The 288,358-nt window shown below is 31.7% G+C and overlaps 10 protein-coding genes across 15 annotated transcripts; 5 read left to right on the top strand and 5 right to left on the bottom strand.

The window, feature by feature from the left end:
- The first annotated feature begins 16,786 nt into the window (after positions 1-16,786).
- Positions 16,787-49,724, top strand: LOC134716104 (uncharacterized). Its single transcript, XM_063578877.1, has 14 exons — positions 16,787-16,987; positions 17,750-17,948; positions 18,738-18,806; positions 21,415-21,474; positions 26,044-26,087; positions 28,915-29,011; positions 29,816-29,924; positions 31,002-31,112; positions 33,388-33,486; positions 34,671-34,797; positions 42,676-42,814; positions 43,347-43,382; positions 46,062-46,104; positions 49,542-49,724. Exons 1-14 carry the CDS (start codon positions 16,955-16,957, stop codon positions 49,588-49,590), a joined length of 1,215 nt encoding a protein of 404 aa, XP_063434947.1. The 5' UTR covers positions 16,787-16,954; the 3' UTR covers positions 49,591-49,724.
- Positions 49,725-52,274: 2,550 nt separating this feature from the next.
- LOC134716845 (WD repeat-containing protein 91-like) lies at positions 52,275-90,921 on the bottom strand. Its single transcript, XM_063579856.1, has 16 exons — positions 90,768-90,921; positions 88,995-89,259; positions 88,210-88,331; positions 87,225-87,308; positions 86,621-86,742; positions 79,575-80,022; positions 63,296-63,436; positions 62,883-62,939; positions 61,689-61,783; positions 61,235-61,331; positions 58,505-58,599; positions 57,787-57,943; positions 56,579-56,687; positions 54,074-54,186; positions 53,302-53,490; positions 52,275-52,640 (listed from the first exon to the last, which is right to left on the bottom strand). The coding sequence occupies exons 1-16, from the start codon at positions 90,888-90,890 to the stop codon at positions 52,476-52,478; spliced, it is 2,382 nt and encodes a 793-aa protein (XP_063435926.1). The 5' UTR covers positions 90,891-90,921; the 3' UTR covers positions 52,275-52,475.
- Positions 90,922-93,794: 2,873 nt separating this feature from the next.
- LOC134716103 (ADAM 17-like protease) lies at positions 93,795-127,981 on the bottom strand. Its single transcript, XM_063578876.1, has 23 exons — positions 127,865-127,981; positions 123,695-123,824; positions 122,710-122,837; positions 121,898-121,986; positions 120,128-120,228; positions 119,726-119,814; positions 118,913-119,046; positions 118,130-118,216; positions 117,383-117,472; positions 116,365-116,503; positions 113,341-113,454; positions 112,770-112,775; positions 112,306-112,424; positions 106,340-106,409; positions 105,565-105,694; positions 104,508-104,615; positions 104,134-104,193; positions 103,032-103,102; positions 102,386-102,513; positions 101,851-101,929; positions 97,798-97,886; positions 96,556-96,609; positions 93,795-96,135 (listed from the first exon to the last, which is right to left on the bottom strand). The coding sequence occupies exons 1-23, from the start codon at positions 127,920-127,922 to the stop codon at positions 95,986-95,988; spliced, it is 2,223 nt and encodes a 740-aa protein (XP_063434946.1). The 5' UTR covers positions 127,923-127,981; the 3' UTR covers positions 93,795-95,985.
- A 37-nt stretch (positions 127,982-128,018) lies between these two features.
- LOC134716102 (H/ACA ribonucleoprotein complex subunit 2-like protein) lies at positions 128,019-141,598 on the top strand. The gene is made up of 4 exons (XM_063578875.1): positions 128,019-128,276; positions 136,097-136,166; positions 137,058-137,163; positions 141,196-141,598. Exons 1-4 carry the CDS (start codon positions 128,108-128,110, stop codon positions 141,322-141,324), a joined length of 474 nt encoding a protein of 157 aa, XP_063434945.1. The 5' UTR covers positions 128,019-128,107; the 3' UTR covers positions 141,325-141,598.
- A 5,397-nt stretch (positions 141,599-146,995) lies between these two features.
- LOC134716101 (DDRGK domain-containing protein 1-like) lies at positions 146,996-156,424 on the bottom strand. The gene is made up of 8 exons (XM_063578874.1): positions 156,277-156,424; positions 153,481-153,612; positions 152,715-152,833; positions 150,963-151,064; positions 150,156-150,278; positions 149,627-149,665; positions 148,942-148,998; positions 146,996-147,363 (listed from the first exon to the last, which is right to left on the bottom strand). The coding sequence occupies exons 1-8, from the start codon at positions 156,371-156,373 to the stop codon at positions 147,127-147,129; spliced, it is 906 nt and encodes a 301-aa protein (XP_063434944.1). The 5' UTR covers positions 156,374-156,424; the 3' UTR covers positions 146,996-147,126.
- Positions 156,425-158,303: 1,879 nt separating this feature from the next.
- LOC134716100 (C-terminal-binding protein-like) lies at positions 158,304-184,452 on the bottom strand. Of its 6 annotated transcripts, none has more exons than XM_063578867.1 (11): positions 184,225-184,452; positions 176,931-177,082; positions 174,833-175,005; positions 173,642-173,805; positions 172,582-172,726; positions 171,544-171,750; positions 170,883-170,981; positions 169,211-169,336; positions 167,408-167,539; positions 163,221-163,391; positions 158,304-162,475 (listed from the first exon to the last, which is right to left on the bottom strand). In XM_063578867.1, the coding sequence occupies exons 3-11, from the start codon at positions 174,936-174,938 to the stop codon at positions 162,234-162,236; spliced, it is 1,392 nt and encodes a 463-aa protein (XP_063434937.1). In that variant the 5' UTR covers positions 174,939-175,005; positions 176,931-177,082; positions 184,225-184,452; the 3' UTR covers positions 158,304-162,233. The 6 variants fall into 6 exon arrangements, with proteins under 6 accessions (XP_063434937.1, XP_063434942.1, XP_063434943.1 ...); XM_063578872.1 differs by having other exon boundaries at positions 167,432-167,539; XM_063578873.1 differs by having other exon boundaries at positions 174,872-175,005.
- A 9,362-nt stretch (positions 184,453-193,814) lies between these two features.
- Positions 193,815-214,317, top strand: LOC134716099 (E3 ubiquitin-protein transferase MAEA-like). The gene is made up of 9 exons (XM_063578866.1): positions 193,815-194,162; positions 196,071-196,253; positions 200,858-201,061; positions 202,032-202,154; positions 204,674-204,750; positions 205,480-205,591; positions 208,139-208,272; positions 210,516-210,711; positions 211,587-214,317. The coding sequence occupies exons 1-9, from the start codon at positions 194,124-194,126 to the stop codon at positions 211,686-211,688; spliced, it is 1,170 nt and encodes a 389-aa protein (XP_063434936.1). The 5' UTR covers positions 193,815-194,123; the 3' UTR covers positions 211,689-214,317.
- A 9,844-nt stretch (positions 214,318-224,161) lies between these two features.
- On the top strand, positions 224,162-225,478 carry LOC134716844 (uncharacterized). The gene has a single exon (XM_063579855.1). The coding sequence runs from the start codon at positions 224,162-224,164 to the stop codon at positions 225,476-225,478; it is 1,317 nt and encodes a 438-aa protein (XP_063435925.1).
- A 26,971-nt stretch (positions 225,479-252,449) lies between these two features.
- On the top strand, positions 252,450-254,132 carry LOC134716842 (E3 ubiquitin/ISG15 ligase TRIM25-like). Its single transcript, XM_063579854.1, has one exon. It carries the CDS (start codon positions 252,450-252,452, stop codon positions 254,130-254,132), a length of 1,683 nt encoding a protein of 560 aa, XP_063435924.1.
- A 24,462-nt stretch (positions 254,133-278,594) lies between these two features.
- LOC134716098 (testis-expressed protein 36-like) lies at positions 278,595-287,323 on the bottom strand. The gene is made up of 4 exons (XM_063578865.1): positions 287,037-287,323; positions 284,163-284,297; positions 282,212-282,292; positions 278,595-279,235 (listed from the first exon to the last, which is right to left on the bottom strand). Exons 1-4 carry the CDS (start codon positions 287,085-287,087, stop codon positions 278,795-278,797), a joined length of 708 nt encoding a protein of 235 aa, XP_063434935.1. The 5' UTR covers positions 287,088-287,323; the 3' UTR covers positions 278,595-278,794.
- Positions 287,324-288,358: the final 1,035 nt, after the last annotated feature.

Genomic DNA, 288,358 nt, shown 5'->3' with positions numbered 1-288,358 from the left:
TAAAGTTAGAGAGTTGCCTTGAAAACTGATGCTAACACTGTCCATTGTTTAATTATGCAGAAATATGATCGACTTCGTCCTCATTGAGACATTTCCTCGGCTTGTATCCACTGACGTCATCACGATCACGTGACCGGTATCTCATTAAAAATCAAAGATTACGACAAGCGCTGGATTCTTTGACCATTTAAAGGCCGTTAAATGATGTTTTGACAAGAAAAATTTATAACAATATATTTTTTTACCAATATTTATTAATTAATCCAAAAAAAATAAAAAAAAAAAAAATGTGTCCCGTCTCCTTTAAGGTATTATCTTTCTTTTCGACTTTTAATGGCAGTTGGTGAAAACCCACTTCTTCACACTCTGACTCTGAACATAACCTGTTGAGTGGACAATTCTCAACATTTAGGCTATTTAAAGATAAACTACCTTTCCCGAAATGAAGAAAGATTAAAATATTAAACAGGTAAATTAGTGAGAAAACTCCGAAACTTATTTAATTGATTGATAAAGTTGTCGCTGTTCTACGATATATACGCTTATATATTTTTTATAAATTGGTTCACTTTTCATCACCGCTAACCGGATATTGTTGGTGATGTACGTAAATTTTTACCATTGTATCGTCAAATGCGATAGATAAAGATAGTGCCAAAAATGTGTCTAGCAACTAGACTAATATGTAACATGTTTCTTTTCGTAAATACAATCACGAATGCTAAAGTTTAGTCTGAGATTGCTTTTTTACGACTTGCTAGGGGACTAAAATGAAAGCTTTTACATAACACAGACAATTAATGCTGGTTTTTTTTCCGGGTTGATGTATCTATGACGCATTCCCAATTTCCATTCTTAGTTTGTATCGTATTAACTGGAATTCGGAAAAAACCTGGTAATTTGTATACTCATCTGTGTAAAACGTGCACTTGATGTTATGTGAGTGAGCTATCTTTGTTTAAATCATATTAATATAATTGTTCCAGTCTCCGCTTTTACTATTCGTATATGCTTATTTTTGTTTCTTGACTTCCGTTTTGTAATAGCTGATTGTCAAAACTAAATTGGTTTACTTGGTTCATTAAGTGCTTGTTTAACTTAATATAATTACACCGCAACACATCAATTATTGTTTTTGTAAGATTTCAAAATAAAAAGTTTATTACTGAAGACGTAAAGTTACCGTTCTTAACATAGCAGGTCTATATTCAGTGCAGAACTTTCCTTGGATGAAAGATAACCCTTCTTGTATTTCGGAGGGTTTTGTAGGTCTTCTCATTTCCTCCCTTATTAAAACACTGACTTCAGTCTACAAAGAGTAAAGATAAATTAAGTTTATCAATTTAGATCAAACCATGTATTCAATATATATCAGGTATGTTGCAGAGTTTTAATGTAAAAATTTCGATAATAGATATACGACTGATTTGTATCCTAGTTGTCGAAACTAGCTGCAACAAAACTGTTTGAAGTCGGAAAGCTTTGCTGCTATTCTAACCTATTATATCTGTTGATAGTGTACCTTTGTAAGGAATCGGTTGGCACTCCAAGATCTAGTCTAACATTTATTGGTAGAAATGTAGATGTGGCATTAATAAACATGTCACAAATATCAGTTACAAGTAGTAAAGGTTGTACAAACTGATCATTTAAATGAACAGCTATATATTTAATAAAATATAGAGCTTCATATATATACCATCTTGAAAATGCTCTCATTTAGTGGGGTCTCATATATAGTAATGATCCCATGAACCAACAGTTTTTATAAATGCTTTATCCTCATTGTCAGTTGCACTCTCACTATATACAAAGTTACACACAACTGGGGGATCTGATTTATGTCATGCTTAGCATCAAAAGCTTGTATATCAGGCAAACTTGAGGTTGTCTTACCTGCAGTATATGATTTTACAAATGATCTCAATATTTGGAGTGCTTCACTTTAAATTTCATTATTTGGAGTTACTTTATTTTTCAGAGCTATGATGGAAGATTTTTTTTCTATCAACTGTTCGGTTATATCATTTTTCTCACATATAAGCTGGCTATTTTTTAATAGTTAGACTATGTTAACAATTTATCAAATTCATCCCATTTCTATATATTAAGCGTCCATCGTGTTTTCTATTAGGGACAATAATCTGTAAACACTTACTTATTAATTAATCTAGTTTTTAACATTCTAAAAATCAACTTATTGTTGTGCTGTAATTTTTTCAGATCAGTTTCAGATATAGAACATATTGCAATTTTGCTTTATTATCAAGTAAATACTATTTTACCTTTCCGTATAAAGTTCTTTCTTCAAAAAGTGCACTATCTGTGTCATCTGTGTAGCTTTATACAGTATTCATTGCCTCGTCGTCGTAGATTGTTTTGGTTGCCTGTTTGATTGCATCAACATCATGGTTGAATAGGAAAAGCACGTCTCGTCTGTGTTCATGGGTCTGTAAGTCTGGGATTACTGGAAGAACCGAGTTTGTTTTTGTAGAATGCAAATTTCTAGATGTGTCTAATCCAAACTGTTCTATGCGAGATGTATGCATCTTCGTTAAGTTTGCTAACATGCTTACGTCGTCGTAGATTGTTTTGGTTGCCTGTTTGAGTGCAGCACCAACATCATCGTTAAAAAGGAAAAGCACGTCTCGTCTGTGTTCATGGGTCTGTAAGTCTGGGATTACTGGAAGAACCGAGTTTGTTTTTGTAGAATGCAAATTTCTAGATGTGTCTAATCCAAACTGTTCTATGCGAGATGTATGCATCTTCGTTAAGTTTGCTAATATGCTTACTGGAATCACATCAGAGTCTATGCGCGATTAGACGAGCTCCCTAAGACCGATACCAGAAATACGCTTTTCTGAACTATCATCCCCAAACTTATGTGATCTAGCTTTATTGTGTTATTTGTCATGCACTTCCCATGATAAAATGCTTCTATAAAAATCAGGTCTCTATTGAATCTTTCATTCTTCCTCTCTTCTTTCAATGCCCAGTCAATATATATATATAAATCTTAGTTGTCATCATTTCTAACCGTGATCCTGCTACTGACACTAAGAATTTAGTTGAATAGAATTTGAACAAAAGTACGTCTTCTTAGTAAAATACCACAGCCATAACTAAATCGGCATCTAAATTCAAATTCACATTTGCCAAACATGAAATGTCTTGACAGCTAATGAAACGAAGATAAAGATAGTGTAGATCCCTTTTTTTGCAAATGATGTTAAGGTATTTTCTTTCTTTTCGACTTTTAATGGCAGTTTGCGAAAACCCACTTTTTCACACTCTGACTCTTAACATAACATGTTGGGAAGACAATTCTCAACATTTGGAATATTTAAAGATATGACTACCTTTCCTAAAATGAAGAAAGATTTAATTATAAAGCAGGCAAATAAGTGAGAAAACTAAAAAAAAAATATTAACTAATTGATTGATTGATTAAATTGTCGCTGTTCTACGGTATATACGCCTTGACAAGATGAACTGATTAAGCTCATGGACATAAAATGTGAGTGTGGAATGAACAGATCTGAACTCTGTTTCATTTATGTTGTTGAGGTAGATATGTAGATACCCTGCTACATCCACGCTATGTTTGCCTTATTTTTGGTGTTTTTCTCTGTTTTGTATCAATTTAAGTCTTGCATTGGTAACATAACTTGTCTGTTTGGATCTTATAACATCAATGATCCACTCTATTTCTTCACACAAAGCAAGGCCAGCGTCGCTTTATTTCTTTTAGTTTTTTGGTCGTCTGCTTTATTTCAAGTAACAATTCACTGTGGGTAATAAGCTATTGGCTAAAGCAATGATTGACTGGAAAACAGACTTTCATCGTTATAGAGCCTTACTGATATTATAAAAATCTCATTAAATAATAGATACAAAAAATTAACTAAGAGACTTCACTATGTGGTATTATATTTGCTCATTGTTGAAGGCCTTACAGTGACCTATAACTTTTAAGCTTTATGTCATTTGGTCTCCGGGGGAGAGTTATATCAATGGCAATCTATCTTTATCTTGTTTTTATATCTACGTAGATTGTATATAAGAGTTACTTCAGTTGGGACTTATTCCGGCAGTTTTGTAGAACCAGAGTAGTATTTGATGCTGATCACTTGCTCTGACATGATTTTAATCATTTCAAAGATGTACACATCTTCTGGATATTTTATTATTAAGGTATACATATATGTTTGCCTGGCTCAAAGCAGAAAGTAAAGCCCTTACATTGTTTCATTACATTTAAAACTGTGAACTTCGGATTTTTAAGACATGAATCTTAATTGATTTTTGAAACTCCTATTTTAATTTATTGAATGTGCGGTAAGTACCCCATCATCATGGTTTACGTATCTTCTAGAGAAGATTTCATGGTTGAACATGCGATCACATGGTCCTTTCCATTCCGGAATAAACCCTGAATGAACTAAGTATGAAAGTATTTCTGTAGACTTGTAGCATCTGGCATTGTCAGACTTGACATGAAATTTGATGTTAGTGGTGTTGATTTCTCTTATTTTGTCCATAACATCTGGAATAGTACTGGTTGTCCTGTTATAAAGTTATAAACAAAATTGCAACCTTAAAACTGCTTTTATAAAATTTCCATTCCATAAATATTGATCTTCTACTACTGAAGTGATAGGGCAGATACAAAAAACAAAGGCAACAGTAGTATACTGCTGTTCAATAGTCATAATTTGACTAGGGAAGAAAAACCAACTCCGGGTAACAAACTAAAACCGAGGGAAACCCATGAACTATAAAATGATACAACGGAACAACTGCAACACTGACATATAAAAGGATACAACAGAACAACTGCAACACTGACCTACAAAACGTGATTAGGCATGAAAAAATGATCACATCGGTTATCCCACCACATTTAACCATGTCTTTCCAAAGGCAGAGATCTGTTCATTAGCGGAAGTCCTTGGTTTGTTTTCTTACTTGTGCTATAAAAGAGATTCAGAAACTGAATGAACACGTGAACGCTGTTATCGTCAGTTACCTACATACACTGATGTGTGTATGTAAAAGCCGGTTTCTTCAGGCTTTAAGTAATAAAAAACTATAAGTTCAATCTAGGGTTCTGTAACCTTTATTCAATAATGGACTATGTAAATAAAGCCCTCACATATCGTGCAAGTAGTATATTTCCATATAAACCCTTATTTAACAAACACATCTTTGGTAAGGTTTAAATATACCTTAGATAAGAAACTCCAATCACAGAATTATTACTGCATAGATTAAGTTGCAGACGGGTAAATATATGTGTTGACCACAAGATGTATCCCCATAAGATATAGAACAAAAAAAATTAACCGTCAAAAGTACTGACTAATAAGAGAAATGTCCAAAAGCGCTAAAAACAACCGTGACAATAAAGTCATGTCAAACTTATCCAAACTATGACAAAATCACTGTACTAAACGCTCCTCGATATGACGACCTTACTACCCGTGATAGGGCAGATACAAAAAACAAAGGCAACAGTAGTATACTGCTGTTCAATAGTCATAATTTGACTAGGGAAGAAAAACCAACTCCGGGTAACAAACTAAAACCGGGGGAAACCCATGAACTATAAAATGATACAACGGAACAACTGCAACACTGACCTATAAAAGGATACAACGGAACAACTGCAACACTTACCTATAAAAGGATACAACGGAACAACTGCAACACTTACCTATAAAAGGATACAACGGAACAACTGCAACAATGACCTATAAAAGGATACAACAGAACAAATGCAACACTGACCTATAAAAGGATACAACAGAACAAATGCAACACTTACCTACAAAACGCCACATACATGAATGATTAGGCATGAAAAAAATAATCACATCGGTTATCCCACCACATTTAACAATGTATTTCCAAGGGCAGAGATCTGTTCATTAGCGGAAGTCATTGGTTTGTTTTCTTACTTGTGCTATAAAAGTGAATTAGAAACTGAATTAACACGTGAACGCTGTTGTCGTCAGTTACATATACACACTGATGTGTGTATGTAAAAGCCGCTTTCTTCATGCTTTAAGTAATAAATAACTATAAATTTAATCTAGGATTCTGTAACTTTTATTCAAACTAAACGAAGTTCAATAATGGACTATGTAAATAAAGCCCTCACATATCGTGCAAGTGGTATATTTCCATATAAACCATTATTTAACAAACACATCTTTGGTAAGGTTTAAATATACCTTATATAAGAAACTCCAATCACAGAAATATTATTGCATAGATAAAGTTGTTAATCTGCAGACAGGTAAATATATGTGTTGACCACAAGATGTATCCCCATAAGATATAGAACCAAAAAATTTAATCGCCAAAAGTACCGACTAATAAGAGAAATGTCCGAAAGCGCTAAAATCAACCGTGAAAATAAAGTAATAAATACAGTGAAATCAGACTTAACCAAAACATGCAAATAGAATTCGTCCGTCAATAAGTTAAGATACAATAACACATAATACCAATCCTCAATTACAATATGTAAATAATAAGCTAACAATATTACTTTATTCAAATATGTACTGATATCAATCACTCAGAATATAAAATTATACAAAATACATAAATAACAAGCTATCACGTCATATTCACAATTCGCGATGATTTTTACTTCAATAATCGTCTCTAGTTTATTAATGTTCGTGTCAGTATATCCGTTTAAAGAATACTGAAAACTCCATCTCAAGCCCTTTCGGTAATTTGATGGCGCGAACTGCTACATGTTTCACCTTCAAAAGAATAAAATAGGCATACCTCCATGCATTTCATCACGCCGAAAATAAGAAAATCAACTACATGTAATTCATACTACTTTTCTATATCACTCAAACTGTAAATGAATACTAAGTACTAGCAAGGATGTATATACAAACTTTTGGTACTAGTTATTTAGACAATTAAAACGTATTTGTTTGTCTCTTGTTAATTCTATTTCATATTTAAGACGGAGATGTTCATAGCAATTACATCAATTTTAAACAAATTTCTCTTCACTGAATTTCTAGAAATAGTAATGTAAATAAGAGAAAAGGAAAATGTAGTTGCATTTAACATATGTATGTGGTGTGTTGTTTCTTTGTTTGTCAGTTAGTGGTTGAATCACGACCTGGTAACGTAGATTAATCCTTGCTATTTCTCAGTCGAGCAAACAGTTTTAATTTCCAAAGTAAACCAGAAGCCCTAGGCAAAAAGTAAGGAATGAAGGGGGACCTTACATTTTTGATGGTAGACATTTATTCAATAAAATCTCATTTTACTTTTAAAATATCCAATTTCAGGTCAATAAATACTGTAACGGGCCGGGGAAGGGGTGTAGTGTGTATTTTCTGTCTGTAAATATTACAGATTTCTGTTTAGATACTGCTACAATGTTTGTCAGCTGGATAATGTAGTTTAATATAACTGGATAGCTGCTATACACTGGAACTACTGTCTAGGATACTGTCAGCAGATGATATCTTGTTTTAGTTTATATTCGTAATTCGTTTGACAAACATAGATTTGGGAGAGGGGTCTTTGTCATTCCTATCTCTTAACGACTACGGAACAACCCAAGCGAAATCATAAAAATGTAATGCAAATAAATTAATAACTCTTTTAATAGTTGTCAAATGTACCAGGATTATAATATAGTAAGCCCCCATAATCGTTTTCACAAGACTCATCTGTGACGCTAAGAACAAAATAATCAAATAAAAAGAAATAGCAATAAAATAATATTGCCAATAACAATCAAATGTATACAATATTAACAATTATATATTAATATTTAAAACCTCTATCTGCTCCAGCTGCCTATGCCTATATAGAAATAATAGTGATCAAATAAAAATAATTCTCAAGAATCTATTGTAGCGAAAACAGGGGAAAGCTCTGGTAAGAAACAAAGAAATATGGACAAAAGACCCATTCAAATATAATACTGACAATAATATAGACAACTTGGAATCTCGAAAATATATACCCAAGGATTATAATCGATAATTCAGCGGAAACTAAAACGACAACTATTACTTTATACTTTTCTGACCAAAAGATAAAATAACTCAACTTTACTAACAACAATAATTAAAAATCCGGAAAAAGCGTCAAACTGACTGAAAACAATAATTATCTCGAATTTCAGCTTGAACTCTGTTTTATTATTCCTCTTTTAAATTAATCAGGAATTTTTTTTGAGGAAATTCAGCAAAATAAACTCTGATTCTAACCTTGCTCTATCTAAATATAAACTTTCTGGAACTTTATTTACTGTGGTAGGTCGTGCCCAGCTGAAACAAGACTATACTGGAACAATAGCCGTGCTTGCTTTTATAGTTGTGAAACGACAAAATTTTGTCTACAGACACAAACACGACAACAGTTTTGATTATTAAACAACAGTTTGAGTGACGTCAAGACACAGATACACTTAGCGTTCATTATACGGGTATTTTGAATTCCAACGTTATGTAAACAAAAATAACAACATGGCGACGCCCATCCACGGAAAGGACCATCGCGATATTTTAACTAGATACATATTTCTCACTAGTCGATCATACAAGCTGCAAATTCATTTATCATCAATTATTCATACTTCTACAGATACGTTCAAATCATGAAAACCCCATTCCGTAACATTCCCCCTTCAAAAAACAACATGTTCGTCCTCGAACAAAGTATTTCATGAAAATGTCTTATTCTACTTACTTATAATAATTTCATAAATGAATTAGGCAGCTGGTAAAAAGATAGATGGTTCCATCTGGCAAAATGAACTCTTCCTTCCTTACTCCCAAATAGCCGTCTGGTATTACTTTTACCTCTGTGCTGAATTCCTTTGCTTTGTTTCTTATTTTCCTCACCCAGGTTGCATCCTCATTTTTAAGATAGTTGGGGGCAACTGAGTTGTAGTCCTGGGTCGTCTCTACATTCTTCACTAGGGAGCTGAAGGTGTGACCAATCATAGGTTCTTCCATATCTGCTATTAAAGTCAATTTTCCTCGGTGGGTAGACAGTAATCTGCTCCTTGAAAATTACCACGCTTCTATCCATCTCTGGTTTCTCTGGATCGTAATGTTCAACTCTGGGACTAGCAGGTGTGGCTGATGGATCGTCAAAGGCGATTCATCTAATACAATGATCTTCGTGCATATCTTATGGGTTGAGCAGGAAGGTGCTATCTTAGGAATATAAAATTCGTCAATTGAAACTGCTGTAAATATGGGTTCAATCGGTGGACATTCCAGGGGTGTAATTAGATTTGGTAACTGACTAATACATGTAGTTGAGTTGCTGTTGTTGTAGTTACTGAGAAGACTCAACAGAGATACTGGACTCCCTATTTGTCTTGGCACCTCAAAAAATACGTTAGGTAGGTGTGCATTTTCTAATGTAAGATCATCTGGTATCACCAGGTACATGTATATTGGAGTGGGACTGGCTATTGGCGTAAGTTTGAAATTCTGAACTGCTGGTGTTTCAATTTTGGATTTTGGATTTTTCTTTTTGTGGTCTACTTCTTTCACTTTATTGTCCATCTTCTCTGGGTGTTTTCTTTCCACATGCACTTTCATCCTGTATTTTACACTAGTCGGGATTTCATATGACAATACCTGCACTTCTCAAATGTGTTGCTGTGCACATACCTCACATGTCTTTCTAACAGTTACTCATCTGTATAATTCTTGAAACAAATATCACATGCATGCATCTGAAGAAAAAAATATAATACTCTCGAGCTCTTTATATTGAGAGGATAAATTTGGAGATTTAAAACTGCTAAACCATAGCTATATGGGACGTTACAGGGGTACTAGACTTGCCACTGGAATTAATTCAGTCTGTAACATATAGAAAAATTGTATTAATACATCAGTATTTTGGAACAGTACTTAAAATCTGTAAATCAGGAAAACAAACAAGTTTATATCACCTATAACTTTCAGGTACTGCAAACTACAACTGCCTAATAAAGCAATTATATCTTTATTATTCTTTCAGTACCAAATCTAAAATAAAGTATTAATATACATAAAGAAATAAATTTACAATTTATGAAAACAATTCAGACTGGCAACTACTTTATACATCTAAAACGGATGGGATTGACTAAATCGATCGGGAGGTTTAGAATGCCTATTTCTTATTCGAGGCATATGGACATGATCTGCATTTTCTTTTACGGGTTCTTTAGTATAAGAACTTTCATCTAGTCTCGAAGATTGAAACTGCCGACTTATTATTATTTTTCAGAAGCCAGTTGTCAAAGCAACCAATAAATGGTTTCATCCTATCATGATGTATTATTTTTTCTCTTAAATAGGACTACTGAATTGTGTAGCTTTAATCTGTGAAAACTGCTATAATCAAATATGGGCCAGCCCATTTGCACTGCAGTTTTGGACATTACCCTTTTGCTTAAGATGGATTATAAACCCATACTGCAGCGCCAACTCTGTATATATTTATTGTATGAATGAAGTAGATGAGACTCGAACTGTCTATCTTGATCTGTGTGTGCTTGTATTGGTAGACCGAAACGAGCTATGAATTCACTGACAAAAATTCTTGTGACAGTTTCTACTTCTTGATCGGGCATAGGATACGATTCTGACCAGCGACTGAAATAATCGGTTATAACTAAAATATATTTATGTTTGTTCTTTGTTTCTGGTAAAGGACCGATAATGTCTATAGCAACACGCTCTAGTGGGGCTTCAACTAAATACTGTTTCACAGGGCCGCGCCTCTAGGATGACGCGTTGTACCCTTTCTTGCACTACAGATTTCACAGCATTTACATCAAATCTCTATCGTTTCTTTATAACCTGCCCATTTTAACCTGCTCGAAACTCTCGCTAGCGTCCTTTGTATACCAAAATGATCTGCACCAGGATCGTCGTGGAACATTTTTAATACTTGATCATGCCAGCACAAAGGAGAACATTTATGACTCTTAACCTATTCCATTGAGCCCGATATGTTTTAACCTGTTAACACCAAGAGAATCTTTTGGTTGATTTTTTAATTTTGATTTCAAGATAATTGCAATTGTATCGTCTTGTTGCTGGGCGTCTAATATTTCTTCTGTTGTCTTACTGTGCGTCCAGTTTGCTCCTTGCTCTGTACTATCGATTTCAATTTCTTCTCTGATTGTAGAATCAATTTTTCCGTTTTAAATGCGCGCAGGTAACAACTCGGATCTTCTTCTGCATTAGAATATTTTGTCTCTTTTCGTATACAATTGTTGCATTGTGTCCATCTGCATTCCCACGTTGTCTACCTGCCCTGTGTTGAATTTCAAAATTATAAGACAACAAAAACTCTAACCATCGGACAGTTTGATTAATGCTACGATAGCTAACAATTCCCGCCTTGTCACAAAATATTGCTGTTCTGTTTTACTAAAACTTTTACTATAATAAGCTACTACCCTTTCTCCATTTTCATGGACCTATGATAACACAGCTCCTAGACCAAAGCCACTAGCGTCAGAATCTAAAATAAATTTCTTATTCATATCAGGGTAACTAAGTAGGGGAGCTGAAATGAGAAATTGTTTTAATTTTTCAAATGATTCCTAGCAATTACTAGTACATTTAAATTCTTTACCTTTTTCTGCAAGGGTCTAGCTGTATCTGAAAATTTTAAAATAAACTTTCTGTAGCAAGAACAGGTACCCAGGAAACAGCGAATGTCGTGACCAGAAGTAGGTGTAGACCAGTCTTTTGTCGCACTCATTTTATCGGGTCAGTTGTTATTCCTTCTCGAGAGGCTATATGACCTAAGAAATGTACTTTTTTTTGAAATAAGGCACACTTTTTATGGGATATTTTTCAGCCCTGCTTCTCTATTTTCAGATATGACCAACTAATCTTTAGATGTGATTTTCAAAAGTATCTGAAAATATAATAACATCATCTAGATAAAGAAGACATATCTGCCAACTTAAACCGGCAAGTACACATTCCATTAACCACTCAACGCAAGCCCCAGCATTGCATAGTCCAAATGGCAATAAGCAACGAAACTGGATAAGCCTCTTTTGGTAACAAATGCAGTCTTTTCTTTGTCTGCAGTTTCCATCTGAAAAACTGCCAGTAACCACTCTGAAGGTCAATAGTGGAAAAGAATGTCGCGCCTCGTAGCGCATCTAGACAATCCTCTATGCGAGGTAAAGGAAAGCAATCTTGTTTCGTCAAATTATTTATCCTTCTGTAATCAATACAGAATCTAACGGAAGTAGGGTCATTTTTCTTTGGTACGAGTACTAATTTCAAAATATTTTGGCTTAACATGTGCTTTTGTATAAGGTTCTCTCGAAGATACTCAAATTTGCAATACGCAATGGAATACAACCAATATTAGGGTCCACCAAAGCTCTAGCTACTGATTTCGTCCTGTTTCATTACAGGTTATATCATTGCATCCATTACTAGAATCTCCAAGTACTTTACTCATTATAATAGTTTCTGAGTTAGGGGGAGTATTACATTATATTCTGAAGCTCATTTACCAAGAGTGCACACACTGAAATGTCTCGCCTTCTTTACCTATCATTGATATTATGTTGATAGTCCTAAGTATAAAGCTTTATTAAAAACTGTCACATAAACTTAATATTAACCAAGATAACTAAACAAAGACCAATGAACCATGAAATGAGGTCAAGGTCAGATGAACCATGCTAGGCAGACATGTACAGCTAACAATGCTTCCAAACAACAAATATAGTTGACCTTTTACTTATAGTTTAAGAAAAATAGACTGAAACACAAAAACTTAACTCTGAGCAATGAACCGTGAAAATGAGGTCGAGGTAAAAAATAACTGCGCGACTGACACATAGATCATAAAATATTTCCATACACCAAATATAGTTGACCTATAGCATATAGAATTAGACCAAAACCCAAATGACATCTGCCCGCTAGACATGTACACCTTACAATCATTCCATACAACAAATACAGTAGATCTATTGCATAAAGTATGAGAAAAACAGACCAAAACGCAAAAACTTAACTATAACCACTGAACCATGAAAAGGAGGTCATGGTCAGATGGCATGTACACCTTGCAGTCCTAACATACACCGAATATACTAGCCCTATTGCTTATAGTATCTGAGATATGGACTTGACCACCAAAATTAATCTTGTTCACTGATCCATGAAATGAGGTCGAGGTCAAGTGAAAACTGTCTGACAGACCTGAGGACCTTGCAAGGTATGCACATACCAAATATAATATCCTATTACTTATAATAAGAGAGAATTCAACATTACAAAAAAAATGAACTTTTTTTAAAAGTGGTCACTGAACCATGAAAATGAGGTAAAGGACATTTGACATGTGACCGAAGGAAACTTCGTAACATGAGGCATCTATATATAAAGTATGAGGCATCCAGGTCCTCCACCTTCTAAAATATAACGCTTTTAAAAAATTAGCTAATTCCGCCGCCGTCGCCGGATCACTATCCCTATGTCGAGCTTTCTGCAACTAGAGTTGCAGGCTCGACAAAAATACTAGACATTTCTCTTTCTTTTTGACCTACTTATTTAAAATCCTCAATAGTTAACTTACTATGTCTAATATCAAGCTTAAAATTTTTAGAATATAGAAAATTATAACCAATTATTGCAGGGGCATCAATTTCGGCGATCACAAACCTCTGTTTCCATATTTGGCATTAATATTAATTTCGAAATCAGTTTTAATAATTTCACCATTAGCAAGTTTTAATTGAATGCCTTCAAAAATTATCTGGTCTCTGTGATTCTGGACTTGATAAAAAATGTCTTATATGGATCACTGATAAAGTTGATCTGGTATCAATTAAACAATTAACGGAAATTTCTTTAATTTTAACTTAAAATATAAACTATCGTTTAAATCATCATTTAATTTGAAAGATTTAAGCGGCCTTTCGTTAAATTCAATATTGGCTGAAGGTAGACCGTCAGCTTTAGCCTCTAAAAGTTTCCCAATTTAGTCTGGCCTCTGGTATCAGTTTGTGTTCCTTGTGACCGGCATTTATTTCCCGTTCTATTGTTTGGCACGTATTTGCCACTGTTTCTTATTTTTTGGAATATTCTGCATTCTCTTTTGTAATGTCCTTTAATTCCACAAAAAAAGGCAAGTAGCTTCTGATTTCAAACTTGGTTTATGTTGGGACTGATTACTTTCAATTTTTGCTAATCTGTCAATTATACTATTCATGTGTTTTTCAGGACCTCTTCGTCGTCTGATATACTTGACTGCATTCGTCATGCAGCTCGGCTATTAAAGTTGGCAAGTTTGGACATGAAAATAAGCGTCCGTCAGATCCAAGGATGTTGACCACATACCCGAAAAAATAGAAGCTCTGATTGAAAGGTTGGTCTCCATTTTTAAATTGGGAATAATCATGTAAAAATTGAGGATGATCAAACGATGACTGGTCTCATTCCTCCTTTCGAATTTAGAGACGATAATTGATATTGGATCTATTGAAGATATATGGGGTTCCAATCCTCCTCTGTCCTATTTGTCTAAAGAGTCTCTACTTCGGTTGACAGGAGAGGAATCTTCTGTCCATCTTTGTATAAGACAGTCTGATATGAACAGAAGAAAGAGGAGGTTAATTGTTTTCTGAATTGAAGAGTCAATCCCCCTCGCTTTACTGACAGAACCCAACAATCTGAGGTAATGCTTGTCCATATTTTTTTTTTTTTTGGGGGGGGGGGGTAGCCTTCCCCTGCTGACAATTGATAAAGAGGAGTTTTGTAGTATATCTTTGGATCCGGTTCTGACATAAACGTACATGGGGACAACTTCCTATGTGCAGGTTTGGAAACAATCGAAGATTTTAAAGCCTTGTCACATTTAGGTACCAATTTACCCAAGGTAGAACGAAATTTCATAATCTTTTGAACGGAACTGCAGAAAATGGGTGATATAAAGGCATGCTTATATGGGCAAAGTCATCTTCAACCTTCTCAGTGGCTGCTATTTTCGTAATTTGGTGTGTTACGCCTGTCAGACTTGCGCAGATGGTCGAACTCGGATTTTGTAGGGTATAGATATATAGGAAGATGTGGTGTGAGTGCCAATGAGACAACTCTCCATCCAAATAACAATTTAAAAAGTAAACCATTATAGGTTAAAGTACGGCCTTCAACACGGAGCCTTGGCTAACACCGAACAACAAGCTATAAAGGGCCCCAAAATTACTAGTGTAAAACTATTCAAACGGGAAAACCAACGGTCTAATCTATATAAATATATTGACATAAAACAAACATTTAATTCTGAGACAATTGACTCTGGTGTAAAACATTTACCATATTAAAACAAATTAGATCAAATGTAAATGTACATTATTTTTTCTTTAAGATAAAAGCATAATTAATTTGTTCCGATAAAATAAAAAAAGATAAGGATGAATCATTTGGTTGACTGGTTTGATCTTCTAAAAACTAAAAAAACCATTCTTACATAGGTAAACACGACGATAAACATACTTTTTGCAATAAAAAAAATCAAACAGACCTAGAAAAAATCCAATTGCACGTGGAAGCTATTGGTCTATTTCCATGTTTATATCAGGTTATATGACTGTCGGCGGTCTTTGTGTCGTCTAAATCACAGGTGCTTGAGGACAGGATCCTGTATGAGCCCTATATAGTCCCTCCCCCCTTTTTTTTTTTTTTTTTTTTTTAATCATTTATCTCAGATTTTTCGATATATATCACTTATTTGTACCATATATATACTAATATACCATATTTATACTCTAAATATGCATGTTTACTATCAACGTGAATCTCGACTATAGAGCGAATTAGTCGTCGGAGGTGATCCGCTCTGAAGACAGTGTCAGGCGGGGAGTTTGACTGGGGCGGTACATCTGTCAAAAGGTAACGCAGGTGTCCTAAGGTGAGCTCAGTGAGGACGGAAACCTCACGTAGAGTAAAAGGGCTCTATAGTCGAGATTCACGTTGATAGTAAACATGCATATTTAGAGTATAAATATGGTATATTAGTATATATATGGTACAAATAAGTGATATATATCGAAAAATCTGAGATAAATGATTAAAAAAAAAAAAAAAAAAAGGGGTGGAGGGACTATATGGGGCTCATACAGGATCCTGTCCTCAAGCACCTGTGGTCTAAATGGTTCTGAATGTGAAACTGAGTGTTTACGTTGCAGGACATCAGTGGCAACGAAGAGATGCGTTGGAAAATTAGTCCAAACTTGTGAGAGCAACCGAAATCTAAAATTGTCTCAATTGGTTCATTTTCTTCTTCTGCTTAATTTTTATGACACCTCTTCATACACTCGACATATTGCTGTATTATAGAGTCCATGCATTGAAAATTGTTTATTTTTGACTTTTTGGTAATTTTTCCGTTTTTTATGTTAGAAATCAAATATGAGAATTTAAGTTAAATCAAAGTGAAAATATTTATGGTGTCTTGAAATGCTATTTATTTTTGTTTGTGTGAAGGTGTCACAGAAAAAGGTTAAATTGGTTCAGATAAATTTGACACCTAACGATGACCCTTTTCTTTGAAAAATCAGCTTGAGAAAATAATCTGTGAATAATTTTTTTTTGGATCTTTTTTTAAAAGAATGCTATACACAACACTTTTGCAAAGTATTAAAGAGTTCTTTAATTTTAGTATTTACATTTAGATCCACCATTAATGGAACTGTTAATACCGGGAATGCGTTATGTTTGCGGAAACGGTGACATGTTTTTGGGTTTTCCTAAGCAAGGGACGTCACCCTGTATTTTGGCGAAATATGTCATTTAGGTCATTTTGACTAATGACTTTTTATAAATCTTACATCTATAAATAGGACACTAGGACCAAGAATTTTCCATACTATAAAAATCCGCTGAAGGACACAATTGAAAGATAAAAAATGGATGATACTGATTTACCTGTTACGATATCAGTTAGTTTTATATATTGTGTTAATTTTAGATTTAACATTTAATACTTTCATTTTAAACTGTTAAATCATACGTGGGCTGTTAATTCTGGGTGTCAAAATCTCATGCAGGTCAATGTAGATTTACAGTAACCCATTCCCAATCCAATAAATGTAGATTTGTGTTCTAAATTGTAAACCTCACAAGTCTCATTATAGTCAAGTAATAGAGTAGTGCAAGATTGCAATGATGTCTTACAGTTTGGATCTATTCCTAAATTCATATGCTCAAATGTTCTTTTTGCTCTGAATGTGATTTGCTTTCCCTTTAGATGGTACCCCTTTAGATTGTTTAATTATTAACTAAACCAGGCTAAAACAAGATTTACCAACCAACAAAAGCAATTTAAGATATTAACTTCAATTCAACAAACATTGACAAAGATTCAAATACTATTACTTTGCAAAACAATCAAAGATTGGATACTTACTGTGTGCATCCTTCAGGTTGTCCATGTTGTCAATGAACTTTGGTTTGAAATTTCAGATTGGTAGTCGTATCCAATCTTCAATTGTTTAGCAAAGTACCTATATAGATCTTAAATTTCAAACCAAATTCCATTGACAACCTCAAGGATGCACTCACTAATGAAGTTTTCCTTAAAAGGTTCTCTTACCTGAGCTAAATGTGCAAATTGTTATCTTAATAATTAGAATAGGATATTTATTAGCTTCAAAAAATGTTGTGTATATAGTGTAGTAACATTTAATTTCTTCAATTTACAGATGCGTTCCATCAGTGACTATTTTATTTGCTCAATATGCATGTGTTCAATGAAAGAGACGCACATGACAAAATGTGGCCACAGATATTGTGTGAAGTGTATACAAGAATGGGTGGATCGAAGACACAAATGTCCGTGCTGTAACACACAACTAGACAAAGATCAGCTCATTAAAGACCACCAGTATGATAGTCTTATTGGTAAGTGATGACTATCTGAAAATTCCATTCTCCAAAACAAAAAGAAACAAGCTTTTTAAGACATTGTTAAGTTCTTATTTGTCAGCAAAAAAGTTGCTCTGCACATTATCCATGTACATGTTTTATAGCTATATATAATATTTAACTAGGAAAAAATCATTAAACATTACATTGCTGCCTTAAAGCCTTTTTGCACAGATGCTGCATTAAGTAATAACCAATCAATCAATAACACCAAGACAACAGATTAAGTACAAGTACACATGATAATGTGATTTATAGAGAAGTAATTTGTAATGAATCACCCTTATGATAGACATATTCACAGGTGGGTGCATAAATTTTAGGGGTACCATTTGGATTCAGTTTTCTGCAATTTAACAAACCCTAACTAACCCTTTCTGTTGCAGCTTCGCCTTTTCAGTTCTTTGCAAATATTTCATAACTCTGCAGAACAAACGGTTATGGTCATGAGTCAATTATTTAAAAAGTAACATGTACAAAACCATTAGTTTTTTACACATAAAACAACTAAAAACAAAAGTCACATGTTCATGATCAATATCAATTAAAAACAGATTTATCTTTTCTTTATTGTAAAGGTTTTCCTCACTTTGAGACATGCATGTACTATTATAATACTGTTATGTTTTAAAATTGATAAAAAAGATGGTGTTTTTTTTTTTTTAGAAAATTCTGTTAAAAAAATGCAAAGAATTATCAAAAAAAAGTTACATGAATATTTTTAAATATTGAAGATTAATATTCAACTAATTTCTGTACTTTTAGGTGCTATACTTAAAGAAAAAGAGAAATCCGAAGAAACATATTTTGAATCACTTATTCACACCAGTTCAGGTAATTTATCAGTACATGTTCTCCAGGATAAAAGTTACCATAGATGAATTAAGGATAACCTTGACAGAATAATAAGGATGTGTTTATCTGTAAAGAAATCTGCCTTTATTTATGCAATTACTAGTTCCAATTCTTACATGTCTTTGTTTTTGGTGTTTAATCAGAGTACACTAAACAATTCCTATTCATTATATCTCCTTACTTTAATTTAGTTCTGCTGAGCCCACTAACAAATCCTTTTTATGGCCTTTTTTTTATGTTGAATTGTGTGACCTTATGATGTTTTAGATGTTATCAAGGAGAGCATGTTCAACACAGTGAAAAATCTGATCTGATGATATCAAGTACTTTTGGTTTGAAATTATTGAGTGCCTACCATCATAGATGAGGGTAGACACTCAATAATACCATACAAAATTCATTATCACAGTAAGAAGGCTTTCTGATCCTTTTGAAAGCTTGAAAAAATATAAGTTTTTTTTAATTCAAGCAGGAAATGTCATTATCATCATAAAAAAAACAATATTCAAATCAGATGCACTTTTTTTGTCCTTTTCAAAATTTCGAATATTTTTCTTGAAAATTGCCTGAATAGTGCATTTTGCATATATTCATTTGTAATATGTTTCTTTTTTGCAGAGATGGTCGCTCAGTGGGAATGATTCAGTTATTAGCTCACCGGGCCTGAAGGGCCAAGTGAGCTTTTCTCATCACTTGGCGTCCGTCGTCCGTCGTCTGTCGTCTGTCGTTAACTTTTACAAAAATCTTCTCCTCTGAAACTACTGGGCCAAATTAAACCAAACTTGGCCACAATCATCATTGATGTATCTAGTTTAAAATTTATAAAAGTTATAACTCAAAAAACCAAAGCATTTAGAGCAAATCTGACATGGAGTAAAATTGTTTATCTGGTCAAGATCTATCAGCCCTGAAATTTTAGATGAATCAGACAACCCATTGTTGGGTTGCTGCCCCTAAATTGGTAATTTTAAGGAAATTTTACTGTTTTTGGTTATTATCTTGAATATTATTATAGATGGAGATAAACTGTAAACAGCAATAATGTTCAGCAAAGTAATATTTACAAATAAGTCAACAGGACCAAAATGGTCAGTTGACCCCTTTAGGAGTTATGCCCTTTATAGTCAATTTTTAACCTTTTTTCGTAAATCTCCATGATCTTTTACAAAAATCTTCTTCTCTGACACTACCGGGCCAAATTAATCCAAACTTGGCCACAATCATCATTGATGTATCTAGTTTAAAATTTGTGTTTTGTTACCCGGCCAACAAACCAAGATGGCCGCCATGACTAAAAATAGAACATAGGGGTCAAATGCAGTTTTTGGCTTATAACTCAAAAACCAAAGCATTTAGATCAAATTTGACGAGGGGTAAAATTGTTCATCTGGTCAAGATCTATCTGCCCTGAAATTTTTAGATGAATTGGACAACTCGTTGTTAGGTTGCTGCCCATTAATTGGTAATTTTTAGGAAATTTTGCTGTTTTGGGTTATTATCGTGAATATTATTATAGATAGAGATAAACTGTAAACAGCAATAATGTTCAGCAATTTAAGACTCAAAAATAAGTCAAAATGACCAAAATGGTCAATTGACCCCCTAAGAAGTTATTGTCCTTTATTTTCCACTGAAACTACACGGACAAGTTCATTATAGATAACGTAAGGGTACCCAAATTGCACCGAGTACCCAAATTGCACCTATTTAGAAAAAATAGCCACGGAAATCTTACAAGATTTCCTAGAGACTTAAAAATTTGTATTTTTATGATTTGATACTATGCACGTCTTTCAACATAGGTAAACATATTTAGATATACCCAAAACGTTCACAGTATTTATCAACAGGTGGACTGTTTACTGAAAAAAACAAAATGTACGAAAACGTCATCATGCGACGTCATCAAAACGTCATCTTTTTAAAATTAGCAAATACAATATATTATAAGTATTTATTTCGTAAAATATGAAGAGTAAGCATAGACTAATATCCAATTGTTCAAAATATTTGAAGAAATTAAGCAAAAGCTCTGTTATTAGACTTTTGACGATGTGAATTAAAGCATGGATGCAATTTGGGTACTCCTCATTACAGAATCATGGACAGTTTGGAGGTTGATTCAAACCCATTTTTTTATGACTCAAAATGGGATTAAAACTTAAATTGGTGTACCTATGCAATAAAGAAGAATAGGGCTACAAAATAGACACATTAATGACATTTATTTCTTGATCAAACAAAAACGTAGGTGAAAAAACTGTCAAAATAGGTGCAATTTGGGTACCGTCACGTTAGAGATGATTTTAAGCAGCAAGAATGTTCAGTAAAGTAAGATGTACAAACACATCACAATCACCTAAACACAATTTTGTCATGAAAAAAAAAAAGTAAAATCACAAAAATACTGAACTCAGAGGAAAATCTGAACTGTCTGCTTCCTTTGTTTAATTTACACATACCAAGGTGAGCGACACAGGCTCTTTAGAGCCTCTAGTTAATATAGGTTATAAATAATATTGTAAAACTCACCAGCTTAGCTCAATGCATTCTTAACATGAAATTAATGATTTTTTTTTCTTTTCAGGTGAAAATGGTATAAAAATGGAAGAAATAAAATTATCACCTATTGAGGCTGTTTTCAAAAGTAAGTAATTTTTATCCCAGTTCTGAAAGGTAGGGGTTTTGCATTAGTACTTTCCCTTTATTGAAAATTTACATATTATCACACATAAGCATAACTTTCTATACTTCATGTGGACAGGTGTCATTTTATTCCAAACTTAACACATCATGGACTTGGGGTGAAGGTGGGGTCATTTATATTTACTATGGGCAGGTTAGTAGTCAGACCTCACCTTTGATCCCTGTAGTAGTAAACATTTGTCTGATTTGTGTCTTTTAACTTTTGTACTGTAGAACACAATCTCAGTTTTCTTTTTAGGGAAGCAAGTCCATTTATACTATTAAGGGCATACAATACAGTTTTGATCCTGTATTTACAAGTTCATGAAAATTTGCATATAGGCTATCTTTTACCTGATTAAATCAAATATGAAATAAAAAATATAACTTCATGTGCTACTTTTTGAGTAAAATGAGGTCGAAATTATGTATATTTGCTCAAAATTCAGATTTGTGGCCGTAAACAATTTCGAAAGAAAGACATAACTTTTTTGTTATAAAAGATAAACACAAATTGTTTTTTGTTAAATAATTGTTAATGTCTGTTTTTGGAAAGATTAGAACTTGTTCTAAATCTTTACTTAGGCACCACCCTCCCTAACAGCAGGACAGGTTAGCTACTGTTACTAAATGTATTCACACTAAAATATAGTTCCCTATGGTTCTCATGAATGTGCACATAATACACAAATAAACTGAAAAAACTGGGTATATTATTGGAGCAGTTCATTCAAGAATGCATGTTATTAAGGTGTGTTGATGTGCAGGCTTTTTTATAAACATTTTGATTGAGGTAACTGGGTATTGATTCCACTAGTATGATTGACAACTGTCATTATCACTAAACAATCAGAGACAAGGTGGACCTTTAATTAGAATGCCCCACCTCCTTAACTGCCAATCAAATTGACCACATTACCTATCAACCTCAGTCTTACATAATTATACAGACCATTCAACACACATCTAATTCTTAATACACAAGCATTTGACCTCATAATATAATACACAAATGTGTATATAAGATGTTTGATATTGATAAGGATGATAGATTTATTTATTGCCAATTACTTTTGATCTACATTACATAAAGTTATTCTGTAAATTATATCTGAAAGATAAATGACTAATGGATTAACAAGATCTTAAAAAAATGAAATATGAATATAAATATGAATATATAAAAGGTATTCAAGTATGGCCTATAACTTACTTGATAATTTTCCAATAATCATCTGTAATTAATCAACAATTTAGATTAGTTCACTTTTTTTATCAGGAATTGGCTTGAAACAGTTTTAAAACTTATAATAATTATTACAAACCATTGTTTATTAGTTTATTTCCCATCAATCATTATGTCTATTTTAGTCATTTGAATTTTTATTAGAAGTAAATATATATTTTTGCAATCAAGAAAGAATCCACATTTCAATAATATAAGTTTTTTAATTGGTTTTTGTTGAAAAATAAAATTGAAAATGCCCTGTGTTGAAAAATACTTAAAAATTTGATCAAAAGGCACTCTAAAACTTTTAATTTTCAATGCCATATAACCTCTGTTTCAATTTACAAAATGCCCCAAAACAACATTTTTAGAATATATTTGTTGGCACTTTAAAGCTTTTAGCTGTATGGCTTACAAGGATAGTTGATAACAATTACTAGAAGAATTTTTGCATTTTTTTGTTTTTTTAAAACATGTTCTGAACTGGCAACATAATTTCGATTAGATATATATTAACTGCAGTTTAAATAAAATTGTGCAAATTTAGAGACTCGTATTATTTAATTTGAGCTCATTTTATCCTCATACTGGAAAAGCAAATTTCCTTCTAAAGACCTGCTGTAAATGTAATTTTCAGCAACTGAGTGCTCTATAAATGTTCATTTTCTCCCACCATACCTTAATATGAAATAATTCAAACTACTGTTCTAATCTTTCCATGAGTGATATCCATCACTTTGATTTAATAAGTATCCAAAAAAAGTATGCATTTTTTTATTTAGAAATAACTCATATTTATCAAATGTTCATGAATTGAGGAAAACACATCATATTTTGCTGCATGTTTATCAAAATTTCAAAAAATCCTCTATTTACAGTTTTGTCAAATTTGGGTCACATAATCTCCTTGTAAAATGAAACGAACTGCCGTTTTGAAAAATAGGGGTCCATGAACTCGTTTTCAAATTAAATCAGTTTGAATGATAAAAATCAGACGAAAAATGCATCTTTTCCTGATATGTCACAGTTTGACATCGCGAAAATAACATTTTACGTTAGCAACGTCATTACCTCCCCTGTAACTGTATCGTATGACCTTAAACTCATACTTAGTCAACTTGTACTACTAACAGTCAACTAATACCAACGTGAACTACCAACAAGAACAACTGCAATCATTGCGAACTTGTTCCACTGCAGACTCGCCATTAAACATATACATTGATATATGCGTTACTTTTGAAAACCTTGATAAAATATAAATTATTTGCCTTAATAATTTAATTCATTAAATAAACATAAATGAACAATATTTGAATGTTTAATGTTAAATCTTTTAAATCTTTAAAAAAAATTGAAGCAACATTGCCACAGTTTTCAAAATTACATTTGTCTCATTTTTGGTTAATTGCTTACAGCACTTACTGTGCTTTGATTTTAAAGGAGTTATGTCTCTTGGAAATATAAATGATAAAGAAAATCACAATGCATTTGGTCTGAAGTCTTTATTTTCTAAGATATTTTTAAACAGTTTTAATAAACAACAAAAAAAGTTTTTTTTCCCCTGTTATTGCCCTTTACATGTCTTGATTTAATCAAATATGTGCATTTCGGGCCCATTGTAACTCTGTTCTTTTATTTCATTTAATACTAGAACACACCTGCGAAATCGGGGGCATTTAGATCTTGGTTGAAAGTTATGTAGGGCGAATTTTTGTAAAAGATTTTATGACTGGAGAATTTCAGCAATGGTATCAATTAAAAGTCTAAGGTACTTGGTGGCAGAGGAGTTTATTTTAGCCCTCCCCTTTTTTTCCAAATCCATTATTTTTTTTTAATTTTCTATTTATTTTTCATTTACTGTGAACACACATATATTATAATCTCTATATGATATATATCAAATTGGTTAAAATTTTACCGTGATATGTCAAAATATTCTTATTATGATTCATAAGAGATCTCAAATAATAACCATTATTGTCATCGTCTAAAAGAAAGTGGACACGTCATACACCAAAAATTACCATTGACGTCATTTGGCAAGAACTCTTACTGTAATTCGTCATGAAGGTACCCCCCATTATGACCCTCATGATAACTTAACGGAAGTCTAGTCTATTACTTTTAAGTTCAACCGATGGCTGAAACAGATGCCTTAATTGTTGTTTTTCTCCCAAAATAATCCAAATGAAATAATAAGCGAGGATAACAAATGTGACTATGCATGTTACCTATAGAACACAGAGACATGATGATTAATGTATTGTGGAAAGAAGAGAAGGGAAACACAAAATGAGGTCTTCTCGTTCAATAGTATAGATATAACAGTTTTTGAAACCTGATTGATAGTCCATTTTGTCATTTTGACAATAAAATATATAAAAAAAGAAGATAGGGTTAGATCGGCGTTTTGCATTTGCGCCGATCTGCACTTCATTTGCGCCGATTTTTTCTTTCATTTGCGCCGATTTTTTTACAGGTAAATTACAGGTGAATATATAAGAAGATGTGATATGAGTGCCAATTAGAGAACTCTCCATCCAAGTCATGTTATTTTTCATTTAACATTATAGACCTCTTCCATTAGCCACTTGTACAAATTTATGAATTGTCAATAATAACATGTATACAACAGTCGTCCCCTGCTCACTATGGGGAGGTGGAAGAAGGCCTACAAAATACATCTCCAGACATTTTCCCTGACCATAACCATAGTTTAGCCTCTGTCTTTCGGACATCTGCCACATATTTATGCTCGATCTGTGTTTTGACAATAAAATCCGTGGTGACTCTGGCTTTACACAGTTTTATGGTACATTGGTGAGATATGGTGTTATATTTTAGGACACTGACCTTCCGATATGTATGGCCCTTGGTCATTAAAAAATTGTCTCCTCGGCTCCTCTGCTTGTTTCAGTGTGCAATATGTCTATCATGTTAAAATGAAGTTGCAGAAAAATATGAATCAAAATTATCTTCAGCATAAATGAAAAACATTTAGAACCAAATTGTATCAATGGTATATTACAGTACATGTACAAGTATTAATTTACCTGTAAATCTAATTAGGAGCAAATTAAAAATCGGTGCAAATGAAAAAATGAAATCGGCGCAAATGAAAGAATGAAAATTTTCAAAATCGGCGCAAATGTCATACGCCCGGTTAGATTGCTAATGAGACATCTCTTCACAAGAGACCAAATGACACGGAAATTAACAACTAGAAGTATTCTTGTGTCAGAAAAGTTCTTATATCAGCATTTTTATGGCACAGTCTGTAAAAATCTTGATGTATTTCAGATCATTTGAAGGACAATTTAGGAGCTCATGAAAAATGTCTTCAGGTAAGAATTATTTTTTATTATACTACCGCAAATTTTGAAAAAATTTTCGTCGTATATTGCTATCACGTTGGCGTCGTCGTCGTCAATGTCGTCGTCGTCGTCCGAATACTTTTAGTTTTCGCACTCTAACTTTAGTAAAAGTGAATAGAAATCTATGAAATTTTAACACAAGGTTTATGACCATAAAAGGAAGGCTGGTATTGATTTTGGGAGTTTTGGTCCCAACATTTTAGGAATTAGGGGCCAAAAAGGGCCCAAATAAGCATTTTCTTGGTTTTCGCACTATAACTTTAGTTTAAGTTAATAGAAATCTATGAAATTTTGACACAAGGTTTATAACCACAAAATAAAGGTTGGGATTGATTTTGGGAGTTTTATTTTCAACAGTTTAGGAATTAGGGGCCAAAAAAGGGCCCAAATAAGCATTATTCTTGGTTTTCGCACAATAACTTTAGTTAAAGTAAATAGAAATCAATGAAATTTTAACACAATGTTTATGACCACAAAAGGAAGGTTGGTGTTGATTTTGGGAGTTTCGGTCCCAACAGTTTAGGAATTAGGGGCCAAAAAGGGACCCAAATAAGCATTTTTCTTGGTTTTCGCACCATAGCGTTAGTATAAGTAAATAGAAATCTATGAAATTTAAACACAAGGTTTATGACTATAAAAGGAAGGTTGGTATTGATTTTGGAAGTTTTGGTCCCAACAGTTAAGGAAAAAGGGGCCCAAAGGGTCCAAAATTAAACTTTGTTTGATTTCATCAAAATTGAATAATTGGGGTTCTTTAATATGCCGAATCTAACTGTGTATGTAGATTCTTAATTTTTGGTCCCGTTTTCAAATTGGTCTACATTAAGGTCCAAAGGGTCCAAAATTAAACTTAGTTTGATTTTAACAAAAATTGAAACCTTGGGGTTCTTTGATATGCTGAATCTAAAAATGTACTTAGATTTTTGATTGTTGGCCCAGTTTTCAAGTTGGCCCAAATCGGGGTCCAAAATTAAACATTGTTTGATTTCATCAAAAATTGAATAATTGGGGTTCTTTGATATGCCAAATCTAACTGTGTATGTAGATTCTTAATTTTTGGTCCAGTTTTAAAATTGGTCTAAATTAAAGTGCAAAGGGTCCAAAATTAAACTAAGTTTGATTTTAACAAAAAATAAATTCTTGGGCCTCTTTGATATGCTGAATCTAAACATGTACTTAGATTTTTGATTATGGGCCCAGTTTTCAAGTTGGTCCAAATCAGGATCTAAAATTATTATATTAAGTATTGTGCAATAGCAAGTCTTTTCAATTGCACAGTATTGTGCAATGGCAAGAAATATCTAATTTCACAATATTGTGAAATAGCAATTTTTTTTTTAATTAAGAGTTATCTTTCTTTGTCCAGTATAGTAAGCAAGAAATATCTGCAAGATTTTTTTTTAATTGGAGTTATCTTTCTTTGTCCAGAATCAACTTAAATCTTTGTTATATACAATATAAAATGTATATTCACTTTTTACTACCAACTGATAAATTTAAATAATCTTTACCATTCAGTGATAACAAGCAGTTTTTTTACATCATGTATTTAAATGAGTAGTAATTGTTGCAAACTCCATTAGAATATTTTAATTGAAATTAGTTTTGGAATAAGGGAAAGGGGGATGTGAATAAAAAATTTGGTTAAATTTTTCTCATTTGAAATTTCATCAATAAAAAGAAAATTTCTTCAAACATTTTTTTGAGAGGATTAATATTCAACAGCATAGTGAATTGCTCTAAGAGAAAACAAAAATTTTAAGTTCATTTGAATACATTCATTCTGTGTCAGAAACCTATGCTGTGTCAACTATTTAATCACAATCCAAATTTAGAGCGGAATCCAGCTTGAATGTTGTGTCCATACTTGCCCCAACCGTTCAGGGTTCAACCTCTGCGGTCGTATAAAGCTACGCCCTGCGGAGCATCTGGTTTTTTATAAAATTATCTATCTCTCAATTTTGATAAAACTTCATTGAATGATAATAAATATCCAAACTGGATAGATTTTAAGTGTGTGTTTGTATCTGTTACTGCTGGTGTCCCATATCAAAATTATTTTTTGTCAAGTTAGTTTACCATGAAGTTATGGTAACATCAAATTGAAATTTACTACACAAGTTAATTATGATGTGACCTGTTAAAACTATATGCCAAATTACAGTTTTGACCTTGATTTCACAGTTTATTGATATTTGATTATGGGAAATCAGAAAATACTCCGGTTAAAGTTTTGGTGTAAGGTAGATTTCTGTCAAGTCATTGTTACACCACTTTAAACTTAGTACACACATGTACATGGTCATTCTAATATGTTTTATGGTTCACTGAACATGGACATATGATAAGGAGAGTGCTGCATGGTGGTCTATATACACATATTCTTGATTTTTTTTTATGCCTTTAGATATTGATACTACTTTGTTTGTTACTTTAGCATGATACGCTCTTTGCACATTAAGGGTCCGTAGGTGGCCTGTTGCAAGGCAAAATTTCTGTCCCTATTCAATATACCCTCATTTTCTAGTGGCAGTCCAAATTTCCCTGACCATCATCCCAGATGGCCTCTATTGTATCAACCTACCTATTGTATTTATTGTGAACTTGTTCTCATTCTGAATATGCATGAAATATTTGCCACTGGACATTAAGCAACCAACAATCAATCAATCATTAGCATGATAAGTATAATCACAAGAGGGTCAGCCTTGTGAGCCTCATGTTTATTTTACAATTAATGAGTTTCATATCAAAACGTTTCTATATTTGTTTGATATGATACATATGTATTTTTCAGACACTTAAGAAACAGTTACATACAAGATTAAAGAAATTAGAACAGGAAGTACAATCGGCAAGGGAAGAACTTAAAACACAGGGTTTATTTCAGACAGGTATTTATCTATTGTATGATAACTCAGGGCTGTTCTATAAAACCATACATGGGACCCAGGGAAGGCACTTCCAAATCTCAATTATGGTTAGATATTATCTGTTTTTGCATAGTGTAAATTTAAGGGAAATTTCAAACTATCTCTACAGGTAGTTACTACATTTTAAAAGTGCCTTCCCTGGGTACTATGTATGTCTAAATAAAACAGCCCTCAGGCAAAATTAAACTTTTGCTTGTGATTTAGTATAACAATGTTGTCAATGCTGTTTCATCAAAACAAGGACATGGCCTGTTTTAGGGGCTAGTTGAAGGACACCTCCAGGTGCGGGAATTTCTCGCTACATTGAAGACCTGTTGGTGACCTTCTGCTGTTGTTTTTTCTATGATCGGGTTGTTGTCTCTTTGACACATTCCCCATTTCCATTCTCAATTTTAAGATATGATCATTACATTTTCTTCTTTATTTACATTAAAAGTCATTGTAATGAAAAGAATAACTATTCCAAGAATTTAGGAAAATATTCAACTAGTTACAGGACAACATAATATTTCACTCATGTGTTAAGAAAATAACGGTTTTATTTATGTGTTAGGTCACTCCTTTAATTTTATAAGATGCCTATTTCTTTCATTAGTCCTGTATGATTATTTGAACAATTTCTCTTTAATCCTTCATAAAGATAAAATAAAAAAAAGTAAATGATTAAAATTTTGTCTTAAGTTCTAGCCCAAATTAGATATATGGAATGAAGGGTAAATGTTGTGTAGTAGGATAGAAAATGATTTTTTTTTTTACATTTCACAGATTTAGATCAAGAAAAAGGAAAAATAGACAACAATTTTACCAATCACAAAGCAGAACTGGAGAAGGAATTTGAGTCATGTTGTCAACTTATTGCTCAGGCTTATGACAAGTATGTGTTATAGAAAATCTACTATAAAAGCACAAATTGTTGAATTAAGCTTCAATAATATCTAATTGAAAATACAAACAAAATGATAATTATAAAGCAGTATTTGATCAGATAAGTTGTGGACAGTCCGACTTTTGTTACAAATTGATTTTTTTGGCCCATTTATGGGCATTATGTTTTATGGTCTGTGCATCCGTCCTTTCATTCATTATTCCATCTGTCTGTCAAGCTTCAGATTTAAGTTTTTGGTTGAGGTAATTATTGATGAAGTTGAAGTACAATCTACTTGAAACTTAATACACTTGTTCCCTATGATATGATCTTTTTAATTTTAATGGCAAATTAGAGATTTTTTCACATATTCACGGTCAATTGAACATAGAAAATGATAGTACGGATGGGGCATCCATGTATTTTGGACACATTCTTGTTTCAAAGAGCTGTCAGATGAGCTGAAAAATGGAAATTAATATTACATTCTTATAGTTTCTTAACCTTAATAAATATGAAGATAGTTATAAATCATAACGTTAAACGTTAACAGTACTGAGATGATGATAACAGACCTTTTTTTCTCTCGGAATGTTAAAAAATAAGATAAAAATAACTTTAAATCATCAATATTTGAAAGTGTTTATCATTGTGCAGGTAGTCAGGTCTGTTGCATGCTAAATTTAAATATAAAGGATGTGGTAATATTGCCAATGAAACAACTCTCCATCCAAATAACAAGGTGTAAACAGTAAACAATTATATGTCAAAGTATGGCCTTCAACACTGAACATTAAGCAAATGTATGATTTACTATTCTAATTAGTAAAAGGTTATAACTCCTTCGTGGGAGATTTGATTCACAAAACTCTTACAAAGTATTTTAGGCTCCTGTCGCTATTTAGGGTTGATACCTATTTATTCATTAAGTGCTTGACTGTTTCTCTGCAACAAATATAGTATCTTGATATTGACACTTGAGAAAGAAGTAAAATCTTGCTTCAATTGCTTAAAATTATTACTAATATGAATAGAAATCTTTTGAAAATTGAAAATGACAATAAAGACATTCTTATTACATTTCAGACATTTAACAGAACACATACCTAAGCTATCAGTATTACCTGTAAAAATAACTATCAACGTACTACCTAAAGATCTGAAGATATCCGATGTAGTGTTTGCACCTACAGATAGGTAATGTTAAGAATAGAAAGGGTACAGTTTACAAATGTGCTTTTTCATTAATAATTATTATAGAATCTGACATTGGTTTTGTTTTAATGTAGAGGTTGAAAATGTATTACTTGGCATTTTGCTCTGCATTCACTCAGTATTTCACACAGGCAAATTAAAAAAAAGATTGATTTAAACAGACTTTCTTTAATAAAAATTCTACATCAGTTCAGTATTTTGACCCTTTCCTTTCCATCAGGTGACATAAATTGACATTTTAATGCAGAAAGCCTTTGATTGATCCTACTTTAGTATAGATTTGTGATGTTATCATGTGTCTTTTACATGTATAATGAATCCACAGTATTCCTAGAATCTTCATTGTAATATAAGTTGAAGTGTAATGCACTTGGTTGATTTTCAAAATTTTACTTTGAACTACAAATCTAATTTGATACATATTGCCTTTTTTTGTTGAATGTGCCAATACCACCCATTTTCTTGGAAGAATGACTTTCTATAGATAAATAATAATTTTTATATTATTAAATCTTTCATATATAGAATTTGACATGTCTCGCTCTTAACCCTTTCCTCCATAATGACGCCTTTTGACGCCATCCCCCTTACTCCATGATGCCTTTTGATGCCTGTGTAGTACCTTAGTTGAAACACTTTGACTACAAAGTGTCTGCAGTTGACTTAATAAAATTTGTATCCAATATGAAAAGGAATATCATAGGAATATCCAACTTAAATTTATTTGATGAAATACCGTCTTTTGGTATGTATAGCGCGCATTGATGTATTGTGCGCACCCCCTTTCTGGTCCAAGAAACGAGAGAAAAAAAGTTTCTTCTTCGTATAATACTCCTAGACATTTTCGGAAAAGTTACAGCTCCAAAATCGGCAAACAGGAAGTTTTCGGTAAACAGGAAGTTTTTTAAATGGACACCAATGTCGGAGAATTCCGTACGGAATACTTAATTTATTTGAAATTAAAAGTATTCTAACAAATGAATAAGATTTTTATTAGATTGAGATAAATATTTTAATCCAAATTTAATAAATGGTTTGAGTATCAAGGACAAGATTAAATGTCCAAATTATTGTTCTGATTCAAACAATTTAATAATTACGAATCAGTCTAATAATTATAATTAATGTCATTAGTGCTGTAATAAATTGCTAAAATCACATTGTTTTCATTTTTTGTTTGATGATTCTAGCTGGTAATCCGGATTATCACACCTCAATCAACAGGTCTAATCGATGTCAAAACAATTCAGTGACAGGTTGACCTTGTTCCTTATTAAATTCGTTCAGGTGACAATTATGGGATTATCATGTTTTCAATCATTATTTCTTGAACAGTTTGTAAAAACGTATTTACAAAAATAAACTTCTCATAGAGTAAATCATCACTTTACAATACTTTGTATTAAGTCACATGACTGACCCACATGACTTGCGATCACCTGATCAATACATTAGAAAAAATGGCGGTTTATATTTTCAAAACGAGCGTGGTTTATTCAATTTTCATACACTTTTCTTCAACTCTCTATGATGAACACATACAAAAACAGTAAGTTATGACAACAAGGAACACAGAGGCTAATTTAATCGACAGCAAAAGCTTTATTGTGTCTTTATTAAGACTTGGCAAATTTCCGGATTGCGAAACAGATGGACAAATTTACACAATAAACGTAACAACAAAGATATAGAATGTATTTTATTTGAATAAAACATGACAAATCAAGAACAATACGATACATATTACAATTATAACATGTAAAACATAAAAACAATCTAGGTTTTAGCAAAAATATTCCGTACTCTTCACTTCACTTGGAAATTTCTTTGTCGGAGTTTGGACCTGAAAAAAAGACTAAGAAATTGTTTGTAGTCGTGTATAACACGCACCCCTCTTACAAGAAACATGACCTAGGGTATAAATGTGCGCGTTATACATACCAAAAGACGGTAGTTGTTTTTCGCAATGCCTTAATATTTTAAAGCATATGTTCTGCATTTTATTAAAAAAATCCTATGCGAATCAAGTATGCAAAAATGAATTTCAATGGAGGAAAGCGTTTATTCATCCAAATAAACAACATAAGTTGTAACCTATATCTGATCATAGTTCTTGCCTAAAATTTAGAAATAAAAATTGTTAATTCTATTTTGGACAAGTGAAATGATTTAAAGTCATTTATTAGAATTGATCAACACATTGTATTAAAGATCTTTAAAAAAAAAAAAAAAAATCATTGGTCTTTGTAATTTACAGGACAAAACCTCGAGTGATAGGAGCAGTGGAGGGTGCCATGTCTGCTAATAAAGATAAAGTAGTCAAATGGCCAGATGATGTTCAGTTTATATTATTTGGGTAAGAACTTTAAAATAATGAAGATTGATATTTTATTTTTTATTATTTCCTTCTTTGGGTGCTTCCCAGTATCAGATTAAGAACACATGTTAGAGTTTGGTTTAGGGACTATCATTGATGTTAGTTTGTAAATATATTAGTGAAAAATCACCAGTAATCCTGATAGGAAGGGACATGGATTCCACAGTACCATTACAACTCTGTAGGCACAAAAAAAAACCAAAGACTTCTAGAGGTAAACATACAGCCTTCAATAATAAAAAGTTTCTGAACAACAAGTCAATGTCTAAATTGGACCTAGAGTCTAGAAAAGGAGTGAATAACTTGAAAATGTGACTATTAAAGATCAGAAATGCAAATCAAATTCTCTAAATAGAATCACACATTAAGATATAACCGATGAGAAACACTGAAGAGGTTCCTGTCTTAGAACAGTTACATGAAAATGTGGATTTACTTTCTTTTTTCTTCTTCAAACTTCTTCTCAATTATCTCAAACATTTGAAAGTACATTAAAGAACGTACCCTACAGGAATTGTGTGAAAAATAGAATAAAAAGTAACATTTTAGGAGCTAATTAACATACAGTCATGGGACAAAAGTGAGTTCCCAGTGAAAAAAAGTCCTATCATTTTAACTAAAATTGATATTTAAAAAAAAAAAAAATTTCCAAGTAACTGTATGAGCGATTTTTATAAGATAGACTCCAAAAGGTGTAAACATGTCTGAAGTTTAATTGTTTATTTAGTCATAATTTTCTTGAATTTCGTTTTCATCATCTGATGAGTTAAAACACATGTTTAATTTGGTTAGAATAGTAGCAAACTATTCAAGAAAGATTTTTTCTATGTGTTCATCTCTTCAGAATATTAAAATGAACACGAATAATTTATAACCAAATAAACAATAAAACTTCAGACATTTCTACATCTTTTGGTATCTATATTATGAAAATCGCTCATACAGTTACTTTGTATTAATTTTTTGAAAAATATCGATTTTAGTTGAAATGATAGAACATTTTTTGACTGGGAACTCACTTTTGTCCAATGACTGTACAATATGATTGTAGTCAAAAGTATATTTATGTACACAAATTGATATAACATTACGTTTATAAGTTTTGCCATAAAACAATAGTATATTATCAAGAAATTAAGATGGCAAAGATTTATATTTTTCAGACCATTTGCTAAATGTAATCAGCATGAAACAGAGAAAGTAGTTCAGGAAGTGTTACAGAATGGAGTTACCTATCCTGATGTCACAGTATTAGACAGCCAATCAATGCCTGTTTTACATCAAAGCATGGTAAGAAGTCTTATTGTTGACCAGGGCTTCCAAAATTTTTCTGAGCCAGCCGGACATTTTATATCTGATCCGAATTTTAATCCCCAAGACTAAGTCACAAAAGGCAATTATGGTAATCAGATGGCCATCCCAATGATTGACATTAGATTAAAAACGATATTAAACTTTACTTTGATAAAAATTTGATGTTCTGTCATAAACTGTTAAAATTGGCATTACATCATTCAAAGTGTGCACATCAGCGTGGTCATATCTGCATAAGACTTTTTATTTGTGCAAATTGACGTTGTCTAGAACTTTATTTTCCTTTTTTAAGTCACATTTTTCAAAACCGGATGTTGACTTGACAATGATAAAACATGGACCATAAACGGATACGTAAAATCCGTGTACGTTTACATAGCACGACTGAGCGAAGAAGCTCTTTCCACGTTATTTCTTCAACAAAATACTTGAAATGAACGTTAGGTACAGGTATCAATGATAGTTTTAGAATTTTGAAGAAATGTAGGATGCATAATTGAATTTCCCACCTGTGCACATGCGCACACGTGTTCTTCTTCATACAACGTAGTTCTGACGATTTTTTCATGTAAAACCTTTTTAAATGTTTCATCAAATCAAGTTTATAAATGTATTTATTATAAATTTGATCTTTTGGACTACATCAATTAGAAACCGCTGAAATGTACGAAAGTAATTGTGAATGGAACGATTAAATTTATACGATGTCCGGTACTGAAATTAGTTTACCTGTCACCTGAACAGGTATAGTTTTCAGCTGTCCAACAACTAATTAGCCTTGATTAAAATTAGAAAGTATTGAAGTAAGGGTTGTTTTGATAGTAATTAATCAACTTGTCACTTTTATGACCGGAAATGTATGGCTGTTAAAGGCAAAATGTTGGGTAAAAAAGATCGTGAATTATATTAAAATGACCGAAAAAGCCTTGAAAAATAAAAAAAATATGACCGTTTCATGCTTTTCCCAGCCGGTCTTTTACCGGACATTATACAAATGACCGGAATATATGACCGTTTTGGAAGCCCTGTTGTTGACCTATTATTGCCACTGTTGTTATTAACCAATGAAATAATTGGTCTGTTGCTTCAACTTTCAGTTTGTTTATAAATTTGTGAAATTAAATCTGTATTTTGTTTGAGTTGATCCCTATGATTTAATTGTAAAGGTAATAATAGTGAGAACTGTTAATAAGTGTCATGGAATGTTTTGATGTTATATTTCCATCACTAATATAAATTATAATTGACCATTTTAGACTTGTCATTTTTTATACGACCGCAAATTTTGAAAAAAATTTCGTCGTATATTGCTATCACGTTGGCGTCAAGGTCGTCGTCGTCGTCGTCCGAATACTTTTAGTTTTCGCACTCTAACTTTAGTAAAAGTGAATAGAAATCTATGAAATTTTAACACAAGGTTTATGACCATAAAAGGAAGGCTGGTATTGATTTTGGGAGTTTTGGTCCCAACATTTTAGGACCCAAATAAGCATTTTCTTGGTTTTCGCACTATAGCTTTAGTTTAAGTTAATAGAAATCTATGAAATTTTGACACAAGGTTTATGACCACAAAAAAAATGATGGGATTGATTTTGGGAGTTTTGGTTTCAACAGTTTAGGAATTAGGGGCCAAAAAAGGGCCCAAATAAGCATTATTCTTGGTTTTCGCACAATAACTTTAGTTAAAGTTAATAGAAATCAATGAAATTTAAACGCAATGTTTATGACCACAAAAGGAAGGTTGGTATTGATTTTGGGAGTTTCGGTCCTAACAGTTTAGGAATTAGGGGCCAAAAAGGGACCCAAATAAGCATTTTTCTTGGTTTTCTCACCATAGCGTTAGTATAAGTAAATAGAAATCTATGAAATTTAAACACAAGGTTTATGACTATAAAAGGGAGGTTGGTATTGATTTTGGGAGTTTTGGTCCCAACAGTTAAGGAAAAAGGGGCCCAAAGGGTCCAAAATTAAACTTTGTTTGATTTCATCAAAATTGAATAATTGGGGTTCTTTAATATGCCGAATCTAACTGTGTATGTAGATTCTTAATTTTTGGTCCCGTTTTTAAATTGGTCTACATTAAGGTCCAAAGGGTCCAAAATTAAACTTAGTTTGATTTTAACAAAAATTGAAACCTTGGGGTTCTTTGATATGCTGAATCTAAAATGTACTTAGATTTTTGATTATTGGCCCAGTTTTCAAGTTGGTCCAAATCGAGGTCCAAAATTAAACATTGTTTGATTTCATCAAAAATTGAATAATTGGGGTTCTTTGATATGCCAAATTTAACTGTGTATGTAGATTCTTAATTTTTGGTCCAGTTTTAAGATTGGTCTAAATTAAAGTGCAAAGGGACCAAAATTAAACTAAGTTTGATTTTAACAAAAATTAAATTCTTGGGCCTCTTTGATATGCTGAATCTAAACATGTACTTAGATTTTTGATTATGGGCCCAGTTTTCAAGTTGGTCCAAATCAGGATCTCAAATTATTATATTAAGTATTGTGCAATAGCAAGTCTTTTCAATTGCACAGTATTGTGCAATGGCAAGAAATATCTAATTTCACAATATTGTGAAATAGCAATTTTTTTTTAAATTAAGAGTTATCTTTCTTTGTCCAGTATAGTAAGCAAGAAATATCTGCAAGAATTTTTTTTAATTGGAGTTATCTTTCTTTGTCCAGAATCAACTTAAATCTTTGTTATATACAATATACAATGTTTGATGGCTTTGAATTACGTGATATAAATGCTGTAGGAGAAAGATATTTGCATTGAATAATATTGATTCTGATATCAAATTTTCTTTGTATATTCACTTTTTACTACCAACTGATAAAGGAGTAGGGGGCCTTGTTTTTGCCCAAGAAAATAAAATGTTTGATAATCATTTCAAATTGGCACATAATGTTTAGAAATGCATAGGGTCAAGAAAAATAAATTAAAACAGAAAGATTTTTATCTGCTGACGTCACAATTACGTCATAATATGTATTGTTTTCACAAAAACGATGAAAAATATAGAATTTATGCAGTTTTCTATTTTTATTTCCTTTGAGGAAACATCCTGGGCAGCCGAGAAACAACAAAATAATTTAACAAAAGCTTTATTATAACTATTGGCATAATCTCACCAAATATAAAGTTGTTTCTTGAGTGCGCACATACTTTTTCAATCTTAAATATACTTAAAATTTGATGAAAAAACAAGGAAAATCACGAAATTTACCAAAATATGCAAATTAGGTCATGATTCGTTGCCATGATAACGTGTTCGATGTGAAATTTGATTTGATTTTTCTTAGTACCTTATACCTTAGTCAAGTTTCAGTAATTTAAAAAAATGTATGATTACTTTTAAATTTGCAGGAATTTTTGGGCCAAATAAGGGCCTTATTGCCCCTACTCCTTTAAATAATCTTTACCATTCAGTGATAACAAGCAGTTTTTTTACATCTTAATATTTTATGATGTATTTAAATGAGTAGTAATTGTTGCAAACTCCATTAGAATATTTTAATTGAAATTAGTTTTGGAATAAGGGAAAGGGGGATGTGATTAAAAAATTGGGTTCAATTTTTCTCATTTGAAATTTCATAAATGAAAAGAAAATTTCTTCAAACATTTTTTTGAGAGGATTAATATTCAACAGCATAGTGAATTGCTCTAAGAGAAAACAAAAATTTTAAGTTCATTTGAATACATTCATTCTGTGTCAGAAACCTATGCTGTGTCAACTATTTAATCACAATCCAAATTTAGAGCGGAATCCAGCTTGAATGTTGTGTCCATACTTGCCCCAACCGTTCAGGGTTCAACCTCTGCGGTCGTATAAAGCTACGCCCTGCGAAGCATCTGGTTATAGCAGATTTGAATTGATTATTTGAATTGATAAATTAATGTTGACCTTTTAACAATGGACCCTCACAATGGTACCAAAATTTTTTTTTTAAAATGGTTGAATTAACTACCACTTGATATAAAAGGTAAAGCACAAAAAGTCAAAATAAAACTAAAATACAGGTTAACACAGCTTAAGAAAATACAGGTTAACACAGCTTAAGAAAATCAATGATTCTGCTGTGATTCTGTATATTTTGTTTGGAATTATACATTTAAATAAAATTGAGAATGGAAATGGGGAATGTGTCAAAGAGACAACAACCCGACCAAAATAAAAAAAAAAACAAACAAAAAAAAAACAAAAAAAAAACACAACAGCAGAAGGTCACCAACAGCTCTTCAATGTAGCGAGAAATTCCCGCACCCGGAGGCGTCCTTCAGCTGGCCCCTAAACAAATATATACTAGTTCAGTGATAATGAACGCCATACTAATTTCCAAATTGTACACAAGAAACTAAAATTTAAATAATACAAGACTAACAAAGGCCAGAGGCTCCTGACTTGGGACAGGCGCAAAAATGCGGCGGGGTTAAACATGTTTGTGAGATCTCAACCCTCCCCCTATACCTCTAACCAGTGTAGAAAAGTAAAAGCATAACAATACGCACATTAAAATTCAGTTCAAGAGAAGTCCGAGTCTGATGTCAGAAGATGTAACCAAAGAAAATAAACAAAATGACAATAATACATAAATAACAACAGACTACTAGCAGTTAACTGACATGCCAGCTCCAGACTTCAATTAAACTGACTGAAAGATTATGATTTCATCATATGAACATCAGGCACAATCCTTCCCGTAAGGGGTTTAGTATCATACCATCATAACATATATGAGAAGAACATAACCCGTGTCATGCCAACAACTGTTTTTAGAATAAATGTGTTTAGTTCCGACGCAAAGAACTTATCAGTGACTCAATATTAACGCCAAAATATGCAATCTTTAATGACTTGACAACAGTATCGTAATTATATCCCTTCTTAATAAGTCTATTCAAAGGTTTTGTAAGTTTATGAGGTGAATACTGACACCTTTGTGCTTTATAAAGAATATTTCCATAAAAAATTGGATGTGAAATACCTGAACGTATAAAAAGTCTGCATGTTGAGCTATATTTACGAATGATGTCTTTATACCGTTGATAAAATTTAGTAAATGTTTTGACTAGTTTGTGATATCGAAAACCCTGGTGTAATAATTTTTCAGTAATACATAAATTTCTCTCGTTAAAATCTAAAACATTGTTACATACACGAGCGAATCGTACAAGTTGAGATATATAAACACCGTAAGATGGTGACAAGGGAACGTCACCATCTAAAAACGGATAATTAACGATAGGAAATGAAAAATCATCCCTTTTATCATAAATTTTAGTATTCAGCTTTCCGTTAGTGATATAGATATCAAGATCGAGGAAAGGGCAGTGGTCATTGTTAGTATTAGCTTTATTTAAAGTGAGTTCACCAGGATAAATTTCATTAATATACATACTGAAGTCGTCATTATTGAGAGCCAAAATATCATCCAAATATCTAAAAGTATTATTAAATTTGTTTATCAGATGTTGTTTTGATGGGTCTTTGCTTATTTTTGTCATAAATTGTAACTCGTAACAATACAAAAAGAGGTCCGCAATAAGTGGTGCACAGTTAGTCCCCATTGGAATTCCGATAATCTGACGATATACGGAATCCCCAAAGCGAACAAAAATGTTATCTAGTAAAAATTCAAGGGCATATATAGTATCAAAGCATGTCCAATTAACATAGTTTTTTTGTTTATTGCTACTAAAAAATGACCTAAAAGAGTTTGAACATATATATTCACATTCTGATTTTTTGAATGCCCATTTAATTAGATGTGTGAATTTTTTCTTAATGAGAATGTGAGGCAATGTGGTATACAGGGTAGAAAAATCAAAACTTTGAACAGATTCAAAATCACCAATATAAGCATGCAATTTATCAAGTACTTCCAACGAGTTCTTGACACTCCAAAAGTAATTTATTCCACTATTTTCGAAGGCCTTATTTGAACAATTTATTATAAGGTTTTTAATTGTACCAAGTGTGCTGGTAAGAATAATAGACAATTTAGTAGTTGAACAATGGCTTGAAGACGAAATAAATCTATATTTGTAAGGGGTTTTGTGTAGCTTCGGAAGCCAATACATAGTTGGAACTTTCATTGTATTTGGCTCTGCTTGTAAAGCGGTGGCTAAAAGTTTATGTTTGTTACAGATTTCGTTTTCTGAAAATGGAGTCAGTTGGAATGTTGGTGAATTGGTGATTTCCTTTTTCAGAACCTCGATGTAAAATTTACGTCAAACAATAATAATATTATTAGCAGCTTTATCGGCCGGGACAAAAACAAATTCCTTAGCTAGTTCTTTTAGTTTATGTTTGATACGAGAAATAGGTTTATTGTGGTTATTGTTAATAGTAAAATGTTCTTTAAAATGTTGAATACGTATATCAACTATCTTCATTACTGAATTAAAAAAAGAGTCCAAAGATTTTTTGTCAGCTTTTTCCCGTTTTATCCATTTCATACAGTAAGTAAGGAGTGAGTCGTGGATGATATTACGACACTCATTCCAATTAATAATTGACGGGGGACGATATTTAGGTCCTTTACTGAGAAATGATTTTAACTCTCGGTCTTGAACGATGTTAAGATCTCCTGTTATAACATGGGAAATGGGTCCATAAATATATTCGGAATTACTGCAATTACATGAAGTAGGTGTAATTTACACAATTGACTATAATTAAACACAAATTTCCGGGTAGATTTCTTGTAAATATAACAAATAAGAGGTAGCTCAGTATTGTCAAAATATCCAGGAATTTGTTCTTTAACAGAATGGTCGTTAAATATACCGGCAATATTTACAAAATCAAAGCCTTTGTTGACATACTTAATTTTAATAAAATGTTTTTTATGATCTTCAGGGCGATCAATTTTGGGAAATAATTTAGAATAACAATATGCCATAATAATTTGAACAATTTCATACTTAGGACTGCTATATGAAATTGTGTTGCAATCCTCCAAAATTTTATTTAACTTATTAACCGGTAACGAACAGAGTTTTGTTAACAGATAATGTCTGCCGTTGTTTTTTGAAATAGAAATAAGGTCCGAAATATTGGTATGATTGGCCCGAAATTTTCTTTGATTGCGATTTGTTCTACAACCGTGAGAACGGTTTTTACGAACAGTTTTAGAAACAATATCCAAAATGTTAACGGAATTGGTTCTAGATATATTACCAATTCCCATGATATTATCATTTAGACCGAGAGGGTAAACTGTCTGTAATTTTTTAATCCAATTTAATTCAATTATTTTCCGTGATCGTACAAACTTTGAATGCGATTCACCAGGCTGCTTATTTACTACTTCTAAAGGTTGAACTGCTAAATATTTAAAAGGATGGTTGTGCTTCTTAAGGTGTTGGTAAATGATACTTTTGAATTTATTAGGTCTTTTAAAACGATACAGATGTTCTTGAGTGCGTTTTGATAAATATCTTCCAGTTTCTCCTACGTACTGAATACCACATCCCGGTTTGTTTCATGTGAGTAAATAAATAATACTGTTTGTTTTTCAAGTAATATCAGTTTCAAAATTTAAAGAAAATGTGCGACCATTAAACGTGGACCTTACCGTATTGTTGGTGGAAAGACGGGGACATGTAAGTCATTTTTTGGCATGACACTTATCGATAGAAGGGTAACCACGATTTTTATTGTTAAAAATGTTAGCGATGGTAGTATTTTTAGATAACCGATTTTGAAAATTGAGACGTGTAGATACCCTTTGAACAAGTTTAGTATTTAGTATTTTTCCGTTTCTTAGTTTCATAATTGTTTTGTTAGTGAATTACATAATAAAGGAAGGTGAGATTTTAAAATATCGGTATACTTTATGCTTTCAGTCACCAGGAAGTGAAATAGTGATATTTGGAGAGGTAAAGTTTGAAAGTGATCTACCAAAGAAATGTTTTGCTGGTCTGTACAAAAATGAAGAAGATCAGATAGTGGACTACTTCATATGCCAATCATGTAATTTCAAATGTAAGAATATTGAGTTTTTGAGACTCAGATGTTTGCACTAGTTTTATTACTGTAAACCAACTTATATTAGTGGATACTTTATTTTGTGTTAAGCCCTTTCTTTCCCTTTTTTGCAGGAATTTAATTTTACAATTTTTAAATTTATTTGAAGTAGTTTAATAAAGAACAATATGAATCAGTTATACTTGAAAGAAAACGAAAATAGAAACGCAAAGCACATCTAAAAAGTAAGAGAGAAAATAAAGTTAATGGAAATAAATCATTGATTTATTAAATCTAATAAAAGGTATTGTACCACTAAACAGATTTTGAAATTAAAACATCATACCAGTAATTCATGTTTGAAGGACATAATGTGTAGTGCTGTCATTTATGCTATAAATAGAAATAAAGTTATAATTTATGCTTAAAATAGAAATAAAGTAACTATTTTTTTATTGGAATTTGTAACAATTTGTATACACTATACAAGTCTCCTCATTCGGCATCTGTCTTTATCTATTGTGTTGGATTTTTGTTTTGTTTATTTCAGGGATTTGCAGAAGCTGCATGGAAGTTTGTCATAAAGGTAAAAATTTCAAATTTATTTTGAATTACATGTATATATGAGCTGCATCAGATAGAATTCAACCTTATACAAAAGAATGTCAATACATCTATAATATAAAAAAGAAGATGTGGTATGATTGCCAATGAGACAACTATCCACAAAAGATCAAAATGACACAAACATTAACAACTATAGGTCACCGTATGGCCTTCAACAATGAGCAAAGCCCATACCGCATAGTCAGCTATAAAAGGCCCTGATAAGACAATGTAAAACAATGTAAAACAATTCAAACGATAAAACTAACCGCCTTATTTATGTAAAATCAAAGCCTGAAAGGCTGTAAAAGCAATTGCTGCCATGTTTATGTTTTGGGGACTTTTTTTTCATCCACATATATTTAAGAATTAAACATGACAGGAGTGACAGGAGTGTAGTGAGAATTAAGAAGGTTTTAACTTTATATCAATTAAAGACTTTAGCAGAAAGTCATTTTTAATATGTTTTATATTTCACAAGGAGACAACACGTTTACCAGGTGCTAAAGTTGGGGTCAAATATACATGTGCTGAAACATATAACTCCAAGAGAAATTATTATGGATTATCCCCTAGTAGTGTTTGTAACTGGGCAATAATTTCCTTTATTGATTTAATTTTCATAATTAATTTAAATTTAACTCTTCAGTTAAAACATTTCAACTTTCCAGATGCAAATGTTGAAAAACGGGAAAGAAACAAAATATTTTACAAGACATAAACATGTAAAAAATATATATATATTTCAGCTGACTAAAAATATTTTCATAATGTTACTTTGTCATCATTTCTTAAAAACTAAGTCCCAAACATTATTGCTCAGTTGATATGTGTCATCCTCATGCGGTACGAGATAACTATAATTCTCATGCAATCCCGAAAAGAGGGGCCATCACAGACAAACATGACATTAAATCGTCATTATACGAACAAGAACAAACAGCTCTAAGTTGCTTGATATTTATCCAATTTTCAGGAAACATTGTGAAAATGATCTTCAATATTTCGAAAACATGTGAAATAAAATTGCAAACACGGTGGACCGTCGAGGGTCAACAAACGTAGTAGTCCATTGGAAAGACGAGGATAATGGTTTCATCATTTGTCATGCATACCCAGTTTTGAATATGATATCCAAAAAGGATGTACTTTTTTTAATCTATGAAACTAGAAAATACCAAATTGTAAATATCTCTTCATCTGGACTTGGCATCTATCACGTTTGGACGGGTCCATTTCATTAGTGAGGTGATCGATAAATCTTACGGAGTTATGACAAAAAAGGAAAACAAACTTATTGTTATGTGTTTTTAACAAGGGTTTCGTTCCTCTAAATTATTTGCGCAAACAAATCAACAAAATAGGTCAGTTAACTTTGTCTAATTTCAGATTACAGGTAATCATTTGACACTACGTATAACATGATAACCTGTCATGCCTGTGTAGTGATTTTGATTTTACGATAAATTTATGAATGAACGACAATTTTATGAATGAACAAGAGCACCTGACCTCTTTCTTAAAAAAACACCAATTAAACATATAAAACCGTATATTATAAAAGACAATTCAGTCAAATTTTCAATACTAAATCAACAACTGAAATGATTCCATATTTTGTTGAAACATCGTACGAACGGAAAACGGAATCGCAGGTATAAAAATGCAGTTTTTTCACTCGGACGTCTATGTTTTTTGATAGTCAAACGGTTGTCCCCCTAAATACAAAAATACATCTACAAGAACGTATGCTGAAACTTCTTAAATCCACTAACGTTTTTCAAAAGTTTCAAGCTATGTATTGCATTAGAAAACATACATAGGTGTTTAAGAATGACAGACCAGGAGCCTGTTTAACAAAATACTATGGCTTGATCTGGGCGGAGTCTCTGATCTGGGTCACAATCATGGCCATACGCGACGGCATGAAAGCAATTGCTTTAAAAATGAACGAATAACAAATATGTAACACATAAACAAACGACAACCACTGAATTACAGGCTCCTGACTTGAGACAGGCACATACATAAATAATGTGGAGGTGTTAAACATGTTAGCCGGATCCCAACCCTCCCCTAACCTGGGACAGTGGTATAACATTACAAACCTATTGTATGAACCTATTTATGGTTGAAAAAATTTCTATGCAAAGTCGGTAACTGTTTGATACATGAGTTGTTTAAGAACCATAAAAAAACACACAAATTCATCTTTTATTTTTTATTTGAATGTTCCTATGTTGATCAAAGTCTTATACATGTACTACAATATTCTCTACCATTATTTTCATGAAAGCAATGGCAATTGGGATATCTTGCATGGCACATTTGATTGCCATTCATATCGTAAGGTCTGCACCTATAAAATTAAACTGATATGCAAGTAAAATCTATAAATCATTATTAGAGTTATGGTCCTTGAAAATGTTAAAATGAACAAAATCAATAATATTAAGATAAGAACTTGCCTTTAAGCTTACTGCCAAATGATTTCTTCATGTTGATATTACCTATGATTGTTTAATATGGAATATTGGTAAAACCATGGTTCAAGAGTTGTGTACCTGTTAAATAATAATAGTTTGAGAAACCATTTTTCCTCAGTATTTCGGGAAAATCTGTTGTCATCATTCTATACAATGTATCTTGTACTTTTCAGGACATGTGATCCAACCATACATAATGAATTTTCATCCATCATGGTGAGTATTATTAGATTTCTATTTGATAACTGATGAGTGTTGTGGATATATGCATTTATATATGTCCTATAAGCAAAAGGTGTGATCTGTGGAATACTTCAAGTAAAACAAAACCTGATACTGTGTGGGGTTGGGTAATGAACCTCTACAAAAAGTTTCCATGCAATCCTGTATTTAGTATACATGTCATTTATTGTCGAGTCTGCAACTTTTGTCGCAGAAAGCTCAACATAGGGATAGTGATCTGGCAGCAGCAGCTTGGGCATTGTTAGCTGACTTCTTAAAAGCTTTATATTTTAGAAGGTGGAATGCCGGAAAGATTTATACTTTGTATATGGATGCCTCATGTTACAAAGTTTACGTCAGTCACATGTCAATGTCCTTGACCTCATTTTCATGGTTCAGTTACTACTTGAAAAAAAAAATTTTGTAATGTTAAATTATCTCATATTATAAGTTATAAGATAACTATATTTGGTATGTGCGTACCTTGCAAGGTCCTCATGCCCGTCAGACAGTTTTCACTTGACCTCAAGCTCATTTCATGGATCAGTGAACAAGGTTAAGTTTTGAATCTCAGATACTATAGCTATAAGCAATAGGTCTAGTATATTCCGTGTATGGAAAGACTGTAAGGTGTACATGTCCAACTGGCAAGTTTCAACTGACCTTGACTTCATTTTCATGGTTCAGTGGTTAGAGTTCAGTTTTTGTGTTTTGGTCTGTTTTTCTTATACTGTATGCAAAAGATCTACTATATTTGGTGTATGGAATGATTGTAAGGTGTACATATATAGGTGGAAGGTGTCATCTGACCTTGACCTCATTTTCATGGTTCATTTGTCAAAGTTAAATTTGAGTTTTGATCTTTTTTTATACGACCGCAAATTTTGAAAAAATTTTCGTCGTATATTGCTATCACGTTGGCGTCGTCGTCGTCGTCGTCGTCGTCGTCGTCGTCGTCGTTGTCCGAATACTTTTAGTTTTCGCACTCTAACTTTAGTAAAAGTGAATAGAAATCTATGAAATTTTAACACAAGGTTTATGACCATAAAAGGAAGGCTGGTATTGATTTTGGGAGTTTTGGTCCCAACATTTTAGGAATTAGGGGCCAAAAAGGGCCCAAATAAGCATTTTCTTGGTTTTCGCACTATAACTTTAGTTTAAGTTAATAGAAATCTATGAAATTTTGACACAAGGTTTATGACCACAAAAGAAAGGTTGGGATTGATTTTGGGAGTTTTGGTTTCAACAGTTTAGGAATTAGGGGCCAAAAAAGGGCACAAATAAGCATTATTCTTGGTTTTCGCACAATAACTTTAGTTAAAGTAAATAGAAATCAATGAAATTTAAACACTATGTTTATGACCACAAAAGGAAGGTTAGTATTGATTTTGGGAGTTTCGGTCCCAACAGTTTAGGAATTAGGGGCCCAAAAGGGACCCAAATAAGCATTTTTCTTGGTTTTCGCACCATAGCGTTAGTATAAGTAAATAGAAATCTATGAAATATAAACATAAGGTTTATGACTATAAAAGGAAGGTTGGTATTGATTTTGGGAGTTTTGGTCCCAACAGTTACGGAAAAAGGGGCCCAAAGGGTCCAAAATTAAACTTCGTTTGATTTCATCAAAATTGAATAATTGGGGTTCTTTAATATGCCGAATCTAACTGTGTATGTAGATTCTTAATTTTTGGTCCCGTTTTCAAATTGGTGTACATTAAGGTCCAAAGGGTCCAAAATTAAACTTAGTTTGATTTTAACAAAAATTGAAACCTTGGGGTTCTTTGATATGCTGAATCTAAAAATGTACTTAGATTTTTGATTATTGGCCCAGTTTTCAAGTTGGCCCAAATCGAGGTCCAAAATTAAACATTGTTTTATTTCATCAAAAATTGAATAATTGGGGTTCTTTGATATGCCAAATCTAACTGTGTATGTAGATTCTTAATTTTTGGCCCAGTTTTAAAATTGGTCTAAATTAAAGTGCAAAGGGTTCAAAATTAAACTAAGTTTGATTTTAACAAAAATTAAATTCTTGGGCCTCTTTGATATGCTGAATCTAAACATGTACTTAGATTTTTGATTATGGGCCCAGTTTTCAAGTTGGTCCAAATCAGGATCTAAAATTAGTATATTAAAAGTATTGTGCAATAGCAAGTCTTTTCAATTGCACAGTATTGTGCAATGGCAAGAAATATCTAATTTCACAATATTGTGAAATAGCAATTTTTTTTTTTAATTAAGAGTTATCTTTCTTTGTCCAGTATAGTAAGCAAGAAATATCTGCAAGAATTTTTTTTAATTGGAGTTGTCTTTCTTTGTCCAGAATCAACTTAAATCTTTGTTATATACAATATACAATGTATATTCACTTTTTACTACCAACTGATAAATTTAAATAATCTTTACCATTCAGTGATAACAAGCAGTTTTTTTACATCTTAATATTTTATGATGTATTTAAATGAGTAGTAATTGTTGCAAACTCCATTAGAATATTTTAATTGAAATTAGTTTTGGAATAAGGGAAAGGGGGATGTGAATAAAAAATTGGGTTCAATTTTTCTCATTTGAAATTTCATAAATAAAAAGAAAATTTCTTCAAACATTTTTTTGAGAGGATTAATATTCAACAGCATAGTGAATTGCTCTAAGAGAAAAAAAAAATTTATGTTCATTTGAATACATTCATTCTGTGTCAGAAACCTATGCTGGTTCAACTATTTAATCACAATCCAAATTTAGAGCGGAATCCAGCTTGAATGTTGTGTCCATACTTGTTTAATACTATATGCAATAAGTGAACTAAATTTGGTGTATGGAAATATTTTATTATCTATATGTCAGTCCAAAGGTTTGATATGACCTTGACCTCAATTTCACGGTTCATTGCTCAGTGTTAAGGTTTTGTGTTTTTCTTAAAACTATAAGCAATAGGTCAACTATATTTGATGTATGGAAGAATTATAAGCTGTACATGCCTAACTGGCATGTTTCATCTGACCTTATGAATATACATGCCATTGTACGTAGCATACAGAACGTAAATTATCCAAAAACATATCACTATGTTTTTGTTTTACATTTTTGAGTTCCAACTCTTTGCTATCAGACTCAGTTTTCTTTTACTTTTTAAAACAGAATTTAGAGACACTACTTTTGATATATAAGTTAGTTATAAACCATTCATTTATAAGTGTTTTATGGGTTGATTTGAGCATCAGTGGTGAGTTTTATGCGGACAAAATGCATTTCTGGTATAATAAATTTCATACCAGGTATTTATGAATGGCATTATTGATTCATGTAAAAAATTAAATTAGTACTCTTGACCGGATATCTTTTCTGTTTATATTTGGTATGATTATTTTATATTTTAAGAACGAATTATAGATTTTTTTAACTGTAATTTAAACATATTATTTTATTTTCAGGGCTTGTTGTTACTGTCCGAAGAACAAGAAATGTATAATAAGAGAATAGAGACATGTAAAAATGACCATAACATACCTGTGATATATACATAATTATTTTTATCTGGACATTTTATAATATAATCTCACAATATCACTTGTTATTCCTGTTGTTATTCCAGATTAAAAAAAGAACCTAATCTATAGATTTGAAATATAATTGCTATGTCAATTTAAAAACATGCAAGGTATTGAATAAAATGAAGCAATGAAAATGGCTCCAGGTATGGGATTTTCTCATGCGTTGAACACCGATCCGTGGCCTTTGGCTGTTTTCTGCTCATGGTAGGGTTGTTGTATTTTTGACTTATTCCCCATTTCCTTTCTCTTTTTTATTTATTTGTTAGTTAACGTAATGTAATAGAAGGATCAAAACTTTGTCCTGTTTTTGTTTGTGAATGTATTGGATAATTGTTGATGTCCACACGACACATTTTAATTGACTTTTATACGTTTATCTGTATTCCAATTAATTTAGCCCACTGCAGGTCATAAAAATTGAGACAAAGATCAGTGTCAAGTCCAGCAAGGATTGAGATATTTTATAAAATCAGGGCCTTGTATTCATTTATCCAGGCCCATCTCAAATTACTCACATCAGTCACATGACAGTATAAGAAATCTAATATAATGTAAAGATGAATATAACATTGTCTGCATGGACGACAAATGGCTGTTAGATACATAAAGAATTGTCACATGATAAGACTTGTTCAATTTCCACATTGAAACAACAACTTTTTTGAAACTCCTAAATCTTCCAGTATGCCTTCAGCTTACTGACCAAGTTGAGCACTGCCTAACAAGATATACAGATGATGATAGCATCTTTTTAGAAGTAGTTTGATGGTCTGTCTGTCTTTAGTAACGTTTGCCTCTTAAAACTTTAATGGAAATTATACACAATGCTTAGTACTAAGACTTGAAGAAAGAGTTCGAATTTAGGCAGTGAGTCCCTTACCATTTGAGAGTCATGTCCCTTTATAACTTGTGAAATTTCAGATACGAACGTTTTTCCCTAATCCAAATTGTACAAAACTGGTACACAATGCAAAGAACCAAAACTCTCAGACAGAGTTCAAATTTTGGGCAGTTGGTCACTTATGGTTCAAGAGTTATATCCCTTTATAACTTTGAAAATTCCAATTTCTAAGTTTCCACACTCCAACTTAAGTTTGTCATATCCAAATTCATACACAATGCTTAGAACCACAACATACAGACAGAGTTGTGATATGGTTGTGGGTTATTTACTGTGTGGAGTTATGTTCTTGTTTAATTTGAAAAAAAAACTGTGAAACTTGAACAGGGGCATTTGTCTACTCAAGAAAGCATACTTTGTCTGTCCCCTGTGTAGTGGAGGGGACATTATATTTAACCCTTGTTCATCCATCCACATATGGAAAATAAATTGCTGAATTTTTGCTTCTGTTCTGTTAAGTTTGCCTAAATTTTATGTTAATGTTACCACAAAATAAAGGTCAAGTTTGAATTTTGGTGGTGTCACTTTAACCGTTATGGAGTTGTTCTTGTTTAAACATGGACAAATTGCTGATTTTTTCATTTCTGTTCTCCAACTTAAGTGTACCTCAACCAAATGTTATGAAACATATACAAAATACTTATTACCACAAAATACAGATTGAGTTTGTGAGTAGATGGCATCACTTTCACTGTTCAATCTTTGTATAGTTGTCTAATTAGGTACAAGGTAAAATGTTGTCTCCTTAGCAATCAACCTGCATCTTCCTTTTTAAACAAGAAGAATTAACATGTGTTTTTGATAATATCTACTTTTGTCTCCTTTTGACCAAGATATTATAATCTTGAATTTACTAGAATTTGCATTTAAACCCACTTTTTTGAAGGTCTGTCTCCTGAACCTGATTGTTCCATCCTTAATTTGTAACGTCAGTTCTTAATTTTATTTATCACAACTGTGTCCTTAAACAAGAAGTGTACTAAAGAATGTAATTGACTCTGATAAAAAGAATATTTTCACTTGAATTTCTTCTTACTTCATTTAAGACAATCAGAAAACATGAAAAATGCAAAATACATAAAGAAAACAAGAATGTGTCCAAAGTACATGAATGCCCCAATGGACCATGAAATTGGATAAAAAATATAATTCGGCATTAAAATTAGAAAGATCATATCATAAGGAACATGTGTACTAAGTTTCAAGTTGATTGGACTTCAACTTCTTCAAAAACTACCTTGACCAAAAACTTTAACCTGAAACATGCACTTTCATTTACTATGTTCAGTGGACCGTGAAATTGGGGTCAAAAGTTTAGTTTGGTTTTAAAATAAGAAAGATCATATCATAAGGAACATGTGTACTAAGTTTCAAGTTGATTGGACTTCAACTTCATCAAAAACTACCTTGACCAAAAACTTTAACCTGAAGCGGGACAGACGGACGAACGAACAGACGGACAAACGGAAGCACAGAACAGAAAACACAATGCCCCTCTACTATCGTAGGTGGGGCATAATAATGTTTTGACACATCATTAGTCCATGATTGTCTTTAACTGATCCTGTTCTAAATTGATTAATCATAAAAACCTAGGAAATTTCTCATAGAAGAACAACAATCTACTTCCACCAGTTTGACATGAATCTAGGACCTAAACATAGCAGATTCTCCATGGCATAAAACACTTGCTAAAAAAATCAAAAGGCAAATTTCAAAGCTTTAGATTATCATTTAATGGTAACCAAAAAATATTGCACATTTTGTATTTGACAGATATGTTATGCTTAAAATGATATAAGGCATACTTCTGTTAGTACACTGTTAAGATATCCACCTAAAAAAGAGATCGACTCTCATCCTTCCAGGACACAAGAACTGTTTTTGATAAATTGAATCTAGAATGAAGTACATCATTTCTCTGAAAGAAGAGTAGTAACTCTAATCTTTCCATCCATGGCCCCAGTCAAGCACATCTGAGTATCAATATTAGGGGACCAGTCTACTGTAGTCACAGATGATGTGTGTCCTTTAACTTCCATTACTCTATTAAATAATGCATTTTCTCCAGTTTTTATCTGAAACATAAAATCATTGTTGAATATAACCACAGATCTTTGAACTTTAGGTTTGCATAAATTATTACTTGAATGAGTATCAGTGTTTACATTTTATTTAATTCTTCTTTTAATAACATATTTGTTTTTATATATTTTTTTAAATCTAAATTTGAAATTTACAGTATTTGATTTGAATTAACTGTAGTAATTCCTTTTATAAATTTGTATGTGTCTTATGGTTCAGTTTAATATTTAAGTATCTAAATAATGAATATATTTCATTAAACTCGAAGCAACTTTATTCCATCAATTGTAAAAAGAAGCTAGTAATGAGTTTCACAAATGCAGTTACTTTTCTCTTCCAAACTAAAAGAAAATCTTTTACTAAATAAGTAAACTCTTTGTTATAGCACGAGACAACACATAAACCTTTATTTTTGTATTATCATCAATCAATTCTAAATGTAAAGCTTTAAACAATTGTTTTTTTTTTTAAATTGTTTTAGGTCTGATTTTTGAAGCTTAATAAAATTGTACTTTTTTCAAATGTTTTAGTCTGATTTTTTGGTTCTCAAACATCTATTTTATAGCAAGATGATCTTTTTTGACATTCAATAAAATAATAAAATTTTAAATTCATGCCATCTCATGTTCTGAAAATTTTCCCAATAAACTGTACCTTGTAAAGAGATCCAGCCATTTTATCACAAGAGATCAAATACTGCCCCTCTGGGTCAAAAGCAAACAATCTTCCTTTAGGTATCTCTTTACTAGCTGCTAACCCACTAGACAGGAATGGTAGAGCGGCACCAGAATGGAGTGGAAGTTCTCTAGACTTATCTGGTTTGTGAATGTTCCACTGATAAAACTGAAAAAACAAATTCAGTAGTTGTTAGTTCAATTACAGCTGAACTGTTTGTGACTTGACTGTAAGTGTTGCTTGCCATCTATTGCAGTTCATTCAAAACTCACCAAATAACAAAGTCATCAAAGTGCAAGGTTATAATGTAAGGCATACTTACAATCCTTAAGACTTTAATTTCACTTCATTGTTATAATGAAACTAAAGCTAGAAATTTGTAAGCATATTCTTATTGTAATAGGTCATTGGAAAGGAGAGAAATATTCAAGTGGACATTACAGACAGACATTCCCACCTGTTTTGAACACACATTAACTGTTAGGGGGCACCTTAAACTTTGAGAATGATTAATATCCTTAAAGGATTTAAACTATCGATCTGCCTTTGAATATTTTAACACAATATTTGCAGCCATCATTGACTCAATCTCTGGCTGTGGGCAAGAATGATACCATGAAAAATTAATATCTGTCAAGACATTTATTGTCCAGAAATAAGAAATTGTTAATAAACTTCTTTGAACAAAACAACTTGGAACAGGAGGAAAATTTATTAACAGAAAAATGTTAACAGAAAAAAAAATGTTTACCTTCTCATCTGTGCCTAAACTGTAGCACATGTTTTCATCTGAGCTAAATTGTAACGATAAAACTTCTCCATTGTGAGCCTCCCATTGTGAAATACAGTTGTTCTGCTGCATATCTACAAAATATTGTAATGCAAATAAAAAGATAAAATATAAGCTGTAATTAATCAATTTTAAATTTTAAACCAAATCATCTGAGAGCATGCATAAGGGAGAAGTTGTTTTTCATGAAAATTCCATGAAATTCTCAGTAAAGCAAATATATTATCCAGTCTGAAGAGATATGCTTTTAGTTATTGATTTTGCAACCTTTAAAATCTATTAATGAAGAGATACATTAAAATGTCACTGCATTCTGTAGAAAAAAGACACATTTTACCATGGAGCCTTTTTATACGACCGCAAATTTTGAAAAAAATTTCGTCGTATATTGCTATCACGTTGGCGTCGTCGTCGTCGTCGTCGTCGTCGTCGTCGTCGTCGTCGTCCGAATACTTTTAGTTTTCGCACTCTAACTTTAGTAAAAGTGAATAGAAATCTATGAAATTTTAACACAAGGTTTATGACCATAAAAGGAAGGCTGGTATTGATTTTGGGAGTTTTGGTCCCAACATTGTAGGAATTAGGGGCCAAAAAGGGCCCAAATAAGCATTTTTTTGGTTTTCGCACTATAACTTTAGTTTAAGTTAATAGAAATCTATGAAATTTTGACTCAAGGTTTATGACCACAAAAGAAAGGTTGGGATTGATTTTGGGAGTTTTGGTTTCAACAGTTTAGGAATTAGGGGCCAAAAAAGGGCCCAAATAAGCATTATTCTTGGTTTTCGCACAATAACTTTAGTTTAAGTAAATAGAAATCAATGAAATTTAAACACAATGTTTATGACCACAAAAGGAAGGTTGGTACTGATTTTGGGAGTTTAGGTCCCAACAGTTTAGGAAAAAGGGGCCAAAAAGGGACCCAAATAAGCATTTTTCTTGGTTTTTGCACCATAACGTTAGTATAAGTAAATAGAAATCTATGAAATTTAAACACAAGGTTTATGACTATAAAAGAAAGGCTGGTATTGATTTTGGGAGTTTTGGTTCCAACAGTTAAGGAAAAAGGGGCCCAAAGGGTCCAAAATTAAACTTTGTTTGATTTCATCAAAATTGAATAATTGGGGTTCTTTAATATGCCACATCTAACTGTGTATGTAGATTCTTAATTTTTGGTCCCCTTTTCAAATTGGTCTACATTAAGGTCCAAAGGGTCCAAAATTAAACTTAGTTTGATTTTAACAAAAATTGAAACCTTGGGGTTCTTTGATATGCTGAATCTAAAAATGTACTTAGATTTTTGTTGATTGGCCCAGTTTTCAAGTTGGCCCAAATCGAGGTCCAAAATTAAACATTGTTTGATTCCATCAAAAATTGAATAATTGGGGTTCTTTGATATGCCAAATCTAACTGTGTATGTAGATTCTTAATTTTTGGTCCAGTTTTAAAATTGGTCTAAATTAAAGTGCAAAGGGTCCAAAATTAAACTAAGTTTGATTTTAACAAAAATTAAATTCTAGGGCCTCTTTGATATGCTGACTCTAAATATGTACTTAGATTTTTGATTATGGGCCCAGTTTTCAAGTTGGTCCAAATCAGGATCTAAAATTATTGTGCAATAGCAAGTCTTTTCAATTGCACAGTATTGTGCAATGGCAAGAAATATCTAATTTCACAATATTGTGAAATAGCCAATTTTTTTTTAATAAAGAGTTATCTTTCTTTGTCCAGTATAGTAAGCAAGAAATATCTGCAAGAATTTTTTTTCATTGGAGTTATCTTTCTTTGTCCAGAATTAACTTAAATCTTTGTTATATACAATATACAATGTATATTCACTTTTTACTACCAACTGATAAATTTAAATAATCTTTACCATTCAGTGATAACAAGCAGTTTTTTTACATCTTAATATTTTATGATGTATTTAAATGAGTAGTAATTGTTGCAAACTCCATTAGAATATTTTAATTGAAATTAGTTTTGGAATAAGGGAAAGGGGGATGTTTGTGTTCAATTTTTCTCATTTGAAATTTCATAAATAAAAAGAAAATTTCTTCAAACATTTTTTTGAGAGGATTAATATTCAACAGCATAGTGAATTGCTCTAAGAGAAAACAAAAATTTTAAGTTCATTTGAATACATTCATTCTGTGTCAGAAACCTATGCTGTGTCAACTATTTAATCACAATCCAAATTTAGAGCGGAATCCAGCTTGAATGTTGTGTCCATACTTGCCCCAACCTTTCAGGGTTCAACCTCTGCGGTCGTATAAAGCTACGCCCTGCGGAGCATCTGGTTGACATATAAAATTTGTACTTAATTGAATTTTGACACTTTCAATATTTTTTTTTACATGACAACAGTCAGTTAAATTTAATATTATATTTATCTTTTTATAATTTAATATGTAAAAAAAGGCATATTTAATTAAATTTTCTGCACCAGATTATTATAAAACAACAAACCAAATAGCCTTATCCTTCCATCAGCAGCCCCAGCCAATAATAACTGTCCATTATGATTGTAAGAACAACAGTTGATAGCAACAGGACCAGGATCTAGATTTAACTGTTGCTGAAATAAATAAGAAATATATTTGTTGTACATATAGAAAGTATAGATTAATTTTCAAGTCATCTGTGCTCTGCTTCAAATTCCTCTAAAGTTTTACATCTTAATAAATATTTAAAAAGCTACAAATTTTACATGATGCAATCCATTGATGTAAGCATGAAACTTTATGAGATTTGGTTTAAAAAATACTTATTTTCTTGTAAAAAGTTGCTTTTCAAATTGACCCTCATCAAATATCATTGATTGATTGATTGTTAGTTACTTAACGTCCAGTTGAAAATATTTTATGCATGTTCAGGACAAGAACAAGTTTACAATAAATACAATAGGTAGATCTTGTATAGAGTCCATCCGGGATGATGACAGGGGAAATTTGGACAGCCACTGGAAAATGAAGGTATATTGGATAGAGACAGACTTTTTGCCTTGCAACAGGCCACCTACGGACCACTCAAAGAGTTGTTGCAAGGGTTCTTAACTAAATGAGCGTGGCACTCTCCGCACATGAGGCATTGGATTTAACATCCTCTTTCTGACTGGAAGTGACTGCAAACTTGATCCATCCGGCATAGCCAAACAGACGCCTCACTTTGGCAAGCGTTTTACTGCCAGTCGGAAGAAGACCAAGTGACCTTTTTTTTTATTCCCCAGTCACCCTTTGAGGCCATTAAATCTCATAGTCTTTAATAGTAAATATTCATGGAATACTTACCAAGGAAGTGTAACCATAGAATAGGAAATATATGATCTTACAAGGTACAGTGGGCACGAAAATCAGTTTTTCCTTCACCAAAGAAGTTATCATCATCAATCTCATTTAGCTATTCCCAAAGGCCACATTTCAACACATTATATGAGGACTTTTATGAAATTCCTAAATTCTAACATTAATTTTACTTGCTAAACATCAAAATACATACAACTATGTTTGTGTTACAATATGTTTTATTTCTATTGATTTTTAACTGTTAAGTATAAAATCTTAAAGTTGTCTTTTTCTAGTGCAAGTTCCAAATTGACTGATAGTGCATTATTAAAGAAAATTGCCTAATTTATGGCATAAAATATGTTAGTCATTTTCATAGTGCTAAGGTCTTACAATCATTTTCATTGTTCTTAGGTCCCAGTAGGACAGCTTTCCAACTTTGCCAGTATAACCCTGTAACTCTGAACTTCCTGAGGCTGATCTAGATCTATGTACACTTGCAGAACACACAAATGATCCTCCAGCTGGATTGGAACATAAAGATATAATTCTGAAATATAAAAAGAAAAAATACAAATAGCAAAAAACAAGTGATAAAAAAGCCTTATTGTTACATCAAATTCTTGATTAGAAAGAAAACAAATGGCGGGTAATAACTAATCTTCAATTGTGGCATAATTCTGAAAGGGATCAATACAAAATTATAGAGGACTGTATCAATCTTGGAAGAGTGCACCAAGATGGACAACTCTTACTTATTTTTTACACTCAGATTATGTCTGTACAAACAAGTGGTGTCCACTGTTTAAAACTTAGTGTCTATTAAAATGTCAATAACAAATAGACAATCATTATGCTGGATAGGAAAAAAATGTAATTTTTATCCTAAAATTGAGTAATTGGTGTTTTCAACTCAACTACAAAATTTAGAAAGGCTTGCAGATTATAGATGCTGAAAATTGACTTATTAACAGTGACATTTCTACTAATCATATGACTCTGCTATTACAAGAAGGAAAATGAAATGTAGAACCGTTTTTTTTCAAATGGTATAAACTTCCTATAACCTTTTTATAACTATCACATGATAAGAAATAGTGTTTGGCATTACCTAGGATAACTAGCATCTGCAGAGGCTTCATAAAATGACTTCATCTCCTTTACATCAAATAATCGTATATTTCCTGATCTGTTTCCCAGCAACAACTGAAAACAAATAATCAAAAGATCAGTTCTCATTAAATGTGAATAAAATAACTGTTTTCTCAATTTGGTACACCACCAATTAAATATAAAATTGAGAATGGAAATGAGGAATGTGTCAATGAGACAACTACCCGACCATAGAGCAGACAACAGCCAAAGGACACCAATGGGTCTTCAATGCAGCGAGATACTCCCGCACCCGGAGGCATCCTTCAGCTGGCCCCTAAATAAATATGTACTAGTTCAGTGATAATGGACTTCATACTAAAGCAAGGTAAAAGCATCACTGAAGAGACATGTATTGTCGAAATGTGCATCTGGTGCAAGAAAATTGGTACCAATAATTTTATTACTACCAGTGGGTCGATGCCTCTGCTGGTGGACTATTAATCCCTGAGGGCATCACCAGCCCAGTAGCCAGTTATTCGGTACTGGCATGAAAATACGGATTTTTTGTGTTATTAAATTTGCTGTTACAAAATGATAAAAATTATTATAAATTAAGGAATGTATCTCCCTCATGCAAAGCTCTGATTTCTTTCACGGATTTGGCTATACTTTTTGGAACTTTTGGATTATAGCTCTTTATCTTTTATATAAGCTTTCGATTTTATATATTTTGGCCACGAGCATCACTGAAGAGACATGTATTGTCTAAATGCGCATCTGGTGCAAGAAAATTGGTACCTTTAATTTTATTACTACCAGTGGGTCGATGCCTCTGCTGGTGGACTATTAGTCCCCGAGGGTATCACCAGCCCAGTAGCCAGTACTTCGGTACTGGCATGAAAATACAGATTTTTTGTGTTATTAAATTTGCTGTAACAAAATGATAAAAATTATTATAAATTAAGGAATGTATCTCCCTCATGCAAAGCTCTGATTCCTTTCACGGATTTGGCTATACTTTTTGGAACTTTTGGATTATAGCTCTTCATCTTTTATATAAGCTTTGGATTTTACATATTTTGGCCAGGAGCATCACTGAAGAGACATGTATTGTTGAAATGCGCATCTGGTGCAAGAAAATTGGTACCGTTAATTTTAACAAACATGTTTTTTGAGATCTCAACCCTCCCCCTATACCTCTAGCCGTTTAAGAGAAGTCTGAGATCAGAATATGAAACAAAAGAAAATAAACAAAATGACAATAATACATAAATAACAACAGACTACTAGCAATTACTGACATGCTCGCTCCAGACCTAAATTAATCTGATTGAAGGATTATGTCTTCATCAAATAAATATCAGGCACAATCTCTGCTGTTAAGATATGCATATTTTCCTAAAAATACTAAATTGTCCCAGTGTATAAACTACACAGAGAACAATAGCATTACATTTATTCAATAGGACACTTAAACTGACAAAAGTTATACCTTGACCAAGAGATGACTTGGTGGAAAAAATCATTTGGTTTGCAATATGAAGTCTAATGAGCATTAGTCAAGCCTAGCCTAGTACATTGAAGTTTTTTGCCTACTGCTATAGGTGATTGAGTAACTTTTTGATATTTATTTACTTGTTATATCTTGATATCTGTGACTGTCTCATTGAAAATTAAATCACATCTATTAATCTTAGAATATGAAAATACACTCACAATTAGTTTGTCTTTTATCTGTGTCACCGTAGCTATTTATTAGAGTACAGTTATATACTAGTACTACACTATATGTTGTGTGTACTATATATTTACTATGTTCATTCATACATTCATTCATTAATTAATTCATTCATTCATTCATTGATTCATTGACGGACAGTTAGAAAATTTTTTTATTCTATATACTACTCTGCACAAATTTATTATGCATGCAACCCCCCCACTTTTCTAGCACTATATACACGGTGAACTCGTACTAATGCAAGCTTCACACACTTTAGCACCCATGCTACATAAGGGACATCTAAATGTTGCCCTACTTTCAGGTAAGCACATTTTCTTGTAGGCCTTATCATGCATGTACTTCTATCAATTCATAGTTCAATTTAAAAGGAAACTTCAAGTTAACATTTTATAATTATGTACTTTCAGTGTGAAATAAATGGTTTGCAACATTATATTTCATCACATATTCAACACCATATTTACAAAGACTAAGTGGCCATTTACCCTGAGGCATCTGTGTGACAAAAGAAATTTGATAAGGGTTAAGAATAACCAAAAACAGCAAAATTTCCCTAAAATTACCAATTCAGGGGCAGCAACCCAACAATGGGTTGTCCGATTCATCTGAAAATTTCAGGGCAGATAGATCTTGACCTGATAAACAATTTTACCCCTTGTCAGATTTGCTCTAAATGCTTTGGTTTTTGAGTTATAAGCCAAAAACTGAATTTTACCCCTATGTTTTATTTTTAGCCATGGCAGCCATCTTGGTTAGTTTGGCGAGTCACGCCACACATTTTTTAAACTAGATACCCCAATGATGATTGTGGCCAAGTTTGGTTTAATTTGGCCCAGTAGTTTCAGAGGAGAAGATTTTTGTAAAAGTTAACGACGACGGACGCCAGGTGAGCTAAAAATATCACTTGGTGAATGTATAGCCCTCCAATACTTTTTTTCCTGGAATAGCCCTTATCAATATGTCCATATTTTTTAACATACATGTATTTATAAAAAGACCTACCCATCTATCTGACTTTGTTGTCCACTCAACAGATAGGAATGCTGACTTTGACATGACAGTGGCAGCGGTAGTAGGCTGAGGACTCCAACTCCATACTCTATAGATATATAATACAGAAAAATGTTAAAAATTAATGCATGTGAAAAAGTTTCATCAAGATTCACTAACAAATGGTTATGCATAACAAAGAGGAAATATCCCTGGGGGTTTTCTCTATAGGGAATGGTCATTTTTGTTCATTTAATCATATATGTACGATTTTACAGATTTATCAAACTATAAGTGTTACTTTACTTGTATATTCAGAGTTTCATTCTAAATTGCTTAGTAATTCATGACAATACAGGAACATGGTACAGAAAATGTCAAAAAAATCAACAATGGAAATAAAGAATCTGAAATTGTACAGTCTATCCAGTTTTAAAGTTTTAGTGTAACTGTAATTCATACATACTTAACTACCCCATCAACATCTACACTGGCAATATACTGTCCTGTATTACTGAACTTGCTGTAGGATATGGCTGCTCTATGTTCTATATAATCCTCCTATAAAATTAAACCCACTATTTCAATACTAGGAGAGGACAGGGTAAATGAATTTATATTTTTTTCATCTATTTTTAGATTTCAATATATTTACTCTAACTAAGACAGCGATCTAAAAGTATTTTAGCATTCTAAATTCATGTAAAACTACTGAAATCATCACAATTTTAGCATTTGTGTTAATTTTAGATGGTTTTTTTGGGTCTAAAATGGAAGTAGCCACACTTGTGTTCAGTATAAATAAACAAGAATGTGTCCCTAGTACACAAATATCATTTTTTATGTTCAGTGGACCGTCAATATAGGGTAAATACTCCTATTTAGTATTAAAATTATATAAATCATAGCATAAGGAACATGTGCACCAAGTTTCAAGTTGATTAAACTTCAACTTCATCAAAAACTAGACGGATGGACAAACGAATGACCAGATGAACGGATGCACAGATGAGAAAACATAATGGCCATAAATGGGTCATAAAAATATGTTGTATTTGATAATGAAGGACAACAAACATTGAACTTGAACAAGAATGCAGCCAAATCCTTCCAAATCACCTTTTGACGTCAAGCAACAATCACTTTTAAATTGTGATGTCAAATATTTTAAATTATGATGTCAAAGTTTACGGGAACCTGTGTGATTTTACGTAATGGCGGACAAATTTGCATACAAGTGTAAATTCATCTATTGTTACATCAAATCAAAATATGATCGCTGTTATACATGACTGAAAACTTGCTGAATCATTTTTATAGTCTACTTTGAATAACACTCAAAACATCAGAAGTTAAACTTCTTGATCAATCAAAGAAACCCATTGCTCAAAATAGAAACAAACAATTGAATTTTGCCAAGAAATTCAAGAAATTATTCTAAATGGTAGATGTAGCAATTGACATTACACCAAAGGAATCAAGTGGTTTATGGTCATTTCAATTTGAATTTTATCTGGATCTATTTAAACATTTATGAAGTATTGACATCACTATATATAGCAAGCAAAACATATCAATATACAAAGGTGTCACCATACAGCACATTTTGTTTACATAAAAACCATAATGAATAAATTCAACTTTTGATATTCAAACTTACCTGGCTTAACAATAAAAATGGACATTTATCAGTTTCATCTGAAAAATAACCAACAATATATGTTTTAGTCTTTCATTTTAAAATGCACGCATAGTAGATATAACTGAGTTACTAATATACGACATAAACGAGTCAATACTTGAGACAAACTATCCTTAAAATTCAAAAGTTCATGTTTAAGTCAAAATGTATCAGTATTAAAGGTATTTTTAAACTAGGTGATTCATTATTCAAAACAAACTTATCAGTAAAACATGAAAATTGCTTAGGAGTCAAGTCAATCATCATCTTTTTGTGACCTTATAGAATCTGTTAGCCAATGAAAACTATTAAAATAAGTTTTCAAAACCACACCAATAACAGCTTTGTCACATTTCGAATTTGTACAGGACACAGCTAATCATTATCTCAACACTTATTTTACCTGAACATTTAACATCTTTAATGGGTGGTGTTTCAGGAGCAGGTTGACTCTGTGATCTGTGAGGTACTTCAGGTAAACTCTCTTCTTTTGGGGCTGATGAAGATGATAGAGTTTCTCCAACACTAATAGGCTAAAATATTCATTAAATATTGGTTACATAGATAGAGCTTTTCATTTTTCATATCAATAAGACATGCAGCCAAACAGCAACTAAAGAATGTGAGAATAAAACTTAAAATGAATGTGTTAGTACCACGCACAAATCCATTTAAATCACTTACATACCAAAAAATAACAAAAAATATACATTTAATCAGATGCTTAATTATTTCCAAACAATTTTCTTAATAATGTAGAAACAATTTTCCAAACATTCCATGAAGGTTTAACAGTCATAATTTGTTTTACTCCAGACTGCACAAATTGCATTTACAGCAGAGTAAAAGTGGCAGTTTTAGTCGCAGAGGGAGTTCCTATGGAAAATTGCATTGTCTTTGTCTATATTTACAGATTTGCAACCTGTAACATGAAGATTTTAATATTTAAGTATAGAGCCTGTGTGGCTCACCTTGCTCTATGTTCATATCATAAATGAAGGACACAGATGGATTCATGACAAAATTTTGTTTTGGTGATGGTGATGTGTTTGTAGATCTTACTTTTACTAAACATTCTTGCTACTTACAATTTTCTCTTTCTATAAAGACTGGCCCTTTAGATACAGAGAAAAGTATTTTGTAAAAATTTACAAAAATTTACCAAATTAATAAAAATTGGTAAAAACTCCTTAAGGGGTCAACTGACCATTTAGGTCATGTTGACTTATTTGTAGATCTTACTTTGCTGAACATTAAATATGACTACGACGGACGACAATGATGATGGACGGCAAGTGATGAGAAAAGCTCTTTTGGCCCTTTAATTTGTGCTAGGTGAGCTAAAAATGTGGTGCACACTGAATAACGTGCATAGCAGGTTATTTAACAGTGTGCAGCATTTTTTTTTATGCTATTTTGAATAGACTGACAAAATATTACAGTAATTTCTTATAATTTAATTCTAAGTTCCATTTTAAACCGGCGTAAATCATGAAAAAAACATTGATGACATCAATGACAAAATTGTGTCTATGATATGATTAACAAAACAATGTCAGCAAATCAGAACACTCGTAACATCCAAAATTAAATTATAACTATATATATTTCTCAATTTTATATAATCACAATAATACATGACCCATGTAAAATTTGGGGCCACACTCAGAGTAATATTAAACATGTCATCCAAACATATACACCTTACAATTATTCTATACATAAAATCAATCTTACTATACAAATTCTTGATCAAATATAGTGGACATATTGCTTATAGAACCTAAAAAACCAAAATCTTATCGTTTACCAATGAACCATGAAAATGAGGTCACATTCATATTAAACATTGTCAGACAAACATATTATCATTTCAACTAAAATCAATATTTAAACAAGAATGGGTCCCCAGTACACAAATGCCCCACTCGCACTATCATTTTCTATGTTCAATGGACCGTGAAATTGGGATAAACACTCTAATTTGGCATTAAAATTTGAAAGATCATATCATAGGGAAAATGTGTACAAAGTTTGATATGGATTGGACTTCAACTTCATCAAAAACTACCTTGACCAAAAACTTTAAACTGAAGCGGGACAGACAGGCGAATGGATGGACGGACGAACAAACAGAAGGACAGCAAACGGACAAATGAACAGACGAACGGACGCACAGACCAGAAAACATAATGCCCCTCTACTATTGTAGGTGGGGCATAAAAACAATATTACCAAGTTTATCTTTATGAGAGCTTTTAATAAAACAGATACCATAAGATGGAGAAATGTCTCAGGTTTTATTGTTTATTTAAGAGATCATTCATAGCAGCTGTAGATTTGTTTTCATATAACCATGGGTTGGGCATTTATATTCGATTATTTTACCCTGAGCCTTAGAAATACCCTCAGCCTTAGTGAGGGGTAAAATACGAATATAAATGCCCAACCCATGGTTGAATGAAAACAAATCTAGGGCTGCCATGAAATATTTTAATTCTAATAGGACAAATTCGGTAATTTTGTTATCAGTGAATGCCCTTTACATACAATACTGTTTTAGCTGTTCGGTTTTACACAATTTTGATAATATTAGTAATTCAATGATTTTTTTTCAAATTGCATTTTTCACTTATATAGTTTCTTCTAATGTAATTTTATTCGTTATGAGGCATACAAGGAGCTACAGTTTTGATCCTGTATTTAAATTTTAATGAAAATTTGCAACTAGGCTATTTATTTTACCTGATTAGATCAAATATGTAATAAAAAATATACCTTCACATGATACTTTTTGAGTAAATTGAGATTCAAATTTCATATATTTCCTACAAATACCGATTTGTGGATGTATTTTTCCTTTCGATAGAAATATACATAACGTTTTTGTTTTAAAAGATAAACACGATCTGTTTTTTGTTAAATTATTATAATTTATTTGTTATAAAGATATTGCATTAATTTGTACATTTTATTTCTACCAATAACTCAAATTTATCAAATGATCATGAATGTAGGAAAAACCGTCATTTTTTGCTGAATATTTATTCAATTTAAAAAGATTGCACTATTTACGTTTTCATTAAATTGGTACACATAATCTTCTTACGTAATCAAACCAAATGTCATTTTAAAAAATAGGGGTCCATGAACTCGATTTCAAGTTCAATCAGTTTGAATGATAAAAATCAGCCGAAACTGCATCTTATCCCTATAAGTCATAGTATTTATATTAAATACTTTTTATGTAATATGTATATTTGGTAAAAAAAAAATGAAAATATTGATTTTAGTTGAAATGATAGGACTTTTGTCTAATGACTGTACTTTAAATCCTGTGACTGTAGATGGCATAAAAAATTGGATCTGTTAAAAGACCAAATTTCAGATATTGAATAATAAATGCAATAGGTCATACATTAAGGTAAGCATATTTCAAGAAAATATAACCTTTTCAAATAATATCAATTAATGTATACACATACTTTTAGAAACATTCAGAAAATAAGGATTATAATAATTTTTTTTGTTCCCCCTTCTTTCAATTAAAAATATATATATATATTATGTATGCATGTGACTGTCCAAAGTTAGGAGCCTGTAATTCAGTTGTTGTCGTTTGTTGCTGTGTAACATATTTGTTTTTCGTTCATTTTTTTGTACATAAATTAGGCTATTAGTTTTCTTGATTGAATCGTTTTCCATTTGTCATTTTAGGGCTTTTAAAGCCAACTTTGCTGTATGGGCTTTGCTCATAATGTTGAAGGCCTTACGGTGAAATATTGTTGTTAATTTCAGTGTCATTTGGTCTCTAGTGAATATTCGACTTATTTGCAATCACACCACATTTTTTTTTATATATCAAATACTTTTTTGTAACATTACAAATATCAGATTTTAACGATGTTTAAAAGGTGTTCTGTGTGAATACCTTAAAACAATATCTTTTATTTGCTTAACAAAGTATAAAGATTTAGAAGTCTAGTCTATAGCGTTACACATTTGTACTGATAATGTCATAATCATGTTACAAAGTTTAACAATAACTTTTTTAAAATCAATAGAAAAACAATATATAAGATTTATTTCCTTTGTTGCTCAATTTAATGGATTCAAACAATTTTCAGATATATATACAATTTTTTTTCAACAGCATAAATCATGGGATCAATAATTCTTTTGCAAAGGAAGAATAGTTTTATTATCAAAAAGAACTTTACACTGTTTACACTACTGTAATAAACTTGATCAAGATATGATACCACAAATTATAAATATAAGGTACATTTAAATTTATATCTTTTATATACCTGGTAAGGTTTATTTGGTAGTCACCTGGATACAAACCAGGAAATAGAATAGCTTCAATAATGGCGTTTTCTAAATCAGTTATAAGAAGCCAGATACCCATAAATTGTAATTTATGTGAAACTGAGAAGAATATCAAATGGAAATGTTTGACCTGTGGAGTTCTAATGTGCAGTACATGTAAAGATAAAATACATCTGAAAATTGGTAAAGATCATAAGGTAGTTGACATTAAGAATGTGGGGCAGCCTGTTGAAGAATTGGATTTTAAAATTATTAAATGTCAGGATCATTCAGAACAATCTTCTTGCCTTTTTTGTACAAATTGTGACAAACTTGTTTGCCCTACTTGTGTTGCTAAGGTTCACAAGAAACATGATTTAATTGAAATAAGTGATGCATATAACTTAAAGAAAGAAAGACTGAAGAATGGACAAAGTAAACTGCAAAAAGAAAAAAATGAAATCATTGCGACCAAGGATCAATTGAATGAGTTTCAAAAAGCTGAGAATTCAAATTATGCCAAAGTAAGCACAGAAATTCTTAACCATGAGAGAAATTTGAAAAAATCAATTGAAAAACATATCGCAAAACTAAGAAATAAGTTAGACCAAAACCACAATGCATATACCAAAGCAAATGAAGAAAGTATCAATGCAATTTCTAAGAGTGAGAGACAAATAGAGGAAAAGTATAGGGATGTTCAGGATTTCATTAATACCACCAACATTTCTAATTTTTTCCAAGATGTCAACAAAATTGAGAAATCAACAGAATTATCCGTTCCTAAACCTGAAATATCACGAAGAACAACATTAAAATTTATTCCAGGAGAGATAACTCAGTCTAACATTGGAGTACTACAAAGTGTAGACATACCATTACCAGAAGTAAAGATTTCTCTTAGTGTAGTTAACCAATATCAGACTAATCTTTCTGTGGTTGGTTATTTAACTCCATGTCCTGATGATTCACTGTGGATAGCTTGTAATCAAGATGAAGTGATACTGAAAGTAAAACCTGAAGGAACCAAACTTAAGACATTATCTACCTTCAACATCAATGTCTTTAGTATGGCAGTAACTGCATCTGATGATCTTCTTATAAAGGTAAAAGGTAAACCCAGACTACAAATGATCAGATGTACCACTGGTAAAGTAACAGATAGTTTGTATAACATTAGTCCTTTCTCTCCTACAGCCATTCATATCACCAGTGGTGGTCAGGTCATAGTAGGAGGTGATCATATGGAAGATGAAAGAAGAGCAGTGTTTGTATTAAATAAGAAAGGAGACCATGAAGCTGTGTATAAACATGACCAACATAAACAACCTATATTTAGTTATCCCAGGGTTATTACTACAACTAGTAATGGTAATATACATGTGGTAGACTATGATCCAGAGGAAGACAGTGGTAAAGTGGTAGTGTTAGGAAAGACAGGTGATGTGATAAACATTTATAAAGGGGATACAGAAATCAACAAGAAAATACCATTCAATCCAGCAGGTATAGTGACAACACCAAGAGACAATGTCGTTGTAGTTGATCTTGATACTAATACCCTCCACATCCTGAACAACTCCGGACAGCTGATTACATACATAAAGACAACAGACAATGGAATAGAACATGCATTTTCCCTTGCTTTCTCTCAAACAGGGCAGCTCTATATAGGATGTACTACACCTGGACACATTACAGCCAAGGAAGCCAAGCTATATAAAGTGAATGTATCAGGTTGCTAAAGTAATATATAAACAATAAATTGGACCACTTATATGTCAAACTTGAGGTCTAACCAATTCAGATATATTTTAAACAAAAAAAGAAAAAGGAAAGGTTCTAATTCACTTAATTTCATTTTATCTCTAGAAATAAATTACAATGTTATTTATCAGACTGCTTATCAATCAATTCATAAACACCTTCTAAAACACAATCTATTAAATTTTTAATACAGCATTGTATAATTTGTATAATCAGAGAAGAGTTGTGTTAAAAAAAACAGAATATATTCTTGTGACATTAGACAACTTTTTTATAATGTATCAAAATATTGAAATCAGAACTGTTTGTATCCTGTTGATTTTGCTTTTACATGTATTTAATATCATTACTTTCATTAGTCAGTGTATGATTTAAATATTTTAGAAGAATTGATTTGTTTTGATGCATGTATATCTACATTATCTGCTTATTGTCCTTTTTAGTGGTATATTTGTAAAAATTAAATAACATAAATTAATATAAAACAAGTCACTTATATATTTTTAAATAATATTTTAATTCACTTATAACAAAATCAATATTTATGTCAATAGAAACTACATTCAAAGATCTACACAGTGTTGACTTGGTAACCTTTCAAAGGATGGATATAAAGTTTACTAAGGTCACATCCAAATTTCAAGGCTTGGCAAACAACAATTCTTTAGTTAATGAACAAATTTTATTCTAAAACTATGATTAGTCTCCAACTAATACAGTAGAAAATTCAAATTCAAATAAATGGAGAATGTGTCCCAATGGACACAGATGATGCCCCCGCTTGCATACAACATAATAAAGGGACATAACTCAAAAACGGTAAAAGTGACACTACCCAAATTTGTACTTGATCTAGGTCGGTGGCAATAAGTGTTTTGTATAGGGTTTATAATGTTTGGTTGGGGCAAATGGGCAAATGATTTGCCCCAACCAAACATTATATGAAATGTAAGTTACAGAATGGAAACTAAAAAAAAATCTCAATTTTTCGATTTATATAGGGGCATAACTCGATAATGTTTTAATTTAAGCCACCAAAATTCAACTTTGTCTGTGTTCTGTGGAAATAAGCATTATTTATAAGTTTCATAACATTTGGTTGGAGCAGGATCTGCTTACCTTTCCAGAGCACCTGAGGTCACTCCCATTTTTTGGTGGAGTTTATGTCACTTAGTCTTTAGTTTTATGTGTTGTGTAATGTGTACTGTCTGTTTGTCTTTTTCATTTTTATCCATGCATTATCAATTTATTTTTTATCTTTGAATTTTGCTGTCCCTCTGGTGTCTTTGGCCCTCTATTAAGTTAGAGAACAAAAACTAAAATCTTTTCAAATTTTTCCATTTAGAAAGGGATATAACTCCAGAATGGTTAAAGTGACCCCACCAAAATTCAAGCTTGATCTGTATTTTGTGGTAATTAGTATTGAGTATAAGTTTCATATCATTTGGTTAAGGCATACTTAGGTTAGAGAATGGAAACCAATTTTGCGATGTATGTATGTACAGGCTGACAAGGATAAAACTTAATGCCCCCTCCTCTACAACGGGGGCATGATAGAAAGCCTAAGAAAATACAGAAATAAAACATTTTTGGGTGCACATTCTGAAAAGTATAACCTGCCTTACTGATTATGAAATTAAGTTGAAAGTTTTTGAAGATTATAAAAGTTTTACTACAGGTATAATATATACAGAACTTTATCAAATATAAGGTCAATGTTAGATAAAACTTGCAAAATGGACATCTACACCATTAGTCATTCCATACACCAAATATAACAAAAGTGCTCACGCTGAAATGTCTCACCTTTTTTACTAATCATTGAAATTATATCTTTAATATAAAGCTTTAATATCAAAACTGTCACAGAATTTCAGAAACTAACATTAACCAAGAAAACTAAATATTGACCAATAAACCATGAAAATGAGGTCAAGGTTAGATGAACCATGCCAGGCAGTCATGTACAGCTAACAATTCTTCCATACAACAAATATAATTGACCTATGGCTTTTAGTTTAAGAAAAACAGACCAAAACACAAAAACTTCACACTGAACCGTGAAAATGAGGTCAAGGTCAAATAAAACTTGCATGACTGACATATAGATAATAAAATATTTCCATACACCAAATATTGTTGACCTATTGCACATAAAGTATTAGAAAAAACCACCAAAAACTCAAAAACTTAACTTTGACCATGCCACTGAACCATGAAAATGAGGTCAAGGTCATATGACACTTGCCAGCTAGACATATGCACCTTACAATCATTCCATAGTATGGACACTTGCCTGCTAGACATGTGCACCTTACAATCATTCCATACTGATTGTAAGGTGCACATGTCTAGCTGGCAAGTGTTATCTGACCATGACCTCATTTTCATGGTTCAGTGGCATGGTCAAAGTTATGTTTTTTGAGTTTTTGGTCTTTTTTTTCTATTACTATATATGCAATAGGTCAACTATATTTGGTGTATGATACACCAAATATAGTAGACCTACTGCATACAGAATAACAAAACAGATCAAAACACAAAAACTATATCCACTGAACCATGAAAATGAGGTCAGATGACATCTGCCAATTGGGCATGAACACCTGACAGTACTTCTATACAACAAATATACTAGACGTATAAGCAATATTTTTTAAAACATTTAAGACATTTAAGTAAATGATCAAAACTATCTAAATTGTTTATTTATGGGAACGGCATATATATGCCTCCACCTAGAGCACTTTGATTCAAAAGAATTGCCATATTTGTTCTATTAGAATCAAAATAATTCATGAGGGCTTGAATATATCATGATTTTACCAATGGTTGGCCCTTTATGAAAAATATTTTACCCTGAGAGATTCTTACTTGACCATTGAACCATGAAAAATGAGGTCAAGGTCAGATGAACCATGCAAGGCAGACTTGTACAGCTTACAGTCTTTCCATACACAGAATATACTAGAACTACTACTTTCAGCATCTTAGATATGGACTTGACCACCAAAACTTAACCTTGTTCACTGATCAAGAAATGAGGTAGAGGTCAAGTGAAAACTGTCTGACGGGCATGAGGACCTTGCAAGGTACACACAAAAATTCACACATACCAAATATATTTATCCTGTTACTGATAATAAGAGAGAATTTAACATTACAAAAAAATCTCTACTTTTTTTTCAAGTAGTCAAGTGAACCATGAAAGGAGGTCAAGGACATAGGACATGTGACTGACAGAAACTTCCTAACATGAGGCATCTGTATACAAAGTCTGAAGCATTTAGGTCTTCCATCTTCTAAAATATGAAGCTTTTAAGAAGTATTAAGCTAAAGACACCACCGCAGGATCTCTATCCCTATGTCAAGCTTTCTGCGACAAAAGTTGCAGGCTCAACAAAAATAAAAGGTGGTACGATTTTCAATGAAACAACACTCTACTATTGACCAAATTACATAGTGTAAGGTTTGAGGTTCACTTTTTTTGGTTGATTTATTTATTTCATTTTAAGTATTTTTAATTATTTTCCCTAGAAAAATTAATTTTCATTATTTTATTACATTCTGACAAATGTTACAATAGATGTTTAAATTCTAAGTATCTTTTGGTAAGTTGAGTTAGTAACTGTATGACTTTCAACAAAAAGAAAATCCAATAACAAATATATAGCGAAGTATACAATGAACATAACAAATGCAAATACATTTCAGGAAGAAAGCTAAAGGCCTGATCTATGTCAAAAATATACAAAGAATGTGTTCATTGGAAAAATATGCTGCAAATTCTGTTACATTTACAAAGGGACTTTACTCTAAAACAGATAAAAAGACATTTGATTGAGGCAAACTAAATTTAGAGTGGGGACAAATAATTTTAGAATTTTTCCATTAATAGTGGCTATTACTCGAAAACATTAATACATTCATATCATTGTGTGGAGTAAAAATAAAATTAGAGAACGGAAATTAATTTTGGGACATGCAAAAGAATGTGACTATGGATGGATGAGGGTAAAACTTAATGCCCCCTATGTTGAGTAACAATAAATGAACAAGTGAAACTGTGAGCTACTGCATTCTGATGATACCCCCACCCCATTGAATAATTTCAGTAAATAGGAAGTTCTAATCTTGAGTAGTGAATTTGAAATCCTTGTATTGTAGTTCCTCAGAAAAATGGGACAAAATTTATTCATGAGACGGATGGACTGATAATTGGATGGACTGACGGATGGACAGACAGAGATGAAACAGTATACCCCACTTTTTTAAAGCAGTAGTATCAACAAGAGTGCACACACTGAAATGTCTCACCTTTTTTACTAATCATTGATATTATGTTGATAGTCCTAAGTATAAAGCTTTATTACAACAGTCGCATAGACTTAACATTATTCAAGATAGCTAACTAAAGACCAATGAACCTTGAAAATGAGGTCAAGGTCAGATAAACCATGCCAGACAGACATGTACAGCTAACAATGCTTCTGTACAACAAATATAGTTGACCTATTACTTAAAGTTTAAGAAAAATAGACCAAAACACAAAAACTTAACACTGTGCAATGAACCTTGAAATTGAGGTCATGGTCAAATAAAACCTGCGGTACTGACATATAGATCATAATATGTTTCCATACACCAAATATAGTTGACCTTTGGCATCTAATATTAGATAAAAAGACTAAAACTTAAAAACTTAACTTTGACCACTGAACCATGAAAATGAGGTCAACTTCAGATGACATCTGCCCGCTAGACATGTACACCTTACAATCATTCCACACAACAAATATAGTAGACCTATTGCATAAACTATGAGAAAAACAGACCAAAACTTAACTATAACCACTGAACAATGAAAATGAGGTCAAGGTCAGATGACACCTGCCAGTTGGACATGTACACCTTACAGTCCTTCCATACACCAAATATAATAGCCCTATTGCTTCTAGTATCTGAGATATGGAATTGACCACCAAAACTTAACCTTGTTCACTGACCCATGAAATGAGGTCGAGGTCAAGTGAAAACTGTCTGACGGGATGAGGACCTTGCAAGGTACGCACATACCAAATATAGTTATCCTATTACTTATAATTAGAGAGAATTCAACATAACAAAAATTCTGAACTTTTTTTTCAAGTTGTTACTGAACCATAAAAATGAGGTCAAGGACATTGGACATGTGACTGACGGAAACTTCATAACATGAGGCATCTATATACAAAGTATGAAGCATCCAGGTCTTTCACCTTCTAAAATATAAAGCTTTTAAGAAGTTAGCTAACGCTGCCGCTGCCGCCGTAGCCGCCGCCGACTCTGGATCACTATCCCTATGTTGAGCTTTCTGCAACAAAAGTTGCAGGCTCGACAAAAACAAATATGATATACAACACCAACTTTGTTCATGTATATGCAGCTTGCAGAATATGGCTGGGTTAAATATGTTTGCAGGTGCACTTTGCTGTAACAGATCAGATATCTACTAAGCACAACCAGATGCTCCGCAGGGCGCAGCTTTATACGACCGCAGAGGTTGAACCCTGAACGGTTGGGGCAAGTATGGATACAACATTCAAGCTGAATCCAGCTCTAAATTTGGATTGTGATAAAATAGTTGACACAGCATAGGTTTCTGACACAGAATGAATGTGTTCTAATGAACTTAAAAATTTTGTTTTCTCTTAGATCAATTCACTATGCTGTTGAATATAAATCCTCTCAAAAAAATGTTTAAAGAAATTTTCTTTTTATTTATGAAATTTCAAATGAGAAAAATTGAACCCCTCCCCCCCCCCCCCCCCATTTTTTTTTCATATCCCCCTTTCCCTTATTCCAAAACTGATCTTAATTAAAATTTCTAATGGAGTTTGCAACAATAACTACTCACTAGAACACACCCGTGATATCGCGGGTCCGTGACGGAATTAAAGTATATAACTATGCGCAAGACTTATTTTTGTATTAGTATTGTCATCTGATAAAGTCATGCCGATTATAGGATAATTATCACAGTTTTCTCTGCTTTCAAATCTTTCTGTTTGAACCCGTCTTACTGGAACTTATCAATTATTGGTAATATTAATTATTTGGAAAACAAAGGGTCCTGGGATGGAGTATTTTATTAATCAACAGCATTATCCTATATTAGTTATAACTTTACGTCATGCCCGCTAACAAATTGAAAACTGTACCTATACGCCTTATTTTTAGTATTCGTATTGTTATCTTATAAAGTCTTACTGATTAAAATACTACAATAGGTAACAATTTGACAATTTAGTAGTGTCAATCCTGTGATTATGACCCGTGTATATAGCATATCCTGAATACACCGTTTGGTGGTGCGCCTGTCAAATGCGGAACGTACAGATAAGGTAATAGGTAACAGAGGAATATACTATTGGTATTGGTATCGGACTCGACCCAGAACTTCTTAATTATTGGCAATATTAATTACGTGGAAACAAAAGGGCCTGGAGTGGTGTAATTTTTAATCTACACCTTTGTACTATATTAGTTATATATAAAGTTGAATTCTATGTTTCGTCGTTTTTACATGATGACGGCTGACAAATTGGACCTCGTAATTTTAGTATTATAGATTTAAATACTTCATAGAATATTAGGATGTAATAAAAACTGCTCGTTATCACTGAATGGTAAAGATTGTTTTAATTTATCAGTTGGTAGTAAAAAGTGAATATATATTGTATATTGTATATAACAAAGATTTAAGTTGATTCTGGACAAAGAAAGATAACTCCAATTAAAAAATTTCTTGCTATTGCACAATATTGTGCAATTAGATATTTCTTGCTTACTATTCTGGACAAAGAAAGATAACTCTAATCAAAAAAAATTTTGCTATTGCACAATATTGTGCAATTAGATATTTCTTGCTATAGTGCAATACTGTGCAATTGAAAAGACTTGCTATTGCACAATACTGTGCAATTGAAGATTTCTTGCTATTGCGCAATACCATGCAATGGTAAATTTCTTGATATTGCACAAGACTTACTTATTTTAGATCCTGATTTAGACCAACTTGAAAACTGGGCCCATAATCAAAAATCTAAGTACATGTTTGGATTCAGAATATCAAAGAACCCCAAGAATTCAATTATTGTTAAAATCAAACTAATTTTAATTTTGGACCCTTTGGACTTTTAATGTAGACCAATTTGAAAACAGGACCAAAAATTAAGAATCTACATACACAGTTAGATTTTGCATATCAACGAACCCAATTTATTCAATTTTTGATGAAATTGAACAAAGTTGGATTTTGGACCCGGATTTGGACCAACTTGAAAACCAGGCCAATAATAAACCAGATGCTCCGCAGGGCGCAGCTTTATACCACCGCAGAGGTTGAACCCTGAACGGTTGGGGCAAGTATGGACACAACATTCAAGCTGGATTCAGCTCTAAATTTGGATTGTGATTAAATAGTTGACACAGCATAGGTTTCTGTCACAGAATGAATGTGGTCTAATGAACTTAAAAAAACAAAATTTGCCTTTGAGCAATTCACTATGCTGTTGAATAATAATCCTCTCAAAAAAATATTTGAAGAAATTTTATTTTATTTATGAAATCTGAAATGAGAAAAACTTTCCCTTATTCCAAAACTGATCTCAATTCAAATTTCTAATTGAGTTTGCAACAATAACTGCTCATTTAAATACATCATAAAATATTAAAATATAAAAAAAGAGCTTGATATCACTGAATGGTAAAGATTGTTTTAATTTATCAGTTGGTAGCAATGGTGAAAATACATTGATCATTGTATAAAACAATGATTTAAGTTGATTCAACTTCTATTCTGGACAAAGAAAGATAACTCAAATTTACAAAGAATATTGAAAATATCTTGCTTTTGCACAAATATCTATTCTGGACAAAGAAAGATAACTCCTATTGAAAAAATATCTTGCTATTGCACAATATTGTGAAATTAGATATTTCTTGCTATTGCGCAATACTGTCAATTGAAAATATCTTGCTATTGCACAATATTGTGAAATTAGATATTTCTTGCTATTGCGCAATACTGTCAATTGAAGATTTCTTGCTATTGAACAATACTGTGCAATTGAAAATTTCTTGCTATTGCACAATACTGTACAATTGAAGATTTCTTGCTACTGCTGAATACTGTGCAATTGAAAATTTCTTGCTATTGCACAATACTTAATAATTTTGAATCCTGATTTGGACCAACTTGAAAACTATGCCTATAATCAAAAATCTAAGTACATGTTTAGATTCAGCATATCAAAGAAGCCCAAGAATTTAATTTTTGTTAAAATCAAACTTAGTTTAATTTAGAACCCTTTGGACCTTAATGAAAACCAATTTGAAAACGGGACCAAAATTTAAGAATCCATTAACACAGTTGGATTTGGCGTATCAAAGAACCCCAATTATTTTGTTTTTGATGAAATCAAACAAAGTTTAATTTTGGACCCTGATTTGGACCAACTTGAAAACTGGGCCTATAATAAAAATAAATAAGTACATTTTTAGATTCAGCATATCAAAGAACCCCAAAGTTTCAATTTTTGTTAAAATCAAACTAAGTTTAATTTTGGACCCTTTGGACCTTAATGTAGACCAATTTGAAAACGGGACCAAAAATTAAAAATCTACATACACAGTAAGATTCGGCATATCAAAGAACCCCAATTATTCAATTTTTGATGAAATCAAACAAAGTTTAGTTTTGGACCCTTTGGGCCCCTTATTCCCAAACTGTTGGGACCAAAACTCCCAAAATCAATCCCAACCTTCCTTTTGTGTTCATAAACCTTGTGTTTAAATTTCATTGATTTCTATTCACTTATACTGAAGTTATTGTGCAAAAACAAAGAATAATGCTTATTTGGGCCCTTTTTTGGCCCCTTTTTCCTAAACAGTTAGAACAAAAACTCCCAAAATCAATCCCAACCTTCCTTCTGTGGTCATAAACCTTGTGTCAAAATTTCATAGATTTCTATTTACTTAAACTAAAGTTATAGTGCGAAAACCAAGAAATTGCTTATTTAGGCCCTTTTTGGCCCCTTATTCCTAAAATATTGGGACCAAAACTCCCAAAATCAATCCCAGCCTTCCTTTTGTGGTCATAAACCTTGTGTTATAATTTCATAGATTTCTATTCACTTTTACTAAAGTTAGAGTGCAAAACTAAAAGTATTCGGACGACGACGACGACAACGACAACGATGACGCCAACATGATAGCAATATACGACGAAAAAAATTTCAAATTTTGCGGTCGTATAAAAAATTTTCAAATTTTGCGGTCGTATAAAAAATTTTCAAATTTTGCGGTCGTATAAAAAATTTTCAAATTTTGCGGTCGTACAAAAACAACTGACAAAGACACTTAAAACAAAGAGTACAGCTAAGAGAGAACTAACACTTAAAGCTACACAGTAACTTATATAAATATCAATCAGTTCACATTCAATGGATTGAGAGTAAAAGGGTCATAAACAGTTAGACAAAAGCATGGTCTTTTGCAATGCCAGACTATAGGTATCAACAATATGTTGATATGTGATTGTCCATAGCTGTATATATATAGCAATAGCATTTAGTTGTTATTCAGTTTCTTAATTATAACAAAAATAGGTATCCTTAATTATATAAAAAATATTCAAAGATACAATTACAAAATGTACAGTGTTGAATAGCAAACCTTTAAAATGTTTTATTTATTAATAAGGAGTTTCTTAGGTAACTTAATTTACCAGCTCCATTAACAACATAACCCAAAATTTAGGATGTGATATACACTTTGTTATTAGCTTTCTATATGCAGGTAAAGTCAAATATGAGAGGACATTGCTATTTATATTTCATTTGTTTAAAGTAAGTTCCTTAGATTAATGTATTTTTTATTGTATGTAAGAAATAAACATAACCACTAAAACTTAACTCAATAAATAATAGGTCAAGGTCAGGTGAACATACACCTTATTGCTATTTGGAAATCTGTCCCAGTTGACCCAAAAAATCTATCACTTGAAATTTTGAGGTCATACAATAATCACTTTTCCATTGTGGCATCAGATATTTTGTAGTTTGACATCAAAATTGCAAAGGAACCTTTGTGATGTCCAGAAATGGCGAACATATAGCAGTAAGGTGTACTAAAACTGAATGGAGGTCATTTCAAACAGATGACCAGATGATAAATATTTGCTATGACTCATGTTCATTAAATGGAATTTGATTATGCTGTAAAAGAATAAATAGGGGTCATTGAAACCACTCAGTGTTTGGTTGTTGGTACAACAATTTTTATTCTCACAGAGCCAATATCAGACAACCCTAAATTTTTCTCTAAATTTTTTTAATTTTATTTACAGTTTTCTTGTCATAGATGGTGTAGAAAGTTGGGGAATTACTCCTAATCATTATCACATGCAACATACATGATGGTGTCACAGCAAAAATGTAAATCGACTTTCAGATCATGTAAAACACATCCATTTGTTTCTAAATATTGTATGCATTTTTAGACCTACTCAAGTGTTTGCAATATTCTTAAAATCATAAGTTTATCCTCTACCTTTTGATTGTGTTTCTTTTGTTTCCCAGAATCCCCTAGGAGTTCCTGTCTTTCTTTTACAAAGTCTTTTTGCTTCATCTGAATCTTCTGATGAACAGGAGTAACTTCAACACTACTTGGATTATTATCTGCTGCTGGTGTTCTTTCCACCTGATCTAAAATCAAAGACATCTCTTGGCCTTGATTAAAGTCTCTTGGTGACTTTGATGCACCAGTTTCTAATTTAGAGTTTGCTCTATTTGGTGGGTGCTTGTTTTGATTGTTACTTATCAACTGTTTCATTCCTCGCTGACGAGATAATGGTGAAGAACTCATTGGTTGTTGTTCAATGGCAGGTTCTGTCTTCTTGGTGACTTTTGTTGCTGTTTTTTTACTGACCAATGGTGTAGCTGGCATTTTGAAGAATTTTCTTCCAGTTTTTTGTTGTTTTTCTTGTTCAACTGTATCACTGCAAAAATTGATTTATTTTAAATTAAAGAACCTTAGTGAGCACGCTCACATACCCCATGTCCCCACATTGTCATTGGAGAAATTAAATAAGTGAAAGAAAAACAATTGTATAAGAAAAATTAATTTCCTGCCAATATGCACATCTAAATAGTATGTCCTTATTATCTACAAAATTTCATGAAATTCTGTTGTGTGGTTTCAGAGGAGTTGAGATGACAAATTGTTGCAGAAGTACATTGAAGCAAATAAATTTAAAGGGGTGTAACTCCTAGAAAAAAAATTGAATCGCAATGTCCCGTCGATATGCACAACTACATAGTATGTCCTTATTATCTGAAAAAGGTTTCGTGAAATTCTGTTGTGTGGTTTGAGAGGAGTTGCGATGACAAACTGTTGCAGTAGTACATTGAAGCAAATAAGTTCAAAGGGGCATAACTCCTAGAAAAAAAATTGAATCGCAATTTCCCGTCGATATGCACAACTACATAGTATGTCCTTATTATCTGAAAAGGTTTCGTGAAATTCTGTTTTGTGGTTTGAGAGGAGTTGCGATGACAAACTGTTGCAGTAGTGCATTAAAGTAAATAATTTCAAAGGGGCGTAACTCCTAGAAAAAAAATTGGATCGCAATTTCCCGTTGATATGCACAACTACATAGTATGTCCTTACTATCTGAAAAGGTTTCGTGAAATTCTGTTGTGTGGTTTGAGAGGAGTTGCGATGACAAGAAACAGGACTGACGGACAGACGGACGGACGGACTGACAGACGGACGGGTCAAAAACATTATACCCTCCGCAACTCGTTGCGTGGGGTAAAAAAACATAGATATTAAAAGGGAACATGAATACCCTTCTAAAAAAGGTAATTTCAACACATAATGCCCCTTCCCCTAGCAGTATAAAAAACGTTTATAATCCCTTTTTTACAAATTTGCCAGAAAGATTGTGCAAATGGGCTTCAAGCACAAACATAGGCACAAAAGAAATGTGAATATGTTTATAAAATCAAAGGGGCATAACTCTAGAAGGGTTTAAGTGATACCACCAAATTTCAAACTTGATCTGTGTTTTGTGGTTATGAGCATTGTGTTAAAAGTTTCATAAAATTTGTTTTTTGAGGCAAACTAAAAGTTAAGGTGCATTCACACGATACGATTTTCCATTCGATTTTCATTCGATTTTTACCTGTGCACCTGCTTTCGACTAAAATCGTATCGTGTGAACACTAAAATCTGAAGTCGAATGTCAAGTCGAAACGTCGTTTTAAAATCGAAACGTACGCTATTTCCATCCGACGTTTTTGCTGGAATCGGACAGTGTGAACGTCAAATCGACTTAATTTATCAGTCGATTGAAAAATCAAGCTTATAAATTTAATCGACAAATTTAACATTTTCGCATCATTCTAAACGTTTTTAAGTCGTACGGGAAACAAAGTCATCTTTTATTCATAAACCTGGCCACCGTTTTACAAAGCCTTCGGAAGTCTACGTGTCATTAGATCAAGTTACGAAAAGGGGATGTGGTTCCTATAAATGATAAGAACTGGCGGACTAACATGGCGTTTTAATAGGGCGACAAGTCCTAGTAAATGCAATACATCCCTTAGCACTTCCAAAGTCAGGAGGGACATTCGATGAACTTGCATGTTCAAGAATTACAAAAAAAATAAAGGAAGATTAAGGAAGTGTTTCATACACAGGCGCTTGCATGTTTCTATCCATGGGAAGACCCACTATCAACATATCTCCAAAGGATGACGAAGGGCCAGCATTTGTTTGTCGTGAGCAGTTCCGTGAATTGAATGTACAAGCCGTATATGATGCAAATCTTAATTATTAATTCACTTTTAACTCAACTTATTTCCTTCCCGGCTTAGACTAGACTAGACACTGTTCTAAATTAGGCTTTCTTTCACGTCCGCGTTCTGGTATCTATTTATAAATATTTCACTTCAGACACAGTGGTAATCGACAAAGCGTTTAAAAGAGAATGTGTTATTCCCAAATAACAGACTAAGAGCTCATAATGAATTGATTAATACAATGTGTTATCATTATTTTGTTTTTACAAATAATTCACCAAAAACAATATACCTAGTTACAAAAGTATAAATTGCACTTATTTTGAAAAAAAAATCACCTACGTTTTTTTTATTATTTAGACAAAAATTTCCTTTCTGTGTTTATTTTTGTAGAGGTATCATTGTTTACACAAATTTAATTTTGAATATTGAAAAAAAATGTCGATTTTAAAAGCTAGAGCTTGTGTTACTTTGTTTACTATGCATCGACAATAAATAAAACTTTGCCGATTTTGAATTCATATTGAATCAAAGAAAAAATGGTCTGAACAGATCTCAAAACGATCCAGGATTCCGTAATGCGGAGTTATTGCAACGGCCATACTTAAATCCAGTTATTAAAGATTGAATAACAGATGTTTTGTTCCATTTCTCCAAATATAAAGATTATAGAATACATTGATAGAACGTCGCTAGCCGATGTATTTTCTTTGATATAATCATACACTAGATGATGCCCGCGAAATTGCAGTACTTCTGGCTTCATCAGGAATCAACCCCTGTTGTATCTCAGAAACCATTGACGATAATCCAAATTATAAAAATAGGTCAAACTTTCTTGGCTCTTGAAATAGTCGTGTCATCTAAAAAATTATAAACTTCTGGATCTCGAGGTAAGATTCAGTTTGATCTGGGAATGTATGAACTGGGAGTATAGCTTATAGGATCATACTAATACTGAAAATTCGAATGGACATTTTAGAGGAAATCAAATCATGCTAGCTATTCCTTGTCCGACAATGTAATGACGTGCAGCGACCTTGAATTTTGGCAATTATTTTTAAGGGGTTGCAAGGTCTCATATCCTTTTATTTTTTTCTAAGTTTTCCAATTTATAGTATTGCACAAGCTGGACTATATCAAAGGTTCGAAGACCTTTAGCATCATTTAATAAAAAGGTAATATTTTCCTATATTCATGCCACCCCTAAACCCAACTTTAGTTCGCACATGAATAAAGTTCTTTATTTTCCAATTAGAATATTTCGAAATAAGTTTAAAAAAAAAATAACAAATAATTATAAATACTAGAGAACATTATAAATAAGAATATGCGGTATAAATGCCATTGAGAGAACTCCGTATCCAAGTCTCAGCGAATTTAAGCTAACAAATACAGGTCCAAGTACGACCTTCAGCTCGGAGCCTTCTTTCGATTACCTGACCCGTAACAGCAAAATATAAAGGGTCCCAAAATGACCAGTGTACACATTTTCAAACAGTAAAACCAACGGTCTAATCTATTTACAAAACGGGAAACAAACCTAATGACCCGCGACAGGGCGCAGCTTCATACGACCGCAGAGATCCAACCCTGAACAGTTGGGCAAGTATGGACACAACATTCAAGCTTGATACAGAATTTGGATTGGGATTAAATAGTTGATACACAATAGGTTTCTGACACAGAATAAATGTGGTCTAAAAAAAAAATTATGTTGGACATTTTCTTATTATGGTCCAATATCCAAAATCTAAATACAAGGTTACATGTACATGTAGATTCAGCATATTAGATAACACCAAGAATTCTTTTATGGTGAAATTACATGAAGTTCAATTTTGAACCCTTTAGAACTCAATGTTGACCAATTTGACAAAGGGCCCAAACACCAAAAACATTAATACATGGTTAAATTCAGCATATCAAAGAACCCCATATATTCAATTACTTTTGTTGAAATCAAACAAAGTTTAATTTTGGGCCCCGCTTTGGACAAACTTTAAACTGGGTCCATAATCGAAAATACAAGTACATGTTTAGATTCAGGATATCAAAGAACCCCAAGAATTCATTTCTTTTTGTTAAAATCAAACTAAGTTTGATTTTGGACCCTTTGGACCTTACTGTAGACTTATTTGAAAACGGGACCAAAATTTAGAATCTGAATACACGATTAGACTCAGCATATTAGATAACCCAATTTTTTATGAAAACAAACATCGTTTAATTTTGGACCCTTTGGCCCCTTATTCCTAAACTGTTGGGACCAAAACTCCCATAATCAATGCTTACCTTCCCTTTGTGGTCATAAAACTTGCGTAGATTTCTTCTTACTTATTCTGAAGTTATTGTGCGAAAACAAAGAAAAATGCTTAGTTGTGCCTCTTTTTTGTCCCTTATTCACAAACCGTTGGGACCAAAACCCCCAAACTCAATCCAAACCTCCTTTTAGTGGTAATTAAGCTTGCGTTAAAATTTTATCGGTTTCTATTTACTTAAAAACTAAAGTTATTATCCGGTAACCATCCATCTTCGGACGATGCCGACGACAACGATGTCGACGACTTGATACCAATATACGACAAATATATAAAAACATGAAACTCTCAAACGACATTCATTAACAACAGGCCTTTCGACAGATGCATCATGACAATATAGCAAGTATGCATGTTTTAAAAGGCGTCAACCTTCTCCCTTACCTAAAAAGTAGTACGTATATGTATGACATTACAACACGAAAAGACACTATAGAATATTAGTTAAATATATGGCTTAACTCTACCAAAAAGACGTGAATTACACAAAAACATGTGCCTATTAAACAAAGACGTACGTGTAGTAATAAAATTAAGACCCACGATGCAACTCGGTTATCTGTTTTAGAGTTCCATTCTTTAATTGTATCGAGTTCTCTTTTTAGTTTCATATTTTGAATATTGAAATCGGGTTTAAATTTTCTACTAGCATTAATTACTATACTATATATAAAAATATTAATTTTCGCGAACCATTTAGGTCACGGAAATTCCAAAATATGGCATCAGTAAGGAGAGTTGTGCAAATAATGTGAATACACAGAACCCCCATCCAAATTATCTTTAGCTAAAAGTATTCATCATTTTCTATTTTATATGTACTAACAACATTCCATTTTTCTATAATTTCGATTAAAACATTCCAAAATCTGAGTTAAAATAGATCAAATGCCCCAAATAAACATTGTCTGATTGGTTGAAGTACTGTGGCGTCGATGATCAGCATAATAAGCCTCGATGTAAAGCACACGCTTCACAGGAATAAGGAGAGTTTTACAAATAATGTGAATACACAGATCCTCCATCCTATTTATATTTTATTGATGTAAAAATATCCGTTACTTTTTTTCTAGATCTGAGAAGAAATCAACTCTGTTACACTAATATAATCGAAAAATTAAGAGTGTCACATGGTGTCTCTATATGTCGACTCGTCTGAATTACAATGTATGTTATTGTTCTGTAATTTATATATTCGCCATGATCCGCAATACATTTTTGAATGTTATTTTGGCATGCCATACTTGATAGAAGTGCGGACGTGAAAGAAAGCACTCTTCACCAAAACTTCAAAGTATCCTGACTTTTATAAAACATTATACGTGTATCTAAAGAGAGAAGTTGTATTAGAATTAAATTTTACACCGATATCAATAAGTTGGGTGTAGAATCTATTTTCAAAACTGTGTTTATTTAGAAAACAGAGATAACATGCCGAAAATTTTTCAAGGTAACCTTATAACTCATACTACACTCTTTATTGTGATAAATATTTCGCCCAGTTTGGGTCTTATTAGTCTTAACGGAAATTACAGGTTTGCGAAGAAACATTTATTACGGCCAGTACGATCCCTATGGCAGTGCAATATGTATTAAAGATAATAATAATAAAGAAATATAAAATATCTGATAAAGTAATAAAAGGTTCAGTTATACATAAAAAAAAAAAATGGCTAGACGAAACAAATATTTTGGAGAATTTAGGAATAGTCCTTGGAAATTCATTATCAAATCACCATTCAATAAATAGCTCAATAATATTTGTCAAAACTTTAATAATACTTGCGTATAAAGATAATTTCGGAAGTTGCTGTGTTTAGAAACATAAAAAACGCACTTGTTCAAATCTGATGAAAATCGAATGGAAAATCGTATCGTGTGAACAGAACGCTGTACGATTTACCTGTGCGACGGTGCCAAGTCGAATGGAAAGTCGAACGGAAAATCGTATCGTGTGAATGCACCTTTAGAGAAAGGAAACAAACTTTGGGAATGCCAATGGACATGCCAACTGACACATGTATAGAAGAACAAGGGTAAAACAGTTAATGTAATGCCCCTTTCAAATATTTCCAGTGATCTTACAGTAATACCATACATGTATGAAATATGACTGAGTGAAGATGTGAAAAAAGACTAAATATTTCTGTGTTGTTTAATTGTTTTGAACATTCTGATTTGGTCTAGATGTCACTCACCAGTAATTAACGCCAAACATAGTTACAAGATGGGAAATTGATTTTTTTTAATTCCTCAACTATGTAAAATCCCATCTATCTTCAGATTCTGATTCATTATCATATTTTACATAAATCAAATGAAATTCATAGGACATCTGAAATGGGGAAAAAATAACATTATACTGCTTTTAAATTTAATATCAACTTCCTAAAAGGTGTTGTTTATTTAATCTCTGATGATTTGTTCTATGTGATGTTAATTGGGAATTATAGACACCATCAATACTTACTCTTCAAATCCAGAAAAATCATATACCAATTCCAGTGAATTAGCTGTTCTGTTTAAACCTTCTGATGATTCAGAATCATATCTCTTTGGTATTGCACTGACAGGCTGGTTGTTAAACCTCAACTGAAACAGATAAAAAAAAATCATTTTCAAATACATTACAAAGCTATTAAAGGATTTTAGGAACTTATTTTTTTACAGGGATTCGTAACATTCTTACTTCAAAGCCAACAAATGAATATTCTAACTGTTAAATTTATTAGACACGTTTCATCAAGGATATGTGAATATCAAGTTACAACATTATAGCGATAATATATGAAAATCTTAAATCTGAAAGTAAAACCTACCAAGATCTTGAATTTCAATTCCCCAAATACTAAATATGAGGGTGGTTAAGGGTTATTTTCGTGCAAAATGTTTTGCCATTTTTATTTCACATGCAGCTGTGAAAAAGGTTCGTAATTCACTTTGTTTTGAGAAATCTGTTGAAAGATCAACGTGAAAGACATTTTAAATTGTTCATTTATCGTGAAATAGCAATGTTTTTTGAATTCTTACCTGCAGATACTCCCCCTTTGTGTCCCTCAAATATGTTATCATACCTGTTGTTTCAGTTTTTCATTTTCTTCTTGTAAATCTTTCATCCTTTTGTGTTCAATGTCAAAGTTCAATAAAACTGGTGATGGTGATAAATGTTAAGGTCAACAAAATCTGAGAAAGTCTGAGAACCATTTTAAACAGAAGCATAACATTTATAAAGAAATCAGAAATGTGTTTGATTAATAAATCATGATGATCTTTTAAGTATAATTTATATTTTTCAATAATGAATACATTTTCCTATGAATGGTTTTACACTAGTCATTTTTGGGGCCCTTTATTGCTTGCTGTTCAGTGTAAACCAAATCTATGTGTTGAAGACCATACTTTGACCTATACTGGTATATTTTTACAAATTGTGACTTGGATGGAGAGTTGTCTCAATGAAACTCATACCCCATCTTCTTATATCTATTGTACATCATTCAATTATAATTACATATCCTGTACATCCTTCAAGTATGATAACATGTACAGAACTTCTTAAAAGTATGAAAACATGTACTGTACATCTTTAAAGTATCAAAACATGTACAGAACTTCTTAAAAGTATCAAAACATGTACAAAACTTCTTAAAAGTATCAAAACATGTACAGAACTTCTTAAAAGTATCAAAAGATGTACAGAACTTCTTAAAAGTATGAAAAAATGTACTGTGTGTACATCTTAAGTATGATAACATGTACAGAACTTCTTAAAAGTATGAAAACATGTACTGTGCATCTTTAAAATATGAATGTATGTACTGTGTATCTATCAAGTTTATTTTCACTCTAGATGTCCACATTTTGTTGTGTGACGGGATTGCTTCCCTTAGAACATGTGGTAGATACTTAGTCAGTCATAAGCGGATGAGCTTAACAAGTACTTCTTTAGCTCAGTCGGTTAATGTGCTGCCCTGTAGCACAGAGGTCCTGAGTTCGAGTCTGTAAATTGTACGAGTCAAAAACTGTAAATGTGAAATTTTGTACAACACAAAGGATATGCATGGTCTGTATTATAACACTTAAAAAGTTATAAAGCGATAGGAAGAATGTATCTTGCCACTGCTTGGTGAAATACATAGAGAAATTACTGTGTTCTTCAGGATTCTTCATAAAGGCAAAGGCTGAAAAATTAATTAAAAAAGTTAGTGATTAAATATTTTTTATTTTTTTCATATGGTTTCATTAAAAGATTTTATGGTTCTACCCCCCATTTTTACTTAGAATGTCCTATATACCAAGGGAGCAATATGGCAGTTGTTATCAAATAGTTTGTTTTTATGCGTTTGATTTTGTTGCCATCAGTGTTTCTGTTATGTTGTTTTCCTGTTATAGTGGATATGTTTCCCCCCAGTTTTAGTTTATATAAATACATATATACTCATATCAATCTGATTAAAATCAATTACTGTGATCCATTATTTTGAATGTTGTGTTCGTGTTGCTCAGTTTAATTTTCTATGTTGTGTTCTGTGTACTGTTGTTCAATTGTCAGTTTATTTTTTGTCTTATGAATTTGAATGTCCCTTTGGTATCTTTTGCCTCTCTTTTGTGAACTAGGACTCCCATAGGCCAAACATACAAGTAAGAATAAATCTCTTTATTATTCTTAATCAGATTGGTTACTGGTATATATTTCAGTATTACATCCACTTTTTTAACTTATCCTAATTTTTTTTATGACAAAAAATGTACTGATTTCCCAGTCTGTCTGGTTCATAATGAAGCATGAAACATTACTAAGTTGTTGCTCATATAAGTATATCAAAGTGAAAATGAAAACATACCAAACCAGTCTTTAAATTCTGCCTGATTCTGTAATTCTGGTGTCATCTTTTCAAAGAAATCAGTCACTCTGTCATGTCTGTTAAGTTGTTGAGCATTGACCAGATAAAACTTTAACAATCCAACTTCTAATTTCCGTACACTGCTTAAGTACCTTGTTTCAAGACGACTAAATAGTCTTTGATTCAAGTAACTCCAATATTCTCGTAAATTAGAAAGATCATAGTTTACAACATATGTCTGTAATTGTTCTAGAATACGATCAGCCTAGAAAAAAAATCAAATGTTTATTAACATTCTGTAGAAATGAATAAAAACCACATCAATTTATCATGTTTATTGAAAGGTAATGTATAATTTCTGTTGAAATTCATCATTGAAGTAAAAAGTTATAAAACAATGTGCATGCTTTTAAAATAAAAAAAATGAAAAATATGCAAAGAAGTTGATATTAAAGTTAGTTTGAATCTTTAACTTTCTATATAGTAAAGGAACTAAACAGGATAAAAAATCTTTCACCCTAACTTAATAATTTTAATGCCAAATTAAAGTATTGACCCAAATTTCACAGTCCACTGAACAAAGAAAAAGATAGTGTGAAGCTCAGGATAAAGTTTTGGTTAAAGTTTTTGGTCAAGGTACTGGTAGTTTTTGATGAAGTTGAAGTATAATCAACTTGAAACTTAGTACACATGTTCCCTATGATATGATCTTTCTTACTTTAATGCCATATTAGAGTATTGAACCCAATTTCACAGCCCATTAAACATGTTAAATGATAGTGCCAGTGGGGCATTTGTGTACTATGGACACATTCTTGTTATGTATTCTTTCTTGTTTATAGAAATGTGTCCATACATTGTAGTATACCAACACACCACTAGCACTTAGTACAAATCCAGTATTTACTGAGTCCAATTCATTTATAGGTCTTAGGACAGGATTATTGTTATGATTATTCATTTGTCCGTTTGTCTGTCTGACTTCAGATTAAAGTTTTTGGTCAAGTTAGTTTTGATGAGGTTGAAGTCCAATCAATTTTAATGCCAAGATAGGAGTTTTTATTTGAATTTATAATCCACCGACCAAGGAAAATAATAGACTATTACTGAATAATCATAACAATAATCCTGTCCTAAGACCTATAAATGAATTAGACTCAGTTAACACTGGATTTGTACTTGCATGAGCAACACGATGGGTGCCACACATGGAGCAGGATCAGTTTGCTCCTCTGAAGTACCTAAGTTTGGGAACTCCCACAGGATTTTGTGAGATTTGTACAAGTCCAAATGACATCTTGAAGGCGCTTGTAATTTGTTTTCTGTGATGCCTACTGGCTATCATTTCAACATTGTTGGTTTTTTTTTACATTGCAGTGTCATGTGATGTACATGCAAAAAAAGATGTATATATGATTGCCAATGGGACAGATCTACACAAGAGACCAAATGACACAGAAATTAACAACTATATGTCACCGTACGGCCTTCAACAATGAGCAAAGTCCATACCACATAGTCAGTTGTAAAAGGCCCCAAAATGTCAGTGTAAAACAATTCAAACGAGAAAACAAACGGACTTATTTATGTATATATCAATTACAAGACCAGTCCATTGAACATTCAAACACGGAAATAATACTGAGCTGGGTGAGTAAGGTCAGTGTCAGTGAGGAAGCTAACATTATGATAACAATAACAAGATCGAAACTGAGAGTTTTCACTTGTTTATGATTTCATTGTTAAAATTATCACGAAATCAAAAATATTTACTCGGAGACCCTTTTCTTTCTCGTTTTTTAACTCTGCTTCAAATGTTCTATATGTGGTCGTCAAACCACGATAAATTAAATAATCTTTCACTAATTCATCAACCCTCCCAGTAGCAGAAGCCATTATTATTGTTAACTCACGAGGGCTTCCGAAAATTATGGGAGGCTACTCTGTTATTAAATTACGCGGGAATTATGTTTTTTTTTGCAAAATACAAAATATCGTATTCTATGATAAATCAAAATCAGAGAGACCAAATCCCTTAATGTTCTAAATTATATCAAATGTCAAAATAAAAAACTCGAACACAAAAAAAATAAATAAAAAATCTACAAAGAAATCTGAAACATGTAGTCGGGTGGTTGTCGCTTTGACATCTTCACCATTTCCTTTCTCAATTTTAGTATCATGTAAAGGAAACTAAATAGGACAAAAAAATGTCTTGCATATCATATAAATTAATATATTTTTAGTTTACAGAAGCCAAGGTTTTGTTTGAAAAATCCTTAATAAAGCAGAGACACTATAGTAAAAATGTTTGAAGCAATAACAACATGCTTTTTTTTTTATTTTTTATTTTGCATCAAAATTCTGCAGTATTTTTTAGGTTTATAGCAAAGGCATATTTAGGGTTTTTTTCTGCCCCCCCCCCCCTTTTTGTGGGTAAAATTTGGTTAATTATATAAGGAATCACTGAACACGACTGGAGCTGGCCCTCTCTTAGGCAGTCAGTGGGCCCCCAGATTACTTATGAAAATTAACAGATGACAATGGACGTGAAGTAATGAAAAAATCACTTCACTCTTTTGGCTAGGTGCGCTCATTATAGGTATTTTATCCTAATTACAACAATGTATAACATCTTTTTGTAATGTAATATTGACAAGAACCAATCTAAGAAATCAGATATTAAAAAATATTCAAAGAGTGACCAAATAAAACATCAATTCAACCATGTTTGTAGGTTGGAAACCATATAACTCTTAGACTGAGCTCTTAGAGAATAAGATAATACTGTGAGTTCATTTATATTCCTTGGGTATCAATTTTTGTGGATATTTGATTTTAAAGTTTTGCAAATATGTGCACACAAAGCCATAAACAAATTTTTAATTGGTTGAACATTTGAAATTGTGGTTAACTTGTACCCACGAAATCCACAAAAATTGGTATGACCGTATCCAACTCATAATAATGAATCCACACTGAGACTACTATATCACATAGTTATATGTATTATTTTAGTCTCAGATCCACAGTAATTATTCAACGAGTTACTTATTTTCAAAGGAATTTAAAATCATCCAACTCCAGCTCTAGGTAATTTTATTTTTCATGTAATTTTGGGGAAAAATCATCTTGGTAACAGAAACACAAATATAATTAAAGCTTTGATATGGATATGAAAACTTCCATTTCAGATTATTAGACTTTGGCTGTCCAAACCCCATAAATATAGAACAAAACATGTGTAAAGTAAACTAATTTTTGATAAATATTTTTTTTCATTACATTTACTAGACTGTTATATACTGTAACCAGTCAATTTTCATAGCTTGCTATTTCTTTAGCCTAAACAAGAAACCAAACAAGATTGAGAATCATATTTCTTCTGTAAGGTGACAACCATTTAGTTTTTCAAAGGGGTGGGAGCATAGTTTCACTGATGAGTCTTTTGTAGATGAAACACATGTCAGGCATACATCATTAAAAGTCTGGTATCATTGACAATTTTTACAGACAGTAACACAATGTAATCATTTATCAGTATTTTATTTCATAAAACAATGAATAAACATAGAAATAAATAGATCAAATAAACATGATAGCAATTGTATACATAGAACATTGAAAAAGGTGTCTATAATGATAGAAAATCTAAAAATGTATAAAAATATAAAATAAATATATGAGCAAACATGTGATGCATTAACTCACCACTGCAATCAGTGAATACAAACCACCAATGGTAAACAATTGATTGCTTGATTGTTATTTGCTTAACATCCAGTGACAAATATTTCAGGATTTTCCATCAAAAGAGTAAGAAACTTAGATATATTATTTCAACACACATGTTCCTTTCCCCAATAAGTAAGATATGAAAAAGTACAATAATTCCTTAAAAAGTATTTTGACCAAATTGAAACAGAATTTGATATGAACTCATTCATACATTTTTGTTAATTTAGTCAAACAAGGTACATGAAACAAAACTAATATTTAACCTTCTGGGGATTTAATATTATTTGTGGGATACATGTATTACTTTTCTTGGTTTTAGAGGGTAAAGGCAAACAAGAAATTTAGATATTCAATGAAGCACACATTTTCTATAGGGTTGTATGCATACTTTGGCTTTAAAAAGACCTGAAATATCCTTGAAAATACAATGTCGCTTCAATCCACAAAAATTAGTACCCACCAAAATATTAAAATCCAGACAAATTGTTATGCTATTACAATAAAAATAATATGCTAATGTAGGCAGAATGAAATTCCTGTTAACAGCTAAACCTGGAAATAAAAGATGGAAGATTAAATGGAGTTTGGTGCCCAAATTATTTGAGATAGGGGGTGTAAAACAAAATTGTTAGTGCAAGGAGGATATTTCTCTTGGTTGATACTATTTAAGAAAAATAAAACTACAATAAGGAATTAAGTTGGTCACAGACTCTTACATTCATTTATTCTGAGCAAATGCAATTGTGCATGAAAAAAATAAGGCATACTGTGGATTCATTTATTTTCGTGGGTACCAATTTTCGTGGATTAAGGAAAATATGCATGTTCGTGGATATTTGAATTCGTGGTTTTGCAGAAATCTGCTTACTAGCCTATAGAAAATGAGATATTCGTTGAACATTTAATTTCGTGGTTTACCTGTTCCCACGAATACCACGAAAATTGATATCCAACAAATAATAATGAATCCACAGTATATGAATCTGTTGCAAAAATAAATAATTCCAGTTTACATAATTAAATGAATTGATATTTTGCCGCTATTGTGCATCTGGGGTAACACTCAATGCATACAAGAAAACTAGGTGAAATATAAATTAAAACTCTTATGAATAGCACAACCTCACAATGAAAAATTGCACATTAGAAAATTATGGTTTATGATACTCATGTAACTATGAATTAAAAGTGGGGAAAAGTTCTGATGCAAATATGGCACAATTTCACTTCTTATTAGGTTTATGTCATAAAGTTCAAAGTTTTATTTTGGTAGGTGTATGTCATACCTACCTCAGGTAGAGATTTTTTATAAATTTGATACATATTTAAAAGTTGATGAATACTAAAGTAGCAGTAATGTTTCTTATCTTGTTTGATTTTATAATAATACAGAAATGTTCACCAAAAAACTACTAGGACACACTTAAGAACATATTGTATACAATTTGTTAGGTTTATATATGTAGGGTGTTACATTATGAGGCTGACATTATACAAAATTTGATATAATTGTTATATGTTAATCAAATTAATTATATAAAGTATGTTCCCTATTGGAATTTTGAAAACAAGGACAAATTAATATGGTCAAAGAGATACTTATTTCAAATCAGTGACAGACAAGGAAAAATAAAGCATCTAAACCCTTGTTTTCATAATGAAAGACCATAAATTAAAAAAAAAAAACCATTCTCTCCATCCACAGAACTCTTAATAAAAACAAAAACAAAATGATATCTGAGGCTTGATAAATGAAGATTAAAAAATTCATGTCATGTCTTGATTAAAAATTCTTGCATTTCAAAATGACATATATTTTCTCTTTAAAATTCAATGAATAAAAATCTATATGCATAAACATCCTTCAAAATATGTCAAGTATTAGAAATCAAAATCATCATTCAGTTAGGCACCAATCATTTGCCCACTCTTTTATGTAAATGCATTGAGACTCCTGATGAAATTTGTAAATTTTAGTTGATTTCTCAAAGAAAGTGCTGAAAATATTCTTAAATATAAATAGAATTAATCATGAAAATCCAGAAACCTAGTTGAATCACTGTTTTTAAATTTTACACTGGATATCAAATAAAACAATATTGTAAATATTGGGTAATATTATCCTTTTACAAATGACCAAAACTTGACAAATCTTCTTTCTGATGTAACAGTCAAATGTGTCATCATAGGCAAATATATACATTTTTCTTACGCCACAATTTTGTAGGTGAAAAAATTCTATTTTTAAAAATAATAGTATCATCCATTTTGTTTAGATTTTAAGAATTTCTAGTGGAAGATTATACTGAAAATAGACCAAAGTTAAACTCAATTCGGTTGCAATTTTTTTCTGTCTGTAAAATTATGTTAAATATGCATGATCTTTGCTGCCAAAACAAATAAATGAGGTACAAACAATTAATACTGCACAATCACATTTTTGTCATTCTCGTAAATAGACACTGAATATGGTGAAACACTTTCACAAGAATGAGGTAAGAATTTATAAGTTCATCTTCTGAAGCGTTTAGTAATACATGTTTTTTTTTCTTTTTCATTTTTTATATTATTAAAAATTTTTATGATCATCCTTCAGGATTGTCAAATTTTTAGTCAAATCCTCATCAGAACATAGTAAGCCTTGTTTAAACAAATATTTCGTTGTTTATGTCTATAAATTTACAATAGAAAAAGATTAAATTACTCTATAACTTAACAAAATTATATTCCTTGGATATTTACCCCCAAAATAGAAATCAAAGTAAAAAAAATATTTGAAAAAATTGGTATCTGTAAAAAGTAATCAAGCTAACATAGCTTGAATGATATTTCCTAAATCCATCCTGCTTTCTTTGAATTAAACATTATATAGTGGGCTATTTTGGAAAGTGACATTTATCATTTTAAATAATTAAATAAATGATTGAAACATAACTTGCTAATTAACTGAATTATCAAAGTCATAAAAAGTATTTTTACTAGCAATCAATTAGCAAAGAAGTTTATCTCAAAATATTTTCTGCTACATTTAAGTGTATTTTAAGAACAGAAAAGGACAAAAGAGACATGGGCAGCCTGTGCAAATAACTCACAATTTTGTATCTAGAAGATCAGTGAAGTAACAAAATTTACAAAAATCAACTTGTAAAACATATTGCTGAGATAAATATTGCCATAGTTAAGTTCATTAGCATCAATCCAAACACTATCATGAACTGCCTTGTTGAGCAAAACTTCATTTCAATTTACAATTCTAAAGTCTGTGAAAACCAGACTCTGCTGCTAGGTCTTCATCTAGTTCTGCTCTTCCTCTGTCACGTCTCATACGTGGTTTAAGAATTCTAGTGCCTAAATTTGTTATGGCACGATCATCTCTACGAAGAAGTACTCTTGCTCCCCTCCCCTGAAAAAAAAAATAATTGTAAAATTATGTAATGGTAGCACAAAAGCATAGTTATGTTTAAAAAAGAGTGCACACACAGAAATGTCTTGCCTACATTCTTGACCATTGATTTTATGTTGACAGATAACAATTTTGCTACAATTATCACATAAACTTTATAAAAAAAAAAAAAAAAAAAAAAAAAACATTTAAAAAATTAAAAGCTTCATGGATAGGATTATAGAATGTTATGCTCAATGGACTATTGTAATTCTACTTTTCATAAACTATTTTCAGACAAACACAATAATTCAGTGAGTTTTGGTGGTTATTGCAATTTATTGTACCATGAATATTTCTCTTTGTTTCTTTAAAAAAAAATAAAAAAAAAATTTAATTAATGCCTGATTGAAAAAATGTACACATCATAAAAGTAATCACCATTGGATCCATTACATCCCTACTTTCTTTATCTTCTTCAGATTTCTTTCGATCCTGAAAAAATAATTGAAAATCATATTTTCTGTAAATGCTTTTTACCTGATATTTGTATATTCTGTAATGGTAAATAAAATTCAGATAACTAATTTTAAACTTCTTCACTCCATTTAATCTGTTTTAAGCTTTTTTTTAACATGTAACAACATAATTGGTACACATTTTTCTGCACCAGATGCACATTTCTACAATCAAATACATGTATTTGAAAACAACAGTCTATATGAGCAGATTTATGAACCTTTAGGTCACCGTCTGTCAGTGGATGAAGAAATATAGACATGGAAATATTTACTCACAACAGATGACTTGGTTTAGCAAAAAATCAAAAACTAAAATATGACATAACTCAAGAAAGACACAATACATAATCTTCATGGTGTACACCTTTTTACAACATGGATGTTGACACTGAAAACTTGAAAAAATTTAAACCTTTTTAATTTTTTTTTGGCTATCTTCCACTCAATCAGGTGATACAACTTAGGAAAAGAATAATGGCAGAGTTGAAAGTCTCTCATTTTTAACAGCACAAAATAAATATTTAAGGAATGCCTAATAATTGTTTCCGTCTATGAAGAAATAACATAAAAAAAATGTGGTGCACACTGAAAAACTCGCCTAACAATTCCAAATTCCATTAGAAGTCGGGGAAAATCATGAAATATGATGATGACGTCACACTCACATGACAAAATTATGTCATTGAGCTGATAGACAAAATACTGTCAGCCAATCAGAAGAATTGTTACATCCAAAATTAAAATTATTTTCAAATCTAAAATGATCTGATAAAGCCATACTTTTTTTTTTTAATTTAATTTTTATTATTTATAACTTCCAATTTACAACATAATATACACAAATATAATAGCAATATATAATATATAAATCTATAGATATTATCTAATCAATACAACTGTCTATTAGGAAGCAATTTTTTATTTTTATTTTTTTATTTTTTTTACCTTTACCTTTATTACCTGAACTAAACAACAACCAGTGGTATAGATGGAAGGCTGGACAGACAAAATACACATGATGCCTTGCAGAAAAATTTGTCAAACTGCATTTTTAAGCTGACGACTCATTGACAGTTGCCCAAACCTTCCATTATTACAGAAATATATTCATACAGAAAGACAGTCTGTTGGATAAGTTATGTCCTCTAAATCTTATACTTACATAACGTTCTATAATTACAATTGCAATGATCCAAACTATTGCAGAAAATAAAAGTATTGTCCAAACTAAATTATTCTTCATAAATAATGCTGAAACACAAAACAGAAATATCAATTCATGGCCACTTCAACCACTTTTAAAGTTGATATACTATAGAAAACTATGGAAAATTGAAAATAATTATTATAAAATATTAAATGACATTCTTCCCACAATAAGCAAAGCACTAGTTGGTTAAAACAAAATTAAACTGGTTAGAACAGAAGCTGAAATTTAAACAGGAGAAATAAATATTCATTTAATGTTATAATGTATTTCTCCTCCCTAAACAGTTAAATTTTAAAATTTAAAACAAAGCTTTCTCAATGTTTTAAATATCCCAAATTTAACTGCTGAGATAAGATAGGAGAAATATCATACAGCACACAATTCAGTGGTGGAATCTGTTTCTCTAATGAATTTCAAAATAAAGTTTTATCATTCTTTTTCAATGTTTAAAGGGAAAATTCACGATTTTTTACTTATGGTTTAAATATGTTCATTATGACATAATATATATATTCACAAAGTTTTATCGCTATATGTGCAGTAATAAAGGAGAAATTCAATATTTAATGAAAAAATATTAACTACTTCCTGTAGGTCGTGACGTTTTCTCCTGGTTTTTGCATGCCGGGATTTAAAATACAATCATTAAAAGTCTTGGTTTTTAATCATATTTTAACGTAATCGTAAGCGCGCCGATGACTTATGCTTTATCTAATAACCATCCGATAATAAGAAGATTAAACGCACAGACGTTCAATTGTACATATTCATGAGATAAATTTTCTATGTTAAACGTATATATTCGAATTATTTTTGTAGATAACACAAAAAGTTATAAATTTATTTTTAATTAATGTATTTTCGGACTGATAAGGTGAACAAAGTAAGGTACAATAATCTGTAAAGACAATATGTTGGTGTACTCTTATTGAGCTTTTACTATCTCTGCTATGACTTGGTTGACACGATGTGTGTATTCACGGTTCTGTGGCAATACTCGTAGATGGCTTGTTGAAAGGTAAATTGTTATTTGCACTTCGGTATTTAACCACGCCTCTCGGGCACACCTTGCCAGGTGTGACTGTCTATTCGGATCAGTAAATTATAAGACAACGGACCATTCAATACACATATTTAAAATATATATTCAAGTTGGTGACAAATAAAAATTGATCGCCGTGGAATTATTTAATTATATTTGGTGCTATTATTTATTTGAATTCAAATAAGTTAATTTACTAAGAAATACACAATTTTCGGTTAAAGACGGGAAACTTAATTCATATGTCCGATTGAAATGATTTACACCTTTTGTCCTTGATTGATGTCTAATAAAAAGGAGAACTTAGAAATTATAAATAGCTTTACCAAAGTACTTTTATTTGTCTTTATTAGGCAAATAAATGAATGAGAACACTTAGATTTAGACTTTTTAAAAGCCACGTATAAATTAATAACTGGAACTCACTGAAGATAACTCTACCGAAGCGGAACTTATTAATATGAACGAATAAAGAAAAAATACTTTTGTACTTGTGAAGTTTTAAAAAATTGACAGCAAATTTAAGGTCTTCTTGGAATGGAATTGAAAAATTACGAATAGATATTCTTCATCAAGTGTGAAAAACGTCAACCAAATTTAATCATAATCGGGGACGTCCTTATTAAAATAGTCTTCGTCTCACAACGTACAATACTTAATAACTATTTGACCAAAGATGTTTAAAAACAAAAGACAACAAATTTAATGTCATCTTTCCCAATTTTTTAATGTAATTATAAGTCTGTTCAACTGGCAAGAATACCCCGAAAGCGGTCAAATATCTGACAAGCAGTTTATTCTTTAAATTTGCTGTCATTGAATATCAAGAAAGAAAATAAATCCCGAAAATGATTTGAAACTTTAATACTCAATAGCTTTCCTAGAAAATATTCACATCCCTCGGGGATTATTAGTGTACGTCCAGTTGCATATGTCGGAACAATTGTGGTGATGACGAATTTCTTTCTTTATTCGAGAACAATCTAATTGATATATAAATCTGTGATTTTACTATGTTCATAACTTCGATGAACCAAAGCAAGTTATAGATCGACCTGTATTTAAATCAAATTGGTCCTCTTCTTCTTCTTCTTTTGGTATACAATAGTCTATCGAATTGGATGATTACATACTGTTGGTATACGTGGACTAGTCTATTTACAAAACTTTTACCCCAATTTGCACAAAATGTATGTTTCTTTCTTATGTTCAATGTATACATGTATATATTTTAAATTGCGCTGTAGTTCCGTAACTTTCTATCCGGGCGTATAAACGAATCGTCGACAAGTGCGCACATTTTTTTTAATCAACATTTCTGGAATGATCCAACTATGTCCTTTGCTATTGACAACGAGTAAATATTACATATTCCCTGAGACATATAATACAAATATATGTTCTTTGATTTTCCCAAATTAACCCCTTGGAAAAAATACGTATATTTGTATATCTTCAATTTTTTTTTTTAATTTTTTTTTTGGTATCATTTTTTTTTTATAAATAATATTCTTTACACCAGAAATTTTATTTATAAACAAGCGTATGAGTTAAGTAATGACTAGTATATTATATCACTTTCGGACACGCAAGACAGAGATGTATATTATACATGCACCTGATAGTTCAAAATGGAAATTTATAAGTTATCGGCCGTGTACACTGATCAATACCTACAGAAGTGAAACGATGCATGAACTTGAAAGTCCGACAGGAAATCGCTTGAATACCTGGACGTGTCACCTTACACCCCTCACAATACCTTTGGGAGTAATACCTTAAGCCATGCGGGTGATCAGTGGAGCGAAGATCCTAATTTATTTGAATAAAGTATATTACTTGAATTATGAACGAATTAGATTTTCGAAAACAATTTTCACGGAACACTTATCTATGATTTGAACTTTGACTTTTTAACTAATTTAATAATATTAACAGTTTAAAAATAACAGACTATATGGTTATTAAAAAAAATAAGAACATTTTCCGTATCAAGTTAGTTAGTCAGATAAAACAACCGTACGATTGACAAGATATCGACACGTAATTACGACTACATCGGTTACTGTAGTTTTGTTTCTTTGTGGTTTATAGACATATCGTGATTTTTATTTGGACAAGATAACAAAATGGCGGAACGAAGATAACTGATACTCAAAATTTAAAATCGATGGTGATCTCTTATCTAGCGGAAAAAAACTTTAATATTTATAAATTTGAGCATTTTTATACAGAATGGACATAATATCAATTTTTGATTTTTTTGCGAAGTTTCCCTTTAAACAAAATGTCATGTTTTTTTTATGTTACATCATCAGCCATGGTCACCTTATCACAAGAAATAATAGAATAATATATTTAAGTAGAATTCAGATGAAAATAGCAAAAGGTACACTTCCTTTCATTCAATTGATTGAATAGCACTCAATTTAGATAGAAACTTAAAATTGGCTATATTTTATTTTATAAAGGATGTATATAAGGCAATAAACATGTATAATGTTTTATTAACAACAAAAAACTGTATCAAAGTTGAAAATCAACTACATTTGTATTTTTAATGGTCAGTATTTTCAAATTTCAAATTATTTCCTACATAATCATCTAATCAGAAACTTCAAATGATGAATAACTGGAAAAACTGTTCAATCATAAGAGTATGTAGCCTATGTCAAGCTGCCTAGACTATAAAAAAGTTTTAAATAAATCTTACAAGGAAACTATCAACAATTTGCTAATCAACCTCTGAATACAAATATAACCTATTTCAAGATTGAAAGAATTAATAAACTAAATAACAAATTGAATGAGACAGCTGCATAAATATGCCCAGGAATCAAAGTAAAAATGACATTTTGAAAAGTGTATTTTTAAAGTCCTTTTGACTTTGACTTGCTTGGTGAAAAATTACAACGGATTGTGTATTCAACTGATTGAACAAGTTTGTTTTACAATATACATACCAATTTTATCTACAGAGAAGTAATCAAGCACACTAAACAATCTTTTAATCAAAGGTGGGTCTGACTTTTCACAATTTCCCTAAAAAAAACAAACTTGAAAGTTACATACAACATTTATATACAGCTTGTCTTCATTGTTGGACACAGAATTTCCTCAGAAATATTTATTATCCACTATATATGGTGATTTTCTGTATTTATTTGTGACAGAACATAAAGTAAACAACAATCAATCGATCTCTGTAGTTAACCAATTCCCGCCCTTTTCCCCTTTCCACTCTACTATGTTACTGATAAGAATTTTGTCTTTTGATGTCCACCATTAACATGCATGCTGAGGAGGAATATGATGTGCAGGATGTAAAGATATGCAGCAATGATCTTTCTAGAATGTTCTCATACTGAATATATATGAAAAACTTGCCACTAGACATTTAGCAAACAACATTAAATCAACACAATTTATTCTTTAAGAATATTTACTTCTAAAATTAGACAGTTACAATATTAACTATCATCTGAACATTATACTCACTCTACCATCACAAAATCCTTCTGCACAAGGCCTCCCATTTTGATGATACTGATTCATTCCATTATTATTGGTTGTTGGTTTACAACCTCCATTACTGTCTTCACAACACTGTTTACAGGAATCTGTACCTTAAAACAATATGAAGATGTACAAATACGTTTACAAAGCACAATTGAGTTTAGATACCACTCTTCAAACTAGATGTGTCAAAACGACAAAAATGGCCCCATCTTAAAAAGGTGAAAAGTCTGAGATTCCAATAACACATTTAAATAACTATCAGTAGTGGAAAGACATATATTTATATGGAACATAGTTTGGGACAACAACAAAATTTGACTCATCAGAAATTTCAAGACAAGAGGTAACTGTACTTGTTAAAGAAAAAAATACAGGTACAATATTTTCAGGCAGTTACTTAGAGCAGATCTTCAAAATAAAACAATCTGACTACAGGAAACATAGAAAAAATTGTCATCAGGTTAAAGTCATTGAAGAATTTTAGAAAAAAAAATTAAGTGAAAAACAGGTTCTAAAATTGTAACTTCTGTTAAAACAGGGATAAGTTATAAAGTATATTTTTACCACATAAAAATAAATATTTTTTTATTAAATCTTTCTTTTTCTTAGAGTTATTTTTGTTTACCTAAACAAATACAGCTAATTTTGCCTTTTGACTGGCAAATATCAAGACATACTCCATCCTTACAGGTGCCACTAAAAAAAAAAAAAACTAAGTTTTGAAGACAAAATATTATTATGATATGTTTTTATTATCTTATGTTTGTTGGTTTTTTTCCCTTCTCAATTGAATAATGAATAATGATGTCATACTATAGAGAAGAAATTATTTTAAGCATTTTAGTTAAAACAAAACAAACTTATTTTGGTTTATAAAAATGTTTTTTTGGATCATGAGTTGTTTTTGTTTGGATTTTGAAACTAACAAAAAAGGGCCAAAGCACACTTTGGACTTTTTTGTAATAATAATTTTCAAGTTTAAAAGGTTACAATTTGCTTAGGCTGTTCCAAAAATAAATGTATTGCAGGGGGAGGAAGGCACTTTCATGCATACATTTTTAAATTGGATTTTTTACTTAAATGTACAGACTATCTTTCTTTAATAACCACATCCATCAAATTTTAATAAAAGTGCCTTCTCCTCACTTACAATTAATTCTGGAAAAGCCCTTATTTATCTATAAGGCATGTTGACTTTATGCAATAAACAATAATCAGTTACAAACAACTAGTAATACTACTGAAAGAAGATTTTACTTGCTTCTTCATTGTTCTGGATTCTGGTTTTTATATGGAATGTATTTTCAACATGTACAGTCTAGTAAAGTGGTTTTGAATTAGAAAAATTTAAATGGCAAAGTAAAATCCTCTATATGTACTAACATTCTTTAATAGAAGAAAACTATAGAAGAAATCAATGCTTATTTTAGTATTTTTTGGGGGTGTCAGTGTTGGCTGAAGCACATTTCCTGTGAATCGCAGAAGCACCTCAATCAAAAATGTTTTTTTTTTATAATTACAATTTTATGCTAAGACCAAGATTTTATGTTCTTTCTTATATTTACCTGTGAACTTTTATGTGCAAGCACTTATCATCGCAAATGTAACATTTCATTTTAATATGGAGGTTATTTTTTGAATGACACATGATACTTGTAGGCCAATCAAACTAACAGATTCTAATGAAATATACATGTAATGTAATTATTTGTGAAATAAATACTTACCCATCCTGACAACCATTACCCGATAGCTTAATTGGTGCTGGACATTTAAAGTCTATTCCTCTAAGAGAGTCAAGGAACTATATAATAATAAAAGACGACATTTTATTTAGAAGGTTCATTCTGCATTTTACTTTTACTCTTTCCTCTGTGAAATTTTATCTTTATATACATTTTCAAATGACTCAATACAGGATTCAGCACTTCCCCCTTTTTTCCTTTAGGTAACTGTTGCAATCTCGGTAATCTTATATAATTTTAAAAGTGAACAACTTGAGTAAATTAAAAAATCCACTTTCCTAGTGAGGTATCAAATTAACTAAAAACAGTAATTTAATATTTAAAAAACAATCATAATTATTTCACATAAAGGATACGTGCAATTGGAAGGCCCTAAACAGTCTAAATCATCTACTGCTAAAGAATGGCATCTTTGCCCTGCTGGAGCAACATTACAGGTTTTGCAACAAGCAAAGTTCATTTCACTGAAAAAGAAACCAAATTGATTATCATCAAGAAGACAACAGATTACAAGGAGAATAACATAATAATAGTTCTTAAATCTTGGGACATTCTAGTCTAGTCATTAATTGTAAAACAATCCTGGCATTAAGTGTTCACCTTATTTCAATATTCAACGTGATACTTTATGCATTTCGGCATTGGAAGGCAACGATAGATGGGCGACAAACCGCACAGTTGACCTTCTCTTCCAAAATTTCAGGCATGTTTGTTCATTATTTGTGTTGGTGTACTGCTGAAACTTAGTTGCACAAACATAGCTCTTAAGTCCTTATATTGTTGTTTCACTATTTGCAGACCTTATGGTCTGCAAAAAGCCAAAATCTAACTGAAACTGACTTCAAATATGGATTTGCCATTTTGACATAATTCCAAAAAAAATTGTGTTTAATGAGATCTTGATGTTTTCTTTTCACAGACACTTACTTTAGGTCATAAAAAAGACACAAGGAGTAACAAGTTAAACTGCCAGCTACTGCTCACTGATGATAACCCCATCGCAAATGGATAATTTTGACAGTGTAAAATATGCAAGTGTTCGGTAAACAAGAAGTTGTTGAGCGATGAATCTGAAAACAAACGGTGACTTATACTTATACATTTAGAAATCCTTATAATGTAGTTCCTGAGAAAGATGCAAAGAAAAATATTCAAGGGACGAATGGACAGAACAGACGGACGGACAGAGAGAGGTAATAGGATGCACTGTTGTTTAACAGGACTTTGAACAAACAAATTAATGTCAGTTCAGGGAAAATCATTTCATGTCAGTTGGTTAACTTAAGTTTCAAAGTCTAAGAAATGAAAATGAGATTGAAAAAAAATGTATGGCTGGCTCAATTCTCCAGCTAGCTACCATTCCACAAATAAAACTTAATCTGCAGTAACGCAATTATTTCGAGATTAACAAACCTGCACTCAGCTCCTGATCTGAGTTCACATTGTGCATTACAACAAAAGTCCCCTTCATATCCTGCATCACACTCCTCCCCTATATCAATACGACCATTTCCACACAGTCCTCTCCCTCCGGTAGATTTCGCTTTATAAAATGAAAGAAAATTAATTCAATTGACTTTGGAATTTCTGTTATTATAAATATTTTGACTTTTGCATCATACCAACCATTCAAGGTCTTTATAGACAATCAAGATCTTTAAAAAAAATATATTGAATCAAAATTTGTGTCTTTTGATTGGCTGACATTGTTTTGTCCTTCAGCTCATTGACATAATTTTGTCATGTGGCCGTGACGGCATCAACATTTTTTCATGATTTGAACATATAAGTATTAATCTTTCAGATATTTTAATACACTTACAGTAAATGCTGAACCTGAAAATACAGTTGCGTTAACTTTTGGTGTTGTTAATATAGTAATATTCATTTTATTTAGATAGATGAAAAAATATATACAACACTTTACTCATCATTACAAAATGTATACTATAAATTCAGAAATAATTGCAATGTTATTATTATTGTGAAAAAAGAAACAGGGTTATAATCACAAGAATTCAAACTCGCATTTTGAAATTTTTCAATAAAGGTAAACTAGATTCTTTCTCAATATTGCAAAAATTAAAATCAAATTTAAGTCTAAAATGAGAAAATCGCACCAATAAATGCAAGCAATAATTTCTGAATTTACATTACAATCCTTTTCAAATATTACTACATGTATTACCATCAAAGCAGCTGAATCCTTTTTTTGACACCACTTTAAAGATGAACCTTTTACTACATGGAGAAAATATCTACAAAATAAAAACAAATGTTGGGCTAGTGTAAAGATATTTTCATGTGGACTCAACCAAATTCATTTCAATTGTTCACCAAAGCTTAAATCAAACATGTGGCAGCTTTTGGTTGAACTGAGGGCCAATCTACCCAATCTGACCATGACCTTACCACATGTATGTAAAAGTACTAGTAAATCAATCCACCTACTGTAAAATACATTGAGTTAATAGAAGTAGTGCATCCTTCTGTAAATGACTGACTCTTTATTTCATCAAATCTTATAAATTGTTATTTTTTGTGGGTACCAATTTTATATGAATTTGGTTAAATATACTTACCATGAAATTACATTTATATATATAGAATATGTTTGCTTTCACAACATGTTCTCATCGCAATTACCTAGGTGATTAAAAATTACATCCATGAGATGTACTCACCTACGTCATAGTTCACCTGTGTAACATACACTAGCTTTAGTTTTAATTTTTGCGTTCAAGAGAACGCATGTTTCTCGTCGGCAAGGATTTTTAACAGTTTACTGTTGAAAATCCTTATGTTTTATAAAGACATTATTTGTTTTTGGAATATCGGTATACGATTAATTTAATGTGAATCAGAATACAGCGCTTCTGCCAAGTTTCTGATATGCACATTTTCGTCATTTTTACAGCTTACGAGTCTGGAAATACGACGACTTAGAAAATGACTTTTGTTTAGCCGCCATTTTCAAACATTAAATCGGGTCCGAGGAAAAGCAGAATTTAGCTGTCAAAATCGGACATGTTACGTGAGTGCTACGTTTTTAAAAAGATATATATTTAAACGGATGTTTATTTCTTTTTTCACGCTCAGGTGACCGGATTTTCACTGCATTAGAGCAATGCTACGAAACGGGTCGAGTGTAAAGTTTGGATAAAGTCGATTGTTTACAATTTGCAGTCTGTACACGAGACTGTGTAAACACATCGCTATATTAAAATCAGAATAGGAATTTTGACCAGATCTGATTGTTTTTCATGTGGAAAACGTCCGTATGGGAGCGTATACCACTATTGTCACTAGAACCTCAATTGGTTCAGTCGATTGTTTACAATTTGCAGTCTGTTACGTGTACGCCTGGTACACGAGACTGTGTAAACACATAACTATATTAAAATCAGAATAGGTATTTTGACCAGATCTGATTATTTTAATGTGGAAAACGTCCGTATGGGAGCGTATACCACTATTGTGACTAGAACCTCAATTGGTTCAATAAATTTCAATCAGAAAAGGGAATCTGCCCATTTCTGATTGTTTTATTGGGAAAACGTTCCATACAGGGAGCGTAGACCAACAGTGATACTGTTTTAACAGTTGATAAATACATAACAATCAGAATAGGGATTTTGCCCACAACTGATGATGTTTATTTGGTTAACCTTCCATTCAGGGAACATGAACCATATTTATTGAAAATAAAACGTGCTCAATGGATCACTGCTCAATGGATCACTATAGAATTTAAAAAATAGAATAGGGATTTTGTCCAAGTCTATTTGATTAATGTTGACATGTTTCATACAAGAAACATAGGAACTAGAACAACATGCATGATTTAGAATCTGTAAGTTTCATTCATTCTAATAAAATACAGATTTGATATCTTACATAAAATTAAATCATAACTATTTATTGATTGCACATTGATATTTATGGAGCATAGAATTGCACGTGGATGATTGTTGCAAATAAAATAAATTAGAATCAGACTAGTGAATTTAAGTCCAGGTCTATCTGACTTTTCTAGACATCCTTCCAACCAGGGAACATTATGTCTACTTTTATTATATTTTAAAACAACACAAGCATAGCTAATATTTGGTTGCACATTGTTTTTTGTGATGAACCAACAGTTTAGTCAATTAACATATTTGCTCATATTGATAATATATTGAACAAGTGTCTGGAAATAGTCAAGACAGATATTAAAGACACTAAAATAATACATTGTTATCTAGTACAATACACATGTGATTGCAGTTCAAACTCTAAGCATACCAATACATACTTCTTTTAAATATGTCCAGTTTAAATCAGGACAGTAATTCTTAGAAGCCTGAAATATTTTTCCAGAACAGCAAATTGCTGTAAATATTAATAATTTTTTTTTACTGATAAATAATTCTACAATGCTCTAACAGACATGGAGACAGTAAGAATGGAGCACTGTTCTAAATACAGTTGATCGCTTGTGACAACTCTTTTTACTAATATTAAATTTCATGGTCAGTTTAATTATGGCAAGAAGAACATGAATATTATAAGTATAAACTGCTATAACCAATTGTTTATTTTTGTCGGCAGTAAGTAAACAAAGGCTTTTATATGTTTTTATGTAAACATTAGAATGTCTATTGAATAAAGAGTTTAGGGGATGCCATGATGCATTTCACAAAGACTCATTCAAGGTAATGGCTTGTATATTGATTACATAATTCAGAGTGTACATTGCCAATGCATATAATATAATATGTACTAATTCTGTTTTGTTTTGAGTACACAAAAAAAGAGGTGATAACGTAAGACTTTTAAGAGACTATCTTACCCTCACTATATGGGAATCACTGTCAAATTATACATATATCTTCCAATCATGAAAGCAAAAGGAGTTTGGATGCTCTTTTAAAGATAGAAAATTATGCCTTAATTTACATCTTAAGTTTTCTAAGCAATGCCAACAGATGGGCAAATTTCTGCTATAAGGATTCATTCATTGGGTCTGTTTTATTCTTAATGTGAGATTGGTAGAACCCAACAGTTTATGCAATGGCTACACATTGTTTTTCCTAGTGTTAAATATTGATTCAGAATTCTGAAGTATAGAGGACTCAAATATGCTGATTTATAGAAACAAGATTATCATTAATTTAGATCTTGTACAAAAATTAGTAAAATATTGGTAAATAAATAAATAAGATTTAAAGCATTGTGGATGCAGGATTTATTTAAAATGCTAGACATCATCAGGTCTAGGAAATTGAAGTAGTTCTCAAGATTTGAAACTATCTATTATACAGCTCTTTATATAAACCTTTAGTCAGTCTTTACGAGATGCAGTAAAAAAGAAGAGGTTTTTTTTGGAGTAACACATGATGTACCAATATAAACATATAATATATATACTTTTCAATTGGTTCTCAAATTTTAGCACCAGTGTAGAAGCAGTTAATCTAACAGCAAAATATAGGAAAAGCAATTTATTCAAAAGACTGATTAATAGTTAGCAAATAGCTTTCAATAGTCTAAGAATAGTACATGGAAGTAAAATATAGTATGATAATTCCATGATTATATCAAATCAAATGCAAGACATTTTCTTAATATTATACCTAAATATTAAAATGTCACTGTTTATTTTTATTTTTGCTCATTATAAGCATAAAGTTACAAAAAATCTAGTCTGGTCAAAGTCAAGTTGTGTATTATCTACATGCAGGAAGGTTTTCCGATTGCATGTGATTTTAATCTCGGAATTGATGGTAATTATTCACTTTTCAATTTCCATATTACCAGCCAGAATGATATACATTGTAGATATATAGCATAGAGTTAGTATCTCATACAAGAATATGCTACACAAAATTGAAATGTGTTTATTTTAAACAATTACTTTGAATTTTGATTCAATATTGTTTTGAAAGATGTGATTATTTAAATCACATTAATTTTGTTTTTGCCAAATTTGGGGACAAATGCAAATTTCTTCTCAGTGACTAAGTTAACCAAATGATATACCAAAAGCTGTTTGGTTGATATATATTGAATCATATCAGAATGTATAGGATTCAGATGAGGTGAACCAAGACAGAAATAAAATGAGCATTTTTGATAGTGAAACCATTTCTGAAATAACTAAGAACACTTAAGAATACTGCAAGTTAGTACAAGTGTTTTCCATATTGCCAAACAAGTGTTTTTCTTTAAATACAACTATAGAACAATATTTGACAAGTTGCATTTTAGTATTTCTGATAGCGAAATAATTTCTGAAATTAATATAAACAATTGTCAAGAGCAACATACAAGAGTTGTTCATTATGTCAAATTTTTGTTTCCTTAAATTTGGAACTATACATGGCAAGATATTCTAGAAAGTTAACCGTTGTGAAATGTTAATTAGAAATATCAAAACATTTTATTTTAGACAGATTTTTCATAGCTGGAGAAAATCATCTGTTAGCATTCTTTTTGGATTTATAAGGACAACAATCATGGCTTTAATTCAGCTCAACATCCAAATATTCTGTGGAAGTAGTATATCAATGGAAACATTTATACTGAAACTTTTCCACTGATTTGTCCATTTCTGTATTTTTACACTTGAGTAGTCCAATACAAAACTAAAATATTGTTCATGGTTGAAATGGTAGACATTGTATTCAAAGGTTCTATCACTCATAGAAATTTTATCAGATTTTTAAAATTTAGTCAGTTTAGAGAATTGTCATTATACAATATGACAATAGTACAAGACTTCTCTTGATGAAAATATTTTATTCTAAATCTATAAAATATTAAAAGTAGTATATCTAGCAGAGAAGCAAATTTTCAGGGACTATAACTTAAAAAAAAAAAGTTTAAAGATTTATCCAGATTTAGCATAATCATGAAACAACTTTGGTTTGAGTCTTTAATAAACTTTGATTGTATTAAGGACACCTATTTACAAAGTATATTTTACTTGATTATAATTCTTTAATTAAGTAGAAAAGAATTTATTTCGAAAGATGTGATATTGATCAGGTTATCAAAAGACGACAGCAATCATATATTATATGTTATTATATTAATATAGAGAAAACAATGGAAAGGTAATAATGTTTCCAAATAAACTTAAGTTTCAAAGTGGAATTAATGAAATTAAGGTTGGATTAGTTCTTGTCGATTTGTACAAGCAACAAGAACAACCTATTCAGAAATAAATGCTTATTTACTGTTGCATCAATATTTCAACACATTTAGCTCATAATGAAGGAGCTTTAATATAATTATTTCTATACTGACCTGCAGATTATTTATCTATCAGATATAGAAAGATGGGGTATATATATACATGTGAGTGCCATTGAGACAACTCTACATCAAGTCTATTAATTTTGCATACTTGTATTTATACAATCTGCAAAGTTTGCCATTGATATACATATAGTTATGCAGCATAGCTTCATTGTATAATAAATTCAGTAATTTCGGTTTTTACTAATATCCGTATTTTACAAAATTTAATGGAGTTACTTTAAAAAATTTCACATAATTTTTTATATGTTGAAATTGTATGTGTGTGAGAGAATTTATCCTCCACCAAATGAAATACTGCTTGTTAATCAGTAAATATTCTATATATATAAATGTAATTTCATGGTAAGTATATTTAACCAAATTCATATAAAATGGTAATTTTTGAAATCTCAAGAAGAGATTTTATATGAATTTATAGGGTTAAATATACTTACCACAATCCACCACCACCCCTGGAATAAATTCAGTTTTTTGTTCACTTAATTGAAATTATTCAATTAAACGACAAATTAAAACTAAAGCTAGTGTATGTTACACAGGTGAACTATGACGTAGGTGAGTACATCTCATGGATGTAATTTTTAATCACCTAGGTAATTGCGATGAGAACATGTTGTGAAAGCAAACATATTCTATATATATAAATGTAATTTCATGGTAAGTATATTTAACCCTATAAATTCATATAAAATCTCTTCTTGAGATTTCAAAAATTACCATTTTCGTGGATTAAAGACAAATTGAATTCGCCTGGATCCTTAAAATTGTGGTCTGCAAAATTACTCACAGAAAGTAAAACCTTGGTTAAAGAGGGATTTTTGAAATTTTGAAGTTTTTAACCCTTACCTGATTATTGGCATCATATCCTGTAGTAGCCATATAGTACATGATATATTTTCCATTACTGCTGACATCTGGTGCACATTCACTAGAATCAGGATCATGTTCACTGCCCCAGTTGTGTCCTGTAAAACATGTCAATAATGAAAATGTGCTCAATATATATGAATTATGGAGGCGTGAGTCAAAAGTGATGAGGCAGCAACAAATTAATGAGATAACTGATCTTCAAGGTCACTATAAGGCAAGTATTTAATTCATTGTCTCTACTACATTCTTTTTACTTTACTTTTTACTGTCAGGTAAAAAAAAATTGGATTTCAAAAGTTTTTAACACTGATGTGATTCTGCAAACTTTTGAAAATTATCAGTTAAATTATTGGTGTTGGTGCTAATTGCCCAGTGGCAAATGTTACATGCATTCTCAAAATAGATGAACTTAATGTTATGCAATAATACTATTTACATACCTAGCTCTGTGTTTCCATCATTACAGCAACAATCAGGTCAATGATATGAAAAACAAACATTTTTACCACATAAATTAAAAGATATTTATATATTGTATAAATCATCAAAATCTATTTTTATTTCAGCTTGTGCATCATAGTCTAAAGGTGAATTACATGTTACATAGTTTATTAAATTTCAGTTACATACTTATAATAATTTAAAAGGTTCACATTATAAGAATCCCATGTACTAAGTTTAAAATTAATGTCACTACAACTTCATGTTAAACTATCCAACAAAAAATATGATATGGGACAATGTTGAATACTGTTAAGGCAGGGCATGAAAAGACTAATGTCTTATGTAAAATAATATGGCTTCCTGGCCTCACGGTCATAAAACTTTCGAGCATGATTTTTGTACTCAGACTCGAAAATTAACCAATCAAATTGCTGGATTTCATGTTTCGAGCATGATTTTTGTGCTGCGAGCACTGAGCAAAGTTTTATGCCTTCAAGGCCAGATCTTTTGGTTTTGAGGTTACCTAAAAAAGACCATTTCAAGATATTTGACAATTTCTCTACTAACCGTGTGATACAGTTATCAAAGCCTGAGCAGCCAAAGCTCTAGACCCTCCAGGATTCTGGAAACTACTAACACCAGTGTTCACTGCAATTTTCTGTCCAGTTCCAATATACGCAGCTGTTAATATAAGTACATATTCATGAAATCATGAAATAGCATTTTTTTTAAATTTAATTATAATTGGGAAACAAAGACTCTTTTTAAAAAAAATATATTTTCATATAAAATAAAATAAAAAATTCACAGTACAACTAATTTACAACAATTTGTTTTCTACAGCAACACCTTGCTATCTAAAATAACAATTCTGCAATTTGATTCAATAAAGTCATTAGAGAAATATCAAGCATAGAAAAATCTAAAGAATACCTATAATAATAGGACAATAGATAAAATTAACCTATGCTTTATGACATGAAATACTTTCATTACCCCCTAATACTGTATAATATAATTGAAACACATATGAAATGATGTATTGGGTATCACTATTAAGATACCATCTGAAGCCTTATATGGAACTATTGGTACAGTGTTTTGAATATTATCTCACTTTTACCAATTCATGTTAGTGAAGATGCATATATTGCAGTAAACCTGGGATTGCATAGTTGCATTTTTCTAACTAAAATACCATTGCATGCAAGATTTAAACATGAATCCTCAACATTAAGAACATAAAATAATTTTCCAAGGTCTAAAGCATGGGTATGCTTCTTGCAAATTAAGTACCAATAGTCGTTCATTCAGTCATTCATTCAAAGTTAATATGAAATTGAAAACCTGAAGCTTAACCCTTATTCTTAAGCAAGTCAACAGATCACAATAATGATTCATTTCTACAATATATTACTCAGAACCAAATGCATACAGTTTCAATATCTGTGAACCTTGAAAATTAACATACTGGATCTATATTTTAAATGCAACTTAACAAAGCTTCTAATGTTTTTATTAAGTTTGACATACATGGACGGCTTTCGATTTTCTGGGTATGAGCATACTGATGAAGGGAAATAAAAAATAAAACATTGCAATCAATATGGATCAACCATATTACCCACATTTATTCCAGATTTTAAAAGATGGAGAGCTCTATTGGATAACTCCTTTCAGATATTCTATTATGATGTATATGGCATTTCTGTTTTTTCTGTTTTTTTCTGATTTGATTCAGATTGCTTAAACATGCTTAAAATAGCATTTTATTTCCCTTCTAGCTGTTCCAATGGAAAGAGATATAGAAACAATGATATATCGAAACAGAAAGAATTAAAGCCAGATAAAACTTTCCCGCATAATTTATCTGCCAAGCATATAAAATGAAGCTGAAAAAATATCATCTTATAATGCATTACAACTAATAATACTAAACATTGACAAATAATTTCCTTCTAAAAATTCATGCAAAAATAAAACAGAAAATCAGCATCCATATCAATTCAATATTAAAAAACAAAAACTGTTATATACATATATATATGATAAACATGACTAATACATGCTTTATATTTTCTTAAATTTTGCTCGAAACAGACCATAAAATAAGCCAATACAAATATCGTCAAAAAATATATATATCTATGAACTTACATCTTGCCACTGAAAAATACACAGCAGCAAATATTACATGCATATTCAAAACAATAAATGTCTACCATGTAGTTAAAAAGAAAACTTTTAAAGAAACTGAAGAGGCCAGTGACCAAAACATCCTAAAAGTAGTTTAATTACTACAATAATAAAACAGAAAAGTCAAACAATAAATCTTCTAATAGGATCAAACTCAGAATGTATACTGCTAGTAGTGATCAAAATATATTTTGAAGACTGATTAAGTGTTATTTACAAAAAAATATCAGGATCTTGAATATAAAATTACAAGTGTAACTAGATATTAATTGGAAAATCTCTTGTCTTTGAAAACATTTCTTCTAGATATCTAACGGATTGTCTTGTCAAAATCAATATTTCATTTTCCCCTTATTAAAAAAAAAACTCACTGTAGCATGAAGAAACAGAAGAATATAATTCTTCAGTGTTTTTTTTTATTTAGAATAACCAGTGCTGAACTTGGTGAAATTTTTTTATTTATGAACACTGTGTATCCACAATGTAAAGAGGTCTAACATATAATGTAAATTAAGAGGAAAATTGTCCAAGATATTTGCTCTTGTATTGAATATTTCAAATTGTAAGCATTTTAAGGTACATTTATAATTTAATTTTCCATTATCAAAACTCGTTGAAACACAAACATTAAAACAAATGTAAGGGTAAATAAACATAAAACAACACTACATTAAGTTGAACAACAAAATATTCAATAGATAGGTCAATAAATTCAATTCATTTCAGGAAGGGTGTTAATAAAAACATTTTCTTTTACTCCTTGATATATATCTAAAACTTGTTCATGTGTGATGACTCATTTTGAAATTAAGACATTTTCTAATATATATATGGTTTTCATTTTAGGAATACATTGATTTTTTTTTTGCAATTTAGCAATAACTGAATGAACAGCTAATTTGCGTACAATAATGTGCTCTGGAAATTTATATTGTTGCTAACATCTAAAAACTCTTTAGTTTTTGCATCTTTATTATATTTATATATATCAGCAAGAGTTGTTAACTTAATTTTTTCTTAATATACATAAAGTAGCAGCATGTCTGAATACCAATATTGACAGCTTTTTTTGTTACAAAATCATAATTGTATTTGTAACTCTTAGGCTGTTTGAGATATTGACCCAGATTAATTTCTCCTTAACAGAAATGGTTTTAAATTATAGTTAGTTTTGACACAAAAAAGAAGTTATTTTCTAATATAAGTTCCAAATGGAATAAGTTTTCTGTAATATTATTTCCATTTGAATAATTAATACAGTATTTGTTGCTAATGGAATATATCGCAAAGAATATTTGTTCCAACAGTAACAGATATTATGACATTGTTTAAAACAAATTTTATAGTGAAACTTTTGTTAGGTGGAACAAATAACTTTATTCTGACCACTCTTACCAAAAGAACATATTCCACCAGGATCTGTATTCCTCCAGGAACCAATGTATGCCAAACCTAATTTTCCTCTAAATTGTTGGTATGTAAATAGATGTCCAAGACAGAATTTGGTCATTTTTTTATGATCCACTCCAAACCACTGAAAACATATAAAACAGACAATACAAATTAGAAATTCATGTTTAATAATATGAACACGTAATAGTTTAATACCATTTTCCTACAATTTCATTTATTATGTTCATTTTTATTGAAAATTAATTATAAAATAAACCAATAGATTTCTTTAAACTATCTGTCTGACTTTAAAACGCATATATGTGGCAATAAACAAACTTGACTGCTTTATCAAAATGGATTTTTTTCATTTAGCTTTCATGAATATTAAATTATATTTTTCTTTTAAAAAACCCCAGCTCACTTGTTACTATTTTCCTGGTTTTTAAAGCTGTATTTATTCTCCTTACACATATAATAAGACAGTGCCCATATCATTTTGGTATGTAGAACATGTTCTCTTTTGCTTACACCCTATAATCACCACATGATATATAACAGGATCAAAACTTTGTTCACCAGATGCATGTTTGTCTACAAAAGACTCATAAGGGAAACTCACTTCATAAAAGTTAAAAAGACCAAATTAAGTGTGAAGTTGAAGAGTATTGAGGACCCAGAAATTTGAAATTTTTTGCCAAATATAACTCAGTTTGTCTATTCCTAGGATAGAAAATTCTTAATATTTGAACAATTCAAAGTTTTGTTAACAGATATATGAAGTAATGAACACTTTAATGATAACTCATGTCAACACAGAAGTGATGATTTTTAGGCTGGTGATACCCACAATAACTTCTACCCGCAGTAGCATTGGCCCAATAATTGTAACTAAACTACAAAGAATAAAGCTTTGTACGCTAGAAGTTTCAGCTACAAAAGGTTCATCAGTGGCCCACAAATAAAAAAAAGGCAAAAATAATGTGTGAAGTTATAAATAAGTGAAATAAAAAATACCTACATCTAACACAGCATCCATATCATTGGGTCTAAGTGGCATGTTGTAGTGGTCTCCTACAGATGGATCTTCTAAAGTGTCGTGGACCTTCATCTATAATACAATAATTATGTAACTTAATCTGCTTTTGTGGTTTATTTTATACTGTTAATCGAGGTATTAACACAAGTCAGCATCCTTTCTTTTCTGACAACTATTTTACAGTGAAATTTCAATTTTACAATAGATGTTTTGTTGTTTAATTGATATAAGAAAGTGTCCAACAGTGAACAATCATATAAAATGACTCATGCAGCATACATACTTAACACTGCCCTATTCTGTAGGTACCTGTCTCAAGTCATATTTGTTTTTTTTTTAATTGTTTTCTACATTAAATCAGGCCATTAGTTTATATATTTTTATTGTTTTCTATTTGTTACTTCAGCAGGGGGGTTATAAATTTCTTTGCGGTTTGGGTTGTGCTCATTGTTGTAGGACATACAGTGACCTTTAGTTTCGTTGTTCTCTATTGGAGAGCTGTCTCATTGGTAATCTAAAGGACACTGTTGTACATTTAGGTTAAACAACAATACATAAAAAAAGGTTTCTGAATTAATGAGCCTAAAGGAAAAATGTCATTCACTTAAATACATTTTCTAATGTAATCACTACTTTTAAATTGGTATTTATGTATTTCTTTCAATTTTGTTATTACATTTATTAAAGTCAGCGAAACTCTTTCTTCTACAGTAGGATAATTTTAAATACCTCTTTCATTTGAAATCCTAAATTAGTAACTCCTTCACCCCAGACTGTTTTCTGGTAGATATTATTCACTCTTCCTATCATTCCAATCTATAATAAATAAAATATAACAACATTATACAGAAAAAAAATGAAAATAATTATAGAATATTTACAAAAATGTTTTGTTTTTTTTAAACTAGGTTAACCAAGCCGTTTGCTTATGCATGAATAAACGATGATGTGTTTGTGCCAGAAACTTTTCAGTGATGGTCTTTAATTACATTGATTGTTTAAGGAAATCAAGTAATATAAGCATTTCTTTGATAGTGTATAAAAACAATGATTCCATGCCTTACTTGTCACATGCTTATGTGTTCATTCAAATATTTATAGGAATCAAAGATATCTCAAAGATTATTTTACAGAAATCTAAACCTATTTCATTGTCATTCTTGAGTACTGTAAACCAACTTATTTTCACAAGCGATTTATTTTAGCGACTTTCACGAGTAGAAAAATAAAGCGAATATAAATCGTCGTGAATATGTAAAACTTAGATCTTTCCTTATTAAACTATATCTAGAAATTAGAAATATCGTGAAATTAAATATTCGCGAAATAGACTTGAAAGGGTAAAACGCGGAATAAAGTATTAGCTAAAATAATTTGGTTTACAGTATTCAGCAGGTTCTACAAGGTAACAGAAGGACTTAAGCCTTTTGGCTGAACTCATTTCTAAGGACAAAAATTTTTTTGCAATATTTGCTTGACAATGTAGATTTTGAGATTAAGATCAATACATACAAGATATTCTCCTGTGACTCTCTTATCACTGCGTCCAATCTCTTTGAAGAAGTAATAATCAGCTACTGCAAGCAGTCCACACATTGTGTGTGATCCAACATGTGGATAAGTTTGTCTTTTCTTTCTAACATGGCCTGAAAAAAACAAAAACATTAGTGTGAGATTTACTACAACTTCTAAAATGTAATCAGGTTTTAATTGATTAATTGATGGGTTTTTTAAGACACCTCTGACAGCATAAAAGGCTATATTGCAGCAACACTGGGGATTGCTCCATTGCATTCATATATTAGTGAAATTTGTGATCTAACAAATGCTCATTGTACACCACATTATTACAACACACTCAAACTAAACTATTCAACTTTTGTAATACTGCTAAATAATAACAAACTCAAAAAATAATAAAATGACAAAATGACTTAGGTGTTTCAATCCAAATGATTTTCAAATTTATGGTGTGTTAAATCATATTGATAATGATTATTTTTCTAATCAACATGCATTCACTTTAAGAAAATAACCCCTTGCTATGTATGTTAAAATACAGTCTTCCAACTAAATAATACTCCAGAAACAAAAGACATTTACAAAATGAACTGATCAACATTTGTTTTTTTCGAAAGAAGTTTTCAAAATTACATATACAATTTTATGGCTGCTTGAAGTCATTTTAAAGTGCACCCCTCGTACACACACATTAAAATTCTTTAACATCCTTACTTGCCAAAAACACATATGTGAATTATATACATTCTTTTTTAGTCCCAAGGTCATGTTGGATACATAAGGTCAGACCATTATTGTTATTACCTTCATCATCATTGTCAAACAATTTGATATCATCATCCAGTTCTTCATCTTGGTTCTCTCTAAGATCCTTGGTTTTACAAAAGCTTTCTCTACATACAAAAACAAGAAGTATAGGATAAACAATATTAAGAGAATCTGAGTTCAAATAAAAATGAATTATACATATAACAATTAAATAATTTTAATTATTCAAGCAAAATTGATGTATTTTATTACATTTGTAAATTTAATTTGAGTGAGGTAAACATAGGTTTTTTTCTGTCTACACCATAAAATTGGTTTGAAAAAATCCAAATTAACAAAGCATAATTTAAACATATGAGTTAGATTTCAAATTTTTTAGAATTGAGATACAGTATATATTTTCTCTAGGAAACACATTACAATCATGAGTCTTGATACCTTTTTCCAGCAGTATAGTCCTCTGGCTTCCATTTGAGGTCTGTATGTCTGTAGACAATCATTGAATGATTACCAGACTCTGGAATGTGTCTCCAAGATGGCTTAAAGAATATAATTACAGTTATGTATATATATATATATCTGTTAACAAACATTATCAACTATTGTCTATATAAACACACTTTTATTTAATAGATGTCAGACAGTTAGAGCATTGCATTATCAAACCTATAACTATTAAGTTTCTAAAATATATATTTGAATGCAAAATTTAACCAATCCACTGAGACAATGTAAATTAGTGTGCCATAGTTCTAATCTAGGGTAGGCTTATCCCTTACAGTGTTCCAGCAAGGATTTCAAAAGGGTAGGGTGCCAATCCTGAAAAAGGGCATTTAACGCGCGATATGATAATATGAAAAGGGCATATTTTAATAAAAGATGTTAATCAAACATTGTGTTTATTCGTTAAATCACAGGTTATACAAGAACAACATCATTAGCCCATATAGAACTCTATCTTTCTACTTTTGAGGCTGAAAAACTTTGTCAAGCAGCTTGTCACATAAGTTTTTTTATCATTGCTTGGCACAGTTGTAGCAGTATGTTTTGAAAGGTGACCTTTTTCATTCTGTTTCTATGGTCTGCTACATTTTACAAGTTTCACCTTTCTTCCCCTGCTGTGCTTAATGGCAATACAGCACAAAACAGCTGTGCTCAGTAAATGCACAAGTTTAGGATATATAGCAACAGTGAAAAATTGTATCAAAGATAAAGAATACAGAAAAAGATGACCAAGGCACCCTACCAACACTGCTACTAAGACCCTCTTTAACTTTTCCCATAACTCAAAATAAATACCTAATTTAACATATATATTCTTAAGCAAGAAGTATATACACATATTTTAGAATATGTAAATGGGTTACTCAATTCTAGGAAAAAATCAGATTGAGTTATCTTTCTTTATTCAGGTGTGGTCCATCTTCGGAGGATTATAAAGAGTACGTAAATAGGATGTAAATAGGATCACAATATGGCGGCCGATTTTGTTATTTTCGTATCAAAAATGAAGGCAGTCAATGACAAATACGTTTGAATTTTCTATTTATTTCACGGAAAACAAGTAAAACAATGTCTTCAACGAGTTTATTATGGTTTTCAACTTTCTGTCATTATGTTTCCTTCATGAAACTACGATAAACATGTGCCCAAGTTGTTGTATGCACATTTCTTCAAAGATAATTGCTGACTGACCGATTCTATTTGAATGAATTAATGTTGATGATCATTAATGACCCATCTGATAAACGGATTATCTATAACAACAGATAATGACACCAGTTGTAACCATTGATTAGCTTGGGGTCGTAAACAAAGCCATAAACTTTTCCCCAGGTAAAATTTAGTAATTAGTATATCATATCAATACGAACAAATTAATATACAATCGATCTTCAAAAAAGGCAGGGCACCCTGGAAACTGTAAAAAGGGCACAGGGCGCCACTCGGGAAAGGGCAGCCTACTGTTCATACACTTAATGATTGTCAGAACTTTAGAGTCGAGGAAAGCTGCATTTTAAACTTTGGTTCACAGCTGCCCCTAATTCTATAGCATTATCTACATGATCTAGCTAAAAATACTAAAAAAAATATTTTATTATAAATTGTATTCCACATATATCATATCATATATCTTCTAACTGATTTTTTTATCATAAATGGTGAAGTTTTGTCTTCCACGTTTTCCAGTTTGATTAGTTCCATTACCTCTATGTAAATGGTATCATGAGGACTTCTTATGGTTGCATGTAAATCATTTCTCTCCCAATGTAACTGTACTTCTGACTCTGAATCACCTGAAAAATCAGTTGAAAAAGGGTTAATCATCAAATCGACATAACACCAGCTGATAGTAAAAAAAAATCAAAACAAAGCATATAGCATGTAATAATTACTCCTGTCAAATAGAGCATTGTGCATATGTCGCCTTCAGAATTGTCTGACACTAAATTGATTTATGAAATCAGAAAAGCAAAACATTTTTTGTATTTGTTATGCATAAAAATTTGATAACAAAATTAATCCTTTTTTGGAAATAGATGAATGGATAAGAAGATTACATGTACAGGTACAAGCAAAATTCTGAACAGCCACTGGCTCTTTGGTTGAGTTTTTTTTCTCTTTGATACTTTCACTATTTCCATTCTCAATTTGATGTTCATACAATGTATATCTTAAATAAGAGTAGATTCAAACTGAATCTTTCGCTATACCTCTCAAGTTGTACATAGGTAACAGTTTTAAACTGTAGTCTACTAAATTTCATAATTAAATGTTTTTCTTCAAGCAATATTTTCAGTTTTTTGGTTGACATAATTTAGAAAATCAAGGAATCATTAAAATAATCTTCTCTCGTGCAAAAACATTTACTAAAAGAACAAGAATCATTGTGAAAATCTCATTAATAGCCTAATGAAAGGTAACGCATGCATGTTTTTTTTTAAACAAACAAGTTAAAAGTCCAAATTTAAACTGTTTACAGCACATGGGCATATTGGGTACCAACATCTTCAACTCACCCTTCAAGGTACCAGTATAAAAGTTTCCAGTGTCAATATCAAGTGGTCTCTCCACTCCATTACTGCTTACCACAGCTTTGAAATCATCAGAAACAACTTTCGTTTGCTTCACATACAAATGAAAATTTCTGAAGAAGAAAACAAATGTGTTCACCATTTGTACATAGTACAATCAAATTTTCTTAATAATTATTTCCTTACATTGTTACATTTTTTAAGTTGCAGAGTGATTGGATTTCCTTATTATGATTTTTTTTTAAGTTGCAAAGTGATTGGGTATTACAAGTTATAGTGATATGATTTTAAATATTTAAAATTTAGAATAATGTATGATAACTATCATGAAGAATCTCATTGTAACTCTAAAAATACATTATTTCTCATTTTGTCATGGCAGGACTTTATTGCATTGGTGACCATACAGCATGGGTCTATGTTGAATTATAAGGTGACCTAAGTTGTTTACAACCATGCCATTTGGATTCTATTGAATAGTTGTCTCATTGGCAATCAAGGTAATATTACACATGTATACATATCTACTTAGTCCTTTTTGTAAATGGTTCATTGTAAGTGTACCAAACTTGAACTTTGCACATACATTTACAATGTTTGCATTATAATACAGATAGGATATAAATATATTACTTCTTTTTACTGCTTACTGAAATATATATTTTGTCATCTATATCATTTTCATTTGTATAATTTTCTAAAATCATTACAAATCATTTTTTTAGTAAATAAAAAAAAAAAAGGAAATTCATTTAAGATTCATTTAAATGGACAACAGTTCTTGTGGATTGAAAAGGAAAATGTACTTTAAATATATAGATACATAATAAAAAGGATATTTTGAATCTATGCACTAATTCTATTGAATTTGTGGTTCAGCATTTGTTCAGGTTAACCATTCACTAAAAAAAATAAAAATTACAAATCCAGAGAATTTACAACATGTGTTCATGTCAAAGCAAACACGTACCTTCCTAAAGATGAGAACCAAATTTCATGCAGATGAGAACTAGGGTGTGGATCCACACTTCGTCTTACACGCTTATTTATATCAACTGTCTTCAGGGTCTCAAAATAGTCCAAATTACTTGATATATCAGCTAAAAAAGAAGATAGAAAGTCCATTCCCAAAATACCAGTAGTATACATGTGAGTTTGATTTGACAAATTAAAGAAATTTTAATGTACAAAAAACAAATTTAGACACCTAAAAGTAAAATAAAATAAAAAGCGGGTGCAATGCTTCAACAATGCACAAGGGTCTGTGAGTGGGTGACCAGTTGACTTCTTGTTTAACAAATCATTTAGACATTTCTGTATTTTATTTTAAAGTCTAAGTTGACATAAAGTTAATAATGACACATTGAAGGAAACTGCTTTTTCTATAATTTCAACTTGTGACTAAAATTTATTTTATTTTATTTAACTATTAAACCCTTTTTGGTTTTATAAAACGAAGAATAACTGACCAGGGTTTTCAAGAGCAAATACTTCAGCATTTCTAAAATTAAAATTGATCGTTTACATAATGATTGAACATACAGATTAAGTTGATGCTTTAAGAAATAGATCAGATAGATCCTTTTATTATGTAAATTAATAGAAAGTGCTCATAAAATAACCTTACCTTGAAAAGACAAGATATTTAAAATTGTCTAGTGGTCATAGAATTTGTGAAATCTGCAAAGGTGGTGAAATTATAACAGAACAGTACATGCTTCTACATTGTAGAGGGTACATTTCAGACATTGTCAGAGAGACTTTTGTATTCAAAATGTCAAATTACAAATGTACTAAAAAAAAAATATAAATACTGGGCCATGATATTTTTTAAATCATCCTGAGTGTTAACAAGGGATAAAGTTAACGAATATCAAGGACCTGCCATTGTGTAATTTACAATAAATCTATGAGTTCCATGAAATGTAGGTGTATAGGGTGGATCTCATTGGGGTCTAAGCGTGACGTGGGATTGCCGACTTTTTTTAAGCATGACACATGAAACAGAAAGTCAAATAATTGTGTCGTGAAAATGGAAAATGAGGTCTAGTGGGACTCAGGAAATGACAAAAAAATGGGAATTGCTTATGTACATAGTGTAAGCGGGAAACAAGAATCTGACAAAACAGTAAGCGGGATTTTGGATCGGAACCCCCCAAGGTTTAATAATATTCGGTTGAGCAAACTTAAGTTAAAGAACAGAAACAAATTTTTTTTGTAATTTTTCCATTTATGACAATACAATACAATACAATACAATACAATATTTTTATTTTCCAAATTAAAGGGCCCAGGGCTCACACTACTTCAGAATCATAGGGAGAAGTGACTTCTCTTTTTGAAACTGATAGGGAGAAGTGGTGAGATTTGAATGAGAAGTGGTCATTCGTGCGGTGCGTTACAATGTTTGGATTTTACTGTAGTATAAACGGTCATTTGTAAATAATGTTCTTTTTATATTGTTCAATTTTTATCTGAGTATTCAATTAAAGTAACATTTCAAATTAAAAGTTGTTTAAATTTTACTAAGAGCGTTGTGAGAAACTACCAACTAAATATCAAGCACTAAAAAAAAATTTTTTTTTTCAAAAGGTAAAGAAATTATAAAATAAGAATTACAATTTAATTAAAAAACTAGCTTGTGTATGAAATTCAGTGTTTCTCATCAAAAGATATATAAAGGTAAGCTGGGCCATAATATATTGACATTAGTGTTATAGTCTAAGAGTTAAGCAACTTTACAATAGTTTACAACAATCCATTTAAATTATAGGGAATGATATACACCAATCAATGATGAGTCTATTAAGATGTAACCAAAATCTTTTAATGCGTGTGGAATGCGTAATTTTTCCCTTTTGGGATCAATATTCTTCTGTCAGCTGTTCCATCCGTGCGTCCGTAGTAATTTTTGTAAAAATACGGATTTCGGTCATAGCTGGTCCATTTCCGATCCGTAGTTTAGAAATCGGTCAATGGCGGACGATTGCAAGAAAACTTACAAAAATAAACGATGTTTGACAAGTTATTTGGAAAGGATCATGACGTTTTTAATGCAATAAATGGATTGAAAATTTACTGGAGGCAACTGTTATCATGTTTAAATGAAGTATCAAACTTATTTGGCAGCCGAAAGTTAGGTTGATGTACGTTTTTGAGTATTAAACAAGCACCGGAACTTTCGGAAGTGCAGGAAGTGATAAAAAGTTGTTTTTTTATTAAATAACTTGCTACACACTGCAAAAACAATGCTTCATCCTCTTTTCATAAGATAATGAATCGATTATGTCTGAATTTCTTTAATTATCAATAAAAAGTTGATGTTTCATCAACTTGGTAAAAATTGAAAATGTCCGATGACGGAAGTGACTGAAAGCGAGTATCGTAAACAACAGGGCGACTTGTCTTCGCTTTTGGAGGTCGGGGAAAGCGAAGTGATGGTTGGGAAAGCGACTTCTTCGCCCAAGTCGCCTGGTAGCGTGAGCCCTGAAAGGGCCCATTAAGAGCATAACATTAATTACAACATGACATGACATTCCAGAGTGATTAAAGAAACATAAAATAATAATTCAAATGCATGAAGAAAGGATCAGTGGTCTAGGGGAGATAATTTTGATTTATTTTAGAGTATTTAACTAATTTTCTGATTTTCTTAGTTGCAGGCCTTTATCGAGGTATGCACATAAAATAGATAAAAATCTGCTATCTTCATTAATCATGATCTATGAAAAAAGATCATTTCTATTTAAACTATCTAAACTTGGGTATTTTTTTATATAATCAGTGATATCTCTTCTGAGGTTATTGTAAAAAATACAAGTCAACTCGGCACCTGGTCAAATTGGCACCCATAGAAAAAGTCAAATCGGCATCTGGTTAAATCGGTACCTGATCAAAACGGCACTCAGTATAGTCAAATTGGCATCCAAAAATATTTAATACTATATATGTATAAATAATTTTAAAATGTATAAATTCATGATCTATTTTGGGGTTTGGAATTTATCATGCATTACATCATTAAAAAGCATCAAGCAGTTAGAAAACATAGGTTAATTATTTAAAGTTTTCCCAACATTCTATGACTGATGTTTTGATGAGTTTTCTTTTCAATTAATTTTGATAACTTTAATCAAGTACATAGTTAATATGTTTGTGATTTTAACTCAACAGTAGAGTGTTACAAGTATTTATTAATGTTTTATTCTTCAAAAACTTCATAAGAAACAAAGAAGCCCTTACACAAGCTAATGTTTAACAATGAGATAATTATAAAATGGAAAACTATGTGTCCCTATCAATAATTCAATCTTTCATGCAAAATAATTAGCAATTCAAGGTGTTTTTTCAGGAGAGTTTAAACCGTGAGCATTAAACCAACAATCCTGCAAAATGTTTAACTGTTAAAAAGTGCATAAAAAATATCATGTACCGTACCTCATATATCATTGCAAGGATTTGTATGGTGAAAACTATACAAATTCTTGATCATTGTATATATAACTAAAATACACATTTAGTTAAGAGAAAAATATGTATACATCCACGCCCAAAAATGTGAATAAAATTAAGTGAATATTTCTGGACAACCCCTTCCTTATTTTTACTGTTTTTGCTTAAATTACTGTTAAAATATGTATATAAAACAAATCTAAAACATGGGTGCCGAATTGACTATATAAAGTGCAGATTTAACCAGGTGCCAATTTGACTAGGTGCCGATTTGACTATACTGAGTGCCGATTTGACCGGATGCCGATTTAACCAGGTGCAGATTTGACTAGAATTCATTGTAAATAGGCAGGGCATAACTCTAGAACCATACACCATGTACACCTCATCACTATTTCGCCAAGAACCTGTCCTGCTTGAACTATTGACGTCAAACAACAATCCGTTTCACTTTTCCATTTGCATGTATGTACACGATAGCGCTATGTTCGGGAATATTCAACGCCCCTGCACCAGAGTCTTTCCAGTAAAAGGATAGAAGAAGAAGAACCCTCCCAAAATTTTGGAGATTTTGAAAGTTGGAACCTTTTATATCTTTTATGGACATTACCGACATGGGTAGTTGTTTTTCTGAAAAAACTTCTTTACAGGATGGACGAAATGTAGTTATGTATATTTCCAATATTACCTCTATTTGAAAATACACAAAAAGAAGAAATAATGATAACCGAAAGTAGTTTTTCCATCACAGCCTATGTTATCTGGTACCTTGTATACAATTTCGTGTGGTGTAAAGAAACCAGTTCATAGTCTGGATCGCCCGTGTGGTTTTAGATACCAGTTTTTTCATCAAAGTTAAAAGCTATTTTTATCAGTTTAGCACGTGGAGAGACCAAAAATACAAAACAAACTCTAAAAAGCACGCTCTAAAATGGGAAAATCAAGCAAAGAAAAGCGAAGATCTGAGGTAGAGGACGAAGCAGGGGATGGAGGTGACAGTAAAGAAATATGGCAAGAGAAAATCAAGTACCAGAGTTCTATTTCCCAGCCGTTAGCGCCAAGGAAATTGACCAAAAGAATTTACAAAGCTGTAAAGAAAGGTAGATAATGAGATTGTTTAAAATATGCTATTCTCTGTTATATCTATGCTTATTGACTTATGTTCATAATTGAACTTTCTTTAATAAAATTATTTGTATGGTAATGCCTTCTAATGGTTCATCATAATAAATGGACAAAAGTGGCTGCATCTTCTTCTTCTTCCGAATACGGGAGTAGACTCCTAGGTAGGAGTGTAAAACTTCCCGGAACTTGTGTGCTATGTACATATGGACTTAATTTAAAAATAATATAACAAAGAAAAATCGTTATCAATAACAAATATACATTATGTACAGTGGCTTTAGAGTTTAATAAGTTGCTGTGGATCCTTCAAATGTTAGAGTGGATTAGTCCTAGTCCAAATAATTATGACGTCTTGAAAGGCTATTATAATTTTTTTCTCTGACGCGAAGTAAGGCGTCAAAGAAAAAAATTATAATAGCCTTTCAAGACGTCATAATTATTTGGACTAGATTAGTCCGAGATTACTCTGACGTCCGACAGCTGTTTTGCCAGACAAGCTGGGGCCGTGGGACGTCAGAGCTTGTCCCATATCAAAAAGTGGATATTTGCCCACCCAAAATAGATGCGCTACTTTGTCGCTTCTGGAGCCGACTGGGGGCCTTGGAATTTTATAAATCGGGCATCAGTCTCTTCATTTTTCATTTATCTCTTCATTTATGTAAGTTTCACCTACAGTACGGGTAGGGACTTATTTTTATGGATGTCTTAATCCGTCTAGTCGGATATGAATAATCGGACATTTTTATGGTAGGTAGTATGGTCATTAATCAACAAATCCAGGTGTGATTGGCAATATATTTGTCCTTTCATCTTTATCCGTGCTGCTAGAATTACGGTTCACTGATTTCAGAATCAGGTTACCTGTAATTTTAACCTCTCAGTCACTTTATTGATTACATCGTTTTTGACATAAAATATTTTTACAGGTGAAGTATTGGAGAAAACTTTGTTTTAATAAAAATAGCCTATTTTTTTAATTATGGTTTTTATATTTCAACTGCTATTTATTTTCTAATTTGTTCCTCAAAATTATTTTTGTTCTATGTTCTTTGTTGTTTATTTTTTGTTTTTTTGTGTATCTGTTTCTTATTTGTTTGCATAAAATTTCAAACATAAATATTTTTACATGTATTCTATTTCTGGAAGCACGGTTATTTTTGTTTTACTCGTAAATCCATTAGCAGAATGCTGTCTCCAGGGTTAGTTTGACACGGCCACATGCAAAATAATTCTATAATATGTATTTAATTTTCAGTCTGTGTTGGGTCAGTTCGGAGATATAAAAAATAATTACAGTGAGCAATACTTGTATATTATTTAGTAGCTTGCTGATTCTTTGTAGTTTTACTGTAAACAATTTATTGTCCGAAACTTCAAAGTTGGAGATGTATCAATAAAATATAACGCAAATAATAACACTAGAAGAAGATATTGATTCTTCCCGGACATAAGTTTATTTTAAGATTTCCGTGTTTGTTCATTATGCTAAATTTATATAATTGATCTGCATTGGGGGGTAGGGGGTAAATAGGGTCCGGATCTCGAAATCCCGGGCTTAAAAACACGAAGTCCCAAGGTCCCGAATTTAAATAAATCAAAATCCCGACATCGCGAAAAAAAGAATTCCCAGTTTCCGAACTTAAATTAATTGCGTAATATTAATTTACGCACAATCCATGTAAAAAAGGAAACTTGTATGTTATATATTTTTAACAGCAATTTGTTAAGAAAAATTTGCCGTGAAAAGATAATTCCATAATAAACATATTAGTGATCAACGGCGTGTGCACGTGGTTGAACTTTAACTTGACTCCACTCACAATATTATTGAATGCTAATAAAAGATGTTAAAGATCAATTTTGTCCACTGCACGAGATTCTTATATGGCGGGAAATGTCGTAACAGTAAACTCAGGTGACCTTACTGAACGACTGTAGGAAAATCCATTCATGATTAAATTTGATGTGGAATGATTGACAGTATTGTGCGTTAGTTTTGAGGCTCTTGATCGATTGACCAAAATAGAAATTTAATCGATTTACATACTTGTAAAATCAAAACAAGATTTAGTCTTCTTTAACTATTTTTTGTTTTATTTGTATCAGTCATTTCCCGGATTCCCATTTAAATATTCTACTTTGGAGAACTCCTTTAAACTTCGGACAACATCGATTTAAAAATTCTTACGGACTCCGCGAGCTATAGAATGACTAGAAACTTGTACGACTGACGAAAAAGTAAAGACAGCTGATCATGAATAGTACGATTAGCCTTCAACCCCATTGGGGTATAAATGTGCATTTATTCAATAAACTATATACGGTTAAATTTTGATTATCGTGTATCGATTCGTAAAATATATTTATAATAAAAACACCGGCGATTTTCATAAAAGAGTCGACTGAGACATGAAAATAGAAAGGCAATATCTCGATTGTCAACATTTTTTTGTTAAATAAAAAATAGGAATCGAAATATGATCACGGCGTTATAAATATTGTATTTAAAAAAAACAATTGTTTGACTTTCAAAGAGATTAACGGGAAATATGTCAAAATAGAAAGCACGAGTGATCTGTCTGACCAAAATGTTTTACTTGCGAGAAATGATTGACGGGTGTGAATTGATGTAGAGGCTCCGACGGGGAAAGTTGTATCAAAAGGAAAATTACTTTATTCACAATGCCTATACATATTTTATAAATACGATATGTTGGCCTTATACTTAAAATTGTGTTTCTAATAATAACATATAAAGGAACAGGACGTTAAAAGGGGGAAATAATATAATCATCAATGAAAACTCGTATAATTTACGGGATTGATGTCTCAACAATTTGATTTAAACTTCGATTGAAAACAGTCTTGGTTGTTATTAGGCTTATTATTTTGAATTAGATGAAATATTTACGGTTTACAAATACAAATGCAAATACAAAATAGTTTATTGGCACAAAACTATTATAATAATTGGCAACACAATATATTGTTAAAAATCGTCTTTATTTCATTTTCAAATTATAAAAAAAAAATCCCACATTCATGATATTTAATTTTAATTTTAATTCTAAATATTTAATTTTTAATTTAAATTCTTATATTTAATTTTAATTTCAATTCTTTCTCTTTGAATACAAAACAATATTTTACATTTATCTATTCTCCATAAATACAATTATATCTGTACAGGTAAAATTTAATTCTAATCAAGCTGGTACAGATTGATTTACGACCTTCCACTTGGATATTGCACAGCAGGTGTTTATTACTCTGGGACAACTGTCCGACCAGTCTGACATCTAGACGGATTAAGGCTTCCATAAAAATAAGTCCCTACCTGTACTGTACCTGCCAACCTTTATTTTCCTATATTTTAACAGTTTTCAAAGTGACCCCTCCATTTCAGCATTTTCACTTTCACTTTCAAATATGGACGTCAAGTTACGAGAGAGTTCGTGGCCTCGAGACTCAAATATGCAAATATTTATATTTTTTTACCTCCTTTATAGGGCCTAAAATAAAATTTCATTTGTTTGGCATTGCCGCCCGACCCACTGAAAATCTTGCCGCCCGAATAATTTTATTGGTGTTTCAAAATTCGTATTTTTTTTATTTAAAAAATCGGAAAATTCCCGGAATTTTGATCATATCCGCGGAGTTTGTTTCCAGGCTTTACTTATTTCAAATCATAATCTTTAAAGTGCTTGATGTACACTGTATTCAGAGCAAGCGCTTGAATGACATAGATTAGAAAAAAGTCTGTATCCCCTAATGCTCCATTCAAGGGAGAGGGGTGTTTTATTAAAACATAAGATGTTCACCTAATCTTTACATGGAACAGGCCTTGTAGAGAACTCAAATGTCGTCTTTGGTAAAGCAGACAGTGACACTATTGTTGGTGTCTGCTTTGCATCCCCACTTCATGGGATAGAAGCTTTTCACCAAGACATGACAGAACAAACATCTGTAGCTTTAACCTTTGAAAGATCTCTTGAATAAATATGTGAAATCTATCATTTTTCTTGAACCAGATAACAAAGCATGTTGCCATATAAATTCCAAAACAATGCCGCGATTATTTGACCTATAAATTATTTACTTTTACAAATTGTGACTTGGATAGAGAGTTGCCTCTTTGGCACTCATACCACATCTTCTTATATCTATTCAAAATGATGCCTTGGCTTGACGGCTGAAAGGTGTACTTGCATGCACACTGAGTCGCCTGAAGATTTAATTATAGCTAACAAAATAGGGAAAATAAAATATTTTTACTTAGTATTAATTATTATGTACATGTAGAATACTTAGTACTAAAAATATTTTATTTCCCCCATTTTTTCGCTATAATTATAATTAATACTACATGTACTAAAAATATTCTATTTCCCCCATTTTTTTGCTCTGATTATGAAATCTTCAGGTGACTGTGCTGCATGAAAGCACCAAAGCTAAAAGACCAATACATGTATGGTCCCAGATTTACAGGTTTATAGTAGTTTTGTACCTGTAGAGGAATGCCTGGTACAAAACATACATATTTTAAAGACTATCCTCTTGTGTGTATCACAAACTTAAAACCCAACCCCTCTTTTCTTAACATGGATAAGATAATTCTTAAAACAGAAAAGATATCTGACAGAAACATATTTATGAATATTGTCTGGCATTCATGTCTGTTCTTGTGCCAACCTAAATTTGTAATATTTTGCTATCCTCAAAAGCTGATCAGGGGCTGCAGTGGCTTAGATTGTTTTCTAGTTCAACAATTACATATATATCAATGCTAGTCTATCACCTCTAGGTATAAGTTTGCAACCACAAAATTAAGGTTAGATTGTTAAGACATTTATTCCTCTGTGCACTACACTTTCATCCACTAATAAACTGATTGTCATGAACTTGCCAATATGGTGTAGAAAGTTAATTTTAAATCCCATCAAACAAGCAAACAATGAATCAAAGCTTAAATCATCTATTTGTACAGGGAGCTGTTGTGGTCGAACTGATTAAGATATGACAAGTTTACCAAACTGAAGGCAACTTCAAGATGTGACATTAAGCCTCTGTTCAATAGACAGTCCCACAATTAAGATTCAATTTTCATGTCTAACATGTTATATGGTTAATGTCAGTTCCCTACCACAGATCTGTTTCTGCTGGGTACTTTGGTTTACTCCTCCAAAAACACTGAACGTCTGACATGAAATTACCCATATGTTGTAGAATGTGACATTAACCCCTATCAAAGAAACCATCAGTTTGTGCGCACAACTGCAAAATGCTGCACTGCTTTTGGCTGTGATCTAGAGTCAAAATGATTATGGTTGCAATATATATAGTTTTTAAATGTAATAAAAAAAAAAATCCCTACCTACCTACCCAACTGCTGATGGTGTGAGTCGGCAATGCCAAACAAACAATTTTTTAAGGGTGGCCTAGGAGATCGATGATTAACATCTAGAAGCAACCACGTTTTTCGGTAATCAGCATTTAGTTCCGACCACGAAAACGATCGGAAGCTCTCGGATCTTTCGGCAGGTGCATCGTAAATGAACGAGGTGTTACATTATGGTCATTTGCCCTGTTTTCTCGTGGTCACGTGATAATATTTGAAAATGATAGTGAAAATGCTGAAATGGGGGGGGGGGGGGGGGGGGGGGGGTCACTATGAAAACTGTTAAAATATAGAAAAATAAAGGTTGGCAGGTAGGTGAAACTTACATAAATGAAGAGATAAATGAAAAATGAAGAGACTGATGCCCGATTTATAAAATTCCAAGGCCCCCAGTCGGCTCCAGAAGCGACAAAGTAGCGCATCTATTTTGGGTGGGCAAATATCCACTTTTTGATATGGGACAAGCTCTGACGTCCCACGGCCCCAGCTTGTCTGGCAAAACAGCCGACAGACGTCAGAGTAATCTTGGACTAAGAGTGGATATGCCACTTTTGAAGGATTCCAGGGTGTCAGACATACCTATTGCTTCAGGTAGTGAATTCCAGTCCGAAATAGTGCGAGGATAAAATGAAAATTTATAGAAATCTGTATTTGTTGATATTTGCCTAAATTTATGTTTCCCCCTAGTGCGTCTATCAGATATTGTTAAGTTGTCCTTAGGAACTTCAACTAACCCCCAATTTATTTTATACAGCATAGTTAATCTAGCCTTTTTCCTTCTTATTTCTAAATTTTCCCATTCCAATGATTTTATTAAATTTGAAACTGCTCCAGGTGATCTGTCTTTATAATCATTGAAGACAAACCTGGCTGCCTTACGCTGTACCTGCTCAACCTGAGTGATGTGTTGTGTTTTGTATGGATCCCAGACAGGGGAAGAGTATTCGACGACCGGACGGACAAGTGATTTTTTTAAGTTCCTACGAAGAAAACCTAAGGTTTTATTTGCCTTACAAGTAATATTGTTTATATGTGTTCCCCAATCAAGATCATGGCTTATAGTTACACCTAAATATTTACTGTCTTTTACTGCTTCTAAAAATGATTGTGCAATATATAATCAAAAGTGGAAGGTTTACTTTTTTTAGAAATATGAATTACATAACACTTCTCAGGATTAAAATTCATGTGGAAAAGGGGGGGGATTCAAGTAGAGAAATCGGGGATACCGAAAGTGTTAATTTTCGAAATTCCGAGATTTAAAACCAGATTTGATGTCCCATTTTAGGTCCTGCCCCTCTCAGAATCCATGACAAATCGACCAATTGCCGGCATTGGCAATGGGCCCCGCATCTTATCGCCCCACTGCCAATTCGCACCACACCTAATCGCCTCATTTTTTTTTAATCGCCCCACTTGTGAAATGTGTTAAATCCCTTTAATATTACTCCTGCCAACTGGCCCCACTTAATGGAAAACGGTAAAATCAAAAATCCTCTCACCAGTCACCTCACAAAATGGGTCTCATTGGGGTCTACTAAGCTTGAAGTGGGATTGCCAATTTTTTGTAAGTGTGACATTTGAAAGTAAAATAAATTTGCTGTGAAAAAGGGAAATGGATTCTAGCCGGATACAGAAAATTACAAAAAAATGAGAACTGCTTACGTACATATAGTCCGAGATTACTCTGACGTCCAACAGCTGTCCCACAGCCCCAGCTTGTCTGGCAAAACAGCTTTTGGACGTTAGAGTAATCTCGGACTAACGTACATAGTGCAAGCAAAATACAGGAATCTGACAAAACAGTAAGCGGGATCCGGGATCAGAACACCCCAATGAGACCCCCCACAAATTATCTACCCTGAGTACATACTAAACTGTCATGTTGGAAGACTGGCAGTAGATGATTACAACTTAAATTTGATATGAAAATTTCTCACTTTCTTTTATTTATATGCAGAAGTTTTAATTGTCCTGTATTACATGGTGTGAAGGTTCCCATGCTGGAAAATAAACTTTGTCACAACAAAAGTTAATGCAATTAGTTTAAACATATTTATTTATAGTGGATTGGGAAACAAGTTTTGCAACTTATATTAATCCCTTTCCACTTTGCGGGTGCGAGTGCTGCCTTGTAGCAGCATTAGTCTACTCTTTTTCGAAATCTACAAGGGTGTCTTTAACGTGCAAGAGATGTGGCTCTCTCTTAACACGGGTCAGCCATTTATCGTCCCTTTCCGATGCACTAACCACTACACCACGGCTCTCTCAATGCAATTTGACATAGTGAAAATTTTCAGTTAGCTGCTAGCTTTAGTTTTGTATGTTCAAAATGTTGCTGTTACACAGAGGTTTGATGTGAATATTTCATTCATGTACTTTAATTTATTTTTTTAGCTTCAAAACAGAAACAATTAAGAAAAGGTGTGAGAGAAGTGCAAAAATTTATTAGAAAAGGAGAAAAGGGGTGAGTACATCTGACTTCATAAAAAGTACATGTATATGATGTAGGAAGTTTTCATACCTGTCAACTCACCCGTTATTTTCACCTCTCACCCGGGAGTTTTTCTTTACCCGGCGGGTCCCGGGAATTTCTAACATTACCCGTTTCACCTGGGTTTCTGACCGGAATCAAAGCATCTGTGCCTAACATGTATTACTGAATACTGATTAATGTTGTAGGTATCTATTTGTAAGGTTATAACCAGAATATAGGTTATCTGCCAAAAGTAAAGAAAATTGAGAGTTAGTACTCAAATTTAGGCACAGTGGGGCAACAGGACATAAATAATTTTAGTGGATAGGCCTAAGAATGTAGACAAATATCATTTTGCTGACTGATCAGAATTTGTTATTTACTCACACATTCCCTTTAACACATTGGACAACACATATTCTCATATGACGTCCTATTATCGTCAACCAGTATAATCACAATATCTCTATCATTAGCGCAAACGCAGAAATACCCCAAAACAGTTGTTCAGCGTTACGTTTAACTTATTTTTACTGCCAGATATTCTCAATTTTTTACATCAAAATCCCAAGTTTACATGGTTTACAAAGGCCAAGATTCAGATACAATATATTTATCTCTATTCTACAGCAAAATAATGATATTGTCTTGGCATGGCAAAAAAAAAAAATATGATTAAAAAATAATAATCATTGAACTATTTAATATTACTAATACTAACAAATTGGGTAAAAAGCAACAGCCAAAAACAGTATTGTATGTATATGGCATTCACGGCAAACTTTGTTCTACCTGTATTAAAATTGAAATAATTCATGGCAGCCACTGCCATGAATTGTTTCTTAATTAACACATGACTAATGAGATTTTCTTTTTAACTAGGATTGTAATATTAGCTGGTGATGTAAGCCCAGTTGATGTTATATGTCACATGCCTTTGGTTTGTGAAGAGGAGGGACTACCATACTGTTACACACCATCAAAAGAGGTATGACTACATCAATGTTGACAGTTGTTTGAAATTTTGAATGCTACATATTATGCATCATACCATGATGTATTGGTACATGTCTCTCTCAAAAATATAAAATAAATATCAGTACATGTGTACATGAAAATTTTCTACATTATCTAAAACATTTACCAAATTTAGGATTTGAAATGAAATGTTTTAAAAGTTTTTTTCTTTCAAGACAAAGGTTAGACAAAATGATGACTAACGGAAACTATACAACCGCTGGAAATATAATAACACAGAAACTATGCAAGAAACACAAAACACAACTTTTTCTCCTCCTAAAACAACCCCACTATTGGACATGTTGGAAGGAATTCAAATTCTACTGGAGGGGAAGCATTTCCTGCTCCACTTGCAACAATCAAAAGTTGATGATTGATTTCAGTGTAAATTTGAGAGCATTTGTACAAACAATTATCTTATAAGAATTTAAGGACTATGTACCTATAGTATTTGTATTTGTAAAATGCAGGTTTAGAATAGTTATGTGATGAGGATTGACTTGCATAGCCTAAAAAAGTGAAAAATCAGCAAACTAACAAGTGTTGGTGACCTTCTGCTGTTGTTTTTTAGTTTGGTCGGGTTGTTGTCTCTTTGACACATTCTCCATTTCCATTCTCAATTTTATTCTGAAAGAAACAAGTTACAAAAAGTTTGCAGTCCAAAAAATATCCATTAGTTTGCCAGAATTTAAGAAATATAAATACCTAAGCTGCATGAACCTAGTTTATAAAACATGTAGTTTTTACAATCAACAGCATTTATTCAATAATTATGTAATACATTTATGATTTGCTTGATCAATTTCCATACAGGATATTCTGTAAGTGCTTATTCTCACAGTTTCTTTTGAAAATTGAAATTATACTAGAAAGTAAATGCAATAAAAAAAAAACGAAAAGATTTTGGTTCTCTCCTGGTACTCCAGCAATTAAAACTGGCTGCCACAATATAGCCAATAGCAAGAAAAGTGGTTTTTACTATCACAATAAATCCATTATTCCTTAATTCTGGTTTTCATTAGAAAGGTGTATACATAAAATATATATTTTTTCATGGATATCACTTCCTAACTTTTATGTGATTAATGTAAGAATAAAAATATTTTATAATGCTTTAATGGTTTCTTAAATGTTGTTATGGTAGTTATCTAGCTGATGACAACTTGGGTAATATTTTCAAATAAATGAATTACTTGATGCAATTTTGTAAAAAAATTATCAAGGCTTAGAAAAGACAACAAAACCACTTAGCCTGTAAAAATCTTTTCATTAAAATATTTAAACTTCTTCTTTATTAAACATTTACTCATGTAAAATTGAATTGATTTTAAATACTTTTAAATAGATAACCAATATGTTTGCTATTGATTTTGTATTAAATACTATTGTTAGTTTGAATTATTTCCCTTGAAATGGCTGGTTTTCAATAATTTATTTAATAATTCATTACCTCTACACTCATTTAAAAAAAGAATATAGGAAAATAAATTATAGCATTTTATTGTATTCTAATTATCTTTATTAATGTATTTTGAAAACAAATTTGAATAAAATTGTAGATTATAATGTACAAATACAGTGATGTTATACATGTTTTAAAATTTTTACATAAAAAAATTTAACAATATTTTGTCTGCTCCACTAGTGGCACCCGTTAGTACTGCATTAGCTCAAATGCGTACTCTATCTTTGAACATAGTAGGTGTTGTGAAATGCCTATTCAAATTTACAATATATAGAGAATAATACATGGCAAAATCCGTATCATATATTGTATCATCCCGAGACATCAATATCAGCCCGAGGGCCTTTAGGCCTGAGGGATGATATTGGTCGAGGGTGATACGGCATGTGATACGGATTTCGCCATGTATTATACGCTTTATCATATATTCCAAAAGAAGTATTATATTATATGAACTGTTTTCTGATCCATAGCACTGGGTTACCTTCACTTCTGCTTTTGTCTTGTTTCAAAGCTTGAAAAAAACTGCTCAATTATTTATACAAAGCACCTGGATTACCTTACAATCTGTTGTTTTGAAAATATTTTGTTTATTATTGTATTTATTTGAGTGTTTTGTATATTTTATAGTTGCATTTTGGTGTGCCAAAAATATGTTGTAAAAACTTGATGTTCGTGACGTCACATACAATATGAAAACTTGACGTTCGTGACGTTATATACCAAACAATGACGTCATTTAAAAAATTGACACATTTACAGGAAAATTTTTCTTCAGCAAAAAAACAACAAAAAAATGACTTTATGTAAAAAAAAAAAAAAAGTATGCGATACAGGTTTTACCATGCGATACGAGGTATGCGATACAGGGTTTAGCTATGCGATACGGGGTATGCGATACAGGGTAAGTGATACAGACTGGAAAAGGAACCTGTATTAGATATACAAAATAGCTGTATTTTGTACTAAATATATGATAAATATTTAAATCATCTGTGTCAATTGTTGCTATCCAAAGACCTTCAATGGATATAGCCTAAGTAACCTGTTAAGTAACTTTTGGCTGTAAAATATCATGAATAAATGTAATTTAAAAGGGCTCTGTATTTATCAGGTATGCTCAAATGAAGACTTTTCCCTTAAAATATTAATAGGTTCATAAACTAAAGAAACTACAAATTACAATGGATTAACTTATTTTTGTGGATTTAAAAAAAAATGTTGTTTTGCTAAAGTCAAAGGAAGTTGTACTTTGTGGAACTTTTAGATTTGTAGTTTCAAAAGAATCTATGAAAATTGGTATCCCATGAATAATAATGAATTAACTCTATGTAGCACAGTTGATCCTGTCTTGTGTCTTATATTTGATATTTTAGTTTTTCCTTTAAATCATACTTTGTCATTTTTCTTTTTCCTTTCTTTTACATGGTACTATAAATTATATTATACAAAAAAGTGAACAGATAAGAAATATGTCTGGTGTACGAAAATATCTTGTTTTAAATTGATCCCTAAAACACCAATTTTTTTTTCATAAGTTTAGGAAGAAAGTAAGCCATTTCTGGTTTAATCATTAGAAAAGGTAAAAAAAATCAAATTAAGATTCTTTATTTTCTAATCACAGCCTCACAGGGCACTTTTGGGCATTACAAAATTTTAACACACTCATTCACATTTTCATGCCAGTCTTTCTAGTTAAACTCAATCTGATGACATATATGTATAAATATATGATAATACTTGTGAAATGAGATACAAGTTTATTGTCACCCTACTGAAGCCCCATTATTAAATTTACAATAGTGGGCATGTATTTCATAATATTTAAAAAGATACATGAATTTAATCTGTATTCAAACATTTGTCCAAAATTTGAATAATTATTTTTAAATTTGTACTTTTCATTTGTATGCAGTATTGATTAATAGTGAATTAGATACTAATTTTTTTTTTTTTTCTGAATTTAAATACCAAATATTTGATTTAGTATTGTGGATAGTCTATCCATTCCTTCTCCTTTTCACATTTGCTATGCATTTGTCACCTGTCATAGTTTTCCATTGAGCACACTATACATCTTTGATAAAAAAAGGTGTAATGTTATACTTCTTAAATAAAAAGTAGGTCAAGAATATATGAATAAATATTATGTAGATGACTAAATTTTTAAAAGACTTCAGAGATCTATGCAACATTTTATAATTCTTGTCCTCAGATGAATATATATATATTATATAGTAATCTTGTTTTGTGAGCTAAATGGTGTCAATGGGGCTAAAAAATCTCTATGTTGTCTATATGATTTGTTTGAATATATACTAGATCAGCTTGTTCATATTGTCAAATATGCTGCTGTTGACGCGATGTCTTGCTGCCTATTTATTCAGAAGATGGTTATAACTAAAACTTACCTTTTAATATGAACCGGTTCTAACTTGTATATTTTTCATATTACGGTGTACATTATCTCAAATCTATAAATGTTAAATTTTCCAAAACTTAAAATTAATATGTATTTATTTTATTTTATTTTAGGATTTAGGAACAGCATGTGGTTCAAAGAGACAGACTTGTATGGTGATGATTAAACCAAATGATGAGTATCGACAATTGTATGATGAATGTTATGAACAAGTGAAAGAACTCCCACTTCCCATTGGATGAACGATAACAAACTTTAACAGGTTTTAATGAAGAAAGTTTCAAAATTTAGAAAGACAACCTAATTTTGCAGTGCAATGCCATTAGGAATAATGATGGACTGTTATATGAATAATACAGATTTAAAAAATTGAAAATCAAGTGTTTAATAAAAGATCTGTAACTTGCAAATTTATGTATTGTTTTGAGAAATATGTGTTTTAAATGACATTAATAGGAATCAATGAACATTTGTTACATTTATGATTATTTTTGTTTTATAATAAACGTAAGATATTAGATGCAGACTTTCAGTTTGAACCCAAAGTCATTATGTCCATATGTAGATATGAATGAAAGGCGATGTAAGGTAAAGGTCAGTGTGACAGCATCACAACAACAAAAATATCAAAAAAAGACTTCTAGAGTAGAACAAAAATTCTACAATGATAGACATGCAACATATTCAAAACAAATTAGATTTCATACAATATTTTTATTTGCCAATGAACCATGAAAACATGGCCAATGTCAGATAGCTGTAAGACAGACATGCACACCTTACAATCATTCCATTCACCAAATGTACATGAATTGCTGATAGTATCATAGAAACAAACTTTACTGTGAACCTTTTCAACCAGCTGTGAACTAAAAGATAAATAAGGGAATACATTTTTTAAGGAGCTGTCTGGCAATTTCATGTAGATCTTGTTAAGGGCATACGATACAGTTTTGATTCTGTATTTACAAGTTCGTGAAAATTTGCATATAGGCAATTTTGTACCTGATTAAATCAAATATGTAATAAAAAATATACCTTCATGTGCTACTTTTTGAGTAAAATGAGGTAGAAATTTTGTATATTTGCTCAAAATTCAGATTTAAGGCCGTAATTTCTTTTTCGAAAGAAAGACATAACTTTTTTGTTATAAAAGATAAACACAAATTGTTTTTTGTTAAATAATCGGTAATTTCTATATTTTATAAGTATCCTAAAAAATTATGCATTTTTTATTCAGAAATAACTCATATTTATCAAATGTTCATGAATTGAGGAAAATACGTCATTTTTTGCTGCATGTTTATCAAAATTAAAAAAAATCCTCTATTTACAGTTTTATAAAATTTGGGTCACATAATCTCCCTGTAAAATGAAACAAATTGCTGTTTTGAAAAATAGGGGTCTATGAACTTGTTTTCAAATTAAATCAGTTTGAATGATAAAAATCAGTCGAAAAATGCATCTTTTCCCGATATGTCACAGTTTGACGTCGCGAAAATAACATTTTACGTTAGCAATGTCATTACCTCCCCTGTAACTGTATCGTATGCCTTTAAGCTGATAATTTTGGCTATTTAAAAAATTTTTACTCCTAGCATCTACTGTAGTTTCCATAAAAAAACATAAAAGTCAGTCAAGGCTTACAACTATGAGGAGACAACAGGCAATATCCATCATGTTGACTTTTGAATTATACAGTTTCTAACCACTCTAATATCCACAAAAATGGTTAAAAATTTTCTTTCATTGAATATAACTCCCTTGAATTGGTGGACCAAATTCCAGTCATCTACATGAAACTGTGTCCATCCCAAGTCAGAAGCATGTAATTCAGTGGTGGTTGTTTGTTGGATTGCTGTGTTTCATATTTGATTTTCATTCATTATTTTGTACATAACTTAGGCCATCAGCTTACTGGTTTGAATTGTTTTACATTTATCATTTCTGGGGCCATTCATATCTGACACTGTTGTATGGGCTTTGCTCATTTGCTCATAATGAATGAATTAATACTTTATTTGCAAGAAGCAAATACATGTTATTGCAAATGAAAATATATGCAATATATGACAAACAAAAGACAGCAGAGAAAACAGTAGTTACAGAGTATACAATGATATTATGACAACATATATGTATGGGTTTTGTTTATTGTTGAAGAAGGTACAGTGACCTAAAGTTATTGATTTCTGTGTCATTTGGTCGTTGGAGAGTTGTCTCATTTGCAATCACCACTTCTTTTTTATATGTAGATTAGGTTAATTTTGTCCTGCTGGTCATTTATACAATACATGTATACAGTTTCCATCACCTATAGTTTCAACAAAATACACCACACTGTCCACACAACCATCAAATATAGTTATTCACCTGCTGGTCATTTTGTCATAGACCATAACTATTATATGATAGTTTCCACCATGAAAGCAATTATAATTTAGTGAAAAAGTTCTAATTAAAATCCGTTCCTGTTTTGAATTTTCCAAACTCATACTGCTAAATCTTGAATGTAAAAGGCATAATTGGCAAAAATCAGACTCCTCCACAGGTAAGTGGTCAAATAAATTTAATGTATTTGTTTTATGGCTGCAAACAGTTTCTGCACCTGCCATATTATTATTGGTCTTAAGTTGAAAGCCCTTTATATAACGTTTTACTACAAGTAGCTCATTAAATTATAATGATATAAGAAAATGGGATCAGAAATATTTGATATTTTTGTCACAAAAATCTGGTTAATAAAACCTGCCAGACTGACATTTACATCGTAGAATATTTCCATACACCAAATGTAGCTGACCTATTGCATACAGAATTAGAAAAAGATCAAAACACAAAAACTTATCACTGAACCATATGAGGTCAAGGTAAGATGACACCTGCCACTTAGACATGCACACCTTACAATCATTCCATACACCAAATATAGTAGACCTAATGTGTCTTCGGATGACGCAGACGACAACATCATCCCAAAATTTTTTTGGAGGTCGTATAAAAATGTTGGTCAAGCTTTATATAATTTAGGATTTTCGTTTTGCCATCCAGGATATCTGGTCTTTGATAGATTGGAAAACATTGAAAATGAGCTGAGAATGTGGTATGTCAAAAAAGACTGAAAGTGTCTCCAAACATAGAAAACCCACATTTGCTGTCAATATGTCAGTCAACAAATTAAAAGAATCAACAGGATCGACACAATATGAAATCAGGCATTATTTGCACTGATTGTACATGACATGACAATCAATGCAATCAACTTGGAGAAGTTTTCATAACTTTCAGAAGTAAACATAAAATACAAATATTGTTACATCTTTTAATAAATAAACACATATGCATTTCAGCTGTTTAAAAAATTTCAATTTGAACCCAAAAACATACTTATAAACATATAAGATATTTTTTAAAGATAGCAAGATTTATATGATAAAAATTCAGAAAATTATAATTCTATTAGAAAAATCAGTAGAGCAAAAAATGAATGTGTCAAATTGTTTTACAGTGCTTATCCAGTGACCTTTGGGGTATCACATTTGCAAAGACCAAAACAGTTTACCAAATTGCAGTCAGATTTCTACTCCAACTATCTGATCAACTGGTAAAATATTTTAGCAGATTGCTCAAGTGAAATGTTGTTAGTATGAAGTGAGTGCTGTAAAATAAAAAGTTATACTTACCATCCAGATCCAGTCAGTTGATACTTATGTCAATCATTTCTAACACAAATAATATCTTACTATAGTATGAGTCACTGAATAAAATGGTCTAATTTTAAATTGGAAACTTCTATCATAAATAAATATTATAAATGAATAGTTCAAAACATTGTTTTGTAGGTGTATATTTTATAGCTTTGTCTTCTAAGATGAAGTTATTGTGCAATTGTGATTCGAATAACATTTTCTATGCAAATTACTGATCTGCTGTCATTAAAGGGAAATAATTTATATTGAGTTCAAATGTACACATAAAATTTAATCAATGATACGAGGCTTATGATTTTGCCTACAAAAGATTCATAAAAAAAAAAATGAAATGCAAAATTAGTATGAAATTGAAGGGCATGTAAAACACAAATTAGAAAGGTTTTGCAAAATACTGCTTATAAGATATCTTGTACTCCTTGGTAGACAATTCTTTATACTTTGAACAATTCAACATTTTGCAAAACAGCTGTTAATCGTCTTTCATCATTAAATAAGTTGCATTGTTCGTTTTAGAACAGAGGATAAAAGTTAAATAATAACAGAAATAATGTTACAACAAATTAAATGGGGAAATTTGATATTTGTCAGACAGAACAAAATTTTGCTGATTATTTGTAATGTAAATTATTTCCCTTTATTGCCAGTAGATCAGTAATTTGTATACAAAATGTTATTCGAATCACAATTGCACAATAACTTCATCTTAGAAGACAAAGCTATAAAATATACACCTACAAAACAATGTTTTGAACTATTCATTTATAATATTTATTTATGATAGAAGTTTCCATGTTAAAATTAGACCATTTTATTCAGTGACTCATACTATAGTAAGATATTATTTGTGTTAGAAATGATTGACATAAGTATCAACTGACTGGATCTGGATGGTAAGTATAACTTTTTATTTTACAGCACTCACTTCATACTAACAACATTTCACTTGAGCAATCTGCTAAAATATTTTACCAGTTGATCAGATAGTTGGAGTAGAAATCTGACTGCAATTTGGTAAACTGTTTTGGTCTTTGCAAATGTGATACCCCAAAGGTCACTGGATAAGCACAGTAAATAACTTGAAAAAGTCCAACAATTAAAAAAGTACAATAAAACACTGGTTATACCATTGCATGGAATGACTGTTTTATTCAATCATGAGGTTCATTTTTTTAGAAAACTATAATCTAATACCCACGAATTAAATTACTTTCACAGTATTTCAATTTACATTAACAATTACATTTGTTAGACAATTCTTTCACAATCTATCTGTAATTGGCAGAATTTTAAATATTGAATGTATGACTATACAGGTTATGTGTGATTAAAATAAATCCTTTTTCATACGTTGTAGTTTAAAAATAATAACAAATTTAGTAAAACAAAATCTTGACAAGACAAGTTAGAAGCTCAGAATTGAGTTACAAATATGTCCTGATTTATTTATTACTGAAATGTTGTATTTTTATGTAAATTTAGAAGATGTTTATTAGTTTTAGGTTTAACTGAGGTTCAATTTTTAATTTATACATGTATCATGATTAGATTCAAAGTTCCAGACTTTCTTGTCTAGATTTTCTAAATCTTTACATATTTTTTCATCACTAGTCCCAATAAGATTTTTTATTTTAACTTAGCATGATTCATTTTATGATTCAATTCAGACTTTCCATGTACAATTATTATAGGTCATCTCAGAATATTAAAAGATCATTTCTACATTTTTATTCTGCAAAAAGTTCAAATTGTACTTCTTCAAGAAATTATAGTTCCTAAATGGTCGATTTTTGGAGAGGGCTTACATAGGCTATGCCTGTTGCCTAATCCAATTCAATTTATTTGAATAAAATATTGTTTAAACTAATGGTCGATGACTGAAAGGAATAGCATACATGTTTTTCGTCTGGGAAACTTTGTTATAAACAATGCCAGTACATCTGCTCTTGTTTAACAAATTTTCTATACCCTCCATTCCTTTTCAATAGGAACAATGCTGTATTATTTTTTCCAGTAGGAAAATATTCCAGAATATTTCTTATATCTAACTATCATGAGGGAAATTCTTTTTCGAATTAAACCAAATTTGGTCGCAATCATTATTAAAGTATCTTATACTATTTATTGTGATTTTAACCTTATTTTATATGATTTCCAAAAACACAGTAGATACAGGTGAGCGACACAGGCTCTTGAGAGCCTCTAGTTTTCTATTGCAAACCATAATTACAGGCATTATGATAGTATGCACATATTTGCAATCACAAATCATATTCATGAATCAAATAAAGTGAATTTCATAGGCTTAAATAAACAACATTGTCTTTTAACCATTTATCCTGAAACTTCTGACATAAGTTTGATTTGGACCTCACTATTGTCTGGATTAAGGTTAATCAGTCTGTTGCTAGACTCAGCCAGATCTGATATTGATACACGGCCATGCTGTTTAATGTATTTAGCCACAGATTCTAGTTCCTCCATTGTTATATAAATAAATTTTCCTCTGTCATCAATAACTCCAGTTAAACGTCCTTCTTCTTGTAATTCCTGAACTCGATTGATTGCATCCTAAAATTAAAAATCTTCAATATAGACTTTATATCTATTGTTTTTCTTTCATTTTTTGGACATAAATTAGGCCTTTAGGTTTCTCAATGAAATTATTTTACTTTTGTCATTTAAGGACATATTACAGCTTGATATGCTGTATTGGTTTTGCTCATTGTTGAAGCCTGTACATTGACCTATAGTTGCTAACTTCTATGTCATTTGGTATCTGGTGTAAAATTGTCTCATTGGCAATCATACCACATCTTATTTTTAGACTTACATGCTACAGTTATGCTACTGAAACCATGTGATATTTGTTGTTGTTTGTCTTTGAATATTAGTCTGCTTTTTGTTGATTTTTTTGTTGGTGGTTGGTATGGCATGTTGTACTGAAAATATTTTTTAGAAATTTTTGTTTTCTTTTTTAACAATGGTAAACTTTTTAAGAATATAAGTAACTCCTAAATCATATAAACACACTTCTCTAAAGTCTACCATTTTCAAACTAAAAACTCATTATCATTAAAAGTTGTTGTTATTTTGCAAAGCAGTTAGAATGTCATTAAAGCAAAACCAAGGTTGGGAATATTTTTTTATATATAAATCTCTTGAAGAGAAATGAAGGCTTTAGAGCTAATGCAATGTGTTTTCTATAGTAATTTATATTTCCAAGGGGCATAACTCTTTAAAAATATTTGCTCAGAACTTATTTTGGAAAATGTCAGACGTTGGTGATACAAGCCTTTGATATAAGTTTCATAAATTCTGGCAAGAATAGAAAACATGAGAGGGATAACATTGATATTATCAATATATTCAAGGTGCACAACATTTTTAAAATAATTGATCAGACCTGATCATTTGAGCTTATTTTTTTCAATAGTTACATTAGAGACAACAAGTAATGGGCCCTATTCTACATCAAGAAAACCGGTAATATAAGCCTATCATACTAATTTCATAAATATTTGGCAAGAATTGTACACATAAGATTGTTCTCAATGCAGTTTTCAATATAATTAATATTTCCAAGGGGAATAAATCTTTTTAAGGATGTTTGCTTGTCATGTTTTGGAAATTTTGTCAGATTTTCGAAATCCTCTGGTTTTATCCATTTTGATGCCTTAAACATTTTTGCCTATTGAACCCCATTTTTCTTTTAATAAATCTTTTACATGTATAATTATAAGTCATTTATAAAAGTCTTATAAAATCTGATTTATTTTTTAATAGTTTTTGAGATTTTTAACTTGTCAATGATAAAACTATGAAAAATCAAGAGAGAATATTTTACAACCAAAATTTCAATGGCTAATATCTGGAAAACAAGCACATTGACCTCTATATTTTTTTGCTTTTCTGGTTCCTTAATTAATCCCCTATCAATATATACTAGTTTTATGGAAAGCTATTTATTTTGAAACTGAGTAGCAAACTTCCTTAAACTCAAATTTATCACAGACATTGCTAATTGAAACCAATGTGTTACACAGGGGAAAATGCAACTGGTATCTGAAAGTTGTCTGTAGTTTACAAAAAATTGCTCAAGACCCATTCAAATCAAATAAAATTATTTTTGTTATTGATTTTACTTACCTGTGTTTTGATTTTAAAGTGAGAGGCTAAATCTTCTAACATGATAACTTTCATTTCCTAGAAGAAAATAATGTAAAACAATATTTTACAGGAAGGAAAAATCACAGATGATATATTCAATGTAATACTAGATTATGCTAAGTATACTAAGAAAGATGCAGGTTAAAAAGTTATAATCCTACTGGAAAGTTTCTCTATGTATGACTGTCGCAAAAATGCTAAAGGGGGAGTATACTCAAAACTTTAATTTAAGCTTTATTGTCAACTCACTATTAACAATGAAAACAGCGGATGTTTGGTCAAATTGAACTTGCATCATTGTGGTTTAATAATTGGTTGAACTCATATCTTTTCCTAAAAAATGTTTGAACTAAGTGGCACATATGTTAATTATTTTACTTTGCTAACATGAACTTAAAGGATTGAGGTTGTTGCTGACTATAAAGTTGACCAAAACATTTTAGCTATTGTTGTTAGATCTATTTGGATCATATAGCTCTTTCATTGTTTTTATCTTTATACATCTTTGGCTATCAAATATTTAGCTTTGATCGTTCCTGATAAAGCTTAATCTAGAAAATAACTTTTAGATGCATTGAAATATATTTAAAAAGTGTTGCTTTTACATTTTATGAAAAAGTTTTAACTCAGGAACTTATGATGAACAACAGAAGATAAGTCTTACCTTTATATAATCTATAAATTCTTGTAACAGAGATTGTGACTAAAAAATAATAAATGTTAAATATTAAATATCAAGTATCAAAGCAATAGTCTATGTAAATTAATTTATAATTGAATTATAAATATGACCCAAAAAAATAGGATCAAGCTTGCTATATTGTACAGAAAGGTGTCTATTGACCGCTAGGGTTTTTTCATCTTCCTTGGTTGGTATCTCCTTGACACATACTTAAGATATTTCCTTCATAATTACTATATAAAGTACCAAAGATCTACCATATCAAATATCAAACAAGACAAGAGCACAACAACATGTTACCTCTTGTTTCACATGTGAATGTGATGGAGTGATTTAAATAAAGCATATTGTATTATTTTGTATTGTATAAAAAAATATGCAAGTTTTTCTTTCAAGGAGTTAAAGATTAACACAGTTTGACATAAACCACCGTGCTTACAATTACAAGGTGAGAAAGTGTTTCCTCATGTTTCTATAGTTTCATTGTTAACCACTTGAATCTAATATATACCGATAGATCTGGCCCTATATCTTCTTCTCCTTCGTCATCAACAGTAAAAGCTGCTTTCAATTTTAAATATTCTTCATGTTCCCGTTTTTCTTCTTCCTCTTTTCTAAGCTGCTCTTGTTTTGCCTATTTAACAAAAATGAATATTCAAAATCCTAGCATGAAAAACAATTATTGAACACTCACTGACTGTTTAAGAAATAATATTGTAAGGGTAATACATAGAATCCATCTGCACAAGTTAGATGTAAAGTCATCTGTATAAATCATTTAACCATGACCCTTAATCTGAGTTTTGTGGTAATAAGTATTGTGTTTAAGTTTCATAAACATTTGGTTGATGCAAACGTTTAAGTTAGAGAACAGAAACAAAAAATTCTGCTATTTTTTAAAGGGGCATTAATCTAGAACAGTAAAAGTGACAAACCATAAACTCAAACTTGATCTGTGTTTTGAAATAATAAGCATTGTGTATCAGTTTCATAACATTTGGTTGGGGCAAACTGAAGTAAGAGAAGGGAAACCATTTACAGGGGCATAAAAAAATGGCCACTAAATCAGTTCAAACTTCAAACGCACTTCTTCTCAACTATTTTATCAATAATTTGTTTGTCTGGTGTTTAAATTAGAGGTGTGATTCTTTCACTTAACTTATTACTAGCTAAACTTTGTTTTCTACAAACCAGTATTTTTTCTATATGTTTCTGCAATATTTTCTTTTAAGCTTTTCATCTTTTTTGTTTTATATCAGTAAATCTATACTCAAATAAATTCTATTTCCATCTTGTCCATTTAATTAAAGGTACTTACCTCCTCCTCATCTTGGGCTTTTTGTATTTCTTCTTCCTTCAGTCTTTGTTTTTCTAACAGTGCATCTCTTTTTTTCTTATCTTCTCTTTCTTGTTCTACTGCCTAAAAACAATTTTAAAATACTGATTTATAATTCAAATTGAAACCTGAATATACTGAATCTAAGTTTAAAATACCAATCATAAAAGTTCATGTTTGTGAATTTCAGTATGGCACTCTTTCTTGTCAAGTATTTAACAGTAATGGCATTTTATAAACCTGAATGAGACACGTTTCTTGTCTGAGCAGCATAAAAGCAGAACAATGGATGCACTATTAGATCATTCTCAAATCAGGAATTTGTGTTGTTCTTGCTTTAATTTTAAGTGTTGGTCTTTGTCATGAGAAAAGTTTAAGTTTCAAAGTCTAACAAATGTTCAGTTTCAGGGTTAGAAAATTTACATGACTAATGATTTACAAATCATGTAATGTCTTATGGTTAAGGTAATCCCCTTTTGTGTGAGGCCTGATTTTACAGTATTGAATCATCATGAAACATAGAATTGGGTCTTTCTTTTAGTTGTGACATTGTCATAAAAAATTTGTAAGGGTTCCGCGGAACCCAGTGTCTCGCCTATTTTTGCTGTAAATCGCAGGCTCAACAATAATGAGGAAAAACATCAATAAAAATATTCCTCTTGTTACTATTTTATGATTGTAAGAAAATCTAAGTCCATTTAAAAGTAAATTACAGAAAAAACAAGTAATCTTTTTACAAACTTTACTTCTGGATACAATCTTATGATCATAAATAAGCTTCTGTCCAAGTTTGGTACAAACCCAGGATAGTTTAAGAAAGTTATTAAAATTTTAAAAACTTTAACCACAGAGTGAATGTAATGGTGTCCCGCAGAAAAACTAAGTCCATTTAAAAGTAAAATATGGAAAAAATGGATTTATTTATTTACAAAATTTACTTCTGGATACTATCTTATGATCATAAACAAGCTTCTTTCCAAGTTTGGTACAAACCCAGGATAGTTTAAGAAATTTATTAAAATTCTAAAAACTTAACCACAGAGTGAATGTAATGTCCCCGCAGAAAAAACTAAGTCCATTTGTAAGTAAAATGCGGGAAAATGGAATTTTATTTTTACAAAATTTACTTCTGGATATTATCTTCTGTCCAAGTTTGGTACAAACCCAGGATAGTTTGAGAAAGTTATTAAAATTCTAAAAACTTTAACCACAGAGTGAATGTTTTGTTTCTCTGCAGAAAAAAACTAAGTCCATTTATAATAAAATATGGAAAAAATGGAATTTTATTTTTACAAAATTTACTTCTGGATACTATCTTATGATCATAAACAAGCTTCTGTCAAAGTTTGGTAGAAATCCAGTATAGTTTAAGAAAGTTATTAAAATTTCAAAAACTTTAACCACAGAGTGAATATTTGTTGACGCAGCTGACGATGACGGAATGTAGGATCGCTTAGTCTCGCTTTTTCGACTTAAGTCAAAGGCTCACCAAAAATCAGTAAAAGGTTAAAAAAAAATGTTCATCAGACATGAAAAATGGTCTTGTTTTTTTTGTTTTAAGTCCAATAACTCTTGAATGACAAATCATCCAAATCAAAATGTGGCTAATCTTCATCAAATCTAAAATTGTATAAAATTGGTAAGGGTTGATTAAAGCATACTTTAGTTATTGCAAGATGTTCCTGGATTGATGGACAGATAATAACATAATATCACTCAATGAACATGACTTACTATTCTATTAGCTTTCTTTTCAGCCTTCTCCTCTAATTTTTTTTGCTTTTTTGCTCCAATTTTTCCGTCTCTCTCTGTATTGCCAAACATGTCTTCTTCATCTCCTTCACTACCTTCCGCTACAATAATAACCAAAAAAAATACAAATCTTGATACTGGTGTTAATTAGTTTTCTTCAAAGTATTTTTACTATCAGGATTAGTCCTTTAGAGTATTTGTATTTGAGTTTCGTTTCTTTATTTTATATTATTTTGACTAAGTGTGTCTAGAATATGGAAGTTTTAAGTTACATCAAAATAATTCGGCTGAAGTAAAACTCTGCAATAACGAGTTGATCTTATTGAAAATAAGATTTCTCATAGCAAGACACACTTATTACCGGTAACTGAGCATAGAGAGAGAGGTAAATCAGTTTTTACCTAATTGTGACATTATGCAGGTTTATCTGATTATCTTTCCTACTGTCCATGTTGTTTCTTTTAAAACAGTAATAAGGAATACAAATCTTAAGGTTTTCAGAAAAAGACATAGTCTAGGACTCACTATTTGAAAATATTTACTTGGGACTACATACAAAGAACACTGGATGTAAATTAACTTGTGAAATGGTGTTTTATTAAATCCCATTTTTTCAAGAGATTTTAAAATTGATCTAGAAATTAAATCAAACTGTAATGAAGGTTGTCAAGAGCTGTCACAATATAATGTATATTTAATGATAAAGACAAGTATCATGAGTTTTATTAATAGTTTTTGTAAAATATACCAGAATCATCGTCCCTGTTCATCATTCTTCTTCCTCTTGGTCTCACACGCTGACGTGCTCCTCTTGGAACATTATCAACTGGTTGCCTCTCTGCAATATTTCGTCTTGCTGCAGCTGGTTCATCTTTTTTTCCTGGATTGATCAACAAATTTGCTCATACATACATGTATTAACAATTGAACTAAGTACATGTACATACTATTTAATCATTAGTATTTCAAAACAAATACAGGGAACTTAAAAAAGAATTATTATCTAAAATTAAGAGTTAAGGGATATCCAACCTTAAATAGACTTTACTATCAAATGAGCTTTGTTTCTTCCTACAGAAAAAGACTGCAAAAAGTCAGTGTATCAATCAGTTTGAAATTTATAAAATAATCATCTGTTTATTCAGTTATACTTACTTGTTCACCACACTTGTTGAGGATTTATTTCAAGAGAGAGAAGTGCAGATCCAATAAGACTCAGACATCAGGGAAGAGTAGGGATCCATATTTTATGAGAAATTTAATTAATTTCAGTTGCATATTAGAGACTTCAAATCATCCAATAAGAAGCACTAACCAAGCAGAAACCAACTAAAGAGCTGATTTTTTGTAATTATAGTGTACAGTGTACAATTTAGAAATTAGTATGCTGTTCATTATCGCTGAACTGGTATTATGTAGACGAAACGCGCGTCTGGCGTATAAAATTATAATCCTGGTACTTTTGATAACTATATATTTGTTTAGGGGCCAGCTGAAGGACACATCCGGATGCGGGAATTTCTCGTTACATTGAAGACCTGTTGGAGTGTTGGTGACCTTCTGCTGTTGTTTTTTTCTATGGTCAGGTTGTTGTCTCTTTGATACATTCCCCATTTCCATTCTCAATTTTATTTTACACTTAGATTCTTAATCTAATCAATGGAGCTACATTTTTTATTTGATAGTTAAAGCACACCACATTACTCAAATGCATACTAGACCTCATTATTATAATGTAGATATCCAGTACTGATTTTGATGACTATCATGACTCATGAAATTGAAGGTTTGATAAGAATAATTATAAAAAAAAAAAAATAAAAAAAATTGAGTTTTGCAGAATTTCAAACAAGTCAGTTCAAATAAGTAAAAATTCAGATACAATGACAATATTATCAGATCCAGTTTGCATACATTTTTTTTTTATTTTTAACTAACAGAAAATTAGACATCTACCTTCATGACTTTGTTCAACCATGATACATTTGTAGATACTGTACATGTTAGTAAATGCAATCAACTGTCAATGTAAACCCTTGATGCAATGTTTCTTCCAATTCTATTTAAGTTTGAACACGTATCAAATTTCTTAATTGCCAATGACATACATAAAAATGTATGTATGATATTGGATGTACAGACTACAGTATCTGCAATTTTAAGTACAATGTACAGTCTACATAGTCTATGGATTTTTTAAGCTTGACAGACAACAAAATAATCAAGGCGATGAGAATTTAATTTGGGTCCGTTTAAGTCCAATCACATTCTCCCCCTTTCACTTTCGAACCCTACACATTTGCACCCAAAGTTCGTTCACACCCTACAGGTTCACACTCATTTTTTATTGGTTTAAATTTGTGTTTAATAATTTGTAATTGAGTTTTGATAAGTGTATTGTTATATATATATCTTTTTTCATTGTTTCTTAATAAAGTCATAAAGTTAGATACTGACGTTTTTTTTGTTATTGCTACAAACCTTCATTTATTTTAATTGTTTTTAAAAAAAGATTCTGACAACCAGTATTTTATATTTGTCATGTTTGTGTTGAATAATTCTTAATCATGATTTGGTTAGTGTATTAATATTGTTTTCAGACTTCAGGGGCAAACATGTGAGGTGGGAACATGTAGGGTGGTGCAAACATGTAGTTGGCGCAAACCTACCTGTTACCCCAAATCTCCATGCTACAATAGATCATGATAACCATGATTCCCCCAAAATGGTTGTTAAAGGGGCATGTCAATAGAAAGGGTCAACTAACATGTTGTACAATGTACAAAATGAAGATACCCCATTGATAGTTGTGGCAAAGTCTGATTCAATTTGGTACAGGAGATTTAATGGAGATGATCTTTGTAAAAGAACAGAAGGTGGACAAAACAACCAGGTCATGCTATTTTAGGTGGGTCTCATTGGGGTATAAGTGTGAGGTGGTGTTTCCGACTTTTTGTAAGCGTGAGACGTGGAAGTCAAGTTATTGTGCCTTGAAAACGGAAAATGAAGTCTAGAGGGACAAGGTAAATTACAAAAAAAAGAGAATTGCTTACCTACAAAGTGTAAGCGGGATACAGGAATCTGACAAAACAGTAAGCAGAATCCTGGATCAGAACCCCCCAATGATACCCCTATTAGAGTGTAGGCTAAATGACAGTTCCTTTGGGTAATGCTGATCATGTTGATGTAACTGGTACTGCTTGAGATGTTATGCCATCTATACAACTGTTTGTGCTTAGTCTGACAAAAAGCTTTGAATCTATTTTAAAAAGTATTGTCTCATAGTATACCAACTTTGCCATAGGCATAGGCAATGATAGATTGCATTAGTTTGTAGAGAAGACTTACTAGACGTTTGGGGGGTAAAAAAACATTTCATGACGATGTCTGTTAAAATACTTTAATTGTTGATGTTATGCAGAATTTTTTTGGGAATAAAATATTTTGTTTCATGTATAAATAATAAATTGAAAGATTTGTGATTTGGAAAGTGACATATGGAGGTGCATTATCGCTTACTTTCACTGTGTCAAATTAAACAAACCTTTCTTTTCCTTGCAGAATATTGAAACTAACAATATCGTGACTGTAACAACAGCAAGTAAGCATAAATATACTACTCCTGGCTCAACTGGTGCCATTTTAATGTGTTGAAGATCGAACAAATTTCTGAATTTCGTCACCGGAAATCAAAAGACTATCAAAAAATAATAAACAAGTTCGGACAAATAACGAAAAATTTCCGTGTATTACAAACACTTTTGGTAGTTCAATTGTTTGGGAGTTTACTTGGTTTATAGACAAGAAATTATGTACAATATTTATCATTTGTTTGTTTAATTAGTTCTTTCAGGTGTCCATGGACCTTTTCCTCCAGTCGAGACAACAGGCACTTGTCTCTGATTTTTGTATTTCTCTTAAGACTAGAGACATTGTAACTTATTTAATATGTATCTATCACAGGGACTCAGTTAGCAGATTAAAATTTTGTTTACAATGTTTTTAATTATTTTTTTTTATCATTTCCTGTCTATTTGTATTACTTTATTAACGTATTTGACATTGGCATCAGGGTTATAAATTAGCAGGGGCCCACTCGCCAATGGCCCCTAAAATTTGGGGTGGGCCACTTAAATTTCTGCTTTTCTTGTATAAGACTTTATATATGAGCTACAAAATTTAAGCTGTAGGCTACCATTGCCAAAGTCTTAAGTTTGATCCCTGGACATCACTATATTTTTTTGTTTTCTAGCATAGCAGTTTACTATTCATATCTGTATACTGAAAAATAGGTGTTTTCCAGTAGTAATACTGGTTGAATGCACCAACAACAGACTACATCCGCCAGGTGAGACCAAGTTTGAGGAACTCCTGCCTAAATCTTCGTTGAAGAATTCCAATTTAATTTTAGCTACTCCAGTAAAAATGGCATTCAATAACAGTATACATAAATACATCCTTACAAGATACACCTTAACATTATCAAGCTCAAGACCAAATATAAATCATAACCTTTCATTTATTTCATGTTAGAGAACATTTTCCTTGTACAGAGATTACTTTTAAATTTGTGCATATGCCCTATATTTTCTGTGTCACACTTCTTATGTAAATATGTTACAATAAGAACAGGTTGTTCAATGATGTCACAATGATTGACCTTGAGAGTAAACTGGTGCAACTCATTTACTAAAAATAACTTGAGATTAGTCTATAAGGGTTGTAAAATGTTCCTATTTTCATCTCAGTAAAATGTTTTTTGTCCTGAATATGCCCATTATATTTGTAACAAGACTTAATCAAACAAACATGAATTCTTCTATGCCATTCTTTAACAAATCTTATATCAATTTCATTCATGCACAAGATGTAGGCTAAGGATACCAGATTTTTGTATAGTCTTTGTTACCATCCAAGATATACTGACAAACCAAAGTTCTATAAAGAGATGCAGTTACTTTGATCTGAACCAAAACCCAATAATTATAAAGATGGATGTGGAAGAATCGTAACACTTTCCTTTCCTATTTCCATTTAAAAAGGGATACAAATGACCCTTTCCACTCTGCAACATGTTGCTAATCCAATCAGACGTTAAGCTGTCCTAAGCCTGTTGTTTAGTGGTTATTGTTCATGTGTTTCTCATTTCTCGTTCTCTATATAGATTTGAACCATTGGTTTTCCTGTGTTGATTTGTTTTACACCAGTCTTTTTTGGGGCCCTTTATAGGTGGCTTTTCAATATATCCAAGGCTCCATGTTGGAAGACTATAAACTTTTGACCTATAATTGTTAACTTTGTATAGATTGTCACTTGGATAGAGAGTTGTCTCATACCACATATCCCCATTTATATTAACATACTGTGGAATCATTATTTTCATGGATATTTGATTTTATCAATCATGGTTTTGCAAATGTCTGCATACAAGCCTATAGAAAATTTGCATTTGATGAACATTTAAATTTGTGGTTAACCCTTTGACCAGAATTCCATGAAAATTGGTATCCAAACAAAGAAAATTAAGAGTCCATAGTATAGGCATAAACTAAAGAAAGGCAACAAATTGAACACATTTTCTGCAAAAGTTTTAATTGGTAAAATTCTGTGGAAGATCAATAATGTACAAATATCTACAGTGAATTACAACATCAAAACAAAAGCAATATTAACCTGGTCAGTTTGGAACATATCAATAAACTAAATGACAGTTATTAAAAAAATCTTTTTGTATTTGTTGAGTGGTGGTTTTTATTGTCTTTAAGCTGTAACCTCATATAATTGTATGTCAAAAATTTGAAGTATGACAGCTGAAATTCTAAATATTTGTGAATACCTAAAAAAAATAATTTGAAAAACAGTTGATAATTGAGAAAAGAGAGAGGTCAAAACATTCAGTCTTATACACTGTGATGTTTTAAAAAATTAAATTTCACACATAAATCAAATGAGATTTTGTCTAATTCAATATAATTTTTTTTTTAAATTGTCTCTTTTCTTTCATCTTTAAGACTTGTTCAGATCCACTTCATTTGAACTTGGTGGAAATTTGTCTCATTGACAATCTAACTACATATCTTTAATTTTATATCATATGGATTTGAACTGTAAAGTTACTTGTAATGCTTCAAATTAACTCAATTCTCTACTGTTAACCAAGCTATAGTCGTCTATTTGTATTACTGTGGATTCGTGTGTACCAATTTTTCATGGATTGAGGAAAATTGCAATTTTATGGGTATTTGATTTAGTGGTTTTGCTAAAGTCCTTATACAAGCCTCTATAACATATGTTTGTCTTTTCTTGAACACAAAAAAAGGTATCACACAAATAATGATGAATCCACAGTATTCAATTTAGAGTCACACTACCAATTTTTGAAATCGTAAAAAAACTTATGAAGCAGATAACCAACCACTGATAAGAAACGTTATATAAAATAGAAATGAAAGCATTCAGCAAGCTGATAGTGTAAAAACCTCAACATATAAATGAAAGCTCTGGTGACGTATGCATGTAGATAGTGTATTAATGTGACAACATTCTAAATGTTGCCACCAAACTGACCAAGCACTATATATATAATGTACATGTAATTTTCCACAGAAAAATATCCCAATTTTGGCTTGATGATGAAAGTTGATTTACTGAAATGATATGATCATTTAGTGCATAAAAATGGGAAAAAGATATTAAACAAAACATTGTGACATTTCTGTATTAAGAGAATTGTTCTCCTTCAAAATACAATTAAAGTAGTTTAGTTGTGTAATTAGAGTTATTGGTAATTTGATCTTACTGCCTAATATTTTTGAGTATCAGCATACTGGCTGTATCACTAAAATTATTAGGCAATACATTTTGAGACGTCATAATTACCGATAAACAGAACAATAGGTAGTTTTGTTTGTGATACTGACTATATCATGTGTAATATCTTAACTAGCCCTAACATGCTCATCTAGATATTCCACATGATAAAGTCAGTATCAAAAACTCAACTAACTATTATTCTATATTTCTTATGCATAGTTTCAGAACACTTTTGAATCTAACAACAAAGAAAATACTTTAAAATAATCAGATGTTCCAAGCACTAAATTGGATTTTATATTTTTGTAAGTTCCCATATGAGTTTTTCACAATTCTTGTATAGTTTGTGATGGACTTTCTAATTAAAAATCCATCTAAAAATATTGTACATGACTTGCCAACTGATTTCTCGAATACATTTGTGGAAATCAAGAAATGTATAGCACTATTCAATATTGATTTACAAGTGATAAAAAAAATCAAAACAACCTTTATCTTGAAGTTTATTCTTTATATTTTTCCTACATGTTATATAAAAACAACAGCTTTCCTTTTTTTCAAATTAAAACTGACCATTACTCATTAACATGACTTACCGACCAAAATTTTCCAAGAATATAAAATATACATCTATAACACTGATTGAAAAAATATACAAAAAACAAACTTTAAATAGACCAGAAACAGTTTCTATCTAAACAGCCTTAATTCATTTAATAGCATATTCTGTGGCTTATATCAAGTATAAACATCTTGAAATAAAGGATTAATGTGGAATTTGCAATATTTTCTCAATCCTAATTTTCTGATTCCATTGCAAAGTTTGCTGCACAGTTTAAAAGACACAGTCAAGGGAATACACTGATCTTACTTTCTGTAATGGTTTATTGTGGGAAAATAGACAACTGACTTTCCCAAAAAAAAGATATTTTACAGAGATTTCTAAAAAAAAATCCAATATGCTTATAAAATTCCATCAAAGTACATGTTTATAAATCATATGAAAAAATATTGAACAACAATTATAATTAATTGGTCACATCACAAGAAGCATAAAGTTATAATAGGTTTTTCTGTGTACTGCTGAAAAAACTTTTTCTTCTTAAAGCTTATCAACTTTTAATTGCATATTCCAACCCTTCCTTAAGACAGATATACAAAGAATTGTTTTAAAAAATACCCTAGCAGACAACATTGGAATATAGCAGAGACAAATATACTATCCTGGATTATTCAGTGGCGGATCCAGAAATTTTCATAAGTGGGGGCCCACTGACTGACCTAAGAGGGGCTCCAGTCACGCTTCAGTGATTTCCTATATAAGCAACCAATTTTTTTCTCAAAAAGGGGGGCCCGGGCCCCCTGGGTCCCTCCCTAAATCCGCCTCTGTTACTGCAAAGTACAGGAATAATGTTTGTATTACATAAACAATTGGACAGCTAAGAAGACTTATTTCTTGTGATTTGTTAACCGATTCTTGTTGATGGAAAAAAGGTTAATTCTATAAAATAAAAGATGAACTCAATACTAAGGCATCTAATATTTCTGCAACAAGAACAAAAAATCCTAATATAAAGGACATTTTATTTTTCCTGCTTCAATCCTTTAAAGGTCAAGGAATCAAGAAATTTGAATGGAAATTATAGTGTTTTACTTAATACTACTCTATTATCAATATCTTAATTTGCTCAAAATGTATGACCAAATTTTTCCCAACCTAATTTGTAAAACAATATATAGGTCATTATATTAAAAAAAAATGGGAAAAATCTTACAAATAGTTTACCCCTTACTGTATATTCATCTACAATACAGATCTTTTATAATTGACAACTGTTCTGTGTAAATAATGTGGTCCCTTAATTCAAGAACAAAGTTTTTAAAGTTCTGTTCCCAACGCAAAATCTTACATAAAACTGTATTCATGTAATAGCTCTAGCCTATAAAAAGCACTATCAACTTAACAGGTTTAGTATCCTCAGTCTAGCAACAACCAGTAAAATGTCTGCCCAAATTATACAGGAAAACCAAAATCATTTTACACATTGAAATAATTCAAAATGAATTCATTTTTTTTCATTTTTTGAAAATTATCCCCCAGTCAATGTAAAACTCATATTTTAAAAATATGAGTTGTCTTTAGAATGAGAAAACCTTTCCTGTATAATACATATAGACATTAAATATCTAAATCTGCATACTTCTTGATACATTTGATTATCTCTACAAAAATAAATCATGCTGCATGTTCTTTTTGTTCTCACAATATATCACAAAAATACTCATTGAATATATATCATTCGCATCAAAAAATCAATTAAATTCATGGTCTTGAACAGTTCTATGATTCTGAAGAAAAAAATGTTGATAAAGCTTATTCTAAATGACGATGTTATGCAATGAATCAATCTGATTACATACATGATGAAATGATCACATGATCACATGAATATACACAATGAGCACTGCCCAATACTAACAATGCATCAACATTCATACCTCATTTATAACACATATACATGATTAACAGTTGTGGACAGAAAACAATTTTTATGTCGTGGATTTGTCTCCACGAGTATACATCATGATTATAATCAATCATAATGCTGATATTAAGTACAGAGATTCAGCAAGCCAGTAACAATGTTGGAATGCCACAGTTTTTTTCCTCACTCACTGTCTAATGTCTTAATGAACATCGGTACTTTCTTTGCCAAGATGAAGCGCTGCTGATTCTGATAATGTACTATGTGGCTGTTGTGAATGAGGGGCGCTGTGAGGAACTGACTGATGGGCATCCAAAGCTGTGGCTACTCCCATGCCAGAGGCTGCAGCAGCCGCGGCAGCTGCTGCAGGGTTAGGGAATGGGTAACCGGCCCCATTCATTCCTTCAGGATAGCCAACAAAACCATAAGGTGGTCTCACAGAATCTGCAAGTAAAAAAAACACTTTTAACTGTTGATTAAATAACTAAGGGCTAAACTTCATGTTTTAAAAAAGAAAAACAAACCCTATGTATATATCATTACAGAAACATTTGTGTTGACCTTTTGATATGAAATATTTTCTCCACTGGTGTTAAACTCAATATGTTATAATGTGCAAAATAGCTAGAAGTTTACAAAATAAAATGGAAGTGGTAGGTCCATGTTCACTGAACTAGTACACATTCTAATTTCGGAGCCAGCTGAGGACCACCTTCAGGGTGCTCAATTTTTGGCTGCGTTGATGGCCTTTGGCTGTTATCTGCTTTTTGGTCTGGTAGTTGCCTCTTTGACATATTCCCAATTTCCAATCTCATTATATTTATATATGTATGTGTCTATTTTGCATTTTTTCCCATAACACATAATACCATGAGTATTAAAGAAGCAGTAAAAAAATGTACTAATCAAATCAAGAAGTCATGCATTTCATTAGAAGAAAATTGAAAATTTGCATATAAATCATAATTGTAGTATATAGTAAACTTGAGTCACCTCTAATTATTTTTGAGCTAACAGGTACCTTTTCTAAAAGCCTGAATATGTTTTTATTTTATTGATAATGAGATCATACAATTCATTTATTCTTGGTGAATCTAATAAACATTTTCCTAAGACCCAGTATGGGGAATATTTGACAAATGTGTAATTGCTAAATGTTATGAATAACTGCCTCTAAAATACCACATACTTGAGGTAAAGTATTCTTTGTTAACACAGTTGCGTAGACTGTCTGGAATGCGACCTACTACTGCCCTTCTTATCTCCCCTGCTGCCATTTCCCGTAACTCGGTCACACTTTGTTCACTGTAGAATGCTGAATGAGGTGTACATATGAGATTTGGACAATCCTTGAGTGGACCTTTAAAAGCAAATTTGAAAATACAATAAAACTTTCAAATTTCTGTGCTGTGCAGTTTACATAGAACATTTTTTTCTGTCCTGTTTTACTTTGAATTTTATTTTTGTTTGAAACTAAAGGATTCTTTTATAAGTCATTTTGGAAAAGATTATTTCATAAAAAACATTGCTATCTTTCAAGTAACTGCTGATTCAGACATTTTTGTGCTGTTTTAATCATTGATCATCGCAATGAAATCTTTGATGGCAATGTTGGTATGCAGCGTTTCCTGAAATCATACTAGTTAATTAATGATACACGTGTTCATTGTTCAACAACCACAATTATAAATCAAAACGAAATTTCTGAATTTACAGTTAAAGAAAATTAGTTAAAATCTTCTTGTTATAAGTGTTTTATTTATAGAAAATATTATAATACACATACTTGCAGCTTTATATTTTAGTGGGTACAAGAACAATAGGTTTTCTCATTGAATTGTTTTACATTTGTCATTTCAGGGCCTTTTATAGCTGACTATGTGGTATGTGCTTTGTTCATTGTTGATAGCTGTACAGGACATATATATAGACAGTGGTTAATTTCTTTTTCATATTTTAAATTGTTTGGTGGCCCATGACATAAATATTACCCATTTTCAGAATTTCAATTTCTATTTTCAGCCAAACGAACATTAAAATACATTTTGAACAAGATTCACCAGACAGTTTTTTTACTTTATAAACCATATTTTATACAGAACTCATGGTTAAGTTAACATATCAGGATTGACAAAGTAATACCTTGGCCTAGGTTTTCCCTGGGCTGGGCAATACCACTGAAATGGGCAATAATGGGCAATATGATTTTTGAAGCTTATTTGTACACAGAATTGTAAAAATAATTTGTAGTTTCATAGTACCATGGACAAATACATGTCTCTACATTTATGCATCATTTTCAGAGGATAAAAGATAAAATTTCTTTATTTTCACCAATAATTCTATATCTGCAAATTACAATTAAGTTTGGCACATTTTTTATACCTTGGTCTTTTTTTTAAGTAAATATTCGAATTTTCATTCTGGTTACTGCAGTCTTCCAATTAAACTAGACTCAACTTAGTTATAATTGTATGACATGGGTGTATTTGACATAAGCCAAACAAAAATATATGTCTGTTTGAGGTTATCTGACCGACCCTATTTTGAGCGCCGACCCTATGCCATTTTATTTCCATCGTAAAGTGAAAAATAAACTGAACTCATTATAAAAGTAAAGAAAGTGTTGCCTGATACATCCCAATGTTTTTTAGGGAAATTAGCGACTTGTGTGATGAAATAAACATTTTGCCGCCATTTTTTTCAATCAATAACAAAGGGAAATAATCCAATCATTAAAAATACAGGTAAACTCAGCCCATGGACAACTCTGACCACGGCAAGACGGACAACACAACTCAAAATCATGGCTCAAAAAAAATAAATGGAAATACCGACCTACCTACCCTATTTATTTTGATGATGTAACCTTTAACAGACATATATTTTGTTTATGCCTTAGGATGACATTTTTGTTAATAGAACTTATATAAAAGATGAATCACTGCTGTATTTTTTTTAATGTAGTTTAGTCTATTGTTTTCATGTTTAAATAGTTTTACACTGGTAATTTTGGGGGCCGTTTATAGCTTGCTGCTTCGTGTTGAAGACTGTTCTTTGACCTACAATGATTCACAAATTGTGACTTGGATGGAGAGTTGTCTCATTGGCACTCATATCACATCTTCTTATATCTATGTATTTATGGAGAGAAAGTACACAAGTTTGTTGAAAAACATTATAAAATTTGTCTTAAATTCAAATCTCCAATTTCCAATCCAAATTTTTTTTTTAAATGTAGATGTTGCTTATATGTTAACTTCTGTTGTCTTACACAGAAGTGTTCTAGGTAAACAATATGTCACAAAATGTCAGTTTAATCACTTTTGACATTTCACACAAACAACTAGGTGACAGATTGGTTATTACCCTCTGATTATTCATAATTCACAACAAGACAACAGAAATGTATGTTTCAAACATAAATCAAAATTTAAGATAACTCTATGGATTGGTAATTGGGAGATTTGATAATTTTAACACATAATTCAAGTAACTTTCACCAGCACAAAAATGTCTGAGTAGATTTTTTCTCTTTATTTTTTTTCTACTTCCCTATGAACTTTGCATGCACCTGTATACTGAGCTTGACCTGGGTTTTATAAAATATATCTCTTTTTGACACACCTGCCAACTTTCTCAATTTATGCACTGAAGGATTTCTTCCATGAGGGGATACCTTACTATAGAAATGCTTACCAATGCATGAAAGAATTGTTTCTTAAATAGATTATTTCAGATATAAATTGATTGTTCAGGATATCTTAATTGAAAATTCTAATATGACCTCCTTATTATGCTTTGTAAACAAAGCTGTGTTCTAATGAGCACTAAATATGTTTGACACATGCGCACAAATTTACTGTTTATATTAAAGTGATTTCCATCACTAACCTATAACTAATATACATTCAAGTAGCTTACATAAACTTTTATAATATATATTATATCAAACAACATAAATTTACCCTGTCCTTATTTTTCAAACTTATCAATTATGAAATGTAATGTACAGACTTCTCGGGGAGGAAACGGGAACAACTGAACATTTTTATGGTATTTTCGTACGCCTCGACCTATAAAAATACTGTATTTGTCTTATTAGAATCGAAATAATTCCTTCATGTCATGCTCTATGCTCATTTTAACATGGGTAGGCATTATATTTGTCCAGATTTTACACCTCCCTAACGCTCAGTGTAAAATATCGACAAATATAATGCATACCCATGTTAAAATGAGCATAGAGCATGACATGAAGGAATTATTTCTTAAATAATCACCATCAATCACATCCTATTAGATGTGCTTGCCAACCCCAATAGAAACAATTCTAGAACGGTCCTCATACTAAACCATAAGATATTAGATTAAGTAGAATAAAGACATGTAGAGGCGATGCAATAGGTCCACTTGTGTTTAAAATCCTACATGGTGATCTTGACAAGTTGGCAGGTATGCTATATTCCATTTCATTGGATTAAACAAGTATTTCAATCACTCAGTATAATTTTCTGAAAGTTAGATACATGCAACAGTAGTAGCATGAAGCAATACAGTTAAAACCAGATGTATATATACATAATAATAACATTTCAAAAGTAAAACAACTCAATAACGACTGCATGAATTAAATTACAAATTTCATCAAATTCCACCCTCTTTTTCTTTCTAACATTTAAATTTTTATAAATTGATAAAAAAATCAAAAGAACTACATTAAAGAACTTTTCCAAACTTTTGATAAAATATAAGATATATAGAAATGCTTCAAGGAGCTTCATGCAATTGCCTTTGTCAGTCAAAACTTTTAAACTACCTATCCCCAAAATCACAGCAGCTGTCCAAATTGCTAATTAGTACATGTCCATTTATTCAAATTTTTTATCAGAAAAAAATGCTGAACAATAAAATATCAAAATAGTTCACAATTGTTTTTATTTTTATTGTTAATTTTTAGAAATCTCAGAAAATGGAATTATTTCCAGATGCTTAGATTTATTTAGTTTTGCTCTTTTTTTCCAATGAAGATGTGCAGTAACTCAATAAATTTTCATAAACAAGGTAAAAGTTTATGGTGTAGAATCAGTTAATTTTAAATGATTTAATGTTTTTCCTTCAAAAGTGATTGTCATGCGACATGTCAAGAAATTTTCTGCTTTTTTACCATATTGAAAATTTCTTGATCTATTCTAGTTCAGAAATGTTTACAAATTTGAGACTTTTTCAGTTCTCATTCCAAATATTTTCTATACTGTGTATATATTTTATTATGGACAGTTTCAATAATTAGCAATTCTAATCGCTGTTGTATGGCTTGTGATAACTTTAGAAATACATTACCACCCATGACTGATTTTGAAATGTTATACATACTATTTGATAAACTGAATGGCTCACTTTCATGGACGTCTAAAGCAGCTGCTCTTATCCTTGAATCTTTCAATGCTGCAGCTAAAGCATGTTCATCGACCAGACCACCTCGTGCTGTGTTTATCAGAAATGCACCTTAAATGCAAAACATATTCAATAGGTCAAAAATAATTTTTCAAAATACATCAATTACAACTGTACAAAATAATGTAAATCTTATTGATTGGTTGTTGTTTGCTTCATGATCTTTGGCAAATTTTTCATGCATATTCAAGAAACATCCATGTAAGCTGATTATTAAAGGTTGTTAATTAAACACAGTAGTTTAATCTTAAAATAGTTTTTAAAAATAGGTAATAACATTTTTTGAAAAATTGAAACTTAAAATATAAATTGCTACATATGTTGCATTTAAAAAACTCATTATCCTACACCCTATAGACACTGTTGATTTTCATTTCTGCATTGCACAAGGTCATGTATGTCTCAGACTGTTAAAAAGTTTATCCACAAAATCTGTTGTGTATTGATTGATATTTTGGTTCCAGGGGAACATGATTTTATTTACAAATTGTAAGCTAGTTTTCAGTAACTGTGAGTTCTATTCTTTCGGTGCTTTGATTCTTCAATTTTTTAATAAGTTGTTTTGTGCCTCATACCGATCTTTTGGGTTAAGCCAATTGCTACTGTTTTTTAAAAATTATTTTGATGCTGTTACAGCACTGTCCCAGGATACTGTGGATTCATTATTATTCATTGGATACCAATTTTCAAGAATTTTGTGGGTACAGTTAAACCCAGATGAAATTAAATGTTCAACAAATGATGATTTTTGCAATAGGTTTGTATGCAGGGACTCCAGCAAAACCACGAAATAACATCAACAAATATGCAAGATTTCCTTAATCCATGAAAATTGGTACCCACGAAAATAAATGAATCCACAGTAGAAGGTTTGAGTAGATATAGGAAGATGTGGTGTAAGTGCCAATGAGACAACTCTCCATCCAAATAACAATTTAAAAATTAAACCATTATAGGTTAAAGTACGGCCTTCAACACGGAGCCTTGGCTCACACCGAACAACAAGCTATAAAGTGCCCCAAAATTACAAGTGTAAAACCATTCAAACGGGAAAACCAACGGTCTAATCTATATAAACAAAACGAGAAACGAGAAACACGTATATATTACATAAACAAACGACAACTACTGTACATCAGATTCCTGACTTGGGACAGGTGCAAACATTTGCAGCGGGATTAAACGTTTTAATGGGCCCAAACCTTCTCCCTTTTTCTGAAACAATAGCATAACATCACAAGCTTACATTTATTTATATGTTTAACCCTGCCTTATTCTCTAAGTGTTTATCCCAATTCAGAAGTATCGAGTTCAGTGGTTGTCATTGGTTATCGTGACATTGTCTATCACATATGTTTTTCCTAGTGTTTTTTTTAGAAGTTTCACCATTGGTTTTCTCTTGAATTGTGCATTATTTTTATCAGGGCCCATATGGTGTAGGCCTAGACTATTGCCAAAAGCTGTTCAGTAGTGTAATATTGCTTACATCACCTTCATTTTTAAGTAACTAAATATCTTATGCTCTGTTACTCCTCTGAAATAAAATAACCTTATCATGAACAGCATTCCTTAGAAAAGCCACAAGTCTGATCCCCTCCTCAGGCGTATATGAGGATTGCTTGCTGAGTTAAACATCTATCCTGCAAACTTTCTAATCATGTTGACTAGTATATAATCACAAAACAATAAAAACATTTAACAGACATGTTAAATAATTCTTACCTGGTCTCATCTGTTTAATTGTGAAGTCATTTATTAAATGATGGTTGTGTTCATTAAGATTACAATGCAAACTAACACAGTCACTTTGAAATAATAAGTCCTGAAGAGTGTACACTCTTGTGATACCTACAATTATAAAATTCATACTGAATTAAGTTCAACAGTTACAAATGTAAAACTAAATTAAAACATTAAAATACTCAATTTTTCAATGCTGTCCACTTTTTTGTACCATTTCTATGTGGCACTATCATAACAAGCACCTCAAATCCCCCACTTGAACAAGCTTACTATATTAATATATGGTGTGGGTTTTGCTCATTGTTGAAAGGTCATACAGTACCTAACATTAGATTATATCTTTCAGTCTCAGGTGGATAGTTCTCATTGCTAATCAAGCCACTTCTCCTTATTTATATAACAAAAACATCTCTTCAAAAGATTTGTTGAAACAATCATACTTCAGTCAACCATTTTGACAGTGTTACAAGACTTAGTAACACTAGTATTTTTACCATCCTTTCTTTCTCATTCATAACAGAAAGGATTTTAATTAGTTACCCAAAGCACTATGACCAAATACAGGAAAGCAAGAACTGCACCTGTGTACTTCAGTTTTTCATTGCATTTGTGTATCTCAATTCAAGTTTTCTATAATATTTTGTAGTGGTTTGATGTTTTTTTGTCTTTGTGTCTTCCTGTCTTTCCTCTTCTATGGTGTTACTGTGTGAAGGTAATTAAATGCCTTCTCTTCATCATGTTTTTTTTTTTATTTGATCCTGACACTGAGCTTTTATTTTCTTCAAATTAACAAGTGCAATACAATCTGGATTTCTTTATTCTCTAAACAAATATCTTTAAAAAGTTGATCAATTTTGAATTAATAGCAATTTATTTTTTGTCTTTGTGTCTGCCTGTCTTTCCTCTTCTATGGTGTTACTGTGTGAAGGTCATTAAATGCCTTCTTGTAATTTATCAATTTTGAATTAATAGCAATTTATTTTTTGGTCTTCAAATGTTATATCACCTCCTACACATAAAAGCATAGACATTTATAAAAAGTTAGAAAAAATAATAAGACAAACATTGATCAATATTTTCTAATTAGCACATTGCCAACCAAACAAACATATATACAATGGTAAATTATAAATTCAGGAGATACAGAGCTATAAAGAAATTGAAATGTACAATTTTAAATAAACAATGATGGGAAATGTCATAGTAACATGAGTAAATGGCGCAAAATCTTTAATGAACAATATAGGTCATGATGCTCCAAGTTTTACTGAATTGAAAACGAACAATATCAAGGTGAAATGATTGCTATATCTAAGACATATTTCATTTAAAATTTCAGAGAAACTGACTGAAACACAAAACTGAACAAAGTTGGCCAAAATGTAACTTTATGTTTCATATTGCAACAAAATACATTTGCTGGCAAAATTTCAATTTATTTGCAGTGTCTATTATTGATTAACTATCAATATAATCAATGAAAGTAAGTTGTGTTGTCAATAATGTTCTGTATGTTTTTTTTAACATGTCTTAAGCACAGATTTAAGGATAATTCTTAGTTAAGGGTGAAAAGATATTCCTTAAATACAGTCAAGGCATAGAAAGAATATTCCAAAATACAGTATGACAATTTGATACTCTATATACATACCTAATGATTTTTCAACACCATCCTGAAGATATGGGTCATAAAATATTACATTAAAGCCAAAAGCCTTAGCTCTTAGAGCCACTGCAGATCCAACACGACCTGGAATAGAAAATAATCAGCCATTAGTTGGATTCATGTATTTTCTTGGATACTTACTTTTACGATTTCGAAAACATTATCCATGATTTTTTTCTAAATTTCATGGAAATGTAACTTCAGTACAGTTGTAACAAAAACTGCTTACAAGTCTATAGAAAATGTGTATTTAAATGTTCTATTTTTATGAAAAATTTGCACAAACTTTGTCAATAAATGGACATTGTAATTATTCAATAAATTATCACATGATTACAGCTGATAATTCTACGTAATTATTCTATAAATAAACAATCCTATATTCAGTATCGTAATTATGAAGATGTATTCAATTTTCAAAGAAAAAAACATGTTAAAACCAGTGGTCAATTTGAAAGTAAGAGTAGGTTAGAGCCTAAATTTAATGTCCCTACTAAAATGAAATTTGATTTAAGTAATAATACTATCTAAGTGAAATTATAGTTAATTTAGGCCAATAGTCTTTATGCTCAACTGGCCCTTTCAAAATTCTACTGGCATAGAGCCAACTGGCTAGTGCTTAAGTCGTCCCCCTTTTAGCACTCACCTAACCCAACAATTCCAAGTGTATCTCCTCGAATTCTGGCCGATCCTTGTGCTGCTTCCCTTAATTGCTCTGGTCCATTAACTTTTTTACCTTCTCGTACCATATTTGCTAACCAATATGTCCGTCTATATAAATTTAAAATCAAGCATATTGTTGAATCAGCCACTTCCTCTACTCCATAGCCAGGTACATTACACACAGCAATACCTTAAAGTATAAAAGAATATTTGACATGACACACACAAGAACAAATGTAAAACTATTAAGAAGGGTACAAATTATTTATTGATCATTTCAATTTTGTTCTAATAAGTATGCTTCCCAATGCTACTTATATACTATGGGATATTTTTCTGCAGGGATACATTTTTCACATCTTCATAAAAGCATTAAATATTTGACACTGGACAGTAAGCAAACAACAATCAATCATTTCATTCAAAGTATAAAGGCTTCAGGTCCACTAACACCTGAGATATTAAGCTTAATACAAATAGTTTACACCATGGCTGCCAGATAGCAATCCTTGTGTCTAACATTCTGCAACTAGTCGTAGACGAGACAATTAAACTATAACTGAAAAGCCTCTTTGATATCTTTGTTTAAATTCTGTAATTTCAATCATTCATATCAGTGCTGTTATAAGTTCCAATAAATTGAGTCTATTGAGTCTATTCATGTCAAGACTATTTCTTATTCTTTCTTAAGCTGAAAAGTACAACACACCTTTAATTTAGCTCATTGCTTCCTAGAAATTCAATAGTACAAAATACAATGGTCAGGGATCAGAACTTCATTATATGGTGTTTTGTCAGATAAACTCTTCAATCCATTTGTTTTGACATATGTGCATTAGTTTTAGATAAATTAAGCAATTTGAATGCTTTTGTTAACCTCCGAGCTGAAAATTTGGTTAGAGTCAAGCAAAATTTTATACTCTTCCAATTTCAACTCCAGTGAAAATATCAACTCATTTGAAATTTCAAGTTAACCGAGTTTAAGACAGAGGTTAACTATTTACATCTGCAATAAACCTACCAAGTTCTCCAGCAGCTTTGACATCTACGTTGTCGTATCCACTCCCAATACGAACAATAACTCGCAGATTCTTAAACTTCTCTAAATCTTCTTTTGCAAGGGTTATGGTATGCCACATTAAAGCTCCTACAGCTTCATTTAATACCTATAAGATCAAACATTGAATGTCACATTCATTTCATCAATACATAGATTCAACTTGAGATTAGAGACTAATTCATATTACAAATAAGACCTGTGTTTATCAGTAATTTGTATATTTTCCCTTTGATTTTACTGCCTAATATTTCTGAGTACTGGTTGTATCACTGAAAATATTAGACAATACATTGTGTGACGTCATAATTACCAATAAACATCTAACAGGCTCGTCTAGATATTCCACATGATATAGTCAGTATAAAAAACGAAACTACCAATTATTCTATATGTATTTCTTTGTTTTCTTTGTCAAGTGTTCAATATCCACCATATTTTCTATTGTCAGTAAAATAGAAAATCTGAAAAACCTCTTGGTTTTATTCTGAACTTCAACTTCAAAACTTCAATATACTCAATAAGTTCAAGGCCTACTGTTACCTATAGTTGTTCACTTCGACATCATTTGCCCTCTGGTGGAGAGTTGTCTAATTGGCAAACATACCATATCTTTTTATTTTAATAAATATATGATATACTGAACATAAAATTTGCATTATCCTTAAACATAAACTTTAAATTTAGAACAGATATATATAATATGTTAAAGTGGAAGAAAGTTTCAATTGAAAATTTCTCAAACCCTAGAGTTCCCAGTGCAGTTTTTTAAGTGTAAGGAGCATTGTTATGCATAGTTGCATCTAGATTTTTCAATGGCAAAATGCTTTTACTAATTTTCTCAATGTTTTTTGTTTGTTTGTAAAACTTGTTGTATCATCCTATGAAACTATACATGAAAACCAAAAAATATTATAGTGGTTGCATTACAATTGTTACCAAAGAAAGCTGCTATTACCAATTTCTAACATTTAAATATATTTCTTGCATTACGTATTGAATAAGTTTAGCTTAAGAAACTTACTTTTTCATGTATTTCTTGTGTAGACTGAGCATCACAGAAAGCCACTGTTGCCACATCTTTCAGAATGGGCATTTCAATAGAACAGTCCCTTCCATCAAGTAAAGCTATCAATGGACGTGGATGCATAGGTCCATTGGGGATTGGTCCACGAATGGACACAGACACTAAAAACAAAAGCAGAAATAATTCAATAATTGTCACACAGTTATCTACTTTTGGTAAATGCCATGTTTTTTATTCTATCTGGACTTTTGGTTTTAACTATATGGTTTTATTTATTTTTCTACATCTGTTACAGACAGACATAATATGTTGTTGAAAACTGTTTTAACAACATGTACATATATTTTACAGAAAAGAAGATTGTATTTAAATGTTTTGGTGTATAATAAGTTAAACTGAACAATATTAATTATGTAATTGATGCTTATATACATGGTATGTTACAAGCTTTTTATACACTTCTTTTTTTAACATCCTGGTATGAGTCAACATGGGAAAAAAATACCTTTGTAGATCTTTGTGTTAAAACTGTAAAAAAAAATACAGATTAAAACATAAAATTTATGCTTAAATTTATGTTTCATTTCATCGAAAATTTTTGAAACTTAACCTACAGCTCTCACTATGAACTGTCAATTTTCAACAATAGTATATACAGAACCAATTTAAATTGACCTGTAATGAAAAAGTCCTTGTTTGTTCTTTACCACATGCTGTGAAGGACATAAAACATGATAGCTTAAACTCCCTAAGAAGACCTTCACCACACACATTATTCCGACTGAAGAATACATTGTAACTCATTTTTGTCCCTTTATCCTGCTTTTAATATTTAGTAAAGAAAAAAAACAAAAGCTTATTCCAAATCTGTGAATCAAGTTAATTTTTTTCTCTGAAGATATTATATAATAGACAACAGATCTAAGAAATGTAATTATCAAAGAAGGAGGCCAAAATTATTAAGACATGCCATGGTTTATATGGACACGGACCATTGCATAGCTGTTGAGTCGAATACAGAAAGTTTTTACAATCTTAGACCAAGTAATTACAGTCATCTAAAAGATTTAAAGTTTTGAAGTCTTATGTTGTGACAAGAAAGCGTTGATGTCGTCATCTTCTTTTCGGTCAACATCTGAATGTTTAAATTTTATGTTTGGTACGACATTTGCGACTTTTTCAACCTACTAGGCTTTTGGTTGAAATTTCCGTCTCTGTTATACATACTGTTTGGTGCTTCAAGTCTTGGTCTCTTCACTGGCTGCAGTGTTTTCTTTTTGTCCATGTGATGCATAAGTAGAGGTTAAACTCCACCAACTTTTGGATCCAAGTTCTGCTACAAAGGCTGACAACCTTATAGCCTGAAGAAATGAAATAAACCCTATAGGTGTCATATTATTATTCTTTGAAATCTTATTTACAGAAGTTTTGCCTGTAAAGTATGCAACATGCATGTATAAAGAACTACAGCAAATTCAGAAATATTCAGTAATTTTTTTTATTTAATGTCAGTAATGGGACAGATGGTTTTCAAAATAAAAAAAAAAATATTTTAAAAGCATTATTAGTTCCAACTTAGAAATTATTAATATCACGTCTATCCATTGCTCAACAATCAACATAGTAATTGCATGTGTAAATTTCCAGTACACACCACAAGCTCTTGTGTCTGTTGTTTTTACTATAGTCATTTTAAGAAATATTGTGTTGATTGCAGATGGTTGTCAACTTGATAGTCTCTGTTTGATTCTTTCACAACTTCTTTAGGTTGTGTGATATTCCTCAATCCTGGCATTAAAAATGAGCACTATTCCCCTTTGTTCATACTGAACATGTATCAGTTGTCCTACAGATGTACATATTCTTAGTTTCTTTTGGTGGTTATATCAAATCTTTGGTTAATAAAGGCAATATAAAATTGGTGTTTCCAGGGCTCACGCTACCAGTCACTTCGCTTTCCCCGACCTCCAAAAGCGAAGACAAGTCGCCCTGTTGTGTACGATACTCGCTTTCAGTCGCTTCCGTCATCGGACATTGTTCAGTTTTTACCAAGTTGATGAAACATCAACTTTTTATTAATAATTAAAGAAATTTAGACATAAACAATTAATAATCTTATGAAACGAGGTTGAAGCAACGTTTTTGTAGTGTGTAGCAAGTTATTTGATAAAAATACAACTTTTTATCACTTTGTACACTTCCGAAACTTCCGGTGCTTGTTACTCGAAAATGTACATCAACTTAGCTTTCGGCTGCAAATTTAGTTTGTTACTTCATTTAAACTTGACAAAAGTTGCCCCCAGTAAATGTTCAATCCATTAAATGCATTAAAAACGTCATGATCCTTTCCAAATAACTTGTCAAACATCGTTTATTTTTGTAAATTTTCTTGCAATAGTCTGCCATTGTCCGATTTCTAAACTACGGATCGGAAACGGACCAACTATGACCAAAATCCGTATTTTTACAAAAATTACTACGGACGCACGGATGGAACAGCTGACAAAAGTATATTGATCCCAAAACGAAAAATTACGCATTCCACACGCATTAAAAGACTTTTGGTTACATCTCAATAAACTCATTATTGATTGGTGTATATAATTCCCTATAATTTATATGGATTGTTGTAAACTATTGTAAAGTTGCTTAACTCTTAGACTATTACACTAATATCAATATATTATGGCCCAGCTTACCTTTCTATATCTTTTGATGAGAAACACTGATTTCATACACAAGATATTTTTTAATTAAATTGTAATTGATATATTATAAATTCTTTAAATTTAAAAAAAATTATATTTTTTTTTAGTGCTAGTCATTTAGTTGGTAGTTTCTCACAAGAACCTTAGTAAAATTTAAACAACTTTTAATTTGAAATGTTACTTTAATTGAATACTCAGATATAAATTGAACAATATAAAAAGAACATTATTTACAAATGACCGTTTATACTATAGTAAAATCCAAATATTGTAGTGCACCGCACGAATGAGCACTTCTCTTTCAAATCTCACCACTTCTCCCTATCAGTTTCAAAAAGAGAAGTCACTTCTCCCTATAATTCTTAAGTAGTGTGAGCCCTGGTTTTCATATATTGATCTTATATAATGTCCTCTTACGGTTGTATTGTGACTGGATAAGCTGATGTAGTTTAGATGCCCTTGTTATTTCTATCGGATATTTGATTGAATCAAGTATTACCATTTACTTGACAAACACTTATATCAATGGTCATTTGGCATTTTCTAACAGACTTCGGAAATTATAAAATGTATAGTACCTGACTTGTATCACCTAAATGTTCTTCTCAGATGAAGTTTCAGAACTGATTTCAATTATTCTTCTGGCAATATGGTTAGATATGCCCACTTTTTACTAGGCTGGTCTTCATGACCGACTTTTGGTTTCTTTTATCTTCTTTGTGTAAAACCTCTAAAAACATAAAAATGATTAAATTTAACTAAATGGATAAATGTCATGCAACTGATATAATCCTGTAAAAAACACTTCCTTTTTTTCTAAAAGCATTACTATATCTTTTTGGAACTTTTGTTCTGCCATGTGCTTTTGTTGATGATAATATCATGACCATGACCAGTATTAACCTCAAGATATGATCTTTGATTGGACTAACATGCAATTGTTGAACAAAATGGAAAAGTGAGGCAGGCCACTCGTAAAACTTGCATGCAACTGTATAATATATGTATACATGTGCATGGTATAATTTGCATAATGAACATGTACATACACCAATTTCCAAAAATTATCAATTATTGTGCAAAAACAAGGCAAGATGTGAAAAAGGTCAAGGGGAGATGTAATTTGAGCAAAGATTAGATCAAATCAAAAACAGTTCATAACTTCTTGGGTATGCAAAAATAAAATGTAGAAATCAATGTACTTCAATAAAACCTTCTATCTCTTACATGTCTTAATTCAAAAATATATGGCTGACACAAAATTAACCTGCAGTTTCACTTTTTGGCTCATACATTTTTTACTTGCTTTTAAATATAGGTTATTGGTGTTGCAAAAAACAAAGACATTTACACAGAAGATTATCTTGTATTATCAAATTGCCGACAGAGCATTGTGGGTGACACTTCTATGCTATGTCAAATGAACCAAAATCTTCCGGAAATTTACCTACTTTTTACAATCAATTTGCAAACTTCTCTTATATACAACAGTTAATATAACTGAATCAATTCAGTCAAACTGCATGCCTCTTTAAGAGGGATATAAATATTAATGCTTTCCTTAAATAACTTTTACATTTATTTGAAATGCCACATCAATGAAAAAGGTTACTTATTTGCTTGAACAAGTTACTAAAAAATATAAATGAAAAATAAAATACTGTTATAAAATCATCAAGAATAGACATGTGTAAACCAAAACAAGATAAACTGATCTATACTATAAAAATCATTAATCATAACCGTATAAAGTTACAAATTAATTTACATATTGTGTATGTCATGTATGTAGTGCCATTCAAAAAAGTCAATAACATTTGAATTTACAAGTAACACACCGTCTATAGTTGCACTCAGTGTAACCAGATAACGTCGCTCAAATTATAATGCATAAATGTATTATCATCACGATAGATATGCAGATCAATGCTCCTATAACTTTGTAAATATAGTTGTAAAGATGCCACACCTGATTACCTTCTAAATCTAATGCTTCAAAGGTTTCTCACTACTGTTTCTAAGTATGTCTACCTCAGTATCAAAAACTCAGGAGGAAAATCTAAACACTGCTAAAGTGCTAATTACAAATATTTATTCTATTGTTCTCTTTTATACCCTCGCTGATTCAACAATCTACACATTTATTTTTGAAATATGATCAGGAAAACGGGTTGTTTATTGTAAAAGAGAAAACGAAATTTAAATAAAAATTCCAATGATAAATGACTCATTAATTCAATTGCATTTTTGATACTTCAGTGTGTAGTCATACACCATCTTCTTTTTCAAATGAATTATTTTTAACATACACAATTCTTTCATTTTCTTTATATGATCACCTTAAAACACGGATATGACAACTTTAAACTGAATTTACCTGTGTTATTTTTTGTCACATATATTTTTTAATTTGTCAATGTGTCAACAAAAGACGACAAAGGAATAAGGTTTATCGACCTACCCATGTTCCGTTTGGAACAAAATCTTTACCTTGATAAATTATTCCAAACATGTCACAGTTTAATGAGTGAATCCAAGGTATTTTGACTTGTGACAAAGGAAAGTGTCATTGCTTTTCTAAATAAATGCATTTGTAATAACCTTCAGCATTTGTTTACAAGTATCAATAACTATCGTTATTGGTTTTTTGTCTAGTTCAACATCTAAAATATAGTTTTACATTTAAAACTTCTTTTACGATAACATGATACTTGTAATAGTGTAAACACTTAAAATTGATGTAATTGTTAAGTCCATACATGTACATGTTTTATAGACTTTCCTTTCCTAAGGATCATAACTAACAATTAATATAATAACAGAACGTTTATTGTAGTCTTGATAATATTTGGTAGGAAAAAGACAAACTTCCAACTTGAAGAACAACTGGGTCAAAGACTCTTTGCTTTTCGTTTGATTTGTAATTTAAAAGCGTGTCACTTGGTGTGCATTAACATTGTATTTGAATGCTACATGGACATGATAGATAATAAATAAACTCATCATAGATACCAGGACTAAATTTTTTATATACACCAGACATGCGTTTTGTCTACAAGAGACTCATCAGTGACACTCGAATCCAAAAAGTTAAAAAGGCCAAATAAACTATGAAGTTGAAGAGCATTGAGGACCATAATACCTAAAAGTTTTGCCAAATGATTTTATCAACTCACTGATGTCTAAATCTATCAAGTGACAAATTTATGAAAATAATGGTCGATACCAACAAAAACAAGACGAAATCATCAAAATTTGTTGTGACTCTAGATCTGTTGAAAATAGACTAGGTTGAACCACCTGGAAAAGCTGAAACCAAAAAAATATCAAACTAAGTGCAACCCACTAAACAAACTGTGAAGAGCATTTTCAAATAGCATACATGTATATCTTCAATGTGTATAATGATCTATAATGCAAACTTTAAATAAAAAAAAATCAGGATAGAAACTACCTGTCAGAGGATTTGATTACAAACATTAGGAACACTGTCACCTCCAATCCCCAATCCAAGTGATCAGATAAGTTGTTGCAGATATTCTAAAAGGTATGAAGGGATTTGGTAGAAATTGTAGTAGGATTTGATTTTACAAAATTGGAAATTATAACCTCTCGAACTGGTAAAATTTAACAAGTAATGAGTTCCACCATCATGATAATCTATTAAATGTGTATCTAAATTTAAGGCAATGATTTCTTTTATTCCTTCTTTAATATCGCCAAAGCATGTTCATTATAATAATTTCGTTTTTAGTGTAAAGACAGTTTTAAATAAAGGCAACCATTGATTTAATATCATGTACTAGTTAATGTAGATATAGATATAAATGTATGTGTCTTTAAAGTTTTTCACTCTCGGTATAATAAATTATATATATATATGTACAATATATTAATAGGTACATTGAACTTCTTCATGGTCCATAACAACTTCCTTTTTCTCATGTTAGTCAACAATTCAAGTGTTCGTTTCCTTGTGTATTGTACAATATAAACTATAATATATCATAAGTTGTATGTAATATACATGTGGAAATATACACTATGGGATTTAAATGTATCATTGTGAATTGAAAATAACATGTATACATGTGTCTAAATCGAACTACATGCAATTTGAATGGACACTTAATTTTTAAAAAATGCAAAAGATAATAAGTAGATTTGGAAGAAAGTCACAGTAAATTTTAATGTATTTCAAATTGAAAATTAATAAGTTGTTAATCTTGTATATTTCATAAAAAAAAATGTACATGTAAATGTGAAACATATGTTCTTATATAATATGTTGCATACATGTGTACATACATATTGGTTGTCATTATTAAGAACTGTATTCTTTACATTAAAGTAATTACATTAAAAATAATAAGGAGTTTGATATTTAAAACTTGTTCATAGCCTTTGGCAATCTTTCCCCTTTCTGTTTCTTTGGGTTTTTTTTAACTCGTCATGATCATGTTTTATTTGTGTGGAAATCTACTTTTTCAACTATACTAGCTATAGGTAATGTTTGCTTGTTGTGTTTCAGATTTATCCCTAAACATTTGGGTATAAAACTTTAAAAGCCTGCATGGTCAACAGCCTCCTGCCCTTAATGGCACATATAAATATAAGCCTTTAATATAAATTGATAACTTATTTCAAACCATATATTTGTGGCTGTTCGATCATTGCATGTTTCATTACAGATGTCCAATGACTTTGAAGGTACATATAAATTTTGAACTACAAATTTTGATGTGTACATGTACATGTATTTCATATTACATGCATGTATGCACCTGCATTAGTAGCTACAGAGAAGTGAATAAAAACAATTTCATTTTGAAGTCACACAGTGCATACAAAATATAAACTTGTGTAGATACATTGTACATATGGCATATTAATTATAGGGAGAAAAGTTCTTTTATAATGAACATTACAATGCATATCATGTTTACAGACAGAATCAATCAACATATAAATATGCATATCATTCCAATTCCTACTGCAAAATCTGGTTTGCTAAACAATTGAATGAATAGGTCACGACCTTTTTGCAAATGCCTTAAAAATTCACAGCTGCTTGTTAAATCAGATTGTTAATGTATAATGTTCACCTATTTCAAAGATCAAATAAACAATTATCTTCCTGAATTATTAAAAATAAAAATAAAGGGAGATGTGAAGCATACAGTATGTCAATGAAACAGCAACCAAACAACAAAAATAACCGCAAGAAACATAGAGGAAAACAGTCATCAACAACAGACAAGTGTCTAAACACAAAAGTTCCAGCTCTTTAATCTTCCCATGTATATGAAGACCTTCATAATGAATATGTTTATCGGACCATATCGTGTCCTCTTTTTAGATGGAAAAAATTCAGTATTTACACATGCTTACATAAAGCTTGTGACAAAATCAAAAGTCAATAACTATAATTTGTTTCCAATACATGTATGTTTATTTATAGCCACTGAAAATATGATACTGTGATATACACGTACATTTTGTAACACATGAATATACATGTAATTAAACTAACAAAATACTAAAACTGCAAACTTAATGTATTCCAACATGTTTATGTAGTTGTTAAAAAGTGAAGTTTTATTGTAATTCATGTATGCAATGTGGACTCTTTCCACATACATGCACGATGTGTCAGGGCTTAAGCTTCTGAATGGCTTGGGTGAAGACGCTGTTCTGTTTATACTTAGCTTTTTCCAGCCACCAAGGTGAAATAAATTGTCAATCTGGTTTTCCTACAGTTGTACACTGTGTTGAATGTTAAAATAATTCCTATAATTTTGAACAATACTAACAATGATATTTAAAGTATTCCAATCCTATGTTGGGACATACCCTGTAATTCATTTAAACCTTAGACTAGCATGCTTTTCATGACAAGGTTCATTGTATGAATTGCAATATTGGCACCTTTTTTTTTTATAGTACATGTATGTAAGAATGATCTTAATCTTCATATCTTGCTGAAAAAATCCTTTTATATGTTGTTTTCAGCTGCTATGAAGCTGACCAACTATGAAACCTAAGACATTTAATTGGACATCTACATGAACAAAAGTACACAAATCTAATGTCTTTAATTCACTCCCCATAGGTTAAAATGTATCAAATGCAATTTATAAAACTTCAAATTTCTTTCTTCCAGTGACAAAATTTAATTAATTATTGCTCAACTGTTTAAATATTATTACAGTTTATGAAATCATGTTCAAGATATATTTCTGATAATCTACATTGTACAATGCACCTCATCAAGAGAAAAAATAATATACAAGCAGATCCCTTTAGTTTGCATGCATATAAACTTTTTTAAAGATCGGGAAAAGGATGATAGTCATGAATTTTGAAGGCTTGTACAAATTAATAGGGCATTTCAAATTATAAAGATGGTGGCTTAAATTTAATGCATGAAGGTATGACAATGCATAAACCCTCTAGGGAGAAACACTGCATGTTACGTATTAAAGTTCTTTAGTCACTTCTAAGTTCTAGAAAAGTTGTAATTAATCCTGTTCCAAAACGGGCACTGTGGTATAAACATGGACAAAAGTGCAAAGTTACAATTATTTTCATCAAAATAAGCAGTTGTATCTATGTAAATCAGTTTCATAGTTCTATAGAAATTCAAAAATACAGGTCTCTATCACTTCGAAAATATTTTCCATGTTGGTCTAAAATAATTTACTACACATGTATATATATGCATGTTAGTACTAATCTCATAATAACTGATCAATGCTGAAAAGTACAAATTGTGTGGATAACCTGTCTGTCACTGTGTCTATCCAATAATAAACAATAAGGAAACTGTGAAAGCAAATATATATACTGAAGTTGGTATTTAATTACTGCTATATAAATCACTTCAATTACTGTTTAAATCAATAAAAAAAAAATATGTTTAGTATTATCAATTTATTGCACAAGAAAATAATTGCATCTAAATCTAAATAGCCTGCAGATAGCTTGTACAATATTTGCCATTTAAATAACTGATAATCCATTTTATGGATTTATCTGTATTTAAATATTTTCTTTTCATGTATTTAACCTGTAACAATTTAAAAATAGATACTAACATTGACTAATATCAATTCAATATCAACTCACATGATAAACATGTCTTTATTACCACAAGAACTTATTGATCTTCAAAAAGATACACACGTATATTACACACATATCTTATGACTACCAATCAAGAAAAGTACACTACTGTTAGATAATGGCATATCAGATCAAAAATAAACCACATACTAAAACATCAATACAACTTAGCATGTTAATCAATATGTATAATAAATCATTTGATTATCTGTCTGCAATGGTCTGCTATAATAGACATCACATTGTGCCACTGTGTAATACACATCAACAAAACAATGACAGGAAATAGTTTATAAATCCATGTTGGCGTGTAATGGACACCCTTCTACTTTGCTGGGGGTCATTTGCATAAACTGCACCGAAACGAAATGCCAACTTGTCCTTCCATTTAATTTTTAACGACTTTCAATTTCTGTTTATATGGCATTTGTGTATTCAGAACAACCTAATATAGGTGCATAAGTTGTTGATCTTAATAAACTTAAAGACAGAAATGAAATAATTGATTAAATATTGTGATTATGAACTATAAATGTGCATATCCGATACATTGAGGCATGCCTTTGATCTCAAAATGGTTGACCCAGATATTTCATCCCTTTTCAAATCAAAGTATTTCGGTGTATCAACAAAAATGCTACATCTAATTATATAAAAGAGGAACTGAATGAAAGCGGTGATAATTAAATGTAAGTGAACATAATGAAAGTGTGTCACTACAGATGAAAGTAAACAAAATTAGCTCACCTATCCATTAGCACTTTAGACAAAGAATAGAGGTGATGATCCTTTGAAATTTCAGCGGCACAAATAACATATATCTCTCGTAATATCTCACCTTGTCAGGTGTCTATAGATGCAGAAATTATTAATTGTAAAACATGTGCACATGTGGGTAAATACTCCCCCTTTAAAGTGATTTAAAACGAGTAATTTGGAGGCCGTAACAAGCCGGTGCTCTCCGATAGGCTATCCAAGCCGAATATACTCTCGCACAATCTCGGAGGACAAACTTTTTATCAAATATCCATCAAAATTTTATTTTTGCTTACAATTTGAATGCAAATGATAAACTAAAATAATTAAAATAAATAAAAATGTTATTTTAATTTATTTTATTATTAGGTTGCGTTCGAAATCGACTTGAGAACGCTATATTTCCCGCCATTTTAACTCTCGTTGTGTTGGCTTTCACATATTGATACGATTTGTATTCGATAGATGATTAACGTTTTAACCCCTTTCTATAGCAATGACCAGACAGCATAGTGTGAATAAAGAATCTTAGATAACAGTAGTGTATTAAATATGACAATATAAAACATACTGTTAAATTGACAACATTATGACTAGATTACAGTGTAGTCTATTGTACATATATATCATTAATAAATGCAGGAACATTCAGAACAGAGAAATACATAAATAAATAATATACTATTTGCTGTTTGCAGACTTTGCAAAACTATGTATTTTGCTTGACAATAATGTTTTTGTCCCAGACGGATAGCCCGGCCTGGCCTCACATCTTTTTTTAACTTTGTAGTGGCGGGTCCAGAACTTTTCATATGGGGGGGGGGGGGGGGCGCTGACTGACCTAAAGGGGGGCACTCCAGTCATGCTTCAGTGATTCCCTATAAAGGCAACCAAATTTTTCCCACGAAAAGGGGGGGGGGGGGGGGCTCTGACTGACCTAAGAGGGGGCCCGCTTCAGTCATGCTTCAATGATTCCCTATATAATCAACCAAATTTTTCCCACGAAAGGGGGGGCCTGGGCCCCCCAGGCCCCCTCCCTGGATCCGCCTATGCTTTGGTCCTCGGCAATCTCCACAAGTACTAATCTCAGTCAACTTTGTAGTTGTTAAGGCTTTCAAACTTTTTTCATCTGAGCATAGTTTTGTGAGGACGTAGCGCGTCTGGCATATAAAATTATTCTTTTTACCCTGTTACCTTTTGATAACTATTATTCGTTTGTTTCTCTGTCCTATTATTTTCCCTCACTCTAGTTTATTTATTGTAGCTCTGTCGTGTAAATTAATGTTGTCATTTTAATGTTATAATTAACATTACCATTAAAGTGTGAGGTTTGGCATGCCACAAAACCGGTCGCAACCCATGATTTTTTCATAAAATGCCCTGTACCAAGTCAGAAAAATTACCATTGTTACATTAAAGTTCGTTTCTGTATGTGTTACATTTCGGTGTCGTGTTTCTGTTGTGTCGTAGTTCTCTCCTATTTGATACGTTTCCCTCAGTTTTAGTTTGTAACCCGGATTTGTTTTTTTTCTCTATCGATTTGTGAATTTTGAACAGCGGTATACTAGTGTTGATCTAGTACATTTCGAATATCAACAAACACCTACATTGATCTACATTAGTACAACAGTACACAAAAACAGAATAAAAGAATTGCGAATTATGCGTCACATGAGCATATCAACGCCACAAAAAGTAACGTCACAATTCTATATAATTAATCATTGGATGTAACACGTCTTTTGATTGGCTGACGTTGTTTTCTTTATCAGCTCATAGACATAATTTAGTCATGTGACCGTGACGTCATCAACGTATTTTCATGGGTTTTTTTTTCGGTTTAAAATGGAATTTGGAATTAAATTATAAGAAATAACTGTAATATTTTTTCTGTCTATTTGAAATTTTTAAGTAACCCGCTACACGGGTTGTTCAGTATGCACCACTTTTTATGTTATTTCTTCATAGACAGAAAAATATCACAGCCATTCCTTAATGAATATCATGAAATGGAATTCAAGTTTCTAATGGTGTTATTTGATGTAATTTATAACAATTACAAGAATATTAATAGGAATTGTGTTAGTAACTGTGTAATTACAGCTTTTCTATAAAAGCATGCAAAGCAACCCTTTGTTTTACTTGTTTGCCATGTTTGTTCGGATGTTTGTAAAACAACAGATAGGTGATCTGTTTACTATATAATGGAAAAAAGTAAAATCACAAAAATACTGACCTCCGAGAACAATCCAAAGCGGAAAGTCCCTAACTATGGCAAGCCGTTCTCGTCAAAACTAGGTTTAAACCATTTTTCGAAAAATTTACACACTGAGAATTACAACAAAGCATAGTGTCTAACAAAGGGTAAAAATCAAAGGATAAAACACATCAAACGAATGGACAACAACTGTCATATTCCTAAGAACAGGCATTTTCAAATGTTAAAAATGGGGTATTGAACCCGGTTTTATAGCGCTAAACCTCTCACAATCATGACAGTCGCATCAAATTCTGTAGTTTTTACAACGATGCCTGAACAGACATATGGTTGGGTTGTTGTCTCTTTCACACATTCCCCATTTCCATTCTCAATTTTATTATTTATAATCGATAAAATAGTCAAAATATGGTTACAGCAGTCATATCACTGTGTTACAATCTCAAGATAAGCAAACCTTAATAAACGTTAATTTCATTTCAATTTTTTATTGTCCGTGAATCAAAACTATATATATAAAACAGACTGGAACTCCCGCAGTCCGCCTACCTATTGTTTGCAAACATCCAAGCAAGCATAGCAAGCAAGTTGATAAAAGGTTGGCTTTGCATGCTTTTATAGAAGAGCATGAGTCACGTAATAGAAGGGCAGACACGGAAATAACTGAACTTATAGATTGATATGTTCTCCGTCCGTGGTAATTTAAAAAAAAAATGGAGGTTATGCATTTTCTTCATCCAACTTGATAGATAACCATGTCGTCGACTCGATATCTTATTGATCTGCTTAACTTTGTAAAAGATAAATTGAAAACTTATGCAGATTTTTGTTTTTTTTACAAAAAAACACTTCGTATTTGAGAAGAAAATTGTTATTTTATTTGTTTTTCTATTAACTTTTAAAAAATTTGCTACTATAGTAAAAAGCATTACAGAAAGCATTTATCGCCTTCTCTATAAACAAATAATAATCAGTTTGAAGGTTTACAAGCAAAAATTAATCCAAAGTGCGCAATATTCAATTACACTTGACATAATAAATAAAAGGGATGAATTTAGTCATTTCCCCTCTACTTAATTATCCCTTTTATTAGAAAATCGAGTGCACCTTCTTATATTAGGATGGGTTTGAGATGAGTATTTTGTCTTGAAAACGTACAAAGCAAGAATATTTGATACATCATCTCGCTTCAGATTCTATCATTTTATATAGCAAAGCTACAGGTTGCCTTTATAACATAAAAAAATCACAGTACTAGAAGCTGAAATATAATGGTCAAATGAAATACCTAAAATTTAGTGTCCTTAACCTCAAACATAACGTCCAATAAAATTTATGTATGATGTATACAAGCTGAAGCCCCGCCTATCTTAATTGCCATGCTTGAGCAAACATTGATACAAGCAAAGCAAGCAAGCTAAACAAGGATTTGTCTTTCTAGCATTAATGTAAAAGCTGTAACAATAATATTTAGTTTGCTTTTAATCTGCTGATAACAAAATCAATATTAATACAAAAAAAAATATATTCAGACCTAATGAAAGTGTTAAATTTTAGTTTATTTAAAGGATTTACCAGGATCGAAAATTAATAGGGAACGAAAAATCGTCCCTTTCGTCGTAAATTTTAGTGTAGAGTTTCACATGTTAAACTGAAATATCGTAATTTATGAAAGGACAGTTATCAGCATTTACATTTGATTTATTCAAAGTAAGTTCCGTTGGGTAAATTTCGTCAGTATATTTAGAAAGTTGTTGTTATGATTATTTAACGGAAGAAATATCATCAAGATAACGGTCAGTGTTGTTGAATTTATCAATTACATGTAAAGATAATTTAGTTGGGTCTTTACTGAGTTTGTTAATAACTGTGATTCATAGCAGTACAATGACAAGTCTGTTATCAAAGAGGCGCAATAAGTGCCTATAGGAATACATACAGTCTGTTAATAAACTTTGTTGCCGAAACGTACATTTATAATTTCAAGGAGAAACGAAAATTAACAGCTTCAATCCGTCACACCTCCAGTAAGTATATCTAGCATATTTTCCTGTCTCATTAGAGAAAATAAGTCTTTAAATGAATTGCAGCAAATATGTTTGCATTCTGATTAACCAAACGACCATTTAGTTAAAAAGAAAAAGTTGTGTTTGATAAGATTTTGTGGAAGTGTTGTGTGAAGAGTTGAAAAAAACTCAAAATTGTCAACAGAAGCAATAGGGCCATCAAGAAGAATTTTGTACACTCCAAAAAAAATAATTCCACTTTTTTCATATATTTTTATATCTTAAGTTTATGAGAAGTTTTAAAATTGATAGTCTGTTAAGCAACAAGTTAAATACACGGAAAGATTAGTTGTAGAACAGTTGCTGGGGGCTAAATTGAAACGACATTTTCAGCACTTTTTGTGCTGACATGAATTGTCATTGATATAGATATAGGAAGATGTGGTGTGAGTGCCAATGAGACAACTCTCCATCAAAATAACAATTTAAAAATTAAACCATTATAGGTTAAAGTACGGCCTTCAACACGGAGCCTTGGCTCACACCGAACAACAAGCTATAAAGGCCCCCAAAATTACTAGTGTAAAACCATTCAAACGGGAAAACCAACAGTCTAATCTATATAAACAAAAAGAGAAACGAGAAACACGTATATATTACATAAACAAACGACAACTACTGTACATCAGAACAAAGATATGGTTATATTTATAAATTTACTGTTTACAAAATTTTGATTTTTTTGAAATACTAAGGCTTTTCTACCTCATGAATAGATGTCTTTTGACATCGGACTCGGACTTCTCTTGAACTGAATTTTAATGTGCGTATTGTTATTCTTTTACTTTTCTACATTGGCTAGAGGTATAGGGGGAGGGTTGAGATCTCATAAACATGTTTAACCCCGCCGCAATTTTGCGTCTGTCCCAAGTCAGGAGCCTCTGGCCTTTGTTAGTCTTGTATGATTTTAAATTTTAGTTTCTTGTGTATAATTCGGAGTTTAGTATGACGTCCATTATCACTGTACTATTTACTGCATATTTTAGGGGCCAGCTGAAGGACACCTACGGGTGCGGGAATTCTCGCTACATGGAAGACCCGTTGGTTGCCTTCGGCTGTTGTTTGCTCTATGGTCGGGTGGTTGTCGCTTTGACATATTCACCATTTCCTTTCTCAATTTTATTTTATACCTTAGCTGTATTTGGCAAAACTTTAAGAAATTTTGGTCCTCAATGCTCTTCAACTTCGTACAATACATTTGGCCTTTTTAACCCATTTTTTGGATTCGAGCGTCACTGATGAGTCTTTTGTAGACGAAACGCGCGTCTGGCGTATATACTAAATTTAGTCCTGGTATCTATGATGAGTTTATTTACCGGCTGGGTTTTTTAGTTTGCATTGTAGGGACCTTCATATGTTCAAAAGAGGCATTAAGTTGTGATGTGGTTATGCTATGTTTGTTTATTATATGATTCTCTGTGAACCGCACTGACTTGAATTAGATGAATTTAAATATAATTCTTAAGAATGTCCATGTTGTATTTACAGCATACCACCACCACCACCACATTGTTGGCCGGTACAAATACAGTCTGCTTTGAAAGTTCTTTAAAAATGTGAAAATTGGAAGTTAAACCGACCTCCAAGCGTTGGCACTCATACCACATCTTCCTATATCTATTAAAGTCACATCCTTAAAATTTGAATGAAAGTTGTTCTATTTTCCTCTGGGAACAGGAACAGTATATATAAGGACATCTAACTACCAATATATGTGTTGCTGTTCGTTTCCCATAAGAATAAAACATCGACTTACTTTTCTAGTAAGGCCTTTGAACAAGTTGATTACCGAGGAAACAAAGTCGATCCAGGGGAACCAATTTTACTACTGGACAAAATTTAGGCAGTGGCTATTTGACCGGCACCGACTTAATAGCAAATTTGCTATTTGACCGGCACCGGCAAAATAGCAAATTTGTCATTTAGTCGGCGCTGAATAATTTAAAACTGTTCATTGATGTGATAATTAGAGAATAAAAAGCTTAATAACAAAATCATTTTAAATCATTTTATCACAAAATCGAGCATTAAAAATACAGTACAATCAAAAATTAAATATTGAAGATGTTAATAAATAATTATAACTTTACAATATCATTTCAAAAGCATGAAAACACATTTGTATATATACCTTACTAAATAATTTTGTTTCTAAAATATTAAAAAAGTTGATGTCCAAATCTGTGTAAAATCTATGGTTTAAATATTCTGCCATGTGATAAAAATAGTGTTATGTAAAACTATGTACATCATTTAAAAATAGACAATATTAAAAGTTGTTTGCTACGAATTTCAAAAGAACACATGATTTAACATTTGCAAGTTAACCAATTATTTGCCTTGGGAAGTTGTTTTAATATAGCACAATTATAAAAGCTGCCCTTCAAATAGGAGCTACTAATTACACTGGCTTAAATTCCTTTGAATCTGCATTATGTGTGCATATGTTGCATATGCAGAAAGAGTTCTTTTTCTTCTCTTTATATACACTCTTAATAGCTTCCAATGCATCTTTTTGACAGTACTTTTTGATTAAATCTATAAAATTGAGAAAGGAAATGGTGAATATGTCAAAGCGACAAACACCCGACCATAGAGCAGACAACAGCCGAAGGCAACCAATGGGTCTTCAATGTAGCGAGAATTCCCGCACCCGTAGGTGTCCTTCAGCTGGCCCCTAAAATATGCATAATAGTACAGTGATGATAGACGTCATACTAAACTCCGAATTATACACAATGTTTACAATTGGGTCCAAACAAGAGGCATTTAAAAGTTCAGGTCTTGCTTCAACTTGTTACTTGGTTATTGAAATGTTGTTATTAACAGCATTTTTTGCCAAATCGCTTCCAAAAAACACGTCTACTAAAAGGAATCTGATTTCTTTGGAACTTTTCTTATGAAATGGTACAAAATTGCTTTTACGGGAACGCTTTTTGGAAGACCAATGACAGTTTGGGTCAAACCTTTTGGCCTTCCACGTTTCTTGATATTTGGTGGAAGTAGAGACTCTGGTGGAAGTATATATTTGCTGAACACGCTATCCACAACAACCGCAATCCAGTAGGTGTTCTTCTTGTTTAGCGGTATCCCGTTCTTCTTCTTGTTTAGCGGTATCCCGTTCTTCTTCTTGCAAAACTTTTTTTTTGTGGATCAGTTTCGAATATATGAATATATCAATATAATTTTCTTTATTGTCTGTTACATTTATATCATCATTGATGTCTTCAATATCCTCATTAACATGCACGTCTGTTTGTTCATGTTCATTGCCACTTGAACTTGTACTTTCCACAGAATCAGATTATAGAACTCCAAGAACCATACACTTCTTCCCATGACTCCAAACATTTGTAATGCTCTGAATAACATCTAATCTCAGTTGATATTCGCCACCAGAAGTTTCGTACGCAAGACTAGACGTTTGCTGTAACACAATTTGTGTCTCCCTGTATTTTCGGTGCTTCAGTGAGAAATTTTCCTCACTCTTTTTGGTGTACATATGGTAGAACACACCGTCAGTCTGATGAATGGGTTTCTGGTATACCAGTATCATCAAATTATCTATGTTGTGATGTCCTGACTGTGTTAATCTTCCAACGATCTGACACTGCTTCAGCAACAAACACATTTTCGTGATTAACTTCTCTTAGTTTGAGAATATGCCTACACGAGAGAAACATTTTGATTTTTAGAATATATTTAATTTAATAGTTAAAAGTTTAAGTGTTTATATGAGTAACAGTAAGACAAGATTTTATATGTTTTCAGTCACAAGATTTTATATATAAAATTTTGATATTTAATTATTATTCTTACATTTTTAAAATTTCAATGAGATATAAGTTAATCAGAGCCGGCTAAATAGCAAATTAACTATAGTTTGTCGTTACAGGTCAAATAGCCACTGCCTTTTAAGGTTACATGTATTCTCAGTGTTATAAAAAAAAATCTGCCACAGTGGTATCAATATCAACCAGACAACTTTCCACCAAAGTTCAAATGAAGTGGATGTACGCAATCAGAGGCAAGTTGCCAACCAGACGACCTTCATCAATGAGAAAATATCCCTATATATAAAGGCAGTGTCTGCGCGTACCCGCATGCGTGTACGAATAGTCAAATTGCCGTTCTAGGCTGCGCGTACCCACATCCGGTTTTCCAATAAAATGCCATTGGATCGGGTATAAAACGTGAAATATCTACGGAAATTATCGATAAAACGGGAATATCGTGTAGAACGAGTGAAAAGTATGAAAAATAATATTTTCAAATTGTATTTATTAAATAATGATACATAATAGTCATTGCAAAATTAAATGCACAATGATGGAAAATGAACCTGTACAGTCCCTGTAAAAGAAAAACATGATAGAAATTAATACTATTATAAAATTTTAATGCAAATTTAAAGAATATTTTTTTTATAAATTAAAAATATACCCATATGATATTTTAAAATAATCTTTAAGTAAAATGTTAAACAGAAACTAAAATTTTAAAATATATAAAACTACTAAAATTAAAGCATGAGTTAATAAAAATTAAAATTTAAAGAAGCAAGTAATAATGATTAATGAAACGTGAATGGAGGCTGGCAACATTTGAAATGTGCAGCCGGGTTGAAATCCGTGCCAAAACAATCATATTTGATATGTAAAATGTGTTCCAAATCTTTTAAATTAGTTACATGAATCTTTTGTAATTGGTTTAAATTGATATTATAACTTGCTTCTTTAATTTTTATTAACTCCAGCTTTAATTTTAGTAGTTTTATTTTACTTTTTTTCTTTTCAGGGACTGTACAGTTTCATTTTCCATCATTGTGCATTTAATTTTAATTAATAAATACAATTTGAAAATATTATTTCTACACGAAATCCCTATACTATCGATAATTTTCTTACATATTTCACGTTTCATTCCCGATTCGATGGCCTTTTATTAGAAAACCGGATGTGGGTACGCGCAGCCTAGAACGGCAATTTGACTATTCGTACCCGCATGCGGGTACGCGCAGACACTGCCATATATAAATGATCACAAATTAGGGCTCTTCACGGTTAGTTCGGCCATATTGGATAGGGGGCAGATTTTCATAATAGAGGTAAAAATGGTGTGAAAAATACGGGAAAACATCATTAAAACAGAGCTGTTGCTTGGAAACACACATAGTATTTCCCACACTTTCATACTATTTCCACCTTCTTCCAAAAAATCTGCCCCTATCCAATATGGCCGAACTAACCGTGAAGAGCCCTGATCTTTTTCAAATATTTCAATGACGACCTTGTAGTGATGTTTTCTGAAAGAAACAAGTTCCAATGAAAATGTATTCCAGCAATAACGAGATTTTTCCATCTTCGTTTGCCGGACATAATAGTCCCAGATATAATCTTCAATTTGTTGAAGGCGGTCACTATATGGTAGAAGAAGTAGAAGTAGATGTTGCGTGTATTTTTTTTATGGAAACCCGAGTCGTTTTTTAGAACACCAATGTTGACAAACTAAAACGACTGGTTTTCTGCGCATTTACATCCGTTGGCTCTTTTTGTGTTAGAATAAACCAGTTTTATCGTATCAAGACAGAACTTCAACAAGACAGAATGGCAGACATAAAAGCATTGGAACACCCAACTTTGAAAGTTTGTTTCATTTAGATGTTTTGTATAGTATAATTCATTTAAGATTTGTGGCAGTCACAGTGTAATTCACACTTTCTGTACTAAGGAGAATGATCACGAAAAGTGAAAATTGACCCTAAGATTTTATTTCTTTTTAATCGGGTCAAACTGAAACTGCTTGAAATGCATTTTTCACATCGGAATAGTAGATATAATCAGAGACATATAATACAATATTATATGTCTCTGATATAATTATCTGCGCAAACTTTTGTTTTATAACAGAATATTTTAAATTGTAGGTTTTGGCTAAGGTTATTTCTAAAGCCAGATACATATAATACATAATAACTGATCAATGCTGAAAATGTATGTAAAAAGCATACATGAAAATCTCTAAAAGAATAAAAGCAACATATTTTGACACTATAAATTATTGCCATTGGCTACAGTTACATGGAAATGTAATTATCAGGTTGGGGACAACCCACCAAATGGGGATTATTATAAAAAAAAATATTGTTACATTGGAGATTCAAATTTGAATGTACACTTGATTAATTAAACTTAAACCTTCTCTATAGTTAAATTTTTGCCATTAAGAACTAAATTATCTGGAATCTGAAAAGGAAAACACTGTTTCTACCAGTTTCAACCTGTGTACAAGTGTTAACAACCTTTGCCTTCATGATTGAATTGTACTTTTAAGTTATATTGTTTGTTTTTTAAATCTATATGCTGAATTGGATATTGAAATGGAGGTGAAAATAAAATCAGCAATGGACTTCAATGAAATCCTATTTAAAGGCAACATGGCATCACCTCATGAACATGCATCCAACAAAAAAATTGGATGAGAATATAAACTTTGCAATCTTCAGTATTAAAATATTTTTCACCTCAGAAGCATGACAGACATTGAAAGTTTCTTTACTTCATAAGGGATAGTGCAGAATGGAATTGTACAGTATGCTATACTGATATGAACATTGCTTCATCACTTGTTCGTGATGGTTGCTTTGAGTACTATAAAACAGGCTCCCCCTTGACTTCATTTGGTATCCGATTTGCGAGTATGGTCTTGTGAAAAGATGTTTGTCCAGCGGAAGGTCATGATAAACTACTGACTTGTGGTAAGAGAGACCCTTGTAGATTTCGAAAAAGAGCAGACTAATGCCACTACAAGGCAGCACTCGTACCTTCAAAGTGGAAAGTGATTAATATAAGTTGCAATAAATACAACATGCTCCCTGAACAACATACTGGATTTGTACGTAGAATCTGTTATTGTAAATAAAAATTGTATGCAATATTGTAAAATTCAAATTAAAGTTTTCATGTTTTATTTTGATACATACTATTAATCATGGGGTATACCCACATTGGATTACATTAATGTTTCAATAATTATTGTTAAACTTATATTCCTAATTAATCAGTTCCTTACCTAGCCCTGCATCCCGGCAATTAGTCTCCAATTTAACAATGTTTTTTTTTATTATGGTTGCATCTTCATCATCATGTAACCGTAGCCAGTGTCTAAATTAATACTATAACATGTATCCTCAGATCATAAACCAAATTGTGGGTTGTTTAAATTTGTTCAAATTGAAGGCCACATATTGCAGAAAGTGGACCTTAACTTACAACCCAAAAAACACTCATATATGTAGTCCCGGTAAAAAAATAATGATAATAAAAGAACAAATTAATTAGTTTTCTATTTAAATGTTTCAGTTCCTTATTACAGTAAAAGAAGTAAACTTAATCTGCATGTAATAAATACTACTAAAATATATAAAAAAAAACACACAAAAAAACAAGCAAGCAACAAAAGGTATAGATTAACTAAGAAAAACAATCATGTGGTTGATTTCATCTTTAAAATTATGTGAATGTTATTCTTTTACATGATTTTATTTTTTGCAGGTTCCTTATGAAATATTGAATAAGAAGTTTCGTTCAGCACAGAAGACAATTGACAGAGAAATCTCACATGTACATACAGCTAGCAGTGACATTGAGGCCTGTCTAGAGGACAAAAAGAAAATAAAGGATGTGTCCAAAGTAATAGATAATATGGTAGAAAAACTTTGTCTTTTGAAAAGAAAGGTAATCATTAAGATTTTTTTTTATGAATAAACATATAATATAGAGTGAATGTCAATGTGAAAGCAAACCCCCAAAAAAGTTCACAAAATTAAGACAAACTATTATAATTCAATGCAAATGGGTCAATCCATTAAAATTAGTAAAATATTGGGTGTGGAGCCTATACCAACTGGAGATAATTAAATAGCCTTATCTTTGTGCTCAACCAGCCAAGTCTTGTAAAAATGCAAACTAGCCTGCAAAAATCATCTACAATCTAACTAAGTTTTTGGAAAATGACGCAGTCATTGTTCCATAACTGCCGACCTGATTTCTCTGCCTACCGCGCTTGGTTTCGTATTTACTAATTTCAATACAAACTGGAATGTGCTTGTGTTATCATTATGCATGAGCATTGTGTAGTAATCAGCCAGGAACCAGTTTACAAACTAACTGGTTTCTGTTTGTATTCCACTACAGTCGAACAAAGTGTTGTAGTTTGACAGGAACCAGTCCAGAATTTTGTAAACTACAAAACGTAATCGGTTATTATCATTCCGTTTTGGTGTTTCATACCGACTTATATGGTTTGAATAAGCTTAAGACCCTTCAAACATTAATGTGATAGGTATATTAAAGACTGTTTTACAAAAGGATGAAACTGTTTTGCTTTAAAAGTCGTACTTTAGTGATATATGTTATGTACGGATTTCCACTCTCACCGGTTAATTTCTTCTTTTACACGTGCTTTTGAAACTTCCTGTTTAAACATCGCAAGTTTTAAAATTGTTTTTTGAGTGAATTAAACTTATTTTAACAATCACGAAGCGTTCGGGAATCATTTCAAGCAGTTTCTTTTTCTCTTTGATGATGGAAAATAGGTTTTCTCAAGAAAATACCGCAAACGATCGCAGAGAAATTGAAACGTACAAGTCAAGTCGGCACCTGGTTAAATTGGCATCTAGTCAAATCGGCATCTATTTGACGTCAATTCGGCTTCCAATAATATTTATTATAATATTTTCTATTCAAATAATTAATAACTGTTACCAAGTACATAGTGAATATTAGGTAAACAACGAAACCAAAGTGAATATGTTGTTGTGTATAAAAGTAAACAATGAAGCTATTGTTTTAACCAAGATTAAAATTAAATGGAAAACTATGAGTCCCTTTCAATAAATCAAACTTTCATGCCAAATAATTAGCAAATTTAAGGTGTTTTTTTTTTTCAGTAATGTTTAAACAGCATTAAACAAACAATCCTGTAAAAGACTCAACTGGTTAAATAATGCATAAAAATATCCAATATCTCATGTATTAGTCCAAATAATAATGACGTCTGACAAGGCTATTTTATTTTTTTCTGGGACGCCTTCCTAAGACGTTCGTAGGAAGGCTTCCTAAGAAGGCGTCCCAGAAAAAAATTAACATAGCCTTGTGCATGTTGTGGTCATAGGAAGGTGTCCCAGAATAAAATTTAAAAAGCCTTGCCAGACGTAATAATTATTTGGACTACTCATATATATCATTAAAAATACACCAAAAAATTCATGTAGTTGAGAAAAATAAATACATACAAAATGTACATGAAAATCCAAAAAAGTGAAAGTTAGTATTAACTCTTTTTGCTTTAAAAATTTACAACTGCATTTAAGTATTGAATGCTTTTTTTTGTAAATTCATTGAGGTGTAAAAGCGTTGACCGAAGTACTTTTGTATGAAGCGCGTAAGCGTAAGCGCTTCATTCTAAAAATGTGCACACGGTCAACGCTTTTGCAACCCTATGAGGTTACAAAAAGAAACATTCAATACTTATAATTACTTTTTTTAGCTAGGATCATGAAAACACGAATTTTATAACTTTTTTATTCAATTCATCTGAGCACTTTATTGTGGGACCACGTGTTATCATGAATGAAAAGTTTTATTGAGTGATGCAATTGCTTGAGGAATAACATGTGATGTGCAGTTAGCCAATCATAATAAAGTATTATAATGAAACATATATCAAATGTAATTATAACAAAATACATTACGTTGTAAGAGTTATCTCCCCAAACACTGTTTTTCTTGTGGCCACCTCTCCTTCGTAACCGTAAAAGATTTTATTTTACCAAATTGCTCGTAACATATTTAGGATAAGAATATTCGTTTGAACCATAGCTCTATGGGGACTCCATATGAGAGTTATTCCCCCTTTTCATTTGATTCAAGCGATATGCATTTTCAACTGGTAAACCATAACTGATAGAGACATAGGGTCTTCATGAGGTCATTGGTACTAAAAATGAAAATGAGGTCAATGTCAAAGGTCAAGGTCATATTATAAATTTTGATTTTGGCTTATTTTCACTTCTTTTCAAATACTGTATGACATTTTGACAAATAATTTTTCATAAATTATTAGTTGCGACATGTCCTTACTTGTATATTTTGGTTGAAAGGCTGCGCATACAATAAAAGGGAGTTTTTGTCCATCTTACATTTAAAATTACGCGTCAAGTGGTAGTACTCATTAACCAAACATATTAAAGACCTAGGATATTTTGATTCAAGGTCCTTGGTTTGTGACCTTGAAATTTAGGTCAAGGTCATAGGTTAATAGGACGTCATAAAGCCATAGGAACTAACATTTTAAACTGATTTTTCATATTTCAATATAAAAATAGATCTTTTCTAGTGGAAAGACTTCAATTGTTCTCTGAACAATTTGTTTTTAATTTACTTCATATTTTGTGGGAGAAGGGGGTTCAGACTATGTGGTATCAGGTCTGTTTGCGCCCAATACACTTTCGCACCTCGCACGTTCACACCCAAGGTCTGTGTGCACTCTACTCATTCGCGCCCAATTCTAATTCAAATTCAAGTTGAATAATTGGAAAATCATGATTGTTGTTTTAAATTGCTTTGGTGTAAATACTGAATGTATTTATAGCTTGGTATGAGTAAAACAATGAAGATTTTAAAGAAAAAACACAAAAGATAATTGTTTTTAAGCCCTTTGATCTGAAACAACGAAACAATCAAATATAGGAACCAAAATATAGCAATCCACTATTATAACCAAAACATGATAAAATTTATTCAACACACAGAAAAAAAATTAGTCAAAATCTCACTTCATTATGAAAGAGGTCAATGAAACAAAGTATAGCAATACACTAACCAAAACATGATTAAGAGTTATTCAACGCTAAATAAAACATTGACAAAATACCACTTTATTTAGAAGGGATTATTATTATATTTAACAATACGCTATCCAAAACATGATTAAGATTTATTCAACACAAAAAAAAAAATGCTGTCTCACTTTATTTTGAGACAATGACAACAATTATACTTATAAGAAAACACTTGCTTACAGAGTTATTAAACACAAAACCAATTAAGATTAGTTGCGAACATGTAGGATTTGAAAGTGAAAGGGGGCGAACATGAGTTTGCGCAAACGTAAATGGGCGCGAACGGAGCCGGATTCAGCCTATGTACCAGTGAGAAATATAGAAGCCTTTCTACGGTATTTATTTGTACAATTCAGGTAGTCTTGACCTATTCATTTGTCTTTAAAAAAAACCCAGCCAGTTGGCACCTTCACTTCACACACACATATACGAATATCAATTATATGCTTACGAGACATGTTGCATTGTTAAACTAATTACAGTATGTGAAAATCAAGACTTGCATAAAAACTATCCCAATATTAGAGACAGTGGCGTCATTTTTCTTCAGAGCTTTCAGCTCTTTGATTCATAAAATTCAGCTACAGTTAGCTACAGGACTGTAGATTCAAAAGTTAAATGTTAAGACTGAGGATGTCATTTATATATAACTGTATTAAACTTAGTGAAAGTCAGGGATTGAGAAGTCAAAGAGAAGGCCACGGACCCATTTATGTTTAAAGGGATTGAGAAGTCAAAGAGAAGGCCAGGGACCCATTCATGTTTAAAGGGATTGAGAAGTCAAAGAGAAGGCAAAGGACCCATTTATGTTTAAAGGGATTGAGAAGTCAAAGAGAAGGCAAGGGACCCATTTATGTTTAAAGGGATTGAGAAGTCAAAGAGAAGGCAAGGGACCCATTTATGTTTAAAGGGATTGAGAAGTCAAAGAGAAGGCAAAGGACCCATTTATGTTTAAAGTGTCTACAAGAAAAAGTCAAACTCAACAAACAACTACATGTATAAAAATAAAGAATTCTTTATAAATTGCAGAGATTGGTACAGTTCAGCTTAGCTTTTGAGTTTAAAGTAAAGTAAATATGTGACACAAGTACAAATTTTCTGAGTGTTACTGATTAACATATGACTGTTTACCAATATCAGTTTGTAACTTGACAGATTATGGTTAAAATCTTCAACACACTACCAAATATATTTCAAAGCCTGACATACACAAATCTTTCGATATCGGCAAGGTTTGTGCTTAGTCTATACCAAGGCTTTTTCTCCAAGTATTTTATACAATTTAGATTTGCCTGGAAATGGTAAGTTGTTGTCATTGTTTTGTTTCTGATTGTTGCCTATGAAAAAATATATAACAGACATGATTAAATAGCTAACGATATCGGTACATGGTACATTTTATAATAAGATATATAGAAAACCTTTTTTATGTCATAGGCTGACGAGAGTATAAATGAAGAGCTTGAAGCAGCCAGAGTAATAAAGAGACGAGTAGATCACCTTAAAGAAGCTGAATTACTTCATCCTCATACTAAACCTTTATGGCACAAAAAGAGATTAGACAGAATGCTGGTGGAATACTTTCTTAGAGCTGGGTTTTACAACACAGCCATCAAACTGGCTCAGCAATCTGAAATAGAGGTAATAAGATTATGCTTGTACCTATATATCAAAGAAAAGAGGGACGAAAGATACCAGAGGGACAGTCAAACTCCTAAATCGAAAAAACAAACTGACAATGCATGGCTTAAAATGAAAAAGACAAACTGACAAACAATAGTACACATGCCACAACATAGAAAACTAAAGAATTGGCAACACAAACCCCACCAAAAACTAGGGGTGATCTCAGGTGCTCTTGAAGGGTAAGCAGATCCTGCTCCACATGTGGCACCCGTCCTGTTGCTCATGTTATAACAAATCCTGTAAATAAGTCTTATTCCGTAGGTCACATTCATGAAAGGGAACGGGATTATAATTACGACGTAAGGAACATATCCGATATCGTTTGTGAAACGGTTATTCCATAACAGTCAACCAACTCGTGATGGCATCCGTAAAATTTACGAAGGAATGGTTTCAATTTCACCATTTGGAACTCTTGCTTTAATAGGTTCCTATGAGCTCAAGAAAATCATGATAGGAAATGCAAGCATGTTCAAGTGATCTGCAGATGTCACATCATTGATCATGACCATTTATTTATTATGAATTTTTATGGGTAATCACAATAGGGGCTGCGTCTTATAAAATTACACTTGTCCACATGCAGATTTGTTCAGTTTTTTTAAGTTCTGTGTCACAGGTCATAATGTCTGACATCGTGAAATAGATATGATGTTTTTTGTTATCATTGTATACTACCATAATATGAAGCGGTCTGTGCACAGCCACTACATAAACCTGGTAGTTGCAGGAAGTAAAATGATGCTTTAAAACATCAGGGCAGTTTATTTTGCTACTGTCACACTATATCATGTATATAAAGGGCAGTCATAAGTTTACTTGGTTATATCTTTTTATGTATCTTCTTTAAAAAAATTATGTCTAATATGACATGTGTGTTTTTAAGGAAAAATTTGAAATACATTAATATTGAATTATATTTTAGGATTTGACAAATATTGAGCTTTTCCTGACTTCAAAAAAGATAGAAGAATCTTTACAGAGGAAAGAAGTGGTATCATGTCTTACATGGTGTTATGAAAATAAAAACAAATTGAGGAAAATGAAAGTAAGATTACTTAATTTAAATAATTTAATCATATTCATTTATCATGTTTATACATTGATAAATTTATACAATTCAGGTTCTCATATTATGAACTTCATGGTTTACAATTTTTTGACACTTTTTCTGATATGAAAATAGGCCAACATACCTGCTTGGAAATATAAAGGTTAAATCAAAGCATCGTGTAAGCAAGAGTACCCAACTCTCTGGTATTTTTAACGACTGTTTCAATCTGGAAGACATCTTTCACATATTTTGACCCAAATGATATTGTTGCATTTGTAAGACACACATCCATGCAAAAGGTAATATTTATCCTCATACTTGGCAGTGTTATCTGAATCAAAATCACTTAAAATTAGATTTCCATACTCAATGTTTACAGTTATAACCTCACAAGGACAACATCAGTCACATATTGTAATAACACTTGTTAATTTTGATATAATTTTATTTTTGATGTAGAAGTCTTCTGATTGGCTGACGTTGTTTTGTTTATCAGCTCATAGACATAATTTAGTCATGTGACCGTGACGTCATCAACATTTTTTCATGGTGTACCCTGGTTGAAAATGTAATTTAGAATTAAATTATAAGAAATAACTGTAATATTTTATCTGTCTATTTGAAATAACATACAATGTGGTTCACACTTTAAAATAACCCACTCTGCGGGTTATTCAGTATGCACCACATTTTTTTATGTTATTTCTTCATAGCAGAAAAAGTATTACAGTCATTCCTTAATTTTTTTTTATTATACGACTGCAAAATTTGAAAAAAATTTCGTCGTATATTGCTATCACGTTGGCGTCGTCGTCGTCGTCCGAATACTTTTAGTTTTCGCACTCTAACTTTAGTAAAAGTGAATAGAAATCTATGAAATTTTAACACAAGGTTTATGACCACAAAAGGAAGGTTGGTATTGATTTTGGAGTTTTGGTCCCACCATTTTAGGAATTAGGGGCCAAAAAGGGCCCAAATAAGCATTTTCTTGGTTTTCGCACTATAACTTTAGTTTAAGTTAATAGAAATCTATGAAATTTTGACACAAGGTTTATGACCACAAAAGAAAGGTTGGGATTGATTTTGAGAGTTTTGGTTTTAACAGTTTTGGAATTAGGGGCCAAAAAGGGCCCAAATAAGCATTTTTCTTGGTTTTCGCACCATAACGTTAATATAAGTAAAAAGAAATCTATGAAATTTAAACACAAGGTTTATGACCATAAAAGGAAAGTTGGTATTGATTTCGGGAGTTTTGGTCCCAACAGTTTAGGAAAAAGGGGCCCAAAGGGTCCAAAATTAAACTTTGTTTGATTTCATCAAAATTGAATAATTGGGGTTCTTTGATATGCCGAATCTAACTGTGTATGTAGATTCTTAACTTTTGGTCCCGTTTTCAAATTGGTCTACATTAAGGTTCAAAGGGTCCAAAATTAAACTTAGTTTGATTTTGACAAAAAATGAATCGGTTGGGTTCTTTGATATGCTGAATCTAAAAATGTACTTAGATTCTTGATTATTGGCCAAGTTTTCAAGTTGGTCCAAATCGGGGTCCAAAATTAAACTTTGTTTGATTTCATCAAAAATTGAATAAATGGGGTTCTTTGATATGCCAAATCTAACTGTGTATGTAGATTCTTCATTTTTGGTCCTGTTTTCATATTGGTCTACATTAAAGTCCAAAGGGTCCAAAATTAAACATAGTTTGATTTTAAAAAAAATTGAAATCTTGGGGTTCTTTGATATGCTCAATCCAAACATGTACTTAGATTTTTGATTATGGGCCCAGTTTTCAAGTTGGTCCAAATCAGGATCTAAAATTATTATATTAAGTATTGTGCAATAGCAAGTCTTTTCAATTGCACAGTATTGCGCAATGGCAAGAAATATCTAATTGCACAATATTGTGAAATAGCAAGATTTTTTTTTAATTGGAGTTATCTTTCTTTGTCCAGAATCAACTTAAATCTTTGTTATATATAATATACAATGTATATTCACTTTTTACTACCAACTGATAAATTAAAATAATCTTTACCATTCAGTGATAACAAGCAGTTTTTTTACATCTTTTAAATAAATATTTTAGGATGTATTTAAATGAGTAGTTATTGTTGCAAACTCCATTAGAAATTTTAATTGAGATTAGTTTTGGAATAAGGGAAAGGGGGATGTGATTAAAAAAATTGGGTTCAATTTTTCTCATTTGAAATTTCATAAATAAAAAGAAAATTTCTTCAAACATTTTTTTTGAGAGGATTAATATTCAACAGCATAGTGAATTGCTCTAAGAGAAAACAAAAATTTTAAGTTCATTAGAACACATTCATTCTTTGTCAGAAACCTATGCTGTGTCAACTATTTAATCACAATCCAAATTTAGAGCTGAATCCAGCTTGAATGTTGTGTCCATACTTGCCCCAACTGTTCAGGGTTCAACCTCTGCGGTCGTATAAAGCTACGCCCTGCGGAGCATCTGGTATTTATTTCCTTTTAATATACTTGTTTCTTTGCAGAGTACCTTAGAATTTAAACTAAGAAAACAAGAGTTTATAGAACACATAAGAAACAGCAGATGTTTAGAAGCAGTAAAGTAAGTTCACGTTTTTTCTATCTAGAGCATGGGTTGAAAAACTGGTTTGATATAAATATCTGCACAGAGATCTGGTTAACCCATGACAGTTGGTGCAAAGCATTCCACTGACAACATATGGACACTATAATAACTAACTAAGATGATATATACAGACATATAATAATACAAAATCTTTCTAAGATAAAAAAAAAAAAATTAACAAAAATATTTTAAAAATAATTTTAAAACATTAAAAACAAGAATTTATGTGCATAAGAAACTTGGCCTTCTTGTACTATTACATGTTCATTTCCATGTTCAGTAAACCAAGAAAGTCAGAACAAAACCTAATTTTGCATATATTATATACTGAGTTTCAAGTTGAAATTACCACAATTGCATCATAAACTGCCTTAACCCAAAACTATAACCTGATAGAGGGGTTGACCAAAAACCCTGTGTAGAAAACACCAGGCCCTTTCATTTTGAAAGAGTTCAACATCTGCAAACAATATTAATAAGCTGTATCATACATTACATTTAGATTTCTAACCTCCAGGATAATATCAAATCAAATTTAAATATAATGTAAACAGGTTTAACTCCTCTTTTTACAAAGTGTGCAGATGTCAATCTTAATGACAATGCCTAAGCAAACATTTATACAAACAAAGCAAGCAAGCCAACCAAAGTTTCATTCTACAAGCATTATAAATGAAATTAGTTTATACTCTTTTATTCTTCTAGACATGCAAGAAAACATTTTTCTGTACTAGAAGATGACCAAAAACTAGTGGAGGTTCAGAGAGTAATGGGTTTATTAGCATTTCCGGGATGTTCTTCCAAATCCCCTTACAAGGTGAGTAGCTAGATTTATCATTCTTCAAGAACATATTACAAGAGAAATAGGACTGTTATAACTTACATGTTGTTTTTTATTTGGATTGTTGTAAAAAATGAAATTTTCTAGATTACCATACAAATGAATTTATATAGAGTGTCATCTATAGGAATATTTGAATTATCAAAGTTGTTTTGCCAAATCGCCATACAAATTAAAGTTAATAAAAAAAGTTAACATTACTGGCTTGTTCTTCAATTTATCTTACAAAATATGTAAAATACCTTGTTATTTACGTCTAGCTTTGATACAAAAAGCAAGACATAGGTATGCTGTTTCTGGCCTCTGCTGCATTGTCAACAATGTATTAGTTTGTGACTAGGTCAAATTATGGGAAACCACTCTTGGTTTTAAAGTCAATTAAGGAATAAAATTGAGAATGGAAATGGGGAATGTGTCAAAGAGACAACAACCCGACCAAATAAAAAACAACAGCAGAAGGTCACCAACAGGTCTTCAATGTAGTGAGAAATTCCCGCACCCGGAGGCGTCCTTCAGCTGGCCCTAAACAAATATATACTAGTTCAGTGATAATGAACGCCATACTAATTTCCAAATTGTACACAAGAAACTAATATAAAAATAATACAAGACTAACAAAGGCCAGAGGCTCCTGACTTGGGACAGGCGCAAAAATGGGGCGGGGTTAAACATGTTTGTGAGATCTCAACCCTCCCCCTATACCTCTAACCAATGTAGAAAAATAAACGCATAACAATACGCACATTAAAATTCTGTTCAAGAGAAGTCCGAGTCTGATGTCAGAAGATGCAACTAAAGAAAATAAACAAAATGACAATAATACATAAATAACAACAGACTACTAGCAGTTAACTGACATGCCAGCTCCAGACTTCAATTAAACTGACTGAAAGATTATGATTTCATCATATGAACATCAGGCACAATCCTTCCCGTTAGGGGTTTAGTATCATACCATCATAGCATATATGAGAAGAACATAACCCGTGTAAGGAATAACTGTAATATTTAGGAATGACTAATATTTTTTCTGTCTATGAAGAAATAACATAAAAAGGTGGTGCAAACTGAATAAGTTGTGTAGCAGTTGTGGCTGAGGCATTGGTGGCATCAACAATTGTTAAATGTTCTGCTTAAGTTAGTTTGATAGGCACTACTTGTGATAGATCATTGATATCAAATATAAAGATGCATTACTATCAGTACATATCAGTTTGACAAAAATTTTGGGACCTGCCTTTTATGTCGTGGTCCAGCAATTTTCAAAATTAAGTTTTCTGCTTGAGTTAGTTGATAGGATCTACTTGATAGATCAATGATAGATTGTATGAATTTGATTTGCAATAAGTTCAAATCAGTTAGAGGATTATTATAAGTCTCTGCTCCCTACTGGCTATGGTTCAGTGACTATAAAATAATCAGCATCTTTTAATAACATATTTTCTGCTTAAAGGGGCACTAGCTGTCAAATTCATGGTCACCGCTTTGGCTCAAATTCTCATATTTGATTTATAACAATGTAAAACATTTATCCAAACTACCAAAAGTCTAAAATAAACAGTATACAGAGCATGGTATAGATAATATAAAGGTTCGTTTCGTGTGTATGTTAGTCCAGACGCCATCTAATTAACTATTGATTTGACCTCAGATGACCATATAAGCGATGTTAACATAAATAACGATACAAATAGATTAAACCAACACGTGCAATTGGTTTTTTATAGGTCTGTTTGATTTTATCTTATAGATTAAAAATTTATGCGTCTCATTGTTTTTAACCGTATAAGAATGATTTTATATAGATGGAATCAGTAATCAAATGATTTACCGTAGTTTCACTTTCATTGTTGACATTCTTTTTCTTCAAATAACCTGTACACGTATATTGCATGCGTTGTCAATCTCTAGCGAGGGGTTAAATTGAAGTTCACATGAATACGGATTTAATGAGGTCGGCTTATTCACTTGCAAGTGAAAACAGTAATAATCAATGTTTCATCACTTAATTTGACAAAATTAAACCATATTGGCTGCTAAAAGCGAATTATTATTTCACTATTTCACTTTCATTATTGATTGAACAAAAAAAATCTTACTTAAGATTTTTTATATATCTCGTAGCTTGTACCCCTTTAAGTTATTTTGGAATGAATTACTTCCATTTGGTCAATGATATTTTCTATAAAGTTCATTACTATCAGTGCATATCAGTTTGACTTCTGTTTTAAGGCCCTGTCCCCCTAGGTCATGTTCCAGTGACTTTCAATGAATTGACAATTTTCAATGATAAAAAAAAATCCTGTGCAATAGAAAAAAATGTGTTTTTCTGTTAATATTTCTTAGTGTATGAACCTTGATATTATTTATTCCTTTACTTCATTATTTTTTTTTGTTCTAGTTACCATTGAAAATTATTCTACAAATTTATAAAGATATTTTCTCTTACGGGCTATTGGTCACATTCCTATTTTTTTTTATCTGAATTTAAGATAATGTGTAATATATTGTTTGTAATTGTAGGACTTATTGGATGAGAATTCCTGGGCTGACCTTGTTAAACAATTTAGATACGAAAATTTCAAACTCCATCAACTTAATACAGATTCTGTGTTCACCATTACCTTACAAGCAGGTCTTTCAGCATTAAAAACACCGTATCCTTTACACTGTGATAATAATATTATATGATATGCTTAATAACCAATATTATTGCTGTTTATTTTAACATTTTTTGTGAAGAACAATAACAACCTCAAGCGAGTCTTAAGTTAGATCAAAGTTTTGTGAATGTCCATTCATTTCGGCAAGCTATTAAAACCAACAAATAAAAAATTAAGGAGATAGGGTATGATTACCAATGAGACAACTAAAGAAAAAGTTCAAATGAAATGGATATAAACATACACAAAATTCAGATAGAAAATATGCATATAAAGTATTATTAATATCAAGTACATTTTGGAAGTAACATCTTGTATCAGATAAGCAATTTACTCATCACTTTATTTTTAGCTCACCTGGCCCGAAGGGCCAAATTGAGCTTTTCTCACCACTTGGCGTCCGTCGTCGTCTTCGTTAACTTTTTGTTTTGAAATTCTTCTGGCATGAATGTTCCTTATGAGGTGCTGACCAAGTGTTGTTACTTTGTAGCGGATCCATTATCCAAGATGGCCGCCAGCGGGGGACTTAGTTTAACATAGGACCCTATGGGAAATGCATACAAATGACTTCTTTTAGAGAACCACTGAATGGAATGAAACAAAACAAGGCATGAATGTTCCTTATGAGGATTTGACAAAGTGTTGTTACTTTGTAGCCGATCCATTAAATGATTATCCAAGATGGCCGCCAGCGGGGGACTTAGTTTAACATAGGACCCTATGGGAAATGCATACAAATGACTTCTTTTAGAGAACCAGTGAATGGAATGAAACCAAACATGGCATGAATGTTCCTTAAGAGGTGCTGACCAATTATTGTTTCTTTGTAGCCGATCCATTATCCAAGATTGCCACCAGTGGGGGACTTAGTTTAACATTGGACCCTATGGAAATGCATACAAATGACCTCTTTTAGAGAACCATTGAATGGAATGAAACCAAACATGGCATGAATGTTCCTTATGATGTGCTGACCAAGTGTTGTTACTTTGAAGCTGATCCATTATCCAAGATTGCCGCCAGCGGGGGACTTAGTTTAACATAGGACCCTATGGGAAATGCATACAAATGACTTCTTTTAGAGAACCACTGAATGGAATGAAACCAAACATGGCATGAATGTTCCTTATGAGGTGCTGACCAAGTGTTGTTACTTTGTTGCCGATCCATCATCCATGAAGGCCACCAGCAGGGGACTTCGTTTAACATAGGACCCTATGGGAAATATATACAAATGTCTTCTTTTAGAGAACCACTGAATGGAATGAAACCAAACATGGCATGAATGTTCCTTATGAGATGCTAACCAAGTGTTGTTACTTTGCAGCTGATCCAACATCCAAGATGGCCGCCAGCAGGGGGGACTTTTGAATGAAATCAAACATAGCCTGAATATAGATATAGGAAGATGTGGTGTGAGTGCCAATGAGACAACTCTCCATCCAAACAACAATTCAAAAATTAAACCATTATAGGTTAAAGTACGCCCTTCAACACGGAGCCTTGGCTCACACCGAACAACAAGCTATAAAGGGCCCCAAAATAACTAGTGTAAAACCATTCAAACGGGAAAACCAACGGTCTAATCTATATAAACAAAACGAGAAACGAGAAACACATATATATTACATAAACAAACGACAACTACTCAGTGGCGGATGCAGGAATTTTCGAAAGGGGGGGTGCTAGCCCAGGGCAAAGGGGGGGTGCAGGGGGGGGTGCAAACATATGTCCCGATTCAAATGCATTGATCGGCCAAAATAAAGGGGGGGTGCGGACCCCCGGAACCCCCCCTCTGGATCCGCCACTGACTACTGTACATCAGATTCCTGTCTTAGGACAGGTGCAAACATTTGCAGCGGGATTAAACGTTTTAATGGGCCCAAACCTTCTCCCTTTTTCTGAAACAATAGCATAACATCACAACATATAAAAACATACGATAAAATATCAATTGGCAGACTTAACTCAATCAAAAAATGAATGTTCCTTTCCTTATTTTAGCCAAATTTTATATTTTTTTATATGATTTCAAAAACACAAGTAGAATCAGGTGAGCGATACAGACTCTTAAGAGCCTCTAGTTTTAAGCAAAAGTAGCCAAGATCATGATTGACCCTGACTTGGAGGGTTATAAAAATGTTTGTCTAACCTCCTGATTCATGTTTATCTTCTCTTAAAAGGGTAACTCATAATCGAAGATGATGTTTCACATAATTTACCTTAACTGAAACCAGTATGTGTTACAAGCAACATGCAATGAGAAAAAGCTCTGACTGTCCAGTCTGTAACTGTCAGCTGAATGAACTAGGGAAAGGCTTACCCTACTCACACTGTGCTAATTCTAAGTTGATATGTGCTATCTCTGGTCAAGCTCTCAATGAACACAACCCACCAATGGCATTACCCAATGGTCATGTTTATGGTTATAATGTAAGTAATTGTTATGGTTTGTTTGGGCTTGACAAAATGAAAACAATTTTGATTATTTGAAAATATGCAAAGCACCTGTTTAAGGAACCTTCCACTCTGTTAACTTCTGTTTAAATTAAAACATGCACAGTACATAGGAAAGGCACTTTGAAAATGGATGAACCTCTCCCTCTCTTAAACTACAAAAACAGAGCTTCATTTAATTTGTTTTCATTCTTCATGTGACCATGCACTACTGTGTGATTTACTTTTACATTCATTTTTCATCAATTTCTGTTTACTTTGTACTTTTATATTATTACACATACTGATTGTGTATATATTTTTTGTTACATTTTTCTCATGAACTTCAAATCAGAGGAACCTGAAATAAAGTTTCAACATTCATGCCAGCATGCTGTAAGGTTGGATTATGTATTCCCATCCATTGCCCTTGAACTTCCTGGTAACTGAATACTAAATGTAGGTGTATCAATATTGAGCAGTAGCTAACAGTACAACTTGTTTTTAATCAACATCACTTTACAAATCTATTACAGAATAAACTTTTAAAAAATCTTGCATATTAAGGTGGCACCCAACACTTTTGATAAAATTAATTTGGCTCGTTTAATTTTCATAAAATTTTAACAATGTATTTACTTTGACGCTTTAACAAAAATATAAAAATTTCAAAATAATTGAACCAACCGTTTTATCAGAAAAATTACACTGGTTATATAGCAGTTTGACAAACCCAATTTTGATCATTGAGAAGCTTAATATTCCCTTTACAACACAACGTAATTAAAACATTTAGCTGACTTTACAGAGTTATCTCCCTGTAGTGTTAGGTACCACCTTAATTTAAGAAAAATAATTTTTATATTTTACAGTCACTAAATGAGATGGCCGATGGTAATGATGGCACAATTGTATGTCCACGAACAAAGGAGATATTCCATATAGATGAAACAGAGAAAGTATTTGTCATGTGATTGTTTACTCATGAACTAGACAGATATTCCAGGATAAATGAAACAGGAAAATATATTTCTTATGTGATGTGTTGAACATGTGACACAGATTCAATCATTTACATGTAAACATTTTTTTGTCTTGCGATGTCTGATATGCATGAAATGTAAATGTAATCTAATATGTATTGCATTGTAATCATTATATTCTTCATTTGTTAGTCATGTGAAACTGATTCATTTCAGACATTTAACATTTATTTGTCTTGAGATGTCTTGTATAAAAGGATGTAATCTGATATGTATTGCATTGTAATCAATTTTTTCTTCATTTAACTACCTTTTTCATTCAATATGTTATAGTGTTTTGCTTTTAAAGCATTAATTTTTCTTCATTTTGAGTAATAGATTACATGAATAAGCATGTAGAATTTTTTTTTATTTGTAAGAATATTTGCATGATTTATAACCATCAATATTTATCATCCAGTGAGATAGGGAAGTAGACTCAAAATGTTCACTCTAGGTAAAACTATAGGTTAGCTTGCTGTGAACTGGCAACAGCCATATCACTGAACATTTGTGAGTGAACAAACAGACAGTGTTAAGTATTCAAGAACCTGTTTTAAGACAGGACCCCATAGAAAACTTCAAACATAACTGTTTCATACTTGCTTGTGAGAACTTTGTAACAAGGTACAAGCATGAGTCTTTATCCTTTATTAAAAGTCAGTGTTTTCTTTATAATTTTGAAGGATGATGTTTGAAAGAATGGTGGTCATGAGTATTGAAGGAAGAGGACTTATAAAGAGTAATAGGGAGTTTTAAACTACCGGTAAAAAGGATTTGTACTTAAATTAATGGCTGGGGCACCACCAATATGACCAAGCATGTGACCTTTTGGGTAAACACAGTATGAGGTGTAAAAGTACAGTTCTTGTAAATTTTAGTGAAATACTGTTTACACAGATCAAATATTTTTTGTACAACAATTTTTTATTGTTTTGGTGTCTGTAATGTCTTAAAACTATAATTTTAGGAAACATGATAAGTTTTATAACAATGAATAAATGTGCAGTGATTAACATCAGTAAAGTTTGACTCACTGTTGATTTACATTTGAACAATTTGGTAAAATGTTTGGTACCAACAGCCTGATTACTTGTTTAAGTCTAAGTTTTCCTAATTGTTTATGTTTGTGTATAGATTGGTTGCATGTTTGTGTATTGCTCATATTTCTTTTTGTATTACAGTATATATGAACAAAGTATCAGTGTAACATGTGTAATCACTGCATACATGTCCATATCCAACTCACAAGAGACACAGCCATTTTGTTTGTGTGCAGGTGGATATTTTAACTTTGTGCAGTAAGATCAAGGTGACAGGACCCATTATTTATGCATCAGTCTAGTGGCTTTAATTAATTTGATGTCTGATGTAAAAATCTGTGTTCAACAACTAATTTCAGTTATCAGATATTAAATCAGTAGCAGTCTTTGATTTATCAACAAAAAAAATCAGTTCTTCAATATAATATAACAACTCTGATTTAAGCCTAGGTAAAATCAGAGGTAAAGTAATGTTATATTATTTCAATACAAAATAAGATATGAAACAAGTAAATTTGGTATACATATACCATGTATACATATATATTTATACAATGGAATCATTTTGACATAATCATAATATTTATTTATCAACACCACTGAATGTAAATCAAACTACAATCAACCTTTTATCACACAATAAAATTTGTTACATGAGATGTTTTCATTTTCAAGACTTGATGTTATATTTCAAGTTCAGTGTTGGATAACATATGTTTATGTGAATCTAGTCATTAAATTCTGCCATCAGATCAAATCATTTGTATATCATTATGAGAAGGTCTGGATTATAACATCTGACTGGAATGAATGATTTTTAAAAAGGCCATCTTTTACTTTAAGAGTCCCTGTAATTAAAGATTAGAGTTTACCTTAGGTTATGATAAGGTAAACACTTGTTCTACTTTAGGGTAAGTTTTGGTTAAAGCGTAGGTAAGGGGAAGGGTTATTTTAGTATTGCTCTATTGGGTTGGGATCTGAAAAATAAAAAGAATCTGGAATTGGTATGGTTATGCTTCAATCCTGTATGTGTTGTTCCTGAATAAATATTATAAATGCTTCAGGGAAAAAAATTATCAGAAAATGACATATATTGTAGACATTTTTAAAAACAGTACATAACCATAACAAAATAAAAGTTTTTTACCTAATATGTTGGTGCATTAAATATATATGTTGGTGCATTGCTTATATCACAATATCAGAATATGTTACAGTCAAATGAAGATTTTACCTATTTGCTGATTGAATCAATCAAATTTTATTTGAGTGAGGAAATATTTCCTCTTCAAAAATTTCAATTATTAACCCTCCCCACAAAATTTCCCGCTTAGCAGTAGCATAGATGTTTCTAACTGTAATTTGGTAAATTTTTTATCAGACTGCAAAGGCAGAATGGCATCACATCCTGTCTAGTCAATGTCATGTTTTTGTACAAAAACAGAATAGTAGACAATTAACTTTGACAAACTGGGTAAAACATTTCCAAACTGATAAAGCATGTAATGTTTTGTTAATATTAAATCTTCATGAATTGATTACTTTTTGTTATTTAATTTTGTGTCAAATTTGAATATCAAAATGAACATTATTTGTATGTTCCAGTATTGACTTTTTTCAAAGTTATTTGTTGATACTACATGCCAATTTTTTGCTCTGAGTATATTATGTTATGCATGTTTCTCTTTTAATCCTTTAAAATCCAATGATTGCTTGACCTTCTGTAGATATTGACTTGATTTTGGTTACATGTACATTTGGATATGCGTTTGTTATGACCTTCTTGTATTGAATGATAAAATTGTAGCTTTTTGACTTCGAAAACTGGATGGAAAAACAAATGTTTTTATTTATTTTAGTTCACACAGCAGAAAGGTTTTTCTCATCATTTGGTCTCTGTGATCCATCAACTTCAACGAAAATCTTCTTTTCCTTAACTTCTCTGCCTAATTTACATAGGGCAAAAACTAATGAAAATGGAGAGTAAATATAAACAGAAAAATATGATACAAGATAGAGATTTGTTTATGAATTATATTCGTCTACAATGTTGGAGAGTGTCCATTGTTGAGATCCACAAATCTCTTTCAGAGCCGGTAGTTTACTTTTTCTTTTGATATTTCCCAAGATGTGAAGCTAACTGGGTATATGCAGTGTTTTCGTTGTTATTGATTGAAATACTTTTGCTTTCGGGTACACCTTATTTCACGAGTTGGTTGACTGTTATGGAATAACCGTTTCACAAGTTATATCGGATATGTTCCTTACATCCTAACTACAATCCCCTTCCCTTTCATGAATGTGACCTACACTGTCACATAAGACTATTTAGATATTTTCCATGTTCAATGGACCATGAAATTGGGGTCAAAAGTTTAATTTGGCTTTAAAATTAGAAAGATCATATCATAAGGAACATGTGTACTAAGTTTCAAGTTGATTGGACTTCAACTTCATCAAAAACTACCTTGACCAAAAACTTTAACCTGAAGTGGGACAGACGGACGAACGAATGGACAGACAGACGGACGAACGGACGCATAGACCAGAAAACATAATGCCCCTCTACTATCGTAGGTGGGGCATAACAATTGAATAACCTAATAACTCATTAATCAGATCGTATACGTATTTATGCTCTATATTCCGAATAAGATAGAGATATAGAGCTATAACAAGCGTTTTACATTGGTCTCATGTCATGGCTACATGCTTAGCTTGTACCCAGATGTAGCCACTCTTTTGTAGTAGCTCGATATTAAACGTTTTGCGCCAGGTGGTATGGGGTGACATTGTTTTCTAATTTGTAATGGGTCCAGTTGAGAGCCACATTTGATGTTCGTTCATTAGGCATTTCAGAACTTGTCCTTGTCATCCAAAAGTACCGAACTCCAAGGAAAATTCAAAAAGAAAAGTCCCTAATCAAATGTTGAAATCAAAAACTCAAAAGGAATGGATTTGATCTGAGCGTCACTGATGAGTCTTATGTAGACGAAACGCGCGTCTGGCGTATAAAATTATAATCTTGGTACTTTTGATATCTATTTACACCACTGGGTCGATGCCACTGCTGGTGGACGTTTCGTCCCCGAGGGTATCACCAGCCCATTAGTCAGCACTTCGGTGTTGACATGAATATCAATTATATGGTCATTTTTATAAATTTTCTGTTTACAAAACTTTGAATTATTCGAAAAACTAAGGATTTTCTTACCCCAGGAGTAGATTACCTTAGCCGTTTTGGAATTTTGGGTCCTCAATGCTCTTCAACTTTGTATTTGTTTGGCTTTTTAACTATTTTGATCTGAGCGTCACTGATGAGTCTTATGTAGACGAAACGCGCGTCTGGCGTATGAAATTATAATCCTGGTACTTTTAATAACTATTTACAACTGTTATACTCCTGATTATGAACAGTCATTTTCTTATGAAGAAAATGGTTGACTAAACCTAGTTTGTAGGTCACTTTGTTCTATTCGAAAGCATTCTTAATCATACAATAGAACATATTCTATTTTGCTGTTGAATAGTTTTAGCGCGGTGTTGATGCTGATATTTTTGATATTTCTGATGAGTTGTATTCTGGCAAAGACCGGACAGGCTTTCAAAAGTCTGTATTGGATGAATCTTTAGGTCACTGTCGTCACCGAAGGGACATTACTGTGCTTGTTCAGCAGACCTTGGGATATTGCAATAGTAATTGCTCACACAGTTTACCAAATTGTAGTTTGAATTTTTCCCCAACAAACTTATCAACTAAAATATTTTATCAAATTACTTCACTGAAAGGTTTGTTTGTTTGAAGTGAGTGCAGTGAAATCGACAATTACTGTTTATTTTCTTTAAACATGTTGAATAACAACTGTATTTGTACGAAGCTAAGAAACAGATGTTATCCTGCAATAAATTATGTGCTTTGTTTTTGCTTTGAAAGACAGAAAAAAAACTTACATGTATTACATTCATTTTTTATCATATTGCAATTATCTTCGATTGAAAATCCCCTCCAATTTTGTTGATTCAAGTCGTATTGACGATACTTTTGTATACAAATTCGTGAGCCTGGTATATGATTATTTTTTTTATCTGCAATGACTGAAACAACATTTCCCTGTCATGCCAAAGATCAGTAATCCTTATATGAAATATTCTCCAAATCTAAATAACACAATAAAATCCTTTTAGAAAATATATAAATTATAAATTATAGACCTTCAAATCAATGTTTTGAAGTAATTATTTATAAAATTTATTTAGGATAGAAGTTTTCTTTCCAAATTTAGACCTTTTTAAACCAGTGACTCGTATGTTTTAGTCATTGTTGTGTTTGATTTGTTTTTGTCAAAGACAACAATTATCTAAAATTGGATGGTATGTTTAACCTTTTATTTCACCTCACTCACTTTAAACGATAACAACCTTTTACTAAACAGTAAAACACCATATCTTATTTTGATGCAATGGTTTAACATAAAGATGATGCTGCACTCAAACTTTGATGAGGTCTATTGTTTTGATTGCATCAAGTAAGTTGTTAGTAATATTAAAAAAATATAAAGTTCATCAAGTGATTTGTGTTGCTTTTCTATATTCCGCCGTCTTTGCAATATTTCACAGGTGCCACATGTGGAGCAACATCTGCTTACCTGAGATCACTCTAGTTTTTGGTGGGGTTTGTGTTGTTTATTCTTTAGTTTTCTATGTTGTGTCATGTGTACTATTGTTTGTCTGTTTGTCTTTTTCATTTTTAGCCATGGCGTTGTCAGTTTATTTTCGATTTATGAGTTTGACTGTCCCTCTGGTATCTTTCGTCCCTCTTTTGTATTTAAGTCGAGCCTTCGACTTAAGTCGAAAAAGCGAGACATAGCAATCCTATATTCCGTCATCGTCGTCGTCGTCGTCGACAAATATTCACTCTGTGGTTAAAGTTTTGAAATTTTAATAACTTTCTTATACTATCCTATGTTTGTACCAAATTGGACATAAGCTTGCTTATGATTATAAGATAGTATCCAAAAGAAAATTTTGTAAAGATAAAATTATATTTTTTTTCTGTATTTTTCTGATAAATGGACTTAGACCTTCTGCGGGGAAACACTATATTTACTCTGTGGTTAATGTTTTTCAATTTTAATAACTTTCTTAAACTATCCTGGGTTTGCATAAGACTTGGACAGAAGCTTGATCATGATCATAAGATAGTATTCAGAAGTAAAGTTTGTTAAAAAATAAATCCATTTTTTCCCGTATTTTACTTTTAAATGGACTTATATTTTGTGCCAGGAAACAATACATTCACTCTGTGGTTAAACTTGATAAAACTTTTATAACTTCCTTAACTATTTTGGATTTGTACCAAACATGGACAGAAGCTTGTTTATGATCAAAAGCTAGTATCTCGAAGGAAATTTTGTTAAAATTTTGTACCTGTTTATCCGTATTTTAATTATAAGTAGACTTAGTTTATCATCCAATCAACATTACCTACAATCTACAGTTAAAGTTTTTAAATCGTTTATTCGATTCATAAACTATCCTGGATTTTTAACAAGCTTGGACATAAGCTTTTTACAATCAAAAGATAATATGATAATATCAAGGGGAATATTTTTTTTCCCTCATTTAATTTCGATTTACAACAAAAGTACTCGAGACACTGGGTTCGGTGGAACCCTTACGAATTTTCTTGTCTGCTTCTTTTGTCTTCCTTGTTGTCAATGTATTCATCTTATTTATCAAACATTATCTTACAAAAGAGATTGCTAGGTATATATAGCAGGGCAACCCCACTACAATTTCCACAGATCTGTTATCTTTCTTGGAAAGATTTAACAGTTAATCATTTATTTTAAAAGTCTTTTTGTATACAAATCTCCTTTCCAAAGATATCTCTAAATACGTTTTATATAACTTTCATTCAATGAATCAGGACAATAAAGTACTTCCATGAAATACTTTTCCATCTTAATTTATGTTGGTAAAGAGAAGCAAAATATATGTACCTCTTTCTTTTTTTCATTCTTTGTATGCTTAGTCCATCTGTTATGTCCCCGATAACCATTCCACATAATTTATATTTATATACTGATTCTCTTCTACATCTTAATTGTCATTCTCATCCAAGGTGTTCCTTCTGGAGATTGTCAAGTAAATATATGCACATTTTTCGGAGGTTGGATGGTAGCTAATTTGACATAGTTTTAACTCAAACTTCTACTAGTTGATCCTCATTCTCATTTCTAATGCAGCAGCCATGGTTTATTTTGAATGATATATTCGATAGTGGTGTTGCTGGATATTACTTTAGCATTAGTGCATCAATAAAAGATCATATCGTGTCGTGACACTTCGGAGAAGACATTTTGAAATTGCTCAGAAAATTATCCTAAGTATCTTCACGGACAGTTTTTGTTGGCGCATATTATTGGATGCTTGTCAACTAACATTTTTCGGAATTGTGTCTTGCTGTAATAAGGTAATTGTATGTTTTTTTACACTGTATTAGAGTGTAGGTAGCTTCTTTCTTGAAAATACTAGCAACTATATTTATGTGATTAGTATTATGACCTGAATGTTACATTGTGTATCCAGGTTATTTTTTTTTTTAGAATTTATCAAACGACATTCACTTACCCCAATAATACATATTCCACATTGCTACATATCTCAGGGTACTTGCGCAGTTCTTGCCGTTTCCTTTATTAGATAACTGTACCGGCCTATAATCAAAGCTGCAATTTAAACCTTTTTTTTTACTAATGATTCTCGCACTCATTTTACAAGTTTGACTGCGTGTGTTTTCGATAGGAGCTGTCACGCTCATCGGGATCTTGTTAACGATTGTAGTAGAGCATTTGATCAGAAACAAACTTGGGTCTAGTTTTTCTTGAAGTTTCTGTAACTAGTGTTTTTTTTCAAGGTTGGAATTGTTAACCCTATGTGAAAATTCCACTCACATATAGTCGATTTGATTTCTGGCATAAAATAAACCATACTTTTGGATTATGACACTTTATTGAAATGACCCTCACTGCAAAATGTCAAGTGAAAATATGAAAATTATTTATATTTATATACTGATTCTCTTTTACATCTAAATTGTCATCCTCATCCAAGGTCTTCCTTCTAGAAATTGTCAAGTAAAGGAGGTTAGATGGTAGCTTATTTGACACATTTTTAACTAAACTAAATCCTACTCTATGGTCCTCATTCTCATTTCTAATGCAGCAGCCATTGTTTATTTTCAATGACTTATTCGATATTGGTGTTGCTGGATATTACTTTAGCATTAGTGCTTCAATAAAAGATCATATCGTGTCGTGACACTTCGGAGAAGACATTCTGAAACTTTAAAACCAAGAACTATTTACAAGGAAGCAAGAATGCTGATTTTTATGATATGCATTCATTTCTAGATACGAAAAAAAAAGTACGAAAATGAGAAAAATAGAGTACTTTTGACGCCTGTTTCTACTTGCTATAAATATACCGTGGGTGGGCACCTTCCGTGCAATAAATTGTTTGATGCCAATACTTGTTATTTTCAGTAAAGGAAATTTGGTTCTACATGTATATTTTATCTTGATTTTTTTTCTTCGTTTCTAAACTGTCACTTCGTGCCAAATGTAGCCAATACCTCCAATCTTGAAATACATATATAATTTTGTTCACCACCGAGAAAGACGACACGAACAATGGTAATACATAACAGTTTAGAAAACGGTGCAATTTAAAATAACTTAACTAGACAAAGTTATAGCTGTAAGCATTTAGAAAGCCTAAAGTTGTCTCGTCAATCATACAACAATTTCTAATTTTATACATTTTGTGTACACATTATAATTAGTACGGATATTTTGTACAAGTTCTCAGTGTTTTAGTGTTACATTTTTATGTAATGTCGTTTGTTTTCGTTTATTTTTGAGTGTGACTTCATATTACTATAAGACGTGTCACGGTACTTATCTATTCATGTATTTGGTTTTGATGTTATATTTGTTATTCTCATATGATTTTGTTCAATGCTAGTCCGTTTCTGTGTGTGACATATTCTAATGTTGTGTCGTTGTTCTCCTCTTATATTTAATGCGTTTCCCTCGGTTTTGGTCTGTAGCCCCGATTTGTTTTTTTGTCCATGGATTAATGTGTTTTGAACAGCGGTATACTATTATTGCTTTTATTTAGATCGGCACTTAATTAACACAAATAAATGATGCACAGTCGTTTGTTTCGAATATTTCTGTCATATTTCTATGACTGCAAGATAAGTCTAATACTGAGCATTGATTCAAAAACATTACACGAAAAGACTTTTTATGTATATGATTGTGACATTAGAAAAAAAATTAAGAATTTAAACAATTCAGGTACGACAAAATTCATTTTTGTAGACAAAATTCATTTCTGTAGACAAAATTCATTTTTGTATACATGTATACAAAATTCATTTTTGTAGACAAAATTCATTTTTATCATGACAAAATTCATTTTTGTAGACAAAATTCATTCTTGTAGACAAAATTCATTTTTGCAGACAAAATTCATTTTTGCAGACAAAATTCATTTTTGTCATGACAAAATTCATTTTTGTCATGACAAAAGTAAATTTTGTAAAAAGGTATTGAATATAAACTTCTTTGCATACAAAATTGAATTTTGTTACCTAAGATGGAAATAAAAACACAAAAGTCAATTGTGTGAGACGAGACTCAATTTTCAGTTTTGTCTCACACAAGTCAATTTGTCTCACAAAAGTCGATGTTGTGTGCAAGTAAGTTCACAGAATACACAAACTAATCTAATTTGCATACAAAATTGACCCTTGTCGCCCAGTTTTCAAATAAGGTAACAAAAGTGAAGTCTGAGTTACAAAAATTAATTTTGTAATGTCAAAAGTAGTTTTTTGTCCGCTGAAAGATAATTTTATATGACAAAATTTTAAATATGTAGTATGCTATTTTGAATTAATTTTTGATGAACAAAACTCACTTTTGTCCGTACAAAATTGAATTTCGAGTACAAAACCACAAGAGTCCCATTCGGCGCCCCGTATCAGGTATCCCTTATTCCAATTTGAAGACACGGAGAATACTAGTATCACTAAATGTTTGGTTTAAGTATATACATTGAATTCATTGAATTCAAGACATTAAACTTGTTTACCTAGTGTCATAAAAGTATGACTTGTATAAAAACCCTGTACAAATTATGTACAAACTTACATCTTGTGTACAACATATGCATAAGCTATATCTGCATATTATCCTGGTACCTTTGATAACTATTAACACCAATGGGGCGATGCCACTGCTGGTGGACGTTTCGTCCCCGAGGGTATCACCAGCCCAGTAGTCAACACTTCGGTGTTGACATGAATATCAATTATGTGGTAATTTTTATAAATTTCCTGTTTACAAAAGTTTGAATTTTTCGAAAAACTAAGGATTTTCTAATCCCAGGCATAGATTACCTAGCCGTATTTGGCACAACTTTTTGGAATTTTGGATCCTCAATGCTTTTCAACTTTGTACTTGTTTGGTTTTATGAATATTTTGATTTGAGCGTCACTGATGAGTCTTATGTAGACGAAACGCGCGTCTGGCGTACTAAATTATAATCCTGGTACCTTTGATAACTATTATTTTTCTTTCATACTGTTTTTTTTTGTATAGAAAATAACATTATCAACAACAACAAAATTATTACTCTTATTATCACAAAATTAGTATTGAATTAATGAAACAACAGTTGGAACACATGGATGTTATCACATAAAAAGCAATAACAGTGAAGAGCATGACAATATTATGAAGGCCAATTGTGTCGTCATCCATTGGTTGGATAGTGAAATACTTTATCAATTTGGATCACGTGTAATATGTCGTCACTTATCTATACAGATTGATAATCTTCCGGGTTTATTAATATTCTTAAATATCCATGTTGTAGAATCAGGTAAATTTTAAAACTCAATTAGGTGTTTTCATTCAAACCAACGTAATTCCGAATCACATCAATGGTTTGCTTTGCATAGTTCGGTAACAACATTATGGAAGTATAGATACATTGTACCATGCTGATGAATTTTGTTAGAGCATTATATGAAGGGTGTAGACATTGGAATCGACAAAATGACATGATTTTTACAGATACATTTACAAAACCAGTTACGTCTTAGATGTAAGTGGTAAAAACAAATTATGGTTGGTATATAATTGCCAATATGCGAGACTACCTGAGAACAAAGATAAAATCAACCACAGTTAAAATAATAAACAAAAGACTTTTAAGTTCATTACAATTGTGTCACAAATAAAAAGTAAAGCACGGTTATAAAAAATTTGAAAAACATTCTGTTAACTGAGTGATATTTTGTGAAAATATGATTGATTAATTACTTTTTTCAGATTCAAATTAAAAAAGGACCAAAGGTTAAACCACCATCTCCTTTATTTAGTCGCTATATTATTCGTCTGTTAAGAATATTGAAATTTGACAGATAATTAAAACGATCTTATTAAAACAAGAAGATGCGATATAATTGCCAATGAAACTACCCTTCTTCTGAAACCAAATGATCCACAATTTAAAAAAAACTATATGCTGTCATACTGCCTAAAAAAATGTTATACTAGAAAAAAAACCACTTATTTGAAAACTCCTAAAGAACCTCAGTTTTGAATACAACTTGAACATTAAATATGTTGAAAGAACTATGATATGTCTTTTTTTTAATCATGTGTGTACTGTTGAATCAGTCTGGTCTTAAGAGGATAGATATACTAGCTTCATGTATTTGCCAACCATTTTAGAGTCCGCGCAGAGTCTTAAATGCTATGCACCTTAATTCGATTTCTCGGTTTGTTTTTGTTTTTTGTTTTAGTCTTCTTTGCTCCATAAGCCTAGTAATCAATCTCATGTAGCAAACAACACTGCCTGAAGAATAGAGCATTACGGAATGTAACTCCCGCTAATTATTTATAAACCCTCAAAAAATAAAACGTCAAATGTGTGTTCTTGTTTCCTCCAGATTGTACAGTTATATGGCATCATCCAGCAAAGTAATATGTGGTGTATGCGACTCTCAGCACACAACAGCAGATGCGGACTACTGGTGCCCTGAATGTGACGAAGGACTGTGCTCCCAATGTCTGAAGTATCACAGTGCATCAAAGGCCTTACGCAACCATGCAGTTATATCTGTAGGCAACTATAAACAATTACCATCGTCAATAGCCAATATATCAAAATACTGTTCACAGCATGACAGAAAATTCCAGATTTATTGTCCCCACCATATAAGTCTATGTTGTCTATTGTGCTGACTGCACAGGAATATTACCGTTGGAGAAAGTCATTCAAACAGCCAAGACCTCATTCTCAATGGAAAAACTAGATACCACTGTGAAAAATATTAAAAGTAATGCCGAGAGAGCTGTTAAAGATCGGGAATTAAATCTTGCTGAAATTCAGAATCAAAGGCAGAAGTTTCATGTAGAGATAAAACAGATCCGAAATAAGATAAACGAACACCTTGACAGCTTAGAACAAAGAATACTTCAGGATGTATATGCTGCTGAGAAGAAAGTTAAATCACAGACAGAAAACTTACTGGGAAAACTCGCTGAAAATATTGAAAGTTTGGATCTATTGCAAACTAATATGTCAGCTATCAAAGAATATGGGTCAGACCTTCAAGCATATTTTTGGAGTAAATTGTTTGAGAAAGACATTCAGAAACATGAAATATTTATGAAGTCGTTATTTGAGAACGGAAGTTTAAAGAAGATCGACATCAACTGTAAAATTCAAGATTTATCCGACATATTGTCTACGGTTACTTCATTTGGTTCAGTAACTGTTGAATCGGGTTCTCCATTGGTGGTTGTGCAGACGGAGATGGACAAACAAGCACACACTTTTCAACGGGCGCCGCCTACACCTATATATGATATTAAAATGGCATCAAAAAGTTGTTTTGATTTTACTGGTGTCACGGGGTGTTCCGTATCTTGTGCAGAGACACTCTTTCTGATAGACACCAGTCAACCCCGTCTTCTGATCTTAAATAAAGACGGAACTTTGAAGAGTGACATTCCTTTGTCAGAGTCATACCAAGTTGGTGTTACCTGTATCGATGACGAGACAGTAGCTGTATCATTTCCTGGTTCAGAACAGATTCAAATCATAAACATTACAACTAAAAATGTTGAAAGCACAATAAAAACGGTCGGTAAGTGTTTCGGTATATATTATATTGATGGCTATTTGCTGTACTGTGTTGCTAAAAGAGGTATTCAGAAAGTAACTTTGTCAGACAAATGCTCGTCAAACTTAGTAAAAGACGACACTTTGTCCGTGTGGAGTTATGTAACAACTGCTGAAGACAAGATATTTTATACCAATCGCTCAAACTCCGTCGTGACATGCTGTTCAATGACTGGAAAGAAGGTGTGGGAATACAATCATCAATCAGTTTGTTCTCCTACAGGGAAAGCTGTAGATAACGACTCAATTGTGTATGTTGCTTCATCTCATCACAATACAATAGTTGTAATGTCGTCGAATGGTAAACTAGCAAGAAAGCTGCTTGGAGATGATGCCAGAATTAACAATCCTTACGGACTCTCGTTTGATGAAAAGAAAGAAAACTTGAGAGTTTGTAATTATTATGGACCTGTATTGTACGAGCTGTATTAGAACACAGTTTTATAAAATTGTTTTACAGCTGAAAAAAAAGATTAAAAGTATTAATCTGCTTTAATTCTATAGCAATGACACACATTACAAAGTTTGAACTGAAAATCATTACTTGCTTTACTAAATTTTATTTTGAGAATGTACTTATCATCAGGTTTCGAATGTTTTCCCCTTACGATAAGGGTAAAATGATTTGCTTATTTTGTTCCTTTACTTATGTTCTTCTGACTTGTAGTATCAATTTTAAATTCTGGATTTTTATATATTTTTTCGAAGTACATCCTTAATTATTTATTATAATGGTAAAATGATATGTCTGAAAATTGATAAGCAATTAATCTCATTTTTGTCTTTATTTGTGATTAGTTTTCAATACTACTCATTTAGCCATTTTTTAGCTCCAAAATGCCCGAAATAATGATTCTTTATATGCGATCATCATATTTTGATATTTAATTGATAGTTTGTAATCATTATGGATATTAAATTGATAGTTTGTGATTATTATGGACCTGTATTATACGAGTTGTATTGGAACAGTTTTATAAAATTGTTTAACAGCTAAAAAAAAGATTAAAAGTATTAATCTGCTTTAATTCTATAGCAATGACACACATTACAAAGTTTGAACTGAAAATCATTACTTGCTTTACTAAATTTTATTTTGAGAATGTGCTTATCATCAGGTTTCGAATGTTTTCCCCTTACGATAAGGGTAAAATGATTTGCTTATTTTGTTCCTTTACTTATGTTCTTCTGACTTGTAGTATCAATTCTAAATTCTCGATTTTTATATATTTTATCTAAGTACATCCTGAATTATTTATTATAATGGTAAAATGATATGTCTGAAAATTGATAAGCAATTAATCTCATTTTTTTCTTTATTTGTGATTATTTTTCAATACTACTCATTTAGCCATTCTTTAGCTCCAAAATGCCCGAAATAATCATTCTTTATATGCGATCATCATATTTTGATATTTAATGGAATCTTTAATCTTTTTAAAAGACAGAAGTAATCTGTTAAAAAATAAAATAGTTTAACAATGTCCAAAAATCTTAAACCTGTGAAAAAAAATACAATAGTTTACCAATGTCCAAAAATCTTTAACCTGTTCAAAAAATAAAATAGTTTACCAATGTCCAAAAATCTTTAACCTGTTAAAAAAATAAAATAGTTTACCAATGTCCAAAAATCTTTAATCCGTTAAAAAAAATGAAATAGTTTACCAATGTCCAAAAATCTTTAATCCGTTAAAAAAATTAAATAGTTTACCAATGTCCAAAAATCTTTAACCTGTTAAAAAAATAAAATAGTTTACCAATGTCCAAAAATCTTTAATCCGTTAAAAAAATGAGATAGTTTACCAATGTCCAAAAATCTTTAATCCGTTAAAAAAATTAAATAGTTTACCAATGTCAAAAAATCTTTAACCTGTTAAAAAAAATACAATAGTTTACCAATGTCCAAAAATCTTTAACCAGTTAAAAAAATTTAATAGTTTAACAAAGTCCAAAAATCTTTAATCCGTTAAAAAAATAAAATAGTTTACCAATGTCCAAACCTCTTTAACCTGTTTAAAAAATACAGTAGTTTACCAATGTCCAAACATCTTTAACCTGTTAAAAAAATACAGTAGTTTACCAATGTCCAAACCTCTTTAACCTGTTCAAAAAAATACAGTAGTTTACAAATGTCCAAACCTCTTTAACCTGTTAAAAAAAAGACAGTAGTTTACCAATGTCCAAACCTCTTAAACCTGTTAAAAAAAACCACAGTAGTTTACCAATGTCCAAACCTCTTTAATCCGTTAAAAAAAGACAGTAGTTTACCAATGTCCAAACCTCTTTAATCCGTTAAAAAAATACAGTAGTTTACCAATGTCCAAACCTCTTTAATCCGTTAAAAAAGATAGTAGTTTACCAATGTCCAAACATCTTTAATCCGTTAAAAAAAGATAGTAGTTTACCAGTGTCCAAACCTCTTTAATCCGTTATAAAAAAATACAGTAGTTTACCAATGTCCAAACCTCTGTTATCCGTTAAAAAATACAGTAGTTTACCAATGTCCAAACCTCTTGAATCCGTTAAAAAAAAGATAGTAGTTTACCAATGTCCAAACAATTAACCTGTTAAACTAAAGGCTATAAAGAGCATGTGTCGCTCACCTTGGTATATATATGTGAATATTAAATAAAAGATTCATGACAAAATTATGTTTTGGTGATGGTGATGTGTTTGTACATCTTACTTTACTGAACATTCTTGCTGCTTAAAATTATCTCTATCTATAATGAACTTGGCCCAGTTGTTTCAGTGAAACATGTAAGTAAAAATTTACAAATTTTATGAAAATTGTTAAAAATGTACTATAAAGAACAATAACTCCTTAGGGGGTCAATTGACCATTTCAGTCATGTTGACTTATTTGTAAATCTTACTTTTCTGAACATTAATGCTGTTTACAGGTTATCTCTATCTATAATAGTATTCAAGAAAATAACCATAAACAGCAAAATTTCCTTAAAATTACCAATTTAGGGGCAGCAACCCAACAACGGGTTGTCCGATTCATCTGCAAATTTCAGGGCAGTTAGATCTTGACCTGATAAACAATTTTACCACCTGTCAAATTTGCTCTAAATGCTTTAGATTTTGAGTTATAAGCCAAAAACTACATTTTACTTCAATGTTCTATTTTTAGCCGTGGCGGCCATCTTGGTTGTATTGCCTGATCACCGGACACATTTTTCAAACTTAATACCCTAAAAATGATTGTGGCCAAGTTTGAATTTATGTGGCCCGGTAGTTTCAGAGGAGAAGATTTTTCTAAAAGATTACTAAGATTTACGAAAAATGGTAAAAAATTTACTATAAAGGGCAATAACTCCTAAAGGGGTCAACTGACCATTTCGGTCATGATGACTTATTTGTAAATCTTACTTTGCTGAACATTATTGCTGTTTACAGTTTATCTCTGTCTATAATAATATTCAAGATAATAACCCAAAACAGCTAAATTTCCATAAAATTACCAATCCAGGGACAGCAACCCAACAACGGAATGTCTGATTCATCTGAAAATTTCAGGGCAGATAGATGTTGACCTAATGAACAATTTTACTCTGTTAGATTTGCTCTAAATGCTTTTGTTTTTGAGTTAGAAGCCAAAAACCACATTTTACCCCTATGTTCTATTTTTAGCTATGGCGGCCATCTTGGTTGGTTGACCGCATCACCGGACACAATTTTTTTAACTAGATACCCGAATGATAATTGTGGCTAAGTTTGGTTAAATTTGGCCCAGTAGTTTTAGAGGAGAAGATTTTTTGTAAAAGTTAACGACGACGGACGCAGGACGACGACGACAGACGACAGACGACGGACGCCAAGTGATGGGAAAAGCTCACTTGGCCATTTGGGCCAGGTGAACTAAAAAGACAGTTATAAACTAATGTCCAAATATCTTAAATCTGTTTAAAAAGACAGTAGTTTACCCATGTCCGAATATCTTTAATCTGTTTAAAAAGACAGTAGTTTACCCATGTCCAAACATCTTAAATGTGGGTTTTTGAAAATGTCAACAACAAATATGAGGATATCTCTAAAGATGATCCGCAATGGGAATTCACTCAAAATGTCAACATCTGCAAAAGGACAAAAATGTTTTATTAACAGATTAGGTGGCGTTAGATCTAAGAACACAAAACATCCCGTTTAAGTAAATGAAGATATCGACTCATCGGTCAACCAATCCGCGATAGTAATTAAGTAGCGTCTAAATCAATCTTCATCAAAACTCTGTTTGATCAGTTTTTGAGTAAGGTACGACTGCAAAGATATGGAGTATGTATAGAACGTACATGAAGGTAACTTATTTACGAGATAGTAGAGTACATATAGTGTCAAAAAGGCCTCTACTGTGATCAAGTTTTCGTAAGCGGAATAATATACCTCTCAATTTGTTTGCAAACAAAAGGAAAATCATTTTAACTTACAATCATGATTGTGATCGCAATTTCGTGTGGTCTTTTTACGGTAAATTTCTTATTTATATGATACCACAAGATACCGTATTATCAGTTGCATCACTTAAATGAAAATGAAACTACTGCGCTCTTTTTGATCGCTGAAAGATTACTCAAATCGGATGTGGTATGTAATATAAGAATTCTACAAATGCAACCAAACTTTTAAAGCAAACGTTTAATTCAAATAAGGAATTTTGTCAAAGTTTCAAGTAATTTATGGTTTCGAAATCCCTGTTTTACTAATTTGACAGTTATACATAGATTACGTTCATTGTTATGCGAACCGTAACTATAAACAAGGGCAAAGCGAACGAGTTCTAAAATAAACACTCAGGAACATATTCTACATTAATTTGTAGAATTAAGTGATTGACTTGTTTCTTATTGATTTTTTTTCATAACTTTTACCCCACCCCCTTTTTATCGTGTGCAATTCTTTGCATTTCTGTTAAGCAAATATAAGTCAATCCATACTGTGTTAATATTACATAAGTTTTTAAAACAAAGGTCAAACGCTTTTGCTTCTACATACAACAAAAGAAAAAAACTAATATCAATAGACGAAAAAACTATGATAAAAAATAAACTTTTCAATTTCAATATGCTAAACTAACATTATCGAAAAAAAACGATTCTAATATGAAAAAAAAACCAGCTCAAAGAACACCGTAATTGTGCACCATATATGAGCAAATAACAATTTTGAATTAAATTTGGTAATATAAATATTGAAAGAGTCTTAAGGGGAAAATAAACTGACAACACCTTGGCTAAAAAAGAAAAATTGACAAACAACAGAACACATTGTGAGAGCCGTTGGGGTAGTGGTTAGTGCATCGGACTACTAACACAAAGGTTCCTGTTCGATTCCCGTTTGGGATGAAATTTTCAGGAACTCAATTTTTGGCTCTCCCTTGACACCATTTGCGAGTATGGTCTTGAGGAAACGATGATAGTCCGTCGGAAGGGGACGATAAATGGCTGGCCCGTGTAAAGAGAGAGCCATATCTCTTGCACGTTAAAGACACCCTTGTAGATTTCGAAAAAGAGTAGGCTAATGCCACTACAAGGCAGCACTCGCACCCGCAAAGTGGAAAGGGATTAATATAAGTTGCAAAACTTGTTTCCCAATCCACTATAAATAAATATGTTTAAACTAACAGAACACAAAACAACATAGAAAATCATAGAATGAGCAACACGAACTCCACAAATATCTCAAATGCCTCGGAAGGGCACGACTACCCTGGCTGCGCCAAATACGGCAGGTCACATTCGGGGGAAGGCAACGAGATATACATAACAACAATAGGAATATAATTGTCGTTATCTCATGGGTGTCATTCGGTTTACCGAGAGAAATGATCGTGAAAGAATTTCTAAAGGTGGTCAAGCATTGCGCTCGGATCGCAAAAGATCTAGTACCGGATCGTGACAGTTCTAAGTGGAGCAGGATCGCTTACACTTCCGGAGCACCTAAAATCACCCCTAGTTTTTTGTGGGGTTCGTGCTGCTTATTCTTTAGTTTTCTATGTTGTGTCATGTGTAAACTATTGTTTGTCTGTTTGTCTTTTTCATTTTTAGCCATGGCGTTGTCAGTTTATTTTCGATTTATGAGTTGGACTGTCCATCTGATATCTTTCGTCCCTCTTCTAGAACCGGATTGTGAATGTAACTAATTGAAATTTTACCTCAATATCTTTTAAAAATCTGCTATATTTTCAAAACGCGGAACAAATCCGATAAAACAATTTGTTTGTTAAAACTATTCAACTTTCTCAATAATGCTGTGCTTTCAGATACATAAAATATGCAGGACTAGAAGAAAAAAAAAGTCGCAACACAAGTCTATTGGATTTATTAAAACAAGAACACGTTTTTTACCTCCAATGACTACAGTCCAATTTATAAGGATATATTTGAAAAAGGCTTTGGTGTAATCGATAATACAATAAAATAAAAGTTTTTTTCCCTTGAAACCTTTGATTTTGTTTCTAAAAGCACTGAGTTTTGTTGATTTTTTTCATACCGATCGGTCAAGGCATTATTGCGATCGTGACGCGTGACCGGACAAACGCAGGATGTTTGTGTCTTTTTTACTTGTTACACTAAAGGACATTTGCGCTTTTTACTTTGATAAATCTGAACAAAATTGACAAGATTTGAGGTTATTACCTATAGTAGTTGTATACATGTAATCATCAGAAAAATTACCAAAGTCCTGAAAAGATATTCACATATTCTTTAAAATATCATCTGAACAAACGAGACGTTCAGAAAAAATATTGGGTAAATAGTTATCAAAGGTACCAGGATTATAATTTAGTACGCCAGACGCGCGTTTCGTCTACATAAGACTCATCAGTGGCGCTCATTTCAAAATATTTATAAAGCCAAACTAGTACAAAGTTGAAGAGCATTGAGGATCCAAAATTCCAAAAAGTTGTGCCAAATACGTCTAAGGTAATCTATGCCTGGAATAAGAAAATCCTTAGTTTTTCGAATAATTCAAAGTTTTGTCAACAGGAAATTTATAAAAATGACCACATTATTGATATTCATGTCAACACCGAAGTGTTGACTGCTGGGCTGGTGATACCCTCGAGGACGAAACGGCCACCAGCAGTGGCATCGACCCAGTGGTGTAAATAGTTATCAAAGATACCAGGGTAAACCAGACATTATATAAAGACAATAGTATACTACATTTGGTGATCATTTTCAATTAACGTTTGCGCGCAGCCTTTGCTCAAATTTGCAAATTTTTTTTTAGAATAGATATCCTACTGTTTCATTATTTCACCGAATTGCAATTCAATGAATAATTTATTACAACTGTCACATCAACTTAACTTTAACCAAGAAAAGTAAAACATTGACACATGAACCATGATAATGAGGTCAAGGTTAGATAATCAATGCCAGGCAGACATGTACAGCTAACAATTCTTGCATAGGGCGTATGACATTTGCGCCGATTTTGAAAATTTTCATCCTTTCATTTGCGCCGATTTTTTTTTTTTTTTCTTAATTGGATTTACAGGTAAGTAACAGGTAAGTTCATACTTTTACATTGACTGAGCACAGAGTATAAATATAAATCAAGTGACATTGCAATTGGTAAATGGCCATGCCAATGTTTCGGGTTACCATTCCTTTCCCTAAATGAAATCGATGACTGCTTCACGTGTGACATTGTCTAACGCTCCTTCTGATGACAAATGCCATACGTTCTTAGACAACGTACAAGTACATATTCCATAACGGTCAACCAATTCGTGATGGCGTCCATACAATTAAAGAAGGGATGATTTCAACTGCACCATTGGAACTCTTGGTTTAATAGCCTCCTTGTGAGAAAATGCGAACTCTAGAAATGCTTCCACTAGTACTTATGCCAGACAAAGAAAAGATAGCATTCGTTATCAACAATTACGCCAAACATAGAAGAGACGAAATCATAAGAAAGGAATATTAGATGTGTTGCCTATACCTACTCGGCAAGAACAGATTTGTGATTTGAATGTATTCCGTTTTTATGGATTTGAATGCTGCTTCATATATTTTTAATTCGTCATTTTAGTATAAACAAAGTGCTTTTATTTTAGGTTTTTTACTTCTTGATTTTAAACAGGCGAACACAGTTATATACATGTTATGATTGACAATTCATAACACATGTACAACTTACTAACGGGAGAGGACTTTAATGATAAATGAAAATAACATTACTGGGATGGAGAGGTGTCTCATTGGCACTCATACCACATCTTCTTATATCAATTCATCTGTAATTTACCTGTCATTTACCTGTAAAAAAATTGGCACAAATGAATAAAAAAATCGGCGCAAATGAAAGATAAAATCGGCGCAAATGAAATGCAGATCGGCGCAAATGCAAAACGCCGCTTGCATACAACAAATACAGTTGACCAGTTGCTTATAGTTAAAGAACAACAGATCAAAAGACAAAATCTTAACAATGAGTAACGAACCGTGGAAATGAGGTCAAGGTCAAATTAATCATGCGCGACTGACATTTAGATTATAAAATATTTGTTTACACCAAATATAGTTGACATATTACTTATAGTATTAGAAAAAAAGACCAAAACTCAAAAACTGAACTTTGACCACTGAACCATGAAAATGAGGTCAATGTCAGATGACACCTGCCAGCTAGACATGTACACCCTACAATCATTCCAAACACCAAATATAGTAGACCTATTGCATACAGTATAAGAAAAGCAGACAAAAACACAAAACTTAACTACAACCACTGAACCATGAAAATGACGTCAAGGTCAGTTGACAACTGCCAGTTGAACATATACTAGTGATATACACCTTACAGTCCTTCCAAACACCAAGTATATAAGACCTATTGCTTATAGTATCTGAGATATGGACTTAACCACCAAAACTTAACCTTTTTCACTGGTCCATGAAAGAGGTCGATGTCAAGTGAAAAATGTCTGACGGGCACGAGGACCTTGCAAGGTACACACATACCAAAGGTCATACCAAATATAGTTATCCTATTACTTATAATAAGAGAGAATTTAACATTACAAGTAGTTACTGAACCATTAAAATGAGGTCAAGGACATTGGACATGTGAGTGATGTGACTGACGGAAACTTGGTAACATGAGGCATCTATATACAAAGTATGAAGCATCCAGGTCTTTCACCTTCTAAAATATAAAGCTTTAAGAAATTAGCTTACACCGCCGACTGCCACCGACGCCGGATCACTATTCCTTTGTCGAGATTTCTGTGACAAAAGTCGCAGGCTCGTCAAAAAGTAAAATCACAAAATTGGCATTGACATGGTTGTATTTATAATTTTACTGTTAACAAATTTTTGAATTTATTTGAATACTAAGGCTTTTCTTCCTCAGGCATAGATTACCTTAGCTGTATTTGGCAAAACGTCACTGATGAGTCTTTAGAAGACGAAACGCACGTCTGGCGTATACTAAATTAAGTCCTGGTATCTATGATGAATTTATTTACTGAAATCCGAGAAGAATTAAAAAAAGAAAGTCCCTTATCAAATGGCAATATCAAAAGCTCAAACACATCATACGAATGTAGAACAACTGTCATATTCCTGACTTTCGCCAGATTCTCTTTTTTTGCTTCCTTGCTTTTAATCTTAAAATATACTATTTTCTGCCTTAATCCTGCAGATGTCAGTATAATTGTAATCTCCTAGTTATAGCAGTAAAATTACTAAAGGGGCAAAATTAAAAGAAATCATAATTAGGAAGGGACATGTAGCAAGTCTATAAGTGCGTGTGCGTAATAAAATAGATTTATCCTGCTTGGAAATAATAGTTGAACTGATGTATAAGTATATTTTATCTTATTTACTAGATTTTCTCCATTAAAGAATGCGCGCAAATGTAATAAAAAGATGTGTGCAAACGTGATAATTAATTTGCGTATGTTATGATAATGCACACAAAAGTTATGTACAGGTGTCTCGGTATCGAAACTTTTATGGATGGAATAAATAAATTTTGACCGAAATTCTTCAATAAGGTAATCAAAACTGAAAATCATATTCCTCTTGTGGTTAATCTGTTGCATGGATAGTCCGATGAGTTGTAACATAGTATCATATTTTATCTAAAATTGTTTCAAACCACCTGATGTACTGATGTCGAATTTTAGAAAGAGTCATGGTTGTTATAAGGATTTTACTCACATGAACTCTCTTGGAGTGTTGTCGTTTTCATTTGACCAAAGCATGATTGGGAAAGCTTGATGATTTTAGCTGAATATTAATACATGATGGTTTTGTGGTTTTTTTTAAGAACGCAAAAATTGTTTTTGGTCCGTACAATACTATGATGTTGTCACCGGTGTCCTCGTCTGCGTCGTCGTCCGAAAACACATTTGGTTATTTGATAATCACGTTAGGTAAAGTGAATGGATCTCTGAAAATTTACTAGAGGATTCACTACCACAAAAAGATGGTCGGAATTGATTTTGGGGGTTGTGGCACTAACAGTTAAAAAAATAAGTATTTTTTTTTGCCGACTGAGCATGTATATATTCTGTGGTTGTTATAACGCTGACATTTTAGTAACAGGAAATGCTACCCGATTTTTTCTAGTTCGTGTAGTCTTTGTTGCCGGGTAAAATGGCGTTCCGGCTAAATGTAAATCAAGAAGGAAGATTTCGCTCCTTAAACTTTTATTTAAGCAGTCCGGCAAGACTGAAAACCAAACTCCAAACTAAGCGTGATGTAAAATACAAAGAATAATAATATATATAAGCACAAGCAATTAAAGAATTAAACAGATTAACAGATGCCAAATGGTGTTAAAAAAAAGATTCAAAGAGTAATTAATGTCCGACACGTAATTTTAAATTATAGTCCAAACTGTCACAGAGAATAGATAATTGTATTCAAAAATAAATAGAGTAAATACATTTAAGACCTTTGTTCAAGATTATGACACATAATCCGTGTAAAGCACTTCTGCCTAATTATGATTATAAATAAATGTAAAACCAAAGTATGCATTAAAACAAAATCGAATTACTAAAATGTTGTTTAAAAACTATTTCCATTGCACAGTTTCAAATAGTCCGGTCATATCTTCAAGAAATATCATATGTACCACCACTGTAGCCCCCTATGGTAACATATAGAGTCACGTGAGTTATATGTTGTCAAGTAATCGATTTGTTTTGTTTTTAATCTTCCTTGATCTTTGTCACTCATAAGTTCAGGTTAACATTCAAAAACCTTAAATTTGGAGTAGATTCAAAGTAAAATAACTCATACATCAGGAGCACGTATACATTTGTTGTTTATGTTCATGTTGCACATTCTTTATTTTTTTGGTGTAATTTTGCTTGACTGGTATTTTCCATTATGATCATTGTGATATCTTTTTCCAGTGTGTGTTCGACCTAAGATTGCATTGATAGAGAGAAAAAAAATGAAGGACCTGATATGAGATTTATCATTAAACTATTTACCAGTCTTTATTGCTGAGACAAAAAAATATATATATATTGATTTGCACTCAACATTCTATACTTCTTTGGTTAAACCTTTCAAGAAATTCACCAATGAAACATATGCTAATTTATATTGAAGTCGCAAAATGATGTGCATAGTCGTGACTGTCAACAAATAAACATTAAATTGAGAGTGGCGTATGGACCCATGATGTTCTCAATATATCAATACTGTCATTGTTAAAAGAATATTTAAAATAGTAGTTATCCTCCCTTACCCATAACTGTAATTGAATAAACCTCAGGTACTCGGTTAGCAAATCATTTCCTGTATATTTATATAATAATTACATTATTAGTGTTCTTAACGTTGACATCAATATTTCATTGTTTTCTAGCAATTTGTAGTTTTCAGTATATGGATATGGATATCATATTGTTTACTAATCCTCAACACTGTAATAATGTTAACCAGAAAGTTTGTCTTTAATCACACCTTTGAATCGCTGGTTGTACGTCTTCATAAATTTTTTTTTAAAATAATAGCCATTGAACTTTGCCAAAATTCATATTGCAAATATTAAAAAAGTGGTAATCCAAACCCGTAAGTGAGATTGAAATATTTAGTGTCGGTTGAGGTAAATACATGTATGTAATATAAATATATCATGACTATTATTATAGTACTGACCCGTTATTCTACATTTGTTGTATCAACTTCCTTATTAAAATCTAAACGAGATTCGTCAAAATATTATCCTTTCATGTTTATTTTAGCGTCAATTACAAATAGGTTACTTTGCATTTTGTGTTGATAGTTATCAAAGGTACCAGGATTATAATTTTGTACGTTGAAAGTGTTTCACTGACAAAAACTAAATTCATTAAAAAGAATTAAACGGAACTAACGTTAATTTAGTCCATACTGGTATGGACTAACATAACAGACTTTGCCCATGAATGCATAGTCTGTTATGCCCATGAATGCATTAGCTTAACAAACCTATACATTGACATTTGAAATTATTCTATTGTTGAAGCAGACTTAGTCCATGCAAGTATAGACTAAATCAACGTCAGTTGCTTTTGTCCATGTCTGCATGGAAATAGCTTAATTTTTTTTTTTTAAGTTTTCATGTTTACATAACATGAAAAAGATCAGTCTTACTATCAAGGGTTTGTAATCTATTTAATAGGGTAAGTTAAAATGCACAATATGTCTTTAAATCATTAATCTTAGGTTGAATATGGAAAAATCAAATAAGAAGAAAAAGATGATAGTAACATCGAATAAAAAAATTAATTGAACTTATATCATGAAATAAAGCGGTAGGGAGAAATGTAGGTTTCCTAACTTGATTTTTGTTTCTAGTTTTATTGAATACCTTGTTTTAAGACTATTTACTCAGAGTAATGCTAACTTCAAGTATATTGATAAATGTTTGTCTTGCCAGTCAATTCAATGAAGTGGTTTGTCAATTATTTTGGTTTATTATAGAACCATTGCCTAAGCAGTATATATTTTAAACTGTATGACGCTACTAAAACCACTTTGAGATACTAGAATTGCAGTAAAACTCACCCATTATTCAACGAAAGGTAATAAATCAAAACAAAAAGTTTTTTAATTAAAAATAGGCTTACGGCAATTATCATTTCTTCTGCAGAGTAAAGAGTAATATGGCATCATCCAGTATAGTAGTGTGTGGTGTATGCGAGTCTCAACACTCAACTACAACTGCAGAGTTCTTGTGTCCTGAATGCGACGAAGGACTGTGCTCAAAATGTCTTAATTTTCACAACGCATCAAAGGCTCTCCGTTACCACGGAGTCATATCTATAGACAACTATAAACAATTGCCTCCATCGATCGCCAATATTTCACAGTTTTGTTCAGAACATAACAGAAAATTCCAGAATTATTGTTTGCAACACGAAAGCCTCTGCTGTCCACTGTGTATTTAGTCTACCCATGATAAGTGTATGGGGATATTATCACTGGAGAAAGTCATAGAAACCGCAAAGTCTTCCGTCTTATTGGAAAGTCTTGATCTTAATCTGAAAGATATCAAAAGGAATGTCGAGAGAGTCGTTAAAGACAGAAACCAAAATATTTCTCAAATCCAAGCACAAAGACAGAAGTTTCACGACGAAATAAAACAAGTTCGAATTAAAATAAACGAACACATTGACAGCCTAGAACAGCGAATACTTCGTGATCTTTATGCTGCCGGAGAGAACATTAAATCACAAATAGAAGACTTACTGGAACGAGTTTCTAAAAATACAGAAAAGGTGGATCTACTGCAAAATGATATGAGTGCTATCAAGGAATATGCATCAGACCTACAAGCATTTCTTGGGAGTAAGTTACTTGAGACCGAAATTCAGACACACGAGAAATTTATGCGATCTTTATTTGAAGATGCAAGTTTGCAGAAAATGGACATCAACTGTAACATTAATGACAAAATTTCCGATTTATTGTATTCAATTACTTCAATAGGGTCAGTTTCAGTCCAAGCAAGCCCTCCATTGGTTGTAATGCAGACAGTGAAGGAAAACAAGGTCTGTTCCAAGTGCCTCACCATTAGCTATGAGCGCTGTTAACCTGAGATTACAAACAAATATTGAATATACAGGAGTCACAGGATGTTCCGTGTCTTGTACTGGAGACAACAATATCATTCACAAGCAAGGCAACCGTTTGCTGATTTTAAACGACAATGGAACCGTAAGAAATTGCATTAACCTGGCAAAGAGAAATCCAGTAGATGTTACTTTTATCGATGCCAAGAAAATCGCTGTTTCATTTCCGGTTTCAAGACAAATACAAATTATAAATATTACAACTTAAAAAATGTTGAACGCACAATACAAACGTCCAGTAAATGCTACGGTGTGAGCTACAGAGATGGTCAGTTGATGTGTTGTGGTACTGGTTACGGTGTAAGCTACAGAGATGGTCAGTTGATGTGTTGTGGTACTGGTTACGGTGTAAGCTACAGAGATGGTCAGTTGATGTGTTGTGGTACTGGTTACGGTGTAAGCTACAGAGATGGTCAGTCAGGGATGTTATGTGGTACTGGTACAGGTATTCACAGTGTAAAAGTGTCAGGCAAATTTCCTTCCGTTTTGGTAAAAGACGAAACCTTGTCTAACTGGAGTTATGTGGCAACATCTGAAGATAAAGTGTATTATACCAATAGCTCACACCACACCGTTACATGCTGCTCTTTGACTGGAGAGAAGATGTGGGAATACACAGATCAATCAGTATGTTCTCCACAAGGAATAGCTGTAGATAAAGACTCAAACGTATATATTGCTTCAAATGGGAACCATTGTATGAGTGTGTTATCATCGGATGGAAAGCAAGCAAGAAAGCTGCTCAAACAAGATGACGGAATTAATAATCCTTTTGAACTAGCGTTTGATGTGAATAAAGGCAAATTGGTAGTTGCGACTTATTCAGAACCTGCCGTGTACGATCTATATTAAGACACGAGTTCTGATTACGTAGTTAATAACTGCACTAAATATATTGTAGAGATACTAAAATCTGTATGGAATCTATTAAAATGACAACAACAGAAGAGTTTTTAATTTATTGTTCTTTACACAGTTTCTAATATAATTGTAATAACAATTCGAGGGGGCTGTCGTTTTAACATTCTTCTTAATATAAAGTGCCATTTTGGTCCTTAACAGCAATCATAGTTAACCTTATTGCGTTCAACAAATTGAAAATTCCAAAGCGTACATAAACTAAGCTATGAAAGTCCACAGCATGAAAAAATATGACACCATTCAGCATGGAAAATCCAAAGCAATAAAAATATCAAATAAAGCAACAAAGTACAACTATTTATTTACAGAATCCAGATTTGGGACAGACACATACATAAAGTGGTTGGTTGCTCATGTTTGCGAATGGTAAATCCTCCAAAATTCTGTGACAGTGGTTTAACACCACAACATGAGAACTACTTATTAAATCAAGTTTTTACGAAACTAAAATATCATTCACTTCCTATTGATTTGGTGGGGGGAAAAGTCACAAACGGTGACAGAAAAGCATGACATTGATTATGCCAAAATATTAGTTTGGACAAAATGCTCAATCATATTAAGTGCCAATACAAAATGCTCAATCATATTAAGTGCCAATACATTTATATCAATGCATACTTAGTATTTTTTTAATCTAAAATTACAAAGTCAATGTTGGTACCGATCAAAATCTTAGCCCATCTATGGGCTCATACTTATTAGAAACAACATATCCGTAAAAATTGAATGCGATATTGCGTTTCTAGTGAGTTTTGTTTGGCTTTATAAATATTTTGATATGAGCGTCACTGATGAGTCTTATGTAGACGAAACGCGCGTCTGGCGTAGTAAATTATAATCCTGGTACCTATGATAACTATTCTACTTGTACAAAGAACTTTATAAAACTTGGAAATGAGGTGTGCACACCTGAACGTACTTGGTGTAGACATTATATCTACAATCGGGAAGAATAAACGTCATGTATTCGAGAATAAAAGAAAACCTTTCGATAAAAATTGTCACCTTGTTATAAGACTTACGTTGCTCGTTAGTTATTATTTATGATTCAACCAATTTTCTTTTAAATAATCTTCAGTAGAGTAAAATTGAACATTTTAAAAATTCACATCTGCCAAAAAAAGAAAGAAAAAAAAACATTTGATAAACAATAGTTATGTATTGTATCAAATCATCATTATTTGGGTTTATAATTGACCAAATTTTTAATTTAACTGTGATGACGAAGGTTAACAAAGAAGTAAACAAACTGAGCATTTATTGTGACGAGTTACCCACACAAGGGAAGTTTCCATCCCAGTATTATTTTCAACTTATAATCGTCTCGTTTGACAAATATCATGCCGGTACTGAGATGACCGCTTGTGTCAAAAAAGTTTAAAATGAGGCGGAGATAGCCGTGTCTATTGTTTCTGTAATATCTTGTTATGGAGGATATATCAATGGAACCGAATAAAAAAATGTTTGGATTGTTTAAGGAAAGAAGAAAGTTTATTTATCTGAATGTGAAATTAAACGATCTGGCTTCTTTAATCTTTTTGTTTTTGACAAGTATTTGAAGGAACTCCGACTCATATGAAAATAAAAATAGGTCGACAAAGAGAGAAGCACAGATCAGGAATGATGATAATTTGTCTGTTCCGGTCTTACACGACCCTCTGAAGTACAGAATGAATACATAATTATTTCCATAGTTTGAAAGTCAATATTAATATAAACATTAAAACTTTGTAGCTTGAAAATAAACTAATTAAATGTTTCGGAACCATTATTTTTTTTCATGCAAGATTTTGTGAATTTGCCACTGTATCTCAATGATATAATTTTTCTACAAATGAACTCACACTAAACAGGCAATTTGATGGTTGTTGACATAAAGATTCAGTTGTTTAATAAGATGACTTAATATTTTAGTCATTTTTATAATGTTGTCAAGGTTAGGCATTTTTATGAATTACCTCAACAATGAGGCAGTTTACAACTTGTCTCAATTTAGAAAATGCCCGTAAAATATATAACTGACAAATAATCAAATCAGAAATTTGGATACAATAGTTATCAAAATTACCAGGATTATAATTTTATACGCCAGACGCGCGTTTCGTCTACATAAGACTCATCAGTGACGCTCAGATCAAAATAGTTTAAAAGCCAAATAATTACAAAGTTGAAGAGCATTGAGGATCCAAAATTCCAAAAAGTTGTGCCAAATACGGCTAAGGTAATCTACTCCTGGGGTAAGAACATCCTTAGTTTTCGAAAAATTCAAAGTTCAGTAAACAGAAAATTTACAAAAAATGACCATATAATTGATATTCATGTCAACACCGAAGTGCTGACTACTGGGCTGGTGATACCCTCGGGGACGAAACGTCCACCAGCAGTGGCATCGACCCAGTGGTGTAAATAGTTATCAAAATTACCAGGATTATAATTTTATACGCCAGACGCGCGTTTCGTCTACATAAGACTCATCAGTGACGCTCAGATCAAAATAGTTTAAAAGCCAAATAAATACAAAGTTGAAGAGCATTGAGGATCCAAAATTCCAAAAAATTGTGCCAAATACGGCTAAGGTAATCTACTCCTGGGGTAAGAAAATCCTTAGTTTTCGAAAAATTCAAAGTTTAGTAAACAGAAAATTTACAAAAAATTACCATATAATTGATATTCATGTCAACACCGAAGTGCTGACTACTGGGCTGGTGATACCCTCGGGGACGAAACGTCCACCAGCAGTGGCATCGACCCAGTGGTGTAAATAGTTATCAAAATTACCAGGATTATAATTTTATACGCCAGACGCGCGTTTCGTCTACATAAGACTCATCAGTGACGCTCAGATCAAAATAGTTTAAAAGCCAAATAAATACAAAGTTGAAGAGCATTGAGGATCCAAAATTCCAAAAAGTTGTGCCAAATACGGCTAAGGTAATCTACTCCTGGGGTAAGAAAATCCTTAGTTTTCGAAAAATTCAAAGTTTAGTAAACAGAAAATTTACAAAAAATGACCATATAATTGATATTCATGTCAACACCGAAGTGCTGACTACTGGGCTGGTGATACCCTCGGGGACGAAACGTCCACCAGCAGTGGCATCGACCCAGTGGTGTAAATAGTTATCAAAATTACCAGGATTATAATTTTATACGCCAGACGCGCGTTTCGTCTACATAAGACTCATCAGTGACGCTCAGATCAAAATAGTTTAAAAGCCAAATAAATACAAAGTTGAAGAGCATTGAGGATCCAAAATTCCAAAAAGTTGTGCCAAATACGGCTAAGGTAATCTACTCCTGGGGTAAGAAAATCCTTAGTTTTCGAAAAATTCAAAGTTTAGTAAACAGAAAATTTACAAAAAATTACCATATAATTGATATTCATGTCAACACCGAAGTGCTGACTACTGGGCTGGTGATACCCTCGGGGACGAAACGTCCACCAGCAGTGGCATCGACCCAGTGGTGTAAATAGTTATCAAAATTACCAGGATTATAATTTTATACGCCAGACGCGCGTTTCGTCTACATAAGACTCATCAGTGACGCTCAGATCAAAATAGTTTAAAAGCCAAATAAATACAAAGTTGAAGAGCATTGAGGATCCAAAATTCCAAAAAGTTGTGCCAAAAACGGCTAAGGTAATCTACTCCTGGGGTAAGAACAAATTTATTCGCATATTTAATACATACACCTTTTTGCTTTAGATTAAGGACTTAATATTCCATAAGAGTATCATCACTAAGCGCTTCGGACGCATGCTTCGGACGCATGCATTTACTTAACGTATTGTTTTCATTTTTTTACAACACAAGAATATACATATCATATTGAAGGAAAAAAAATCTATGTAAGTAAAATGCTGAGATACTTCAAATTTAATATTTTTTTATTTTTCGCATACATTTGCCATAATAAATAACATTAGAAAGGGATTCAATCTATAAAAAGTAAATTGTCTGTTTCAAACATATCTTGGCAACCGTATTGCAGCACTCGTTAATTTGAAATGATTACACAGACATGTTAAAATATAAAAATCAGCATTACATTTCAATGCCTCAATCACTAAATATATGCCTTCTTATTTTTTCTTTGTTGGCCTATTTTTTTTGTCTTATTACACTATTATAACACAATGTTGACCACTGTACCCCTATGGTTGACATTTTTATCTATGTTTTCTGTTTTAACAATAGGTTTGCCCTAGCAAACCAGTGCAGTTACTGAAAATGTGTTCAAAGAAAAAACTTTTAAAGGGATATCGACCAAATATGTCTACTAGTGAATCCCGGAAAAAAAATGTCAGCATAAAAATCTAATTCTAACACTGTTGGTGTTATTTTTAGACGTATATACATAATTTTATTAACTCTGTAACATACAAACTGAGATCCAGTGGCCATAATTATTGTATGGTAATCAATTGCTTAGAAACATTTGAAAATGCTTGTACCAAGTCAGGACAGTTGTTGTTATTCGTTTGATGTGTTTGATCATTTGATTTTACCTAGGGACTTTCCGTTTGGAATTAAACTCGGGCTGGAGTATTTTTCGGATTTTACTTTTTACACTTGTTTGTATGATATATATATATATATTGATTTTACCCCTGCATCGAATGTGATACGCTTTTTATCCACTCGAGACAATTAAATATTTAAATTAAAAAAGCGAGGCTTGCCGAGCGTTTTAAATATTTAAAATGTAACTGTTGAGAGCGGATAAATATCGTATTACATGAGCTTTGGTGGTGGAATCTATTTCTCTATGATTTGTAAACAATAAGCAGGTAAAGCCATTCATTCTTTTCTTTTGATCTACAGAAAAGATGTGTTCTTTTCATGCGACGTCATTGGGCATAGTCGCCTTTTCTCTTTTCTCATGACGTCACAATAGGACATTAAAAGGAACTGCAAGAAAACTTGAAGACATAATCGGATTTTGACCAATGAATAACTAGGATCAAACACACTACACGTTGATTTAACAATTATAATCAACAGGTCAGGAAAAGGATAAATTCGGTTAAGAATAAGAGAAAGTTATTTATAGTGATTGCATAATGAATCGAATTGTTGAGTAAGATTGATGACAAATAAGAAAAAATATCATTGTGCATAAAATGAAACTAGAACATTTACATACGCTTAAACATTCGCCTTTGTGATAAGGTAACACTAATACTATTATATTTTATATAGCGGATGTGGTCGTGTGTTCTAGAGCGCTGGGCATGGACTAAGCGATTGGTTCTGTAAGTATACCATAGGTGTGTGTTCAAATCCCTTTGAGGGACAAAAAATTGTCATCATGAAAATCTAATTCTCTCACTGTTGGGGGTAATTTTCAGACTTCAGTGTTTTACATTTAGTCTGTTTTAAAGGAAATAAGAATTGTCAGTATGGTAAACTGGTGTTTTGAATGCATGTCGCTACTTTATTTCGTTCAAGTTTTGCTTATTAATGTTTCCGAATAGAGATATACATACACTTAATGTGATATTCATCATGTCTTATTTATGAATCTTTCTTAAACAAAACTCCCCATTTGCCCGCAAAAGAATAATTTAAATGCATATACAAATACTAGTTGTGGTGTAAATACATGAGCATATGTTATTAGTGGAAAAGAACACAATGTTGGAATTATTTCTCATCGAAATCTTATCCATTTAGGTTTATAAAATTAAATTCCTATTTAAAAACTGTAGGAAATGTATTCAATTTATCCATGTACGAAGGAGCTATTAAGAATTTGCCTTTCCCATTAAAAGAGAATAAAAAAAAAAATTTCAACTACATTTTAAGTAATTTTTTGTCGTCTGAGCATATATATTCTTTGCTTATTACATCGCTGAGATTTCTAGTAACATGAGCTGCATTATTTTCATGCAGTCTTCTAGAAATATAATATGTATCACCACGTTTACCTCCTATGATAACAAACAATGTCACGTGTATTATTTGTCGTCAAGTAATCAATTTAACTTGTAATCTTTCTTGTTCTTGATCACTCAACAATGCAGGTAAATATTCTTAAAATTATAGAAATGGTGTAGATTCCATGTAAAATTACTCATATATCAGAAGCACATAGGTTGACCCCTGTGTTTCTGCTTGTGTTCATGTTGCTCAATATCTACCTTTTCTGTGTAATTTTGAGGGACTGGTGTCTATTCGTCATATTTCTTTACATCCATTGGGATATTTTATTCGACTGTGTGTTAGATTAAGATCGCTTAGGTGTAATAAAACGCTTTAGGACCTGATATGACAGTTATCAATTTACCAGTCTTTATCAGTATTGCTGAGATAAAAAAAAAACAACACCGCACACACATTCTACTCATCCTTGTTTGAACATTTCAAGAAATTGAAACATATACTCAGATGTATTCAAGTCACATAATTATTTGTAAACTCGTAATTGTCAAGAAATAAACATGTTTTTGATACATGTATTTCTAATTAACCATCTGATGATAGTTCGTTCTTATGTCCAATGTCCAATGTCCAATGTTGTCTGTATGTGCCTTTTCTAAGTCCAAATCTGTATGTATGTGCCTGTCCTAAGTCAGGAGTCTGTAATTTCGTGTTTGACGTTTATTGGCGTGTTGCTTATTTGTTTTTCGTTTATTTTTGGTACAAAAATTAGGCCGTTAGTTTCTCGTTTGATGATTATTTTACAAATGTCATTTTTAAAGGGACTTTAATAGCTTACCACGCGGTATGGACTAAACCCATTGTTTAAGGCCGTACGGTGACCTATAGTTGTTAATTTCTGTGTCATTTGGTCTCTTGTGGGAAGTTGTTTATTCGCAACCATACCACATCTTCTTTTTATTTGTATATAAACTGAGAATGGTGTATAATTCTAGGATGTTCTCAAAATATCAATGCTGTCATAATTAAAACAATAACCATAGTTGTAGTTGCATCAACTTCAATATTTGCTTGAAAAAAATCAGTTTCCGCTTCTAAATGAATGCAAGGTAATTTATCATTCATTGCTCACATGCAGTATTGTTGCTGTGATTTCTTTTTCCTCTTTCTCCTCTTATTTACCTTTACATTACATAGAACGGGAAATCAATATTTCAACGACAGTACATTTATTTAAAGAAAGAAAAAAAAAGTTTAATAAGAAAGTCAAATGTACACATTTTTAAAGTAAAACTCACCCATTGAAGTGTATAATACGTTTGAACTTTTTTTTTATTACATTTAAAGTATCATATGTCTTTAAGGTTAATCTATTTTCAACACCGTTATAATGGTACTTATAAAATTAACGGTACCAATTGTCTTGCACCAGATGCGCATTTCGACAGTAGATGTCTCTTCAGTGATGCTCGTGGCCGAAATATTTGGAATCCAAAGCTTATATCAAAGATGAAGAGCTATAATCCAAAAGGTCCAAAAAGTATAGCCAAATCCGTGAAAGGAATCAGAGCTTTGCATAAGGGAGATACATTCCTTAATTTATAATATTTACCTGAGCCTGTCTTTTTTATACTTTTTACTCAGTGTTTTTTCTTTCAATTTTTGTTAGCTCATCAAACTTAATATTAATAGAGAAGATTCAATTCATTTTTTCTTAGATTGTCCCCTCTTCATAAATTTCAGAAATCAGCTCTTTGAAAACATAGAACATATCGTTGATATATCCATAGAACATATTTTATATCGAACAGAAGAAATAATTGTTCAGTAAAGCACAGTCTTTTTGTTTTAGAAATAAACATAGTTCTAATGCCATACAAAACGACTCTTCAATTAATATTGCTATATCTTAGAGTGTACAAACTGTTTCTGTTTAAAAATACTTGTTATTGTATATATTTTTTATAGTGTACTGAATTGTATAATTGCTGTCATATTGGAATTGTGTATACTAGTATTGTACTTATTTGGAGAGGATTATTTTAAGTTGTGTTTCTTGTATACAATCCTATTATATATTTAGACAATACAATATGTTTAGATTATAAAAGGGTGTGTATTATTCTGGTTATGTACATCGAGACGGTAATTGCCCTTTTATGACGAATGCTTACATGTTTTCTTCGAAATTTTGACAATTATATTGATACAATAAAAGATTGAGGGAAAGTTGTATGGTTAAAATCGTTAGCAAGACATGTGTTAAGATTTACTTCAAAGTCAACGAAGTCGGAATGATCCGTTGTCTTCTTAAAAAAATGTCGGCTTTAAATGACGATTTTGACATTATTTTGTGTATAATTGCCATTTAATTCTAAACTATGATTACTCAATTCAATTCAATTTTTCATTTCAATATTTTATTGCCATACAATCTTTACAGATGGTGACATATAACAAAAACAAAAACAAACGAAGACAATAACTAAGTAACTCAATTGGCTTTATAACTTTATAAATATTTTGATATGAGCGTCACTGATGAATCTTATGTAGACGAAACGCGCGTCTGTCGTACTTAATTATAACCCTGGTACCTCTGATTACTTTATATATAAAATAGATGGGGAGAAACAATAAACAGCAAATGTAATCAAAAAGACAATATCTACTTATTATATAAACATAATAATATGTTATAATGAGACAACTCTCAACTAGAGACCAAATGACAAAGAGGATAACAACTTTAGATCACATTACGGCCTTCAACAATCAGGTATAAAGGGCCAGAAAAGTCAAATGTAAGACACTACAAACGAGAAAACTAACGGCCTGGTTTATGAACAAAACAATGAACAAAAACCAAATATGATACATAGCAACAAAAGCCAATCACTTAATTGTAGGTTCCAGAATGTGGCTGGAGAAAACTATAAAAATCAATTGAAAGGGGATTAACTAATCAGATCAAAATAAATCAGAGAAAACAAAGCGTAACAAAACCTTACACCGGAGGACATCCACATAACAACAAAAAGGCACTGAATATAGATAGATGAGTACTTGCAATTGCTGACAACATGTTCATAGCCAATTACAACTAATACAAAATATGTATCTAAGACTAAAGTATCAATCTATATACAGCATCTAACGGATTTTATAGTGTAAACACTTCATTTGGCTCTAAGGCTGATATTGAACTTAAGGCTGATAATATATGCAATATGAAAAATGCCATGTAATAATCTGATATTATCAGCACAAAAAAGTGATATAAATATTATCGCTAGAAACTAAGGGCGCAATGTTAATGAAATTAACAACGTCGTCGTAAAATAGCGATAAACAGATTATCATTAGTTATCTCATCTCGATTGATTTTCTCACTTTCGTTGAGATGCCGATCAATAATCTATAAGTTTATGTATATATAACAATAATTTAAGTTTGAGTCAATGTTATTCTTCTCTTTTATTTCCCTCAATTTTAGTTTGTAACCCGGATTTGGTTTTTCTCAATCGCTTAAGGTAGCACTCCACAGTTAGAAAAGGATTTCTAATACAGTAACTTAACTTTATCGTGTTGTACATGTGCATATGTATGTAATCAGTATCTTCCATAAATTTGATTTGCAAGAGTTAAAAGGGTGAAAAATAATTCCTTTTATGTGTATCCGTGGCAACATTCTGCATTTATTAACCATAAAATATTGCAAAAGGGGTTGAACATGTCACATATCCCCCAAAAATTAATAAAACTAGTATTTCAATACCTTTGAGTGATGCCTTTTAAGAAAATGGTTAAATAATTCTTCCTAATGATCAAATAAAATATGGGTGTCTTTTGCCGCATTTTTTTTTCGTAAAGTCAAATCACAAAGTTTGTGCGACAAAATGTTGGAAAAAACATTACAATAATTGCCAGACCAATGTATGGTATGACATTACGCACGGTATTCGGTCTATGTTTCATTTTACAATGGGCATACAAATACAGACTGTCATACAGAGAACAGCCTATATTACATACATTATATAATCTTGATGGTAATTTAAATCCAATACGAAGCTATTTAAAAAGAATTTTATTGCACACTAGCTCTCATATTTGAAAAAACCCTAGGGCCAAAATTCGAAACTAAACATCTAACTGTGAAGTGCTACCTTATGAGTTTCTAAAAAGTATTTTCCCTTTAACTAATCACAAAGATTTTTTTTTTCTTTTTTGTCTAATACCGGTATCTTAAACAGTAATATATTCATAGAACTTAAAAATTTAAAAGAAATAAAATATACATGATATAAAAATACGTTGAAATTGCCATAATTATCAGTCAACACCTTACAGGAGCAGTTGCCCTCAAATGACGATGGTTACCATTCTTGCATATTCACCTTTAATCATGCATCGATTACAAAAAGCTACTTTTGCATTTTGTGTTGTAGTTGGGGCAATATCGCAATTGTTTCTCCATAGGCCGTAACGGTAACGTTTTCTTCTGTTGCTCAGCCCATATCGTAAACTTGTATATGTATGATGGCTTGTTTCGAAGCTGAGACATTTTTACATATGTGGTTAAATTTTCAGGGTACGAAGTGTGATTCATTTTTGCGTAATTTAGCAAACCCCGAGATCCTTTTGCGATGTGGCTCCTCATGGTAAAAAATCTCATTTTTAACACAATAAGTTCTTTGAAATTTTAATACTTTGAACACATTTAATAGCTCCATGATTTTTGCACATTTATTCTGTGTTCCCTTACTTTCTAAATTAACACTAATGGTTCAGCTCAGTCATTTGTTTATCATAGAAATGTGTCAAATATCACTACACAGAGATTTTTTGTTTACACCTGACTTTTGTGTTCCTCATTTCAAGGCGCATTAGGGGTATTGTCACAGTTGTTTCGCTAACAATTAGTCAATTTAAAAAAAAAGAGTTATTAAAGAGCAAATATTCGAAACCTGACAGCTTTTTTTACACCTTCGTTTACACAGCTACTTTTGCATAGTTACTGTTTATGTACTAAAAATTTGTAATACTGGAAAGCTACTTTTAATTTCAGTACTATTTTGTTACTCTAAAATTATCGTAATTTTTATGTAACTGTAATATTTTTTTCTGTCTATGAAGAAATAACATAAAAAATTTGGTGCACACTGAATAACGCGTAGCGGGTTATTTTACAGTGAGCACCACATTTTTTATGTTATTTCGAATAGACAGAAAAAATATTACAGTCATTTTTTATGATTAAGTCCTAAATTCCATTTCACACCGTAGAAAACCATGAAAAAACGTTGATGACGTCACGGTCACACGACTGAATTATGTCTATGTACTCATAACAAAATATCGTCAGCCAATCAGAAGACGCGTTACATTCAAAATTAGATTGTTGGTACTTGAAATTTAGGTACTACATATTTTTGGTTAATACCGTTACATTTTCAGCATTTTGAAAGTTTTTCTATTTCTATTCTCTTAAATTTATGATTTTCAAACATGGAATATTGTATTATATCTGTAACAAAAAATTTAGTACAAATCAAGTACTGTAAAAAACAAGTACCTAAATATTACAATAGTTTTAAAGTAAAGAAATAGTACTGAAATTAAAAGTAAATTTCCAGTACTTCATTTTTTAGTACAGAAATAGTACCTATGCAAAAGCACCTGTGTATGTGTGTTACTTGAACCTTGAAGTTATAACTTATCATTAGGTCGATGCTGGAGGAGTTTTAGTTCCCCGCGGATATCGCCAGCTCATTAGTCAGCACTGACATAAATTATCATTGATATGGTAATATTTATGACTTTTCCTGTTTACAAACTTTTGATCTTTTTTTCAATATAAAGGCTTTTCTAACTAAAGAATAGATAACCTGTATTTGGCAATTCTTTTATGAATTTTGGTCCTCAATATTTTTTAACTTCGTGCTTTATATGGCTTTTTAAAAAAAAAATATTCGAGCGTCACTGATGAGTCTTTTATAGACGAAACGCGCGTCTGGCGTAAATACAAAATTTAATTCTGGTATATATGATGAGTTTGTTTATTATCGTATACTCTTCAAACCTGTCCAGAGCAAATCTGATTAAATGAACAAAATTGTAGATCTCTGAAAACATTTGTCACATTCTTACTGATGCGACCATGATTTTTAAAGATTAATCATATTAACATTGTTATCATTGACACTATTTGCGCAGGGTAATGCTTACTTCGAGTAAATTGATCTATGTTTGTTTTGCCAGTCAAATCAACGAAGTGGTTTTTCGATTACATAAGTTTATTACGGTACCATTCCCATAGAAGAATATATTTAACTGTGTGGCGGCACTGAAGGTACTCAGGGGAAACTAGAACTGCTGTAAAATGCACACATTATTCACCAAACGGTTACAAATAAAAAAAAATAGTAAAAAATATCAAAAAAGACTTAATTGTTATTATCATTTTTTTTTCTGCAGAGTAAAGACTAATATGGCATCATCAGGTGTTGTAGTGTGTGGTGTATGTGAGTCTCAGTACTCAACTACAACTGCAGAGTTCTGGTGTCCTGAATGCGACGAAGGGTTGTGCTCCAAATGTCTTAATTTTCACAATGCATCAAAGGCTCTCCGTAACCATGGAGTCATACCTATACATAACTATAAACAATTGCCTCCATCGATCGCCAATATTTCACAGTTTTGTTCGGAACATAACAGAAAATTCCAGAACTATTGTTTGCAACATGAAAGTCTATGTTGTCCACTGTGCATCCAATTCAACCATGCTAAATGTATGGGGATATCATCACTGGAAAAAGTCATCGAAACTGCAAAGTCTTCCGTCTTATTGGAAAGTCTTGATCTTAATTTGAAAGATATCAAAATAAATGTCGAGAGAGTCGTAAAAGATAGAAAACAAAATATTGCTGAAATCCAAGTACAAAGACAGAAGTTTTACGACGAAATAAAACAAGTTCGAATTAAAATAAACGAACACCTTGACATCTTAGAACAACGAACGCATAATGATCTATTAGCTGCCGAAAAGACAATTAAATCCCAGATTGAAGACGTACTGGAAAAAGTTGCTAAAAATACAGAAAAGGTGGATCTACTGCAAAGTGATATGCAAGCTATCAAGATATATGCTTCGGACTTACAAGCTTTTCTTGGGAGTAAAATGATTGAGAAAGAAATTAAGACACATGAAAAATTTATGCAATCTTTATTTGAAGATGCAAGTATGAAGAAAATTGACATAAACTGTAAAATTAATGACACAATTTCAAATGTATTGTCTTCAGATACTACAATAGGATTCGTATCAGTCCAATCAAACCCTCCTTTGGTTGTAATGCAGACAGGGAAAGAAAAGCAAGTACAGACAATGTCTGTTCAGTCTGCTCCACCGTCAGCTTTCAACGCCATTAAACTGAGATTACAAACAAATATTGAATATACAGGAGTCACAGGATGTTCCGTTTCGTGTACTGGAGACATCATTGCTCTAAACATATATGACAGCCGTGTACTGATTTTAAACGAAGGTGGAATCTGGGAGAAGGACATACCCCTGACAACTAGAAATCCATTTGATGTTACTTCTATCGATCACAAGAGAGTCGCTGTCTCATTTCCTAGGGTTTTACAAATACAAATCATAAACATTGCAACTACAAATGTTGAACGCACAATAGATGTGCACAGCTATTGTTACGGTTTAACTTATAGAGATGGCAAGTTGACGTATTGTGGTACTGGTAAAGGTATTCAGAGTGTAAAGTTGTCAGGTAATTCCCCTTCTACTTTGGTTGAAGACATTACCCTGTCAGACAATAGTTATGTGGCAACATCCGAAGACAAATTATACTATACCAATAGCTTACAACACACAGTTACATGCTGCTCGTTGACTGGAGAGAAGATGTGGGAATACAAAGATCAATCAGTATGTTCTCGGTACAGTATAGCTGTAGATAAAGACTCAAACGTGTATATTGCTTCGTCTGATAACCATAGTATATTTGTATTGTCGTCAGATGGTAAACATGTAAGAAAGTTGCTTGGGAAAGATGACGGAATTAATCATCCTCACGGACTAGCATTTGATGTTAACAAAGGCAAATTGATAGTTATGATGCACTCTGAATCTGCAGTGTACGAGCTATATTAAGACACGAGTTCTGATTATGTAGTTTATATCGTGCTTGCATTTCCTATCATGATTTTCTTGATAGATGGTTGCTGCTCACAAGGAAGCTATTCAACCAAGAGTTCCAAATGGTGAAGTTGAAATCATCCCTTCGAAATTTTATTGACGCTATCACGAGTTGATTGACCGTTATGGAATAACCGTTTCACAAATGCTATCGGATATGTTCCTCACGTCGTAACTACAATCCCCCTCCCTTTCATGAATGTGACCTACCGAATTAGACTATTTACCGGATTGTAATCACATAAGCAACACGACGGGTGCCACATGTGGAGCAGGATCTGCTTAACCTTCCAGAGCTCCTGCAATCACCCCTAGTTTTTGTGGGGTTCGTGTTGTTTATTCTTTAGTTTTATATGTTGTGTCGTGTGTACTATTGTTTTTTTTCTGTTTGTCTTTTTCATTTTACGCTATCACGAGTTGATTGACCGTTGTGGAATAACCGTTTCACAAATGCTATCGGATATGTTCCTCACGTCGTAACTACAATCCCCCTCCCTTTCATGAATGTGACCTACCGAATTAGACTATTTACCGGATTGTAATCACATAAGCAACACGACGGGTGCCACATGTGGAGCAGGATCTGCTTAACCTTCCAGAGCTCCTGCGATCACCCCTAGTTTTTGTGGGGTTCGTGTTGTTTATTCTTTAGTTTTATATGTTGTGTCGTGTGTACTATTGTTTTTTTTCTGTTTGTCTTTTTCATTTTTAGCCATGTCAGATTGTTTTAGATTTATTAGTTTGACTGTCCCTTTGGTATCTTTCGTCCCTCTTTTATAACTACATTAGAGATACTGTAGGGATACTTAAATCTACATGGAATCTATTGAAATGACAAGCATGGAAGAGTTTTTAAATTAATGTTCTTTACAAAATTTACTTCTAAACATTTGCTCTAAGGAGTAATTACTTTTTGAGGGGGCGTGGCAGCTTCCTTCATCTGACACTAAAGTTATGTGATATCTTACTTAATTGTATATGAATGGTGGTAAACATTAATTTCCATTTGACTATTGTATTTGTGTCAGTCTATTTTAATCCCTATTCATTCGATCTTCAGTATTGTAAATTTATTGGATAAGAAAGAATGAAAATGAAAGTCGTGTCCAATATATTGCCAAGTGGGTACCCACGGTGGCACTTTAAATAAAAAGAGAAAATTGGGAGATGGTAAATAAACTCATCATATATACCAGGGTTGAAATTTTATATTTGCGCCAGATGTGCGTTTCGTCTTCAAAAGTCCAACCAGTGACGCTAGAAAAATATTTTTTTTAAAAAGGCCAAACTAATTACAAAGTTGAAGAGCATTGAGGACCAAAAATACCTAAAAGGTTTGCCAAATACAGCTAGATAATATATTCCTGAGGTTGAAAGGCCTTAGTAAATAAATAAAAATGTTACTTCATCAGTCGGAAATACTCTCCCTCGAGTTACAAAACACTACGAAGAGAAGAAAAAGCTGTGGATTGTCGATCGATCTCTACCCTGCGTTCGTTGCGAGCAAGAATCTTGGCTATGAAGTCAGCTATTTTTTTTTCCAGAAGACCCTGTATATTGGTTGTTGGTAATGTTAACTTATGACCAAATTCATCCTTTGCTTTCAAATGTTTTGGGTTTGGCGGTTTCGGTAAAACGTTAGATCATAAAAGCTTTTCGTTCGAAGAAATTTATAAATGGCAAATAATGTTTCCTGATGAATCGAAAAACTCATCATTGATATTTTATAATGGTTTATGATGTAATATATAGGTTTTTCTTTTTCATTTAAAGACATAATCTGTTTTCCTGTTTACTCTACTTGAAATAGCTGTCAGTAACTAGTAATTAGTTTGAAGTAAAATAACAAAAATACCAAACTCCGAGGAAAATTCAAAACGGCAAAGTCCGTAAGCAAACGACAAAATTAAAAGCTCGGACACATTAAGCGAATGGATAAGAACTGTTATATTCCTGAGTTGGTACAGACATTTTCTTGTGTAAACAATGGTGGATTAAACTTGGTTTTATAGCTCGCTAAACTTCTGACTTGTATAACAGTCACATACAATTTCATTATATTGATAACGATGTGAAAATAAAACAAACAGACATAATAGGTGAAAATGTCAACAAAATAAAAGCAGTCAGTATTGTAAAAAGTAAAATCACAAAAATACTGAACTCAGAGGAAAATCAAATCTAAAAGTCCCTAATCACATGACAAAATCAAATGACAAAACACATAAAAAACGAATGACAATATAATCTTAATAACTATAAAAACAAACAAATATGTATTAAAGAAACACATATGCATAAAGTACATTAGCAAAAATGAAAGAAAAGAATATAAATATTTACCATAGCACAATAACACAATGACGGGATGTATAAGTACAGCTACGTCATATGTCAAAAAGAAACACAAAAAGGCATTTGGACAAACCAAAAAGACAAAAATGACCGGATGTATAAGTACAGAACCATGTCATATGGATATAACCAAAAACAGATCAAACAATAAAAGCAATATTCATAAAGACAAATAAAAGAATACTATTACACGTAATTTAAACAAAGTCAGTGTCTTTTTGTTGTTTGAGATAATGGATGGGACAAAACCCTACCACGTCCGGTATGTGTTGATATAATAATAAGCTGATGAGTTGAGCTTTATTCAACTGATCTTTATAGTTTTCTTATGTTGTTCTGATACTGCACTGTTCCAGGTTAGGGTTGAGCGCTCTCAAACATGTTAAACCCCACCACATTCTTCATGTGTCGGTAGTTTTTGTCCTTGTTTCATATCTGTCATATCTATTCTTCGTTTATTGTTGTGTTATAAATTAGGTCGTTATCTTTTTCGATTGACTTTTCTCATTGTTTAAGGTCGTACGGTTGCCTATAAATGATCACACTCTCTTTATTTGAACTTGTGTGGATAGATGTGTCATTGGCAAACGTACCTCATCTGCTTTTTTTTTAATAAATATAATATTATAAGTTATATGGTTCGCTACTGACACCAAACGAATCCATGAGAGGGTTAGTAAATTCCATAGGTGAGGCCGGAGGCCGAGTCCCCTATGCATTTTATTCACCCTCTATGGATCCGTAGGGGGTCAGTAGTTAACCGTATAACGAATTTATCGGACGCTGGACTTTTTCTGCGGCGTTTTGTTGAAAAATAAACAATGAAACACAACAGCATTAATAGATGACGTCGCCATTAACGCGTCATGAACCCCGTATGAAACTTACTAACCCCATACGGTCTCATAGGGGGCACCACGTGACGGCGTTTAACCAATGATCAATGATCACAACGTGATAATTCATCTGTGGTCCGATAATGAAAATTATTCACGCATTTATTCATGTATGTAAATCAGGTGAGGTAGAAGATGAAAATCACTTTTTACTGAAATGTGAATTTTTTTCAAACTATAGATTTAACTTTAAAAATAAGATATTAAATATACTTCCTACATGTTGTAGTGAAAATCAGCTAAATATTAATAGTTGTATTAATAGTAATTCTTTAAAAGTCCTGAAAGTGACTAGTTCTTATATACATAAATGTCTGATGTATAGAAACGAGATTTTAGCTTCTTAATTATAACATATTTAAATACTAGTAAATGTATGCTGTATTCATTGTTGTAATGCACTGTAATATGGGCCTTTGCCAATTATTGTAATTGTGTTTGTGCCAATAAAATATTTGTATTTGTATTTATTCCACCAAAAATAATAAAAGTTAATAAAAAAAATTATGATGAAATTGTTTTGTCTTTGGAAACGGAAGCCTTCAATTTATTATGGGTTATGTTCAAGGAGGGGACTTGAAAACGTATAGAGAAATACAAACACATAAATAATTTGAGTATATCCTTAAAAATTTGAAGTGTGTACTATAGTATTGTATTTGTGTTCGTCTTCTTTATTCACTATTGGTTCTAGATAAACCTTTAACAGATACGCATGATCAGTATCCCTCATATTTCTAGTTATTTAAATCGAACCATATTTCATATCTTTTCGATTCATTCATTCCATATATTATTTTTATCAAATTCGAGTCACGTGTAGACTGTCGTCACAGATCTATTTATACTATTAACCTTCCTGGTTCTTGGTTTCATTCCTTAAATCAGGTAAAATATTTTAAAACAAATTACACCAATTCGCCTGTTATATTTAGTGAATTGTTCTCCTTTCGTGAGGTTTCTATTAGGTTTCGTATTTGTCCGGTTATATAATTAGGTCACCTGGCAACAATGCTTAACAAGTTACAGAAGATAGAAATTCAAGTGCTGTTTGAACTTGGAAAATATGATCTTATGGCAGTCAAAGATTTCTGCTCATGACATCCATCCAGGTCAAACCACTCTGCAGTGCATATCATATCATATACTGCTTAATAGGTATCAAATTTATCAAATGTATTCGTTCATAGTGTGTTAATTTAATTTACGTTGATATTTCATCGTGTGTTTGTGGTTTGTACTATATATACCATGGTTTTTACGAGTTAACATATTTAAACAAACGAATCCGAAGGATGAGTTTGTTTAAATATGTTAATGAGTAAGACACATGGTATATAAAATTTGTAATATAAATAAAATGATTGACAGCTTCAAGACCTTCAACTTAATTGGAAATTGATCAGGTTACAGTTTTATCCAATGAAATGGAAGCTCGCGCAAGTCACTTTTGCGCCTCGTGTATGATCTTTTGTGTATTTCATGTAATAGAACCCCTGAATTTGCAAAAAGGAAAGGGAATGTCAGATTTTCCCGATTTTTATTTAGTTTTGCGCCCCGTGTATGGTTGTTTGCGCAAGTAACTTCATAATGTCATCATACTGAGGTAAACAAAAATATCGGATTCCAGCGTCGGACAAGGATTAAATAATTATTCTAATGGCGGTAAGAATTTTTGTTTTTTTGTTTTCAAGTATCATACAAATTAATCATATTTTACAGAATTTTCATCTCATTGAAAAATGCATATTTGTACATTTCTAGTTTTCGTACAAACTGCTTTCTTCCGTTATTTTATTAATTCGATTATTAGATTATTTATTTTATTAAAACACAATTTTAATGATAAAACACTGTATTTAAACAGTAGCGGATCCAGGGATCGTAGATAGTGTACGTTCCCCTAATTGATCGCAAAAAAATCATGTTTTTTCACAGATATTTGTAGCCGATATTTATTCCTTTTTCTATAGGTACCCCCTTTTTTAAATCGAAATTTAATTGGATCTTCGCAAAGGAAATGATAGTTTCACATTTCATTTTTTTCACAACTTAAAGAAGAAACATTTAGTAATTGTTTCCAAAAATAGGGGAGTTCGTAACAATCCTATATAGTTTGAAAAAGGTTTCTTAAGGTTTGGGTACACATTATTTATTGCTTTTTGTTATGAAATGAAAACAAATGAAGATCTTGACCTTTTAGTACGTTTAACAGTTTTCTATATATTTAAGAGGCGGATACATTTAAAACTGAAAAGGTGGAGCTTCAGCCATGGAATAACATGAACATGAATATGTTATACCATGGCTGAAGCTCCGCCTTTTTTCCTTTGAATTCTAGTTGAGTTGCATATTTAATTAGCAAAGTATGGTACAACATTAATTTGCATATAATATACCATGGTTTTCCCTCACCACACTTTTTAAGCAAATTATTTCATAAAAACATCAAAGGAAAAAATCTAATTTATGTTACAAGTGATGTTATACTATTGTTTCAGAAAAGTGGAGAAGGTTTGATACCATTAAAACGTTTAATACCGCTGCAAATGTTTGCACCTGTCATAAGTTGTCGTTAGTTTATGTAATTTATACGTGTTTCTCGTTTCTCGTTTTTTTTTTATATAAATTAGACCGTTTGTTTTCCCGTTTGAATGGTTTTCCACGAGTAATTTAGGGGCCCTTTATAGCTTGTTGTTTGGTGTGAGCCAAGGCTCTGTGTCGAAGGCGGTATATTGACCTATAATGGTTTTCTTTTATAAATTGTTATTTGGATGGAGAGTTGTCTCATTGACACTCATACCACATATTCCTATATCTATGTCCTAAATGTACAGAACAGATTCCCCCTCCAAATTTCACTATAATTCTTCTGTACACAAATATGTTTAGCTGCAAATTTCGCAATTTACAGAAATTAACAAATCGTGCATTAACAAGAGAACTTTAAAAATATGCATTCTTTATTTTTTCTATTTGATATCCCGATGTAGACTAAGGGAAAATATTAATACAATTTCAAAAGGAAATGAAATCTAAGACTTATGATTTTTTTTTAAATATATTTGAACTGTATATATATTTTACTTATTACAAATAAAGTTAACAGTAATGTACCACTGTTCTATCATAAATCGATATAGAGAAAACAAATTAAAACTGAGGGAAACATATTAACTATGACAGGAAAACAACGAAACAATATAAACACTGAAGTGCAACAAAAAAACGTCAATGCAACATTTATAAAAACGAAAATTTAATAACTTGCATATTCATGACTTGGTTCAAGCCATTTTTAGAAAAAAAAAATGTTGGGTTAGACCTGGTTTTATGGCTAGTCAAAACTCGCGCTTAAAAATCAATGTAAAAAATACTGCTAAAATGACAACACTACATGACAGGAATACACCATAAGTTAATGCAAGAACACTCCAGACACAAACATGAATTTAATGAATAATATAATAGTACATTTCGACATGTTTAACCAGATATTAACTTCAGAAACCTAAATTTAATTTACCACAGTACTCATAAGAAGCATTATAGAATTACGAACTGTTCGTCACACGAATGGATCAACATCACAAAATATTGAACATAAATCGGGATTGAGTTTGTAATGATGCAATTTGATGTATAATAAACAATTACAAGAATGTTCATAAAGAATTGTTTTAGTAACTTTAATTGTTGGTTTTTCTTCTAAATTAAACTGTGTAAAACAAATAACTCCTGCAACTAGAAGCATATAAATGAACTAGGCGATTAATTTCCTTTATCTTTAGATACGAATAGAAAAAAGAAAATAGAATTTGAACTTCAAACGATAAGACATAAAAGAATATCCAACCAAAATGACAAATAAAACATCATACCTAAATACACGAATTTTAGATGTTCAAATATCGACCCCCGTCTTGTAGCAATGCAAATTCACACTCAGCAAAACAAGCATATTCGGGTACTTAAAAGACAAGAAGAAGTATATTGTTAACTACAATATAAAATGTGACAAAAATGTCTATAGTTAGACAAAGATTCATTGTATATATCAACTAATTTGTGATGGTGTCCATAAAATTTACGGGGTGTCATTTTTAATCTTTCTTCATCTTTCTTCCTCATTATTTTGTTGAAGCAGTTTCTGCATAAGAAGCACACTCTGACAGTCATATACATCATGTGGATTTTTGTGTGTTGCATGCATACTAGTATACCTTTTTGTAACTGTAACACATTTTTACAGAAAACATAATATTTATTCATTACAACCGTACAATTCTAGCTTGTTTTAATAATCATAATGTACTATACAATTGCACTGTTTTCAAAGAAAAAAGTAAAATCACAAAATACTGAATCAATTCGGAAAATCCATAAAATACTACAACTCCAGAAATATTAATCAAGTTATTCATGTAAGTAAATACATATTCCTAAATGATAAAATTGAGAATGATATTGGCGAATGGGTCAAAGAGACATCAACCAGACCAAAGGACAGATAGAAAGTTTAATTTTCTTATTGATAAACACGTATATCAATTTTATGAGTATTTGGACAATACGCGTATGGTCATGGCCATATGCGTATACTCATTTGGTCCGATCATGGAAGTATTATATTGACAGGAACTCCAACGAAAAATTAGCACATTCGGATCCCACTGATTTCTTTAAGAAAATAAAAGCTTCCGACTCAGTTTGTCAAGTACGTGATAACTCCTTTGTGGGGTATCTGCGATGCCGCCGTCGCCTGTAAAGTTTACAGAAACTGATCTTATCACGTGATCTGTTATCGAAGGGCTTGTCTACCTACCAATGTAAATAAACACGGAAACTCCTGTGGCTTTTTGCGAATCGCCACATGGACAACGACACCTGTTTCTGTTCAATAAATAAAAACTACAGCTGAAACAATCTAAAAAATCGGTCCATATTCAACAGAATGACAAAAGAAAATTAACTCTATTCGGAAAGAAGTTAAGATTTTTTTCAGTTTTGTTAGATATATTGTTATCAATATAACAAGAAAATCGGGAAATATCGTGTTATAAAAATTAAATGAGTCTGTAGTAGAGTGTTTGCAGAAAATAATGTGATGCGCGTCAAGTGTGCCAGATGGCGCCAGATCACTTAAATTTCAAGTAAAAGATCGTAAACTCTTATCGAGTGTAACGCAAAGATGTATGGTTTTCTCTATCTTAAAATGATATTAACTTACTTATCAAATATATTTTAAAGACTAAAAGATGTTAATAATAACCCACATGTGATGTCCTCTGTTTAGCAATATCAGGTTACGAGTCAAGCAGATTAATTTTTACACCTTTTATGATAATTCGTTGTAAACAAATCTTAACATTCAACCTAGTCCGGTTTGATGTTTGACAGATTTATTTTTACGGATGGCTGTAAATATTTCTGATTTGCATTTAAAGAACGATCCCTATCATTGGGTTTTAGCAGTTATTTTTTTTTATCATTGAAATCACATTTGAATTTATTGGTGTGTTTTTAAAAAAGCTAGACAGTTCCGAAATATCAATAATTATTACTGATAACTTTTCCGTTTATTTTACATGAACATTTTATGATATATAGTTACGCGTGATTAGCCAACGACCCTCTTATGAATAAAACATCCTACTATTTTAAGATTGATTGTTACATTTGTACTTATACTGAAATGTGTATTGCTTCTGAGTATTTCTACTCCGCATGTTTTTTGTATGTGTTGAAAACAGTTGCGAGAATTTCGTTTCTTTTCTTTTTTATTTGTTTGTAAGCAGCAAAACCCGTAAATACTGACATATTTGTCATTCACACGGTCAGTAAATGTCATTTCCTTGACAATTAAGTACACATCCGTTTATTTCGGTATGTTCCGTAATAACGATCATTCACGAGGTTCCAAAAATTTGATAGGATCTCATGCATCCATAAGACATGTCGAGTTAATTAACAGATACTTAAAGATTTTGCGGCATCGCACTATAAACGTTTGAAGTCTGCTTGTTGGAGTTCCTGTCAATATAATACTTCCATGGTCCGATCATACTGAGTCTCGTGTGACCGGACCATATGAGTATAATACTCTTTTAGATTCTTAACGGACCGGACCATATGAGTATATGGACCATATGAATATATTTTTTTTTAAATCACATTACAAACGTTTCAATAATACAAAAACTTAATCTATAAAAACAGTGATGGTTACATGATAATTTATTAATTCTATAATCCCAAAACCTACGTAAATATTTAAAAGCATTAATACCATAGTTAGTTTTCATCGCTAGTTACATTCTTGCATGTAATCTTGCATGTAAGCTTGGTGTGGCATTCACTTTCAAATAGTATCATAGCTTTTTTTGCATTTGCAAGAAAATTGTGCACGATCCTTTTCATTTACACCTTTTGTTTGCGAATTGAAAGCTAGCCTTTTTGCAGCTGCGTACAGTGATATCGAGGTCTTTGGCCATTCCGATGTCTACGGTGTTTTTAAGAAGCTCTAGATCTCAAATATCTTAAAATGTCTGCATACACAATATTCACAAGACAACAGTTCATTGAGAAATTTTTGGAATTTAATTTTTAGTTATGTCGCCATATTGCCATTCACTCGTAAAAACAAATCGGTATAATGATCCTTGGTAATGACCATCGGTACAAAATGTGTTTACTATTAATTTGACAATTAAGTAAAATTAACTATGTGAAAATGCTTATTCTTATTTAGCTTATTTTTTTATTATAATATAATATCAACATTACCTATATGACAGCGTCTTTTTAATGAACGGTCATACCATATGAAGAGTTTAGAAGTATTAAAAGTAAACTGTAAAAGAGTGTTAATTACCCGGACCATACGCGTACGATCGGACGGTAGGACAATATGAGTATATACCCATATGGTCATGACCATACGCGTATGGTCCAAATTGGTCCGGAACATATATCAATCATTTGAAACAGTTAATTTGTATACTTACAATACAATTCCTTGCTTAAACGAATAGCAATTTGTATAATAGAGATTTTCTTATTTTCCACAGAGCAAAGAATAAATGTCTTCATCAAACACAGTTTTATGTGGTGTTTGTGACTCTCAGCTCACGACAACAAATGCTGACTACTGGTGCTCTGAATGTGATGAAGGACTGTGTTCCCAATGTCTGAAGCATCACAAAGCATCCAAATCATCACGTAACCATGGAGTTATATCTGTCGACAACTACAAACTATTACCAAAGTCGATAGCAAATATCACAACATTGTTCACAGCATGACAGGAAATTCCATGATTATTGTCCACAACACAATAGTCTATGTTGTCCACTGTGTATTCAGTCCAACCATGCTGCTTGTGTTGGAATATTATCGCTTGAGAAAATCATACAATCAGCAAAGTCTTCAGTATTAATGGAAAGTCTTGATCAAAATCTGAAAGATATCAAACTAAATGTGGAGAAAATCGTTGAAGATAGGAAACAGAATCTTACTGAAATCCAGAAACAAAGGCAAACATTTCTTGACGAGATAAAACAGGTCCGTAATAAAATAAACGAGTACCTTGACAGCTTAGAACAACGAATAATTCAAGACCTCCATGCCTCTGAAAAAGAGATTCGATCACAAATAGAAGATTTACTGGGAGAACTTGCTAAACATTATGAAAAATTGGATTTATTGCAAACTTACATGTCAGCCATCAAAGAACATGCGTCAGACCTTCAAGCATTTCTTGGTAGTAAAAAGATTGAAACCGAAATTCAGTCGCATGAATTATTTATGCAGTCTTTATTTGATGACGAAAGAATACAGAAAATAGGCATAAACTGCAAAATTGAGGACAATGTATCCAAGATATTATCATTTGTAACTTCATTTGGTTTAATATCTGTTGAATCGAGTTCTCCATTGGTGACAATGGAGACAGGGAAAGACAAACAAGCACAGATAAGATCTATTCATTACGCACTTTCAACTATCAATGATATAAAAATGACATAAAAACAGAATTTGAATTTACTGGTGTCACAGGATGTTCTTTTTCTAGTATAGGAGACATGTTCCTAATAGACAACAAAAAAAACAGTCTGCTGATCTTAAATGCAAATGGCGTATTGAAGAGTAACATACCTCTGTCAAATATAAACCCAGTTGGCGTAGCCTGTATCGATGACGAGACAGTAGCTGTATCATTTCCTGGTTCAGAACAGATACAAATCATAAACATTACGACTAAAATAGTTGAACACACGATAAAAAGAACCGGTCGGTGTCACGGTATATGTTACAGTGGTGGTACCTTATTATACTGTCGTATAGGAAGAGGTATACATAAAGTAAACATTTCGGAGTATTTAACTTCCACTTTGATTACAGACAATGTCGTGTCAGCTTGGAGTTGTGTAGCAACATCTGAAGACAAAGTATTTTACAACAATGGCTTGCAATCCAAAGTAACATGCTGCTCATTGACCGGACAACATTTGTGGGAATACAAAGATCAATTAGTTAGTTCTCCACGAGGGATAGCTGTAGATAAAGACTCAAAAGTTTTTATTGCTTCATATGATAAAAGTAGTATTATTGTACTGTCGTTGGATGGAAAACAAGCAAAAGAACTGCTTGGAAGTAATGACGGAATTAATAAGCCTCATGGACTTGCGTTTGATGTAAAGACAAGGCAATTATCAGTTTCAAACGTAGATGGAACTAAATTGTATAAACAATGTTAAGACACTATAGAAGTTAAGGCTGCAACGGGAAAAATGTAAAATTATTTAATATCTACCTAAAAATGTATTGAAAAGACTACCATGAAAGCGTTTAAATGAACTATTCTAAGTTTCTGAACACTTTCCTTTTAAAAAAAAATACAAGTATATTGCTTATTAAGATGTAAGAACAACAAATATTACGGTCTACATGATAATCAATTTCCATGGAATTTTTATCTCAATTCAGTAAAATGGAGAAAGGTAAAATTACTCAATTGTATATCCAACCTTTACTAGGAACATATTTTCCTGACATGCTTTTATCAGATCTAGACGTTTTCAAAAGTTAGACAATGAATTTCAATGAAAAAAATATATCGAAAAAAATGCATAAACAGTCATGTATCATATATATAAAGTATTAAAATAATGTAGAAATATCATCTTTTATAATAAGAAAGCCTTTGAGGAGAGTACTTTCTTTGATATAAACAATCTTTGTGGTTGTCAATTACTCTAGATATGTTCAAAAAGACAAAGGTGTATGACCACAATGCAACGTTTTATGTAAAGTGTTGATTTTTTTTTTGGAAATTATACATACTTTATTGAAAACTTTCACATTTGTTAGTTTGATAAGGAAAGTACCGGTACCTTATCCTGGCCTCGTTAAACATTAGATTGCATATTTATAAAATTTGTTAGTAATTGTTAGTATTCAGAATTATCTCTTTTTATCTTCTCAGGTTTGTTTCCCCAAATAAATGAATAAATTTTGTCAGTTAGTTGTTTTAAAGTATTTTTGCATGGTACTTGTAATGTTAAAAACAGATGGTTCAATTTTGAAATAATTAGTGTCTTAATGATAGTTATTTTTCCAACTGGTGTTAATGTTTGTTAAGACCAAATTTTTATTATATTTTCAATTTCTTTATTAATTCTTGGACCATAATTCAACTTTTCCCTTTCATGCAAATTAACAGAAAAGTTCATTCCTAGTAATGTAAACTAACTGGAACCCCATTCCAATCCCCATTTTACACACATTGTGTCATGACTATATTTTTTTTTGCCTATCCACACCACCTTTGTTTTGTCCAAGTTCATATGGAGACCAGACATTTCAGCATATTTTTGGAGTAAGCGAAGAGATGCATCTAGAGATTTAGGTGTACCGTCAAGTATTATTGATGTGTCATCTGCGTATTGGGAGATAAGATATTCTGTATCATCAATTTTAAATCCTTTAATTTCTTTGTTCTTTCTGATTTAAATTCCTAGAATTTCAGCACATAAAAGAATAAAGGGCTGCGCTTTAGCGCATGATACGCCCGTAGCTCTTTTAACTTGTCCCAAAATTTGGAAATCCCCCCTTTTTAAGCATAAAAAATCATAACATGGAAATGTAAAATCTGAAATTTATAAAAATTGAAAGGGAGCTTACATCAATAGATATAAACAATTCATCAAAGTTTCATGCATTTTTATAAATTTTCTGTTTACAAAACTTTGAATTTTTCGAAAAACGAAGGATTTTCTTACCCCAGGAGTAGATTACCTTAGCTGTATTTGGCACAACTTTTTTTGGAATTTTGGGTCCTCAATGCTCTTCAACTTTGTATTTATTTGGCTTTTTAACTATTTTGATCTGAGCGTCACTGATGAGTCTTATGTAGACGAAACGCGCGTCTGGCGTATAAAATCATAATCCTGGTACTTTTGATAACTATCATGGACATTGTTGAAAGCCTTCTTGAGTTACTGTTTGAAGTTTTTAAAATTCCCCCTTTTTTTATGAATAAAGCCCCATAAATCCAAAACTTTAAATCTGAAATTTATAAAAATTAAAAGGGAGCTTACATCAATAGATGTAAACAATTCACCAAAAATTCATGGACATTGGTGAAAGCCTTTTTGAGTTATTTTCCGAAGTGTTGAAAATCCCCCCTTTTTTATGAATAAAGCCCCATAAATCCAAAACTTAAAATCTGAAATTTACAAAAAAACCGAAAGGGAGCTTACGTCAATAGATATAAACAATTCACTTAAGTTTCATGGAAATTGGTGAAATTGTTTTTGAGTTATTGTCCGAAGTATGGACGACGGACGGACGGACAGACGGACGGACAACGGTATACCATAATACGTCCCGTCTAAAAGACGGGCGTATAAAAATATAAGGAGATAAAGGATCCCCTTGTCTACAGCCTCTTTGAATCTGAAAGAAATCTGATAAAAAAACCAGTTTTGGAATAGCGATGAGCTTATATTTGTGTAAAATGTCTTTATCCAAAGTTTTATAGAGGGTCCAAAATGGAAAAAGTCTAATACTTCATTTATGAATTTTCATGATACCGAATCAAAAGCTTTTTCAAAATATATGAGAAGGAGGAGGCCTGGCAAATCATTTACCTCTGTATAGAATAAAATATCATATATTAGACGAGTGTTTTCTCCAATATATCTTCCAGGAATAAAACCTGTCTGATCATTGCTAATAATAATGGGTAGAACAGATTTGATACGCTCTGCTATACAACTTGATGCTAGTTTATATGTTGTATTCAAAAGACTTATTGGTCGCCAATTTTTCATAAACTGTCTAGGTTTATCACCTTGTGGTAAACAAGTAATAATACCCTGTTTTTGAGTTATTGATTATTCCCCCCTTTTGTAACCATAAATTATAGATCTGAAAACAAATTTTCCTACATCTGTCCAAATTTTTTTAAAGAATTGTAAAATGTTGATTTAAATCATCTCGTGTCATAATAAATTTTTACTAAATATTTTCACAAATGAAGTAACATCTTATGTTGTACTGTTATACCACTGTCCCAGGTTAGGGGATGGTTGGGATCCCGCTAACATGTTTAACCCCGCCACATTATTTATGTATGTGCCTGTCCCAATTCAGGACCCTGTAATTTAGTGGTTGTTGTTTGCTTATGTGTTTCATATTTGTTTTTCGTTCATTTGTTGTATATAAATAAGGCCGTTAGTTTTCTCGTTTGAATTATTTTACATTGTCATATCGGGTTCTTTTATAGCTGACTATGCGGAATGGGCTTTGCTCATTGTACGGTGACCTATAGTTGTTAATGTCTGTGTCAGTTTGGTCTCTTGTGGACAGTTGTCTCATTGGCAATCATACCACATCTTTCTTTTTTATATTAAGTTGAATGCAAAATCGTGATTCAGACTGAAAACGAAATTATGTACATACTCTAAGATCTGTTCCTAGTGTCTTTTTGTTGTACAAGATAGTAAATACAATCCCGAGGATATTGGCAGGTATATACTCCGTATGCAGGCGCTGTTGTATGGAATGTTGCTACATACACTAATAAATGGGAAAATTGGGAAGCTGAAAGCCTGAAATCTTCTCTTTTATCGTTAAGTTTTATTATAAAACGACCCTCATTCTCATTTTTTAAGAAGTAGGTCAAGATATGACTTAACTATATCTGCTGTATCCTTTATCTCTAGTTCGATAGGATAAATGCGTTCAACAAAGTCTCCAAACTTTGATTTATTTTGTGATAGAACATCATCTGCATAGTGAAAAGGTGAGTTAAAGGATATTGCTAACTTCTTATCTTTCTTCCTAAGAAGTTCCTGTATGTAAGCCTATCACAATCAAGACACCAAGCTTGATAATGTCAGTTTCAGAGAATTTTTTGTTTCATTACAAAGTAGGATTTATCCCTTACAAGTACAAGATACTTGTATCAACGTTGGTCATTCTTTTTCATGAATCAAATCATCTCGTGTCATAATAAATTTTTACTAAATATTTTCACAAATGAAGTAACATAAGACTGTTAGGACTGCCGTTAAATTTTCGTAAAGTGTTGTAGTCAAATTAATCATCCTTTTTTATCGGAATTGCGGAGAGGGAATACTTTTAGACAAAACGATACCTGTAACTTGGCATTGCACAAGGTAATGTTTTTCTCTGACTGTTTATGACGTCTTTACACTAGTCCATTGGAAGTTGGATGTGTACGGATTGATTGGTTAGTCTTAGATGCATGATTTTTTTTTATATTAGTTGTTAGTTGCTTTGAACTAGCTGACAGATAACTGCGAGTACTCTAAGATCTGTTCCTAGTGTCTTTTTGTTGTACAAGTTCTCGGCCACGTCCACTTGTATTTTTGTCCATCGGATGAGTTAAACCTTTTTCAACTGAATTTTATATAGTTCGTTCTTATGTTGTACTGTTATACCACTGTCCCAGGTTAGGGGATGGTTGGGATCCCGCTAACATGTTTAACCCCGCCACATTATTTATGTATGTGCCTGTCCCAATTCAGGACCCTGTAATTTAGTGGTTGTTGTTTGCTTATGTGTTTCATATTTGTTTTTCGTTCATTTGTTGTATATAAATAAGGCCGTTAGTTTTCTCGTTTGAATTATTTTACATTGTCATATCGGGTTCTTTTATAGCTGACTATGCGGAATGGGCTTTGCTCATTGTACGGTGACCTATAGTTGTTAATGTCTGTGTCAGTTTGGTCTCTTGTGGACAGTTGTCTCATTGGCAATCATACCACATCTTTCTTTTTTATATTAAGTTGAATGCAAAATCGTGATTCAGACTGAAAACGAAATTATGTACATATGATCAATGAACTTTAAATTAAAAATCAAACAAAATGGTGTTGCTGTTAATCTGTTATATCAAATTTGAAAAAAGTAAATTATAGTGGTCCAAGAAGGCTTCCGTAACATATATATTGACCAACGGTTGATCAGTATTATATAGATATAGGAAGATGTGGCATGAGTGCCAATGAGACAACTCTCCATCCAAATAACAATTTAAAAAAGGTAAACATTATAGGTCAATGTACGGCCTTCAACACGGAGCCTTGGCTCACACCGAACAACAAGCTTTAACGGGCCCCAAAAACTACTAGTGTTTATCAAAAAAAAAAACAATAACTGAAATATATAGTATAGTACTTATATGTTCCCTTAAAATATAGTGATTTTAAAATAGTATCAATACCCATTGCCGTGAGCACGACAAAATGTGTCAAAAAGAAGGAGAGAGAGAGATAAAAAAAAAAAGCATCAAACAAAACACCATAACCATCAAAGCCAAACATTCAGAGCCTGATGGAGATGCAACCTTAGTTTTAGTACACGATTTGCATGCAAAGTGTATTATTTAAACCAGAACATAAAAAAAATGTTTTCTGGGTGTACGGATAAGTATCGACCTCGTGAAATATTTATACCGATTTACAATCGAATGAAAAGTGTTTCTTTGATAATCTTCATAATGATGTATCTCAATCTAAAAAATTAAGAATGCACTTAATTTCTGTGAAGCAGTGAAGTTCCGATTGGTCGACAGAAAGAAAGACTTCCCGACAACTTTATATAGTTAGTGCGTCCTAAGCGGCTTTTCTTGATTTACTTTCACAAAACAACACAGCTTTGGAGTAAGTTAATCGATGATTTAAAAATGCAAAATCCGATTTATGGAAATTTGAACTGACCTTAAATATGTGTGATTACCTTATTTATGAATGAGACACAATCATCTATACACATACAGTAAAAAATATAAAAGTTTATACAATTTTTCATTTAGTGCATTCCCAAGAAAAGACATCAAATAAAGAAGTCACAAACGCTAACAAGGATGCTAAATAACAATTTCATACTTCCACAGGTGATACAGGTATCGAAGAACATGTGATGATATATGGGCGCCCGACTCTATGAAGTAGTATTTGGCTACGGAACGCGTCCCTAATAATCATAAAAGAGGGGCAAAGGTACCAGAGGGACAGTCAAACGCATAGATTGAAAATAAATTGACAATACCATGGCTAAAAAAGAAAAAGAGAAACAGACAAATAGTACACTAGACAAAACATAGAAAACTAAAGACCGAGCAACACGAACCCACCAAAAACTGAAGGTGATCTCAGGTGCTCCGGAAGGGTAAGCAGATCCTGCTCCACATGTGACACTCGTCTAGATTCTGGTGTTATTACAAACGCGGTAAATAGTTACGACATAAGAAACATATCTAATATCATCTGTGAAACGAATATTTCATAATGGTCAACCAACTTGTGATGGCGTCTGTAAAATTCAGAAGTGATGATTTCAACTTCACCATTTGAAACTCTATAAAAGCTTCCTTGGGAACAACAATCCTCTATCAAGGAAATCATGATAGTAAATACAATCCCGAGGATATTGGCAGGTATATACTCCGTATGCAGGCGCTGTTGTATGGAATGTTGCTACATACACTAATAAATGGGAAAATTGGGAAGCTGAAAGCCTGAAATCTTCTCTTTTATCGTTAAGTTTCATTATAAAACGACCCTCATTCTCATTTTTTAAGAAGTAGGTCAAGATATGACTTAACTTTATCTGCTGTATCCTTTATCTCTAGTTCGATAGGATAAATGCGTTCAACAAAGTCTCCAAACTTTGATTTATTTTGTGATAGAACATCATCTGCATAGTGAAAAGGTGAGTTAAAGGATATTGCTAACTTCTTATCTTTCTTCCTAAGAAGTTCCTGTATGTAAGCCTATCACAATCAAGACACCAAGCTTGATAATGTCAGTTTCAGAGAATTTTTTGTTTCATTACAAAGTAGGATTTATCCCTTACAAGTACAAGATACTTGTATCAACGTTGGTCATTCTTTTTCATGAATCAAAGCATTGCCAACTCATAGAATTTGTCTTTTATTTTTGAATGGGAAAACTTGTGTAAAGTGATTAAAGTCACATATTTTAATACTTTTGCACGATTACAGAGTCTAAGATTGAATGAACTCTAAAAGATCTTTGGATATTTTTAGTATCCACACCTGATTCACGTCACCTCTATAATAGGCAGTTTCGCAATAATTTTGATGCCCGGCTTTGATTGCTGATAACATGTATGTTAGTGATTTAGATAGAGGTTTCGTGGAGCACTTGGAAGACCTAGAAATATACCGTTGTTTGATAGGTCACTTATGTAGTTCAGGTATCCAATACAGTGATGGAAGATACAGTTCTTCATCTTTGGTTGAAATTCCGAAGGAACATATAGAACATATCGACCTATGATTATCCAGGACTTCCTCTTTTGTAAATGTCGTGAGGGTATATGTTGAGTTTCCAAGTGAATTGTCAATATCTAATTCATTTATTAGCAACAGTGTGTAATGATATGTCCTCTAATCTACACAATCATAACAATCTCTAGTTATTTTCTTCGTTGAATTTTGTTTGACTGGAATTGTAAGTCTTACAGAAAGTTAAACTTCTGTTTTGTTTTCTTCAAAACAAACTGTTCTTATATTTCTCCTTTCCTTATTGATAAATTAGTGCCAAATTCCATCACGTTTACGCCAACGTGTGTAACAACTGGAGCTATGGTCTTTGGTGAGTAATGATTAACGTATAATCTTCGATGGGGGGGGGGGCCTCTTCGATGGCTGATGCGATAACTCATATCACATTGTCAGTATTAACTACTAGTACCTGATCAGATATATATTTGCTTTTAAAACATGTTAAGATAACATAACGTAGGCTTCTTTTCAAGAGAATCCACTTTCACTGCCACGGGATAAGCCCAAGATTTTAAATTTAACGAAAAACGTCATAAAGGAGGCTTTACAAAGCATAATTGATTTCTGAGTTGTTTGTTTTCTCTCTTGTGATGTGGTCTTAACTATTATATTTTATATCAAACAAGTTGCACTGTGAGCTATTGTTGAAATATTTTATCCTCGATATAAGTTTTCGGTAAACAGGGAGTTGATAATTAAGCAACATTTGGAAAACGCAGCACTCAGTAACGCATGATCACGCGAAGCTTCTACTATAATTTAGAAAGCATTGATTTGAAGTATCCTTAAACTTTTTATTTCGTCATAATGATGACGTCCTATCACAAAATGATTCAAAGCTGAACGCACCTGTCTCACTAGACGTGAAATAAAGGATCCCATCGATACAACTATGTGTGCCTAAGGGCTTGCATTTGCAATTTAATTAACAATAACAGTCGGTTGTGACAAAGCTTTATGATTTTAGCTTTCCAATTGTGAGCCTCCCATTTCTATGCAGCAATATTCCAACAGCCCTGCATGTTACATATATATGTCCTAGTTGATACGATATTCCATGTCTTGCCATGGTTTCCAATCATAATTTCCTTGAACGAGGGTTGCTGCTTTATTCGAATCTAAGAAATTAAGGGTTTCCAGTTGTAAAGTTTAATTATTCGTGTTGGTTGAGGGTTATGAAATATTTGTTCATATATGACGACGGATGATTTCTAATTGTCGTAGCCACAATCCCAGCCCTCTTACATCAAATGTAACATGTCCGAAACTAACATATCATCGAATTTGATATTACACGCGCAACACGACGAGTATCACAGGTGGTCTGGCTTGTGGTTTGTTTAATTATCTTGCCGTAGCACTTGAGAACACTCAATGTTAAGTTTTAATAGGATTCTGTAACTCTTGCTTTATTATTTTATGTTACGTTTTGTTCTTGAATTTAATTAATTACTAATAATATATCAGTTTTCTGTAAACAAGAAGAGGATTAGAAATGAATGTGAAAATGTATCAAACAATAAAACAAGTTGAAAAAATTCACATAAGGCCAAACTTATTTAAAATACAGAACTCTTATGGTTATACTTATAGATTTCATATATAGATATAGGAAGATGTGGTGTGAGTGCCAATGAGACAACTCTCCATCCAAATAACAATTCAAAAATTAAACCATTATAGGTTAAAGTACGGCCTTCAACGCGGAGCCTTGGCTCACACCGAACAATAAGCTATAAAAGGCCCCAAAATTACTAGTGTAAAACCATTCAAACGGGAAAACCAACGGTCTAATCTATATAAACAAAACGAGAAACGAGAAACACGTATATTTTACATAAACAAACGACAACTACTGTACATCAGATTCCTGACTTAGGACAGGTGCAAACATTTGCAGCGGGATTAAACGTTTTAATGGATCCAAACCTTCTCCCTTTTTCTGAAACAATAGCATAACATCACAACAGAGAAAAATATACGATAAAATATCAATTGCCAGACTTAACTCAATCAAAAAACGTATGATTACACAATGAACGAATAAATTTGATCTGCGATATCTGAATACAAATGCACAGTTAATTAAATCTTAGAGACAAACATTCATGACCAAAAGGCTAACAAACAAATTCAAACACACTGAGAAATATTTAACCAATCAATGTTCACTTTAGAAAAAAACCGTTTTTTTTATAATCTTGAAGTTTATACAAATGTTGTAAGAATAAGTGAAAAATTGAAGATATTACAAATAATCAAAGCTGGTGTACAGACAAGATCCATATAAATAAAAAAATGACAAAAAAGCATTATAAACAGTATCAACAGGTCGAATTAACAAGAAAATACGATTTGAGAGTACTCGCAGTTACTGACAGCTAGTTAAAAGCCAAAACCAATTAATAGTAAAAAATCATGCATCAGAGACTATATGACTGGCGAAATCAGAGATCTATATTTTAAGAAGTTCAGTCTATATTTCAGAAAGAAATCGACAAACAGGAAGTTGATAAGCAAACAATCTTCGATCATCAAGGTAAATCATGTTCATAGAGAGCTTCAATTTCAAAAAGACTCCGTGTGTAGTTTCTGAGAAGAATGCGACGAAAATAGTTTACATGGCCATCATGTGTAAGAATACAACTGTGTACTATACTGTATCTTAACAATTTATCTAGAGGTAGATGAGTTATAAATCTAGAAATGCATTACACAGTAAATAAACTCATCATAGCTACCAGGACTAAATTTAGTAATACGCCAGACGCGCGTTTCGTCTACAAAAGACTCATCAGTGACGCTCGACTCCAAAAAAGTTTAAAAGGCCAAATAAATTACGAAGTTACAGAGCATTGAGAACCAAAATTCCTAAAAGTGTTGCCAAATACAGCTAAGGTAATCTATGCCGGAGGTAGAAAAGCCTTAGTATTACAAAACATTCAAAAATTTGTAAACAGTAAATTTAAAATTTATAACCATATCAATGACAATTCATGTCAGCACAAAAAGTAAATTATGCTCACATAAAGCTTGATAACAAATTTTAAGAAGCTGTGATTTGTGGTCATGAATACAAATGCCACAAAATGTATAGGACGGACCAACAGAATATGGACAGTGGCAAAACCTGAATACCTCCATTACCTTGTCAAAAATGTAAAATAATATCTGCTGATGAATGATACATTTTATTTAAACAAATTGGTATTTTTTAACTTTGCAATATTGATTTACTCGCTCTAACATATTTCGTGTAATCATCATTTTTTTTTACCGTCTGTGTTCAAAGGGTTAATAGTATTGTGTATGATTTAATTATCAGGGCCGTAACTAGCCTCTTTAAATAGTGAGGCAAAATACATTCGCCGAGCGTAGCGAGGCGAAAAATTTTTGACGATGGGTTTGAGGGCCGCTCAAGGCCACCAGAAGCTCTGATAAAAATCGCGCTTCTGAGCGTTTCCCAGACTCTTACATAAAAAGGCAAATAATTTTCAGCTATTTTTTCGACAATGTTCTGATCTCAAAGCAAAAACATAGATTCATTGTTATTTAAGACTATGAGGTTTTAGGGAGAACATTAAAAGACCGATTTGTAGGATAAGGCAAAAATCGTAATTTTCATAATCATTAATACCGGATTTGTCTATCTGTTCTTGTCTTGTATTGTGCTGACTTGTGATTTTTTTATGACTAGGTTAAGATATAGTGACAGTGCAGTCTGAGTAATATACTTTTTAAAAGTACTAGTACTGCTTAAGTCTACCCTATATAGACCATAGAGACCATTTTGACTTTGTTTTGCGGTATTTTAAAGTCTTTTATTATTGAAAACCGTCCAGCAACTATCAAGATGAAGAACAAGAATAAAAACTTTGACCATTGATGATATTTTTTCTATACATTGACATTATGTGCGATTAGCTCCCGTGGATGTGTACCTCATATTCCTTTATTGTCTGTTAAAGAGTCTGAACATCACTTAATGCAAATTAAATCCTTGAATGTAAAAGATTAAATGGCAATACAGTGTTTTTTTCTTCTTCCAAAAATGATTTGATACCGGAAAATTGGTGGACTTACTTTAATTTAAACCATGTCAGTTATCTAGTTTCCTCCACAGGCGCTTGGGTTCTATAATGATACAGATATTTTTAATTTTTTGTTGTTGATTAAGCTATTCAATTTGCATTATTTATTATACATATTATCTTTCACTTCTGTGCATATCTCACCTAGTTTGGAGTGATTTAAACGACTCTGAGAAAATACCCAATTTTACAATCCACGCTAAGAAAAATTGGCTATTTTCTCTGAGTCGTTCAAATCACTCGGAACTAGGTGACACATGCACAGATGTGATAGATATGTATTATAAATATATAGAAAATTGAATATTTTAATCAACAACAAGACATAAAAAAAAATCTGTATCATATACCCAAGCGCCTGTGGTTTCATATACAAAAAAGGCAGTTTGGTATTCTTTGATATCAAGTTCAATTCTCCATGTAGAAAAGAACATTTTTTTCTGTTTCCAGTAGCATCGTATAATAAAATATTTTCTCGCATAATGCCTGGACATCGTTGGACATGCAAACTTACACAGTTTGACACGTTTACAAATGAAAATCAGCAATCAGACTAGTCATTATGTAGGACAATAAATGAACTAAAGACAAACCCGGGACACAGAAGTAAAAACAATAGACCATCAACTCTGAAAACCAAAAGTATAATAGAAACATGGATTACAAAAACATGCAGGGGCGACACCAGAGAGTGAAGAGAACTTGCTTCTTGCAAAACACTTTCCGTGGAAACAATTTGATATGAAAACGTTTTATTTTTTTTGAAATTTAAAACATGAGGCATTTGCCTCATTTGCCTCAATGTAGTTACGGCCCTGATTATTTGAAACTTAATTATTGAGTACTTTACCATTAGCTTTGAAAAAATAAGTTATTCTTTTAAGTGGACATTACTTATAGCACACTAGCGTCGTGTAATACATTTGTACATCAATTTGTATTGCCTTTTGCACACAGGATTTTAAGGGTAAACAGTATTGATATGAAAATGACGAATGAAAGTGTTTATTTGTAATATACAAATACGTCAACAATTAAATGTACCGTTAAGTAAAATTGAATGCTTAATATCATCATTTAAGAAGCTTTCATTTATATATTTCTTGTCAGGTGCGTAAATCGGTCTAAATCATATTCAGGTATTTATTGCCGTCATTACTTAAGTATACCATTATAAACCATTAAAACCGTTTTATGTCTTTATAAACACGAAAAGAATAAACACCATGGGTAACATAGAATATATGTAATTTAATAAACAGAAATAATACTGAATTGTCAACATACACTTTAATAAATAAAGTCTTCATTCAAATATTAATAAAACATGAAAGGCAAGTGTAAAAAGAATAAAACGCATATGAAGTTAAGTGTATAGGGTCTCAACAAGAATCAATATGATTTTCAAATCCTTAGATGATTGTAAAAATCTCAACTTCCGGTAACAAATGCGGCGCCATATTTATTAAATTCATTTTTTACCACTGGTTGTTCTTTTCTGTCGTATTGCGGATATATACGTCTCATTCCATTATAGGAATATTTCCAAGAATTATGCTTTGCAAAAGGTTCTTGACTTGTGGCCATAACTTGCATGGCAGTCTTATAGGGCACTTCCGGTGACTTATGCCAGTCTGTAGTTTTGGTTTCTAGTTTTGCTGGTCCGGTACTGGGAGGTTTATAGCGTTTAGGAAACCTTCTGTGTACTGGGGGTTCTCCGGTTGGTTTTCCTTGATATGTTACAGCATATGACGTATTTAGATCAAAGTTTACTGGTACACGATCATTGTGTTTTAAGTAAACATTGTCTGTGTGATGAAGTCTTAAATCTGGCAATATCAACTTTCTCCCTAAAGTGCGATCATATCGACCCTGTAAAACAGTAAAACGATACTTTAATACTTGACATACAATAAAAAAAAACTACTAGTCATAAAGTTCAATATAATATTTCCATATATCAAGTCACATAAAGGTAATACATAGCAGCAAAACACAGCAGTACTTGATATGATGGTAACAGATTATGTGAAAAGAGTCAAGTCGTGAAAGTTAACTGTATAGTTGATTCTTTCATTCAGATGTTTTCACTGCCGGCAAATCAAAATCTACAACATTTTATTCCGTAGTTTTAAAAAACATGCGTATCAGTCCGTCTAGTCGATGAATGTTCATTAAATGTGTGCTATCCTCATGAAAACACAAGACACTTATAGAATGAGTATGAGCAAACTGGTACTTCTTAATGAGAACCAAAATGAACAATTTCCGCCCATTTAAAAAAGACCGAAAGCTTGCTATGTTACCTACAACTTGGGGTCGTTACAATTCACAAGACATGCTGCATTTGTTTGCACATGTCAGAATTCAGGAACCTGTTGTCCAGTACTTGTCGTTTGTTGATTTGTTTCATTAGTGTTTCTTGTTTCTTGTTTTTTTTATGGATTAGGCCCCTGGTTTTCCTGCTTGAATGGTTTACACTAGTCATTTTGAGGCCCCATATAGCTTGCTGTTCGGTTTGAACCAAAGCTCCATGTTGAAGACCATACTTATACCTAAAATGGTTTACTTTTATGAATTGTGACTTGGATGGAGAGTTGTCTCATTTGCACTCATATCACACCTTCTTATATCTATGTACTAGTATATTGTTCAGGAATACATATATTATCTTTTAATGTCGATTATTAGTTTTGGACTTAACATTTACGTCTAATTGAAGTATCACCAATATTTCTTTTAGTTCATGTTAATCAATTCGGATCTTCTAAGAAAAAAAATCTGATTCATTGTGATAAGCCATATGAGTTCATAGTCATGTTACAACCCATAAATTACTAAATTTGAAGGATTATCATTCACTCACGACAAAATCATTGGCAAGTGGTTTGAGAATGAAAGGATTTCTTTTGAAATTTTCATTTTCAAAAATGTGTCATTAAATTATAATTCAAATTTTTTTTAGTTTCTTTTCCTGCATGTTCGGCTTCCAGTTGCTCATACCTTCATGATCGAATCTTATTGTAGAACTACTAATAGAGGACAAGCTAAAGTAACTGCTACATTAAGGTTATAGTGGTATGAACAAATGTACGTTAATCTAAAGACAAAAAGCTGGCAAAAATTATCTAAAAATCTGTGACCAACATAACGGAGTAACGAATTCCATGAACATATAAAAAATGTTATACAAAAGCAAGACTCCTCAATATTAAGCACCAGAATAAACTGATCTTTTTTCAATAATTGGTTATACATATTTTCCACTGGAATGGATGAATTCAAACATGAAATGATTCTGTGTTTTCCAGACCGTATATAGATGACACTAAAACATGTAAAAAGACACGGTAATTTGAAAAGAATCAATAAAATAACCAATACAGACATACGACAAAAATATGCTAATCAATATAAACACAACTCTGTATATTGTTTAAAATTCTAAACTACTAATCCTTTATAATACTTATTCATGCTAGCCTGAAAACAGTCAATGACTTCGCTTTTAAACGCGTACAATTATTCACATATTGATATAATACAAGCACTTTAATTGTGAAAAACTGAATAACCTATCTTTATTGAAATGCATATGAACCAGGACTTGTTAAAACGGATTACCAGCATAATACTACTGTGTGTTCTAAATGAAATAAAACTATAACCGCATTATTTGTTGATAGAATAATAACGCGGGAAAAAATGCTATACGTCCCGAATTCAATGCATTTTTGTACAATCTTTTTATCATTATTGACTTTTGGAATGGAAGTTTTATTCCAAAATTGGGATTCTACGTTGCTGATTGTGATAGCCAGCGTTTTTTGTTGGATAGCAGGATACTGAGATTACACTGGGTTATGAAATTAAGTATGATGATAAAAACATATCCATTTCATCGACTCCATTTACTCCATAATATTTCATAAGTGCTACATACATATCAAATTAAATTGTATGAATCTAACACAATTGGTATTTAATTCAGATTACTGATATCAAATAAATGTGTAACTATCACAGCCATGTTTAAATTCAAGTATTGTTTGAACAACCTAATATCTATATAGGCCTATTCAAATATCATTTTCCATTCACGACTATTAAAATTCAAAATAATGACACTTTGCCTTTATTCGTGATCGTGTCCCATGAAATAAGAAGAAATTATTTTTGCTATTAATTGAACAAAACAGCTAAATGACATCATCGGTTTTATTTTCTTAATCAGGCATTGGAAACTTTCATCAGAAATATTTCCCCATACTTTCTTTATTTAAAAATGTGGATTTGATCGTTTTCATGTTGACTTTTCAGGTATCATACGGTTCAGGATTTTGGGTCCTTGTTAGAAACACTCATTCAGTGCAAAAACGTTACTGTAAATAAGTTTCGCGTCTTTAACAGATTTGTAGTTACATTTATAAAGGGACCTTCATGTTTTATTTATTTGTTTTGTGTCAAGTCAGTTTTTCAAAATCCCATCAGCCAGCCAGATGAAATTAAAAAAAACCATACACATAAAATTGATAAACACAGCACGTATCCGTGATCTTAACATGATGTCGACTTCTATTTGACGCCATTTAAAAAATAGTAAAGATCTTATTTACTTCAAACTAAAAATTAGTTTTGAATGTTTTATTTTGAACCATAAAATGATTAAGGAAATGCTTAAAATCAAAAGTCACTATAACAATCCTAGTTTCTGATTGATTTTTGATAGATTTTCGAATGTCTGTTATTTTTGTCAAAATCAATACAAGACAGTTTGGCCTATGCTTTGCTATACAAGTCTTACATTGGTGTATAACATATTTGGTTATCCTAAACATTTATACTTACATCACCAAAGTATACTCCATGATCCTGGAAAGAGTGTCGGTTGTCATGCTCAGAAAACACATTGGAAATTTTATAGTTGATCTAAAATGAAAAAAAACAAATCGTCAGACGTGTTTATCATGAAAAGAAAATAACAACTGCAAACATGTCGAAATAAACTTAAGACAGCCTTGGAGGAGATCCAGGAATTGAAAATATCACTACACACAAAGATAAATTGATGTAACACGAACCCTTCTCTCTACTATAAAGAGAGGCCCGGCAAGTCATCGCCTAAAGTGCAATATAAAATAACTAATTTTACCAAACCTGAAATACCAGATTCTTAATAGATTTTAAAATTCTCCGGTAGAACATTGATATTGTTTTCAAAGACACGTATAATGGCACGAAATAAAATATTAAGACGAACTTCCATGAAGACACAATACCTCATGAATGCCTGGACGTCTCTTGTGTCGAACAATATTTGGTCTGTTCCGTATAAAATAGGACATAGCTGGATAATGGTCAAGTAATTCCATTAAATAGTATACAGCTTTTCCGTCTTTTGTTATTTTGGCACAGTAATGGCCGTCAACTATCGTACCTACAGTTATTACATAGTGACGTTTATCTGATCTTCTGAGCTATGTAGTACTTATATCAGGAACTTATATATTGTTCCCAGTTCCCAATTTATATATACTCTTTAAACCTACCAGAAGTTATCATCATTGTCGATCTTATACCAATTACCGAGACATAATTATCATTTAAATCAAAATAATATAATTTAATATCTTTAATTATTATTTAATTTAAATTGCTATTATTACATGTGTATTGACCATGTATTGTGCATTCATTAAAGCGATAATAAGATCAAAATCCGTCTTAAATTTAGCAAGTTAACTTTTGCTGCACTGAAACTTTTAGTAGCATCAATTGATTTTAATTGCATTAATACATGTATATATATTTACCCATTAAACCGTTTGTTAATATATGCTTTTTTAAAGTTAACTCCTGTACGGTACTTGTGCAAATCACCAATATGGAATTCGACCCCTTCTATGTCATCAGTGACAACATATTCAAATTTTAAAAAGCGTGATCGAATGGTTCTTTAAATTAAACACGGAAACTGACGAGGACACACACCAAACCCGTCGTACTAGCCTGCTAGCCTTGCTCACTGCTATACGAGGCTATTTGACGTGCAATCTCATGTTAACTCGCTGATCGGATTTCCGTCGAAGAATCTTGTTAAAAATATAGATTAGGGTTAGTTTATAATATCGACTAACGGCTTAAACAGTATTTTATTTTATTTCGGGAAAAGTACAGACCATTCAAGAAAATAAAAGCAATATACACTATCTCACCAAAGGCCGCTATTTTAATTAGAATAACTCATATCAAACCAACACCTCACCTATCAAATAATATATCTGACCTTTCAGTGATATGTGTTTCTCATATAGTTATAGTATTACTTTTTATTATTTTCAAATTGATGATAAAAGTTTTGAAAGTTGATACTGTGAAACTTTTCAATGCAATTGTTCTGAGAATATAATTCTAAGTGCATGTTAAGTCATAACGACAATACCAAGTAGTTCTAAAAACGATTTCTCCCTAGAAGAATTTTACATGTGTGTCAATGACTTGTTAATTCCTTTAACTTATTTCAATGTTGAACAGTTCCCTTGATATAACATTGATTTATAGCCGAATAAACATCATATTTGATACCATATCATTCGAAATTGGCTATTTACCGGTCTGATTTAAATAGGGTATCTTTAATATAGGTATACACCACGAAACTTCGCACAAACTGCACATTTAATTTAAACGCCAGATTAAAATTCATTGAAATTATCGTTTCTTTGTCGTGAATATGTTATAGCTAAATAATTTTTAATCCGGCGTTTTTTATTCTGCTGACCAGCTAAAATATATATACCATGGTTTTTGCGCGAAATGGTTCTGGAGGTGGCGCGGGCTTTCCTGGCTCGACAAATTGAGCGTTCATCATTGAACCAGTACTTGTATCACATGTTCTTTCCAATTTTGCACTGCTACTTCCACGATGGCCGAACTGAAAGAGAAAAATAATATATCTGTATGTACAAGAATATACACCAGAGCTGGGGTTCCAAGCCTTGGCACAAAGAGGTTCCTACTCGGTCTATGTGGAAAACTTAATCATGAAATAACAACAATTTTACCAAACTTAAGCAAGTATTGTTTGTTAAGTTGTGAACCTCTTGAAAATCCTTACACTATTCAAAGAATTTGTAAACTTGTGTTTCTAGATTTTTTAACTAATTTTCCGGTTAGAAAAATGTAGTAAAAATTTGTTGTTGTCTCACATGCAAACAAAAATCGCTGCAACGATGTAACAAATAGAACTCTTAAATATCATATAGTGATCTCAAAATTATATAAAGAGAGATATTGGAAGATGTGGTATGAGTCCCAATAAGACAACTCTCCATCCAAGTCAAAATTTATAAAAGTAAACCATTTCAAGGTATGGTCTTTAACACGGAGCTTAAGCTAATACCTAATAGCAAGCTAAAAAGGGTTCCAAAAATTACTTATTGGTCAAGTTGATGTCTGTTAACAGTGATTTAGCATTACAGATAAAATAGTTTATACGGTAAGTGAATGTACATGTATGGTAACAAATAAAAGCGCTTTCATTATAGCCTTCATCTGGGGCAATATGCGTGATTGTTTTTCCATAGGCGGTAATAGTAACGTAAACTTGTATATGTATGATGGCTTGTTTTGAAGCTGAGACATATTTTCATATGTGGTGAAATTTTCGGAGCACGAAGTGTGATTAATTTTTCAATAAATTAGCAAACCCCGAGTATCCTTTTGTGATGCGTCTCCTCATGGTAAAAAATCCCATTTTTAACACAATAAGTGCTTTAAAAAATTTAATACTTTGAACACATTTTATAGCTCCTTAGTTTTTACACATTTATTCTATGTTCCCCTTCTTTCTAAGTTAACACAAATGGTTCAGCTCAGTCATTTGTTTATTATAGAAATGTGTCAAATATCACTACACAGAGATCTTTCTTTTACACGTGACTTTTAAGTTCCTTATTTCAAGGCGCATTAGGGATATTGTCCCATTTCCATTTTGACGCCCCAATGTCAATTTATGGTTAAGAAGGCACCTGGCGTGTAAATCTATTTTAAGATTATTCTAACATTACGAAGTTTTAAAAACTATTTATACCATTATATAATCATGCTTACTTGTATACATTCATATAAAAGTGGAAAAACGGGAGTGTTGTAAAATATCTTTACAAGATGAATATCTTATACATTTATTTGATTAACTATGCAAATCTGGATTCGTCTACTTGAATTGTGTATAACGGTAATCTATTTAAATAGTAAGCAGTTTTTTGGGATATTCTCGACGCTTATCTAGGCTTAAATTTATTGAATAAAATGTCAAAGTGAAATTAAATTAAAATCAATAGTAATAAATGCACTTATGTATTTAAACAAATCGTGATTTGATGAAAAGAACATGGTCCCACTTAAAACAAACAAAATAGTTATTTCAATAGGTATATGTACATTTATATTTTATGGGCTAAATAAATACGAAAACTTCTTGTCTTAAAGTGTACATATTAATGTGTTGGGCCTGTAAGAGGCTTTATAAATGTTTGACTTAAAATGAACAGATAGAATGCTTAATACCATATTACATCAATGAAGGTACAAATATACAACTATAAATGGTATTTACTAACATGAACAATCAAGCACTTTTCAGAGCTCGTAAAACAAAAGTGATGGCAACTAACAAGGGGCAAAAAGATGTCCATCTACCTGCCACTGGTCTTGAAAATAAGAATGAAAGAAAAAACATACTTTACAAAAATATCAAAAGACATGTTCGTCTTTTTAATTTGCTACATGCTGATGATCTCATGCTAATTTGCATGCTTAATTTAAAGTTCATAATCCTTGTTGTTCAAAATGAAAATTATAATAACATAGCAACTCAGTTATAACTGTGAATAAAAGTATATTGATCATTTTCCATTTTCACGAAATTAATTATATTTAAACATCATGGAACATTTAATAATTAATGTAAGCAAGTTAAAGGGGATTTAAAGTGGGTGACATAATGAGTTTTGACAATAGAATATACATTGGAATGGATCTTTCTTTGTTGTCGTATATCCTTGTCGTTCTTACAATGATAAACGAGTTCCATTATTCAACCTTCTTTTTGTTATACGATTTACCTTAAAAAAAAGATGGCCTAGAATTTTTTTCTGACTGTTAAAAAATTTCAAGATACGATCGAATCCTTTTCATATTGTGACAATTGTTTACATGATTATTTTGAGAATAGTCCTTTTATTTATTCAAGAATTAGCAAAACAATTTGACAATGTATAAGTTAGAATGTGATAATATCTACAATTTGTTGTGACTTGTAAAAATTTTGAGAAAAAAAAATGTTTTCGAGTTTCAGACTATTTCGGCTGTGAGCATCAAAATTTAAAAAAAGTTAAAGGGTATTATAATATCTTTAGAAGATCAAACAAGGAAAATAAAGCTTGAGGTATCTCACATAACATTTGAATTTTCAGTGAAAATGTAGAAACAGAAAATATAGAGTGTACAAATATGTCTTTGGTAGAAATTATCTTTCGAATTTAAATAACATGCATTAAAACATTTTCTTATCCGTCATTCACATAATAGATCTAATCAATATAATACAATATATGTAAATAGATTTTTAATTTAAATAAACAATTGAAATTAAATAGCAAATACTTACCCAAGATCCATCTGGATCAACTGAAGGAACAAACTGTCTTCCTCGTCCCATTTTTAACTTTTAAAATCCTTAATATATCCCCTTCATTCCGTCAAATAAAAAACTACCAAGTCATTAATTTCGATTAAATTACATGTTGTCCGTTACTTAACAACTTTCATATTTTAAAACTATTAGATTCACTACATGTAAATCAGATCACAGGAAATCAATCGTACTTATCAACGATCAGACATTTAACTGTGACGTATCGCTGGCACAACCGAGTCCTTGGTTACCACCCGTAAAAAGGGGGAGGTGGACGGTCAAATAAATACAACGTAATCTGTGTTGAAAACACAATAGGCATTTAATTGAATAGCTCAATTAAAAGTATTTGTTTGTTAATGGGTCAATAATCGCAGGAGTTAAAGGGAGATCACGCAATTATTATCAATAAAATATTTGAAATTAAATAACGCTAAAATACAATTATTTCATGTCAGTTCAGCTCATATTAACATCGAGAGATCAGTGCAATTTCATCGAATTTAAAACGTTCTTAGCTTTTAATAAAACAGAGACATGTAATATATGCCTCTAGGTTAATTATTCAAAATATATAAGATTTATTCCGTGAAACATTTATTCATGGACTTTTGGTTAATTTCAATGAGACATGTGGCGTGATTAAAAATCCATACTTTATGATAAATTGTAAGATATTTTCAATACAAGTGACAATCATAGTCTGGAGTGATATCGGTGGCAGTACGGTAAATCTAACAAAGTATCCCCTCTTTCCTGTTTTAGTAAAAAAAAAAAGAGTCAGGGGACAAAAGCAACAGCTAGTTTTCTTATAACAAAAAAGCCGTGACATGCTTTTCCATCGCTCGTTGAAAAACATAACGTTAATATATAGACAGGATATCAAAACCACGGTTGAAAAAGTAATCTGGCAAATCATGAATAGGGTGGTAAAGATGCCAGTATCAGTGAAACGATATACGAGTTCCACTTTTATGTTTTTGATAGTCTAGTAAAAAAAAGATATGTGTATGTGTGTGGGAGAAAAAAAAGGGATGTCAATAAGTTATTACTGAATTAAGAAAAATAGTTATATACAGATAAGGGAATAAAAACAACTATCTGTACACTTTTACAATATCAACCCTGTTTTATCTACGTTTTTAATGATAAGCCTAGTTAACAAATTAAAAAGCTTTACAAATGATAAAAATTGAACACGAAGTTTTGAAGAAAATATACATTTTTAATCCTACCCTTTTACATCTTAAACACGCTTGTATTATTTCATTTCGGCATGAGTAAAAATTGCCAAG

Source organism: Mytilus trossulus, chromosome 4 (assembly GCF_036588685.1).
Source record: "Mytilus trossulus isolate FHL-02 chromosome 4, PNRI_Mtr1.1.1.hap1, whole genome shotgun sequence".
NCBI lineage: Eukaryota > Metazoa > Mollusca > Bivalvia > Mytilida > Mytilidae > Mytilus > Mytilus trossulus.
Note: the sequence above shows the minus strand (reverse complement) of the source record. Positions and strands in the feature narration are given on the sequence as shown.

What these genes read in the sequence shown, in the direction of transcription:
- LOC134716104 (XM_063578877.1), top strand. Translation starts at nt 16,955, where the DNA reads ATGGATGATACTGATTTACCTGTTACGATATCA. An exon ending in CTCATGAAAAATGTCTTCAG is followed by an intron (nt 26,088 to 28,914) that starts GTAAGAATTATT and finishes TGTATTTTTCAG; the next exon opens with ACACTTAAGAAACAGTTACA. An exon ending in CATGGAAGTTTGTCATAAAG is followed by an intron (nt 43,383 to 46,061) that starts GTAAAAATTTCA and finishes TGTACTTTTCAG; the next exon opens with GACATGTGATCCAACCATAC.
- LOC134716845 (XM_063579856.1), bottom strand. Translation starts at nt 90,890, where the DNA reads ATGGCTTCTGCTACTGGGAGGGTTGATGAATTAGTGAAAGATTATTTA. An exon ending in AGAATTTAAAGACTGGTTTG is followed by an intron (nt 88,332 to 88,994) that starts GTATGTTTTCAT and finishes TTAATTTTTCAG; the next exon opens with CCTTTGCCTTTATGAAGAAT. An exon ending in ATGAAAAACTGAAACAACAG is followed by an intron (nt 86,743 to 87,224) that starts GTATGATAACAT and finishes TATCTGTTTCAG; the next exon opens with TTGAGGTTTAACAACCAGCC.
- LOC134716103 (XM_063578876.1), bottom strand. Translation starts at nt 127,922, where the DNA reads ATGGAAAAACTACTTTCGGTTATCATTATTTCTTCTTTTTGTGTATTT. An exon ending in GACTATACTGCTGGAAAAAG is followed by an intron (nt 119,815 to 120,127) that starts GTATCAAGACTC and finishes TTTTGTATGTAG; the next exon opens with AGAAAGCTTTTGTAAAACCA. An exon ending in TTGTAATTATAGAACGTTAT is followed by an intron (nt 96,610 to 97,797) that starts GTAAGTATAAGA and finishes TTATTTTTTCAG; the next exon opens with GATCGAAAGAAATCTGAAGA.
- LOC134716102 (XM_063578875.1), top strand. Translation starts at nt 128,108, where the DNA reads ATGGGAAAATCAAGCAAAGAAAAGCGAAGATCTGAGGTAGAGGACGAA. An exon ending in ATTAGAAAAGGAGAAAAGGG is followed by an intron (nt 136,167 to 137,057) that starts GTGAGTACATCT and finishes CTTTTTAACTAG; the next exon opens with GATTGTAATATTAGCTGGTG. An exon ending in GTTACACACCATCAAAAGAG is followed by an intron (nt 137,164 to 141,195) that starts GTATGACTACAT and finishes ATTTTATTTTAG; the next exon opens with GATTTAGGAACAGCATGTGG.
- LOC134716101 (XM_063578874.1), bottom strand. Translation starts at nt 156,373, where the DNA reads ATGGCACCAGTTGAGCCAGGAGTAGTATATTTATGCTTACTTGCTGTT. An exon ending in AAAAGAAAGCTAATAGAATA is followed by an intron (nt 151,065 to 152,714) that starts GTAAGTCATGTT and finishes AATTGTTTTTAG; the next exon opens with GCAGTAGAACAAGAAAGAGA. An exon ending in ACTTTAAAATCAAAACACAG is followed by an intron (nt 147,364 to 148,941) that starts GTAAGTAAAATC and finishes TTTTAATTTTAG; the next exon opens with GATGCAATCAATCGAGTTCA.
- LOC134716100 (XM_063578867.1), bottom strand. Translation starts at nt 174,938, where the DNA reads ATGCATCACATGGACAAAAAGAAAACACTGCAGCCAGTGAAGAGACCA. An exon ending in TGGTGTTGAAAAATCATTAG is followed by an intron (nt 169,337 to 170,882) that starts GTATGTATATAG and finishes TTATAATTGTAG; the next exon opens with GTATCACAAGAGTGTACACT. An exon ending in CAAAGAATACTTTACCTCAA is followed by an intron (nt 162,476 to 163,220) that starts GTATGTGGTATT and finishes TTTTACTTGCAG; the next exon opens with ATTCTGTGAGACCACCTTAT.
- LOC134716099 (XM_063578866.1), top strand. Translation starts at nt 194,124, where the DNA reads ATGGCAGACATAAAAGCATTGGAACACCCAACTTTGAAA. An exon ending in AGATGTTTAGAAGCAGTAAA is followed by an intron (nt 204,751 to 205,479) that starts GTAAGTTCACGT and finishes TTATTCTTCTAG; the next exon opens with ACATGCAAGAAAACATTTTT. An exon ending in CTTTCAGCATTAAAAACACC is followed by an intron (nt 208,273 to 210,515) that starts GTATCCTTTACA and finishes AACTGAAACCAG; the next exon opens with TATGTGTTACAAGCAACATG.
- LOC134716844 (XM_063579855.1), top strand. Translation starts at nt 224,162, where the DNA reads ATGGAAAAACTAGATACCACTGTGAAAAATATTAAAAGTAATGCCGAG.
- LOC134716842 (XM_063579854.1), top strand. Translation starts at nt 252,450, where the DNA reads ATGGCATCATCAGGTGTTGTAGTGTGTGGTGTATGTGAGTCTCAGTAC.
- LOC134716098 (XM_063578865.1), bottom strand. Translation starts at nt 287,087, where the DNA reads ATGGGACGAGGAAGACAGTTTGTTCCTTCAGTTGATCCAGATGGATCT. An exon ending in CATTTCGCGCAAAAACCATG is followed by an intron (nt 282,293 to 284,162) that starts GTATATATATTT and finishes TTTTCATTTTAG; the next exon opens with ATCAACTATAAAATTTCCAA. An exon ending in ATGGAGTATACTTTGGTGAT is followed by an intron (nt 279,236 to 282,211) that starts GTAAGTATAAAT and finishes ACTGTTTTACAG; the next exon opens with GGTCGATATGATCGCACTTT.